Source organism: Xylocopa sonorina, chromosome 6, assembly GCF_050948175.1.
Source record: "Xylocopa sonorina isolate GNS202 chromosome 6, iyXylSono1_principal, whole genome shotgun sequence".
NCBI classification, from domain to species: domain Eukaryota; kingdom Metazoa; phylum Arthropoda; class Insecta; order Hymenoptera; family Apidae; genus Xylocopa; species Xylocopa sonorina.
In genome coordinates, this window is record NC_135198.1 from 13,093,839 (window position 1) to 13,299,217 (window position 205,379).

A 205,379-nucleotide genomic window follows, 5' to 3' on the forward strand; every position below is an offset into this window, starting at 1 on the left:
CGTGCTACGAGATTCGACTCTTTCCATACAGGGATCTACTATATCACAAGGTACTGTAGCATCTGTAACACTGAAGAGGCTCGAAGCAACTTCCTGTAAAGGCTTCTTTGCAAGAGTTGCTTCTTAGCTACTTTATTCACGCCCGTTACTATTTTTTACTTGTTATTTTTCTTTATTTAGTCCTGATCATACGTGTAATGATTGTTTTTCACTTTGCGCACAGTTTTTCCGCCTCAGTACTTCCGGTACCGCAGGAAACCTGAGAAATGACTGCATATCCTTGGAGAACACATTTTAAATGGATTTCAATCAGGAATACGAAGAGATTCGAAACCAGCGGCTCAGAGATGAAGTCCTTGAAGCCTAGGAATTGAGGAGCAACTAAGTTCTTGTTCCTGAATTGCTGGGAACTATGTGCAACACAAAAAAGATCCGGAAGAGATGGTTCTCCACTAGCTACTCCACCCAAACCAACGAGGGACCTCGGAAAATGATTTTAATCGATGTGACACACTATTTTATACATTTAACACTTGTAAATTTATACATATAACACTTGTAAATTATAAAGAGGACCAAATAAAAGCTGGATTATCTGTTAACTAATTGTTTAATCAATTTACAACCTGCTCAGCAATCCTAGAAGGACCTATCCCGATCCTTATGCGAGAAAAACTCGTAAATAGAATGACCCTACTCTCGATAAAGTAGAAAAATCGAAAAGTTACCATCTCGTTGGATAATGACGTCACTTCCAAGAATCGCCAGAATTCCTGGAATTCTGGATGACGTCATTTCCAAGAAGTGGCACTATTCGGATACCTCCTCACCACTTATGTTCTCCTGATACAAAGTCGAAAAATCGGGTTCTCGATCGAAAAATTGGAAATGTATCAGGAGAACATGACGTCATAGGAGGTATGCGTGCCACTTCTAGGAAAATGACGTCACTTCCAAGAATCGCCGAAATTCCAGGAATTCTCGATGACGTCATTTCCAAGAAGTGGCACTATTCGGATACCTCCTCACATGTTATGTTCTCCTGTTACAAAGTCGGATTTTCAAGATTTCGTTCGAAAAATCGGCAATGTATCAGGAGAACATGACGTCATAGGAGGTATCCGAGTTTTGCCACTTCTTGGAAATGACGTCATCAAGAATTCCAGGAATTTCGGCGATTCTTGGAAGTGACGTCATTTTCCTAGAAGTGGCACGCATACCTCCTCACTACTTATGTTCTCCTGATACAAAGTCGATTTTTGGAAATTTTGGTCGAAAAATCGGCAATGTATCAGGAGAACATGACGTCACAGGAGGTATCCGAGTTTTGCCATTTCTTGGAAATGACGTCATCAAGAATTCCAGGAATTTCGGCGATTCCTGGAAGTGACGTCATTTTCCTAGAAGTGGCGCGCATACCTCCTATGACGTCATGTTCTCCTGATACATCTCCAATTTTTCGATCGAGAACCCGATTTTTCGACTTTGTATCAGGAGAACATGACGTCACAGGAGGTATCCGAATAGTGCCACTTCTTGGAAATGACGTCATCGTGAATTCCAGGAATTTCGGCGATTCTTAGAAGTGACGTCATTTTGTCGGAATTGACAGAATTTGAAGGATTTATGGCAAGAATTATACTTTTCTCTGCGAGAATAAACTTCTTTACACGATTTTTACTTTCCTAACTCTTTTAATTCATGAAAATGGCAAGGAAAAGGAATTGGAGATGGCTAGATTAAAGGGGAAATGATAAGGCCTGTTATATTTTTATTAAACAAATATATTTATTTAATAATTAATGTACAATACAATAAATTACAGTTTAAGTTCATTTTACAATGGTACTTGTAATATTTCTTATTTCTACACTATTACTAATTACACTAAGGCATATAAATACACACAGTTCATTAATTAAATAACAATTGGCATGAAAAAATGTACAATAATACGAAATAAATAATAAAATAATATATAAAACTGATACTGCTGTCGATTGAATGAAAGGATTCCTGAAACTCCATCGATTCTTCTAAGTCCACCATGTATCTCTTCTCTTGTATCATCTGTGACAGAAAGAAGCATAATTTAAAGCATCAGTTGCATAAAATATCCTATTAAAGTCATTAATGAGGAATCGTAATTATTTTAAATACTCCGCTTATAAAGAGCCGCCAGTACAGTGGTACCATCTCTTGGAGAAACGCTGAAACTGCTCAGGCATTAGTTTCAGCACTTTTCTCAGAGATGATGCCAGGGGTTTTAGAGTAGGGTCGGTATCATCCGTCTCACTCTTTCTAATGGCTTTCGAATATATATCTTTCTCTCTCTTACCTCTAAAGCGAAAAATATAAAATAAATTGCAGTAAAACTACTGAAATATACAAGAAAATACAATAAAGTTACTAAAATATACAAGAAATTACAGTAAAACTATTAAAATCTACAAGAACCTACAATAAAACTACTGAAATATACTAGAAATTACAACATATTAATTTTATTGTAATTTCCTTGTACAGTTCACTAGTTTTACTGTAATTTATTTGATATTCCCCGCTTTAGAGGTAAGAAGGAAAAAGATACATATTAAAAAGCTATAAGAAAGAGTGAGACAGATGATGCCTACTCTATTCTAGATCCCCTGGCGCCATCTCTGCAAAAAAAATTGAAACTGATGCCCGAGCAGTTTCAGCGTTTCTCCAAAAGATGGCGATAGTGCTTCAGTAGTTCACTTCGCTGTCGATATCGCTGAGCGACCAGTTTGAGCACTTTTCGAAGAGATGGCGCCACGTGCATTAAAATGAACTTTTTTCAAATAAATTTGAGTTACTTGAGAAGAATAAAGAATAAACTTAAATTTCGCAGCATCGATAAACTGTTTTCGTAGAAACATCTTGCAATCTTAAAAATGGAATGCGTTTCGCCCACGATTTTCTCTATTTATCGTTACTTCCCGATTGAAACTCTCGGCGCACTTATCTACAACAGAAAGAAAAAGAAAAATCGATCAGCTAATCAGCATAGCTAGCTCCTCCGCTAAATTTAAAACGCATCCAGCGAAATTGACCCACAAAACTCGGAACAGGGATCTGCGCGTTCCGGTACTTTCAATTGTCGCACAGACAGAGGAATGCTAGCCGCGGCGACGACCTAGAAAACGCATCGAACTAATTTCTACGGATGGTTTCGATCAGAACCGTACGAAACCGAACCAATGGCTACAAATTTCACGACCCGCGATTATGGAATTCGTACAGATAAGAGGGCACAAAGAACTAATCGTCGAGAATTCCCAAACGACTCGAGGAGAGCCATCAAAGGAACGGTCGCGCTCTGGTAGCATTAAAAAAAAGGAAGATTACGATTAGAAGGATTGGCATCGGCCTCGACGTCTCCCTGTTGGCCTTCGCGGGCCCGAGGGGGACTGGCGAAGCGCGATAACAGTTACTTCGAAAATTCGACGACCCCCGAGACGGCCCGCCGCGGTCGCTTAATTAAAAAACTCGTGTAAATCGAGCGGCCGCGATGCGCGCCACGCCAATTAACTTTACATCGCGATAGCAGGACGAGGGAGATGGGAAATAAAAGCGGAGCACCGGCAGCGAGCGGGGTGTCTCTCTAAAAACCGCGTACGTAACAAATTGGTCCGCGAACCAAGACGCGTCTTCGGGCAACGCGAATCGTTTTACATAATACAGAGCCGAGCGCTGAGACCAACCACCGTTCGATTACGCTTCATTCGTTCCGTGTACTTTCCTCCTCGTCGAGTCCCTCGTCGAGTCCCTCGTCGAGTCCCTCGTCGAGTCCTTTTGCCTCCTCGCATTCCGCGCGGACACGAACCGCGAACGATCTTCTTCTCGACAGTGGTTTCGTTCCAGTCGCGAAATGCTCGGCGATCGGGAACGATTCGGGGACGAGTATCCTTCCCCTTAACGAGGCGGAGCTGAATGGGTCGCGTTTCAGGAGACTTCAAACGTCTAATTAGGACACGTCTGGTTCGAGGGAAAAGAGAATGGGAGATTTAATAAACCTCTCGGCGTGCGCACCGAGCTACGGGAACAATGTGTTGCGGTGGACGAGGAACCGGCTGGCATAAATTTCTGCTTCCTTCTCTCCAGCTGTCCCGTAGAAAAACTGACACAGTTCCTTTTGTCTCGGCCGTGGCCTCTCTGGGATACGGACTCCGTCTAATCCAGCGTTACCCCGGGCTCGAATGGAACAAATGCTCTTCTTCTCCCTTGGTCGAAGCTTCCCGCGAGGAGAGTCGATCTTGGAAGAAAAGAAAGCGGAGACTATCGATCGAGGTGATTGCAAATCGTGATTGAACGAAGGTGATCCTCGTCGTCGTTGAAACGCGATGCCACCATCGATCGATCGCGAAACTTAACTTAATCGCGAGCTTCCGTTTCTCGAAGCGCAACGCACGGCGAAGCTACGGCGAGGCCGAGGTCGATGGAAAGTGGCATAATCGCGGATGTGGATCGGCTCAAGGAGAGCAAACGAGGAGATCCTTAACCTTACTTATGTAACCAGCGTCTCGTGTCTTCGACCGCGTCTCGAACACACGGAGAGCATCTCTAGAGCGTCTACCTTTACCCTCTCCTGGCAGCCAAACCATCGCCGTAACCCCTTCCTCCGGTGGCGTCCCTGGTCGATTGACGCCTCTGTCACCGATGTCTCTGAACATCCCCTCGCTGTCTTATTGGGTCGTCGTCGCTCTGGTCGACCCCTTTTCACTCCTTCGAAACGTTCCGCTTCCTGGAACCGACACGTATCGTTGGTGATCGTCGCTTTCAAGAACGACGACTAATGCTGGATTTTCAGAAGGAACCAACAGTGGACAGTTAGCCTCGCGTTTCACGCGGCTATACGCTGTTCTCGACGGTTGTTCCCGAGTCGATGACTAAGCGAATTGCTCGTGCGTTCAGTCACGGTTCTCCAAAATGGACGCGTCACTTTACGACTCATCATCCTCGGGCTTGAATCGCGTTCCTTATCGAGGTTCGCGAGGGAATAGGGTGTATCAATTAAAAAGGGAGTTCCTTCGAGGGGTTCGAGAGAGGAAGAAGCTCGAGGCGCTCGGATGGGAACGAAGGAGGCTCTCGTTTTAACGAGCCGTCGTAAAAGTCGAGAGCACGAGGCCGTAAAGGCATCGGCGTGGCGGTGATTCCGACACCGAAAACAGGGGGCCGTTGTTGTCGGAGGTCATTCGTCGGTTCAACGCTCGGCCCGTTTTACCTGCCCTCCTCGAATCCTTGCTCGTGTTCATCCTCGCGATGGAACCAGAGAGGAGGACTGCGTACGAACTAGCAGCAATTTTTCTTCGACTCGTTCCTTTTTCTTCGCTGAGAATTTCAAGAGCGATCTTACAAAGTTCGCGATTCTTCTTCGCAACGCCTTCGCACTTTACAATCGGACAATACGATCGATAATCAAACTAATCGACTGAAAAACAAAACGTACGATAGAATAGAACGATACAAGAGAAAACGAGGTAGCAGCGTCTCCGAGCGGCTGGTAAATGATAGCGCAGCCAAAGGGCGAACCCTCATCCTTCGTCGATCGGCATTCGGAATCCGAATCGCGCGTAACTCACGCCACTGGCGTCGACCGCGTCGAGGAAGGGGTTGAGAATACCGAAGAAGGAGAAAAGCCAAAGGCAGCTGGTGGGGAGCCGTTGATAGCGGAGGTGGCGAGGGACGAGCGAACGCACAGCTGAACGCAACCGGTGCGAACGAGACGGGACGAGAATGGTAGAGAAAGAACGAGAAGAGGACGAAGACGAGGAAGGAGAAGAAGAAGAAGAAGAAGAAGGACAACGGGGTGGATGCTGGCAGCGGTAGTGGTGGGTAGCAGGAAGAAGGACGAACGAGACGAGGAAGGAGAAGCGAAGGGAGACGACCGGCAAGTCGAACGAAGATACAAGTTCATATCCAAGGAGATGTGGGACGATGGCCCGGAGTAACCTCCATCAAGGATGGACTTCCATCTACCGACCGCGGCGGCGGGACGCACTATACCTTACGTCCGTACCTTTCCTCGCCAGTTATGCGAGAGCCTGGATAATCATCCTGCACCGAGCGGCCCCGATCCTGGGCCCCGCGTTAACACAGCTTTCCTCCGCGACCTCTGTCCGTTCCGCCTCGATCGCGACCGATGCCGATCGACAAAAGGGTGGGACGAGTTTCCGTTTCGAAGAGAGTTTCGACGGGTTACGCGTCGGATCGTAATTTGTTTATCGGCCAGCGATGCTCGCGAGGTGAACGGCCGACGAGGAAAAGAGTAACGACGCTCGAAATGTGGAACAGGAATCGTAGAGAACGAGGGAAATCCTCGTTTAATCCTCGCGCCACCGATCCGTTTACTGGACGCTGTCGAGAACACTCGAGACCCACCGTTTGAAAGTGTTATGGCACGGGTCGCGTGTTACGCGAGGGACAAATGAATCACCCCGAAATCGGGCCCTGGGACTTTCGCTGATCGCGGGAGCCCCGAGGATGCCGCGCGAACCGAACGGTTCGCCCAAGGGTCGAAAGGAAAATCGGCTGGATGAAGACGGTCGCGAAGAAGAACCGTTGTCAGGGGGCGAACGGTGGACGGAGTCGAGAGGATCCCGCGATGCTCTGCGAGAAGACGCTCGGGCCGACGAACCCCGGACTGGAGGCGCGCATCCGTGCGCGTCGAAACGAACGCGAGCGGACGCGTACGCGTGAAAGTAACGGCGATGCACCGGTGTGCGTGCATCGCGGCCGACTCGTGTGCCTGCACCGCGTCACATGACTTCGCCTTAACCCAGTGCCAGTGGCAGTTGCCCATGGAACGAGCGGTTTTTGGGTCTAGGTCTATCGAGGGCGTTCACCCTGCTTACGTTGTTAACACACTTACCATACGGCCGCCTCCGCCTCCGTCAGGCCTCGCTTCCACCGGCGGCGTCGCTGACCAGACGAGGAGAGCAACGTCTGCTCGGTTCCCTGCCTACGCCACTATGACCTCCGGCCACGTGGTCAACAGGCTTCACTTTTAATCGCGCTCCGGCGAGGTCCGTCTCCGTTACGGCTGGTTCGCGGCATCTGAAAAGGAACGAGCACCTCGATTATCCATCGCGTGCTAATGAAACGTTGCGCGAGCTAAACGGTTTAAATGGAAACGGGGAGGTATCGGTGATTCGATTTTGGAAGGAAGGTCGTTGGACCCGGGACTTCGATCCCATCCGCCTGGCCAGACGAGAAAAATCCGTGCTGCCTACACGCCCCACGGAAACCTCTGTCGCCTCCAGTTGTTCCTCGAACAATGGAGTTTACCAGCAATGTTATCCTTGAACGCGAGGTGCCGTCGACGATCCGTCGTCGGATGCTGCGGAGGAGACGAGGTGGTCGTCGATGGAGGATCGATCGAGGATGGAGGCACTCGCCTCCTGATCGGTTCCGTTGAACCCAACGGTGCACCCGGCCCCCCGTGTGTTTCACCTTCGCTTCGCGCCGCGGTCGTTTAACAGTACATCTCTCGGACGTAAATGCCCCGTCGCCGATGGCTCGGGTGACGAAATTCACTCTCTCGCGTGGCTCGATCTCTACGCGGCCCACGACGGAGAGCCGCGGTACTTTCGTTCCCGTCGAATGGAAAAGTTCCCTAAACGCAATCGAGACGGACGCAAACGACGCCGCGTTACCGTTAGCCTGTTACTCGGCCGCGGCTGGTCACCGCTCCTCGCGAGGACAGAGGGTGAAAGCCCTACGAGAACGTTCTTCGACATGAATGGCCGAGAGAGCCTGCTCCGGACACCGTTATCGTTATCAAGCCCGATGCAACGGTAGCCGTATGCAAATACGGAGATCACTTCCGCCCGTACAAACTTTCGAACCTGATTTTAAGAACGCCGCCTCTCGATGATCGATCTACTCTACGCAGGAAGCGTAGCTCAGCCTCGAATAGCTTTTCACCTTGAAATCGGTCGGCCCCTCGGTGAACGATATCGCGCGTGAAAAACCGCGCGCACGCGCGCGCCTGTGGCGCTCGTAGACGCTAGAAAACACCACGGGGACGACGAAATCTCGAACGTTCGAAATTTCACAGAGCGTCGCAGCTAGGAAGGCTCTCCCGTCTCCGCGAAGACGGGGACGGGTATTCGTCGCGGCGGGCTCTCTCGTTGGTTATGCGTGCCGCGTACACCGGGTGCCCGATGCACATGCACATGCACATGCACATCGACGCGTAGAGGAACGCGCGCCGCCGTTCAGGAACTGCGATGCGTGACCTAGTGCCGTTGCGGCGTTCTACCTTCGAACTAGGTCTTCCTCGTTCCCAACTAAGTCCGCGCGCGGCCGGCCACCGTACGTACGCCTGCTGCACGGTACCTACCAATGGCGCCACGATCTCCTATCACCTCGCGAATCCTTCGACGATGCACCTGTAAGCTTCGAGGCGAGAATTCGTCGCGGCTCCTCGAGCGATCGCCGCGGTCGAAAGTCGTGACGAGCCGTCGTACGCGTAATCGGTTGGAGAACTTCTCCAGTTAGCATCCTTTGGAATAACAACAACCGCGGTGGCTCCTCGAGAGCAGGCTGGCTGCTCGTTCGTAACTTTCTCATCGGTCTGAACCGGCTATCGAAATCGGGGATTACGTAAGCCGGGACCATCGTCCTGTCGTTCTCCATCGCGAGGGGAACACTATCGTTTCGAAGCCCCGTTAGATGCGGATTTGTTTACGTAGAACGCCGTGGGACACCTGCGAGAACTACGGACGGAAAGGAGAGCCAAGCGCGCGGCTGTTCGACGGGTGCCCTCCGCCAGGTATACGAGAACGAAACACGACGGCGGCGGCGGCGGCGGCGGCGGCGGCGGCGGTGGTGACGGCGGCGGGTCAATGCCTCGTATACGGAACAACATACAACAGTCGCCGACTTTCCGTATATGTTCAGAAAACCTCGACTCGGGATTCGTTCCCGTACCCGGATAGCACCGCGTTTACTCGATAAAAACGAATGTGTCACGGGAGAATTCCCTTTTCAAAGCGGATCCCCTTTGCTCGCCCCCGTTCTCACCCTGCCGCGGATCCTGGTCTACGCCGCGACACCGTGGCAACCCAGCCGTACACCGTTCAGCGAATTTAGCTATTATCTATTGTACTGTAATTAACCCACCGTTAATATTCATGAACGGTAACGTCGCGTCGAACGAAACAGGAAACGGAATCGAAGAAAGAGAGAGAGAGTGAGAGAGAGAGGGAGAAAAAGAGGGATACAGTTATTGGTATTTTGTTTTTTCTTCCCAGAACGCTCGAGAGCGTTCGCTCCTAGGTTCAACGAAATATTCTTCTAGGTCAACCGAGTTTCCGTTACAATAGTCGCGCGGCGTGATGTATAAAGGTGTTAAAAGGCGGTTTTCGCGCGCCATTGCCGGCCAATTTAGATCTTGCGTCACGTAGCCAGCGTTTCCTGCGCACGACCTGCGAACGCGAAGGAGGATCGGTTGTGTTGCGTGCTCGTATACCTACGTATATCGCCTAGGCCGGTTACGAAACGGCACGACGATAAACGCGATCGTCGATTCGAGATAAATGGGGGAGCTTAGTCACTCTCTCGGCGGCCACGAATTCGACAGGTTCAGAGTTTCAGGGTCGGGCTTGTTAACCTCGAACGTTGAACCCAACGCGATTGGAAAAGGCGGGAGTAGAACCTTGCCACTTTTGTGCCTTCTTTTTCTTTCTATTTTGCTCCTTTTTTTTTTCTTCTTTTTGTTACCACCGATCTATCCCGGTCTTTCCGCGCGATCATCGGATGACGAGAGCCGGGAACCGTCCGGCGGACGAGCATTTTTGTTGCCCTTGGAAACTTTTCGCCGGGGCGAAAACTTCCGCGTTGCGTGCGTTTTGCATACAATCGGTAATGCGATTCCAACGGACGGCCGAGAAGAACCGGTTGTTAAAAATGTGATAAACCGGTCGCCGAAGCGGCGAAAAAAATTCGCTGAACCGTGACCCCGCGGCTTTTTTCGACCGACGATGAAAACGTTTCCCCGGCTGAAAAGCTTCCACGGATCGATTCTCGATCGAATCTGAACGATGATTCGTCGATGGGCAGCGAACGACTGCAGGATCGAGTAACGTTGAAAAGGGCTCGCGAAAGAGAATCAGGTAGCACGCTTCCAATCGTGGATGGTTACGCGATAAATCGGTGCGCGCGAGCACGGAATCGAGCGAGAATGTAAAAGTCATCTCCGAGTTCGAGAACGGTGAAAGACTCGTCGAGAGCGAGGCGTCGTCGATACCGTTCGATTCGCGGTCGAAGCCATCGCTAGAGACAGCCTCGAGGAAGCAGAGCGGTCGTCGACCCCTGAAAATACTCTTACGCATTGTGTGCCACTTCACTTCTGAGCGGTTTCGAGGCGAGCGAGCGAGCGAGCGAGCGAGCGAGTGGCGGCGGCGTCCCTCGCTCGAGGCGAGCGAGGACGAACCTCGATGTTTCCGACTCGGTGTTACATTATGGCTCACCCTAGGATTCCACGCAGCTCTTCTGCCCGCAACCCGCTCTCTTCCCGCCACCGCCAACGCCTCCTCCCTTTCAACTTCTTCCTCCTTCTCCTCCTTCTTCGGCGAGTTCTTCTTCTTCTTCGTCCTCGTCTTCTTTCGTTTCTCCTTTCAATTCGACCGCGACTCGGGCCCCAAAGCTAACAGTACTCTCGTGCCTAGCCTAGCCAGACGTTGAGACCATCAGGGACGTACCGCTCGAATTTCTGGGCCCAAACGAAAACGAGTCGGCAGTCCGGAGGCGACGTTAACCCGCTCCTTCCTTCCCTTTCGAGTGTCCACGTTTCGATGTCGTTCCCAGCCCGCGGACCTTGAAGTTTTCTTCTTTTTTTTTTCCTCTCTTTTTTTTTCTCGTGTTACACAGTATTCCTAGTATTTGCAGAAGGAATTGTAAAGTTTCGTTAGGGGACCTTAAATTCCACCGATGGTCTCCGGTTTTTATAGCGTGGATCGGTGAAAGATCTAATCGCGAACGATGAGGTAAGTCAACTCGAGTACCATTGTGAATTGTTTCACGCGTAGGCACTTTCGTGGCGAAGGCCACGGAGAAGCGAGACCTTTCGCGGAGGACACGATGACGAAATTGAGTAACCGCGCGCGCGAACGTTTCAAGGATGACGCTCGTCCATCGAACGTTCAAGGCCCTCGTAGGTTGTTGGACCTTCGGTTCGCGGGAGCGTATCAGAATTTCGAAACCGAGACAATCCTGTGGAGCAACGGTCCTTGAGAGAACACTCGCCGTCCCGAGGCGAGGAATCTCGAAACTGTCCGCGTTGATCGCCTGGACGTTCTTATCGCATTCGAGAACACCGGCGACTGCGAGCTTAATTACACGTCACGGGGAAACGAGACGCGTCTCCCCAATGTAGGTGAAGTAGGTTTTCCAGCTAACGGCACGGAATCAAGAGGAATACTTTCTTTCGTCGAGTTCATCCTTGATCCTGGTATACGCAACCCGGCGGATCGAGGTACCGGTGCATACCGAATCGGCAACCGTCGTCCGCTCGGCGAACATTTCATCTCCGGCGCAGAAACGCGTTCACCGTGCAATTCTGCGCGCGGCATGGCTGTTTTGAAAGTTTTCGTTAAATCGCTATTGCCAACGGAGATTTTGTACACTTTCCTGCTTCGAGGACGGATCGTTGCGCCGCTGTGGCCAATTAAAGTTCGAAGCGGTGGAACAACGACGACGGCGGCGGCGGCGGCGGTGGTAATTCCGTGCAGAATTCGAGGCAAGAAGAGAGGCATCTGGCCGATGTAGGTGAAGTTTCTAATGCGAATCACCGATGGAAGAGTCGCGGCGTACACGTACACCACCACCAGGGCAAAACCACCTCCACCTCCGTGGAAAGAAGTAAACTAGTGCATCCCGGTGCGGCGTGCACGCAACCGCGATGTACGAGAGTATTTTCAGGGGTTAACGAACTCTCCGCGGACATCTCTCACCGGCCGTGTCATACTTTGCGCTTCCGAACCACGATCAACACGATGCCACCGGGAGGGGGGCTGGGGGAAATCGGCCATTTTTCTCCCGATTCCGCGAACGTGATTTTAATTTGACCCGCGTTCGAAAGTCGATCTCCGGCCGACTTCCACGCTTTTTCGAACCTTTTACTTTTCAATCCCATCGAGCTACCCCCGATCAACCCCCGTGACGACTCATCGACCCTCGCCAACTCCTCCAATCGACGCTTAGATTACGGTGAAATTCTCGAGTACGATCGTTCGATGAAAAAGAACCAAAGGCGGATAGTGAATTCTCTGTACGTGGGTTGTCTGTGACACAGATCGCAGAATGCGCTTCCGGTACTGCGCGCGAAACGCGTTATTGGCCTTCCGGCGTCTCGGTAAACGGAAACGACGATGGCGGGAAGCGCAAGGTGAAGGTAAAGGTAACGCTGCAACGTCGATGGCGTAGACGCCGAGAAAAGTGGCGATTTAACGTGATCGCGGCGGCGGCGGCGGCGGTAGCTCGGTAACGACGAGCTAGCTAAGTAGTGCAAGCGTAAGAGTGCTCGATGCTAGAGGTCAGTAACCACTCGCGAACGCTCCGCTCTGCTCCGCTCCGTTCCGTTCCGTTTCGGTTACCCGCTCCGGCAACCGATAGCTCTCATTCTCGAGAGACTATCGTCGATCGGATTTTTTCCGTCCACCCTTTCAAGCGCGAACAATATAGAAACCCGTAAAGCTCTGCTTCGACTTTTCGACGACGACTTCTTACCCCAAGCCAGAGCGAGAGATGTCCCCATGAAAAGAGCCTGGTTAAGATTTACTACGCACACGAGTCAAAGTAACCCGATAGCAGATTTTCATGGAACGCCCTCCGTTGCGACGATCAAGTATCTTGATCGACGATCTCAGAGCATAACCCTAAAGACACCGTGTATCTATCTCCGAGACAATCCTCCGTCGTCGCTTTTACCGCGTGTTTGATCACCGCTTCTCCCTTTCTAGGCATCCTGCATTTTAATCAACGCCGCTTAGAAAGACGCTCGCCTAGGCGTTCCAAGCTCGATAAAAAAAAAAAAAAACGAAATCGTCTATCGGAAAAAGACAGAGGGAGAGATAGAGAGAGCAATGGCGTCCAATGGGAATAATTCGACAGGACACGCTCGATCGATCTCGGCATCGTTTCGCGTCGCGGCTGTTTCCGAGCGTACGCGCGGTATTATGTAAAAGTGGCCGCATCCTATCGTTTCTCGTTATCACCGCCATTTCCTGTTCTCGTCGTATCCTTCTTTCTCGATTTCACGTTCCTCGCCCCTCTCACGGATCTCCGGAGCGGATCGCAATCAACGGTGGGGAATAATTCATTCACCGGCCGTCCACCGGCGAGCCTCGTTACTTTCAATCGACTTTCAAATTTACGATTACACCGAAGGGGACACCCGACGCAACAGGCGCGAAACGTATTTATTCGCCGGCCACGGGCCTCTTGCGCAACCCATTAAAGGTCGATAAATCGACGCGATTGTCCAGGGTCTCGTGTATCGCGTAGACGGGAACGCGGCGCGCGCGCGCGCGAGCCACGCGGCGGCACCGAACGTCCGGAGACTTCAACGCCCGCAAAGACGATCACTCGCGCTCCTTTCGATGCTATGCGCCGCGCCGTCTCTTTTCACCATTTTCGCTGAAACGATTCCTCTCCGGCAGAGGCGCGATTTCTCGAACGGACGCTAACAAAATGGACGGGCGGCTGAAGCCTGGCAACGGCCGCGACGTTGCCCGATAATTATCGCGACCGCGAGGAAAGGATGCCGCCAGTTTTTCCATCGTCATCGTCGACACCAGATTCCCCGTCGTCGCTCCTCGGCCGTTAAGAACGAAGCCGAAGAAACGCGGGAAGAAAACGAACGCCGGCCCGGTGCGACCGTCGGATTTCCGAAGGTCAGTAACCAGAGGCAAGAGAACACGGAAGAGACGCGAGGCGAGCGTAAAAACGGCGCGGCGATTAAAATTATATAATTAGCCGATCGCCGATTCCCTCCTCTTTTTGCGTGACTCGGGACCTTCTGCGGTCACCGGTTCCGTTCGACGTTGCCTACGGAGACTGGTCGTCCCGCTCGAAACATTCGACTCCGTCGTGGCACAGACGGAAAAGTGAAACGCGTAGATCGAGGAAAACGGATCTCGCTTCGAGGTAGATAGCCACACGGTTCCCGGCGATCGACGCCAGTTTTCTGGGAACGTCTCGCGAGACGGAAGCGAAAAGACGAACGAAATCGAGGGTCGCGAGAAACGAAGGGGAGAACGAGCACCCCCTGTCAAGGTCCTGATCTGGTCCCGACCAGATTCCCTCCCGTGTGGACATGGTCCCTCGGCCGTGAAATGGTGGATTAGAGAGGAAAGCCTGAAGGTCGGAAAGACGTACGCCTCGGACCTTCGGCTCGTATTTTCGGAGGTCAGTAACCAGAAGACAAGGAAGACACGGTCGCGCGCTCGCCCGGGGAGGGAGACGGAAGGATCGTAGGGGCCTACGCGCGTGCACGACCACCGAGGGGGAAGGCGCGTCGTGAAAAACAGAGAGAAAGAGAACGGGCGAGCGAATGAAAGGAAGAAAGGGAAAAAAGGAAGAAGAAGAAGAAGAAGAGGAGGAGGAGGAAAAAGAAAAAGAAAAAAAGAGGCGACGCGGAGAGGCAGCGGGGGCTGTTCGGTGGCGGCCGCGGCGAGTGTAACAGAGAGGAGAGTGGAGAACCAGGGTAGAAAAGGAGGAGGAGAAGAAGAGCGGAGAACTCGGAGCGAAGCCGAGCCGTGCCGTGCCGAGCCGAGCGTAGGGGGTGGGGAAAGAGTACCGTTGCTTCTGTCGATGGGGAATACTGAACCGAACGAGCGAACGAACGAACGAACGAACGAACGAACGAACGAAACGTTTATACCGGCTGCACCGTCCTCTGTACCGTCGAGGAACGATCCGGGAATCCGAGGGAAGAAAGGAAGGAGGGAACGAGGAAAGAGCCAGGTGTCGAAGGAAGAGGCAACGAATCGAAGGAAGGAGGTTTCTCGCCGGTCGGTGATCAAGGGGCTAGCCAAGAGTGCAGGAAGGAGAGGAGAATCGAAGAGAAGGGAACAGAAGAAGGGAAAAGAACCGAGGAGAGGACTCGCCGAGTCGAGGCGAGCGGAGAGCCCGGCCTCCTCTTCCTTCCTCGCTCTCTTACCCGTCCTCCACCAGTCCTACCGGCGACGCACACGAACACGAACACGGGGACTGGTAACGTGGTTACGTTAGTGCGTACACGCGCGCATCGCGGTTCGTACACAAGGAGACACCTAGACTCACCTTACCCGCCGTACTCGTCAGTTCGAACCACGCGGCTTCGCACGGTGTACACGACCGTACGTCAAGGACGAGGCAGTCCTCTTCGCCAAAGAGCGAGGAGAGGTCCTCCGCGCGTGATTCCGATCGCTTCTTCGCCGCGCTCTTAGTTCTTCCGCGCCGCGTAACCACCGCGGCGATAAACGGAGGCGATTGCCCGCAACACCTCGTCCGCCTCCGCCGGTGGAGAACCGGCACCGATCAGGGAGGCTTCCTCCTCTTCCGGGACCAGAGAGACACCAGAGACGCAGGAAACGAACGAATGCCACGTCGGGAACAGTGAGACCGCTTAGAGGAAGACCACCCGTAGGAGAAGCTCGAGGGTTCGAGTTTCGTTCGATCGTCGAGCACGCGCGCCGAGTCGATGAGATCGAGCTGGTGTCGCGCTGGTTTCGCGCGGTAGTCGTAGCTAGTGATCGGCAGAGGATCGCGTTTTACCGCCCAGAAGATATGTCAGTGACTTTGACTTGTGAACTTTGACAGTTTGCCGTGGTTGTGTCAGGATTCGCCGGCTTCCAAGGGAACGTCTAAGGTGAGTGTGGCGAGCCCTCCTTTCCCCCGTTTGGTACACACCGTGTTCACCGATTTCGAGCCAAATCTCTGTCGAATGAAACGATCCTATCGGAAACCACCGACCGCGGCGACAGATGCTCGAACGAACGATCCTCCGACCATGTCGTCGCTCGCCTCCGACGAAACCCGCTTACTCTGACCGTCTCCGATCGGATCGGTCAATTTTCTGGAGAGTTCCGGAAAACACACGGTGACCTGACATAGTTTCGATAGCAAACGGAGCAAAATTGTTGCGAGGAAAGTTTCGACGCTTCCACGCTATAATGGAGCTACGTACATTCTCCTCGCAAATGTTAACGCGAAATAAAAAAGATGTGAAAACGGCGCGTGGTAATTTTTTTAACGCCGCTGGAAGGAAGCTGAACGCGCGATCGGCGGCTTCGAGCACGGTGCCGCGAATAAAGGTGACACGCAGGATGTCACCCGGGACCCTTTGGTGCGCAATGTTACGTCATAGAAGGGGGCTCTCCGTATACGGAAAGTGTTTCTTCACGGTCGGTTCTTTCAGAACCTTGGCCCTAACGGTACCAGGACCAAAGTTAAAAGCCTGGAAAAGAAGAAAACGGTAAAAGCAACAACGCAATCCGTGTTTCGTGCCCAAGTGGTCTCGCGTGACGTACGACGTAACGAACGATTTCTTTTTAAATTCGCCTATCGTCGCTTGTCGTCCTCCTACACTCTTAATTTGAGAACGTATCTGCTTCGAGACGACAGACACCCCGAGCGATTAACAGTAAATTCATTTTACCGAACGTGGACCAATCGTATTATCGTAGCTCGTAATAAGAGAACGTGCATTCATTATCGAACTGTTGGTAAATGAATAGATCATCTCGCTGCCGGGAAACCGCGAATCGAGTATAGAGGAACACCGTTAAACTCGCGTATATCCTAATATGACATAACGGTGCACCGTTTACTCCCCTCCTCCTCCTCCTCCTCCTCCTCCTCCTCTGTTCGGCCATCCCAAAATCTGTCGAAGATGATCCCTCGAGGAGCACGCGCGCGGCGACGCCCGGAGAACTCGGACCGGCCCGGAGCTGTCTAAGAAGAGAAGGCAGACCACTTTGCGCCGACAATTATCGAAATCAACGTATCGTCCTAATAGAGCGTTGCAGCCTTAATTGAATGAAATTCCGTTTAACCAGCGTTCCGTCACGCGATCATCGGTATATTCGTACGAGGCGCGAACGACGCGGGGAGAATCGATTTCAGCCGCGTTAGAGGTAGAGGCGGTTTTCGATTTTGAGAATGGCACGCCCGTGGGAGAGGATAATGACGCCTGCAGGTGCCTACTAATGTGACATAACGGTATCCGCGGACCGCGGTTCGTAGCCGCGGTCATTGCAAACTCGCGTGTACGTAATCATTTTGGGGTGGGGGACGGGGGCGGTCGATTTATTGGAACGGTCGTTGCACTTTTCAAACGGGCCACTCGATAAAGGAGTCGCGGTACGTTTACTATCGTGGCGACGCAGCTCGAAAGACCTGGCTGAACGAGATGAAAATCGGGCCGAACCGATCGTTTTTCCCACCGATTTCACCGCGCCGCGTATCATTCTTCGGCGCATGGATAACGGAAAATGGCGAGGAACGGAATTTTTCGGCTAAGCAACCGAAGTAGCGTGGTAGCATTTTTCCAAACGCCTCGATCTAATTAGTACAGAAGGCAGAAACAGCGTCGCTTTCTCCGCGTTTAAAAAAAAAATCAAGGGTGGTCGATGACCGTGTCGTTCGTAGGCCTAGCCTAGATTCGTCCGCCGCGGGCGAGCGGCGAGGCTGAAAGTACCGTAGCGCCATTTTCCATGCAAAAATTGCGCTTGTCCTGCGATTCCGCGATAATACATACGCCGAACCGTAAAGTATTACGCGCTACCGTAACGATGACCGTCCGGTATATATACAAGGTGTCCCGTTTCACGCGTACCACGCTCCTGTTATTAATTATCGCGCGTTGACACAATTACGGTCACGCTCCTCGAACCACTCTGAAATTCTCCAAACTGATCGTTTCCATTCCCCTTTATTCTCATTGCCAAGACTCCATTTTTTTTTTTTTTTTTTTTAAATACAAGAAACAGAGATTGCTCGTTTGTTTTATTTCAGTTTTTCTTTAATTCCCCTTCGTTTCGTCAGACGCCTGCCCACCATTCCTCGAGGACCCGAAACGTGTCGCTCCTTAATAGGTCAACCAGTTCAATTCCACCTAACTGAACCTCGAATTTCAACCCGTTCCAACGCGATTAACCGACAACACTGTTATCGAGAATAAAACATACCACGATCCCCGTAAGTAATTACTTTTAATCGTTGTCGCGGTTATTATTATCGGGGAAGCCGCGTAGGACCGGTTAAATGCGAGGTGCGCGGCGTCCGCGTGGATGCGCCCCGCTATAAAGGCCATTATACTCACTTCCTCATTCTCACTTACCCTGTTCTCCGCAAGAATTCACCGCGATAAAGTTCGCGCCGGCAGCGGTGCGTAAATCTTCCATAAAAAATATCGTAGAACTCCGCGTTCCCGCCGGATTCCAAGGTCAACCGGCAGGCGGAGAAATAAACACGCTCGCGTTCCGGAAGAAACGCCATTAACACGAGACCCGAGGTGCACGCCGATTCTGAACCGCTTCATCGTTCCTCCGGAGACTATCCGGGGAGTAACGCGTTACAGGGGTAGGAGCGAGAGAAAAATGATCGTAAATTTCTGTTCGATGCTCCGAAAAAGCCTCGAGTGTCACGGACCCTGCAGAGGCGCGTATCGTGTACCGGGTGGCTCGTTTCGAGGCGCGTCGTACACGCGAAACGCGTACGGCGAACGAAGGGGAGCGATAGTCTCGAGCGAGTCTAGCCAGGAGAGCCGATAATCGTCCTACATCGACGCTTTCTTATCGATAAAAGCTTCCATTACACGCGCCGCTTGCGTCAGAAGAGATAGTTGTTTAACCAAAAAGAGAGAAGGACTCTTGACAAACGCAGCGTGTAGAAAGTCGTAAAATTGTACGAATTACGAGTCGCGGATGGAGACGATTCCCAGGCGACGACGAGTGATGGCCCGCGAAGCGCACGGGACCAGGCAGGGTGGATCGATCGAAAACGACGAAAAATTGGAAACGAAACGCGAAGGTGGTGGAAAAAAATGAATCAGTTCGATGATCGAGCGGAGAAGGGCGAAGTATCACGAGGAACGGCGAGGCACGTAGAGCTCTACGTACCGGGTGTTCGCATCGCGCAGAAGCGCGACCGGTTAAAGAGAAGGAGGAAGGAGGCTCGAGCTTGCACGTATATAGGAGGCTCGCGAGCCGAGTACCAGGGAGTCAATGACCGTTCTACATTGACGCGTTGCGCCGGCCCGAGTGCCGGCTGAGTTGAGTAAAGTCACGGCCAGCCATCAGCCGTGAGATTCCCTCCCTTCGCTTCACTTCGCTTCGGTATAGCCTTGCTCTACCCGTCGACAGCGCCGAGCGACTCTAGAGTTCGATCAAAACGCGCTTTTCCTACGGACACCCGGCTCGTTTCCTCCTCGACGCTACTCTAGCCCATTGCCTACCGAGTAGGCGATTCGAACGGCTCGTACTCGATTTCTTCGACCGTTCTTCGGTTACCAGTTATGCGCGAGTATGCACCGAAGATCGCGCGTTCGCATTCGATAAAAGAAAAATCAAACGGTTGCATACTTCGAACGGCGGCAGCTGACGGGTTATCTCGAAAGAGTGTAAAACAGGAAGTTGTTCGATAGGAAGGTGTACGAGCGGCGTTCGACCGCGAGCAAACGCGACACGGTATTACAAGCTTCCTGGATCGCTCGTTTCACGTGCCGCGAAGATAATCGTACGTCGAGGCTAAATTTAGCTTTCGAGCCTGCGTTATCCTTTACTCTCTCCCTCTCCAGGACGATAAACGCGGCCTACCACCGGAGGTACACTTACCTAGAAATGATACCTCGTCGAAATTTCCATTTTCTCAAGTACCCGCGAACGACTTTGAATGAGCATCAACGAGCGAGGAGCGATGATCGCGGCGAAACAGGATTGCCACTTTGCAATTCAAAACGGTCACGCGGTCAACTTCTAATTTCTTCTCGTGCACCGACCAGAGCGATTCGTCGAGATAATTTTCAACCTCGTTGCGAGATTATTTTATTTTTCCTTCCGCGAGGCAACTTTTCCACCCCTCGAACTGTTCATCGACTGGCTTCCCCGGTTTCTCGAACAGAGAGAGAGAGAGAGAGAGACGGGCGAGCGAAAATTGTTTCGTTTCGACGTAGCTCGAAACGCATTAAGCCGGTAATATGCAGCAGTCGGGATGAAGCGAGCGGGCGAGCGTGCGAGCGAGCGTACTGGTTCGTTATATAAGGTGAAAGGGCGACTGACATTGACATTGAAGTTCGTGCTATTCAATGCGGAAACGGACAAACTCCGTTATTTAATCTCTTTCACAACGATTACGAGGGAGCGCTTTATCGGCCGGAGGTATCGACCGGAAGCGAAAATGCGCGTTACGTGTTCCATCGAGCAAACCCGACCGGAATTCTCGCGGCGCGTAGCAAAGCAGAATTTTTTCCCCGCGTCGAAACGCCGACAAACTTTTTCGGTGAACACTCTATCCGATTAACTCCTCTCCGTCGACCCCATGTCCGTGCCGCTCTTCGCACGCGTTCTCTCGCACGAATTACATCGACTAGTTCGAACCGAGAGAATCGTAAAAAAAAAACATGCCACTCGAGCGAGGGAACGAACTCCGCAAACGAGGCTCCCAGCTTTCGCACGTTTAATTAGAACAGCGTTCCCGGTGTCCCTTTAAGAGTAGAAACTCGAACGAGACGTAGGAGAATGCCTGACCTGCCTTACACCACGCAGTCGAGCACAATACCCGAATAACCGACGCTCTTATCTGGTTACAACGGAATTTCTCCGACGATGCACCGCAGGTCGGTAGTTTGGTGACGTGCAACCTGCTTATCAGAGTCGTCCGCGAGATCCGGATGCTAACAATTTCCCATGTCTCATTTTTTACGGTGTCCCGTTCGCGTAACATCCTGGCGTAAACCACGAACGATCGTCAAACGAGCCCACCCCTCGTTTTCACTTTTTACCATTCGATTCGACGAGTTCGAGGACGTCGCCCCGTTTCGGTGCGATACGTGGCCCGCGCTGAAGTGTTCGTACGACGACTTTCATCCCCTAATCTCTGCCTTTGTGCACGGGACAATGTAAAGGCGATAACGTCCGCAAACGAGCGCGCGGCTCGCTCGCGCGTTACACGGAGCAGAGAAGGATTCATTTGGTCGGGGCGCAAACGTCTCCGCGAAATGGGTTACATGGACAAAGGAGAGGCGGAAAGACCGCAGGAATGCGGAGGGAAATTTTCGAAACGGTACAAGCCGTTCCTCGTTGGCTCGCGAGCCGGCAACTGATTGCACATTCGTTCGGTTTTTGTCACGCTAACCCGGACCCATCGGCGAGGAGCAACGCTTTTTTCGACCGCTCGCTTCTCTCTCCTCTGGCCTGTTTTGTATGCCCGCGTTACGAGCCTGATTTTTGCCTCGAACGAGTATCGCTGGTAAATTAGAATGCGGGCAAAGAACAATCGCTCCGTCGCAAGGACACCGATACCGCCAGTCAGTCCATTTTGTAATAGGACGTGCGGGTCCCGGTGCGAGTGGTGGTATTACAAAATGGGTTGCGCGGCACGGATGCCCGAGTTCGTCGACCGTGAAGGAAAATGAAAATCCGGCTGGCTCGCGGTGAAAATCGGGCACACACCGCGGTAAAGGGAATACGCGAGCGAGCGAGCGAGCGCTCTTCGTTTCGTACGGTGATAAATAAACGCGTCTCACCCGACGCGTTTATCGACACGGGCTCGTCGTGGCCGCGAGCCGTCGTCTTCGAGGAAGCCCGCAGCCGAGAGCTCCAAGTACGCTGTTACAAAATGGGTTATGCAGCGCGCGAAGAGAGTCAAGTTCAATACCCGACGAGAATGGAAACCTGCGACCTAGTACAAATTCATTTCACTCGTGCTCGTAAAAATCTCTACGATTTCATTCTCCGCTCTAACAACTCTCGAACGATCCGCGAACCTAACCTGAAACCGTCTAACGGTGTCAGTGGGAAAAGCCGAAGAGGCAGCCGAATCGATCCCCCCGAAAAATTCCTGGCAAATCTTCTCTCCCGCGCGAGATATCGTCGCTCCTTCGAACGCAGCCCGGAAATCTGTCCCGAATTCGGCCCACATCGGAGCCTGGAACGGCTAAAACTAAAAAACGAGTCCAACCGCGACGTCGGAGTAGAAACGTGGTCGGCGTCGAACCGGGCGAGCGCCGATTTCGAAGAAGGATACCGATGCGCCGGTGCTCGAAGTGTGCTATTACAAAATGGGTTATGCAGCGCGCAAAGAGAGTCGGGTTCAACAACCGACGAGAACGGTGAACCGAGGCGCGCAGGCCGGTAGCGAAAATGATATAGCGGTCGTCCGTGACTCCACGGCGTATCGGCGTACGTAGAGGAGGTCCTCGGCCGAGAACAGAAAGAAGAGAAAGAGAGGGGAACCCCGACGAACCAGCCGGTCGACCTCCACCACTGCCGTAGTCTGCCGATCACGTGTCCCCATTGAAAGCGGCTGGCCACGTACGGCCTGACGTCGACCAGAACCACTCGAGAGGGGCGTTCTACCTTCGCGCGCCACGTTACTTCTACCACGGCCGACCAGACACTGTCCGTTTCCACTTGTACTTTTGCGAACCGATACCTTCCAACTCTGCACAAGCTCCTCCGCGTTGTCGATCGGTCTCCAAGACTCTACCTTGTCCATAGACGCTACCTTGGACGTCGAATTGCAAACCTTTCTTTAGGCACTGGAGCTAGATGTGTTACGTGGTTGGAGCGCAACTGTATTTTCGAAATGGCTAATTGGAAAAATTGTAGGAATTTGAGATAAGGCGGAAGGTAGGTTCGCGTGGAAGATGGGGAAAGAGTCGATTGTCGTGAAAGGAGAGACAGAATTCTGGGCCGTTCGGTTCGATCGCGACTAATCACGATCGAAGCGAACGTAAACGCTCGCGCTCACCGCTCGATACGATGAACTCTCAAGGTTCAACGAATTCCCCGCGGTTCGAGGTCCTGAACTCGAGAACGCAGCCAGGACACGATGTCTCTGACCTGGCGGAGCTCGATTCATCTCTCGCCTTTCGGTTACGTAAGAACCAGAGGATGCCAGCGTTACCTTTTACGGGACGGGTCCACGAACCCTGCCATATTAACGCGTGCAGTTAATCAAACGATCGATGATACACGAGCCGTAATATTCTGCAGGATCCATAACTCGCGTATCGCGAGAATAAAAGAGTCGCGGCGGAAAGTAGGGTGGAGAACGTCGAGGAGAATGTACGCGGAAGTTCGAGGCGAGAAAAAGTGAAAGAAAAAAAAAAAGAGAAGAAAAAGGCGAGACGCGAAGCTTGGAAGATAAGGAAAAACGCGACCGTCCGAAGTTCTACCGAAAACGAATTCGGTTTTACTTTTGGCCGCGCCTTCGCCGGCCATACAACGGTGCTTTTACGCACCTGTACACGCATAGACGTGTGCATAGTGGGCCACGTGTAAACGTCTTCACGTATTCATCGTTTTACGACCGTTTGGTCGTCGTACCTGTACGGTACCTCGGTATACACAAGCCTATGTACAGTTAGGCGAGTGACGCGGTTTGGTTTCGACGCCGGTACGTGGCGATATGCAGGGGCGGATCGCATCGCCGCGTCGCCTTTTCGCGAATCGCGATCGAGCGATTCGAGCGTGTACTCGACACGGAACCAGACGAAGCGGAATCGGCTGAAACATTAGAACCGTACGAAGAGATCTCGCGAAGAAGGCAGCTCGGCTAATGGACGTGCTTTTTGCCATAGAAATTACGGCCAATTTAAAAGTAGCAGTCGCTCTAAACGGGGAAGAACGATCGCATTAGCGACGCGAAGAGGACGACGCGGTCCCCGCGAAGAAGGAAACCGCGGCGCGGCTCGTTTAGGAAGATTTTCGCGCATACCTGTGAGCGCGACGCGTTAAAGTTCGTTCACCGCTTGAACACTGTCTCCGTCCGTCCCTGTCCGTGAACGTACACGCGTGTACGCGTTGCGTGTAGAATATAGGCGCAAAAGGGGGTCCCCTATGGGGGTATCGGAACCTCGTTACTCAGCGCACCATGCCTATGGTGTGGTCCAAGTCCAAGTCCAAGTAGACCTCCAAGTGGGACAATGACCGGCAGAGACCTTCTTTCAGATCCGTGGCGAGAGAGAATGGAAGGTGCCGATGAACGAGGAGAAAGAAGGACGAAGCGAGCCAGGCGGCCGCGTAGAAGGGGAGGCAATCGCGAACTCACTTCGCTAATTCACTTGCTCGTTGCTTTTCCGGTTTACATTTTGCTACCAGCCGAGAGTACGTCGGCCTTTAAAGACGCGCGCCGTGAGCCGCGGCTAGCTCGAGAAACGCGCCGGAAACGGGACTTGGATTTTTGGCCAGGAATCGATCGTCGATTGCCATGCCAGACGAAACGAACGGAAACGTCCTCCTCGGATTTTTCATCGAACGAATCCACGAAAATGCGCGAGGGATCGTTTCCAGGACGAGACCGTCGAAGGTGGTCGTGAAAATTCAAATCGGCTAACGGAACCGACTGTCCAAGGCAATTTTTTTTTTTTTTTTTTTTTGTCGATACACCGGCACGATTACACGCGGAAAATAGTAGAGGCTTTTTATCGCGCTCGGAAGAAGCAAAGTTCGCTGCAAGATCAGTGGAGTAACAGCACTTTCTACAAAAAGCTTAAACGCAACATGTCCCGGTTCAAAGACTTAAGGGTCATCGACCCCCGGCGACTCGGCAAACCATCGACCTTCTTACAAACGTCCAGACCTTTCTTAACCATCGAGCGCATCGAATGAATATTCGATGCGACAACTCTGCAGCCTTCTGACCTTCGAAATCCTCTGCTTTTTCGCTAGCCGGTCGCTCGATCGAACGGACCCATTTTCATACCTAACACGTTTCACCTGTGCGCTTCCAGCGAGTTAGCTGCGTTCGATTTAACGAGACGCCTAGAAACTTCCAACGATACTGTTAGAAGGAAACGAGGAATTTCCCTCCTCGAGATTTCCCGGAAGAAGAAAACGAAATTTCGTGGAACAATTCTAGACGAATTCCCTGCCCGTTATTCATCGTGCGCGCGTGTACGCGCGCAATCGGTGCGATAAACAAGTATACGAGCGCATGGGCCCGTTATTCTCTAAAGTAACAGTTACGAGTGTAGTGCGAGAGTTAAAGTAGCCTGCACCATGGAATGGTTCGATTCGAATGGGTTCCATGGAAACGGCATTTCCGGTTCACATTCGGTTTTCTATTCGTGGTCGTCTATTACGCGTCTGATTAGAAACTTGCCAGCCACGAGACAGTGTTGTGCTTCCGTCATTCTATTTAGCAGGAGACGAAGGATCGAGAACCTTTAATTTCCCTTTCGACCGTGACTGAGAAATACCTAATGCCGTCTATCGATAAGGGTACAGCCGCATTTTTCCGTTCATACTACATTTTGCAAAATCGACATTTAATCGAAGGCCAACTGGAATTATCGGTACTCCTAAATCGCGATTCGAACAGAGTGACAAAATGGTATTGAAAAAAAAATGGTACATTTTTTCGATATCGCGACAGTCCAACAGAAAACGAAACGCGAATTACTCGAATATCGTGCGATCGTATCCGATGGTGATTCTCGTAAAAAGCGGTTGAACCGAAGGAAATTAATATATCTGGTACAGTCGTTCCTCAGAGGAGGGAAAAGATCGACGACCCGGGAACGTATCTGGGTTAGTAGTCGTCGGCGATTCACGCGGAAACTTCTTTCGCTAGGAGGGCGCCCCGCGTGGAAATTCGCAAGGTGGCTCTCGAGCTCGTCTGTGCTCCGCGAAAAAAGTGAAATTCCGGTTGTAGCCCGTGCCCGCTGACGAAATTTCGTCCCGCGAATTCGCCCAAGGTTCGTCGACCTCGCCCACATACACTGGCACGAGTCATCCTCGAGCTCATCGCGCGAAAACCGATCGAAGATCGTGGCTCGATGACAAAGAGGCTCGCTCGAGGTGATCGAAACGCGTCGGCGATGAAGCGAAATTATGTTCTAAGATAAAGTGCGACCGAGAACACCGGTTAACTTTCGCTGGGGACAATCGAGAACTTTTGTCGAATCAGAGGCACCACCCCTCCGTCTGTGTTTACACGGTGAGCGAATTTAATTATTTCCAAATTTCCGCGGGAGGTACCAGGCGCACGCGGCTGGATTAAAAGCAGCCTGGCGTTAAATTTTCCACGCGTGACGGGATTAAAGCGGAATTATTTTATTCCGGTGTAAAAGAAGAGGTGGACAGGGCCGCGACGAAAACGGGACGGGTGCAACAGAGAGACAATGCGGACGGGGGCCGATAAAGCGCTATTACTGCCATAAATTTAATTCCACCGGCAGAGGCGTTTCCACGGAATTACGAATAAATCATAACTGGCATGATATTCTATTAATTTCAGGAACAGTGCCAAGTGAATTATTGCGAGTCGATACACTGCAATGCCTCATCGTCGGCGCAGTAAATATTTTTCCCGGGTCATTGAGTACGTTGTAGGAAGTCTCCCTCCACCCTTTCAGTCCCTTTTTCATGCGACCCCGGCCACACGTTTAGACAATTCCATCTTCTTTAAACAACACGCGTAGCGTCGCTAGACATTTCTCGACCGCCTATTTGCGTTGGAAATATGCAAAAATATTCCACGATCGCCAGGAGGACGATGGCATTGTCCTCGCGGTGAAAATCGCACCCTTCCCATCCGTGGTAAATTTCGTTCGCGTAACCTTGCCGATTGGAATCAAGACCGGTCCTCGCGATTAGACTACGAGAAAGTTCGACGACCTACGTGTGGGCTCGTCCAGTTGTGACTACGGGAAAAAAGAGAACAGGAAAGTTTGTTTGGATACGCGTCGGTCTCTGGACCAGTGTCGATATCGCAGCGAAGCGATCGTGAAACAGTTGCGGGAATTCGACGAGAAAACAATAAATAAAGAGAAGTGAAACGAGCGGGTATAAATGGTACGGAAAAGAAAATGATCAAGTCTTTGGATTCCAGACCAGTCTGGATCGATTTGGGCCGATTTACATTCATGCGGCTCGTACGTGATCGGTGTATGCAGCGAGCCGTGAATGGGAGAAGAGTGTGGGAGAGTATAGGTAAAGGGTGGCGCTGGGGTTAAATGCACGTCCCCGTGAAGGGGTTGCGAGAGGACAACGGACGGGAAGAAACCGTGTGAGAGGGACGCATCGTAGGAGAGGCACATACTCAAAGGAGGCGTAAACAAGGACGGGAGAAAAACAGTGCAGGATTTTTGTAGACGGCTGTCTGGCTTGTAAATTTACCAGACCAGAAGAAATTGTCCTTCGATAATAACGACGACGATCATTTTCAAGCTGTTCGCGTCTCGCGTTACGGACGACAATATGAAAATTACGCGAGCGTACTTTGATCCGCAGTCTGATCCGGATGAATTAAACAGGTTACCGGTCTACGGGACGGACTCGACACAACAGTCTCGTGCATGGAGCCCATTTAAATTCAAATGTCCCGATTTATCGTCCAACTGATTTCTTTTTTTCTTTTTTTTTTTTTTATTCGCGTTCCCTTAAAACGAATCGGCTCGTATTCGAACGAGTTCCCTCCATTATTATCCACGTCGAGCTACGCGCAAGAGAGGGTGAACGTTTCTATGTTCTTAGATCATTCGCCAACCCTCTCTCTTTCTCTCTGCCTCTGCCTCTCGCGCCTTATCGATTTTCCGTGTTATATAAACACCATCCACGCCAAAATTATGCTAGCCCGGATTAGAAAATCCATTCGAAATTTCGATCGAATCGAGATCTCGATGGAGGGACACGCCGATCGAACTCGAGCGGCGATAAATCGTGGAAGCCAGCCTAGATTCGCGGCGGTACACGCGCGAGCCGGCATTTTATTTTTTTCTCTTTTTCATTAAGAACCCTCGCATAGCGTCTTACGATCACGAGAAGTTATCCGAAGAATTAAACTTAGAAGCGATCGGCGCATGCACCCTCTCGGCATCGACGAGCGAAGACAGAGCCGGCGATATGGAAAATCCGCGGACGGAAGAGAGATGGAGCGACGGAGAGAGGGAGAGAAGAGAAGAGAGAGAGAAGGAGACACGGTTGCACGCGTTGGAGAGTAACTGGAGGGGTTGAAAGGGGTAACGAGAGCGCGGCCGACGAGGAAGGGAAGAAACGCGAGCCGGCGAGCGACGAGGACGAAAGAGGGAAATGCACTAGAGGTACCACTGGGAAGAGGGAGAGAGAGAGAGGGAGGGAGCTGGAAGGAGTACGGGGCTGCGGTGGAGAGAAAGGGAAGACGAGAGAAAGAGGCGATCGTAGAAGGGAGAAAACGCGAGCGTGGAGGGAAACGGCGAGAAAGAGAGTGAGGGTGAAGTATGGAGGACGGGCCAGGAGGGGGAGGAAGAGAACCTCTGGCAACGGGTCGATCGAAAGCGCAGCGCAGAGAAATGCACCACCTCTGCTCTGGTCTGGCAGCTTTGCTGGCACACCACCACGTCCGTGTTCGCCAGAAAGAGAGAGATGGAACGGGTGAAGAAGAGAGGGATAGAGAAAGAGAGAGAGAGGAAGAGAGGGAGGTAGGGAGAGAAAGAGGGATAGCGAGCGACCAATACCGACGCAGGGGGAGGACGAGCCAAGCCGACTCGCGTTGGGCTAGGTCAGGTCTACCCGAGTTCCACACACTGCTCTGCGTGTACCATCCAAAGAGACCCGAAGGCGGAGACCACCCTCGAAAAAGGGTTGAAACGCGAAATTAACGCAAACCGTGTTCGTCGCCGCGGAACAGTGCCGGTTATCGGGATTCCTCGCTTCTATTTTTCAATAAAAATAACTAAACCAATCGATATCGCGTTGCAACACGACGCTGGTTTGTTTGCCGAACGATCGGCATTCGTAAACGCGGCGTGCTCGCGTTCGCCGCTAAACCGCGAGATCGTACAGTCATTGACAACAACCGTAGGAGGGTACGCGGGTTCCCTAGCCCTTCGTCGGCTCGTCGTTTCATCGTTCTCCTGGCCGCCGTACGATCCGCAGGAAAACTCCGTTCCCGTTTCGCCGTTTTCGAATTCTCAAGCCCGTCGAGCCGTCTTCGTCGTTCAACCCGGGAAAGTAACAGAGTTCAGAGAGGGGGTGCGAGAGACTGAAAGAGGTGAAGTGGTGCGTCGAAGTGGTTGGTGTGTGCCTTTCGAGAGGAGAAAGAGAAAACGGTGGTTCCCGGTTTAGTTTCCCTTTGGTTCAGCGGCGAACGGCCACGCGATCATCGAGTGCGAATAAACGAGGAAAGAGGGAGAGGAGAGCAAGTGAACACGGGGTGGAGGAAACGGTGTCGCGACGAAATCCTCGAAACGATAGTTGTTGATAAACAAGTAGAAGGGAGAGAGTGTCGGTGGTTGATTAGACGGGTGCAACGACAGCGCCAATCCCAATTTCCTTTTCTCGATGTCCTGATAATCGATAAGCGTTGTGTAGGTGGTAGAGGACCGCCTAGGCCGGCTACGATCGGCCTTATCGACGTCGAAATTTCGCCTAGCATTTGGGACATTTTCAAATAAATGTTGAGAACAGCCAACGTGTTTCATCCCTCAACACGAGGCCAACCGAGGCTCCCGAGTGTCCCAAGAGTCGTCGGGATGCCGATCTCCCTACGGAACCATAGGATCACATAAAACTGGAGCCGACGATCGTTTCCGATAATCATCCCCCTCGCAGAGAACGCAATCACCCGTATCAAGCACACAAACCGAAAGATCGGCGGTGGAAATCGTCGCGAGACGGTGTAGGACTTTCGTCGACTCGCGTCTCGCGAACCGATGCACCAAAAGGCGTGAGTACTGCACGGTTAGCGATACACGCCGCGCAATAAAGCCGGCAACAACTTTATTCTGCGACGAACCCGACTAAAAACATTGTTCCAGAGAAAGAATAGTATTCCCCCTGTAAGATCGAAGTGTTTCTTACGTCCGTTAGCATTCATTTGAGGGACGTTTGATTCACTGTTTAAAAACGTAACGATCGTTCGCCAGAAGCTGGTGCATTGCACTGCCTGTCGAACGAATTCTAGAACACCCTTAAACGATTCATCGCTCCCTCTCTCTTTCAAGAAAGCATGAAACAAAGTAGGATGAAACTTTTTAGATTTAAAACCCTTGCCCATAAAAAAGACAGCCGGTATAAATCTACGAATCAACGGCTGAACGTTGAAAATCGAGGGCAAAGAAAAATCCTTTTAATCGAAGGAGATCGAGGACGAGTCCGTGGGGGAGGGACGAAAAGCAAAAAAAGTTGCATGGAAAGTTAACGAATAGTGAACGCGACTGGTGGTGGTGCGATTTCCACGGAAATGGAAATTCAACGAGTAGCGAAAACCCCCGATGCCTGGGTGGGCGGGGGTGAAGGGTGGAGGGACTTCAGAGTTTATGCCCCGTCCCCCTCCCTCTCACCCCTGCAGTCGATCAATGCGTGGACGGGTTTCACTTTCGCGGTGTTAAAGTGTTGCACCATCGTCGATCGAGGGACAAGAAAGGAACGCGATTTTTCGCTATCACGTGGCTAAATATTACGCCCCGCGGGGAAACACACAGAGTCCGGCGTAGCGAGAAATGCGTGGCACGCGAAAGAAAAAATTTCTCGGTGGTTACGAGCGGCGACACGCGGACGAACGCGTTGCATCTCTTTTACAAGCGTTTCGAAGTTAATGGCTGGAGTTATTGATCGTATCGATTTACCGGAATCTAAACTATTTATAATGCTCTGCGTTGTTGCCCGTCATTATATATATACGTATATACTTCTGAGTCGATTCTAATAATATCGCGATTCTCGCGTTTCGTTTTCACCCGCGATGATTGACGTTCCCGAGCCGAGAGGGTAAAATCGTCTTCGCGTATGTTTAATCCATAAAAGTCGGAAAGCCATTTTTAAACCTTGTAGCTGGAATTTCTAATGGCAAATATTTATCAAGGCCCCGATCGTTTTTCCACGAGCTTGCATTGCGAATTTAGCGGTTAAATAATTCACGAATCCATTGAAACCCGAGGACACCCGAATGCGCATCAATTCTGTAACACGAGGCCCGAACGATTCGAACGAAAAAGATTTAATGAGAAACGATGATTCCTGATGAAACCTAACGCTCTTTCTCTGTATTTCTGTGCAGTAAAGGATGGAGGCCAGCGAGTGGGATCACGCGACCTTGAGGGAAGAGGAATTCGAGCAGCATGCCGTATATTTGGTACCGGATGTGGCGGCATCGCCAACCGATACCAATCGTGCGGAGGCATCCCTGCCAAGAAATTTGGTCCTCAAACCTTCTCAGGCCCTCAACGATGTACGTTCTTCCGCCAAAGAATCCTTTCTCGAGACCTCCTCGGTGAGAGTCGCGAGAATAACCGCAATTTCTCTAATTCACAACCCGAAGCTTCCTAAAACTGCCCTTGAATCGCGACCGCGAACTCGCGAGAACCCCGTAGAACCAGTTCCGTTCGGTTCGCTCGTAGCAAGCAGACAACTGTCGCGATACAACGGCGACCGGTAAACCAAACTTGACCGAGTGACGAAGCTAATTAACTTACCAAGTATGACCTAGAGCCGAAGTCAATCGTTACAGTTTTCTCGGTGACTGGAATCGAAACCAATAACCTCTCCAAGCCGCTCCGCGATCGTACAAACTCTTACTTCGCGTTTCAATCAGATAAAGTATTGCGCGATTAATCGAAAGGGGGAAGATGTTGCGCGAACCGAAAGCAATAACCATGGAAAAGGATATTTGCATAGAGCTGACCCGAGTACGAGCATTTTTCCACGCGAGAATAGATCTGCCTACTGAAACGTTCGGAAATATCGAGCGAACGAAACACACGGTGTAACGTGACGTACGTTCCTCGAACGATGGTCGAATCGTCGAACGCGTTCTCCAGTATTTCGGTCCCACCGTTAAGACGCTATTTGGACTATAGCCGACAGACGATAAAGTGTGTTGAATGTGTGCACAGGTTTTGGGAGTTTGGAGCACAAGTTACATTCCCAAGGGGACACGATTCGGTCCTCTGGTGGGCCAAGTGTACACCAAGGACTCGGTACCAGCCGACGCGAACCGGAAGTACTTCTGGAGGGTAAGAATCATTTGAGTACCTATTCAAAACACTCGTAGAAGTTGTTTCCCGAGCGTTTACTATCGTCACCGGCTGGCCTCTCAGATGATGAGAAACAAAAACGATAAGAAGACGAAAAGGGAAAGAGGAAGATAGCGAGAGAGAAGCCTTCAAAGACCAGAAACTGGTTTCAGCCGATCTAGCGAGCCTTAAAGCGAAACCCGCGAAGCCATTGATGCCTCGTAACGAATTGATGAGTTACGATAGAGAACTTGGTTCCCTCTCGATTCTTCCTATTAAATCGCCTGCTACTTCCTACTTGGCCAGTGCCAATTTAATTTTCATTTCGACGTCTCGGGCTCCCCGTGTTTTAAGTGTCGCCTCGTTCCACGACGTTGCTACTAAACCGTACGTTTCCCTCTGTAGGTGTACAAGAACAACGAGCTGTTCTACTACATCGACGGTTATGACGTCCAGAAATCAAATTGGATGCGTTACGTAAACCCGGCTTATTCGTCCGAATCGCAGAACCTGATAGCATGCCAGTATAAGGTGAGTCGAATTCGTGGTTCCGTCCGAGGCACTGCGTTTTGGGATCGACGTTAATCAAAATCGATCGATCTCCCTTTGCAGATGAACATTTATTTTTACACGATCAAGCCGATACTACCGAACCAAGAGCTTCTGGTGTGGTATTGCAGAGAGTTCGCTGAAAGGCTCAATTACCCATTGACGGGTGAACTAATGCTTCAAAGAATACGTAAGTACATCCTTCGCGCGATCATCATTATTATCCGTCATTACGATCGCGAAGAGCAACGGCGTCACACGGTTGTTTTATTTCCCGCAGGACAACAAGTACAACAATCTGCGTTACCAGCCGAAATCCCAACCGCCGTGGTGTCACCTTTAAAGGACTCGACGATCTACGAGAGACGATCGCAAATGACCCCGACGGACGGTTCCGTTAGATCGGACGAGGGCTACCATTCGAACGGTTATCACGACGAAATCCTCACGCCCCCGGAAGAGAGCAGCGAGTCGGACTCGGAGAACAACTATGTGTTGGACTTCAGCAAGAACGCGAAAACGTCGGTGTGCAACAACGAGGTGCTCAAGCAAGACAATGCGGCCGCGAAGAACGAGTACAGAAAGGTCAAGATCAAGATCACCAAGACCTACGGGAACTTTCAGAGCTCGAAGAGCCTGGACGCGAACGGGAAGGAGAAGGATCAAGAACTGCCGAGCAGGGCGGTGACCCCGGAGTTGCAGAAACCGATGTCACCCATTATTCTTCAGAAGAACACCGTCCTGTCGACGGTGAACGAGGATGAGATTCCAGAGAAGAACCCGAAACCCTTCTACGAGTCCGAGGTCAAAGGCAATCTACCTGTCACCGGGAGGCCAGCCTACCTGACCAGCCCGAGCAGCTCCATCCTCGAAAATATCCTCCTTCGTAGCAGCACCGACAACAACAACAACAGCCACAACCATCACCACAACGGCGCGCAACAGCACCATCAACACCATCAGATTCATCATCAGACGCACGTGGAATCGGTCACACCGCCGCCGTCCAGTCCAACGGAAATGGCGTACTCCTACAAAAAGTCTCACCGCTACGGGAACATGCTACCGTGCAGCCCCGATTCGAGCTCGAATCTGCCGATGCAAGCGGACACGTGCGTCAATTCCACTAGCGGCAACAACACCATGCCGATGCAGAGTCCGACGAGTAACTTGCACTCGAGCACGGGAAGCCTGCACTCGAGTACGGGCAACCTCCACTCTAGCACCGGCCCGAGCAACGTTCTACAATCTCACCCAGGGAACATCCATTCGTCCAGCAACTCGAACAATCATCACACGAACGCGAACGTCCTATCGTCCACCACGATACTGACATCCACAACCAACCTTCACCCTTCGACGACGTCCAGTAGCTGTCTACCTAAGAGAAAGACCAAGAGCCCGTCGCCGTCAGCGAATCCAACGGGCGCGACCACGCCTACGATTTTGTACTCCAGTTCCGGGGGATGTCAGATCGAGTCCAGCCCGGTTTACCCTAGCCCAGCAGCGAGCAGCAATCAGAGCGTCTCCCCTATCTCGCCTATTCAATCACCATCGTCCTATCCGTACGGGATTTATCATCAGAACAGCACGCTGCATCACAACGTGGCGCCTTTATCCATAAACTGCACCGCCTACTCGCCGACGCCTAGCGGGAACGTGGTCTACGAACGAACCGATGGAAGAAGACTGGAGGCTGCGACGAGCAGCCACCAATTGCCGACCTCGTCGACGATGCAGATCGATACCAACCAGACGTTGATCGCTGGCACGCACAATCTTCACCTGGGTCATCACCCCGGCTTGACCATTCACGCGAACTCCTCGTCGCTGAACCGATACTCGCCCGCGAGCTCATTGTCCCCGGACGACCACGGTTGCTCGCAGAGTGGCTCCTTGAGTCCGAACTCGCAAGGCTCGAGGGGTTACAGGTCGCTACCGTACCCGTTGAAGAAGAAGGACGGGAAAATGCATTACGAGTGCAACGTCTGCTGCAAGACATTCGGCCAGCTGTCGAACCTCAAGGTACACCTAAGGACGCACTCCGGCGAGAGGCCGTTCAAGTGTAACGTTTGCACCAAGAGCTTCACTCAGCTGGCCCACCTGCAGAAGCATCACCTCGTGCACACTGGTAAGTCGATCCCCGTTTCTTTTCCCTTTGCCGTTTCTTTCGAATATCGTTCGAGTCCTAACTATAACAGAGAACGTTCGCTGACGCAGGTGAAAAACCGCACCAATGCGAGATCTGCAAGAAGAGGTTCAGCTCGACCTCGAACCTGAAGACCCATCTGAGACTGCATTCCGGCCAAAAGCCCTACGCCTGTGACCTGTGCCCCGCGAAGTTCACTCAGTTCGTTCACCTCAAGCTGCACAAGAGGTTACACACGAACGAAAGGCCGTACACCTGCCAGGGATGCGACAAAAAGTACATTAGCGCGAGTGGCCTTAGGACCCACTGGAAGACGACCAGTTGCAGGCCAAATAATATCGAGGACGAGCTTGCCCTTGCCGCAGCTGTGGGTTCGCCGACGTATTACGAGTACGGCCCCGACATGAACGTCGGTAAGCTCGATCGAGATGATATCAAACGCTCGACCCTACGTTTAGAATTAATTCGAGCCCCGACGAGGCGCGAGCTAGTTTTAAAAGGGAATATCGCTTCGATTGCAGGGAACATGCCGAAAGAATGCGAACTGGAGCACATCGATAATTACGAGAGGCATGGATCCGCTCACGGTCCACACTCCACGTCTCTTCACAACCTGGAGAACTCCGTGGGGCGACCAAGCGTCATAGAGACCTCCCAGCCTCACATAATCGAGTGCACCTAAAAACGGGGGTATGAGCCCTTTCGCTCAAGCGCAAAATCTAACCGTGGAATAGTAAACGAGTTGCTCACGACAAACGAAAACGATGTTAACCTCGTGAGATGGTAGTGAGAACTATACTCGTTCGTGCTTTCCCCTACGATGGGTCGCAGGAACAGAAGAATTTCCGAATCGTACTTTTCATTCATTTCATTCGTCGTAAGCAGCGTGTAAGGAAACTGTATAAAGCAAAAAGAACACACAAAAAAAAAAGAAAAAACGTAAAAAACAGAAGCTAGAGGGTGGGGGGAGGGCGGTCAGGGGGCGAAGGGTGATAGGAGAAGATCGTGGGACGCGGTCGAAAACCTGAGTGAGATTACGTGCAACAAGTGATTCGAGATTGTTAAATGTTGTTGCTTGGTTATTGTTAACGCGAAGGAATTCAAAGCTTTTAGTAGATACTCTTCTTGGAAGCTGGTTACTTTACGTACGTTAATCGTAACGCGGAGACAAGTTCGATTTTTCTGACGAGGGTAGACGAATCGACAAGATTCTAGGCTACGAGCATACAAAGTTCCTTCCTTGTAAATACTCGTTTCTATATTTTTTCTATGGTAGCGCCACACCAACGAAGACAGACGAATCCAAAACGCGAAAAACAGACGAAGAACAAGGACGAAACGAACGGTAGGATTAATATGTCTCGAGTCGTCACACGCTGCCATTCCCGGATAGTAATCGCGAGAGAGCGAGTACCAAAGTCGTCCGAGCTTCTCGATTATCCTTCCACGGTCTATCCTAAACCGATGCTTAGAAAAGGTACCGTACTAACGCGGTACACCGTGCCGTTACTTTTTCTATTTATATACACAAATCGCTGAAATACTTCCGCAAACACTTCCAACGTTCGACTAGAAGCGGCAAACTCTACCCACGAAGCTTAAAGCAACGCGATGGTCACGTAGTTTACACTTTTTATTACGAAACGAGGCGCGCGTCCTCGAGCACTCGAGGCGCCGAAGGGGGTTGCGAATCCCCAACCCCTTCGCGAGACTCGAAACGAATCGCGAGCAAAGTAGATCCGCGTTGCCCGTTGCATCGAACGCGCATTCCCGGCGAATGCAAAACGGACGTATATCCCCCTCCCCACCCTTTTTTTTCATTTTTTTTTCTTCCTCCTCGCGGTATCACGGTACCATTTTCTACGCGTTCGAACTTAGGCGGTTGAAAGTGAAAGATGGCGGACTTTGTCGGCACCCGCCAGCACATTCGAGAATAAAAGCGCGCGCGAGGAACAAAAGCGAGTGACGCGATGATCGAACAACCAGTGACGACACGACTGCAACTATACGAGACCTGTACCTGTATATACTAACATTACTATTAATTATTCGATAATTTAAAAAAAAGGTAATAATATAAGGAGCTCTAATTTATGAATAACTTTATATATGTATAATGTGTAAAATCGTCGTCGATTGGCGAGAAGCACGGTAGGCTGCGCTCTACGGTAATCTTTTTAAATAGGGCGAAACAGTTTTCAGATGTTAGGTAATTTATTAAAACGCGTAACGTAGTAACGTTGAAACAAGAAAAAAAAAAGCTTTCGGTGATCGAGTATCTATATCTATATTTATACACGTTCATATACATAACATATACATATATATAAAAATATATATATATATATATTTTTTAGGCGTCCTTTTGTCGTGGAATCTTCGAAACGGAAAGCATAGTCTCTCGGTCCACGCGAACGCATCGTTCACTTGTGTTCTTTTTTTTTCTCTCAATTTCTTATTCTTCCGTCACCCCGCCCGCTACCCCTTGGGATTCGATTCTCCCTCTCGCGGATGCTATTCTTCTCGTTTCGATCGTTCGGTTTTTGAAAATTTTCTGTCATCGACCATAGACGCCGACGCGGTGAAACGTAGATCGGTGAAGATCGTCGAGTTTGAATTATCACCGTGGTTGATCGTGCCACGAAAAAACGTCTTATCTTTCCCGTGTCTTATCGCGATCGCGCACAAAACTCGTTTCTTCGTACCGTGAGGTGGTAACGCGATTAAAAAGAAGCTGATTAATTTCGTGCCGTCGAAAGCACAGGAAGAATCGGTTAGGATACAAGCGCTGGAAACGCGGTATTCGAAAGGGGGATGGCATTAATTTGTTGTTGACCGTCGAGGATGGCCGTCTCGGCTCGCGGTGTCCGGTGTACAAAGTAATCTCTATTCGTCGTCAGGTGCGAAGACTTAGGCGTGATTTTTACACATTGGGAACAAGTCGAAAGCGCACATTAACACGGGAACATCTGGTAGAGAAATTCGCTGATGTCGTGGTCGCACGAGGGAGGAAAATCTAGTCAAAAAGTAAATGGAACAACTAACACACGGCTGCATCTCGTGAATCATTTTTCGTGTAACAATTACAAGGATCCCGCCTGAGCCTTTCCGCCTCGATCTTTCGACTTGCGCTTCGATTTAACCTATTAAACGTGTAGCACGTAAAGAATGATATCCTTCTAGGTGTTGCGTAAAATTCATACGGACTACACTGAAATTTGTAAGATCGTTCTAGGGGTTTAGTTGAGCAATCGGCAAAAAAAAAAAAAAAAAAACAATACGATATGCCTTTCGTTTTTTCATCGATAACGAGAAAGCAAATAGTTTTAACAATACTGATCACCAGTCGATCGTTCCAACGATTCGTAGTCGGACGATTGACAAGAATAATATGCCGAAGAAAATTGTCAAACGTACTCGTAATCAGAGTCTGCGACGATGGCCACGCGCCATTCGTCCGTTTTCGTTTCCTTTCGTTTCCATTCTATTTTCTATCTTCCATTGGTTTCGAAGGAAATTTCGTAACTCTCGTCTCTACTTCCACTAATTTTTAAGTGCCGAATCGTCAACAGTCGAAGTCACTGAGAAAGCGCAGCCTACCTATTAGATGCGAAACGATTACAGTCGCGATCGATCGGCGATTCGCGCGTCGCCTTGGCTCGATTTTCACGGGAAAAAAATGGAAGCCAGGCGTCGCCGGAATCACCGATCGGTCCCGATAGCACATTACGATGTATCGCAGACTGATATACGCACGGTTATCAATCGTCTACAAAAGAAAATTCTAAAGAAGCTACGTGCATCGCGATACGATTCCAAGAATGAAAGATATCGGGATGAACAGGAAGATAAACAAAGAAACAATTGCAAGAAGCACAGAGCGCGTTCGAGGACAATTAGCATTCCTAACTTCCTTTCTTTAATGCCTCGGTTCCGATGAGAAAATCGCGGCGCGACACCGCGCCGACGAACCAAACAGATATACACCCTTGAAGGTTCCACGTCCACTAATTGCAATCAATTTTCATCATCCGTTTTTTAACTTGGGACTTCGTGACAAGTTCTATGGTTCCTGCAAATATCATGGTGCTCGTCGTAACATTTCTTGGAACTGATCGTTTGATTCGTTTCTTCCGTTTTGCTGCCCCCTCCGTGCGGAGTGGGCCCCTTTTTAATCATAGATTCTCTATCGGGACACGATACTTCGACGCGTCGTAAGTTTAAGGCAGCTTTAAAAGTTTATTTCATTTCGGCGAATCTACGTTCAATACGTACCTACCACAAGAGAGAGGGATAACAAGAAAAATAAAGAGAGAGAGAGAGAGAGAAAGAGAGAGAGTGAGAGAGAATGAGAGAGCGAAAGAGAGGAAAAAATACGATTGGAAAACAGTATGATTCGCAAGGCCTTTACGCTGATTTTTGCAAATACATCAACAGGCAACGTGGAAGACTCGGGCATTCTACCGAATGCCTAGGCCGATTGAAAATTTTCTGTTACAATGCGTACGTTATTATAGCGATCTATTGGTGAATCGAAACACGCGCAGGACGCTGAAAAACTATCGTGATCAAGCGGCAAGATCGTAGGAGAGTGAGACGAACTGATCGATTCTACGATGTTGGTAGCGAGTTTAGGCCTGCATGTATTCTATGCCGCGAAAACGACATTGGAAACGAGGAGCTCTACGAACGGAACGTTCCACGTTCGATACGATACACACGATTCATTTTATACTCATCGAACATAGCAAAGATGCACCAGCAATCATTGATTCTGATACTTTTGCGACCGTATCTCTACCACCTGTTGAATAGTATCTACTGAGAACTCGTTTCAGAATTGTCGCTACGATCCTTTTAAACAGAATCGCCCAGCCGATCGCAATTGGCAGTGACTGTGTACGACACCTCAGACCCTAATCAGACCCAAACGACCAATAAGACGAGTCAACTTCATCGATCGCAAAAGTGTCGACTACCGAACCGATCAATCAAGTCACGTATATTTTTTTACAAGCTCAAAGTACAATATCGGAGTTGGAGAGATGTGTTTCCAGTGACGTTTTGTCGATCGTCATTCTGTATATTGCCTCGATTTCCTACCTTGCCTGCACTAAAAACGCACTATTATAAATAACGATGTAAAAAGATGAGAGCGTGAAGACAGCATGAAAGAGGACGAACGAACGAACGAACGAATGGGCGATGAATGATCGAACGAACGAAAGAGAGGGTAAAATTGGTGAGAATGACAAAGAGAAAACGGGAGAGTGAAAGAGAGGGAGAGAAAGATGAACCTAGCACGTAAGATTTAAGTTGCGAGAAAACGAAAACAGAAGACGAAAAATGGTGTAGAGAATGAAAATACTAAAGAAGATCGTATAAATACGCTGAAAGTAGATAAAACGGTGGAATCAAGCGACTAACCGCCTCGACAACAAACAAGCAATATTTAGTTCTTACCATCTCGTAATGATTAAACGATAACTCCAACTGTACACACGATGTACACGCTCGTACGTATTTAAACGACTATAAATTAAATGTTAATTATCCTTACACTTCGTATATAGTAAATTGTTACGCATTTATTATCATTACAATTATTGAATAGGTAATGCTCAATTAGCATTTGTTTCTTAAAATAAAGAATAAATATATGGCTGTTGGATATTTATATGCACATATCACTACCTATCATTCACACCTCTCTCTCTCTGGCCGTAAATAATTCTAATTTTCAATCATTCAAGTTACCTCTCCTTAAAATTAATTAGTCGTTTCTCGTTTCCCGTCAATCCAAACTATCGCGTGAAACGGCGATCGAATGGAAAGACGGATCCTTCTAACAGGAAGGAAGTCCAAGGATATGTTTCAACTTATAAGGCGAGGTATATTCGTTTTTATCCTTTTTATTGTAAATTGATCTACAATCACCATATCCTGGTTCATCGTCGTTATTACATCTTCATCGTTATAAATAGGAAAATGTTACAGCAGCACTATTGCTCAATTATAGTGTGTGTATGCGTGTATGTGTCTGCACATAACTCTCTGTTCGTTTCTCGCAAGTATCGATTCGATCGTGAATTTTAAAAATCTAACTCATCGAACCGAATACCTATCTCGGTTCCTTATTGTACAATCCGATTAAGTGTGGCTTTTCTTAGTCAAATATACACAAACTTATCACGACGTCGAGTCGCGGAAGCTCGCGACCGCGGTATAATCACGAAATGGAACAGAACAGGGGAAAGCTACCTAATTTATGGATAACATTTTTTCCTTTCTTTGCACTTGCATCACTGTCATCCCCCGTTTAGAAGAACGCGTAAGATTTTCCGTGTACACGTCGAAGATAATATACATTCCTATATTAATTAGAAAAATAATACAGATTTTGCCTTGTTAATGGAAACAATTAGCTATATGTAATGTACCACATGATTTATGCGGGTATGGACATTTGAGTATGTTGTCACAGCTAACCAAGTCCCTGAAAACAATTTCAAGATATGTCTTTCATCTCCCAGAAAAATCATACGTTTTATTTATTCGTATTTTTTTGTTCCATCTAGAACTCGCGCCGGAAAATATATTTACTTCGTACCATCTCACATACTCTCGCCAAGAACACAAAAAAATGATCAACGATGCTAAAGATTAGATACCCAAGACACTCAAGCGCGACTCACAAGAGAACAAAAGAAATCGAAGTATCAAAGGAATTACGCCTTGGATCGCGTAACTTTTGACCGCAACGTAAAATCAGCGTTAAAACGTTCCGAGGATGAAGGAATACTATGAGCTTCGTATCGTGAAATCACTCCAACAAAATATAATGCGACAATATAGGAACGAGGTAGCGAAAATAATACATTCTTATACACATATTTGGAAATAATTGATCACAACTGAGAGCGCAAGAAACAAAAATGGAATCTTAATAACGTCCGGCCCTTATTGGAAATGAAACATTAAGAAGCCATGAACGCTAAATGACAAACAAAATACCATTCCAAACAAAATACATACATACTCAATTACAATGTTTTATTATTGTAAATATGTTGTGTCGTTTAATTAAAATGTAAATATAGAATAGTTCAACTGAACAATTAATTGACAAAGATAAATAAGGATGTGAAATGTCCTACCTTATCAAGGTACAGGACTGTCTGTTCCACTTCCACTGTTGGTCCCAGCTTCTGTTTTTGTGGCTGCTACTCTGTCTCCCCGTTTAGAACTCTTCGACAGGGAAGCAACTTCTTTCAGTAAACTGGCGATCTTGTGTTGCATCGTCGAGATTTTCGTTTCGTACTCTTTCTCCGTCGCCTTCATCTTATTACGCAGTTCTGTTTCCGATGTGAAATTCTTCGCTTTCAGTTCTGTGATCTGTGAACAGAAATAATTGCAACTAAATCATCGTTGTTCTACTCGATCGTTTGCAACGCGGCGACTTCACTGTAATGCTTTGCGCCTCTTCCATGGTGTGTAAGACTACTACACTTTTAACATTTTTTTACTACGTCTATTACCGATACTTGTTTCTAAATATTTATACACAAAGAGTTTAATATATGCATTAGGCGGTTCATGCTTTCGAGGTACGCATACCTGTCTATCTTTAGCTAATAACTGTCCATCCTTGATGGAGATTTGTTTCTGGAGGTGCGCTATCTTTTCTTTGAGTTGCGTAACCGCGACCACGTGATCCGAACTGTTAGGATCGTGTGGGTCGTGCACGCCAACCATTCGCGCTGCTTTCACCGGCGTAGGACCATTTGCTTCCCCGCCTTCCGACTGAGGCGGTAACTTCGTAACATCGACTCTGTGCGGTCTCTTATTGTGACTTTTCAATCTAAAGTAAAACAAACAAATGTGTCTACGAATTCACACGAAATGCCTACACACTGCATGTTACCAGATCATGTTAGAGTCGAGAGGAAAGGAGAGAACTGAAATTGTGCGATGAATACAATTAAAACTACTAAGCACAAAGTTACCTTGCGACATTAGGTATTTGGATAATTACTTTTGTTCTTTGTGCTTCGCTGCTCGTTGTTGTGCCAGTTTCAAATGTGCCCTCCTCTCAGCATCAGACTGCTTTGTTTTCGCCAATGCACGTTTGTACGACAATGTACACAGCCAACATAATAATTTTCCATCGACCTTCGATCGGTAAATTAATAATTATTATTAGGATAAACAGATTTAGACTCTTAAAGAGTCCAAAAGTCATAACTATGTTGCGGATACTTTATTAAAATAAACTACCTTTTTGTCTTCGTCTTGTCTGTCAAAGGCACACTTCTGTTTGCATTGCTCACAAGTTACAGGTGGCCCGTAACGTTTTTCAGAATTTGTACATCTTTGACATTTACTGCCAATAAATGCGGCTATGGTATTGCAATATTCACAGGCCGATGGCTTACCGTAAGCTTTCACATTTTGCTCACATTTTTTACATATAGTGCTTGTATTACCTTTTCTGTAAAGCAAACAATAAAACACATTTTAACAATGTTCCAAATTAATTTATTACGATTGTAAGGCGGCGTATAAAATGATGCTTACATTGTTTGCTGGAACTCTGACCTACAGTACGTACATTTCACCACAGGAAATGCACCCCTGCATTCCTAGATAAGCAACACAATATAGTAAAAATGTATTAAAAGAAAACATAATTATTCAAATTTTATACTGCATATATTTACATTTAGCCAGTTCTAATGTTAACACATTATTCAAGCTTTTGCACAAAACACACAATACTGTAAGAAAAAAATATTTATTAAAATCAAAATTAGAAAGAATTGAGGGAATTTATGAGTGGGTAAAACGATCTGTTAAAACGGTAATTATCTTACTCTTTCGAGCATATGTAACACCGTTCCTCTAAACCTCTACGTTAAACAATTGATAATAATCTAATGCTGAATTTGTATCTAACTCTGATCCTTAGGATTGATCACTGCAAAGTAACACCAATTGTACGAAGGACGCGGATTTGAATGAAATGTTCTATTATTAGCATCGTATCTTGCAAACAAGAAAAGCGACGCTCTAAAAGAATCGGTAATACGCGCGACAAAAATTCGGGGAAAAACATTAAAAGTCGAAAACGATACCTTGCACAATTGTTGCCCCGGGGAAAGTTCCTCGAAAGGATGCCTCGAAAAGCATCTGGAACACGCGAAAAGTGCTTGCACATTGTTCGCGCTCATCCTCGAACAACGATTCGTGTTTGGCCTCGGTGCTCTCAAAACCGTACGTCACCGACGATAAAACCAATTCGTAAAAGTAACGGATCAGGCCAAGTTTTGCTTTCACTGCCGATTAGCGGTATTGCGAAACAAAAAGAAACGTAAAATTCAACGCGATGGCATTTACGATAACGGCTCCTTACATGTTTCACGACGTTTTGCGCGTCTGACGCGATTGTTTTGCGTACATAACCGCGTCACTTTGCTCGTTCACTGCACCGGTTGTTGATTTGAGACGGCCATCTGTGACTTCTTACGTTTTTACTAGTTCACAGTAGTGGCCAGATGTCGCTTCCGTCCGTATCGTACATGTTCGACAACACGTGCCTCAAACCAATCAGTATTTTTCTAACTAAAAGGTTCAAATAACAATTGGATTGATTACTGTTGGCGTACAATGTTACGAACGTTTCCCGCTGGAACTCGTTTCCTTTAACCTTTCACACTGTAAAATCGAACGGATTAATGTATCGTATTTCACCGTTCATCAACTGTTTTACCCCTTCCGTTTACGCACGTGCACCGATGCACGCATCTTGAGTTTATATAGTCTTTTAATTGCGTCTACATCTTAAATATAAATATAACCTAATACTACATCAACGCGTGGTCGTTACCACGTTATTATCATCGTGCATATGTCTCATTTATTTACTGATTAATATGCTATTTTTACATGCTATTTCTCGATAAAAAGATGGAAATGGAAAGCTCGATGGCGATGAAGAATACGAAAATGAAGGAGAAACGTGTAAAAGTTGATGTACCCGCGGTAACTACAATCAAAAAGAAGAAAAACGTAGCGAAAACAAAAATTATTGTACCTAAAACAAAACCAAATGTAAAAGTGACAAAAAAGTAAGTGTTACATATGTTCTTGTATGCTGTTGAAAAGAAATTTCAATAATTATTATATTGACGTCTGTACAGCCTTTTTATCTCGAACATTAAATGTGGAACGAAAGTTAACGAACTAAAAGCAGTTCTTCCAGGCTGTCTGTCTGCTAAAATGTTAAAACCATATTCACAGGATTCTAAGTATACACATATATCTCATTGTGTATTATATAATTAAATGTACATTAACGATACATATAATAAGGCGTTCACTGTAAAATTTTAGAGCCGCGATAGTTAGAATGCAAAGTATTCAAATGGCTGCAGAGTACTTAGAAAAAATGAGAGAACCACCAACAATAGCAGGAAGAAAATTAAGAATAAACCCTGACACTAGAATTAGGATTAAAAGGCATAACTCAAAGCCACTTAAGATTTACGATGGTACTCCAGAAACAGATACTTTAGATCATATTGTACTTGAAAATAAAGTATAAATTTATTTATTTGATTAAAACTGTTTTTTACTTCTAAACAGTGTTTATACAAAAATTCGATCATTGCAAAAGATTATTCAATTTTTCTATTATGAAAAAATTATGTATATTAAATTCTTAATGTTTTGTTTATCGTGTATCTGTACATTAAAAATAAATTAAGATTAGGAGATGAATATGTAATAAGAAAGATATTCACATAAATGAATCATTGAATATATATAGTAAGAACAGGCACACATTATATATATTTAACTATCAATGATTGTACTGTTAAACATATACGTATATGTGTTGAGCAATTATACAATGTCAATCGTAAATGAGTACAAATTCCATGCTAAAAAATATACGCAAGAAAGATGGAATTATGCGTACGGAAAAAAGACGGTCGTAAGAGTCAACGATCAAGGATAACATCTTCATTTCTATGTACCTCTGAGCAGGATAATTCTTGAGTAAGAAACAGTTTATCTAATCATTCGAACGAGTAAAGTAGTGCGACGAGCGTTCACAGCGTGCATCGAGGTGTTTTCGATTTCTTGACCCAGTTTGTCGACCCTCGGAAAAATTATAACTACACAAAAGACAAAATTATTAAGCGTAAAAAAGTTAAACAAATTAAAACTTTTCCTCTGGCGTGCGATACAAAGTATACATTCCATATGGATGAAAAGTATCTCGTTACGTAAGTTTTACATTATGAAAAACATTAAACATTTTTATTGTTTTTTCATTTATCACTTTCTCATTTGAGTTATAACGAACTCCCCAGCGTAACATGATAACTTTCACTCTAATTGATACCGTACAAGTTTTGCATTAAGCCACGTGTCTCTTTAAAAGAGTATTGATTTGCAGTAAAAAAAATATGGGCTTTTAATAAATTTAATCGGAGCGGGTAAATCGGCTCGATAGGTTTATTGACTTACCGCCAGATAGCGGGATAACCTTGATCGACAGTTTTGTTTAGATTTGCAGAAGTGAACTAGTATTTAGTTCGCAGTAGTTCGCACACAATCAAACGTCGTGGAGTGCTCGGCACGGAGTAACCAATAAGCGATTTGCCAGTCTAATCGTTCCAACGTCATTGCATAACTCGCGTTGCTTTTTAAACCAATTATTTAATGGGCTCCGTGCAATGATTTTGCACTTGGAGACGTTTTCCGATCGATGTCACGCGTGTGTAGTGACGCCGACCGAAAATGCGAATGGGCGTAATAACGCCGGCGAGTTCTGCGAATTCTATGTACATCAGAACTAACCTATGATAAAAGTTTACTGTGCAGTTCTAACGAGATCAATTTTTAATCGTAAAATAAGTATGAGCCGTCGATAATCTCTGGTTCGTTAAATTCCAACCTCGATATGTTTGACGTAATCGCTCTTGTGTGCAACGTCCGTAATAATTCATGTACAGGTTAACTCACGGCAGTATCCATCGAACGTTTACAATCTGTCATTTGGATTCGACATTTTGTAAATCGTAATGTAATGTATAGATATAAATATAGGGTTGACGTTTAAGTGAAAGCAAAACACGTCCTTTTTGCCATGTATTTTATAATAATCAGACCTTCAAAACGTTCCTGTCAATAATTAATATCGAATCTCACGAATTAGAAGGTAACTAACCATGTGTTTCTACATCAATATTTTTTCTGCATAAAAATTCTTTAAACATTACAATCGTGCATTCCATTATTGTATGGTGGTAGTTATACAATAAGTGTTGTAACTTAGAGTTGTACGAATGTTGTGCGTACGTGTGAAAGTGTGCATATTTTCTGCAATGGTTCTTTTTTCGTTCTGTTCCAGCAATCTTTAAAGATGAAATTAATTCCATTCTGGAGTCAGTTTTGATTTATGTATTTATAAAATTGCGAAATAACAATAAGCTTATTATGATGCATTTATGATTAAATGCATGCATTTCACATATGAAAAATAATGTTTAAAATCAGTGTATATTGGAGTATAACCTGATTGCATTAAGAATGCAAGCCAAGAAGCGCTATTTATTATTATTTGTAACATGCGCGTTTCTTGGTTATTGTTACTTCGGTGGTTACCGGTTAAAAAGTGAAAAGTCTACAGGCAGATCTCAGTTGCCTTATGAGCGATTGCCTTCATATTTAAGTCTAAATGAAGAGTTATACGACAAGGATTTAAGAACATCAAATGGAAATCCATTAATGTCTCAACGTACAAGGCAGTGCCGTATGGAGACTTGTTTTGACTTTACAAGATGCAAGCAGGGGTTCACAGTGTACGTGTATCCAGTTGAAGATGTGATAAGTCCGTTGTACCAAAAAATATTAAATGTTATTACGGAATCAAGATATTATACATCGGATCCAAGTCGAGCATGTATATTTGTATTAGCTCTTGATACGTTAGACAGAGATCCATTATCAACAGAATTCGTACATAACCTTCCTTCAAAATTAATGCGTCTACAGTACTGGAATAACGGAAGAAATCACTTGATATTCAATTTATACTCTGGAACATGGCCCGACTACGCGGAGGAATCATTAGCCTTTGATTTGGGATATGCGATGCTTGCAAAAGCCAGTATGTCTATCAGCAAGCACAGACCAGACTTTGATATATCTATACCATTATTTGGAAAACAACATCCGGAACGCGGCGGTGAACCGGGTCAAGCTTTAGAGAATAATTTTCCTAGCAATAAAAAATATGTTGCAGCTTTCAAGGGTAAAAGATACGTCCATGGTATAGGTTCTGAAACTAGAAATGCTCTCTATCATTTACACAATGGCAAAGATTTGGTATTTGTCACAACATGTCGTCACGGTAAAGCATGGAGAGAGTTACAAGATGAACATTGTCAACAAGATAATCAGGAGTATGATACGTGCGTATCGAATGAAAAATCGAATGAAAAATCAAATGAAAAAATCAAATTTAACGTTTAATTTGTTATTCCAGATACGATTATGAAATTTTATTAATGAATGCTACGTTTTGTCTTGTACCAAGAGGAAGAAGACTTGGCAGCTTCCGATTTTTAGAAGCTTTAAGAGCTGGATGCATTCCGGTTATTTTAAGTAATGGCTGGGCACTTCCTTTTCATGAACGAATCGATTGGACACAAGCTGTTATATTTTCTGATGAAAGACTGTTACTTCAAGTAAATAAATTTAACATAAGGCTTGATATTAAAAGAATAATAAAACTCGTACTCTAAACGTTACTTTCTTAGATTCCAGATATAGTAAGGTCTGTGTCCAACGTACAAATCCTCAAATTACGACAGCAGACACAATTCCTTTGGGAACGATACTTTTCGTCGATAGAGAAAATTGTATTTACGGTATTCGAGGTAATGTTAATAAGGTGGTGCTAACATTTCGATAGAGAAGACGACTTTAATTTCCTAACGTTCGATCGAACTCATAGAATATTCGCGAGCGTCTACCTTGGGAAGGTACAAGAGAGAAACTTGTTTGGAATACTAGTCCCGGAGCGTTGGCTATATTACCGCAGTTTGCTGATAGTCAGCAAGAACTTCCATTTTCGAAAAGTAATCCAGGTAATACATTCACTGCCATCATCTACTCGCAGTTGGGATCCACTGCTGTCTTATATCGCTTGCTTAAAAATATCGCGAAAAGCAAATATCTAGATAAGGTGAGTTTATCGCCTTATAGCGAACCGACTCGTATTTATTTCGGATTCATCACATGACGATATTGTACTTTAGATTATATTAATGTGGAACTCGGACATTCCGTTACCAAGAAGACCACGATGGCAAGGGATCAAAGCATCAATACATGTTGTCACGGTCGATGGTATATCCCAACGTTTCTATCCTCATCCGTTGATCAAAACTAGTGCCATATTATCTCTAGACGAAGATGCCACACTTAATACAGATGAAATTGATTTCGCTTTCTCCGTTTGGCAATCTTTTCCTGACCGAATAGTGGGTTACCCGGCAAGATCGCATTACTGGGACGATTCCAAAGTAAGTTTAATAGTACCAAATTTTTCCCTTAATATTTACAGTTCGTTTCTTTACACGCGCTTTTTTTTTATATCACGTAAAGCGTTCGTGGGGCTATACGAGTAAATGGACAAACGACTATAGCATAATTCTAACTGGTGCCGCCTTTTATCATCGTTATTATAATACGTTGTATACCGAATTATTGAGCTCGACGCTTCACAAAACTGTCGAACAATCGCAAAATTGCGAGGACATACTTATGAATTTTTTAGTAAGTCATGTTACGCGAAGACCACCTATTAAAGTAACTCAACGGAAATTGTATAAAGATACTACGATAGCTGGAATCAGGTATGCATTACATACCTTTATTAAACTGCTACGCGGGTATAGAAGTGTGATCCTCCAAATGGCTGCGACGCCAAACACCATAGACCCCTTCGTAGCGTTCCAAGTAATCCAATTATTTCGCACTTTTTCCACAATAAATGTAACATTTCGCATCGTTAACATATCGATATCTGTATGCACTAACAGCCATCTTTGAACTGAGTAGCATTAGAATCGAAATAATTTAAAACTGACCAATGAAACGATAGATCGCGCGATCGAGTTCCCGAATTCGATATCGATATCGAATCGCTGACTATATTTCGAAGTTTCGTCATTACATCGAATCGGCGCGCACGTTCGTTTAACCTGCTCTTCGATTTCTTAAATGTTTAGTGTCATTTAGTCATTCGTACATCCAATTAACCTGAAATAGAAGTTGGTCGATTCAATAACAAGGTATCAAGTTTCATCAGCGATACAGCTTACTTTGAAAGTGTGCTTTTTATGATAAATCTGTCGCGTGCTTATTGTCGCGTATATTTTGCCGCTATGTTAAATAGAGTTGACGTCTCATTTGTACGGCGAGTGTCTTTTGCTGTTAGTTAATGAATTTTTTATCATTGAATTAAGCTGTTCTACACGTTTTCTCACCGATGTGTCACATTTAACTATATTACGTTGCGTCCAGTCGTCCTTGTACCTGCGTAGCAGAATGGCGCCTCCGGTTTACTGTCTTGCTTAACACTTCGAATTTTCAGATCTCCATGGAACGATCCGGATCACTTTATACAGCGGCAAACGTGCATGAATACGTTTGTGGCTGTTTTCGGGTACATGCCGTTATTGCGATCAAATATGAGGCTTGATCCTGTTCTGTTCAAAGACTCTGTAAGCAACTTGCGCAAAAAGTATAGGCAAATTGAATTAGTTAGTAATTAGAATAACTACAGGATATTTCATCAGTTACACAGTTATCTAACCCCGAAACGGGTATCCTATATATGTATACATATATATAGCCTCGAATATTTCCAATAAATAGTGGCGCATATTGCTAATTGATGATCGCGTGCGCGCGCTAGAGGCTATTCCAAATGTATAAGGTACACTTACATTGTTGTAAGTAAAGAATCCACTGTGTCCCAGTGGCTGACCCAGCAGTAAATCAAGAAGGTCCTTCATTCTCTACGAATGACGATACTCTGCGCTTTTATGTATTCGCAAAATGAATTTTGTACAAAGTAAACGGGATATCTTGTAATTATTGTTCGAATCTGAATTGGGCCACGGCATGCAACCGTTGTTGTGTATATTTGCAGTATTCAATTGATGTACATACGAATCGTTTCATAGTTATTAATAAAACGAGAAAAAATAAAAAAAAAAGAGACGAGCATTATCTGGCAGATTTTTCAACTTTTAAAACCGGCCTTTGAAAGTTACACAAAGTGTTCCAATTATAGTCAATTGAAATTGCTCGAATACTAAATTTATCAAACGCTTACTTTGCTCTAATCGTTAAAACGATAATTGTCGTGCAGATAATATTTTGTATAAGCCAGAGGTAAAGAAAAAAGACGCAGCTACGCGTGGATTGCGTCTCGAGTAGCCAGCCTCAGGGATGGATCTATTTAACGCGAAAACTGAAATGCAACTTACGACCTTGTGGACTATCTGAGAGCTAGTGTGTAATAATTTTGTTATCTACATTTCGATTCTTATGACCCGATATCGGTAATTAGGTACATATCGTTCTTGCAATCATTAAAGATATCGATGTTTGCCTCTATTTAGCGTTCATAAGAGTACTACGTTGTTGTGTATGAAGACAAGTTTACGCAAAGCAATTCGTTTCGTTTCCCAATATGTACATAACACTGTACATTCGTAGTTTCCCTATGTATTCTATCCAGGACACAGATTATTCGTAAATCGTAATCAAGTACGTAGAAAGTATTTCAAGGTTTTACGTATTATCATACACGTATTACATACAGATATCGCGTATTTTTATTTCTTCGCGGATACAGATATGTGTACATATATTATAGTTTGATTGCTCTCAGGAGACCTTTAAAAGGAAGTAAGAAATTACTTGTGAAATAATATCGCAAGTACGTCTAGTCGTTTACGTTCATTTATTGTACCGGTACGCCCAAGGGGAAAGTGAATGATCCGCGTGGACAAAGTCGATGCCGTGTTTGTTTTTCCACGATATAAGGAATAAAAATGGAATATACGTCTACATATGTGTATATATATATATATATATGTATATACATATGCGACGTTCATAATTATCATGTGATATATTCGTAATTATCGGAGGCAGAATTAAATAGGACTGTGTAATTCCACCAATGGCATTTCTTTGTAATGATAGCGTTATACGTTATAACATGTGTTATAAGAAATGTAATAATTTTTATTATAGCGTTGATTTCGATACTCAAAGGGTCAGCAGGAACGAAGAACCCTTTTTCACGATTAGTTTCTCGTTGCTTATGCTTTCTATTCGATACAAGAGATCGATGTAAATAATTTTTAAGGTACAATGTCTCTTACTGTTACTATTTACTGGCACGAATAAATCTAGTTCTTCTTTCCTGCCTACTCTTCACTCTATAAATCTTAATTACATATGGGACTGTGCAAAATGATCGCTTTTACTCTAAACAAAGTAACCCGCGATAGCGTTGCGTTTGTTACGGTACCAAACATTTACGTTTTATTCTAACAGAAGGATATTTCGAAATATTTTAAAGTTCATTAATTCGATGCTGATCGTCAATGTAATCTTGTTGCGTCAAAGTAACGTATATTTGAACAAAATATTGGTGATTTTATATGGCCAAGGAAATAAAGTTTTTATACAAACTTACGCGATCATTGACTCGTCGACAAGAATATATATGTATATATATTTAAAATTTTTTTCATTATTATATTATTATTATTTGTATGTATTTATCCATAGTTTGATCGAACTATAGTATTGCTTATCTTTTTTTTCTTAGAGACCCTCCGCCACGAAAGAACCTTCATACGTATCGATTCACCCCCTGACTCGACCACGCCATATTTTTCCCGAAACATAATATCCTATTCAAAATTCCTCGGATACACGATGAAGAAAGGTACAAATATTTCAGGCGATTTTACGATAGTGCCTTCGTAGACGATTCGTACTAACCCTCGACATTTCGTTTGTAGGAGAAAGAGCGCGGGCGATCGACGTGAAACTTTTCTCTCGTTGGCCGGTCACGTAAGCTGAGAATGGTTTCAGGGTTACCGATACGGGGAACAGAAAAATCCGATCGAAGGAAGGCGGATTTGGTGGTGGAAAGCAGCCGCGATCCGTGTACCGATACCACCACCATCGTATAACCACCACCATGAGCGTGGCCCACCACCATCGTCCCGTTCGGTGCGATCGCGAACGCGAGAATGGTGGTGGCCACGCGATATAGTACCAACACTCCCTTCTTTGTTGCTGCTTTGCTAGAAAGGTGACTATGCCAAGAAGACAGGAGGTATTGAGCACGCCTTGCGTATACCCAGTCACCTTTCTCTCTTCGTGACCGTAGCATATGTTTTGCGACGTCGATGGAGCTCTCGCGGCTTTGAAACGGCGCCACATTGAAGCTGCTGCGCTCCGGCTCCTCCGTTGCCACCTTTCCTTCCCTCTTCTTTTCCCGTACAATTTTTTCGCCGAATTCTCCAGCGAAAAGAACGTGCCCGAGAGAACGTCAGTGTTTGCTCGGCCGGGATCGAGTTCGAGTAAAAACGTAAACGAAGAAAAACGAAAGGAAATCGCCGCGGCAACAACGTCGCGCGGAGTCAGCCGCTTCACGCGATATCATCCGTTTCACCCGGTTTATTCAATTTTCGTTCCCGTACATCGACCAGTACTTCTCCTTTCCTTTTCCATCCTCCTTTTTATTTTTCACGCGTATGTGCGCGAACCCTTCGACGTTCGAGTAGCAAGCACCAGCATCGCCACATCGTTTGGAAAATTTGCTAACTGCGTGATTTCATCGAGCGACTACAATCGAAGATAGAAAGACCAAGATGATCATCGTAAGCAGCGTGTTGCTCCTGCTGACGGTCGTGTCGAGAATTGGTGAGTGTTAAATAATTCATTGTTAATGGTTTGTTTGCTTGCTTCGTACGGTGATGTAATAAAATTCATATGTTGTTACTAGACCGCAGATGTTTATAATACAATGTAATTTCTATTTCGTTACATCACTGGTCTTGCAGGAATGGCATTCTCGCCACGCTTGTTTCGAATCGCATGCTCCAACTTTTACCGCGATTGTCAATAAAACTCGCGCGTCCGTTCCATACGAAAATTCAGTTCGCGCGAAGCGCATTTCGCGCCGGTGCGTTTTAAATCACTCTCGAAGGTCAGAGAGGAAAACCGAGCGTGGACGTAGCGGTGAACGGCGACGCGTATTCAAATATCCCGAATAATTTAAGTTATATAATTCACAAGTGATATTTCACCTGTTTCGGGTTGAACTTTTACACAAAAAGTGAATAAAAACCACTTTCTTATGCGACGATAATACTTATATAAGGAAATTTCTGAAAGATGTCAAAAAATTCACTGTTGCAAATGAACGAATCCTGACGAGAGTCGATGACTCGCCGGTGAGCCCGCTCGTTGACTGGTTCGCATTACCCGCGAAAATGTCAGTTTACGTAACGTTCGGCTCGTTGAATAACTAGTACACGCGGAAATCAAGTAAAGCGCTGTCGGTCCCCGAGGGTGTGCCCCAAGGGTGCTCGCGCGAACCTCCTTTTTCCACGGTATTCGCGGCGGTTCCCTTCTCGACCGGATCCCAAATACGGATACACGTTTTAAAATGCTTCCTCGAATAGCTAGGTCGATTTAATTCGTTTGGGCCGTTTTTGGAAAAATCCACTACTCGTTAGCGGTATTCTTATCATGGTCCAGCGGGGGTATATTTTTCAAATATTTTTCACGACTTCGTTTAAGGAAATACCAATCCGGCACGCAAATAGAACTATTCGGTTTCATTCAGTTTTGCACATTTTGTGGTTTGCACAATATTTCGTACTAATCCGAGGCTGAAAAATTCCATTGAATTTCGCAGCTGTTAATTTTCGTTGATTTATCTAGGCACCTTCGCCGAAGTCTGCGGCCACCGTAGCAAGGATTTCGCAAAGCGATCGTTTCGCATGCGAAACCCACCTACCGTGTTGCCCGATTGCAACAGTTTCTCCCCCGTCGGTCGACAAACGAACAATCAACAAAAACCAGCTTGCTATCGGTTAACAGCGTTGTTTAAATACTTTTTAGCTCGTAAACAAATCGTCTGTCGGTGATCCAGCGTGATGAACGAAAAGGTCCGCCAGAACGCGGATGCCATTTGCTGTGCATGCACAACGAGCTCCAACCTGTTGCAAAACTAGGGATCGATCGTGCTGCGGTGAACCATAGCGATTATATCGGAAGAGATTCGATTTCCGAATGAAATCGATGGAACGACTCGGCACGAAGGTGGCTCGGACGCAAACAAGGGGAAATGTTAACAGGATAGTAGTACAATTCGGTAACACGGTTGATGGGTTCGCCGTGGAAACGATCCTTTTGCGAAATCGTTCGCCGGAGGTGCTCTCCTAGGTGCAACGGGCGCAGCGACTGTGGATAGAATCAAGAAATCTATTCCCATCGGTTAACAAGGACTGCGCACGCCGTAACGTACGTCCGCTGTCGGGTCTAGCCGGTTGTGAACTTTGATAGCTGGAACGATATTAAATTATACCTGTTGGGAAATCGATGGTTCGGCAGAAATTGTACGAACGACGTTCACCCGGTACCTACGATCTATCGTACTTCCTGCGCGCCATTCAACCGGTCTGGGGAAACGTACCACCTCGTTTTATTACCACCTTCACGCAATTTATCGTACCGTTCGGTTGAATCATCTTACTACAAACGGCGCGATCAACAACGACGATTACACGCTAAGTGATAGCGCCGTTTGTCGGCTGCGTTTTCTCTTTAACTACGCGAAGATCTGCCGACGACAATGGATTAATGGAATGTAAGGATGCCGTGGAATCCGACCTTCGACCATGTTTTCGATATTTTTTATTTTTTCTCGCTAGAAATACACCGCTACGCGGGATGACGAGGATGTTATTCATGAAAACAGCTGAGCAGAGGCCACGTGCCCGCCGCAACGAGTATTCAAATTTATTCGTGCTCCCTCTGACGCTCCCACTCGCTCTGCTCTGATATAAATCGCCGACAAGTTGGAATAGTTCCTTTCCCACGGACGGAAATAAAGTTGTCGTCGGTCCCGACCAGCCGACGAGTCCAAGATATTTCGTAAAACGCGAAAAGGTCGCCCGTTGTACGGAGCAGGAAATTTGCAGAAGAGAAAGGAGGGACAGAGGAATCGCGGGGGTCAACCAGGATATTCCGGCAGGAATCCTACCGGATCGAGAGCCCTAGGATTATCGAAGTAGTCGCGGTTTCACGCGTAGGCGCCATCGTATCGCGATATCGTCTACCGCTATCGAGTAATTTACAGTCAGGATGCAGTTTACGCCCCGTAATTTATCCGCCCCCAATCTCAACCTCGGCGTCAAGGACTCGGCTAGAAATATTACCGAGATTACGTTTGGGTGGCGCAGGGTGCGGCCCGAGGTAGCCTCAGTTCGAGCCACGAGCATTCTCGGGTAAAAAATAAAAAGGGATATGAATTACCTCACGACCGCCTCTCTAGCTTTTCCATTATCGTCCGGGATAGGAGGTCGTGATCGTTTCTTTGTTCAGAATTACGGTTTCGAGTTACGTACCTACTCACTAGCCTCGCGCCAATTGCGGCTGCCCTCCCCCCTCGCGAGCTTGAACTTTTGAAAAATCACTTTCACCAGCCGGAAGTAACGATTCGCGCGCGAATCGGCGTAGCGCGGTGGATATTACAAAAATTCGTATCTCTTTCGGGTGACAGCACTGCGAGTAAAAGAGAAATCTGGTCATTAAACGTTCCAATTATCGAGAATTCAAGCTGTTTCTCTCGTGCACGAAGCAGAGCCGAACCGCGCGCTTCTTTTCACCAGACGACTGCTCGAATTATTAACATATCTCGCGAAGAGCTCGCGCAACAATGCTTCGTCCCAACCGGATACGCGAGTTTAATTCGCGGATACCAGCCCTCTGAAAGCCGGTGTTACAGACGTCCGTGTAACCCAGCCGGCGATATTTTATCCGTCGACAGTTCGATGGTAAATTATGTTCGCGCGGCGTATTAAAACCGATACCACGAACAGTGCATACCCGTCCAGTATCCAAGGAATACGATATACACCGTGGCCGGACACGTTCCACGACTATTATCCTTTCTCCGGGATTCCAAGTGCACCCGCGTTGCATTTCTGCCTCGCAATTATTAGAAGAATTCCTCGTCCACGCTCATCGTCTGTTACACGGCCAATCACAGCGTCCCGTGTTTATTGAAAATACAGAAAATCTGGCTGTACCTAAGGTAAAATTGTTTCTCGCTCGCATCGAGGATCGTCGTGTCGAGCCTGTTACACGCATACCCGTTTAAACGTTTTCCACGGTATTACAGGATAAGGAGTAACGCGAGGATGGTGCTCGGTGGCGAACAAAGTACTCCCGGAGGATACCCGATATTGTAATATCGCAGGCTTGTAATTCCGTTTGTTAGCACGCATTGGAGAACCGGGCCCGCGGCCGTTCGTTCGTGTACCCGGCAAGCTCGCCGCTTTGTGTCGCTGGCGGAACGTTTCTACGGCCATTATCCTTCCCTCGGGATTCCATCAGCACCCACACTCCCTCTCTCTCTCTCTCTCTCTCTCTCTCTGCCTCTTGTTCGCAATTACCAGGAGAATTTACCGCGGCGTACATAGGTTATGCCATGAACCGCACCGTGTTGCCTATTACGTTCTCCGCGGTGCGTTATCCATCGCGTGTCCATCGCTGTGGTCCTCTGTTCCTCGCCAATTACCCGGGGAATTTACCGTGGCCAATGCACCGGGTATCAGTCCCTCGACTTCACGGCCTCCATTATCCTTGGACCGCCGACTGGTTCCATAGTCGTGTTCCGTGCAACGGCGGCGACGAAGACGACGACAACGGGGAACTATTTCGTTGGCCGTGAAAATAAAAACACTTTCGAATATCAAGACGCATCTCTTTGGTCCTACGTTTCTCTCTCTCTCTCTCGTGGCGCCCGTTTAAAGGCAAAGTAGGTGCGACACGAAAGCGAGGAGGAATTTAATTACGCGTCCTCGTCGTAATTTCGTGTAACTGTGAACGCGCAACGGCTCGAAAAATTATGTAAACGGGCATAAATTTTGAACAGCGTTCGCGAATTACTTAAGCTTAACAGCCTCGGATGATTGGCATTAACGCACCCCGCGTTACTTATTACGAGCACGGCTGTAACCTCCGTGCCCGCGCGTCGTAAAACAATACGCGGTGGAATTGGTTAGCCGAGAACCGTAATAATGCGCGCGAGCCAGCTATCATTTTAAGAGCCCCTTCATTGATCGATCGATAAACAAGGATCCATATTTGGATTCGCAAATAACCAAAACCATTATCCGTCTTGTCTAACGCTCGAAATAACCATCGTCGTCAGCTCGTGCGCGCAACGGGGACTGTCGAAGAACCGACAGCCTTTGTCGTCGCGTCGTCGCGACATCCCCGTTAATACCTCCGCATAAGGCAACTTCGTTTAAGGCCCGATCGCCGCGCGTTTGATTGCACTGACGCGCGATTAAATATTCCGTCTGTGAAATTTCGGAGCGCCGTTCCCAATCGGCGACACCAGACGAGACTTTCGCCGGCGTCCACGCGAGAGAACAGATTCGATTTCAAGAGGAAGCCTGAAGCGCTGCGAAGGTTCGCCATAAATAAGACCGAGCTGGGAACAACGAAAGAGAGTTAAGGGCTGCGCGGAGCTCGTTAAACGCAACTCGCGACAGTTTACTAGCCGAAGTCGAGCGGGGTTACGAGGAGGGTGCTCGGGGTCTTCGATGTCGTAGGTCAAGCGTTTTTCACCTCGCGAAGAGACGCGTCGCCCACGCGTTCCTCTGTCGTCGGGGATGTCGAAGCTTGTCCGATATGATTTAACGCCGGGACAATTGTCTGCCTACGTCGTAAACGAGATCCTGTTCCAGCCGCGCGGCATACTCTACGTGTTATCTCGAAATCGACCGGGGTGGTGTAATATGCCTGATACATTAGTCTTGCGAGATATAGACGCGCGATTTCATACACCGTTATTTGCCATTGTTTTTCTCAGCGGAGCGTTGTTTAACCTTTCAATCGCGAACAGCCGCGCGTGTACGCCCTCCCAGGATACGTTACTCTCTTTACGAACGCCGCGATTCACCGATTGCCCCGCGCTCGAATTCGTTTCGTTCGATCCCAGAGGCGTCTCGTTCATTATTGGGCGTTACAAAATCGGGACATTAATATTCGAGTCCCCTTTCTCTCGCTCGTCTCTCTCGCTGGCGCTACCCATCGAACGCAATTAAAACTTGGCATGCATAACGAACGACGCCGCTTTCACGGTCACCCAATTCGCGGTGAATCCGCCCACGCTGGCATCTCCTCCGTCATCGCGTACCCGTATTTCCTAGGCGTTACGCGGGTATTAAGGACAGCCGCGTTCGCATTCGCGTTGCCCTCGAAAAGTCGCGGCGCATCTCGAGAAACGAGGTTTCACCTTCTCCTTCACCGGCCTGCACGGCATCCTCCGGTTGCCTTTTATTTTCACCAATGCGCGCGCGCGCGCGACCGCGACCCAGCTACGAAATCGAAACGGGTTAATCGCGGCAATTAAATATTCCACGTTTCACCGTTGAAATCCTTGCGCAATTACGCAGCTCGCGCCATTAGCGCGATTACTACGAGCGATCCGCTCATGAAAATTGATTGCTCGTCGGCGCGGCCCTTCCGCAATCGCTTCCGCGACACCGTCCGTGAATAACATCGATAGACGAAAACACGGACGAGACGAAGCCTCGTTTTATTCGAACGACGCGCGCCACGCGTGTCCTGAAAAATAGTCAAGATACGAAGTTTCACTCGTTCGCCGTTGTCCGAGGCAGCGAAATCCTGCTACTCACGGCACTTTCGCACGTGAGCGCGCGACTAAGCAAACACTCGCCTCGGCTACGATAGCGAAAACACCTGTGATAGATGCTTGATTACGCAGCGGAGTGTCTCGTCACGAGGAACTTCGCCTGGTAAAGCCGCCCTGCTCTTTTTCCTGCTTCCAATGCTCGACGTTTAACGGCGCGTAGAGTGTCGCAACCGTTCGGTCAAGTTTCTTCAAGGCTTGCTCTCAAAACCATCAAGCTGTCCTATATCTGGGTCGTCGATATGTATCCGGTATCAGTTTTTCACTTGCGCTCTAGAGAGAGAAAAATATCGAGTAGTTTCGTGCCCACTGCTCGACTCCCACGTTTCGCAACTACCTTTTTTCATTACGTTCGTCGTTGGTTTTTTAATCGGAAATGGTGTTTGGGACGCGATGAACGCGTCATTGTCGGTGTATCTCACCTTGCAGTATCTTTAACTAATCGCTGCCATGGTAAATGGAGACTTTAACTCGACGGTAATGACCGGTTGCGTGGTGTTGCGACGTATTAATAAAATTGCGCAATCTGGTAATCGTTGGAAGCTATACGAAAGACCGGTCGCAACGAGCGGAGGATCAGCCGGCTCTCGAGCAACATAGAGGAAATGCAGTTGCGATCTCGCGGTTTAACTCTTCCACGGTGGCCTCTGTAATTATTGGCACACCGTCGAGTTGATTCGCGTTTGCACGTAAAGAACACGAGTAATCGCGGACAACCGTTCGATGCCCTATTACGTAAAGCGGTAATTTTCGAGCAGAGCGCGAAGGGACTCTTGGAAACATTGTTACCAAACCGATCGACCGATCGACCGCCTAATTACGTTTCTTCGTCGCGAACGAACGCGACGATCGATCGTTTAAGCGTATCGAGGTGGAGAAAGGTTTGCGGGGATCGACGAATATAGTTCGCAGTTTTGCGGCGTGGACGTCGCACGAGCCGACCAGAAATCGAAAGGAAACACCGGTTGGAGATCGTGGAAAATTTCTAGCTCTCGTTCGGCAGAGTTATTCCCCGATACGTAACAGTTGCGGAGAGCAAACGCAGCAAACGCGGCTGAGTCGAGAGCTGGTAACGAGAAGAAAGAAACGAAAAGGAAAAAACGGAATGCAATCGTTTCGCATAGACGGCAGTTCGGTTGTGGGATTACTTTCATCGCGTAGACAAAGTTTCATCGCGGCGTAGACAGCGTGTGATCATCGGGCTGGCGCTCGTGGTTGCATGGTCTAATTAATTAAGGAATCCGTGAAAAAGAATTCTACGCGATTCTCAGCCGAGATATCCAACACACGCAGCCGGGTACGATTGCGTTTTAAAAAGCGTTCGTAGCCAGTCGCTGTTCGCGTTTCTTCTTCGCGGAAATTAAAGATCCCCCCGATTGTGCTACTACTTTTCTTTCCGCGTCGGCGTTAAAGGCAACGATAATCCATTTGAATTTTCGCCGTGCCGGTTAGCGAAACGATTCCACGCGTCCAAAGTGGTTCGCTTGGCGCCGCTATAAATATTGAAAAGCCGGCTCCGCCTCGTCACCCTTCGCCTCTCGGTTAAAAGGAATCCAAAGTATGTGTATCGTCACGCGACTCGTTCCATTCTCTCCCGCATTCCATCGATTTTCGAATCTCTACGCGAAACGGCTTGTTTCGCTGTTAAAAGAAAAGAAACGAGCCTGCTTCTCTCGAGCAGGTCTTCCCGTAAAGATTGTCGCGAAGATCTTCGCTGGGTGGTACCGGCGTTCCCTCTCAAAGGCGTGGATCCGCTTTCGAACAAACGCCGGCAAGGTTTCTCCTCTACATCACCTCCTTGCTTTCGCACTATTTTCGCGCTGACGTTAAAAAAAAAAAAAAACAGAAAAAAGGAGCACGGTCTGCGCTTCAAGGTCGACGTCTTGTCCTTTCCCTCAAAGTCCTCGTAAACAGCTGTGAGAGAAAGGGTAGCATACGTGCTCGCGCGGCAAGATCTCCGAACCGCCTAAAAATATCTTGAACCCGGAGTTCGAGCCGTCCTTGCAGCTTTTCCATTGTCGTTCCTGCAAATGTTCCGGCCTGATAACGCGGCGCGTGCATCCTGTTGCGTCTCATTGGTCGACTCCATTCGCGCGTTCGCTCGAATTTTATAACCAGCCGCCTCGTTCGTTCATGTTGCGCCGCTCGTGCGTATCCCCGATGTAATGCCGCCGCAATTTGCCTCGCAGCGTCGATAAACAACGAACGTATCTCATCTTGTCTGCGTTATTCATTTACGGATTTCAATTGGATGACGAGAGTTGGTCGAATAATTTGTTACTTGTCAAGGGAGACTGTAGCCACAGGCTAATTTACGGGCCAACCACGCATCTGTTGGGAACGAGGAACGAAATTTGTTTCGCGATCGAAACAGTACCGGTCGGAAAAAACGGACGTTTGTGTTGCTTAAAATACGCAGTCGCCTGGGGAAACGTAAAAAATCGAATACAGGACCTTCGAAAGCCGGTCTCGTACCTTTCGCTACCGATGCAAATATCTGTCCGTTGGCAGCCTCGATAAATCATCACGGCTGAAACGAACGCACGACAAAGGGAAAAAATTTGCTCGAATATTTAACCTTCGTTTGCGAAACCCGGGGACTGGATTTGTTTCCGTGGAGCCTCGGGCAACTGGTTCTAGAATGACCAACGGTAGGAGGGGCAAGATCTCAATTCCGTTCGATTACGCTCTTCTGTACAGCTGTAAACGAAACGAGCGCGCGGATTTTAAATAATTCGATCGAGAACCATATCTTCTCGTTCCCTTTACAAGGAGTGGACGTCACGGAGATCCGTGTTCGAGGGACGCCCAGATTTCGTCACGACTCTCGAACGAGCCAGCCCCACTTTACATCTACTCACGCTCGGTGGAAATTACGAACGACTGTCGATAATTCAATCTCCGATGAATTCTCGCGATTTCTTTACTTTCGTTTACTTTCCACCCTGGTACGGTATACTCGATATTACGATATCAGCGTGACGTCAAAGGACTCTCGCGTTGCACAAGAATTTGCACGATCGTTTATCAGAAACAGCGCAAAGACGATACCTCTCGCTGTCCGTGACCACGCACGAGTATTGCGCAAATCGCTAACGAAAATGAAAGCGTGGAGATCCGATCGGTGGCGATCTATCGACAATGGACTCGATAAGAGAAGAACGTTAAAAAGGCGCGAAATGAGAGAGAAAGAGAGAGAGAGAGAGAGAGAGAGAGAGAGAGAGAGAGACTGGAGGGGTTCGATCGTTCCTTTCTCGAATGGCCGCGATCGGTAACGTAAAACCTTGATCGGTCCGTGGGACCGATTCTGCACACTCCCACGGAAATCTGACGGTAACCGTATACAGTATTAAGAAACACGCGTGGCACGTAACCGGCGCGTTAGCACGCACACGGGGCCAGACCTACCGCTCGTAGAAAGGCGAATTGGCTCGGTTTCCCGACGTCACGCGCACGCGTCGGTGGTCCCCTTCGATTTTCGCCATCTCCGTACCCCGAATGTTCAGGGCGTTTCGCATATCATCGCATATCATCGCGCGGAATCAAAGGAACGTGGACACGCTCTCTCGCCATCTTTACGAACAGCGAATCTCGAGTGGGGAGTCGCGGCGAACACTCGATCGCAGCGTACACGGATCTAATGGGACCAGGAGGAAGGAGGAAATCGCGCGAGAGATCCTTCCGGTTGCGAGTCACCGAACGCGCGCGCGCCTACCCAACGGAGAAAGTAATTACGTTATCGGACGTATCTTTGGAGCATAAATCTCCCTCTTCCATGGTGAACGGAATCTCACGTGGCTCCGGATGATATAACATTCATGGCCGAACGAGATCTCTCGACGCGTACCGTAGGCACATCGGCTACGAAGTGGAGCGTAATCGGTCCACCGAATTGCCAGCACGTAGCCTGTTCCACGGAGAAAGTCTTATCCCAGGATATACAGGCGTTAGAATCGTTCCCTTTTACCGTACACGGTGAACGCGATATTCATTTGCTTCCTCTCCGCGTCTACCTTCTGATCGACGCGCTAATGAGATCGGAAGCGATCTTTTGGGTACTCTTGCACCGTTCGAATTCTTAATTCTACGTAACACATGAGTCACGTAAGACGCGAGTGTATAACAACGGCGAGCGGACGCGTGGAGGTATCTCGGTCGCGAAAGAGATCAACGCGACAGGCCGCGATTTACCTTTTGCATATCAGCCGGTGGAAGGACGGCTTTCGCGAGAGATGTGTCGCAACGCGGCAGAACTCGTGCGGATCGCTCGCGAGCGTATAAGGCAGAACGCGCGGGTACGTCGACGATATATCTCGGCTGCGATTTCTCGTGTCCGGAAAGGCTTTCAGCTGACCCTCCCAGTTACACGTGGAACGTTATCGAAGGGACGTATCTTGTTGTCAAGTTGTTCGTATATGGAGGCAAATACAGACAGGCTGACGTACGCTGACCGCCGATCGTCTCGACGTGCCCTGCGACTCTTACTCGTCACGTCGATCCTACCCTTCGCGATACGCGATCGTAGGTATCCGTAAAGAGGCGGATAAAAATTGGGACGTGTGCGCGATCGAGAAATGCGTAGACGAGTTCCAAGAAAGTCCGCGTGCCTTTTTAACCGCGTCGAACGGAACCCAAGATCGGAACTCGTAAACCACAATTACGATACCCCTTTTTGTTCCCGAACCATCGATGGAAAGCGAGGAATCGCGTTACCTTCCTGATCCATTTTACGTGCCGAGAAATCACCCGCGAAACGACAGCCACGGTTTTTCTATTGTCCCTCGTAAAGGGACGCGCGTATAATTCCAGGCATAAACTTGTCCAGTCTCGCCTCGAACATATTGCTACGATCTTACTCCGCGATGTGAATCGCGATGCGTGGTGTAATCTTCCGTGCGTGCTCGGTGGTTGTTTTACCGTCCCACGGGGTAGTTCAGCTGGCCAGACGATCCTGTATGAACACGTAACAGGAGTCAGCGCGATCATTTAGCACGGGACGCGCGAGTGGAAGTTTCGCTCGTGTAGGTACATACATACCGGGTAGATACAGCTCGAGATCGGAGCCGATAGATACGCGGTAGGTGCTTATGTATCAGGGTGCGATATCTCTGCTGGATTCACGAGTGAACGTCCGTGCGCGCGGTGTATCGGCTCGGAGTTCAAGCCTAGGTAACGCCTCTCGCATCTGTGCAGCCTTGAAACCCGCTTTCAGGTCGATGAAACCCTTCCCAGGGACCAGCATCGCGCGGACACGCCGTAGATTCGCCCAAGAATCGCTCGAGATGACGCTGGGATACGTACTTAATATTCCATCGGGGCAACAATCACGTGCCTCGGCTCGAATCGAAGGTACAGCGATGGATAGGCGATAAATCATAGCCCTGGCTATCGTTAGCGAGTACGGAGGAACCTAGCCGACGCGAAAAATCGACGCGAGCCAAGCAATTCCGTCTGAATTTACGATAATTCACCGTGAAGTGCATTAACGATCCCTTTTCATTCGGACGGCGGCTGCAATCTCTCGTACGCAAGACGCAGATTGCACCGAACCGGAGGGTCTATTAAGAGCAGGAATAGCTGCAATCTGTTACACCGCGTGATCGACCGGACAAATCCGGGATTTAATCAACGCGTCACACCGCGGAACTTGACTGTCATCTAATTGCCCGCGTTGTCTCGACATGCGATCGATCGCAACGCCGCTGTCTGCGAGCGATTTTTACCCGCACCGGATCCTTCGCGGCGCGAAAAAGGGTACCGAAAGGTCAGTCGTTCGCCTCCGCTTCTCGGAACGCGGTACAGTGAAAATTTCATCAACTTGCCCCGGCGCTTGGGAAATTCTGAAGAATCGATGCCAATCTCGAGACGCTTATTAAGGTCGAAAACAATCGCGTCGTTATTTTAATGAGCATACGAACGGACACGCCGCCGCTCGTTACCATATGGTTGGGAGAATTGGGCGCCGGGATGCTTCGAGCGGGACAAGCTTCGGATCACGGGATGTTCCCGTAATTCTTCGACAACGGACGTGTGCTCGAGGAAAATGATCGAGAGACAATGATCGTAGATAGAACGATTTTGTCAACGGCGGCGCGCGTTCAGTTCCGCGAGTGAACGTACACGAGGCAATCAAGTCTCGGATAAGAGCCGGGTAACGCCTTCGGTATCCTTGAGACACGCGTATCCAGAGCCTTTCCCCGGAGCCAGAGCACCGATTCCAATTGGCGATCGTCGCCGAATTCTGCCTCCTCTGACCCCAGAGCACGATGCGACCACGCAGTTCTCGTGAAAGTGAAATCGTTGCGCTGGACCTTCGACACTAACTTATTGCCCGACTTTGCGCGTTTCGCGCCCGACTCGGCCCATTTTTAGCGGCGACGCCTCGCTGTAACCAGGTCTCGATAACGTAAATATCGGCGTGCCTCTCGTCCCCCGCTGACAAGCTGTCGAAATGAAAAAAACGCCACGCTCCAGGTTGGAGACACTTTCTCGACGAGACCTCGAGAAAGCGGAAATTCACGAGTCGATAAAGTTTCTCGTCGACATCGACAGTCGGGGACGTTCTAATTCCCGCTAGGCGAGTGCGCGATTTTATTACATTCTCCGTGGCGTTGTTGTGCCGTCGTTTCGTAACAACGCGTAATCGCCACCGACGATCCAATTAAGGGGCCAGCATTGGTGACGCGTGTCAATAATCGTATGCTAACGAACCGTCAGCGTTGCGTCCGCGCGCGAAAGAAAGCGGACGTGCCTGCGATGAGCAGCTGGTTACGCGTTTTGTGCCTCGCTGCGAACGGGCCGAGGAAGGTCGTCTCCGATTTGGAAACGGGTCGAAGCCGCGTTCTGTCCACGCTCGCGTGACTTTGATCCATTTTTCAGGGCACGATCGCGCTCTCGATCACGAGCCGGTTGCGTCACGGCGCCGTAGCCTTTTGTGTAGTCGTCGTCGCCTGCACACACCGTTTAATCGCTCGACGAACGGGCCTCCTGGAAACGATTCGATTGTGCAACGTCGAGCCGGAGGCCTCGCGTCCACGCAGAACGCTGCGTTCGTTATTTTTCATTGTTTCAAATGAAAATGGATACCGACACGACGTGCTCCGCGTCACGGTGAACCGAACTCTCTGTCGACACGCGGGGACGGGAAAAAATTCGCGTGCACATTAATCGTTGCGCCACTCTATTTTACCTAGAACAGCGAATGCCATCGAGTTCCCAGGATCCGATCGGCTCTTTTCGAAAACGCACGCGCAAGTACACCAGGCGAGACTCGTTTCTGGCTGCGCGAGCTCGATCGGAATGCGATTGATAATTTACGTAACGTTTTGCGCAATTTTCGGCCCGACGACGACGACGACGACGTTCGGTAACGATGATGAACTTTCCATTCGCGGTTAAACGGGATCCTGACACCGCGTCCACGCGAACCCGATCTTTATTCACGCCGATGGTACCCGCGCGGCTGATTTGCCGTCCGCTTTCGGGAAGCTTGCACCGCGGGAGAAAGCCGTGCAACCGGAGAAAAGAAATCGCCGTTCCACCGGCGAGAAGAAAAAATACGCGTGTCGCCGATTACTCGATTACGAAATTGCGATGCGTCGATCGAAGATTCGAGTGAAACTCCACGCACTGTGCCAGACGACTGTTCGTACCGATTTCGTTGCGCGCGTTAATCGTTTCGAGCACTCGGGTTGCGTAAAAGTCATCATTTTTACCATAAACGGACAAGATCCTTGGCAAAAAACAGCGCGCGCCAAGATACACTTGTTCAAATTCCTTCTGTCTGTATCACGCTCGTTAAGCTCTGGCAAGCGTACCCGAATTGCCGCTCGATAATACGAGGCTAAACGTGGCGTTAATTCCCGCCATTCCCCTCTCTTGGTGGTCAGCTGATCCAGCTGAAACCGAGATCGAAGGCGGCATACAAACGTTCACCTCGTTGCACACCGGCTACGCAGCCAGCCAACCTGCAGAAACTCGTCTGCAACGACGAGTACGTGTAGGTGTGAGCGTGTGCATGTACCTCGATTGCGTGGGTGCAGTGGCTCACAACGAGAGAAACGAGGATCGAACCCGTTCGCGCCTTACTACGTCTATTTCAACGATCCACAGAGCATCGGTTGCCTCACCTTAGATCAAGGATGGCTGGTTAACGGTTGGCCAACAGACGTTAGCTTTCCTAGCCTTCGCAGCGTTCGAGCACAATGAGTATTGCGCGTGCCGAAAATTAATTGGGGCCAGAAATAGATCGAGTCGATCGGTACTGGTTTAACGGGGTACTTCTTGGGACACGATCGCGGGTACGAGAGATATTATCAACGTCGCAGCTGATTTCTACGTCGAATAGCCGGTCTGAACGTAACTCCCGGGACAAGAGTGGTACGTAATGCTTAGAATCCAGTGACTGTAATAACCGGCAGCGGAACGGTTAATTTCCATTCGTACGGTGGAACTTCGGAGCCGATGCACGGATTCCCGAGTGGAATCGCCGCTTTCCATAGAAAGTCACGTCCTTTGTTTTCCTCGCTCGCAGTCGCCCCGCGCGGAGACACCGAAAGCATCCAAGATCGGCCTGGTATTACGAATGACGAAACCTAGCGCCACGTAACGATGCTAAGCAGTTTATATCCGGGTCGGAAACCACGTCTACCGGTTTTCGTCTTTTTAAGCGAAGCTGAGACGTTTCGCACCCTACGCAGAAGAGGCGTTCAGAGGCAGTGAACGATCAAACCAAAGAAGTACTCGTTTCCAATTTCTGTTTCTTCTTTCGCAGGCCAAAATCTGGCAGAACGCGGCTAAAACGAACGCTCGTTTTGCGTCTGTACGTCTGTCTCTTGGAACCGTTCACCTCATTACGTACCCCGTTCTCGCGCACGCAACGCGCGCGCCTGTGTTCCATACCTGTCCACCGTTTACGTGGGTGTGCAGCGTACCGTGTCCAACGCGAAAAAGATAACGGTATACCCGTGATAGCGAGAGTGAGACCGAACGCTTTCGAAACCGCGGACTTCGGTTTGTGGTCGGTTAAATACGGGAACGTGGTTGGTATTCCCATGGAAAATACCCTCGCGTAGCACGGGGAAGAATCTCGGGGCCTCGCCACTTTACAGTTCGATCGAATGAATCGAGAGAAACTCTCCGCGTTTTCGAGCACGTTTCAAGATAGTGGATGTACTTAAATTAACGATGACGCGAGCTATCCGAAGATGGAAGCGATTTCGTTTCGATGGATATGTGCCGCTTGAAATTAAGTAATACTCGTACAAGTTCGCGCCTTGCTAGTTGTGTATCTATCGGCTTGGGAACATGAATTTAATGCCAGACCTTCGTGTACAATAGTACCCGCTATCTCAGATGTAATAATCGAACGTAGAGCTGGCGAAATCGCGCGGTTCCCTCGTCCTCAGGCGCGGGAGGCTGCGTCTGACTATCGCGATCTTCCTCCACTCGCTTCATCCGCGTCCTTCTTTATACCCCTTTGCACTACTGAACGCGCGCGATTTCTCCACCCTGACTCTGCGAAAGAACGATGTTCCAAATGGAAACAAACGTCACTAATTTACCAGCAATTTCCTGTTTGATTTACCCGATACGCTCGTCATTGTTCCGAACTGTTCCCAATGGAACACGCGCGATTCTCTGTTTGAATTTAGGTACGATGTTCGCATCGTGATTCATCCCGTGGCACGGCGAATCGATCGAAAGTTAACATCGAGATAGAACCCAGTTGCGAATTCATGCAAATTCCTTGGGAAGTCGCAGGCGGTCGCGCGTGTCCCGCTTTGTCTGCGCCGCGGGGCGAAAATCGGTGCCGGAGATCGGTGGGAATCGGTGTTCAGGAAATTTTGAAACGTACACCGTGTTCCGCGTGCCGTGTTGTTGCACCTTTCTAACTCGTGGCCGCGCGCGGATCGAAATAGCAAAGGTTAAAACATCGTTGCTCGCGCGCACACCCCTGCAACTGCGTAACCTTCATGGCCGATCGACCACGTTTCCCAGTGCGCCATCGCTCGCGTTCTCCACAATCGGGAATTTCGACGCGGATCCGCGTGATCGCGCCGCGGAAACGATTCAAGACGAACGCAACAATAGCCACCCAGATGCATCATCGGCGATTCGTAACGATCGCCTCGACTTTTCACCAACAGTATCGACCATCTCGCGGAAGTTTGCGAACTCCCCTCTCGCGTAACCTTTTGTCTCCCTGGTAGGTACTTTCTTTACACTCTCTCCTCGCGGCTGCACCGTATCCCCTACGAATTGTACTCGCTGACGCAACAAACGGCCGATACCGATCGCGCGGCACAGTAATTAATCGCGTGTTCGTCCGGAACGGAATAATCCCGTTTAACGAGGTAACCGCTTTCTACCGTTCACCCATCGCGCGCGGCTCTCTTTGCATAACCCGAATCGCAAGGTTAAACAATCGATGATTCCGCAGTCAGCAGTCTATCTGCCTGAGAAACGCCTCTAACGCGGCGACCTGAAATTCACTCACGTATCAGCTCGGAGGCTAGTCTACCCTCCTCGAGAGTCTACTTTCACGACGATCCTCTGTCTCGTCTCAGTTAGCGGTCGAATTGGAAGGTGAAGGACCCGCTCGCGAGCATTCGGCGAACCGATCGGCTTCGCCTCGTCTTCCGACGTGTCCTCGCCCCTTAAGTGGAAGGATAGGTTCGCGCAGAAGGTATCGTGGGATCGAGATACGAATACCAAGGAGGTCGAGGTGTCTTTAATAACGTCGAGGATGGATCGTGAGTGGGTGTTCCCAGGTGATCCGCCAGGATGCAGGACTGGCACGAGGGGCGTTCACCGGCTGCATTACGTATTCTTCTGTATCGTTGAAGCCGCGAGTAGCCGGCCCGAGTAAGCTCGATCTCTCAGCCGTCTTTCTCATAAACCTGCGATTAATCACAGTTAAAAGGGTAAGCGGAACGACGCGGCTGCTATCCCACGGCGTATCCAGGCCGTAAAATTTCATTTCGCAAATTCTGCCTTCCGATCGCGTCGCGTACGTCACTGCGAGTCACGTTTCGCGACGTGTTACGTCCACGATCGGCCGTTAATAGGCGTTCTAATTGAATGCTTCGCGCGATTGATACTAGGGACCAGGCTTAATCGGACTGCGTGTCTCTAAAGACGCGCGATCGCACGTTCGACCGGTGGAAGCACTCGAAGTACGGCGAAAGTGCTCGCTACTCCAGCTGGCTGGCCGCTCGGTTACGATCCAGCCTGCACTTTTATCGAGTCGCCGACTTGTTACGAAAGCCCGCTTGTCTAATTCCGACGAATTCGTATTACGTTGCTCGACGAGCGTTCCACGCGCGACAAAGCGTTGCTGCTCGCTCGAGGAATTACGAATCCCTCGAATCGATCGCGAGCTCTTCTCGGCAGATGCATCTTTACGCGTTCAAAGCCGTACGACTGGACAAGACACCGTTACCCGATTACATCGACGCACTAGGACGAGGGTCTAGTAACACCGATTCACTTGACCAAGAAGTCCGCGGCCTTGTAAACTCTCTTTCACCCAGGATCCTCGCCTTGTAGTCGGCTCGAGAGCCAAGGGAATCCCCCTCGATCTGGCTAGAAAACGGTTTCCATGTACGCGATGGCATAACCGTGCGAGGTCGCCGCTTCTTCGCGCCACGACTTCGCTTGCGTATCGGAATCTGTTAACACCTGCACGATCGTCAGGCAAATGGCACGCCATTCGTTGCCTCGCGAGTTTCTCTCGAAATTTTCCTCCCCATGAAAAGGACACGTGGACGAAATTCGCTCGTAAACGAAAAAACGTGGGCGTTACGAAAGCGAGGCATCGTTTCAGGATCGTACAATGCCACCGTATTGCTTTCGAGAGAGAAATTCCTCAGGAAAGTTTTCTTTCGCGTAACATTGTAAACTGGTCCACGTGGGAGATAGAAACCGGGTCGTGGCGGTCTTCTCGATCGTCATGTATCATCTCGCGATCTCATGGCTGGCAGATCGCAATTTTAATTGCGCCTCGCTAACAATATTCGCGGTTAATCGTCGACGCGCGTTCGATCACACGACAATTATCGACGTTAACCGGCAGAATGTTTCCACCTTTCACTCGTCCTCCCAGCAACCGCGAAACTTTTCATTCTCGCCTAAACCAGGCATACGGCTAGACGAACGATTGCGCAAACCGGCGTATGCATCATCCGATTATTAGCATACGCAACGTCCACGTAGAACGGAGATACAGCGCGATGCGCATCTTTCTTCGTGGCTGCTCGCTAGGCAGCTGCTTCTTCTTCTTCTTCTTATTCTCGAGGTCGTTCCTCGCCGTTTAATAACGAGTAAGGTCGACGGATGTTTCACCGAATCCGGCGGTTCCACCTCGTTACCGTTGCCCAATCGTTTGATCCTTATCCTCCGTATCCTTCCTAGATAAACGGATCTCTCCGTCCTCGAGGTACGACTGCGTAATTCGCGACGAAAGAAATCGCAAGACAAACGGCGTGCACGTTCGCTGGGAAACATGGTACGCTCCTCGATCGCATTGTGATTTAGCGGCGATCATTAGGATCTTCTTGGGCATCGAGCCTCCTATTCGAGTGGATAAAGAGCAGGGTGCAACGGATTACGGTAGCCGGTGGCGGTTACGAGTCGATGCTCGAGTTAAGGTCGAGGAATCGGTTCCCGTGGTCACGCGAGGAACGCCAGAAACCGTTGTATACGGGGAACAGACGTTCGTCGGACTTCTCGATGCCCGTGGGTACCGTGAGTATCCATGAAACCGACGCGGAAACGATCCTGTCGTTAATTTACCGCGCGCCAAGCGGTATGATCCTTTCGCTGTTAGAGCAATGTGTGTCGATCGAGAGAGACACGCGTTCGTTCGCAGGCTCCTGTCCTCTTTCAACGTTACTACCTCGACTCCAGTCGGAAGTGTATCAAATGAGCCGTATAAATTGGCAGGAGTTACGAGTTCGCTAGGAAGCCGACGTTCGTAACGCCCCGTTTTTCGCAACGCTCGATCCTGCGAAATCTCGCGTTCTGATTCAGCTAAGAACCGCGAGAAACTCGTCGAAATTAACAGCGCAGACTGTTCGTTGCGCGATCCCCGTAGCTGGCAATGAAACTGGGAACAAATCACGCCGGGAATCGCGGTAATTCGTGTTCTCCGTGTTCGAACGGCTCGTCGACGGTCGAGCTCTCCTTTTCCACAGGCTGTTCGCTCGATCCGCGAGCTACCCTTTTTGCTCGAGTACACGAGGATCGCCGTTACGAAACTCCGCCCGTTACACCGAATAATCTGAGCTGTCCGAGTCGCGAGGAGACTGTGCCGGGAAGAGAAATCCGCGGGCACTTTGGCGTTGATCGGTGGGACCAATAACAGCGTGGCTGATAGGGTATGTAAGGCCTGAAATCGATGCAGGCGGTCTCGCTTCCGCGTAGAAATCGTTAACCGTGCACGCCCTATTTTATTAATTGCCTTCACTTCGTACGAGTTACCGCTCGTTCTTCCTGACTTAATTTACGATCGAGCTTAAACTCCCCCTACATTAATGGTACAAGTCGAGATTGCTTGGACGACTTCCAGCGCGCCAAGGAATTCGCGTCTGAACGATTCCATCGATTTCAAGGTCCACGTTCGTTCGAGAGAGCCGGGACCAAAAGAAATCCATGGATCGTAGAAAGTGAAACAGGATTCGTTCCCTGTGGGCTTGGTGACAAAAAAAGCCTGCTGTTACGTACTCCAGATCTATAATAATTGCACGCTTCTCCATTGCGTAATTGAACGCGTGACCGGTCCCAAATGAAACCGGATCGGTCGTAACCGCGACTCCTCAGTTAACGCGATCATCCGGCGGTCCCCACGGATTCTCGCTAGAAAGCAATCAAATTATTCCAGGATTGCGCTCCGAATCGCTGGCACGGAATACAGGAAGGCCTGCACGCGCGCGCGCGATGAAAACTTTCGAGCCACCTCGAGTATTGAGGAGAAGAGTATTACGCGAATTAGAAAACGTTTCGATGATTCCAGCAGCGAACGACGAAAATGGTTGGAATTTAAATTTTGGACAACGAGCGATCTTGTAATCTTGCTCGTGGCTGACCGTTTCCTTGGAGGGTCAACTGGACTAGGTTTTATGATACGTTACGTGGTGCACCAGTTTCCCAAGCGAGCGTGATTCAGAAACGTTCTAATTACCGTTTCACGCGGTATGAAATTGCGAATAAAAGCTATTTAATTTGTTGTAATTTCACGGACCTTTATTAGACATGGGAAAACCTGGGAACGCAATACTTCAAGAGCGCAGTATCGCGTCCCATGCAACTATCTTCGCGAAAGAGGGAACAATGTGCCCCGTCGCATCGAATCGCAGCAGAATCGGAACGATAAACAGCGGGTACCGGAAGCGTTCCATCCTCCTCGCTGAGGCGACGGAAGCGAACGTCAGAAATCGATGCTCTGAGCGAATTTTCGCGCAATATGTTAAACATAGCGGCAAGGTGGACACACGGTAACCGCGAACATGCACGCGCCTTAAACTGTTTAAACTGTCCGATATTATGCAAGCCGTGTTCCAGTTTTAAAGCCCCGCTTCGGTATTCCAACTCACTTTCACTCATTCACTCGCCAGCTCTTTTATCCTCTTTTACCCTCTCTTTTCCCTGCCTCCCTCTGTCCCTCTCTTTCTCTCTCTCTCTCTCTCTCTCTCTCTCTCCCTGGTTCTCTCGTTGCCATTCGCATGACTTTCACTTCTCTTAGCTTCGTAAGTCGTACCTTTTCCTCGCCCCGCGTGTTTCGCTGCAAACTTCCACCTGGAACGCCTTAGAAAACAACGGTCCCATGATTTATGGAGTACCTACGAGACGCTCGCTGCCGCGGACGTGGTTCCCGCGACCGATGCAGGAAAATCGCTTCCCATTTCGAGAGGCTTTGCATTAATTCGCTCGCGGACACCGTGGCTCGAGGTTTCGGTGCGGACGTTTCAGAGCGGAGACCGTGTCCCGTTGAAAGCGGCCCGTTAAACGCGTGATTTATAGAGTGTAATGGGTTGGGAAGCGAGCGGAGGGAAATTGGCCGCGGCTCTCGAGTCTCGATGAATTCGCAACAACTCCGGCGACGGGAAACGTTTTCCCGGGTTTACGTTTCGAGAACGCGTTCGCCTCGGTTCGCACGCAGCAACTGTTACGCGATCCCAGCAGCGGACCCAGCAACGTATGATTTTCAACGAAAGATGTTATTAGGTTGTCGCTACGATGTTTGCCCTGCACGAGCAATTACGGGACCGTGTCAGCGTCTAATTGAAAACGCAGCTCCCGTGGATCTCGCAACAGTCCCTTCATCTTTCCGTGTATAATCGATCGGCTTCTTTTGAACGCGTGGAAATTCTAATTAAGCTCCGCGAACAGGCCATAATTAAAGAATTTATGGACTCTCGAGATCGTTACGGGTAACAATCCGGCGCCATACATGGTCGAGGATCGTTAGACGAATTTGCGGTAATAACGGTACCCAGAACCGATCTCGTTCTTATATTTCGGTGATTATCGCCTCGGCTGCGAACGGGTAGACGCGTTCCGCGAAACCTCCCGTGATTGCGAGTTCTTACCATTTTACGAGCCCCGTTTAGAGCCGTTTAGCTCGCCGTTCCTATTGGTTTTGCACCAGCGATCGTTTCGCCGTTTCCAAATTGCGCTCGAACGACCGAGAAGGTTCTGATTATGCAAATTCTGTTACGTAAACCGGCACTGCTGACCGGTGGTGCTAATCGCGCGCAAATGAACGACCATTGATTCGAATTTAAGACCCGGCTACAGTGGCAACGATCCACTCGTTACCCTGTCCTTCGAACAAATTGGCATCGCTAATACCATTGGTCCCGGATCGTACGCTTCACGACCTAGGAATTTTGAGCTTGAACCAGCGGAAACGGTGGACGACGAGGCGACCGTTTAGCGAATCGAACGACCTCGCTTCACGGTCCAAAAGCGACGACCAAATAGCTGAGTTCGTCTCGTCTGCGACGAGATCGCGTCGTCAGTCAGGTAATACGGCTCTCACGTTTCCGCAACATTCAATAAGGCTGAACGGTGTTACTTTACATCGTACGGCCGGTGCCATGTGAAAATTCAGCGAGTATCTCTCTCGCGATAAGATACCCGCCGAAAACCGCAGCGCTTGCGAAACTCGCATCGGCTGTTCGACGAGTTCTGCCATTTTTCATCCGGTTGACCCGCGCGCGGGAACTGGTTCGCACCGGCGAACGATTCGAACGATTTCGGGAAATGGGGCCGCGGCGGCGAAAAACTCGAGACGCGTCTGAGAGGAAGGTGGGCCCCGTGGCTCGTTTGACATTTAAATCCTCCGCGCCCACCGCGCGCCAACGTTCACGGGGACGCGTATTATTCGCCTTTCTAGAACGGCTGAAACTTTTCTCGTCATCGGCCGTGGCGATCGATCGCGTTAGCGTTTACGCGAACGCGGTGCAAAATGTCAGAGTCGCGAGAGATCGGACAGGGATCTTATTATCGCGGCAGGGGGAACGAGGATTCCCAACGCGAAATCGATTACTCGCCGGCAGTGAGGCTCTCGTCGTCGCGATGGAATTCGCAGCTGCAATCTGCGCTAAAGTAACAGTACACCGAGAGAGATACCGGTAAAGATCGGATCGTCCGTGGATCGTCCTCGAAGAAAGGCGCAGTCGAATAGTCACGTCTCGAGATAAGAATCGCGACGATCGAGAGGAAGAGGAGAATTTTAGGATCAGCCAATGGGAGAGGAGAGAGAAGGACGTCGACCTTGCCCCGGTGGCAAGGTCGCTGGCAACCTGCCGGAAGGCCGGTCGAGAGAACGGTACCAGGATGTCTGCCGGATGCTCGTTTTTGTCGCCCCTCCGTGTGATACACATTAGCCTCAAGGTCGTCCGCGTCCCGCTCTCCCGGTTTCTCCCTTTCTTCGATTTCGATTTTCCCGGCGACCTTCGCCGCGACTAATCGATACTTTCAATGACACCAGGAAGAGCGAGCAGCCGTCGAGGCACGCGAGGACGCGCGTTGCCCTCGCGACGCGCGATAAAGTAATCCTCTACCGAGCTCGCTAATCCATTCGTGATTAGCAATAACGATGATCGTTATTAACAGCGTGGCGTAATGGAATTTGCGCAACGGTCCGCGTTGCGAAACGCGCGGCCGCGATTCGGCGAGACGAGGTTTGTTTAAACGCAGTTACAGAGGCAACACCGCCACTAGGGTGGAAACGATTGCACTTATTCGCTCCTCTATTTGCCAAGGGCTGACGCGTTTAGATCGCTAATAGAAAGCGTATACGCCAATTATGAAGCGGACCAGTCGTTTTTGCGCCGACGATTCGAGAAAATTTCCGACGAGCATACGTTGGACTGTTGCGATCTGCGATTGCAATATTGAAACTGTTCAGATCGCGAGCGATTCCCGTTGAAAAATGCTGCGGAACAATAAGAGCGTGCTAACCTTACGAAAAAAGATCGGACACCCGATCCGTGGCTCGATCGACCGGTCTTGATCCAATTAGACGCATTCTCGGCGATCGAACACGCGTTTATTACGCGAGCCTCTCCTTCCTGGCTGTTCCGATATAATCGTCGTTTCCAATCACGATTACTCGATCCATCGTCTCGGATGCTTCCTAATGACAATTACGCAATCGCTTTGTTATTTTTTCGCCGTTCATAGGGGGGCAAAGAAACGCGTCACGAGTTGGCCGTTTCATGCGGTTTCACCGCGCCTTTTTAGCTCCATCGAGCGCAAAAACACCGACCCAGAAATGCCTTCGATGCGCGTGGTTTCTATCGCTTTCGACTGGCGATCGAACAAAAATTGGTAAATAAACAGGGACGGCAACCGAAACTCTCGACTGTTTACTCGTTTATTGGCTCCTCCAATCTATCGGAAATTTGGTACGCGGCCAATCGCTCGCTCGACGAACGAAACTCGCCTCCTCGTCAACGTCGACAACGCGGAGAAAGATTTGCATACCAGCCAGCCAGCCGTGGCGTTATTCTACGGACACGTATTCTCACGTCGGGAGTACCGGCGAGAGGAATGGCGTAAGTCACGTTTCCAACAAATCAATTCGTCGTCCCACCGGTGGCGCGGTCCCACGATGAAATTGTGCCGGAAAGCTTTAGTGGGATAATCGAATCCACCGGCGGGCGAAACAATGGTGGAACGTAGAAACCGTTTTCAACGATGCCACGCTATTTAACCGGTAACGAAATGGCACCGCAACCATCGCCAAACGCGACGCATCTCGTTCGTCCCGTCGTCCACGGACGTGTACGCGCGTCCGTCGTGGCGAACGGAACCGCGGCGCGTCGATTACGAAAATTTGGCGCCACGTTTCCGGCACCCCTTTCCCTCCCACCGCCTCCACGTCCCCTGGCGCCATTTCGACGCTACTCTAAATTTACGAATATCTGCATGGTCGCTCGTGTGCGCGTGCAAGGTCGACCAAAAATCCGGTTACTTGCACTCTTCGTTACGCAATGCCGTCGGTTCGTGCACTCCGTTCACGCTCACAGAGAACGAAACTCTGTATGCAACTGGTATAACGCAAAACAGTATCGAACATTCGCGGACGGTATCTTTGCTGTCTGATCTCTTTTTATCAAACCATTTCTAAGTTCAAACGACCCTAAGTTCGGAGGATCTTTTCAAGTATGATGCGATGCATAGTGAATACATGGATATGAATTGCACGCAGGATGCCAAAGGACCGTCCCGAGAAGCGCCAGAGCGAGCAGAAACGAGGCAGCGTTGGAGTTCGAGTGCCCTGAAGAGTTCGGCTATTATCCCCATCCGCGCGACTGCACCCAGTACTATGTCTGCGTGTTCGGTGGTGCCCTGCTCGAGTCCTGCACCGGGGGATTGATGTACAGGTGAGCCCACTCGAGATACAGATACTTCTCTCCCTCTCTCTCGAAGAAATTATTATGTGAACGTAAAAAAAAAAAGAAAAATAGGAAGTAGCAATGAACTGGTTCTTTGTGCGATATAGCGTGAGAAAATTTACTTTGCCTCCGTTTCGCAACGCAGCCTGTTCTTGTGTACACGGGCTTAACACCTATGAAAAACCCCGGCGCATATTACGGGTTTCTTGTGCTCGCGTTCCTTCGTTTCGGCGAATGCATCACATACCTTTCCCATTCATGTCGAATGAATGAGTTCCTTTTTTTTTTTTTTATTAATACCGAACCGCGCGTTAATCGTTCATTACCAACTACCATTTTCTTTCGCGAACCCGATGCGGTAACACCGGTTGAACCGTGGACCCGCGATAATCGCTAACGCGAAACGGTTCCGCAAACAGCCGGATAATTGATCGAGGAGACTCGTACACGTGTAAAGAGGCGAACGATACCCCCCCTGCGTTCGATCGACTAATACGGGCAGAAATTAGCGCGCCGTGATGGATCGAAACGCGAGCGGATAACAGGCGTCGGATCGAAAGGCGAAAACCCACGGTATTGTCGTCCGGATATAGACAAGCCTAATGGATGTGACTCTCCAGTATTCCCAGGGCCTGCGCGTGTCGCAACGATCCGCGGAGATTTCTACTTCTTTTGCCCGGTCCCAAGGCCCGAACGAAATTCTTTACGAGCCTCGAGTTCGTCCATCGACAGACTACGCAACTCCAGGGATCGGAAGCTTTCGATAGCACCGCGTGGACGACGCCTGTATCGAGCCACGCGAAACCATCGCGATGCCGGATAAATGGGTTCCGTTCGCGGGATGGTTTACGCGTGACGCGAAGCGGACTGTCCGATGAAACCTGTTTCGCCAGCGGGGAAAACCACCTCGAAACTCCGAATGGTATTCCCTGGTGGGCGAGTGTGATGCCTGTTGTAAAAGTTTGTCATCCCGTCGCGAGATTTATCCGTAGATCGGGTGAACAACCTTTTCTACGCTCGTTAGTCCTTGTCTGTAGGTGGTGGAGGCCTCGAAACGGTTACTTCGAGATTTAGATTTAGATTTCGGGTTTTATTAACCGGCCATCTGTGTTACCCACGTTGTGAATGTTAATCGCGATACCAAGGATAGCGGGGTTTCCTCCTTTCGGTGTACGCGGGGATAGAAATAACTCAATCGGACGCGATTACGAGCCCAGTATACTTTTGATCTGGATTTACGAGGTAAAAGGGGGTCGTAGCTGTGTACGCATAACCCTGGAAAAAGTCAGGCTGCCACACCTCTCTCGATACGATGGTGCGTGCAAACGAGTCCGCTATAAAACCGGCCTGCCTGCCCTGAGATACGTCGTGTCCAATTAAGGACGCTCGTACGTTCACCTGAAACGGAATTCCATTTCCAAAATCATTTCTCATTTTTCGACGATCCTCGAAATCGCATTCTTCGAGGAGACTCGAAGCAACGAGTGAACGATGAATAGCTGATATCGAGAGAATACTTGTTGCTTTCTGTTGAACAGTCACGAGTTACAGACATGCGATTGGCCACGTAACGTAGGATGCCCCGAAGGCGGATCTCCCAGTAAGGAAACCGAAGAGGATCCGCTGTTGGAAAGGTGAGTTTTCAAAGGTATTACGTGTCACGCGTAACTGCCGTACACGCGAGTTACGCTCGTTAATCCATCGCGCATTAATCCTTCGGTGGCAAGCTGTGTAGTAATTTAATTTCCTGCGACACATACGAGCGGGTTGGCTGAGAACTCGCGCGGTTCTCACAGTCGGCCCGAGCCGATTCGAACGGCCTTCGGGTGGCAAAGATCTGTAACGCCGGACGTCCGTCGATTGCGCAATAATTCGGCTCCGATGGCGATTGCGAAACGACCAATCGTTCGTGCACGAACTTCGCTCGCGTTTATCGCCAGCGGGAGAAAAAAGGACGAAAAAAAAAGAAACAACCGAGCGAGAGTTGGGGCAAGAAAGAAACGGGAGCGTATCGAAACGATCGGATAGTATTTTTTTCATCTCTCACGCGAGAGGAACAGCACCCACGGAAAATCGAAGTCGGTGACGTCAAGAGTCGGTCGATAAACACGCTCGACCCCGATCGAATCCATTACGATTTCCTCTGCCTTTCTGCTTAAAAATCGCGAATGATCGCTATTCTCCGCCGGCTCGATTGCCACACGCGACGTTTTTCCCTCGCTCCGCCGCCACTTTCCTTCCTCCGTCACGGTAGATCGCGATCGAAACAGCCGTCGAAACGTTCATTTCTCAGCGTCCGTCGCCCGACAGGATTAGGCGAATTTGTTGTATAACCGCGTGGTAGCCGACAATGAAAGACCTGCCTCCCACTCTCCTCGTTGTTTCTCGTTGAGAACAGCTGGAACTCGCGTAGTCGGCCGCGATTCCCCTTTATGCAAGTAAAAGTTGGGCAACGAGAGCGGTCGCCGGTCGCTCGTTAACGCTCGTATTGTACGCGAGTAATCGGGGAAAGAAATGGTCCCAGAACCGCGGCGCACCGGTTCTTTCCGTCTGGACGCGTCCACCCCGTCGTCCTTGCCATTCTCAGTAACGTGTTTTCGGTTCGTAAACTGGTTCGACAGCCGATCGAAACTTTTACTTTGACCAACTTTCCTTCGTTCTAAACCACAACTGTTTAACATCCGACTTGGGAACCACACGCAGATCGGCGAAGATCGAGAGCCTTCAGGAGCAACAGCAACAGCAACAACAGCAGCAACGGTCGCAACAGCAGATACGAGAGCAACAGCAGATACGAGAGCAACCGCAGCAACAGCACCGACGCGAGCAACAACCGCAGCAACGTCCCGTTCAGAGGCAACCGATCTCAGCCACGACCACGCCGACGCCCGTGCCGCAGATCACCGAGAAGCAGATCAGACAGAGACAGCAAAGCAGGAACTATCACGAGGAAGAGTACGAGCCAGCCACGGAAGTGGAGAGCGATAGACAGCAACGAGTGTACAGGGGACAACCGTCGACGATCGGACAGGTGCAGCGGGATAGGGACGGTCTGAGGAGGAATGTGATTTCGGTGAGCGAATGGTTTCTAATTTGGGCTACATCGGTTTGCAGTTTGTCTCGATCAAGTCTTGACAGGACGCGCTGATTAGACACAGACACAGGCCAGTCGTTCTAGCCTCTGTGATCTCTTCCTGACTCGATGACTCGCTTTTGCGCGAGCTTCTCTGCCTTATTTTTGGTCCCCGAATCCATCTGTACGTCACGTAGGAAATATAAATTGCAACACGCGAGTAATTCGTCGGAGCGTTACCGCGGAGGCGCCAAGTCGATTAACTCGCCGGGACAGAGATAGATTTCGACTACGAATGAGAAACGAGCCTGGCGGGGAATTAATTTCTGAATTATCCCATCCCGCAGGAAAGAGAGAAGGAGAGCCTCGTGAGCACGCGCGCCCAAACGGAAGCCCATTACAGGTACGTAAAAATCGGCTTTGAAATCGGACCGGCCCTGCCCCGCCGTGGCGCGCGCCACGACCTTTTTACTCGATTTCTCTTTCGCCGTGGGCCCCGTCGGTTCTCCCGGTGGCTGCTTCGACTTTACGTAACGCCGATCTCGGCATTTTCCTTTTTTCTTTCTCTCTCTCTCTTTTCTCTCCGGCTTTACGAGCGCCGATTACACCGCGCGATAAACCCTCCCCCCGTTGATAAAGACCAGAGTGGCCTGTTTAACTTTTGTCCAACGTGAACGCAGAACGCAAGTGCCGTCCTCCGAATCGCCGAGGGTCGCGAAGATCCTCGCGTCCACGGTTGCACCGGTGATCTCCAAATCGTACTACAACGATCCGGATCAGAGTTATCCGTATTACACCATCTACGACGACGACGTGTCCATTTACAAGGACGATGGTAAGCGATCTCACGTAAGATTAAGGGGATTCCCTTCGAAATCTGACCGATTCGTCGGTTGGTTGCATCGACGAATAATCGGTACCGTTTCTCGGCTAGACTACAACCAATACACCGTGAACCAATCGGTGCCCGTTCAACCGAGCGTCAAGATCAGCGAGGTGAACACGCGGCAGTATCAGAAGCCGAAGAAGGTCGCGGTGAACGAAGCGGACAAGTACAACCTGAATCAGGACGTCACGGTGCAGGACTACGATATCTACGAGAATCAGGTAACGTGGAAAGTGTTTTTTTGCCCGGTCGGTTTAGAAAGGATCACGACGCGAATCACAATTTCTGTCGTTTTTCTGTTTCGCGCGGCGACCGTGCAGGCTCAGCTGAACAAGAACAAGTTCCGCATCAACGAGGGCCAATCGTACAGGTGAGAAGCTTTTTTGTCAACTGGAAGCGGATCCTCCTCGGATGCCTCGTCCCAACCTTCGAGTGTGAAGTCTCGCGTGAAGCGGACAAAGAAATTACCGTTCGAATCGCTCGAACTCTCACCTTCTCGCGTCTTCCGTCGACTCGTCTCTCCGCGCTATTCCTGTAAATTACGTTTCTCAGAAACGGAAAATGACGTCGACGCATCCTTGCGCTATCCGCGGGGATCCCTCGTCGACTGAGAATCGTTGCTGCTCACGCGAACAGGCCAGCTTATCGATCTAATCGGTGGTAAAAATAGTCGCTCGTAGAAGCGAGACGCGTGACTCGCTGGATACTCGTTCGGTTGGTTTCCGAACGGTGACCCGCCGCTGCAAAACACTCCGAATAGAGCGTGGAAGGTTCGCAGCCTGTCTCTACTTGGCAGTATGTACAACAGGATCCGAGTTTCCAATTATAACAGCTTTCTTCCAATTTAAATGACTCGAGCTGAACGCGGAGAGGCGAGACACCGTGAAATCTCGCGCGCGCGACTCATTCCTTAATAATAATAATGAAAAATTGGATAAACGATCAGACCAGGAAGCGGTTTCCGCGGTCTTTCACCGCGGAGAGCGTTGATGAGGATCACGAGGAAGATCACCGCTCGGTTTCTCGGCAATTTGAGCTAATTAAAGATCGCGTGTGCGCAGACCGAACGTGCTCAGCCACCCTGTCGTCCACGTGACGACTCCAAACGCCATCGTGGACACGTTTGTACCACTGACGACTACCACGCAGTCTCCGACCACCACCAGCAGACCTTACACGGTCAATCCACCCAGGTACGTTCTCCAGCTCTCATCGACTACTATCGTCGTCGAAAGCTTTTCTTTTTTTCTTTTTCTCTTCAAATTACGCAACCAAAAAGGGTTGCCGCGTCGATTAGATGTATTTCAGCGCATCGATCGCGACATCGCTTCACGCTCTCTTCCGTTCGCGTGGACAAACACGATTTCTCCGCCCCTTTGTGCGACCGCGGCCTGGAAATTCACCAGTGTTTACCCAGCGGGCGGCTTTTTCAGCGTCTGCGATCGGGAATCGTTCCGCGCTGTTGCTCGTCGCGAATTTCAGCCGCGAAAGGATTAAACGCGCATTCTGATCGAGTGCCAACGCGCACGCGTTCACTTTTATCGTGTACTCGCGTGCAACCGCTCGTGAAAGTGGTAGCAGAACGAACAACTGTACGCTGGAGCGAAGACACCGAGTAATATAAATAATAGACGTTTAAAAATTTCTCGTTGGAACGACACCCAGCCGATCGAAGCGGTCTAATTGCAAACTTGATCGAACGCGCGACCACGAGTAACGCGAGTTTTGTCGAACGCAGAGTCCACGATGTCTCTCGATTCGCCTTTGTCAGAACCGATCCCATCGAACTTCCACGCGGAGACCAAAAGAACGGCCTTGCATCGTCTCCGTCGACCAAGACCCGATTTCGCTGGTCTCTGTGTTCCGCAAAACGAATCACCAGCTTTCTCTCCCGGCTGTCGGGCATTTTCCTTTTGTACGCGACCGGAAGCGACGTCGATTTTTCAATTTTTCTCGTCCACCTCCTCTTTGAGCGATCCACTTAGATTTCTATCACGCCATCGCCTAATCTACAATCCCCGTCTGTGCTTTTCTTTCAGCCGAGGGCGTCCGCAAACGGTGAATCGTGGCACAGCACCGCCGTAAGTCGAAATTTCATCTTACAACTCGTATTCTTCCTACCTGTTTGGAGAAACTAGCGCGTACGCTGTCTGACGCGAGACGACACCTCGAGATGCCAATCTCCGATGACATAATCGAGATCCACCGTTGGAATCGGTTTTTAATCGGCGCAGCGAAAGGATCGGTCATCCGACCCGGTGGACTGGCTAACTTCTAGCCCAAGTTGTTGTCGTCTCTTGGCTGCGTCAAGGTGAACGAACGTAGGCCACCTCGAATTAACGCGGCTAGAAAGTTAATTGCGTGCAAGCTGCGGGCAGCTGTCGCGCTATTAAAGTTACTAAACGATCGCCCGGCTCTACCGAACACCGGCAGCGAAATCAGGCCTTAACCGATTCCGTGGATCACGATCATTGCCGTTTAGTAGCCAGAGGTGAAATCACGTTACGCGACAGGAAACAATCGCCTAGTTTCTACAGAACATCGGAACGCGGCTTTTTTTTTTTTTATTTATTCCCCACCCTCTCTCTCTCTCTGTCCCTCTCTCTCGTTTTTGTTCGACGATCGATGCCGTGAAAAGTGGGTGATTCGCGATTACAGGCGATCACGGCCAACCTTGAAGCCGTCCACGGAGATCGTGTCGAAAGCGCAGGAGTTCGTCGACATCTACAGGCATCCTCCGACAAGGCCGTTGCCGATTTATCCGACCCCGCAGGTCGACAAGCCGGCGGCCAAGTGTCGCAAAGACGTCTGCTTGCTTCCTGATTGTAGCTGCGGCGGCGCGGACATTCCAGGTAAGCGTGGCGGCGCGCAAATTGCTTCCCGTTCGATTCGACGGGCCTGGATATATGAACGCGTGCAGGAAACGACAAGGGCGGCGGGTCTCGCGCGCGTATAAAACTCGAATAAACATCGAGAAACGATCCGACGTGGGCAGCGAGTGTGATGCAAGAGCGGTCGAGCACGCCGCGAATGTTAAGTTTAGCCGATCGGTTTTAGCAGCCACCGTGACTTTCTCCGATTCTAACGTTACACATAACCGTTCTCCGCTCGAAAGTGAAACAGATCCGCTTTGCCGCTCGGAATTTCGCACGTGCGCCTACCACGAAGGTTGCTCGAAATCGAAAGCACCCGCGTGACAAACATACCAACGACACGGCTAGACGAATTTCAAATACTCGCTCCCTACCTGTCGATCCACCGAAATCGACACGAGGATGAAAGGAGAGAAAGACGAATACGCGCGCGGTCGAGTCACGGTAATGATATTTCGCCGCCTAGGTACGCGTCTAGAAAGGATTGTGCAACCTCGCATACCTCGCATAAATCATCCGGAAGAATCTGCCGGAGTCGGGTGTCCCTGGCTCTGTCGCGTTTTTAATTAAGCAATGGATCAACCACCGCGCTTCGAGAGATCCCCCTTTTCGATAAGTCTCGCGTGCGCTTAAGAATTCCACGCGCGAAGACCTCCGCGACGCACGAGGACAACGGTTCTCGATCCTCTTTTTCCGAGTGAATTGAAATCGTTCCGTATCCAGGTGGGATCCCGGTCGAACAGGCGCCGCAGATCGTTCTGCTGACGTTCGACGACGCCGTGAACGATCTAAACAAACCGTTGTACACCGAGCTGTTCGAAAACGGCCGTAAGAATCCGAACGGGTGCCCGATCACGGCCACGTTCTATGTCTCGCACGAGTGGACCGATTATAGCCAGGTGCAAAACCTTTACGCGGATGGCCACGAAATGGCATCGCACACCGTCTCGTAAGTTGAACGGGTGGCAAATCAAAGGAACAGCAGCCGCAGAGCTTTCTCTCTCGCTACCCCTGTCCGCATCTCGGGATATCAACGGTTCTTGTTACGAATGTCGCACGTTACACGCTAATTCGTCGCTCGCGCAATACATCCAACGTCCATCGAACGTCCATCGCCTTGGTGCCTCTCTTCGACTAACTTCCGTTCTCCGTCGCGCGCGAGGTAACCGCCGTGAACCACCAGGACGCCTCGTTCTCCCTCGACGATCCTCTTCGTTTCCGCGATTACCCGGACGATAACGCTGGGACAAAACCGATATCCTCTGCGAACGCGAGGCTAATCTGAAAGTAAGATTCCGCCAAGCCTGAGGGAAGCGACAGGAAAGTAAAGGTGTCGATGGTATCGGTATCGCGTTGCGTGTTGTACGTCCCGGCCTCGTTGGAAGAAGACGAGCCGTTTCATTGATGTGCTTTTAAAGCGTCTATTAGTTCGTCCACGGGGCCGTGTTTCCGTAACAAATTGCTCCGGTTCTCCGCTCTCGGCTCCCGCGTTTTACTCGGTAATTAAGAGGATCGTCCGGGATCGCGATGAAACGTATACTACGCGGTGCACGGCTGGTGAAACGGACGCGATCTGAGATGAACGTTGACACGGGTCGCGAAACAGTTTCACCAGCTGCGTGCCGCACCTGTGCCGTGTATACTAATGACGCGTGCTAACCGCAACTTTTCTTTCTTTTCTCTCTCTCTCTCTCTCTTCACTCATTCTCTCTCTCTGTCTCTCTCTCTCTCTCTTTCTCTCACTCACTTCACGTTCGCATCACTCGATCATTCCTCGCATTCCCATCACGCAACGGACACTCGAACCTCGATCGGCAACACTCTCGTCGACGTACACGTTCACACGTACCACACACGACGACACACGTACCCCTTCGATCCCTCGCCCTCTCCGATCCGGAACAACGAACCCTGAAACAGGTGACTACCTTCCGGAGGAGATACCGCAAATCGTCCTCCTGACGTTCGACGATTCCGTGAACGACCTGAACAAGGGTCTCTACACCGACCTCTTCGAGAAGGGACGAAAGAACCCGAACGGATGTCCCATCACGGCCACCTTCTACGTCTCCCACGAGTGGACAGACTACAGCCAGGTTCAGAATCTCTATGCCGCTGGCCACGAGATCGCCTCCCACACGGTTTCGTAAGTACCAACAGAGAACACCTACGAAGAGATTATCACCAGGTATTCCTCTTGGTACGGAGAAGAAACGGTTCGTTCTGATCTGATTCGCGAGATAACGTTTCCGCTGTTGATCATTTAATCACGTATCCATTACCATTGAGCGATCGCGATGCTTTCAATTACCGGCAATCACAGCCGTTCACGCTCTGCCTGTGCACCGATCTCAATTAGCGACTAACGCCAGCTTGATTGCGTGGTTGATTAGATAGAGAGCTACCCAGCCGCTTGTTCGGGCGGAACTTGACTTAAGCTATGGTCTTAGAACGTAATCGTGGGTCAGAGCGCGCGAATCGTCGGTTCTATATAATCACCGATCGTTGCTCGAGTTCTTCAACGATGAAATTTCGCACGATCCGGACCCACGATCTCGTCTGTTTGTCCGACAACACACGATAAACCGACGATTAAATCCTCGATACAGGCACAGTTTCGGTGAGCAGTTCTCTCAGCGGAAATGGGCGCGAGAAGTTGCCGGACAACGCGAAATTCTCTCTGCTTACGGAGGCGTCAAACTGGAGGACGTCAGGGGAATGAGAGCTCCTTTCCTATCGGTAATTTCATAATCGAAAGAAAAAAAAATAGCAGAAGCAACGAGGAAACGATCGAACGCTAATCGAAATCCTCGCGAAAACCATTTCTAATGAAACAGGTCGGCGGAAACAACATGTTCAAAATGCTATGGGATACGAACTTCACGTACGACTCCTCGATGCCGATCTACGAGAACCGACCGCCCAGCTGGCCGTACACCTTGGACTACAAGCTGTTCCACGACTGCATGATTCCTCCGTGCCCCACCAGGTCTTATCCAGGTCTATGGGAGGTCCCTATGGTGATGTGGCAGGACCTGAACGGAGGCAGATGCTCGATGGGAGACGCGTGCAGCAATCCACCGACTGCCGACGGCGTTTACAAGATGCTGATCAAGAACTTCGAGAGACATTACACGACGAATAGGTCGGTTTCGCGTACGGTTAACCGGTCGTCGATCCGTCGACGCGTTATTTCTCGAACGGTAAAGGGAAACGGGATTAATTTCAGGGCGCCGTTCGGACTGTTCTACCACGCCGCCTGGTTCACCCAGCCGCATCACAAGGAGGGTTTCATATCGTTCCTGGACACGATAGTCGCGATGGACGACGTGTGGATCGTGACGAACTGGCAAGCCATTCAGTGGGTCAGGAATCCTACGCCGTTACCATTGATGCACACTTTCGAACCTTTCGGGTGTAACTATCCGGTACGTATATCGTTAAACCACCGTTAAATCGATACCACGTCGCCCTTAAACATTCGAATCCGTTTTAAACGACCGCGCAGGACCGGCCGAAGAAGTGCAACAACCCGAAGGTCTGCAATCTCTGGCACAAGAGCGGCGTGAGGTACATGAAGACCTGTCAGACGTGTCCGGATATCTATCCGTGGACGGGCAAAACCGGGATACGAAGCAGTCGCATCGACAACGACGTCGATGCCCACGAATGAACGGACAGTGGATCGGTGTTCCGTGCGATCGAGGCCCAGCCAGCCTCGAGAATGATGAAGAGCACCGGCGTCCTTGCCTCTCCAGCAGCCACGTACATACCGCGAAACGTATCCAGGCCGAGTACGCCAACGAAATCGACTGTAGGTTGTAGAAACCGACTACGCCCGACATCACCACCACCACCACCACCTTCTCTCCCTTTGCTTCCCGGTTGCGGTGTGCCCTCGACGGCGATCAGGCAAGGAGCGCGTCGTCCGTTCCCGACGACCGCGTGGCATCGTGACCAGCGAAACGAAATCCCAGCCAGGTGGCAACGTGCTACGTGATATCGTATATTATATTAATGTACTCTGGGAGGTTGCAGTGGCGACACGTTGCATTCGAACGATCCGAGGTAACTCGATCGAGACGTATTTAATCGATCGTTAGACTTTTCATTGGCTTTGATCATTCGATTCGGTAGTCGATCGTGGATTGGATATTTATAATTCGTAGAAACGAGTGGCCAAGCTTGCGCGTCGAACCGTGTTTCCATTTCTCGACGCGAAGGAATCAATCAAACGAGGACGAGCATCGTTTCGTTCGATCCCGCGAACGCGATGCGAGAGATTTACCCGTAGGGTCGCTTGGGAAATCGCGAAACTCGATAGTCGAGGCATCGATCGCCTCGCGGTTTTCTTCTTTACCCCTCACCTTCTCCCGCAACATCCTCTCTCTCTCTCTCTCTCTCTCCACCCTTGCCACCCCATTCCTTCTCGTTCAACCCCTTCATCCTTGGCGTACTCGGCTAAATCCGATAGATCAATTAATTAATTAATTAATTACATAAACTATAACATTACCATCGTGGATGTGCAAACGAAAACTGAAATCGTCGGTCGCGAGAGGTTTCCTAAAAAAAAAAAAATGAAAAACGAAAAAATCGACACGGAGGTTCAGCACGCGTGGAGGTCACCGGGAGAGTGTTCACTTTGAAACTAAACGAAGTATCGTGCACACGAGGGGATCGCGTCGTGTATACTTTTTAGAACCTGAAACTGTAATACGCCTTTAATCAATAAATATTTCGCTACAATTCCTAACTCGCCACGCGCCGCTCCGCGTCTCAGCTCATCGCGAGCCAAGGTGAGTGAAACTAGTAATTAGTATCCGGAACTTGGAAAGGAAACAATATGGTGGACCAGGCGCTCAAACTGAACGAGTGGATCTCCTGCCATCGAACACCCTCTCCTCTACCCACGTGTTCGGTCCAATATTGCGCCATGTTGTTATATCCGCTCTCCTCCCAGGTCTGCAACGATTAGCAACGATCAGAACGGGAAAAGATCTTCGAGACGTCGCTTACCCTTTTGTTCTGCTCGATCCAAGCCAGCACCAGCTGGTTGCCCTGGATGGAACTCACTTTATACGACTTTGCGATGTACGCGCGGGACACTGTTCTCCGACCGCGTAATATTTCCATGTAAGATTGCAGCAGAAATAAGAACGGCTTAACGAACGACGCGTGATTAGACGCTTCCTGGAGAAACCTGACGATCGAGTTGGCGTTGCGCACTTGGTCGATAAGATCGTACGACTTTCTGATATTAATCCGACGCTTCAGTATCAACAGATAGCTCTCGAGACCCTGCGCGAGAGGATTGTACGGTTTGCGTGCGGTTATTTATCATTCCCGTTCGTTACTCCTACCTTGACGCAGTTGTAGATCTGCGAGAAGTTGTCGTACGCGATATTTCCCATGTACTCGTCGACGTCTTTTAGATACGTGTCGGTCAGCATAACGTTCCTAAGCGGTGTCGTACGAAAGACAATAAAATGCAAATCGTGGGTGAATCGCGCGTACCAACTCACATTCTCAGCTGCCAGATGAGCAAACAGGTCGTCAGACGCGACAGACTTTCTGGATCGCGTAACACGCAGGTGTCCGATCTGTAAGCTGAAGACGATCGTGCAGAATATTAATCTGGGAGGATTCGTAAGGTATCCTTACAGATAACGTTCTCGTAAAAATCGCGACAGTTCTCGTAAGATTCTAAGACCATCGCTGCGTCCAACATAAATTCCATGCAAAGGGAGTAGTACCACGTGATGGAGGAATAATCGATGTCCTCTTTGGCCAGGTAATACAGTTCGTACAGTAAATCGACTGCCTCGTTCACCCTCTTCGTCCATATCTAAAATAATCCAATTTTTTATTTTATCAAAGAATCCACTCGTACGGTAATGTACAGACAATTGCTTTACCATGATCTCTATCAGAGTCGGTAGAACGGTCAGCTTAATTCTGTTCAAATGCAAACAATTGCATATCTTGCAAATCAAGATCCCAAACTCCACACCTTCGTCCAGCTTCCCCTGCGATATCCTTTCGTACGCGAATAAATTTCAGTCGCACGCGAAGGATCGATAGTATTTCAAATGAAACCTACCTCAGTTCGTACATCGTCTGATAGATCCGCGCCAGTAGAATCATTTCCTCGGGCAGCTTCCAATTCATTTTCCTATCGATAATCCCTAACATCGATCTCTCCAGAGAGCGTATCATACCCCTCTCTCTGAACTTGCGGAAGATCTGCACGGCGGTCAAATAGATTTGTCCTTTCTCCGTGAAACAACCAGAGCCTTCGAACGCGATGCGAACACTCCGCAGCATCGTGAGCAGGGTTACCTTCGTCTCGTCCTGCAACTAAAATGCCATCGAGTTCGAAACCCACGCAAATCGTTTCACAGCAAACGTGCTTCGAACCATCGAGATCATGGCAAGTCGATGCAAGTAGATCGCCAACTCCGTTTTCTCGACGCTCTTCGACCCACTGTCCCGGTACTCTGGGAAGCCTCGCACCTTGTATCGGATCTTCTCGAACACGAGATTGTAGCAGATCGCCTTGCTGCATCGCGGTACCTCGCCTGCCAAGGTCACAGCTTCCGTGTAAAACTTCTTCGCTTGCGAGTAGTTGCCATACGCGACGTAAGCGTCCCCTGAAAGAACAGTCTCGTCCCAAGAAGCGATTTCAACCGAAACGAACTATAAAAATCGTTTACCCGTCAGCACCAAACTTCTCCCCTTGTCAATGACCGCGTCTGGAGTATCGACGATCAACTTCTCCCGCACCTTCAATATACCAATACTAGCAGTCGTAGCAGCGAGGTATTTGGTCGCGTAAAGGGGTTGCCCGGTCTGGATCAAACCTGAACTGTACTCTATCATGAACTTGACTAACGCGTTAATGTCACTGCTGCGCGAGATGTGATGGTGTAGCTTCCAGAAGACGTAATTGATCGTCTTTATACACCTACAGTTCCGATAATCTATGCAGCTGAACTGCTTCAGATGATAAGCCCACGTGTCGTGGATCGCTATATCAGAGGCCCACTTGGTTCTTCTCGCTATGTCGAAGTAGCTTTCTCTGAGCGATGGACTTAAATCAGAGGCAGGTTCTGGAAGAAGAACCGAGTGAGGATACGCGTAATTGGCACGTGGATCGAGGAAACACGTTTCTTTACCATCGCTGTCGCTAAAGATCGGCAGAACGGAGATCCTGCGAATGCTCATACCATCTCGCTTCCTCTCCGCGTCGCTGCTGTCTGGTACGAAGATACTCCGTCGAGGCTCGAATCTGTCGCGTTTCTCGTACATCCTTTGCGTCGTTCGTTTCATCGACTCGTCGCGCTTTTGGACGCAAAGTTCGATTTATTATAGAAACACGCTCGTACGCTCAGTGATCGACGAACCTCCGCGTCTTCTTTCGTGGAGAACGTTAAAAATTTCCCTCCGCCGCATGTGTTACACTTTCGAGCGTCCTTCTTGTAGATATCTATAGCCTTCTTGTGGTAATCGTTCTTCTGCTGCGGAGACAGCACCTCGTAGAAAAGCTTGCGATAAGAAGAGATCGTGAACTCCAGCAGCTTGCAATAGGCGTACGAAGGCAGGGTTCTTTTCGCGAAGATGTCTGCGATATCGAATGCGTTTCCTCTGATCGATCACGATCGAAAGTGAGAACGGATCTTAATCTGAAAGCCTCACTAACAGGACGGTTGACAGGCGCAGGTCACCAAGTGATGCATGTTGCTGAACGTCTTCTTCTCCTTGAACAAGTGGTACACTGTATCGTCAGCGTGGCAGTGCTGCCTCTGCACCATGCCACACTCCAAAATCCTCAATCGTAACATCTCTGCCACTGCTGAAGCGATAGAAGTGACACGATCACATCGCTGAGCGGTTCTACCCCGTATACAACGATCGATACTTTCCTTTCGACGTGTACACCGGCGCAGAGTTGATCATCGCGTTCTCCACCATGCTGCGCAGGAAGATCCTGCCGATGGTTGCCGCGCACTTGATCAAATCTTGCTCGTACGAGTTCATTCTGTTGTAGATGTCGATCCTCAAACCTGATTCGCGTTAGCAAATCGTTCGAATATAGAATTTATTAGAAGAGACAGAAATACGAAATCACCTGTGACGTCGCGATTGATCTCGACGGAAGCACGAGGCTTCTCCACTAGAATGCACACGTTCAAGGTGCTCATCTGGGTCCAATGCAAAGGCGGTGCCACTTCTTCGGGCATCAAGTACGCGGGAATCTTCACCAAAAACGACTGGTCAGGGAAAACGAGATCGTAGAGGGACACTTCTGCCGGTGATACCGTGATAAAGTCCAAAGCTTCGACTTGCAGGATCGACATTAGATACGCTTCGCACCAGCCGATAGAATTCTTGCTACGTTGCTGAAGAATTCTATAGGAGGAATCGTATTATATGTGATAGACACACGGACCATACCTCGATCGAACGAGAAGAATATAAGTTTCTTTACCTTTCGAGCTCCGCAGGGATCCCATCGACGTTCAAAAACTGACACGCGTACGCCGCTATGTAGTTCGAATCTAAACCTTCCAACGTCCTGATCATCAGCCTCTTGTCCTGGCAAATGCTAGCTTCGACCTGACTTAAATTATCCCACGAAACTGGTTCCATCATTGTCATGACTAGAACGACGTTGTGGTTGTTGAGAACGGAGGACAGAAACTGCCAGGAGAGTAGGTCCATGTGTTGCACGTCGTCCAAGATGATGCACACACGTCCAATCACCTAAACCGCGATAGAATAATAGTTTCAGATCGTTTCGAATTATAGCATTGCGAACCTTGTTCAATATCTCTTCGAAGATCTCGATGGTCTTCTCGTGGCGCTTCCAATCGGTGTCCTCACAGTATATCTCTGAATGAGGAAACTGGACCCTCATAATGGTGTTCAGATAACAGAAATCATCGCGCTTCAGAATTTCAGACAACGCGCTCAATAAGACCCTCTCACGATCGTCCACGGTCGCGCAATTCTCAGCTCTGAAGATCTGATCGAAGTGAAATCGATAAGTTCTTCGATGTTACCAAAGGATTCGTTCGATTTACTTGGAGAAATATGTAATGCAGCACTGCGTAAGCCTTCTCCGTGTGAGACGGGTGCAACGAAAGTTGAACGAACTTGATTTGTCTGTTCTGAACCATCGTGACGAAGGCGTCGAGGAGCCTGGACTTCCCGGATCTCTCGCTGCCCTGAACAAAACTTGTTTAAATCATTCGTGGTTTCGATATGAAAATTTGCTAGATTATTCCCAGGAAAACCTCGATAAGTAATCCGGAAAAAGTTCGTCCAGGCACTCCGATGTCGTCTAGGACATCGTTGAAATTCTCCAGTTCGTGAACTCGATCGAGAATAGGGTAGACAAGATACAAGTTCGACATCGATTCCGTTCTTCTGAAAGGGGGGATATCTAGATGTTCGTTTAAGTAACATACGCGATACACGATTCACAATGGAACATCGATCTTACAAATCTTCGTGCACGTATTCGTAAACGTGAACCTTTCCAATTCTTCTCAATACCTTGATACCTCGAGAACGAAATCTGTTCTTCTTCAAAGAGCTCTTCGACAAAGTGTCGTAGTCGCAGGATATCTACGAGGTGTATTTCTCATTGTCTCAAGCGGCGCGTATAAACGAATCGTAAAAAATCTTGTGAAACGAACCTTGTCGTATGAGATCATCGTCATCGAAATGGCCTTGTTGATGGGAGCACCGAAGACCATGTACTGCATCCTAACGACGTGACCGATTATCCCACAGAAGGCGATACCTGTCGACAGATTAGAGACAAAGAAATCCCGACTAGAAACTAGGAACTTACCGGTCGAGACACCGATCAGAACGGTCTTAACTCCAGGAACGCGTTTCGTTTCTTTCATTATCTCGAACGCGGACAGTAATCCGTTCTTCGAACTATTCTTTTCGTCCTCTCTGTTACCGTAATCTCTAATTCCGTAGAGAATGTAAAACGAGACGTCTTTTTCAAACAGATTCACCATGTTGATGCATCCAGCATTCGCTTCGATTATACTGCGAGAAAACAGTCAAAGTTTCGCGACTCTGCCAAGTTTAGAAACCAGTACCATCTGTACGTATCATTGAATGATGTTACTTTTGGATAATCTTGAACAATTCGTCTACCAGAGAGATCAACTCGTGAACTGTACACTCGAATGGAATTACACTAATGCAAATCACAGTGATCTGTCTCACTTCCGTCAGGTACTTCACCGGATCGTCACGATCGATCTGAAAAGCAAGCGTATCGACAGGATCGAGGACTCGATTAAATACCAATGAGCGTACCTGCGTCAGGACAGGCCTCAGCATGTATGTTTTCAAATGCTCGCCGATACCTCTTCGCAGCGCGTCGATCACAGAGATCCTAGCTAAGAGAATCATTAGCCTCTCGTTAAATTCGTCCACTTACTCACTGTCGAAACGCTTACTCTGAAATTGTATTAAATTGACGTCAGAGTCCACAGATATATCGGAGAGCAGCGACAACTCTGACTCTGTGTAACCAACACTTTGTCGCCTGTCGATCGAACTTTCGTCGAACGACGCGGTGCTCCGCCTCAGCTCGGATTCCGCTGGTGGTCCGATCACTTTGATGATCTGAAGATTCGTGATTCGTCGATACTCTCAGGACGTTTCTGACAACGATCGTCCCTACCTTAACGTTAGTCGAATCCTTGATGACGTACTCGTAGAGGCTGGGCGCGCAATGCGCCCAAGCGCTCGAGGACAACACGAGATCGCCTGGCAAACAGATTCTTCTCGCGTACTTGAGGTCCTCGATCGGAGTGCCGGCAATTACGAACTGTCTGGCCCTGTCGTCTCCAATTACTGAGAACGTCACCTCCCCGCTCGAGACGATCATCTCTACTGTTTAGACATTCGACGAGAAGGCTTTAGCTAGTTCTTTCCTGATTAATAGTAAAACGCTGCAGTGCCAGGCGATAATTATCATACACTTGGTAATAGTAACGATTTCCTGGATACGTTGCGCGCATAACACCACATTGTACACCAGCTTCGACACGAATTCGTCTCTGTTTACCTTCCACGCGGCTAGCATACCGTCCTCTGTGTACGATTGAAAAAAGTGGTAGGTCTTTCGCTTTAGTTTCTCAGCGATTAAAGTCGATAGAGACGTACGAGACATCTTCAACACGTCGCCCTCGTTGGTGTACACCTCCTCGATGATTACGTTCACGCAGCCGTTCAAAAGGGTGAACAGAGCCTGGCTGCCGCCGTTCTCCGCGCTCGCGTACCTCTCGCTGACCTCGAAGAACTGCACCATGTTGATTAGCAGCAGTACAGCGTTGAATTTCCGGAAGTTCTTCATCGTCAAGTCTTTCTCGTATATCAACTCGTCGGGCACGAAAGTGGCCATCGCGCGAGTGCACTTGTCGTTTCGATGGGCGAGCAACACCTGATTCGTTACGCGAATTTTGTAGAAAAGCGACACGTAGGAAAACGGGGACTAACCTCTCGCAAGTTTAAACTGTCTTGTTTGTATATAGGACCGATCACATCTGGCGTCCATGCAGTCTTCACATCGTTCGACTGCATCCCCCAATTAGTGTCCATCTCGAGTCTAAATGCGATTGGATTATCGTTTAAAATAATTGCTTGAAATTCCGCTGGATTTTCTAGGATCAATTCTGACGAAAAAATCGCAGCCACTCGATTGTTATTCGTTTCGATTGGCGAAGACCTGCGCGTTAAGGTAGACTCGAAATGAAAGGCTTTCCTGAGCCTGCGCGTTTACGAAAGGGGACGGGAGAACCAGAATGGGAGCCAGAGAGAGTGGGATTGATTTACTGACACAGACATTAGATAAATAACTTATGTATTTTGCGATTACATATTGTAAGGAGGAATGTCGGAATACTATGTTACTTATATTAAACTATGCTATAGTAGGAACCAGGTTCGTTTGTCGATTCGCAGCATGGACGAAAGCAAACGTAAGAACAAAATGGCTGCACGCCTTCGCCTCGGAACGACTACCATTCTCGAGAGCGAGCAAAACAAAGTCGGTGTAATTTAGCCGTGAACAAAAATAGGCGCGTTGCGAATCGAAAACAAAAAAAAAAAACGCGAAATTTCGGTGTACAACCGAACGTTTCGCGTGCATAAACCTTCCAAGACTCGTTTCTTCCGAGTCGTATGTATACAAATTAATTTCCAACACGCACGTGGGCAGATTTTCTTACATCGCAAAGAAACATTCACTCTTCTTCTATAAAAAAGAAAAAAAAAAAAGAAACAATAGTCTCGATCCTTTCGTATCACCCCTTCAATAGACATCTTAGTAGAATAGAATCTCTGGTATTAAAAAATATAGGCATTTATATATACTCTTTATATAAATCGACTCTAATTTCAGCAGAGAACGAATCCACTACGCTCTCGTTCGTTGCCAAAGTGTTTCCCTTCACCCAGTGAACTGTGACCAATCTTTCTACGGACATTTTCATTGATAAAAGAACTCGAAAACTAAAAAAGAAAAAAGGGTAAACTGAATAAGACTCTCATGGTCAACGTTAAAGGGAAGTACTCCGTTAAGAAACGTAGCGTCACAAAGAAAAATCTACGTTAAGAATAAAAAAAAGGAACAAAGTGATCTCTGATTAAAAAAAAAAGGGAGTAACAAAAAGAGAAGAAGAAAAGGAAACTGCTGTCGACTTTAACGCTAGCCACTTCTCGTCACAGAATTCGTAAACGCGAACGAAAGAAAAGAAAAAAAAAAAAGCAGAAACGAAACGTAAAATCCAATCCAAAGCGTAAATCAACTTAAAATTGCATTTCCGTAAAAAGAAGAGACGCGAACAAGGAAAAAAGTGAGAATGATCGTCAACGTCGAGAACAAAAAAGCTGGATGAACGTGTTTAAACTATCGATCGATCGAATATCCGACTCTACTCGGATCTCCTGCACTGTTTCGGGTGGTGAACGAAGGAAAACGGTTCGTTTAAATGTGTCGAGCATCGAGCGTTGTTCGTTCGACTTGGTGCTCTCGTACACAACAGCCAATCCCCGTTACGATCTCGTTTGATTGCACACCGAGACAACCGACGCTCACAGCATCCACTCGGTTTTTCTTTGACTAGAATCGAGAAACTTTGATCGCAAGTAGCCGAGTACTCTTGGTAACCCCCGACCTCGCGTCGGTCATCGCAATGCATATCTTAATTGACGCGTCGCTTAATTCTAATCGTATCGAATACTTTCGATCCTATCGATCCTCCGCCGTTAAACATCGCCAGCCGTTTCCCTGGAACGAGAATCGCTCGTGAAATGAAATTTTACCGCTGCACGTTCAGCAAAGGAAACTATCCAGGCGCTGAGTAGAATAACGCTCCCCCTTTCTATACGGCATATAGAACACTCTGTAAAAACAATGGAAAAATATTCAATTTCCGGAGGTCATTTTACTCAGCGCTTGCTGCTCGGGCTGCCAAACGTCCCGATTCTAGTTCCAGCGAAACCAGCCAGCCTGGGTATCGATCTTCGAACGAGCCATTCGAAAATCCCATACCAGCTCGATAAAGAATCTTTATCTCCACGAAAATATACATACATATATATACATATATAGTACCAATATCTATGTACGTGCATGTACCAGTTTGTACATGTCTTCGAGGTATCCGCGACAGTCTATAAGTATCGAAAAGGTACCTGAGTATTCCGTTATTTAAACGATAAAACGAATAACTTTCCCCACGAATCGAGCCCTTGAATTCCGACGAACTGTTCCGGTCTAGCCCTGAGGAGGGCCTAGCCTCGGTTCGTCGGAATGTCTCGAGCCGCCAGACGCTGAAGGTAACGAACAACCTTGACGCCTGGCATGGTAACGCCATTGTGTATCGCTTAAACTAGTAAAGAAAAAGTGTCCATAACTTGGATCGACCTCCTCGCCGAGCCGCGGCTCCCGACTCCGATCCTGAGTCGCGAGCGCGCGCGTGCGTCGTTGAAACTCCGGACGCGGACGGGTCCGCGTGGTACCGGAAGTCGCGGGACTTCTATATCCCGAATCGAGAGTCCTCGAACCTCAGAGCGCCACCGTTCACCCGTGGCAGCAACCTACGCGTGCTTCGACCTGGCGATGTGCAAGAAGAAGGACACTTTGTCGGTGCACTCGTGGCCGCACATGTTGCACGTGTACGGGTCCTTGTAGCCGTGGTAGCCCATGTGCACGGTGTACATCACTACGTTCCCGAACGCGATCTCGCAGTACTGGCAAGTGAACTCGTTGCTCACCCCAAAGCTTCGCTCGTTCCCGTTCTTCCCCTCGCTGGACCCGGGGCTGCTGGCTGACCGCGGTTCGAACGACTCTTCCGGTTTCACCGGCGCAGGCTGTTGCTGTTGCTCCTCGTCAGTGTCCTCTTCGATCACTCGACGCTCCAGCTTCACCGCCCTTCCTTTGCGTCTGCTGGTCCCCGTTGCTTTTGGCGAATTGTTAGCCACTGATCTCCGAGCGTTATTAGCTAGATCAGGTTTACTCAGATCCAACGGAGCCGCCGGTGCTCTGGATTCCATGCATAGATCCTCGTCCGCTAATCCGGAAGACTCGTCCATCTTGGAAACCCCGGATAGACAGTTGTAGTCGCCATTTGTAGTGATCTTGTTTCCATTCAAGTATCTCGTAGCGAGGTCCTGTGGCTCGTCTTCAGCCATTCTCTCGCCGTCGATCGCCTTCAGATAGTCCATCAGAGAGTTTGACCTCGATCGATCCAATTGTTTCTCAGGATTGCTGTCTTCGTTGGTAGGGAAGTAAGTAGTCAGAGGGAACGTAGGGAACATCTGAGCGTACGGGAACGTGACCGTAGGCTGGGTTTGCGCGGTTCCTGTTAAACCGTTCATGGTGGTGACGTTGTTTACGGTGTTCACACCGTTCGCACCGTTTATTGGGTTGATCGTCAGATGATGGCTAAGAGGAGATACTTGAGGCGGAACAACCAGGTGCGGTGAGGATATCGGGATCTGCATGTTGTTGTTCGTCGCCGCGTTGTTGCTTTGACTGGCATCCTCATCGGACTTGATTGGTTTCATTTTAGGGCCGCGTCGCGTTCCGTAGACGTCTATGATCGGTAACGGGTTCGGTGAACCGTCCGCGTTCAACACCATCGCTGGTTGATGAGAGTACTTCCTCAGATGGAGCTTCAACGAGTGGCAGTACTTGGTCGCGTACGAGCAATTCGCGCATCTGTATTGGTAGATGTTCGAATGCGACTTGAGGTGGCTGTTCAGCATCGACTTGTTCACGCACGAGTACGAGCACTTGTCGCACTTGAACGGTTTCGAGCCGAAGTGGTTCCGTAGGTGATACTCCAAGTGGTGCTTGTACTCCGTGACGAAGGGGCACTTTGGGCAGGTTAACAGCTTCTCGGCCTTGATGTGGCCACGGCTGTGCTCCCAGAACTCGAGTTTCGTGATCGCCACGAAGTTGCACTGCTTGCATCGGAACGTCTTCACTTTGCCCTGCGAGTTCAGCCGTGGAACTCGAAGTCCTGGTTCGTCCGCTTCCTCTGACTCCTGTTCCGAGCGTTCGCCTTGAGTGGGCGACAGCATGCTCTCGTCTTGAATGGGTCCAGACACCGACAGCTGACCCAGCACCGACTTCACGAAGTCTGGCGTCTCGCATTTCGTCGTGCAGTGCGTGGTTAGGTGCTCGGAGAATTTCGACCTGCGAAGAAGACGTTCTTTGCTTTAGAACAATTCTTTGCCCCAGCTTGCCTTCCATTTCCAATCGTTTCGAGAGACAAAGTGATCTCGTTATACCTATTCAATGTACTGAACGTGCAAATGGGACACTGCAACGCGTCCTGGCTAAGCTCGACGTCCTCGCTGGACGGTTTCACCGTGCTCGAGACGACGTCCATCGACTGTTCCGACTGGTGATCGTCCATCGCGTGATGTCTCGCGTACTCGAGTGGCGAGTCGCAATTCTTGAACATCCTCTGCGGGCTGTAATCGAATGTGCTGCACTGCATGTTGTTCGAATCCTGCGAGGTCGCGCTTCCCGGCGACAGGCTGCAATTCGCCGTCGACGAGGACCGTCTGCTCCTCGGCGAAGCGGAGTTGCTCGTGTAGTGATCAGGCGATACACCCGAATCGTTGTTCTTGTCCTCCGTTGGCTCCTCTTTCTGCGAATGCGAACGAGAATGTAGCGAATCTTCTCGAAGAAGAAGAAGAAGAAGAAGAACAGGGAATCGTAAAAAAGTTGACGAGGAACAGCTCGATGGGGGAAACGTCCAACGAAGCGAGAGGAAAATTAAGCAAAGTTGGGAAACTTTCGGTTACTAGGAGTTAGCTGGACTCCATCGAGTTAAGTGAAACGACATTTTGTCGATCGCGGAAGAGGAAGAAAGGGGAGGCCCTCGGGTTTGGGGATGAAAAAAAAAAACGAGAGGACGGACAAAAGGGAGAGACTCGAGCGAAGCGGGGCCGAGAGGGGTGAATAAGTTAAGGGCGAAAGGGAGAACGGAACAGTGGATTCGATCGGAGAGGGGTTGAAACGATTATTCACCACGATTCTATCGGCGATACTCCAGGCGGGCGTGGTTGGCGAATGGAGGGGATGCCGTTGCTCCTCGACAATGGTTTGTTGCTGTTGCTGCCGCTGCTGATTCGGCGCGTGTACCAAAGGCTCCGCCGTGTCCCAGTTCCCTCTCATCTTGTCACTCTGTTTACCAAAGTAAATAAGAAATTATTAATTCCGTCTAGAGCCGGTCGCGCTCCTTTCGCGAACTGTTTGGTTTTTTCTTCGCTTTTCAAACGGGTTCGACGCGAGCGAGAGTTCGAACGCGATAATTAATGCCGTGATTATCGACTAACACGTGTACTTGGAAGATATCTTATCCGAGCGACGATTGAATTTACGATTTACAGAGGAGAAATTAGATGTTTTTAGCCACCTCTCGGGGACAGATGCAAAAATTCGATGGCCGGGGGAAGAAAATTTGAATAGGATAAAGAGACGGACGGGAAACGGCTGAATCGAATCGATCCACCGTTGGTACAATAAGCTTGGGAAGGGTTAATACTTGCGAGGATTGTGCGAATTTCCGCGAAAAAGGGTACAGACAATCCCAAAGCGAATTCCGGGTAAAATCATTTCACAGTGTTTGCTAGTTGCCCCCGTCGTCCTTTCGCCTTGAACTCTAACAGAGGAACAAATCTCGTTGTACAGAGCAGAGCTAGACTAATTTATACGAGACGAGACAAAATCGCTGACGATAATTAATTTAATTAATTTGCGCACAGTGGAAATTCGAAGCACTCCATTTGTTTAAATCGAGAGATTGTCGCGGCCATCCTGCAATCGTACTAAACAGCAAAGTATTATACACAACCACGGTACTACGTTCGGTAATGGAAGCAATTATGGTCCCACTCGAGGATTGCGAATCGGCAAATAAACGCAAGCTAGCAAAATTTATTGTTCCTCCCGCGAATTGCTGGCCGAAGGTCGAACGGTACCAGGGTTGAGGTCTGGCTGATTTATTCAAATGGAGCACTCCCGTGGGCAGACCGGGTTGTTGGGAGATTCCGCTTTTGACTTCTGCCAGAAATCTTATTGTCCGTCTACCCCGTGGCCGACCATGGCCATAAATAAAATTCAAAGACATCCTTTCGCCTATCCCGCTATTCTACGCCGCTCGGGAATCGGTTGAAAACAAATAACCCTTGTCGGAAACGAGGCCGCCCCGACGGAAGCGAGGCGAACGTCGCCGCATGCAAATTTTCCCGCGTCCCCAGTAATATTATTTAGCCAGGTTTCCAGTGAAAAAGTCGAACGAATTTCGCGGCGATTGTCCCACGACTCACGGCATGCTTTCGACGACGCACGAACGTTCGCATACCATACTAAGGACGTTTACGAGTCGATTAAAGCGAACTCCTCGGCGCTCTCGCTTGTATAAAGTGAAAAAAGGCTTCGACAAAGGTCGAAGGAGGAGAGCCTTTCGAAATGCCAAGCACAATCACAACAGTAAATAGAAAAGCTATTGCCAGGGAACGGAATGGTTTCGTATTCTGAGACATGCTCGAGGTATGGATCCGCGGGAAAACGGATCGGTTACGCTGTTCCTGATGGAAAATCGCCATTAAACGTAGCTATCGTGGATCGCTGAATGTTCAATCTGCTTTGGTCAAACGAATGGACGAACCTAACCGCGGTAATCGACGATTAACCATTAGTTTTGCAATATTAAAACCGATTCTTCCACGGACTAGATACCGATCCTAGCCAGATTAGAGTTTACAAAGATTCTCGTCGCGCTGAATCACAAATAACGTTTAAAATCGTAGCTCGTGCGAGTATAAGAAGACAACGATACGAGCAGAATGAAAAATCTAGCGCGAAATCGAGGAACAATTAACGAGAGCACGTTTGCAGGCGTCGCAGATTCTCATCGATCGTCGCACGCGCGAGCACCGGCGTTATGGCGAGTGGGAAAATAATAATCGACGAGCATGGTCGCGCGGTTTCTCGTCTTTTTTAAAAGCCAAAAGAAAGCGCGGAGAGGGGAGGGGGGGACACGAGGAGACGAGATAGATTTGCGACCAAATTCACGGGGGAACGCGTAACATTTGTTTTTTTCCCGACCATCCGGATCGCTCTCCCGACATGTTGAATTTCCTCCGTGTTTGTTTCCACCGATCCCGTGGCACGATGTTGTTGCCGTGGATCGCGACACTTTTCGAAGCACGCGAACTAAACAACGGCCAATTTCGACGCGCGCGTGTACCTTTATAGAAGAGTCGATGATTCTCGGAACGGGGCGGCGAAAGAAAGGGAGAACCGACGTCGTTGTAGATCTCCGTACTTTCGACTCGTACAGCCGTACACACGCGCACACATACACGTACACACTACGCACAAAAATTGAACGTTTTATTTAATCCGACGGAACAAACGAACGGCGTAAAAAGTCCAATGATCGTCGTACCGTACCGGGAACGATCGAGCACGCGCGTACAAACGGTATAGGCAGCCGTGATCGGCGATCGTTCGATACTCGCGCGACAGGGACCGATTCGAACACTTCTCGCAATATCCAAGACCCGGTAGACGCTCGCAGTAACAGTCGGATTGCGATAGATAACAAACGAACGAACCTCGAACCCGAGATCCCCAGCTTCTTCCAGCTCCGTGGACGGCTCGAGCGTTCGAGGTGATCCTGGATCCTGCACACCAGTGACACTGACTCGATCGCGCGAACTTTGGAAAGGTCCTTGCCCCTCTAAAGGAACGGGGTAACGCGATAATGGATCGGGATAAGAATTGTTCGCGAGGAAAAACGTGCGTGCCGTGACAAGTGAACGCGCGAACCTCGACCCGGCCTTCGAGTTCCGCGTGAACGCTCGAGGTCGACTGACGACGTCCTAAGTCCCAAAGTGGAATACCGGCTTATTTGTGGATCGTGCCGAGGGGCAACTACCCTCTCCCTTCGCCCGTGGCAGCTTGTCCAATCGTAGCCGCGGCATCCTTACGGATTCAGACTGATTTTTGAATACCCCACCCTTAACCGCGCCATGACCACGGCGAATTCGATGCCTCGCACGCTTTTTCCACCCTCCCACCACGCGCGCCGTTATCTCTTAACTCTTTCGCGATCCTTCCGTAACCCACGCGCCCTCTCTTCCACTTCCTCTTTTCGATTCCATGCTATAAGTATTCGGAATTTTTATGGTTTTAACATGCGACACGCTTTGTTTTCAGACGTTTCGATACGGATTTTTTTTCCAATTTTTTTTTTTTTTTCTAATCGAGTCTACGCGTCTCGGATAAGTTCGCGGTGGTTTCACACGTCGCGGACCAGAGATCGAGTTTAAAAATACGAGATCCTCTAATTAGCGTGAGCGATTTCGGGTGGTGGAACGAGGGAACGCATGCGCACCCTTTTCTTTTTCCGTCGAGAACGGTCTGCTTTCTCTCCCGCTAGACAGATCGCACCCTTTCCCCTGTCACGGAAAAGCGTCTAGCGAAACCATTAGCAGACCCCCGATCGTCCTGGCTCCAAAATTACAGAAAATAACGTTTCAGAGTTTCAAGGTTTCCCGTTTCACCCTGGTATTTTAACACAAAGATGCGGCCGAGAGTTCTTATAAAATCGTCGAATCCAATGAAACGGCATGCAAAGCGCGTCCTCGAGGGGTCCTCGACGGGTCGAGCGTGTTTAAACCAACAGGTACAGGGGTTTCTCTACTATAAATCGTCCTTTAACCCTTTCGCAGTCGAACGGGGGAGGAAAAAGTTTCGAAGCCGTAAAGGCTTCATCAAAAAATCCCCTTTAACCCTTTCCCTCTAATCTGCTTTCTCAAACGGGAAACTCTCCCTCTCTCTCTCTTTCTTTCTCTCACATTTACGACGCTTTTACAGTTACGCTCCTCGTAGAGCGCAAAAAGAGGGACGTATGAATTTCTAACTGTTCATCCCTTTTCCTTCGTCCGGAGAACGCGACCCTTTCACGACCTTGTTTTTCGAATCCAGCAAAAAAAGCCTACTCTTACCCCGTACGCTATTTTACGCCGCTTTTACGCTCGACCGTATACAACGCTTTACCGAATTTCCCAATAAAGCGGCGAGAAAAATGTGCGAAGCTTTCGCCGGACGTTTCGAGAGTTGCGACCCGCGTTTATTGTTCAGTGCTCCAGTTTTCCAGTTTCACGGGACTCCCTTTTCCCGAAGTCCCGTTTACGAGGGCCCAGGAATTAAAACGTAATAAATAATCGCGAAGGTTTTTGCGAGCGTCGCTGAGCACCCCCGCGTACCCCTTTGCGACTGCGCCTCGAAAACTTATTGTTCTTTCTCGGGGCCCTTAACGCCGGCCGCGCCGTTTTCTATGTTTGTCATAAATATGGCAGGAAACGAATGCGCGCGAACATTAGCTAGGATGAACCAGCGACAATCACCTTGGCAATAAATAACACGATTAGCCGGCCACGATCTATATTCCCAACCAGACCGGTTCGTACCCTTCGACAACCACCTAGTGCAATACCTAAGCTAAGAATCCAGCCATAGATACGCTCTACATTTACCGAACCGTTGAAAATTCGCTGGCCATTGTGTCCCGTAATCCTTTCTTTCGCTTCCACTCGCGGATCCACTTTGCCGTGTCCTTCTATGGTTGGAAAAACGAACGCGCGAATGACGAAACGTCGCGCAAAACGAAACGGGACGTCCGACTATCGTTACCGTTGGTTGTTAGACTCCGATCAGAGTCGAGTCGACCGATCTCTTTATCGTCACTTTGGCTAAAGTTAATACCCGTACCTAGCAGTTTCGGGAATCGCTGGAAATAAAGCGTCCTAAATGGAAATAATAGGCTCGCGGGTTATTCGGGCGTACTTAACGCGTGGTTAAAGTACAGAGTTCCGGGAACCGGTGAAAAGAAGGGAAATAACCCTGTAGAAATGCACTAAAACAATAGAAGGGTAGATCGTCCCGGGGCGGTACACTTGGGCCGGCGCGTTCACGTGGAGACAATGGATCGCAGGTCTAACTTGCACCCGTTCCAAGAAGGTGCGATTATTTTTATTGTACCACCTTCCCTCGCGGCCTGAACGGACCGCTTAATTGGATTAACTCCGTTCGAGTATTCGAAAAAACCGCAACAGTTTAACAGTGGACAATAAGTCGTTGGAATGCCCATTCGAGAACCACTTTGCCACACGCGTTCGCATGGAGTAAATCCAATTAGCCGAATTATCATTTCGATCCCCGCTTCCGTCGTTCTGACATTCTTGCTTGTTTACGCGTTTGTCGTACGCCGGGGGAATTTGTGGACAATTAGGGGGGCCATAGATCGATAAGACCTAAGTGGTTAAGAAAAAGAGTTCGACTAACGAACCGCTCCACCTCGAGGAGGGCTCTTTAGCTTTTCGATAATCGGGTTAAGCATTTTCGAAACCCGTTACAGGACAGCCAGAAATTACGGATTTGCGCGTTTCGTTTCCGCGCTTGCAGAATACCGGGTCATCGTTTTCGAAAATTTACAAGCCAAGAGCTTAGTTTTTATTGTCCGCCCGTTCCTCGAGTCGAGCGCGCGTACTGTTACCTTGCTAACGGGTTTAAAGCACGGGAAACTTTCTCTCCTACCCTGTCGCCTCTTCTTCCCGTCCTTTTACCCATTCACGAGTCTCTTCAACGTCCCGCTACAAAATCTTACTATCGCGCGACCAGCCTCCAACCCTCTGGAACGCGACGTCTACATCCTCGCGAAATAGCGAGACGAGTCGACGTCAGTGGAACCCGTGCAATTTTCGATTCGAAGCAACTCTTTTCCAGGAGGCGAAAGAGGTCGTGGGCCCGGTTGGACAATTTGCAAAACCGTTACGCCCAATGGTAGCAATAATTCGAGCGAGCCGGCTTCGACATTGTTTCGAGGCGAGGGCCCACCCTTCCCACGACCCTTTCCTTTCCTTCCTTCCTTCCTTCCTCCCTTCCGCACCCCCTTTCTTTATACACCCTCCGTGTCCGACTGTCCCTACCTCGACGTCTTGCTTTCGCATTTTCGAACGACCTATATAATCCACGGAAACTGAGGCCCCGGCTGAATTTCTTAGTATCGAGTAACGAGTTATCGTACAATTGCAAACCGGATTTACAGCACCGGTAACGAACTACCTGAGGTACCGAACGGCTTTCCGGGTGAGAGGATACGACGCGCGTCCACTGGTGCTACGACCGATCTACTGTATTTTAACCCTTTCGTAGAAAACAGCGAACAGAATTCGAAGCAGCGTTTACGAAATCGAGTCTGTTAGGCGGCCACGTTCTGGACGAATTTTCGACGCATTCAATGGATAATAAACACCTGACAGTCCTTCTAGGAACTTTCTGCCAACCGGTTGCTCGTGATTATTACTAAAATCAATACACGCCTTCTATTTTCCACACTTGACGAAGACGCCACCGGGTCCCAACCAAGCAATTGTTAATCTTCCTAACTGCTTTCGCGGTTGTTGCGTGTATCGTTGTTTATGCCCCGTGGCGAGGGGTTGCGAGACGCGGCTCTCACGCACGGATGGAACACGCCTCCCGAGGATCTCTCTGCTCCGTCGATTCGAGCGATTCTCGTACGGAAATCGTCGACGAACGCCAGGCATATTTTACGCAGAAGAAAAAAAGGAACTCGATCGACGAACAGGCATGGAAACGCGCATCCCCTTACCTGAGCGTGGGTGTGTCGAGGCTCGTTTAAACAGCTGCTCGGTAACCCCTTTCGCACCCCTCTCGAGAGAACGAGTCTCGAAATTTTGCCAGAAAAATATTTTCCCGTTCCGCCCTGCAGCAGCCGCACGATAAATACGTCGCGTTCTCCCCTGGAAAAATATCCCTCCCTTTGTCTCGTGAAATTTCTTGTCCCCGTCGACGAGAACCACATCGACGGCGACATTTTTTCCCGATGACCAACGGATTTGCCGAAAGAGTAATTTTCCAGCGGCCTCGGGTAATCGACGAGCGCGTGGAATGTTAACGCGACCGACTTTAACGAGGTTGAAAGTCGGTAAACGAGCTTGAAAACGCACAAACGAGCTGCTTATCACGATCCAACTACGATCCCGCACGGTTTTTCAACGGCTTTGACTCATCGCCCCTGCTAATGCGGTTTACTTTTTTATCGCTGACCCCTGATTCTTTTGTCGTTTTGTTAACCGACTAACCGTTCCGTATCGATCACGACCGTTTACGCAAACAACGAGTTTCACTGGCTGTTTACCGGATCGACGATAGAGAATGGGTTGTCCTCTTACGTTGCACGCGATCGATTTCGTCATAGTCAGACCATCGGATCGAGGCAGCATCTTCGACAGTTTGGCCTTCGTCTAGTTGAAGTCTCTGACTCGTTGATCCCGATATTTTTACGGGCGCAAGGTGGTTTCCCGTGATGGCCAGGTTCGCTCCCGTGGATCACCGGCGTTTACGGTATTATTTTTCCACTCGGGATTAACCGCAACCGTTTCACGGTAATCTCGGAAGCTTCACGAGACAATGGCGGGGTTGTTATCGTGTTTGGACGACGGCTGTTTACCCCGCCGCTTTTCAGGGAAAAACAGCAACGGAGTCATCGATGTTTTTTGGGGGTAAAACTCCACGGAGAATCAACCAGGAGCTAAGCGATCGATGACGCGCGTTTTTAAACAAACTTATCGCGACGTACGACTCGAACTGTGCACAGCGATTAAAAATCGTCGCGATTGCAAACGCGCGCGGCGCTGGAAGATCGATGAACGAGATTTCTCGTGGGACGAGGGAAAAAAAACCGGGAGACGGTTCCACGGTAGATTTTTAAGAAGAAGCGGCGGTTTCCAAGGAAACGAACGGATCGGTGAATGAGACGAAGACTCGTGCCCCGACTCCTTGTTCCGGGCAACGGTCCAGGGGTCCGAGAACTCGGCGAAATGAATAGAAAAGAGCAGAACGGTGGCCGAGGATGTCGTGGTGGCCGTCCGCGGCTGCAGCGCAGCCTGCAACGCACAAATGGCGCCCTTCTATAAGGACAAACAACTGACAGCTGACCCACGCTCGTGCTGGCTTGACCTATACTTACGGTTCATCTGCTGACACCACCCATGCTCCCTTTCCAGTGTATACCTCGCGATATACTTGCAACCAGCGATCGTGATATCGAGTCTTTTTCCAAGGGATGTCGTCGAGTCATCCCGTCCCTTCGTTCACGAAAGAGTTGAACATGAATATGGTACTCTGGCTGGACTCTAGCGTGACACGTAATGAGAAAAGAAAGTACGGAACTCGATCGATCCCTTCAACGAGCACCTTCGAGAGCTACGGTCGTCGCATTAATCTCACTTTGCCGGACATCGAGGCGTTTTGTTAAAAAGAGAGGAAAGAATAGGCAAGGAGAAGAAAGGGAAAAAAAATGGTAGCGGCTGAAAGAGAGACCCCTAAGTGACGACTCGGCGGTCAGTGGTGGCCGGTGGTAGTCGCTTTCCGAAATGGATTTTTTTTCTCCCCTGATGCATCCCCCCCGGCTCCACCCCTGCGTGAAACGGTCCGTGCGGAGGCTGCGTGCGGATTGAAGGGCTCTCGATATTCAGTGGCCGAATCCACTCCGTGCCAGTTCTACCCACAAGTCCGCGTGTTCGTTCTTTCCCGACCCCCTCGTCTTTCCCAGCCCTCGTCCTTTCTTCCTTTCTCCCCGACTTTTTATGCTCCCCGTAAATTCGGGAAAACGGGCATCCCCTGTCCCTCTCTCTCTCTCTCTCTCTCTCTCTCTCTCTGCCGCGCATCATCCCTCGTCCGCCCTTCTTTTCTTTTTCTTCCTTCTCTCCTCTCTCGTCTCCTCGTTCCAACTGGTTTTTCCGAGCGCGTGGCGCGACTCACGTCGCTTATAATAAACACACACTCGGGGGATCGTTGGTCGGACACGGGAACAAAACAGGGCTGCGGCGCTGTCGACGTGAATCGAGAGCGAAAAAAAAAAACGGGAAAGAGAGGAGAAGCAGATTATTAGACGGAAGGAACAGGTTTAGAAAAAATTCTACTCACCCCTGGAATGCGACAAGGGGATCGATCGAATCTCGCGAGGGTACAAACATTTTTTTCTAGCCCCTTTCCATCGGAGGCGCAAGGTGTCATTGAACGAGCAGAGTACCCATTAGCTTGCGCGGCGATTTTTTGTCGGTACTCATCTTTCCGTGTGTTTCTCTCGGATTACTCGAAGCTGGACGAGCCGTTCTTTCAAGCATCTGGCTCGTGCTTCGTCCTCGAGGTCGATGATCGCTTTCCAGATCCTGATCTCGGTCTTTTCTCCTTCGATTTTCTTTCTCAGGTCTCCTTTCAAAAATGGCTCCGCTCGACCGTGTCCAAATAACGGTCGTCCACGCGATAATCGCTGTCCACTGATTTTTTTACCTCAAAGGATTCTCCCGGCTGGATCCTGATCGTTCGAATTTTTCCGGGAACCCACAGGACGCGAATCCTGTGGACATCGCGAAGTCTCGAAATTTCTCACTGACCACCAGGGTCCCCTTGGAGATCGTCGACAGAGACGGCTGCGAGACGAATCGAAACCGGTGCAATTTTCAGATCGCAGGATGATTCTCGCGAAGGGCGCGCGCGTACCAAAAGAAGGGAGAGAATGGCGCGTCGATGACGGGTCCGGAATCGGCGGGACTCTGGATCGGTTACGAACGGTGCGAACTCGCACCGCTCGTAACCTGATAAATAAGAAAGCCGGGGGTCACGGTACCACGAGAGGGGTCAACTATTGAACAATGCCGGGTGCGCGGCCTTTTCACCCCTGGGTTAATATGCGGGCGACTAAACATCGGCGCCGGACAATGCAAGATTTATAGATCGAAGCATACGTGACCATTGTCCAGCCAGATTCCGGCCCCAGACCGTCTGAGAGATTTTCGAAAACGGCCGCTGCAGCCGTCGCCTCGCTCGAATCCGCGGCGATTGTCGGGTGAGAAAGGACGGAATCACATTTTCACCCCACATTACGGAAAACCGGACACCCCCGGGTGCGTGTGCGGACTTAATGACTGACCGGGCCTAATAACGAAACGTTTCAACGTATTTACGGATCGGGAAAGCTGCAACGGGGCGGCTCGACAGCCTGGGAGGACCAAAAAATTCGAACGGCCGGGATCTCGACGCTCGCGTCAACCGAGGAAGGCGCCTTTCGCTTCGTTACTTCGTCCATATGTCGCGCGACAGATTCCCGACTAAATTTCATCGACGACGGCTATATCGCCTCGCTGTTTCGAATCGTCGCGGGTAACAGGCGTGCGACGAACAACCGCGTAATCCAGCGGTCGTTACAACGGATTTGCGCTGTCGGATACCGGTTCGAGCATCATTTTTGGTCGAGCCGCTTAATCGGATTTCGTTTCGCAGAAACGAGGAAACGCGTGGTCCACGCGAAGGCTCCGATCGTTTTCATTTACAGGCTTTTTTTTTGTATCGACTGGCGAGGGGCTAGCCGGTCCTGAAAGGGCGGAGCATGGGGCTGCTGCACCCTCCTGGCACCCATGCCAGAGGGGTGGACAGGCGGGAGAAAAGGGAGGTCGCAGGGTGGCCAAGGCGCACGCGTTAATTCTGGCCACTTTTCAAACGTTCTTACCCTTGTGGCCTTCCTTTCTCTCTCTTTCCCGTTTTTTTTTTTTCCCTCTTCCTCGTTGTCCGCAGCGATGGTCTTCACTCGTCCGTCAACGTACAGGTACCGTCGTCCGCGTATCGTCTCCGATTATTCATCCGTTGGAGTCGAGCGAGCACATTTTTCGAGACAATTTTTAAGGAACGCAATGCTTCCACGCGAAGCTCCTTGATCGTTCGAAGTAATTCGAATCTCCGCACACACACGGATTCCTGGAAAATCCGCAAAAGGGAAAAACGAACGCCCATCGGTGCCGAGCCGTCTCTCGGACGTCCTCTCCTCCCTTGCTCGTTTTCCTCCCTTTTTTTCTCTTCTCCCTCTCTCTCTCTCTCGTCTTTTTTGTTACGCTGCGTCGACACACGATACGACCCCAAGCGCGTGCTTTCCCCGTGATTTCCGCTTTCCGCCTCAGCTGCTCCTCTCCTTACCCTATTTATAGAGCCATTTTACGTATATATCCGACGATCTCGAGAGGAATACGGAACTCGACGCGCACACGCAAAGGTGCCAGTAAATTTCCTCGGTGTTCCTCCGAGCCGAGGAGACACGCGTCGCCTTGAGAAACGCACGCGAGCCGCGGGCCGCTTCCTCCTTCGCCACTTATCGCGCTTAATCGTCGCGACGAGTTCTCTGGGTGTCAACTCTTGGGGATTAGCGGTTAACCAGCCTGACTCTTCCTCTTCTGTTACGTTGCATCGCGACATCGAGCATGCCACTCCTTTCGCGAACCACTCCAAACGAAACTTTCGTTTCCCTCCAGGCTGAATAAAAATCGGGGAAAATCGTTTGTTAAGATCACCGCGTTTCTGCAGATCACCGTAGGCAACGCGACGACCGAATGCCGTATAAATGGGAATCCTCGACAAAAGGAGCCAAACGGTGGCCATTAAGAACGCGTTTTAATGCACTGCACCCGGGCGGCCGTGAAAAGCGACGAGTAGAGTAGGAAAAATGCGGATAAAAAAAGAGGAGTCCCCCGACGCAAATGAAATCCGCATCGGTCGGGACGATCGATCGATCTACGACGTCATCCTCCGATTGTTCACCCGCCATACACGTCCACGTACCTATGGACGTGTTTTTCCGGAAAATCGTATTGTCGCTGACTGTTCCTGAATATCTGATCGAACGTTCACAGCTGTCCGCCTTGGATACTTGACGTAGAATTATAAAACAATCAAATTTTAATCGTCCACGATATCCTCTGAAGGTGCGACTCGAGAGGAGTCGCGCTACGTCAGTATCTAACTAGAGGAGAATTGAAAAGGGTAAGAGGGTTCTAAACAGGGGCGATTATAAAGCCCCTTCCGTGAAAGGATCACCTGTTGCTGGAAGGGATGTTTTAATTTTTTTTTTTATCGTACACCATCGATCTCGTGTTACAATCCGCTCGCACAATAGGTATCAACCTGTTGAGAGAAGGGGAGCTTTTTTCGTTCTATTAGACACGCGGTGCGCCATAGGGGAAGGGTGCGTGGAGTCGTTTTTTTTTCTGTTTTTTCTATCGAGTTTTTACACCGATCGACAAAAAACCACCCTGCATCGGATCGCCAAGTGCGGCTACCTGCACCGAATCTGACAAACGAGGGGAGCTCCATCGACGGATGATCTTCTCGTGTCGCAGCATCCTATTTTTTTTTTTTATCAACGTAGTAAAGCATTTTCCCTTATTTTGCCGCACAAGAAAAGGCGTTTCGAACATCCAGTCGCAGCTCTTATTGCGACCCTCTCGACTCGACAATCTTTCGACGTACCGCAAAAAACATTCGGGTGACGATTTTTTCGGGACGCAACCCTTTTACCGTTACGTCGCAAAAAACGCGCGCTACCAACGGAAATGCTTTCACTTGCGACCAGCCACTGGCTTAAACGCGCGCTGGATTATCCGACGTTCTTGCGTGGCGATGGGGAAGCTTCTAAGGACACTTAAAAAACTGCGGGCGAAGACAATCCAAGGCCCTGAACACTTTTCATTGCTGAAAACAGCAGCCAAGAAAGAGTTGAAAAAGCTCAGGTATCCAGTCGCTAATCTCCGTCCGGCCCACGCGGACGCTCTTTTTTCTCACGTCTACCTCCGCGGGGGATCGTTCTCTGTTTGCGGTCCGACCCATACGGACTTAACGTTCGCACAAACGTTTTTCAGGGAGAAAAAACATTGGAAACCCTCGCTCGCGTTAAGCCTCGTCGAGAATTCGTGGAAGCAAAAAAAGATAGAAAGACGGATTTGCGACGCCTTCCGCCGACAGGCGTCCTTCGCTAAATGGTGCTGCTATCAATTTGTGAGGTATTATTTTTTGCGTCGAGCAATCGTCGAAGCTGTTCATCGATTGCCTCGTGGAACGCAACGACCGCGTAAACGGTTGCTCCAGCAGCGCGAACTTTGTTAATCGCCTCGACGGGAACCAGGAGGGTGGGATACGTAAATAGGAACGAACAGCTCGGGATGATCGAACGCATTTGGGAGAACCCATAAAAATACTCGTGCGGGAGCGTAGCTGCGCTTGGATGGTGTACGTCAGAGCCACCCTCGCGCGACCGTTGCCGTTACTTCCCCATCGTTGGGTGCTCCGAACCCACCCCTTGCCAAATCAGAAATCTGCCGCTACCATCTCGCCCCAGCAGCGATGGCTGATGCGAGGATCCGAAGAGTACCGTGCATCGTCGATCGATCATTCCGGTGGAGAACCAGGCAGAACCGCGATGACTAACGACGATGGACAGCCGTGCGAGAAGGATCGAAGAGACTCGGATGGCCAGCGGATTCGCGTAGGACGACGGTGAATGGGGCATCGAGATTGACTGCGTGGACTGTTCAAATGAACAGAGCAAACACACCGCGAGGTACTTGGGAATCGTAGGCGTGGTTTGGAAATGTTAATCTCGCGACGAGAGCACCGACGAGGAAAAATGAGCGATTCATTTGAAAGTGAACGGTACGCAGCGCGACAAGTAGATATTTCACAGCTTCCTGTGTTCACTGGACACAGTCAGAGGGAAGTCAGAGGGGAATTAGGTGAAAGAGAAAATGAACACCGTTTGTCAGTACGTAAGTAAACAATATATTTATCATTATCGTTATTACTAAGGCACTTGTTACCGATATAAAAATGTACGTCACAAATTATTGCCAATGAGCATATTTAAATACTGATATTAAACAACTAATTGCTTCTTGTAATTATAATCTCAGATATTATGGATACGCCACCTAAAGGGGAGTCTTTAGAGTTCTTGTTTTCTTGTTCTGTTTCTGTTATTCGACCGGTAATCAACGAACGCGCGATCATCCCGCGATAATTATTCAGCTTTCGTGTCGCCGCATTTTGAAATTGAAGGCACTTTGCAAGAGGTCCTACGCCTCCCTCGCGATGCTCCCCCGTAAAATACCCAGCCCACCCTCCCGCCCCTACCCCCGTGTCCCACCCCGAACGTAACAACTAAATTGAGTTTAGACTAAAAGCAAGATACGGTATGGTAATTATTAATATTATCGTTAACTAGCAATTAAAATAATACATTACATGTATCTGACCTGACACGCCTGGAAGCTATCGCATCGAGAGTAACGTGACGTCGTTAAGATGGGTAACTTTTCTGAATCGCGTACGAAGGATACATCCTCGCGTTTCGTACCAGAACTTCGCGTTACAATACGGGCACATTCGCCAACCGTGAACCAGACAGAAAACATGGTAGACATCCGCGATCAAATGGCTCGAAACGGTACGAAATTATCGCGTGCGATTAGTCCCTCGATCGTTTAACGCGGCCATGAATTTCGCTCGGAATTACGAGTGTCCCCTTCTCGTTAACCCTTTCCGCCAAACTATCACGCTTCGACAGCCTCGAGAAGCCGAAGAAACATTCGAACGCACCCGACGAGAAGGATCGATGGAGATAAAAGAAGAAGCGAACACTCGTTCGGATTCGAGGGAAGAATAGATCGCGATAATAGCGTTCACACAATTGATTCCCCTGATTTCTGTGCGCTGTTGTTAACGCGGATGAAAACGTGCATCGAGTCTACCGTGTTTCGTGTCGTTGCACGTAACCACTGTACAGCGATCGCTTTCCAAGATTCAGCTCGAATAATACAGATAGTAACACAAAATATCGAAAGAATATTACATGATCGTTTTATTAATTCATTAAAAAATAAAAAGAAAGAGGTTGAATACTCGCGGTACTCGCACAGCCGGCGTCCCGAAAACGGGAACGATAAAACGAGCCGGGTGCGAATAACAGCGATAAAACGAAAGTCTAATCCGCATCTCCGGAACTTTTCCTTACTGCGGGAAAAGTCAGGAGAGACTATGATTCCGATTTCATACATATTCTTCTTATCCTCTTCTCCTTTCTACGAATTGATCGACATAAAATTGCCATGATTCTTCGATGCGCGAACAAGGTCGGCGGACGTAACCGCGACGATTCGACGATTATGAAAATTTCACGACCAACGTGGCAACGTTCCGATTAATTAAAAGCGAACCGAACGAACCAAAAAAAAAAATCGAATAAAATTGATCTTTCGTTTTCTCGTTGTTCTTTAAACGTGGAACAGATTATCGATCGGATACAATGGCGATCGCGTGATCGTTATCACTGGGGTACGCCATTTACCGAACGTGATCGCCGCGTTCTTTCGAAAACTAACGAAAAATCGTTGTTACGTCAACCTCCGTCTTTTAATTTCTCACGTTTTTTCTTCTTACGACGTGTGTATGGACTTATACAATGCCGTGTAACTAAATACATATACGTTGACGCGTGTCTCCTTTTTCTTCTTCTTTTTCTTCGTCTTCTTCTTCATCATCTTCTTCTTCTTCTTCTCCTTCCTTTACCGCCGAGTCGCTTTGATTAATCGGGAGATGACCAATTGCTACGGATTGTTTCACGAGAAACAGACAAAGTACAAGATTGACGGCCTCTTGTTCTCTTTCGTCGTTCTTGCCCTACGAAACAAGAAGGGAAGGAAGAACGCGAAAAATCCTTAAGGCTAAAAAGATATTTAAAGATAATCTATAAATATCATATACTCTCCTTTTGTAATCTCCATTATATAACTGTATGTAGTATAAAACGTAAGAGAATTTTACAATCTAACAGCGCTTTCAAAATACCAATATCTGCAATTCGTAACAAGTATAGACTTTATATATAAAAAAAATATATATATTCATTTTGTGTTCCCCTCTTCGAAATATTTAAAAAGGGTCTAAAAACGTGTTTGCCTATTTTAACAATTACCACATGTTCACATAAAACATCTCGTATTGGACGGTTATTGCTTTAAAAGATGACGATCGGTATCGTCGTTCTAATCGATTGCAAAGAAAAGGCACTTCGTTTAAGCATATCGCTTGTAAAATAGTCTGAGCATTATCGACACTTGATTGTAGTGTATATGTATGCATATTCGTTTGCTGTGTGTGTGTCTCTTTTGTGTACGTGTGAATTCGTGTGTATGTGTGTGTGTGTGTGTCGTGGGTGTTCGTGTACATCTATAGATGTATATACATACATACATACTTTGGACACGCGATTCGAAGAAATCTGTTTCGAATCTGAATCATACGCGTAATACGATTTGCTCCGTATGCCAACTTGAAAGTATAGACAAGCGTCCGTGTGTTAAAAATGCTTCGATACTTTTAGACGTTGCCGTTGCTTCCGTAAAGATTGTAATAAAGATCACGCTACACGAATCGATGAATATCGAATATAGTATCGTATCTATCGAACAAACATCATACCCTCTTTTTCGTTCATCTCTTCTGCCATGCGCGCAGCGTTCTCGTAGCATCTCAATAATTGCACTTAATTCGCATTTCTCTTTCACGATTTTTCAATGTACGTTGAAATCCCGTGAACGCATCAGGTATGGTGCTTCTTTTTTTCCCTTTTAAATTTAAATCACACGCGAGATCTATGATATCTTAAAAATCTGATATGTCATGATATCAGATTACTCTTGTAAATCAACGTGATATAAATATAATTAAATAACAATTTACTTGTCTACTCCATACTATCGGGAAGTATATCGAGCTTTCATCGTCAATTGCTCTCTCTCTCTCCTCCATCGACCCACCCGAGCGGTACGCATATTAAATATTATTTATCGGTAATATTCAGTCCTCTCTCTCGCTCCCTCTCGTACAATGCTTTAGTATAGAAATACAAACTTATATACAAAATGTTTGGGGAACAAATGCACTCATACACGCATACAAACATACGTAACACTCAAACACTCTAATAATAAGAGAGAAAGAGAAAGACCCGAATACGTTCTCCATTTACATACAAGATGCCCTAAAAATCTCGAAGTACAGTGGGTATCCAAAGATCGCGTTCTTCGTTCGATTCTAACATAGCGTCGATTAGTCCGCGCGCAAGGTGGTAAAAGGAGCGACGAAAACATCGGTTCCACGAGAGAAGCCCTCGCGGTTAATTGCGGCTTGCTCATAATTCTCAAAAATTTCATCAGGAAGACTCGACAAGCTTGCCATGAACACTAGGATTTAAGGCTTCGATATTTACCCCGTCTTTTACCACCTCTCGTTTCCTCGGCAGAGAAACTCGCGATACGAAATCGAATAAAATATACGATCTTGCGATTCGGTATCAACATTTCTAGGACACCCTGCGAATCTTTCTGTCTACACGTTCGTGTACACGTTGAGCATAGCGCGTTGTAATCAAGGCTCCGTTCTACTTAAACTTTAAAATTTTTCTCCATCACGTGCATTCGTTTTTTCCTTTTTTTTTTTTCTTTTTTCAATGGAATAGTCGTTACTTTACTGGTAAGATCCTCTAGAATCGTTCCATTCAGTTTAGACGTATTAAGAATCTGTAATTTTTAGGTTTTTTTGTTTTGACGAGTCGATTTCATAATTTTCTTGCCTGTCATAGACAATTAAATTCCTTCATACTACAGCCACGTCAGCACGTTTTCAGGTTTCGTCGTATTGGGGTTTATCAATGATTGCACGTCATCTAAAATGTCGCTACTAAAATCCTCGCTCAGCTGAAAAGAAGATTACGAAGATACAGATGAAATCAATCAACGAGACGCGTTGTAGGTGCTCTTAAGTAACGTCACGATTCGATACCAATAAATACCTGCAACGATGGGACAAGATCGTCGGTCGAATCGATGTTATCGCTCAGAGTAGAGAGATCCGGTGTTTCCATGGGTGCTCCACCATCTGTAAACGGATACGTTCAGAGTTAGATCGGCTAGAAACGAAAGCGCCACGCGTATGAAAGAATATCTTACCGCTTGTACCGTCCATGTTGTCGTCGATATTCGCAAGAAAGTCTTCCGGTGTATGAGGCAGAGAGTAAGCAGAACCAAGACCCAGACCACTGTCTGCGCTTTCTTGACGGGCGTGTTGCTCGTTGATTCCCGATAAGAACGGATCCATGGCGGCGTCGGTAGTGCTCTGTCGGAGCATCAGCTCTTGCTGCGGATAGAAAAGGTCGCGTTATTATCGTCGTAGAGAGTGGGACCGATCCCGAACGGTCCCGGATGCGCTCACCTGACGCATAATTTCCTGTTGCCGTTGCTTGAGACGTTCGCGTTCCATCTGTAGCGACTGGAGACGAAGCTTCTGTTGACACGCTTGCAACGTTTGGTTACTCTGAATACCACCACCTGCGGGCTGTTGCTGTTGGAGCCAGTTCTGTGGTAGCATCGCACCAGAAGTCGGAGCCCTTTGGAGATGCGTCGCTGAAACGGCGAACAAACGGCTGAATGAATATCCGGTGGTAAAACTTCGCAACGCGTTCCACGCGTCCGTGTGTGTGTGTGTGTGTGTGTGTGTGCGTGTGTGACTAACATCTCGAAGACGTGAATTTCTAACAATAAGCGACCTTTGAAAGCGACCTACGCGCGATTCTCGGAGTGGGTCGATCGTAATGGAACTTACGGATTCTTGGATCGAACCACGAGGTGGTGCGTGTCTGATGATTAATGAAATAGATTTCTCCTTCGGGAGTACGCGCCTGCTCCCAGCCGTCGGGCAATGGACCTAGAGTATTGGTGGCGCCGGTCGTGGATTTCCCATTGTCGACGGCGGCAGCAACGGCCGCCACGTTCGCCGCCGCTGCTGTTTTCCGTGGATCCTCCCATGTTGTGGTTCGCGTCAGGTGGCTGGAAAATAAAATTATAACAGGTTCAGACCGTCGTGCTATTTCGCACGTATAGCGTGGCCCCGTGCAGAAACTGAATACGCCACGGGCACGTACAGTTATCCACATATAGTAGGCGCATTCTAAAAATAGTCCCATTCAAAAAGACGACGCGAAGGAGTAACAGCAGGCGCCTTAGCGGTAGTTAGCGCACGAGTTTTAACTCGCCTCGAATAAAACTGTACCTCGCGAAATTTCCCGGCGATTCGCCCGCCTATACGTCTCGTTCGACGGGCCAAGAGCGCGACGATCGCGAAACCGTGGCCCACGCGATCTTTCGCCTATGAAAAACGATACCCCCCCACGCGTATCGAGAACCGATGCACTCTCTCGACTGCATCGTATTGTATTTTAAAACGCTTCGCGGAAACAAACGGCTGTAGCGTGCCGTTTCCACGTACCAGTGAACCCGAACTCCGTTTTCAGAAGTTACCGCACACACCTCGATCCGGATTCAATACGCACCGCGCCACGCCGCGGAGGCACGAGACGCCTGCACACACGCGCACACGCACGGGTCCTTGAGAATCGTATTCGAGCATGATCCAACCGTTCCTCGATCGTCGAACCAATTCCCCCCGGGTACCGCGAGACCAGGATAATCCTGGTTAATCGAATAGCGAAAACGTGAGGTCGCTACTCGGTGACGAGCAAACGACCACGAAGACGACCACGACGAGGACGAGGACGAGGACGAGGCCGAGGCCGCAGTTTCGTCCGAAACAACTTCGGTTGCACGAAAACAGTACGTTTCTCGGTCGACAAAAATAGCGGCTAATGGCTCTGATTGCCGATCCCGTCGCCTCTCGTGCCTCCACTACCTCTAACACGTATTTACCTTAACTCGCGTGTCATTTTTCAGCCCGGGAGGAAGTGGAAAACACTACACCGCGCGCCACCGCCGCTCTTATTTACCTCCGTGAAACGAATACCTTTGCGAACCCGCTGGGCCTACCTTGCCTGACTCCGAAGAAATTTTAGACTACGCCCGCCGAACATATGCGGCGGCGCACCGCGCTTAAACACGACACCGTGCTCGTGGTACGTGTAAAGCAAAAGCAAGCAAGCAAGCAAACAAACAAACAAACGAAAACGCGAAAGAATGCGAAACAATCGATCGGATTCGTCTTCGAGCGGCAAAATTCGATACGGGAAAAGGTGCCGAGGGAACCGTTCGATCCGGGCCGCGATGCTAAACAGAATTCCTCGAACGGGGCGGGGAGGATTCTTGAATCACGGGCTCGAACCCGCGGATGACTGTGCCCGATCGTTGTATTTTGCCAAAAAGTGTCGCTCGTTTGCATTCCGCGCGCGATGACTTAATGCGTTTCGCTTAAGTCATCGGGCGAGGGACATAAACAAGTTGTCTAAATCGGCACCGGTATCATACGCGCACCGGTTCCCGGTATTTTCGAGCGGAGAACAAATCTTCTTACACGGTTAATAATACCACACGGGGCAACAGAACGCGTTTGACGTAGTTTTAACGTTAAGAGCATTATCGAATCGGGATCTACATCCGATCCGCGGGGGCCTGTTAAGAAGCTGCGTCGTTCCACGAGATCTCGTCGTCGAACACCGCGAACGCTCGATCGGCGCGGACGGATTCCGGAACAACAGCCGCGCAACCGTGTTTACGGATCGTCCATCGATCGACTGGTTCCTCGAGATCTTTCGTCGTTTAGGAAGATGAAAAGGAGGAGGACGATTCATTGGCATCGCTCGGTTTCGAAGCGATGATGAGTCCCTGCGTTCGACGTTGAGGAGAAACGGGCTTTTCCCCGCGGGTTAGGAAAGTAACAGGAAAATCGGTACGCGGGGAGCGGCGGGGAGAGGGAGAAGGAAGAGGAAGAACGGGGCGCAGGGGGAATAAATTGAAAATCCATCTCGGAGATTCGTGATCGGTGGCAAAGGCAGAATACAGAACGACGGTGTGTTCCAAAAGCTACATGTCGCGGGTCTCTCCGGGAGCGGTTGGATGCGTTCCAAGAGAGCCCGAGGTGGAGAGAGAGAGAGAGAGAGAGAGAGAACTAGACGGTCGAGAGGCAAGAGTAGAGGCAAGGGAAAGAAGCGAGAAGACGAGAGGAGGGACGGTGGGAGAGAGAGAGGGAGAGAAGGAGGAAAGCAAGCAGGCAAGCAAGCAAGCAAGCAAGGAAGCAAGCAAGCAGGCAAGCAGGCGAACAGGCAACCAGGCAGGCAGCTCGAGAGCATTGGAGAATTACAAGAGGGTTTCTGTGTGGCGCACGGCATACGGACTACGATGTATTTTTACTCCGGACATCACGGCGCCGGACAACTCGTAAATAGACACTCTCGCACCGACGCTCTCTTTCGCCTGCCTGCTCTTCTCTCCCGTCGTCGTCGTCTTCGTCGTCGTCGTCGTCGTCGTCGTCGTCTTGCTCTTGGTCTTGGTCGTCGTGGTCATGCTCGCGATCGTCGTCGTCGTCGTCGTCGTCGTCGTGGAGTTCGCGTTACCTCCCTCTAGCACCGTCGCTCTTTCCCTCCCACCACCATCGAAAAGCTACCTTCCTCTAGGGAACGAGACGAGCGCGTCCCTCGGCTTTATCACCGAAACTACCTAGTACCGTTAACGCACACTTTTAACGACCCACGAGAGACCGGATAAAACGGCACGAAGAAACGTTTATCGGTGTTTCGTATCGGCCGTTTCGTTTTTCTAAACCGTACCCATACGTAGAGACGGTCGACGGTTAGCCTCGTCTCGAGAATTGAATGAGAAACGGACGAGAGAAGGCCGATCGGCGGGGACGATGCCACCGCCGCCGCCGCCACCTCTCTCTTTCAAAGTCGAGCGAGCGGTGGCATCGATACGTGCACGACGAGCATCAAACGGTCGATACGGAGACGGTGCGAGAAAGCAAAGGCCCCCATTGAATGAACGGGGCTCAGCCGCGTTCAGACGCGACACGCTGCGTATCAATTGAGAATCTTCGCTTCGGGAGCGCATAAATTGTAACCGAAGCGTTAAGTACTGTAGCGCGCGAAACACCGCCGCTTAGTCACGTGTAATCGCGTAGAACTCTCTACGTACGAACGCAACGATACAATGTTCACGGGCCAATTAGCATGACACGGGCATTATTTATGGAACCAATCGCAAACGCTATAACGGTACGCGAAGTTTCGTGGCTCGGATAGGAGCTGGCGCCCATCGGTGAACAAGTTTCTTTATCCGTAGCCAGACTCTCTATCTCTATCTACACCTAACTTTCGTCGCGATTACGAAAACAAAAGTTTTCCAATCGAAGAGCCAATCGGCTCGCCCCGCTCCGACTCTCCGATCGGATATCAAGGAATCGATGCCCGTTTCGACCTACTTGGACGTATCTGGCCGATAAGCGATTACACGTCGGAGACGTTGGGAAACGAACGTTCGACGAAACGGTGAGACCGTTAAATCCCGAGGAGCCGAGGGAAGCGGCGAAAGAGCAAGGCGAGCCGAGGACGCTCGCGCTGCCTTGAACTTTCGATACGTTCGAGGTATTCCCGGAGATTTGTCCTGCTATCCGGCATTCGCGTTCGCGCAAGCCCGAGAGACTCTCTCGTCCACACAGGTGTGTCGGGGTCTTTAGCCTCCCGAGAGTGGTCGAGTAAAAACCTCGATCCTCCGGTGCTTAGGCGAGGAGAGAACCCACCTCTCTTACCTCTCGACGGTATTAAAATGTCCGCGCGCGCGCGCGCCCCCGTGGAAAAGTGCACGACCTACGCGAGCGCGGTGCGAACCGCATCGATCGATCGGTGCACGCGAAAGTAAATAGAGCGCGGTTCTCGACGATTTTCGAAATAATCCCCCCACAGGCGACGACGGATCTTTTGCCGTGCTTCGAGCGCAAATAGATCGAACGTGACGTTACGCGTAAAATAAAGACTCCCGTGTGCCGTTTATCTCTGCGTTTCTCGTTCTCCTCGCGTCAGGAATGTTATTTATCGCTCCCTACCTTTACGCTTATCGGGGAGGGCCGTCTTTCGAGACGCGCGGCGCGGCGCGCCGAACGGGAAAACGGATTATTCCCATTCGACGCGCCGCGGAAACCTGCCGCCTCGTTCCACGACCGATCGACGCGCATACTTTCCTTCCATTCGAATCCCTCGGATCGCGCGGTTTTCTTCTGCGCGCGCGTTCGATACGGACAGATAAAATGTACGCGAGGACCAGAGGGACGGGGGAAAAGCCGGGGAGGAAAACGCGTGTCCGCGTTGTCGAACCGACCCTGAACATAACAGGATGCCGATGTCGCACGCGCGCAACTTTCACTGTGCATTCGAAAATGCATACTAAACGTCCTCGAAATGAATTTACAAGCGACACGACGGGCTGCTGGGATACCTCGTCGACGCGCTCGATTCTATTGCCGGACGGGTTCTAGGAAGTAGCCGCGGAATCGATCGTAATTAACGTCGCAGCTCCGCGATTATGTACCGTAACGGCGTTCGATTCGTTGTTCGCTGGTCGTTCTCCAAACAACCCGATCGACCTACGTCGCGTCAAGGGAACGGAACGCAACGGAACGCAACGCAACGCAACGTCCGGCCTCTGCCTCGCGATCCACGCTCGATTTTTCTTCGCTGACAAATATAAGTATGATATAATGTGTGCGCAACGCGTGTACGTAGAGACCGCGGGAGCAAACATAGGTACACGCGTACGATTACGTACCACGAATATATCGATGCGATACCACGTGACGAGCAGACCCGACTTTCTCAGTTAACAGGTTAAAGTGCGAAAGCGAACCGTCTCCACGTGTGCGCGCAATAAGCCGTGTACTATTCTCAGGCCATTCTGACTAATCCGAATCTATTCCGAGCTCGTTATCTATAATAGCCGCAAGGGAAGGAAGAGAGAGCGAGAGAGCAGAGGTGTCGTTCGATTTTTCCGGTTTTCCGAGAAACTCGTAGCAGCCGGCACAGCTCGGAAGGCGTCTGCCCGCCAAAAAGCTGAAAAGAACGTGCCCGCTAGAAGTTGATACCAGTCGGAGGAGCGCCACCGTTCGCCAACCGAGCTTGGTAAACAGGATAGAATGGACTGGCTGGCGAGGCGCGTTCGCGCTCGCGCGCGCGATCGCGAATTCCACGGATAAAATGTGACTCCGCTCGTGTGACTAATGTTTCGTCAAATGGTACAGTTGACGGAAAACCTTGGATGCCTGCTCGTCGTCTCTCGATCGTATGTTCACCTGGCGGCGAAACGTGTTTCTCGAGCTGCCAAGACCTTTCGTTGCCGCGCGGGCAACCACACATCCCTACGCTCGCCTAGCGAACGCGCATCGTGATAAGAGAGCGTTAAGCCTTGCGCCTCTGCTGTCTCTACCGTTCAGCAAGAGCGTGAACCGCTGGCTGTTTACGTCCAGTCGATGAAACGCGAACAAATAAGAAATAAAAATCCCTCCGCCGGTTCGCAAAGTCGTCCCGTCTCGTCTCGTCTCGTCTCGTCTCGTCTCGTTTCGTTTCGTCTCGTCTCGTCTCGTTTCGTTTCGTTTCGTTTCGTTTCGTTTCGTTTCGTTTCGTTTCGTCGGGATACAGTTGCTCCTCCTCGCTGGTATGTAATACGCGAACCTAGCTAACGGGACTAACGTACAACATTATACGCCGGCGAGGTAACGCAAGAGTTGCGCGCCAACCGCGGTAAACTGAAAAATTCGAGAGAAAAATAACGACGATGAGAGGCCCTTCCCTCGTATCGGAGACAGTGAACCAATTTCTTAGTTATTTTCTGCGTGCGGACGAATATAGAATAAAAGTCAGAAGCGGAAGACAGGAAACGGTGGTACAGGGAGAGGGTGAAAAAGGGGCAAGGGAGACGCGAAACGCGACGTTTCCTAGAACGATTTCGAAGAATCAGTTTGTTCGCGGTTCGAATCACGTTTCAATTACGCAAATTAGATTCTAATAAGTCCCACTTTTGGATAAGATCCAAAAGCTTGGAGATAGAGAGAGAAAGATAATGAGGGAGAGAGAGAGAGAGAAAGAGACAGGGCAGAGGTAATTGGACGAACGGCGCGAGAGAAGAGGAATAAGAGAGAAGACACGGGTGCCGTCACGGCAGTCATTACTGCATAATACAACAACCGTGTGCCTCTCTCGGTTGGCTGCACTTCTTTTACCATCGGCCATTACCGAGCATAACTCTCCTCGCGCCTGCTGTGTTACGTCTATCGACAGAGAATGCCATGCTTTTTCTCTAATTTCACGGCCGATAATTCAACGATGCCACAGTCGTACAGCCACCGATATACGTGTACCCTCTTCCTCCTCCTCCTCTTCCTCCTCCTCTTCTTCCTCCTGGCGAACGATCGAAACAATGTCTACTACGTTCGATCACGAGGCGATGGACATTACTCGAAACAACGATCAACTCGTCGATACGCGGCTGCCCGAGCAAACGTAATTATTCGTCGAGCCGCTCCTTTCTTTCCTTTACCTTTTCATTCCGCTTCCTGCATTGCAAATGAACGCGTTGCCAACACCTACAACCAACATCAGATCGGGGGAGGAATTTCCGATGGAAAAAAAGAAATCCTCCGATTTACGGGGAATTTAGGGAAGTATTTTGTACGATTCGAAAATGTATCGGATAAATGAGCGATGCGATCGATGGTAAAAGCTGCTACGAAAAACCGCTGGCGTACAAGCTGCGGCGAGAGATCAACCAGATAGATTGTTTAATTACGTTTTTACGTAACACTTGCGTAGAACTCGGTGAAGCGAGGGATAATTAAGTATGATTTGCACGGGAGTGATTAAATAACGATTAATGAAAGGCACGATGGTTGTAAAAGAAACGTCAAGGATACATTATCTTCGAATAGCTTGATACGATAACGATACCCTATATCGACGAGTTTTACGACTTTCACGATGCTACCTAGAGCGGGACTCGTCGCGCGACGATGTACACTCGAGTTTCACACGCTGAAATCACCAAACGTAAACGGAAACGATTTCCCTGAAAGAAATTCCTCTTAAACGGAACGGCGACGATCTTGGCGATGCAGCTTTCGAGCTTGCTAACATATTGTTTACCAGCGAACAGTCTCACCCGAGGAGAGACGGAACGGTATTTCTCAGCAGCGTCACATTTGCCAAGTTCATGTGTCTTTCCTCTCAAAAGCCGTAGCACGTGAATCAAGTGTTGGGCACGCGTTTTCGGAACACGTACGGATAGGAATTCGTAAGAATAAATTTCTTCATCGCTTCTGAAAAGAAGGAAACTCGTGTTCCTCGCTGAACGGGAGGATGTTGAGCGCAAGAGTCGAAGGGGGTGCGTTAAACGACACAAATGGGGAATTCTCACGAACGGTGAAACGCAGTTCTCGGTATGCCCAAAAACCGACCCGCCTAAGCGTTCGTTCTCACGATTTTTAGCAGCAGGTAGGATTCGCAGGTGAAACAGAAATAGACGATTTGGATGCTAAGCTCAGGTAAGCCCGTCTGAAAGAAGACGCATTTATACAGAGACATGGGAATTTCTCGAGTTTTTTCCGTCTCCTCTGTGAACCGTTCTCTTCTGGTTCGCGGCGGAGAGAAAAGAAAAAGAACCGAAGAGGAGAAGGGGGCAGGGTAGAGGAAAAAGGAAAGATAGAAATACTTGGAAACGAGGCGAAGAACAATACCGGCTAAACGGGGAACGCGAATGAAAGCCCTCTTCAATCGGAACGTTCAAGAGGAGAGGCGATGCATATTTACAAAAGCACAGGTACGACTGAATGAGCGGGAGTCTCATCGTTCGCAGGTGTACCCGTTATCGAACGGGAAGCGTATCGATTATCGCGGTGGGATATCTCGGCGTGACAACCGTCACGATCAACGAAATCGTAATCGAACACGAAAGCAAACAACGTGAAAAGTGTAACACGGTCGGATTGGTCGACCGATACACGTCGTCGGGTACACGTGAACGCGTAAATTCCAAAAGTAGTAATACTGCCCCCGTTAGCTTCGCTGCGGTCAGCAACATTTTTTAGCATTCGAGAAAAATGAGAATGCTTTATCAATTTCTGTGTGCAGGGACATTCCAGTTTCGCTTAAAAGCTGAAAACATGTGGCGCGTTGAAAGGTATTTCAAAGTGCTTCTTAAAAAATAAAGAAGTGAAAAAAAAAGGAAGATGGACAGAAGTTAAGCAAAGGCACGACGCTCGTGGAAGAGAGAAACGGCGGAGCCCCGTTGGGGACAAGTGGGTGGAAAGAGGTGAACGAGGCGACAAAGCACACGGGGAGCGTTTCCCACGACAGGTGACACGTGGGAATCCTAGTCACGGCGCAGGTGGATCAGGTTAAACGAGCGAGATGGCAGAGGAACCAGGGAGAGGGAGACCGGAGGTATCGGGTAGGCGGTTCGAGATTGACAAGGAGAGTCGACCGTGGAGAAAGATGAGAGAAAACGGGATGGCAGGGATGACGAGGATACACGAACGGCTCGCAGTGGGGAGGCACCAGCCAAGAAATGGAGGAACGGAGAAACAACGATGAGTAAGTAGAGGTGGCGATAAAGACAGTAACGGCCTTGAGGTATATAGTAGGAGCCCGACGCGGCGAAAATATGAACCAGCCGTCATGCAGCGGTGGATTGCTCCAATCCGTAATAGAAACTTATTTCGTTAAACAGTAATGCTGTTTTGACATCAGATGGAAAATGTTAGGTGTACCTTTGCTATCTTCTAGCACGACTAATTCCTTACGAGGATCTGGCTAATGTGAAGCTTTCGATCGTCAAATCCACTCTCATAGACATCGTCGGACGGTTCGTGGAATTGGTAAAGGTGCGGTAGGTAGGTAGGTAGGTACCTAGATAGGTAGGTAGGTAGGTAGGTAGGTAGTTAGTTAGTTAGTTAGTTAGTTAGTTAGGTAGGTAGGTAGGTTGATAGATAGGTAGGTAGGTAGGTAGGTAGGTAGGTAGGTAGGTTGGTAGGTTGGTAGGTAGCTAGGTAGGTAGGTAGGTAGATAGGTAGATAGGTATATAGGTAGGTAGGTAGGTAGGTAGGTAGGCAGGTAGGTAGGTAGATGGAAAAGGGAAAGGGAGGAATAGAAAAGAAGGATGGACGGAGAGAGGAAGGGAGGGAGGGAGGAAGCGGCTCGAAGACGAGAGAAGAAAGCAAAAGAGAGGAAAAGCGAGGAAGAGGAGGAAAAGAAAAGTAAGTAGACTCACTTGAGGAAGTAGATCTGTCCCTCGGGGGTGCGCGCCTGTTCCCATCCATGTGGCAGGGGACCTAGGTCGTCGACCGTACTGATGACGTCGTAGCTGCGTTGCTTCTGGTGATGGTGATGACGCGCGTGCGGCTGGGGCGCGTGCTGAGGCGCCTGCTGGGCCGAGGCGTAGGTTTGCTGAAGAGAGGCCGGGCTGCTGTGGGCGCGAGGATGAGCGACGGTGAGGCCAGCCGCGGCCGCGGCCGCGACTGCCGCCGCAGCCGCACCTGCGGCGTTCGATCCGCTACCAGCGCTGTTCCCACTTCCACCGGTGGCTGCACCTGCTGCCCCGGTGGCCGATGTACCGCTCGCGTTTCCACCGGGTGTCGGCCCGGTACCGGCTACCGCGGCAGCGGCGACCGCGGCCGCTGTACCGAACGCCGAATCTGCCGAATTCTCTCGGGAATGCGAGATCGAGGGACTCTTGCTACCCGTCGACGGTGGATTGAAGAAGGAATCTGGTAGATTGCGCATGCGCAGTGGCACTTGCAGCGGACGCTTCGAGTCTGGCTTCAGGACGCTGTCGAATAACGCTTGTAGATCCGATTCTGAATTTTGATCGATCCTTACCACGAGATTGCTCTTCGACAACTGGTCCACGTCCTGGTTCAGCGCCATTTTGGATCACGCACTTTAACGTGCCTTGTGTGTGTCTTTCTCTCACCCAGTGTCGTCGTCGTCGTGGTCGTTGTCGTGGTCGTGGTCGTCGTCGACGTCGTTGTCGTCGTCGTCGTCACCGCCGTCGTTGTCGTCGTCGTTGTCGTCGTTGCCGTCGTTGTTGCCGTCGTCGTCGTCGTCGTCGTAGTCGTCGTCGTCGTCGTTGTCGTCGTCGTTGTGTCTCTCCTTCACCTCCTGTCCTATACACTCTAGCTACCTTTCGATGTTCTTTATTTCCGTCCCTCTTCCTCTTCCACCGTTCCTTCTTTCTTTCCTCCTTTCCGTCTTCGTTCCTATCCTATCTCGTCTCGTTCCTGTCGTTCTCTTTCGTCACACCGTTCCGAATCTTCACTCCACCTCTCCCTCTCTCTCTTTCTTTCTCCCTTTTACGCGACGTTTGCTGTTGTCTTTTACGGTACACCTATGGGCATTCGTGCACGGCACACCACCAGTCTTCTCTCTATTTGAGCCGTACACACCGTCTCGCTCTCCACCGTCACTCCTCGATTCCTCGATAACGCGATATCCTCTTCTCTTTTCCACCTGTGCGTTTAGCGAGAGACAACAAAACAAGCAGGACAATGCCGCCGCCGCCGCCGCCGCCACCGCCGTCGCTGCCGCCGTCGTTGCAATTACCACAAGGTCCCCTTGTATTCAGCACCTTCGATAATACCCTCGAGCTTCTCGACGAGTAACGTCTCCTCCACCTCTTACCACCAGATATCGCGCACCAGGAGAAATCGACTCGTTTTGCTAGCCGGCCGTCTAGCAAACGAGTGCTAGCGTTCACCGTGCGTGGACACGCGATTACGTACAGGGTCTAGAAACTCCCGTGTGTTCAAGCGATGTTCGATTATTGCACCCTCTGTCGCTGGTTCCTTGCGCTAAATTTCATTGGCGGCATTTTTTCAAACGATACCTATCTATTGGAAGAAAGAACGTTCTTATCGTTGTACACGCATACGTACTAAGAATAAATTTACCTTTGATTTAAGACGGCGATATGGGATCTAGAGCGTATTAATCTCTAATGAATGTAAAATGTTTTGCGCACACCTACATGTGTTATTCCTCGATCTTTCTTCTTCGTTGCCATTCGCAAATTTCACAAAGAAGCGATAAATTCCATCGACATACGTTTATTCGATGTCATTTGTACTTAATTCCTTGATGTTTCGATCTGCGTCCTCTTCTAATATAGATCTTTGATCAGAGTTCAAACTACGTGCACAGATTTTCCAATATTTTTCAAAATTGCTCCCAGTTGCTTGAACGACGTTACACACAAAAATTTCATACTTAAAGTACTGTTTACATGGTTTAAAAATTGCGACCTATATGCATATAATATGCATGTATGATCCCTTAACGATTGGTCAGCGAACCTTTGGATCGTTCTTTAATTATTAGGCTAACGATCTCAGTCGTAACAAAAAAATTGAACGGTTGATTGGTTGAAAATAAAAATTTCTATATCGACTTATTTGTATTTTGATTTTTATTCGTTCCATCGATAGAAATTAAAGTGTCAGCTACGGAAAGTGCGCATAATCAATTCAGTTAAACACGGAACAATTTAGTCAGCTGTGCCATCTAGTACGCCAGATGGTCGATGGTTTCGATATTTCGGTTGTGTGGTTACTTTAATTTATTGACAAAAATGTAACACTTCTATTTTAAATTGACTATGTTTTTACAACCGGAATGTGATATCTGTTTTATCCACGTTAAGTTATTTGTGTAAATATTGAAGGTGTTTTTATTCAACTAAGAACTCGTTGACACAAAAAGCGAAAATGTCTTCGAAGAGGTATTTAATTGTTTTTACTTCGTGTTTTTAAACTTGTAGAATTTTACGAACTCGCGAATGGAAGTTATTTATAGCAAGATGGAATCGTTTCTCAATCTTTAGCGCCTATCGTTTGTTATAGGAAACAATTGCACCGTATCGATTCTTTGTTTCTTTGTTAACCTGCATTATCAATTTAGTCACATTACTTGTTATACTCGAGATTACTTTGTCTCTTTTTTTTTAAACAAATTTAAGAAATATTAATCGTGGAAGGCTTCTAATTTATTTGATAATTACTGGGGCACATGAAATTTTATCTAATCCACTTGTAATCAAATGTGAATGAAAGATAACAGGCCTACATGTACCAGAACTCTTTTTATAAAATATCTCGTACGCTGTTATTTTTTCATATGATAAGAATGAAAAAAAAAACATATGGGAATACTTTTCTTTTGTACTATTTCACTTATCGTGCGATAGAAGTATCTCCTGTCTAATTAATTATTAAAATGTCCTTTAGTGAACTAAAAAAGTTGTCTGAAGAGAGTTTAACAAGACAGCCCGAGGAAGTGTTTGACATAATATGCAAGTTAGGAGAAGGGTAAGTAAAAGCACGCGTTGCGTGATGTATGATTTTGTAGTTGCTAATAGTTTGTGTCTCATCTGCACAGATCCTATGGATCAGTTTACAAAGCACTACATAAGGAAAGTGGACAGGTACTTGCCATTAAACAGGTGCCTGTTGATACAGATTTACAGGAAATTATAAAAGAAATTTCTATCATGCAGCAATGCGATTCTCCATATGTTGTTAAATATTATGGAAGCTATTTCAAAAACACTGATTTATGGGTAATTTTAGACATTATTTGCACAAGAAATGAAATTTTTTTATTTACCTGTTCTTTACTTATATTGACAGAAATATAATTTCATAGATTGTAATGGAATATTGCGGCGCTGGATCTGTGAGTGATATTATGAGGTTAAGGAAAAAGACTCTTCAAGAAGATGAGATAGCAACAATCCTCAGTGATACCTTAAAAGGCTTAGAATACCTTCATTTGAGAAGGAAAATACATAGGGACATTAAAGCAGGAAATATTTTACTCAATAACGAAGGACATGCAAAGCTAGCTGATTTCGGAGTAGCGGGACAACTAACTGTAAGCTGTGTGGTAGCTTAATGTATCATATCGCGAAAGAACGATTTTCCTTTTTTTAATTTTGGCAATATCTTCTAGGATACAATGGCAAAACGTAACACAGTCATAGGAACTCCATTCTGGATGGCTCCAGAGGTAATACAAGAAATTGGATATGATTGTGTTGCAGACATATGGTCTCTTGGTATAACTGCTTTAGAAATGGCAGAAGGCAAACCACCTTACGGTGACATACATCCAATGAGAGCAATATTTATGATACCAACTAAACCACCACCTAGCTTTAGAGAACCTGATCAGTGGAGTCCTGAATTTATAGATTTCGTCAGTGGGTGCCTTGTTAAAAATCCAGAAGAAAGAGCTACTGCAACTGAGCTTTTAAATCATGAGTTTATAGGTATGATTCGGCATATTTGTAAGAAGCACGTTTGCATTCCGTTCGAACATCTAATGTAAACATTTCGTTGCAGGTAATGCCAAGCAACCAAGTATTCTGAGCCAAATGATCGCAGAAGCTCACGAAATACGGGAGAAGCAGAGTGCACATCGTGCTCATGTTATTAATAATGTAGCAATCAAGAATCAAAACCAAACAGAAGATTCGGTATATTTATATCAATTAATTACGTGTAAACGGTATTAAAAATATCTAACAATATAATAATCATTTGGTGTCTACCACAAGGACGAAGAGGACAGCAGTGGGACAATGAAACCTCTACCAGAGGACACGGGGACTTTGGTACCGACTCATGATCTTCCAGATACGGGTACACTAGTTTCAGCGATGTTAGACTTGGGAACAATGGTTATTAATAGTGATACTGATACTGAAGCAACTATGAAACGTAAGTAGAAATGATTTTGCAGCGAAACACGAGATAAAAATAAGGGCAACAAATATGATTAATTTTCAGGACATAATACAGGATCGGTTGAATCAGGAAAAAAATATCGACCACTATTTTTAGATCATTTTGATAAAAAGGAAGCACCTGAAATAGGAAAGGTGAGATCTGTAATACTTTGCATTCGTGTGTATTATATTATAAACGTAAATCGTGGATAAAATTGATTCTTCGATCGTTAGGGTAACGGACAAATATTTGGAGCTCACAATCAAGATAATGACAGCAAATTAGAATTGCGAAGCCCCACAGAATCTCAAAGGTTTCAAAGTCATTTACAATTACAGCTTAATCAGATTTCTCATCCGGTTCAAGAACAGCCTCACAATAACATATCCAAGTTCCAAAATGTCTTCACGGAACGTGATTTCGACTTCGTAAGTAATGAACTCGCTTATAAACTCTCTTAAAGGAATCAAAAGTAACCAGGGAGAAATTTTCCAATATTTCATACTATTCTTAAGTTTAATCGACGTAGTGCCGCTTTAGGCATCATTAAAAAAAACTTGAATATAGATAAACAACCATATCCTGCAGCTGAAGTTTCTCTCGTATGAGGAACTACAGCAACGGATGGCTAACCTGGATGCGGAAATGGAGAGGGAAATCGATGAGCTCAGAAGAAGGTATCAAACGAAGAGACAACCAATACTTGACGCCATCGATACCAAGCGGAAACGTCAGCAAAACTTCTAACAGTTTGGTTACTTTTTTTATGCAAATAAGTGTGATGACGATAGATAAAGGGTGTACAGTTGTATAAATGAATAGATTTTATTCGACTTGTTCTTAGTTTCATCAAAGGGAGGAGCATTGTCTACTGACCTGCAAAATGAATAATGACAGTCGAAAGTATTTTCTTCTGAAACAATGTTCTATCTCTTTGTGGATCAAGTACGGGTTATTAATACTAGCCAATAGCCTTACGTCACCAAAGTAAATTATTTTACATGACTTAGGTGAACAAATAATCGTTACATTTAATTTTGTATCATTATACGTGTCTATATGTACCATTTTATTTTGCTATTCCTTTAGGATTATTCTAAAATCTCCTTTCTGCTTTCTTTAGGAATTAAACCTAAACAAGAAAAAATTACTACGTCAAAAGTTGATATTCGATTTTCATCTTACACTAGTCACCTACAATGCCGTCTCTTTTTTCGCATCCATAATACTACATTATTAATACCACCACTGATACAAAACATACACATAAAAGTCATCCTGAAAATATGCGTACGTATTAATCTTAAAGTGGCACTGGGCTTGTAGAAAATTGTATGCATGGAAATGTGAATTCTAGAAACAGCCATTCATCTATGAACTTACACATCTTTCTCTACATTTTGTTGTCAGTCTACTACAAATTTATCGCGGATACATTACCCGCACCATCATCGCTGCTTATGACAGATTCTTCGATAACAATTAAAAGTTTATCAGATTCATGTTTTTAAACTGGTTGCTTCTAAAAAAACTCGAAAAAAATTTTTGTTAACTTTATCTTGATCGGTATTCATCTCGGAATATTGAAAACATTTTAATGAATCTATAAAGTTATCGGCGTGTTTATTCATTTTATCAGTATTAAAATATCAGTTATACTAAACAAATGAATGAACGCGTATTTTCTTCCAAATAATACTACAGAGTATTTGTTAGGGCCTGTTAATCGTATGCGTTGATATATCGTATACTCGAGAAGCAATTTCAGACAAGCGAAGAAACTTGGAACGTGTTGAAGAATTTACTCCTTTTTTACTGCCATAGGTGTATCACGCGTTTATTTATCGATATTTAAGTTAACAGAACGTTCAGTTCTAAAGTTTCGCGAATACAAATTGTAAATTATTTAATAGTATCATCTTACCGTGCAAGACTGCGGTCGGTGATAGTATTTCAAAGTAAAAATATTTGGTGAATTAATTTCTCGAAATTGATATTATAATTCGTTAAGTCAGTATTTAAATTATAGAGATAATCATCATAGAATAATTCAAATAATTTTTAGATTTATATGTAATTTCCATCGCATTGAAACATTTTTCAAATCATTTGAAATCTTCATATAAATTATCATTATATTGTTTTAACGCTTTAACGAAAAGTTTAACGAATCATACCGAAAAAACAATAACGCGTGTACGTACCGTTAAGGATATCATGACATAGTGGAGTAATTCTTTGCTGACGTTGGGCTATTTTACACGTAGGAGAAATAGATTTATAATACTTAAATGCTATAGCCAGAACTGACTTTTTTTGTTTATTTAGAAAGTAACAATACAGAATAACAACATATTTTTGATATAGAAGATGTGCACATTATGGTCGAAAGAGATTCAAATATCAATTATTATATCCAGTCTTTATATCGCCCTACCATACACGTAAGATTATTCAAGCAATAGCATTCATTGGTTTCGCCGATAAATAAAGGTAATATGCAACTAATTTATTCTTTAAAAAAATATTCTTACTGTTCGAGAAAAAAATAGAGCGCACTACTCACTACGACATACATATATATACATATGTATGCACGTTGCAATGATCTACTAAATTTTGCTCACGCAGAATCACACTTTCGATGGAACATAAATATGTTCGTAATAAAAAAAAAAATGTCTACGTTCATCTTCCACGTATATCATTAAAATGCAATGAAAAAGATGCGGAAGTAATATTGTAAAAAATAATTATGCATTTCTATATATTTACCTATTATCCAATATTTAAAAACAATGCGATAAAAAATTTTTTTCTATAAAGAAACTTTTGAGTAGTCCATGAAATAGAGATCTATAATATTTATGAATACAATATACGCATGTAGAAGTCTATTTCATAGGACGATAGCAAATGTTTTTATTCTTGGCATTAGAAAAATACTCTATACTTTTATACTGAAATTTGTAATTATTCATTTAGAAAATGCCGTTCTGATTTCCCTATTTTTTATTTTTTCTTGTCAATTGTACCATTCTCTATATATGTTTGGGCAAAATATACAGACTGAAGGCAGAAAATTGTCTTTCCAACAAATGATTACCTATCTAGCTGGAATTATAATCTCATTATACAGCGTAACATATGAATTACTCCCTTTAGTGTTAAAGTACAATATATTAATTTTCATTTAAGATAAAACAAAATGAAATATAATTGTTAATATAAGACACTGCCTTTTACATATTTGATTTGAACAATAATAAAGTATTATGTGTACTATAATTTATTTTAGTTTTGTTTATTTATTTCATTAGATGTACGGATTAAATGCTTCAAACGCTATTATTATTAACAATATATTTATATATCATACAAAAACATTGTTATAAAATTTGTTAACATTTAATTTTCGTATTACTTTACATCTTTTAAGTATTGCAAAATAATTTACAAATAACTTTATTGTGCATGACATAGGAGGGGATAAATTTATAATTTTTGCTTATAGATCTTAGCAAAAATAGAGTTAGTACAATTTAAAACATTCAACACGCTTATGATGTATCATAACCCTCAGAATTTCAATTAATGTATTCATAAGTCATCATCGCCAATCATGCGAAATGCATTGTTTTCCATAATATCATATTCCAACGTTTGTCTTCCTTGAACGTTGTCAACCACATTGTGTTTAACATTGTTAGCTTTTTTCATTTTTACCGCTGATAATCTGTCTGCAAGTTTCTTCATAATTGGTTCTGATTTAGAGGGTTGTCGAACGCAATGATTCTGAAAAATAACATATAACGATATAAATAAATGCTATATAAACATTCTTAAGCTAGTATACCTTTTTACTTTCTTCGTGCTCTTCAGCAGACCTTGATCCTATTGTAACACTTTGTCCATCTCTTTTAACATAGGTCCAAGACTTTTCCGATGACTCCTACAAGTAAATCATTTAGTATGTAATACAAATATAATTTTAATTAGCAACTAATGGTATATTTTATTAACTTGAGTTTTACTGCTACCAACAGTCTTTGATAGCAATTCGTCGATCATAGCTTGCAAGCATACGGACATTAAAATAGCTTGTTCTGAAGTAATTGTAATCCATTGTAACTGTTCTTTAGCTATTAAATATTCGAAAGACAATTCTAAACTAAAATCATCGCTTTCTTCACTCCCTCTTTCAAAACCCTAAAATTAAAGTGAAATGTAATGTACATTAAGTGTAACATTGAATTATCTCTGCTCCTTATATTTTATAATTACTTACGTTTTGTAATGTAGTTATACGCCAGCACCGCATTCGCGAGACTTTAAATGCTTCTTCGCGGTGTCCTTCATCATTTAATATACGTATATTTAATTCATTCCTACCTATAGCAACTAATACTTTCGTATCCGCTCGGGGATAATCGCAAGAACATGGAGCAAATTGTACATATCCGTAGTATTTTGAAGCACGTATTATATCCAGATACTAAAATAATAATATTTAAATTTCTCATGTCCACTTTTCTACTATTTTCCCACATAATTTGTATGCAAGCTTACTTCTCTTTTCTTCCCATTCTTCTGTAAGACACTCAATTGACTATTTAATTCATCTGTAATAGGAATCCAACCTCTTTGAATTTCTGCAACTGCTTGAATGTACAATAAATTCAATGCCACCCCATTATTCATCAGTTTCAGATCATATCCCACATCCCAATAATTTTTTCCAAGTACAACTCTACTTCCTATAATGTGTAGATATTTATTTGTTATAAAAGGGGATTCAAAGTCTTGTAATTTTCGTAGTACTGAAAATATAATGTATAATGAAACATTTTTTATGTGTAACCATGTATAAAATATAATAGCACTCACAGTGGACGCTATGCGCTTCATCTTGAACAACAATAAATAATGCAAAATAACAGTAATATTGTTCAGGCAGTCTGAGATGTTTATATATCTTCTGTAGAGTAAAAAATTATGTTAATTAATTTTATACATTATATACTTTAGCACTATATTCATATAGTGAAAGTTACCTTTAACACACTACCGGAATGATCCCCTGTAGAAACATTTATTGTTATTTTACAGCCATTCATAAGAAAGATATCCATAACTTCATTATTGGATGGTCCACCTACAGTTTCTTGCTGAGCATTTAATAAAAATCCATTTAACATTCCTGAATTATTAACCACCGGATTTTGTCCAATTGCTTGAATATATTTTTCCAAAGAAAGACGTCGTTCATCCTGTTGGTTTGTTGTTAAGGGGAAAAACTTTTTGGGTGGAAACGATGGAAGAGATATATCCAAATCCTTTGATAATTGCTCGTGGAGACTGTACAGCTGCTTATATCTTACAGTACAATGAAACAATCCATTTATATGAATGTTATAACCCTAAAAATTAGGATAAGGTAAATATATATTAATGCATAATAACACGTACATACGTACATGTGCATAGATCATATTAAAAACTTGCTTACCACATACGTATTACCAGATGCATCAATAAATTCTTGTGTATCTGGTATAGAAAAATGCATTTTTATAAGGCAGTATATCAGTGCTTTATATTTTTTTTGTAATGAAGATTCATTATATGTTTAATAATAGTTAATTTACAATAAAAATTGCAACTATCTGATGATTTGTTAAATAAATATCCACAGATCTGTTAATGAACTGGATCTTCTACTAAACCCAACATATGTAAAAAGATAATAGAAAATATATAAAAGTATCCACACAAAGAACTCCACATTATAAACAATTAAAATGTAGTTGAATGTAGGAATGCATAGAAATATATTTTAAAATGTTACACCATCTGGAAAATAAAAATGTAATCAAATACAAGCGAGACAGATCAAATAAGTCTTAAATACTCAGTTAAAATTTATATTACTAATGTAATATTTAAATATTGCAATAATTCCAATTTAAATAGACGTGATAAATGATTTAAGTGCGTTATACTTGTACTATTTCATTTTTATGTTACTTTAATCTATAAGGAAATACTTACATGATATCCACTTGGTTTACCATCGTTATTTATGACGATAGGCGTATTCGATTTACACCCACTCGACTATATTTCTGACGATTAACGCTGACGCATTTTTTAATGCTTACGTTAATACAATAATATTACAATGATTAATCTTACATACGAATGCGATTTGTCAAATCACAATTTCGATCTAAAATGACAGAAATCCCTCGATTTATATCTCCAAGCTAAAGACTATCAAATAAACTGACGCAGTACACGAATTTATAGAGTTGTCTTAAAGTTTTATTTGTCCACGTTTTAAAATACATTCAAAATTTCTCTTATTTCTAATATTTTGTTTTGTAAATTCATAAGCGCCACGGCGCACTTATTACCTGATTCTATTTTTGAATATACTAGATCAGACACTCGTTTTAAAATTTTAGTCACGCAAAGTGTTTAAACGATAGAGACAAAGTTCCAATATTTTTTATTTTTTAAAATATATCTCTACTTTCTAATCATATGTTCGTTATTCACCGAACATGCATGCTTATGCGTATAAAATATTTCTTCTCAGAATTTCATTCTCCTTCCTGAATCATCTTAAAGGATATTTCCAATTACTTTTTTTCTTTTTTTTATAAAATATAATACAGACTGCATTTATAAAATATGAAGTATATACAAGTTTTTAATTTAATATGTAAACTGTAATTGTAAAGTGAAATCTCACATTACAATACATATATTGTTGTATCGTGTCCATTTCCGGTTAATCTCGAACGATATATCGATCTGTGCATACAAACTATCGAAAGTACGGAACGTTTCTTTCCGACAAAAGGCTCGCTGAGAAACGTCAAGTATGTTAAGCTCAGTAAAATATCTATTTTAATCGCTTCCAATATTGACTTTTATGAAAAAGTAGAGGCATTGTTTAATTCTATAATTTATACTGATTTGAAGAATTTTTATATGAATAGTATCTTTCAGACGTTACAATAATGAACGATATTGACATTATGGAGTTAACCTAGAGAAATGTTTGTTTCTACTCTTAACATAAAATTGTAGTTTATAGCGTTAACATTTTCTCAATTATGATCACAAAAGAGCATAATTTTTCCCGATGTAATGCAAATGTTAAAATTATAAATTTATTAAGTATTATATGAATTGGGATCTTTGTATAACCTATAAAATTGTTTGTTTGATTGAAATCAGTCTACTTTTCCCTCGTATAGAGTTTAAAATGATTCATACATCACTGTTAACTATTTCTTGTGATTATTTTCCAGAATGTTGATGCCAAAAAAGAACGAAGTACAAATATATGAACACCTTTTCAAAGAAGGTGTTATGGTTGCGAAAAAGGATTATCATGCGCCAAAACACCCAGAATTGGAATCTATTCCTAATCTTCAAGTGATTAAGGCTATGCAAGTAATTATCGCATATGTCCCAATACTGTATAAACTGCTCTTCTTTGTATCACTTAATTTATTTTATTTATGGTATAAAATTCTTGTAGTCTTTAAAGTCTAGAGGATATGTGAAAGAACAATTTGCATGGAGGCATTTTTATTGGTATCTAACAAATGAAGGCATCGAATATTTACGTGGATACTTGCATCTACCTCCTGAAATTGTACCCTCCACGCTTAAAAGACAAACAAGATCAGAAACAACAAGACCAAGACCTGCAACGGGTGCAAGAAGCGAGGCGTCTAGACCCACGGAAGACCGGGCTGGGTATAGACGAGGCCCTGGAGGAGCAGCTGGTCCTGGTGATAAGAAAGCTGACGTGGGTGCGGGTACTGGAGATGTTGAATTCCGTGGTGGTTTCGGTCGTGGTAAACCACAATAACATTTTAATGTAAAATAAATACACATTTCATAATATATAGGCATAGTTATTTCAGTTGTCCTTGTTAGTTATTTAAGTAACAGTTTAGAAAAGCTTGGGATATTTTATGAAAAAATTGAATACGAACACAAGGTACACTATGATAATTCTTTAGTTTATTTCCTGTTACATCATAAATGTGTACATTTACTTACAAATTGTATAATCATGTTTATTATTGACATGTAAAATCATAAATGGAAGCAGAATAGGCAAATGGTATACAATTATAAATTGATTGGTAAATACATTATTTTTGATAAGACACATGCGTAAAACTGGAAACATTGTAGTTTTAACTAAAAGACTTTTCAGTTCACAGCACTTCATCTTATGAAACGAGTTAAAGAAGACGTTTTTCAACTGTTGTCTTTTTAATTCTTAGATTAAAGTATAAATTTATATACATAAGCAATACAATGCAGGCTTCCCTTGTATAGATTTTTACATTTTCAATATGTATCTTCGAAGTAAATTTTTTCTTTAAGCTACAGGATCAATCTAAATTCTAAATTTTTCTATTGTTACAATGAAATATTAGTACCTATATTTGATTTCATTCTCCTTATTCACTGTTTCGATACGCAATTTCATCCCGTTAAAAAATTGCTAATTATTAACAAATTTTTCAATACATATTACAATGAGATAACTTAGACTTTATGCTTTAGCGCAATATATATTTTTATCGCTTGTCGTATTCGATCAACGAATAATGATATATAATTTACTTTATACATACACTTTACATTATCATATAATACGTTTGCTTTCTTCGTTTGATAGTTATCAATTATATTGCTCAATTATTTCTTTAGAATATCATGAATAATCATTATTATTATATTTGAAATTTGAATTTAGCACACGTATGGAACGCAATCATACTTGAATGAAACTAGAAAATCCGATATTTAAATTCATGTTAATCATATACTTTAATTACAGAACTGTTTTCAAAATATTTATTTAAGTAAACTAATATGCAGGGAGTTTTAATCATTTGGATATAAAGTTTCTAAAGAATTAACATTCCTAGGTAAGCATAACGTTTGTACACAATGTACAATTAGGAGTAATAAAAATAAACTAAATGGAATTAAACTTAATTATATATACAAAGCATGTAACATTAATTATAATTAATTCCATAATATTTGTCATGATTTTATACTTGGAAGTTTCTCTATTTTACGCAATTTTTTTTGCAGTCTTAACGAATCTTATATCTTTTTGTGTCCTAGGTATATATATATATATATTTTTCTTGTATATAATTGAAGCATATATGTACATATAGATACACACATGTATATATATATATATATATATAAATACATATATTATTCGCAAAGACTATCACAATTATAATTAAATCATAAAATCATTAGTAAGATTTATACATGTGTGTACACATATGTATATAGCATATATATAAATGTTACTAATAAGTTATGTTATTCATAAATTAATTAGACGTATCATTTCTTACAAAAGAAATATAGATGGAGGCAATAGGTTCGCCCAAACATGAACGTTTTAATAATCTTAGCTATTGTCACATCTGACCGTATCACAATTTGTACTCCAAAGGAGACAATTACCAATACCACTATAACAAATTAGGAAAACTGCGACAAGAAATACTAAACTACAAACGGTACATGGTTTTCGTTCTAGAAAGAATCCAATTAGATAAAGTACCATGAACATGACATGTGTTTGCAGTAGCGCTGGATTTACTGGCTTTGGTATCAGCAGCACTGGAATTAACCACTGTAAGCAATACATCCTCTTTACTTTGCTCTCAAAGATATATTTACGGCACCAATAAACTAGTCGTCTCATCTATGACAAAATATCTAAAAAAAAAGAGGTATATAAATTACGCTCCTTCGGTTTATTCGTGAAATCACTTTGCCTGTACGCTGCAGAATTTTTATACCTTATTCGGAAGCACCATAATGTTCTCGAGACATGTCTTTCAAAATTGAAATAATTTAGTCGCATACATTCGTGCTGGCAGAAATACTTCCATTCTGAATTTTTCCATTTATGAGGTTACACACGTTCACGAATAAGATAGAAACGACAGACATGAATTAACAATAATTCATGAGAACGACCTCGTGCCTCATGAGAACAACCTTTACTTGAACATGAGAGTGTTCAACACAGAAAATTACTTTATTCTTTACGTAGCTCTCATTATAAGTAATCGATGTTTGATGTTTCCCTTATAAAATAATGATTAATTTAAACAAAAGTTATCAAGGCGTATTGCAAGCAGGTATAGCCCTGTTCGGTGAATAATGTACCAATAATTAGTTTATCGTGTAACCAACAGCATTGTCTATCTCGATGCGTATATGTTTCCCTTTAAAGTTGGACAGAGTGCTATCCCTTTACGCGGGAACACTAAATTTAACTGAAGTTTGTAAATATCGTCAGAACGGTAATATACTGGGGCGAATTGCTTTCGAATTATTTTAAAAATAATAGTAACATGTATCGCAACAAATCAATGAAAAATTTTAAAACCGCTTCAAAGGATCAGCAGTCATCGTGCGTTAAATTCAAAGACGTTTCTGAAGGCGCAAATAAATCAGCTGAAAAACCGGAGAACACTCTCGTTAGGAGTACTACGAAAATTCTTAATTTACTTAAAAAACCTGTTGGAAATTGTAACTTAGAAGTACAGGAAGAGAACGTTGCAATTCAGAAAGAAGATGATAATGCTGTTGCCGTTAAAGAAAATTTATCCAACATCACCACTGGTGCAAGTCAAATGTATGTGTATAAATATTTGATTCGTTTCACCAATAATTTAATTTAATAACAGTTTATTAATCATTCCCTTCTCTAGCATTTTTAATGTAGTAATTGGTAAAAGATCTAATAGAAAACATAAGAAATGGGATGACGATGGAACATTGGAAGTCACAGGAAAACATGCAGTCTTAAAGGTAATACATGCATGCAACATGCGTATATTGATTGCTAAAGTCGTTTCAAAATTTACTGATTATGCTTGCATGGAATAGGACACGGAAGGCAGTATAATTCACAAAACTACAGTTAATCCAGACGTTCTTGTAGAGGGCTTTAGAATGTGTATAAGCAATAAAGAAATTGAGGTAAATATGCGTATGTGCAGATTGACAACTTATACGTAACATGTGAGTCAATCTATACGTTGTTAATATTAAAATGTTTTCAGATAATTGATAAAGTGACATTTGAGTCCGTAGCTGGTAATTCCATTCAACAAGGTACTTCAGAGCCGCCTGCGAAAAAATTAAAAACTTCAAGTTCTAATACATATGTTCCTTTAAGATCTCTCCACAAAGGTACAATGCGTACTAAAATAAATTAAATATTTATTTTAAGATTACTGTTTATATAATGTATAATAAATATTAAATTTTGCATTTTATTAAAGATCTAAAATTAAAATTTCATCCACTAATAATGCCATCTATAAACACTTTGAAAGAATGGACAAACAGTGATACATTGCAGAATGAAAAAGAAGTATCCGTTGATCCATGTTTGGCAAATGTACTTAGGCCACATCAACGTCATGGTATTGTGTTTCTATATGAATGTGTCATGGCATTGAAAATACCTAATTATTTTGGTGCAATTCTGGCTGATGAGATGGGACTTGGTAAAACGTTGCAATGCATTGCAATTATTTGGACATTGTTAAAAAAAGGGCCATATGGACATCCAACGATAAAAACAGTATTGATAGTCACTCCCAGCAGCCTGTGTAATAATTGGAATAAGGAGTTTAAACATTGGTTGGGTTTTCATAGAATATCTCCATACGTAGTGGACATCAAGAACAAGCCAAAAGATTTCAAAAAACATATACGTAACTCTGTTATGATTATTAGCTATGATATTCTTATCAGATGTCAAGAAGAAATTGAGCAAACTATTTTTGATTTGATCGTGTGTGACGAAGGTCATCGGTTAAAAAACAATAATATAAAAGCAGCAAAGGTAGTAAAGTATTTAATTTTAATAAAAATGCAGAGAACAACAAGAATTGTAGCATACTTAAATAATTTTTTGCTTAGATTTTGAATAGCATGAATTGTAAAAGAAGGATTCTGCTGACTGGAACTCCCATACAAAACGATTTACAAGAATTCTTTGCTCTAATTGATTTTGTAAATCCTGGCATATTGGGCAGTAACTCTGAATTTAAAAGTTACTACGAAAATCCCATTGTAGCATCACGGTGTCCTAATGCGACACATGATGTTGTATCCCTTGGAATTGAAAGAGCTAATGAGTTGCATAATAAAACTAAATGCTTTGTATTAAGGCGAACACAAGAAACGATTAATAAGTATCTGCCGCCGAAGCACGAATTGATTATATTTTGCCGTTTATCAAACGAACAAGAAAATTTGTATTCGCGAATCACAGACATGTGGTTTGAGAAAAATGTACAATCAAATAGTAGTGTACCACATTTAACTATAATAACAGCTCTTAAAAAGATCTGTAATCATCCAGAATTATTTTACAACGATAACAATGACCTTTTGCATAATGACTTAAAAGGATCAAATAAAGTCCCTGATATAAAAAATATACAAAAAGCCTACTGTGGAAAAATTTCAATTGTACAAACATTAATGAGAAACTTGAAAAAGACGAATGAGAAATTAGTATTGGTTTCATATTATACCAAAGCACTGGATTTGCTAGAGAAAGTTTGTAACACAGAAGGTTTAAAATTTCTTAGATTAGATGGTAGTACAACAAGTAGTACAAGGTCTAAAATTGTAGAACAGTTCAATTCAAAGACTGATAACAATAGTTGGTATACTGAAAATAATATTGCATTTAATATTTAGCTTATATGTATAGTACTTGTAATTATTATTGAAACTGTTGTAGAAGTATTTTTGTTGAGTGCAAAAGCTGGTGGAGTTGGATTAAATCTACCTGGTGCATCTAGGCTCGTATTACTTGATTCAGACTGGAATCCAGCATCTGATTCACAAGCTGTGGCAAGAATCTGGAGGGATGGTCAGAAAAAAGACGTTTACATATTACGGTTTGGATATTTCAAATTGTTATAAATACAATCGAATACATGGTACAAACATTTTTACATCGATATTACATAAAATCTATAGATTACTAACAACAGGCACTATTGAAGAGAAAATCTTTCAAAGACAAATTAGCAAAGCAGGTTTAAGTGAAAGCGTAGTGGATTCAAATTGCGTTGGCTCTCTTAAATTGTCTATGAATGAATTGAAGGTAAATCAATCATGTCTATCTTGAACATTCTATATTTCGATGCGAAATAATGTATACGTTAAATGTTATTAGTTATGATATCTTTAGGATTTATTCACGTTAACAACGGATACGAATTGTTTAACGCACGATTTAATGAAGTGCTCTTGCAATGGCTATGGAACGTTAGAAGAAACGTCAGATGAATTACAAGAAGAACATGATCGAGAATATCAATTTCTTTTAAAAGATGAAACTCCAAAGTCAAATTTAACCATTAATCAACTTTTGAAATGGAAACATTATCAACAACCAATTCCTGATGAAATAATTAACGTAAGGACAATTTAATATTAGATATTAATACTGATTACCGATAATTATTTTTGATTTGTTTTATAGGAGATAATGCTATCGGAAGTATCGGACGATATAAGTTTTATTTTCAAAAATTCTGTATTAAACAAAACAAGTTAAATTAGGTAAAAATATATTTATTTTTGGTTGTATAGAAACATAAGATTATATTATTAATATTTGTATTTATATTAGATAATAAAAATATTTAAATCTTGCTTTTATGTAAGAAAACGTTTGATAATCGCTTTAGGAACTCCGGAGATTGCATACATTTCAAAAGTTCAACTGTTTCTTCTGCAGTAACTTGCAGTAAAATGTCTTGGTCCCATTTTTTTGTTAAACGTTTAATTGCCAAAATAGACTAAAAGAAAACATTCACTAGAAATGACTATACTAAAGCGTTGTACTTTATATAAAATGAACCATATATTAAAGCTTCCAAGATACCTCTGATGATAATGTAGTAACTTTTTGTAAATAACTCCAAACCTCGTGTAAGTGTTCATGTTTGTATACTTTACTAACTAATCCGTACTGTTTAGCTTCAAGTGCATCCATTTTATACCCTAAATATAATATATCACCAGCCTATAAAAAGAGTTTTAAGAATTAAAAATTATAAATGTTAAATAATAAAATTGACTTTAATTACCTTAGATTTTCCAAACACTTTAGGAAATGTGTAAGAAGAACATCCTTCTGTTACAATGCCAAGCCATGTAAACGGTGTATGGAAATAAGCCTACGACAAATAAATATGTATAGATAGTTATAATTAAGCCAATATAACGAGTTAGGAAAGGTAATAAGAGTCAAGATAACAAATAATTCAAAATTACCCGTTCTGATGCATATACCATATCGAACAGTGGGAGTATAGTCATTGCAATTCCAATTGCTGGACCATTTACAATAGCTACTAAAAGCTTGGGATATGTGATTAATGCACTCATAAAATTTCTGAAAAATTAATTAAATCTATATCTTTCTTTCGTAATATTAAAATAACTAAAATATTTTTCTATACTCACTTAAAGTTATCTAATGGCTTTCCATAATCACTCATATATTCTGGGTCGAATGTAAAGTCATTACCGCTACTGAAAAAATCTTTAGCACCAGTTACAACTGTCATGTGTATGGTACTATCCTGAATAGATTTATGTAAAATTTCTGTCAACTCTTTATACATCTGTAACATACATAATAAATCATTCAATTTCATTTGTTACAAAATACATAAGCATAGAATCTTTTGATACAATAAAATGAAGCTTGCAGTATAGATTGTTAAAAGAAACGATTATATACCAGATTTGTAATTGCATTTTTTTTCTTCGGTTGATTCAGTACGATTTTTAATATCCCATTATTTACGGAATATAAAATATTCCCTGAATGTTTATTCATCATTGTATGACAGTTAAAACTATAGAGAATAAACTAAAAGTTTAATAGAAATGCGTTTGGCAAATATTTTATTGCGTTGAGTCCTACAGTCTTATTGCACGGAGATCATATCTTATTACATATTGATAAATAATATATATTATTTACAAATAATATAAATATATAACGTCACGCAGCGCAAGTGACTACACAGTACTCTTACTGACTGAACGACCAGTTGCAGTCGATTTTCAACAAATGGTAAAATAAAGGAACATGCTACAAGATTGGACTCTTCCCATACAGAAATCTACTATATCACAAGGTACTGTAGCACCTGTAATATTGAAAAGACTCGAAGCAACTTCCTGTAAAGGCTTCTTTGCAAAAGTTGCTTTTTAGCTACTTTATTCACGTCTGGTATTATTTTTTTACTTATTATTTACCTTTATTCAGTTCTGATCATATGTGTAATGATTAGATGTTAATGTTTTTCCCGCTTCAGTACCTCCGGTACCGCAGAAAACTTGAGCGGTGACTGCATATCCTTGGAGAACGAATTTTAAATCAATTTCAACGAGGAATACGGAGAGTTTCGAAACCAGCGGCTCAAAGATGAAGTCCTTAAAGCCTAGGAATTGAAGAACAAGTAAGTTCTTGTTCCTAAATTGCTGGGAACTATGTGCAATACAAAAAAGACCCGGAAGAGATGGTTCTCCACTAGCTACTCCACCCAAACCAACGAGGGACCTCGGAAAATAATTGTAATCGATGTGACACATTATTTTACATATTTAACACTTGTAAATTTATACATTTAACACTTGTAAATTATAAAAAGGACCAAATAAAAGCTCGATTATTTGTTAATTAATTGTTTAATCATTTTACAACCTGCTCAGCAATCCTAGAAGGACCTATCCTAATCCTTATGCGAGAAAAACTCGTAAATAGAATGACCCTAGTCTCGATAAAGTAGAAAAATCGAAAAGTTACCATCTCATTGGAAAATGACGTCACTTCCAAGAATCGCCGAAATTCTTGGAATTCTCGATGACGTCATTTCCAAGAAGTGGCACGTTCGGATACCTCCTCACCACTTATGTTCTCCTGATACAAAGTCGAAAAACCGGGTTCTTGATCGAAAAAATTGGAAATGTATCAGGAGAACATAAGTAATGAGGAGGTATGCGTGCCACTTCTAGGAAAATGACGTCACTTCCAGGAATCGCCGAAATTCCAGGAATTCTCGATGACGTCATTTCCAAGAAGTGGCACTATTCGGATACCTCCTATGACGTCATGTTCTCCTGATACATTGCCGACTTTTCGAACAAAATCTTGAAAATCCGACTTTGTATCAGGAGAACATGACGTCATAGGAGGTATCCGAACGTGTCACTTCTTGGAAATGACGTCATCGAGAATTCCAGGAATTTCGGCGATTCTGGGAAGTGACGTCATTTTATCGGAATTGACAGAATTTGAAGGATTGATGTCAAGTCTTACAGTCTCTACACGATTTTTACTTTCCTAACTCTTTTAATTTATGAAAATGGCAAGGAAAAGGAATTGGAGATGGCTAGATTAAAGGGGAAATGATAAGGCCTGTTATATTTTTATTAAACAAATATATTTATTTAATAATTAATGTACAATACAATAAATTACAGTTTAAGTTCATTTTACAATGGTACTTGTAATATTTCTTATTTCTACACTATTACTAATTACATTAAGGCATATAAATACACACAGTTCATTAATTAAATAACAATTGGCATGAAAAATGTACAATAATACGAAATAAATAATAAAATAATATATAAAACTGATACTGCTGTCGATTGAATGAAAGGATTCCTTAAACTCCATCAATTCTTCTAAGTCCACCATGTATCTCTTCTCTTGTATCATCTGTGACAGAAAGAAGCATAATTTAAAGCATGAGTTGCATAAAGATGATAGATTCTGTAATCTATTGTACATTTTAATAGTTTTTCTTTAATTTCTTGTATATTTCAGTAGTTTCATTATAATTTATTTAATATTTCCCGCTTTAGAGGTAAGAGAGAGAAAGATATATAAAAAAAGCTATAAGAAAGAGTGAGACAGCTATTACCGACCTTGCTCTGGAACCCCTGGCGCCATCTCTGTGAAAAGTGCTCAAACTGGTCGCTCAGCATTATCGACAGCAAAGTAAACTACTGAAACACTAGCGCCATCTCTCGGAGAAGCGCTTAAACTGCTCGAGCATTAGTTTAAGTTCTTTCCGCAGAGATGGCGCCAGTAGTCGGTAAGTAGTTCACTTCACTGTCGATAACGCTGTGCGATCAGTTTGAGCACTTTTCACAGAGATGGCGCCACTAGAGTGTCGATATTTACCTCTCGCCGTTCTTTCCTGCTTTATCGATCAAATCGTGGAATTGTAAAATTAATTAATAAAATTGTCTAATTAAAATAGCTAAATTTTCTCTCGATGAAATACCCTAGCTATGAGTTTTATACATACACGATTATAGTCATTGTTACGCTTGTCAGTATTTACATTAACTTCATATTCTACAATTAGAACCTGCCAATATAAGAGCAGATTGATGCCACGAATCAACCGGATGCTGTAGACTAAAATTATTGATTTGTAGCAAGCATTCGAGAAATATGCCTAAGCAGAGCACACTATGGTGTTAAAAAATATTAAATATTAATTTGCGTTTTAATAGATTCCTTAAAATAAGTCATTTGCTCGAGTGTTCATTATTCAAATACATACATTTTTTTTGTACAAATTTACATAATTCAAAGAATTTATTGTTCTGTAATAAAATAATATGTACACCACAATTTTGAATTGGAAAGTTGAAATTAAAGTTATAAAAGTAGCGATAACAGAGAAATTTAGCATATATTTACAATATTTTTGAATAAAATGTTTGGGAAGGAAAGAGTATCTGTATTAAAAAAGCATAAATTCATTTCTCCCTAAATGTTACAAATAGTCACTCTTATTTTAGTATTGCTTTTAAGTTAAACATTCTTTTTTTATGATCACGATGATAATCGTGATACATTTTAGATATCATTTGAATAAATTCAAAATTAAAGTACCGTAATGGTAATATTCCTATACTATGTACTTTTCAATGATGTTATACTTGACATATATGTTTCTTTTTATGACTAGCATTCATAATATGCTGTCGACTAAAAATTGCTGAATTTATTGATTTCAAAACTATATTTGGTAATCACAGATTATATGGTCATATTACTACTAAATTTCCTAAATAACATTTCTACAAAAGTTATTACTTCATAAGTAGCAGTATTTGTACATTATATATATATATATAACTTATATAAAATTAAATATATACTATAAAGAATATTTAAATGCTTCTAATGCTTATGGTATGTAAATTAATATTTTCAATTAAGTATACGAATAAACGATCTGTGTAAAAATAAAATAGTATTACCGAAAATTATTACAACCATTAAAAAAATGGAAGCTTTATTTGAAAATAAATAATAAACATTACTTCTTGAAAATTGTTCTCAGTTTGAAATTATTTGATCTTGTACGAAAAAATAAATTTAACTATACTTTCATGAAAAATGCATTTAAGATGGTAATTTGGTATTTCTTAACACTGTTGCCTTTTATTTATATGATTTCTATGTGATTGTTAACTCGTGTTGCCCAATTAGAAACTGGTAATATTACATTAATAACTTTGGTACCTTAAAACCAAAATAATACATTTAAGTATAATTTACAGAAATAATAATAAAAGATATACATACATACATCTTAAAAGATACATATCTTATCTTAAAAGATATGTATGTATAAATATTTATCGTAAATTAGAACTCATTACTATTAGCCTGCATTGCTTCCCAAATTTTAAACATTTCCATCTACTGCTCCCCGTGAAGCATTAGAATTAAGTAGCAGTGAAATTGGAAGTAATTCATATTTAATAAAGAACAATAAAGTAATAATGTTAATGTTTCGAACATTAATATATTTAATAGAACTATTACGGCTTCAATACTTTCTCGATGAATTTCTTCATGTCACGCATTTCCTGTGAAAGCAATAAGCATTGTCATACATGTTATTTTAATTAATGTACCAAGATACTTATTTAGATCGTTGTTTTACAAAGTGATTAGAATGTGAGAAGAAAATTGTACACAAATACTAAAATAACTCGTACCTCGTCACAAGATGCATGCATCATCCCCCTATATGTTTTGAATTCTATTTGTGTCATGAATTGTTTGAGAACAGACGCAGTCAATTGACCCCACCTATATGGCACTATTGGATCGCAATCACCATGACATTGCAACAGTGGAGTATTTTTATTTCCTATTGCTTCCTACGATATATGTATATATCTTATTGGAAAAATTAAAGAACCGTGAAATATTAAATATGTCACCGAAGTTAAATATGTACATACAGCAGGAAACTTTTGATGCAAAGGAAGCCAAGCCGATAAAGCTATAACACCAGCTAAGGGTTCTGGAAATGTAAGAGCACTATATATAGCAAGAGCACCACCCTGACTAAAACCCCCAAGAACAATACGTTTTGTGGGTATTCCCGCTGCAACTTCTTCCGCAATTAAAGAGTGTACCATTTCTGCAGCTCTGCGAATGCCTTCTTCATCTTCGGGACCGTTGGGTTCCAAAGATCGTAAATCAAACCTATTTAATTATTAAAGCATAATGTATTTTTCATTTCCATTGTACAAATTGTAAATCATGTTTGCACAATTAATCGATATGTATATGTAAATTTATTACGGATGTGTATTACTTACTCACCAAGAAGGCATTCTAAATCCTGCATTTAATGTCACTGGCATCGTAGGTCTAAAATGATAAAATTAACGATGTATTGTCTTAAAACAAATTACTTCACCACCATTTATTTTAATAATGTTATTCTCGTTTCAATTGTACATACGCAGTTGGACAAATAACTTTAATGTGAGGAGATCTTACTGCTCCCATTGAACTAGCCCAACCGTGACTATAAAGTAAATAAAATTAATAGTAATGATACAAAAATGTGCTTGCATTATTATATGAGTTATTATTTACCCTGTATCACCCAGTCCATGGAAAAATATGAGCTGAAACAAACGTGGTGTTACATTTTAAATGATAATAAAGAGATATTTGAATGTACGCTGTTAGTATTCTCCATTTCGCCAAATCGTCTTACATACCTATTTATTCACGAAAATTATGCAAAAATAATATACTCGCTTTTGGGAAAATTGTTCGTAATACGAGAAGACTTTAATGTTAGACGAAATTTTGAATGTCGGATAGAAAGGAGAATCAAAAGTGACGATAATGTTGTTGCACATATTAACATTTACACGATGAATTTTAGCAAGTGTAATTAACTTATGGTTAATTAAAAATCACTTTGCTGCCAAGTATAACCAAAAAATAGACATCTTTAAAAGAGATTTTTCCGCTTACTGTCGCTGTATGCCTAGCTGTAGCTGCTATTACCACAGGACTCACTGTTGTCATTATTCGTCGCTTTTTGATACGAGCTGCGAGAAAATAGATAAAACGTGTACGGATGGAATAAAAATCGTAAATACAGAATGGCGGAATATTCTCCTCGACACCGCTTGAAATTCCCTAAAGAGACTAGAGAGGGGCAGATGGAAGTCGTGCGCATGCTTTGTGAAATCGTTTTGAAATAAAAATCCAAATTACATATTACGCAAACCTGTAGAATTGCCCATTGTTAACGCATAATCGCGAAATGCTTCGTTAGCAGGACCGATGTAGGGAGGCATCATTAAAAACAACGAAATCAATTTTTAGCGATCGTTTAAAATTGCCGAATAATTATTCACGAATTAACATTTCACAACAATATCAATCAGCCGAAGAATATATATTTCCACGAACTAGGCAATTTTCAATTCGAATATTTTCGCATATGAACACTGACCCTAACGAATTTGAACCATTGATATGGGTTAATTAAAGTTTCCGTCCAAATTGGGTACAAAGGAAATTTCACAAGAAATATAGGAATTACCGAGTATTTTCGGTGAACGCGAGTATTCGATACATCGTAAAGGACTTGCTTACATAAGAAAAAATCAATGAAAAATAGTAAATTGAGGAAAAATCTGGATAACAAGTATACCGTGATTCTCGAAAGATGCTGAACGTTTTTAGGTATTCGAATCGCGGCGTTGAATTTGTAAATTTCAATGAAAATTAAGTCGGAAGAAGGAAATGCAGAGAGACGCCACCATGCAATGTATCCACCAATCAGAAGCGAAGGGACTCGGGTTAGCCGAGGCCGCGACGTATACATTTCGGAATGCAAGTTAGCGACCAGTGAAAAGATGGTGCTCTGATGGTTGAGACATTCGTTCCGTGGTCGTTCCTAGCCGACAAAACCGTGGTTGCCAGCCATATTGTTTCACCGCAGTGTTTGTTTTGGTGCAGCCTAGACAGAACACGAAGAAATCCAAGGAGATCGACACGAAGGAGGACAGAAGAACTAGAGTGCAGTTAAAGAAACTATTCAGACAGTGCGCGTATACGGTGGTTTTGCTGTATTTTTCGGCGTAATCATCGTTGCCCGCGGACTAGGCCCATAATCCGTGTGTCAGTTGTGAACGGGACGGTAAACGGGAGAAATGGCCTGCGCTACTCTAAAGAGATCTTTGGAGTTCGACCCGGTGCATAGTCATGGTCGTCCTAGTAAACGGCGAAGATGTGTACCAATGTGTGTCTCCCCCGGTACATCCACGCAGGCTAATTCCAGGCCGCAGAATCCGTCGCCTTTCGGCGAAATAACCCATAAACTAACTCCTGGTAATTACTCCAAGTTACGGCCATTTTCGTTTCTTCGTTTTCCCATTTTTTATTATTCCTCGTTACGATGTGACAGGGAAGGGGCGGTTAAATCGTTTTACCGATTTAAAACTTCAATTCATGTCGTTTAAAAGGGGGAGGGAAGGTGCGCCGTTTGGGTAGGGGGCGATGCGTAAATCATATGGTAATGTAGTAACGGACATTGAGGATCGACTCCCCTTTTATTCTTATTTATAAATGCCTATGTTTTCAGGAATTTGTCGGTTTTATCATAGTATGGATCGATAGAGAAGAAAAAAAGAAAAAAAAAAAAGAAACTAAGAAGTAATAGTTTTTGCCAAACTTATCGTGTATTTAAATTGTTTAAATTCCCTTATCTCTTAGCAATTAAGTACTCCACTGCATAAATGCGAATAATTACGAATATGAATTGGAGAAGACAACATTTGTGATCTTCAGTCAACTGAAAAATTTATATATATATATATACACATACATACATGCATACATATATGTATATGTACATGTATACATGTATACACACATATACACATGTATATTCATATACACAATTGAAAGTTTGCAAAAAATAATGAATTTACGAATAATTTAATTATTTTTGTAGAAAATGTAATGCTATGAATGAAAATAATTTTGCCTGTATACAGAAAAAATGGCTGCCAACATAAGAGAAGAGATTCGGAGACTGCATCGACGCAAACAATTGCATTTTAGTCCTCAAAACAATAGTGGTGATTCCTCAGACATGGAAGGCCCTGCCAGTCCTTCCAGTCCATCTGCATCTGGTTCAAATTCATGTAGTTATAATCCTAGCGGAAAGGAGAAACCATTATTTACGTTCAGACAAGTAATTGATAATTTACGCATTTTTACAATAAGCCAATTAGACTCAAATACCTAACGAGCTGCAATATTTTATTAAATAAATAATTGCACAGGTGGGCTTGATCTGTGAACGAATGCTTAAAGAGCAAGAGACACAAATTCGAGAAGAATATGATCAGATTTTAAATATGAAGCTCTCTGAGCAGTATGATGCTTTTGTTAAATTTACCTATGACCAGATACAAAAGAGATTTGAATCTGCAGCTGCACCAAGTTGTAAGCGATAATGACTACTTTGTTAATTTGTAGAAATATTTCATTGACAATGTCTCCAAATATATGTTATATCAACTTTTTTTTATGTTTTAGATCTATCCTAAAAGAAGATTCTTATTTATAAGGACATGTTTCTGTGAAGAATATTAGGTAAGATACTTGTAATATTATAGGATATGTCTGTATACCTGTTTGATTTGAACTGTGTAAATCAGGTAGTTAAGGTCTCTTTAATGAATTTAATATAATTTTCTATTAGTTCTTATTATTATAGATTTCTACTGTGTGAGACAAATTTTGCTTGAAATTGAAGTCGAGGTATGCAGCACCGCCTCGTTCAAGAACATCTTTAAGAAAATTCATACTATGATTTACATTGAGAAAAAAATATGTCCGGAAAAACAAAAAAAAAATTAGTGATGTAAGTTAGTAGGTTTGCAGTAAACAGCAATCATACTATAAAAATCTACAGTGTATACTATTGAACTAACAATATTTGTACTGGCTGATGTTAGAAATGCGCTGGTATCAGGGAACTGTACCGATATTCTAGTTATGTACAAATACGATGAATACATATAGAAGTTATACACAGTGCATAACTATGCTTGAAGTCAAGAGCTTGACTTGCACAGGGTTCTGTAATATTACATAACTAATTAAAAATAAATAAATGTTCATTTCTTGCACACTCTAACAGAAAGCGTCACGAATTATCAGAGCAGTGATACAAATAATTCCTTATTAATTTAACGATACAATGTATTAGATACTGCTCAACCATATGCGAATACTCTTATAATGCAAACATAAGACAATGTATAATGACAATGTTTCTGGTAGAAAGTACTGTGCATATGGAGAAAAATTATTAAACCATATATCGGGAAAAGTTGTTTTCTTTGAAACTTAGTTGCACTTTATTTTTATAAAGTGCAAAATATGTAGTGTAATTTGAAAATTTGTTTTTCTTTGTGATTTACGGCTCATGTAATACAAACTTCTCCAATGCAGACAACATTTTCCCCCAAACGGATGTGTTCGAACTTAAATAACATAAATAACTTATAGAACTAAATTATCATCAACATCCCACAGATAAGTAAAAGTCAGTTTTATGTCCCCTGGAATTGAAAGCAAATCCTTCAGATTTCAAGTAAATTATCTTTTAATAAATTATCGGTTTGTGTCATGGTTGTTTAGCTTTTGTTGAGTTTTAACTATGTAATTTTCTTTTAATATTTGATTGTTCAAGATACAAATACAAAAATTTGTAAAGAAGTCAAAGTAAGGTATAGTCTGTAGCATTGTACGAACATATTGTCAAAAATGAGTATTTGAAATAAAGATTTCATAAAATTTCGCAAATATTTCTGTTCCCTGGTAGCAACGACTTTCTTTAACATAATGAAGCAGTAAATAATGAATATATAATACCTATACTTTAACTGTGCCTATTATTAGACGTATTTATCATGATAACTCTACTATATATTACCTACTGTTATTGATTTCTAAATTTTTAGTTTGTAATCATTCATTTTTATATTGTACCTTGTTATCTTGGTATTGTTTTGGTTCCCTTTTATTTGTAATTAAAAGGAAGCATAGAGATATAATATTTTGATGAAATAATATGAATGAGGCTTTCTTGGTTGCTGCATGCATTTTTTCGTTGTAGCATAAAATTCCTTCAGATTGAAAAAGCATTGGGCGCCAAGAAATGATTGTCCAAACAAAATTTCTGAGAACATGTTACAAATTGTTTTTCTATTACTATTTGATATTTGTTACATTGAGAGATTCTGTTTCCCCATTTGTAAAATTATATTTTGGAAAAGGGCATTAGGAATTACCTTATTCGTTCGTAAAAAGGTGTCTTTCAGTTACCAGAATAATTTGGAAACACAATATTAGTGTTCATACAATAGTGTACATGAGATACATATATCAAGTGTTTACTGACTGAATGTGGAAGACAAAGGAATACAAGTGGCTTTAGTTGTTAACAATGTGTGAATAATATCTAGCGGAAAAAAATATTATTTACTATTAAGAACAATTTTGTGAAAAGATACCGAAGTGATTCCTTAAGGATTCAGGGGATTTAATTTCAATTAAAAAATACCTCCATATTATATTATGTAAACACTTATATTCAAAATAAATATAACTGTAAGACTGATCGCAAGTATTTCTTTATTTTAATACCTATCTGCATTAACGGGATGCATAATTACAAACGATATATATTTAATAAAATTTCTTTTATATGAAAAGTATGAAAAAAAAAATGTTACCCTGCCGTTGAAGTGTACCACCTTTCCTAGTTGAAAGTTCATGAGCTACTGGATCAAATACACAAAGTGCGTAAGAAGATTCTTGCATACCTAGTCTAATCCTATTAAGCACCTTGTGTAATAAAATAATGCTATTAGTTGTATGGCTTCGGGTAAGGAAGCCCTGCCAGGACTATATGAGTTCCCGGTTCTGGCCAAGGGACTGTCACTTCTGGGAAGGAAATACACTGTACCTAATTCATTTAATTTGAAAAAGAGTGCCAAATGTTTCCTCTATTGTTTTTGGCTTTTGTTGTAGCCATCAAAGTATTCAAAAAAACAACTCCAAATGGTAAGTGATAAAATATGATTGCAATAACAGTACTTAGAATAATATTAAAAAATTGGCCTGCCTTGTTTAAGAGTAGTTTACTTTTAAAGTTATAATTATTCATTATCCACAGGAAAAGTTACAGTTTACCTTGGTAAAAGGGACTTCATTGATCACTTGGATAGTGTAGATCCTATCGATGGCATTATTGTTGTTGAAAATGATTACCTTCAGGGACGAAAAGTTTATGGACAGGTAAGAAGGAAAAGAAAAAACCTAATTAAATGATGTAGAATTTTGCTTATAAAAAGGATATCATATGATTTGTTGCTGCATTATCTAGGTGACAACAACTTTTCGCTATGGCCGCGAAGAGGATGAAGTAATGGGTGTCAAATTTAGCAAAGAACTCGTTCTATGCAAAGACCAAATAGTCCCCGTAAAAAAAGAGAAACAGGATCTTACACCTATTCAAGAACGTCTTTTAAAACGGCTTGGTGAAAATGCATATCCATTTTTGTTTCAATTTCCACCGACTTCACCTAGCTCTGTTACATTGCAACCAGGTGATGATGATCAAGGAAAACCACTGGGAGTAGAATATACTGTCAGAGTATATGTTGGTGAACACGAAGAGGATAAGGTACTGCATCCTGATTACAGTTGAATTTTAATTTATTTTAATGAAATATAAAGAATATATATAAAGATTTATTTAATTGATGCATAGGGGCACAAAAGATCATCTGTTGCATTGGCTATAAAGAAACTGCAATTCGCTCCACCTACAAGAGGACGCAAACTGCCTTCTTCTCTAGTTTCGAAAGGTTTTACTTTCTCTCAGGGTAAGCTGAATCTGGAAGTTACGCTTGACAGGGAGATTTATTATCATGGAGAAAAAGTAGCTGCAAATGTTATTGTTAGCAACAATTCTCGAAAGGCAGTCAAAAATATTAAGGTATTTAAGGGCCAAACATGATAGTAATAAAATTGTATTTAACATTTTGTTTGTACTGTTGTTATTATATTGATATGTTTCAGCTCTTTGTGGTACAACATTGCGAGGTAACAATGGTTAACACTCAGTTTTCTCGGCATGTGGCTAGTTTAGAAACCCGTGAAGGTTGCCCGATTACACCCGGTGCTTCCTTTACTAAACAATTTTATCTTGTACCATTGGCCAGCAGCAATAAAGATCGTCGTGGAATTGCCCTCGACGGTCATTTAAAAGTACGAAAAGAAGAATCTTGTCAATCTTGTTAGAACTAAGTGTATCTTCTTCTCTTAAGCATACACTTACATAATTTATTCGATATTAGGATGACGATGTCAATCTTGCGTCTTCAACTTTGGTCGCAGACGGTAAAGCTCCTAACGAGGCTCTGGGTATTGTCATCTCTTATTCTGTCCGAGTAAAATTGAATTGTGGCACTTTGGGGGGTGAATTAGTTACAGATGTTCCATTTAAATTGATGCATCCTGCTCCTGGTAAATTAATTTTAACATTGATGAAATAATCATTTCTAAGCTTTTATTAATATATATTATGATATATATTGCTTATAACAAATATTTTGTTTTCTTTATAGGAATGTTAGATAAAGAGAAAGCTATGCTAAAGAAGAGCAAAAGTATTGAAAGGACACGTTACGAGAACTCCTGCTATTCGAATGATGATGATGATGATATTGTATTCGAAGATTTTGCTCGTTTACGTTTGAATGAACCAGAATAAAAGAAATTTGAAAGGAGGCAACTACTTACATTATAAAAGAATCTTAGATTTCCTAATACTTTGTAGCAAATTTTAATCACAGAATACAATAGTATTATATTAAATTAGTAGCAAATACAGTATAATGTATATACGTGTAGAATTCGTCGATTCTAGGATTCTTTTGATGTGAGTTATGACTAAAAATTTAGGCGAAAATAAAAGGTACAGAAGATAAATGAATTACAATATCTATGTATGTACAGTGTTCTGGCATGTGGGACACTAAATATTAATATACTAAGAAAGATGTAACAAAAACAAAACAACAAAAAAAAGCGAAAAGTACTACGTGAAAAATGTATATTGTCTTACAATTTCTATCCGGTAGTGGTGGTCGGCTAGAAATTTACATAAAGACGAAAAAAAAAATGATTTTAAGTGAGGCTAATAAATAATTTATATTTAGTTAAGAGAATACAACTTTCCCGCCTTACCAGAAGTGACATGTATGCTATTAATTCTGACTTATCGTGATTATAACGTGTCTGTAAATGTTTGCTCATTACAAACCGATGACATTGTTAAGTTGTGTATCTGTATATTAGAAAAAAAATTAAAGAATACGAAATGATTAAAACTTTGAATTTCTTTACATTATATCTTTCTAAACGTTCTTCTTTATACACATACTTTTTACTTGAGAAAACCAAACTTTTACCAAACCCAGAAAATGATTTATTTTTTTAACTATACAAAATATTACAAGGATTTTAATAACTGCTCAGTCTTACAAAGCATTGTTAAATATTTACCAATGCTGACTGCATTCCAATTAGTCATACATATGAGAATAATATTCTTGATATGCTTGAATATATGCTTCTTTTTCCACAGGAGTCATTTCTGCTATTAATGCATCATTTACATCTGCAATAGCAACTGATTTTCCAGCAACAGTAACAGTTGGTACAAGATCCTCATCTTCAGAATCCATAGTTTCCACTTCCCCTAAACAGTTTTACATTTTTTCAAATTTACAATTCCAACAAGTGATTTCTGTGATAAGGTTTAAAATATTTTACAAAGATTATACCTGTATCAATAGTTTGCATTTCAGTGACTTCTTCATTATCGCTACTATCGCTAGATTCTTGAGGTAGTACAGATTTTACAGCAGCTGTTGAATTTGTTCCTCCCTTCTTCTCGTGAGCTAATAATACAGACATTATATCTTCACCCTGTTTATTATTGGTTGATGTTGTATTAGTGGCAGTAGCTGCAGCTTTATCCAATATATTTTCTTGTGCATTGACTCCATCCGGCTAAAATACAATATTACTAGTAAAGAGTACTAAAATAATAATATTGAATTTTTTAGATGAAACATACCTGTGAATCAGAATTAAGAACGGTACTTTGCAACATCCAAATTGGTCTTTCCTTTCTTCTGTTTGCTGCATTGTCGTCTACAGAATCGTCGCCAATTGTAACATCTACTCTTGTATCTTCTACTATGAAACCTGACGACCTAGTTGCTTCACCAGACCATTGTTCACCAGGAGCTCTTAAACTGCTTGGTTTCCTTGTATCAATACTATAAGAAGAGTTATATAAATAAGAGGAGCTTTCTCATGTTGTTAAATAATGTAATTAAGAATGTCATACCCTTTAATGGTATTTATATCAACCGGTTCTGGTTCTAATATTTCAGGAGCTAATTTGATACCTTCTACTTCCCTTAGTAAAATATAAAGAGGTTCTAATTGTTCATTAAACTTAGCTAGTAATAGCCGTGAATCTTTCTTAGGTAGGGCAGATTGATCTTCTTCTACAACTTCACGACAATATGTACATCTAAACTCACCAGTAGTCATATCAAACAATTGATCTGCCTATAACATATTTTATTAATAGATATTTCATTATCAATAAAAATTTGTAAGGCTATAGTACAGCATTCTCAGATTATTCTTTACACTGTATAAAGTAACTTACATGTAACTTTACAAGTAACTTACATACCTCAAGATCAGTAAAAGTTTTTAAACAATTTGTACATTTAAAACTAGCCCTACTGGTAGCATCTCTTTCTTCGGTTTCCATTCTTTTCCTCATTAAATCTAATTTATATTTCACTACATTTACAAAAGTCTGAAATAAAAGAATGCAGAATATTTTATTTTATTATAAAAGTAATATGTACCAGATACTTCAATACTTTACCTTATAATTGATAAAATAATAATTAACTTTTTGTGCTTTTCCATCTGAACCAGTCTCCATTTTTAATCTAACTTGTATAAATTTGTCATTACGCAATGTAGATATTCTAGCCCTTAACATTTTACGTTCAAATTTTAAAAGCTCACAGATATCATCTTCTTTCATACCTAACAATACATAATAATATAATTTTACATCTATATCATATTAAATACTCAATAATGTTATTATAATTTATGTGTGACAAACTTACATGGGTTTCTAACTAACATATCAACAATCAATGCATCTTCTATTGTATAAAATCCTCTTACTACCAAACGTGCTAATTGCTTTAAACTACTGGGAACTTCTGTAACAAGTCTTTCTTCGCCACTCATGTTGATTGTGATTACACACAATCAAATATCATGAAAGTTACTGGAAATTACTGAAAAAAAAGAAAAATAGAAAACCATATAAATATTTATGATGATAATTCTCGTATATCATTATAAATTTTGTATACACAATTGAAATTTATATTTTGATTGAAAATTGTTAGCATTTTATCAATTGGTAATTATGCCAAGGTAAAAATATTGCTAAAGCGTTCTATGTAATTCATCATCTTAAATTTAATTTAATTTGTAACAGAATACTAACCTCTAAAATCATACAAATAGCACATTTATCATTAAAAGTTTAGAATAAATCAATCCAAGCGAATTAAAATATTGATCATGATATTAATATATATCTTCTTAACAGAAATAAAAAGACAAGAGACCGGAATACATTATTCCATTGTGAAATGAAAAATGACAGAGTATCGTTCCCGCGGACGCTTGTTTATAGTAATAATTACGTTTCAGGTTATGTGTTTGTAGCACAAAATCATCAAAAGGCTATCTGTCAAACAATAAGAAGAAAAAAGTAAAAAATATACATTCTTATACGGTTTAATAGATATTATTAATGGCTGCAATCGATAAAGTTAAGATTATTGTTGTCGGTGACTCTGGTAAGAATATATACGAAGTAATTTATAATGCATTTTGTTGTTGTCGTACCTGTCATTCTTTAGGTGTTATTAATTACAAAAATAACGAATGAAATCGAATTTACTCCTCTTAGTACTAAAATATTAAGCATATTTAAGCGCATTTCGTTCATCAACTTATTTGTATTGAAAGTTATATTTCATTTATTTCAACTTTATTCTTATAATACTAATTGTAGGTTATCGGATTATTATTTTTTACATCCATATGGGTATAATTCTTTGACGTTTAGTTACGATTAATTGTTCCTGGTTTTTCAATTTGAGGTGTTGGAAAAACGTCATTAACACATTTAATATGTCAGCAACATCCCATTGGTAATCCGTCTTGGACGATAGGATGCTCAATAGAAGTTAAATTACATGAATATAAAGAAGGAACTCCTAATCAGAGAAGATATTTTGTTGAATTGTGGGATATTGGTGGAAGTCAAAATCATAAGAATACAAGATCTGTTTTTTATAATCCAACAAATGGTATAAATGTAAAATGTATAAGTTGTACTTAAAGGTATAAACAAGCGATAATCATTAACCGTTATTAATAACCTAGGTATCATATTAGTCCATGATTTAACAAATAGAAAGTCACAGCAAAATCTTCAAAAATGGCTTGAAGAAGTTTTGAGTAAAGATAACAATTATATGAAATCAAAACCATTTGACGATTTTGATCCTGAGAAATTTGTGGGATCTACTCAGGTAACATAATTTATTATTAACACAAGTGTACAAATTTTCTGTCACATTGTTTCACGTAAGTAAAGTATGTTTTTTTAGATACCAATTTTAGTTATTGGTACAAAATTAGATCTAGTTGCTGAAGTGAGATCGAATGTCCACAGGCGTTCTTCAACTATCGCAGAGGAGTGTGGTGCTGATGAAATATTTTTGGTATTTCTGTTATTCTTTAAAATCTCCATGTATACCAGTACCCTTTATTTTCAAGTTATCATTATTTTTGTAGGATTGTCGCCAAGTGAGATCATTAGCTGCTGGTTCTAGCTCCTCTGTTAAATTGAGCAGGTTTTTTGATAAAGTTATTGAAAGACGTTATTATTCGTCAAAAGAAGCAATTAGCCCTGACAAGCGAAGACTGCCAATGTATAGTCCACCATATAGTTCAAAAATTTACCATAATGATTGAGAAATTAGAAATCCATTAGCTCTATTTTAATATTAATACAATTTAATTTGTTCCTAACTTTTAAAATTCAAATTTAATTGAATTAATACACATTCCTAACTTGTATAAAATATATATTTATAACAAAATATGGAACATTAAAATAATAATATTTTACAAACAATTGTTTTGAATAAAATTAATATATTTACATAAAATACAAGTAAATCGAACATTTCTTAAACTAAATGTTATATATCGTGCATTTCATTTAAAACTTTTCATAAAATTGTAGAGAAACAAAAGGAAAGAGATTACAAGAATTAAGTACTTATATTTTACAAAAATCTCGTATTTCATTGTTACCTATTTTCATGAAACAGTGTTTCGGCTTGTGAACAAAGCTTTGTTCTCAGTAATAGCTGAACATCTATTATTGCTTTTGTGGACGGTTATTAATAAGTTATATCTTACATTTCGATATATTTTGTTTAATTGTATCGAAAGAGAACGCGGGATAGATGAAAATTCTTTAAGTTTAATTTTACTTTACATTAACTTTATTTCTTGCAGTACTAAAAATTACAAGCGACTTAATTACAGCGTAACAGAAGTAAATAATAGGAAAGATTCATACATTTTAATTTAACATTTTTGAATTATTCAATTTTCCATATCTATCGATATCATGCTTCACACCTATCTTTCTCAACTTCTTGGTGTGTGTGTGTTCTATTCTAAGGTAGATACGTGTAATATATTTTCACGTAATATAAAGGTTAATATGCGTCACCTGAGTGGCTGTCAAATATAAATTCGAGTAAATATGTGAATATCTTTAGTCGTGTTTGTTGGACAACTTTTATATATTTTATCAATTTTTTTTCTAAATTAAATGTATATTTATCGAATGTTTCCCTGTAAGAAGAGATATTTATTTTATTCGATTATTAATAACATGCATGAATAATGTATCTATGTTACTAATTGTGACCTTTTCTTTAGGACTTTCTTTATAATGACTTATCTTTTATCAAGGAAATTACTGAATCAAAATTATTTTACAAATTTACTGACACGGTCTCAACTTTGTGATTTTATCCAAAACCACAGACATATCCACGATGTTACTTTTATTAATAAAGGACCAGTAGCTATGTTAAAAAGTAAAATATCAACAGGAGAGTTAATGAAAGATGAGCATCAAATGAAAGTTGCTAAAACATTACAAGGCATCTACGAAGAAATAAAAGGATATAAGCCAGTTGAATTCAATATTTTAGATAAATGGCTTGGCAGAAAAAGAAAGCAACCACCAAAAGGACTATATCTTTATGGAGCAGTTGGTGGAGGTAAAACAATGCTAATGGATCTTTTCTATGAATGCTGTCAGGTATCTCAATTTACAGTTCATCTAACAATTGCACATGGAAAGCCAAAAATGTGTGTTATTGATTATTAATATGACAATTCATATAATATTTTTCAGCATAACTCATGCATGTAATTAACTCATTACTATTGCAAAGGATTTGCTATACATATACATAGTTCTGGTAATGATATAAAGAAAATGTTGAAGGATTATGATTAAAATTTGATATAATTGGCTTTCTATATGCAATACATTGTAAAATATGTCTTTCAGATTGAAGAGCAAACAAAAGTAATCATTTTGAAACATATTACTTTAGATTGAGCACAAAAAAAGAGTTCATTTTCATGCTTTTATGTTGGATGTACATAATAAAATACACGAAGTTAAGAAAACTATTGTAAGGGATGTTAGTAGCACAAAATTGCAACCATTTGATCCAATACCACCAGTTGCCAAAAGTATTACTGACGAAGCCTGGTTACTTTGTTTCGATGAATTTCAGGTTTAAATTTAAAACATATAATCATTATTATGCATCATATAACATAATTTATATTAATGGAAATTTATATATCATAGGTAACTGACATTGCAGATGCTATGATATTGAAAAGATTGTTTACTGAGCTTTTTAATAATGGTGTAATAGTTATCGCAACTAGTAATAGAGCACCCGACGATTTATATAAAAATGGATTACAAAGAGGAAATTTTGTTCCATTTATACAGGTCTTAAAAAATTATTGTATTATAAATTCATTAGATTCGAATATAGACTATAGATTGAAAACAGGACTCAGGGATGAAAAGCTTTATTTCATGTATGTAGAAATCTATAAATTTATAAATATATATATATATATACTGTAAACTATTTTCTTATGAAAAAAATTACTTATTGTAGAAAAGGAAAGGATGCGACAAGCGATGTAGATAAGGTATTTAAATATTTGTGTTCAAAAGAAAATGATACTGTGAGACCACGAACTATTTCCATAAGAGGCCGTAATGTTACTTTTGAAAGAACTTGTGGTCAGGTATTGGATTCAACTTTCGATGAATTATGCAATAGAGTAGGTCATTGTTTCTTTAAGGTTTTTATTAAAAACTTTTAAACAATATATTATGCAATTTTTTCTTCGTAGCCACTTGGTGCTAGTGATTATTTAGAACTAAGTCAAGCATTTCATACGGTGATTATAAGAGATGTACCACAGCTCAATTTTCGTCTCAAGTCACAAACTAGAAGGTTTATTACATTGATCGATACATTATATGATAATAGGGTAAGATTAAGTGTTCTATTGATTATTTGAGTTACTATAGATATTTATTCTATAAACAAGTAAAATTTAGGTACGAGTTGTAATATCTGCAACTGTACCACATACAGAACTTTTCGTACCACAAGGAGACAATGAATATACAGATGAGAAACGAATGCTAATGGACGATTTAAAAATATCACGCGATTCAGTAAGTTACGCCGCAACTGTGATCATTTTTATTGCTTTATAGATAACTGTATAATGTTGTGTTATTAACAGGAAAATTACAAATCTAACCTTTTTACTGGAGAAGAAGAACTTTTTGCTTTTGATCGGACTGTATCGCGACTTTCCGAAATGCAAACTACACAGTACTGGGAACAGTGGCAACATTATAGATAATAATAATTTTAACTAATATTAGTAGGTTTTTTTAATAGTCTTTTTAATATGTTTATTTCTATTGAAATATTTATTTATTGTATATTAAGCAATAAATGGTAGCAAAGAGCCATTGTCATTACTATTATGAACCATTTTTTATAATCTGATTTAAATATTTTATGTACTACACAATCCGCATGACATTTAAAAAAATTGTGCAAACACTGGATTTGATTGTATATTAATTGATATAATCTATACTGTATAAGACAGAAGGAACTGTTTTAATTTTCGCGGGAGATACATACAATTGATGCGTGTAATACAGCATTGGGTAATATACCATAATATCAGAATAAAGTGGGAGAAGTTTTCTCAAGATAAAATAATCGTGATATGGCACTGATGTAAATGAATGTACATCTACATAAAAATTGGTTTTATTATATCATCTATCAAAAATCGTTCTAAAAAATTCTGTATATCACTACAGTGTTATCAAATTTTATAAAAATAAATTGTATTGCGCGCTTATTTAAGGCGATAACACTTCTCTCATTCGTTATTCACGTTTCTTAAGTAATTTCAAAACAAGCACAATGGATATTCAGAAATTAACCAGTGGTAAATTAAATTAAAACTTGTATAATTTCGTTGAATTTCTAAATCTCATATATGCTTTGTTTCAGCTACAATGCCTTTTGAGTTAAATGCAATAGATGGGAAAATTAATTCCATACGTTCTAGAGTTAATGAATTGGAAAAGCATGTTAAAATTGATTTGCTGAAGAAAGCAATAGGTTTCATAGATTTAACTACCTTAGGAAGTGATGATACGTCTGCAACAGTTGAAGCTTTATGTGCAAAAGTAAATATTCACTCTTATGTTGAAATGCATGACATTTAACAAAATATGTTGTATGATGAATGTGACTTTTATATATTTCTGTAATTATTTAGGCTGTGAATCCTTTTAAATCATTGAATAATCCTGTCTTGCATACTGCATCTGTATATGTATATCCAATGAGATTTTTAGATGCAGTGTCTGCACTAGAAAAACTTGATAAAGAACATAAAATTTCCAGAGCTACAGGTAACTAACTATGAGTTTTTCTTAATTTAATCCAATTTAATTGAATTATATTTAAATAAAAATGTAATAAAATATATCATTGCCATTTCAACAGTGGGTGGGGGATTTCCATCTGGACAATTTATGTTGGAAACGCGTGTACGTGAAGTAGAAATTAATGTTAAACTTGGAGCTGATGAGATTGATATTGTTATCAATAGACCATTGGTTTTAATGCAGCAGTGGAAAGAATTATACGAAGAATTGAAAGCATTTCGCACTGCTTGCGGTACTAAATGTTTAAAAGTAATACTTTCCACTGGAGAATTACAATCTTTGGAAAATGTTTATAAAGCAGCTATGGTAGCAATGATGGCTGGAGCAGATTTTATTAAGACATCTACTGGAAAAGAAGTAACAAATGCTACTTTGCCTGTTGGAATTGTTATGTGTTATGCAATTAAAGATTATTATAAATCTACACAAAGAAAGGTAAACAGATCCTTATCTGGAGCAAAAAGTTAAAAATATAATTTCGTTTTATTATATAATATCGATCAAAATGTACAACATTTAGGTTGGTCTAAAACCTGCTGGTGGTATTAGAACCCCACAAGAAGCTTTGGAATGGATGATGTTAGTAAAAATGGAACTAGGAGAGGAATGGTTCACTAAAGATTTATTTAGAATTGGTGCATCAAATTTATTGGACAATATTGTTGAAACAATACAATCAAATTAATGCTGCTAAAGCTCCTCTTAGCTACATACAAAAATGTTTTCAATAATTCTTCCTACAGTTAATGTTATTTTATGTTATATGTACATTTAATAAAAGATTAATATACTATTAAATGTCTTTTATATTTTATACTATAATTTTGTGCTTTTTATAGTTAAAGATTAGCATTAAAATAATAATAACAATAACAGTTATATTTTAATAATAACTGCAATTAAACTATTTATATAATCTGTAGGCTCTGAAACGAGTCCACAATTTTTACACTACTTGAAAGCATATTTTTAATTTAATTAAAAATTGTACAGATCATTAAATGTTTACTACTTAACTTTGAAGATATTGTAGACATCTATATCCGCCATGTTGGATACGGTGGCGTTACGGAAGACTTTCTGATGCCTACAGAAACACCGCGTGGACGTGCCTTTTCCGTTTAGAAAACCGACATGGTAAGTTGGGCTGTTATTATAATGAAATCCGTTTACATCGACAGTATAGTGTGTTCTACCGTTTAATGTTCAATTGAAGTGTAAACTAAAAGAATTAAAGTGAATACTTATTCTTATATGATGTATGTAACTTGTTTTTATGGAAGACAACAAAATACGGTTATATTGTAGGCGTAGAGATTACTTTTTTGCGTTATAGTATATTAATATTATATGCGAATACTTTTTTAATTGTTCTTTCATAAAAATACGCTACAAGTGATAAAGTTTGTAGTAATACTTTTAATGAAATAAAAAATAAATACAATGGTAATATAACCTATATGTATACTTTGACAATATAAACCAAGTAATATGTTTGATACTAATATTTCGACATTTTTATGTACTTTTATGTACTTTGAATATGAAACTCATTTTTAGGCTCGTGGACCTAAAAAGCATTTGAAGCGTCTTAACGCACCCAAAGCATGGATGTTGGATAAACTTGGGGGTGTTTATGCTCCACGTCCATCCACGGGTCCTCATAAACTGAGGGAATCACTTCCTCTTGTGATTTTCCTTCGCAACAGATTGAAATATGCATTGACCAATTGCGAAGTAACTAAAATTGTGATGCAACGTTTAATTAAAGTAGATGGCAAAGTTAGGACTGACCCCAACTATCCGGCAGGTTTCATGGGTAAGTTCAGAAAGTACTTTATTACTTAAGGAGACTTCAACTGTGATGTTTATTTTACTAAACTGTATGTAAGGCCATATCGAAGCTATAATATTTAAAAAAAGTAAATGTTATAGTCAAACATTGGCCTATAGTAAACAAAGCTCTTTTTTTTGGTCACAGATTGAGTAAAATATTCCTTCTGTATTACCCAAAAAGTGTACATTTCAAAAATATTATTTAGAAAAATATTTGAATGACATAAAGGAAATTAAATGTATACATAATATTAATTTAGTTTTCCTTTTTAGACGTCATTACCATTAATAAGACTGCTGAGTTTTTCCGATTGATTTATGATGTCAAAGGACGTTTTACCACTCACAGAATTACTGCAGAGGAAGCTAAGGTATACTATCATTAATATAAGATCAAAAATGTATGAATGGAACATCTTATTCAGTTGAACAGTTAAATATTTTTTGTTGTAGTATAAATTATGTAAGGTAAAACGTGTTCAGACTGGACCAAAGGGTATACCATTCTTAGTAACACATGATGGAAGAACTATTCGCTATCCAGATCCTTTAATTAAAGTGAACGACACCATTCATTTGGATATAGCAACAGGCAAAATATTAGACTCCATTCGATTCGATTCAGGTATGCTACTTTATTTATATGTTTGTTTGTAGATACATTTGACAATTGTTGTTTCTTAGGTAATCTTTGTATGATTACGGGTGGAAGAAATTTAGGGCGTGTTGGCACAGTAGTTAGCCGCGAACGTCATCCAGGATCTTTTGATATTTGCCACATTAAAGATTCACAAGGGCACACTTTTGCTACAAGGTATATATATACACACATTTCATGTTCTTATTTTTTATTTACATCATCTTTATTATTTTACTTATTTATCTCATCGATTTTAAAGTTTTTACAAAAGAGGAAAATATTGAGTTAACTTATAATATGGCCATAATCGAAGCTATGATATATCACAAAAACTATTGTAGTCAAAAGTTGGCCAAAATGAAAATCCTTCATATTGGTCACTGTTTGTTCTCACATAGAATTTTCAGTATTACCCATTTAGGAAACACGTGTTGTTTGAAACTTGTGTTTTAAATTTGGATATCCTCTATAGTAGTTGATAATAATCATTTACCTAGGTTGAACAACGTATTTATCATCGGGAAAGGTACAAAGCCGTACATTAGTTTACCAAGGGATAAGGGTGTTAAGCTTTCAATTGCCGAAGAGCGCGACAAGAGGTTAGCAGCAAAGGGTGTGAACTAATGTAAATTTGCAAGAAAATATTCAATAAACCGAGAATTTCTTGGTGAATAAAAATGTTCTTCACTTTTACCCAACATATTAAACATAACAGTAGAATACGAATATTCCATTCATTAACGTTTCCATTACAATTATCATTAGAATTTATCTTGCTATTAAAAATTTTAAAAACCTGTTGGATATTAAAAATGTACCTTTACGTTTTTAATACGATATGAAATCATTTAATTATAATTAAAGCATATTGTGCTAATTCGCTTAAGAGTCGAAAAAATATAGAGACAAAGAACGCGAAATTCTACTACGCTAATCATTTTGATGGTAGCCAAATTTCAGTATTTAGTTCCACCATCTTTCGCAGCATAGCGTTACATTGTTCATCTCTGTATGTCTCATTCTTCTTGTGCACTTCTTTGGCAGCTTTCAAGTACCTGTAAAGGGAAAGCAATCAGATTTACTTTTCTTATATATTTCGATAAATTGAACGAATTGGTCGAAATGATTACTTCTGTATGGAAAGGACGATATTTCTGGTTTCTTTTTCTGTAATTCTTGTAGTTTCTGATATAGGCGACGTATAATCAACAGTACTTTCAGGTTTTATTCGAGTTAGTGGATAAATGCGAACCCATCCGCCCTCTTTCGCGCAAGGTGTGCTCCAATCTTTACCGTTGTCCCATACCGATGTTTTACTGTTATTTTCTGGATTACCTCCTCGAAAACCGCGTGGAATATACTTGTCCACTAACAAGGGGTTATAGCGAGACCATGAATTCGAACAATCGCTAGCAGTTGACCGTCTAAACTAACGATTAAAATATATATGACGAGAATATAATATGTTCTTGTTTATGGTTCAAAATCTATCAATATTCTACTGTAGGTACGCACAGTAGGTCGAAGTTCTGTGCATATATTTAAGAAACCATCTGTTTCCCGACAAGATCTCGACTTCCTTTTTATGACTCGATCTGTAGAAAACTTGGAAGACGTCTCAACTTCATCATCACCAGAACTTGTTGACCATATTGTAAAAAGCGATAGTCCAGTGTTGCATACTGGAAGACCTAGTAAATCGAACAAGTCATGCAGTAGAGGTTTCTTCACTTCTGAATCGATTTCACAGTCGTTACTTAAAGCTGGGCTAAGATTGACCTAATCAAACGTTAACTTTTTAGCGTTAACGGTGAGGTCTTCGTTGCGCTCGATTGAGATATGTGCATATATTAACCTCTAGTAACCATGGTTTTAAATTTTTGTCAATCAGAACGTCGAATCCAAAGAATTCGAAACAATTGGAAGATTTCGGTATGTTCGCGGCTTGGCTCAATATCGTTAAACTCACCAAACAGGCTACCCTTTGCCAGAGGAACCAATCGTAGTATCCAGCCTGTTCGAAATACCTTCTCAATTGTCTGAAAGTCCATTTACAACCTACGAAACTTCAAATTATATAACTTGTGGCCTTAATCCGAAGGAAATTTAACGCACGATATCCATATTTCATACCAGATCCAATTCGTTCCTTTTTCTCAGAATATCCTGGACCTAATTTATTCAACGAGAAGTTAGTGAGATGTCGGAAAGAATCGTTCAAATGTTCCAATGAAAATTTTTCTGTAGCAAAACGTGTCAATCCTTCCTTGTACAGATATATCGTTAACGGACGATACGAGGGCACGCACACGTACAGCCGTAGGTCGAATTTGTAGTTTCCGATTAAAAGTGGATTCTCGATATATCTTTGCACCACTGCCGCACTGTCGTACGTAAGATCGCTTAATTTCTGTAAACGTAAGATCGTGTATTTACTAAGTTAATTGCCGTGTACGTTGAAGTTATTATTCGTCTTGCTATTTCTTACGCGAAACAAAAAGATTCCCTTTCCTTGACTTTGTCCTACTGGCTTACAGATCCAAACTCTGTTATGCTCGCAGCGACTGCATTCTTCCGCTAATTTAGTGTACTCCGATGGCAAGTTATATCCTACAGGACTAATGCGATGTATTCATGATAATAATCAAGTATTCGTGAATTGATAGCAGCCGTGCTTTCATTTTGAGAGCTCGTCGTATCGTGAGGTTTACTGATACTTCAGATCATACCTGAAATCGTAGATCGAACCGTGTATCCTCTTCATGCACCTCAGATGGCGAATAAGATTGTCCTTTCTACAGATCGAACTGCCTTTCGGAATTCTGTTAATAAACTAAAATTCACGAAGATGCGTTTCAATCTTGAAATCAATTGTGGAACGGGAGAATCAGACGTGATGTTACCTGCCATGGTAGTAATAGCCTGTAATTTGGTAAGGGGAAGCCCCCGGATCGCCACCATAAATTCCATCGATCTTTGAATACATTATTTTCGCCAGTGTACTCTCTCCATCCACGTTCCGTACAAACCTACGATCAAAGCATACCGATTCGCCTGTACGTTCATTTACGTGTCTGTTTACAGATCAAAAATCATCGTTTTTAACAGTTACAGAATCGTGTTTTACTGCTTGACTTTTAAACGGGTGGACCATGTAAAAACCCATTAAGCTAGAAATATTACGTATTCCACGATCTCGAAAACTTCCGAACGCGCACGCGAAAATAACGGGGAACGCCCTCGATTTATTTGTCGTGTTATTAAAGCAGTAGCAGAACCGAGCCAACGTCTCTAATTGCAATTAAAACCGAGTGTATTTCTTTTGGTTGTTACGCAACAACCTACTTTTAATATATTTTCTGTCACAGGAGTCTTGGTCTTTTTATCCAAAATGGTGGGCGACGCGGAAGTCACCCATTAGATTAAGGGTACGAAGATAAAACTGACTAAAAGGAACAATTATGAAATTATAATATAATTAGAAATAGAACAATGATATTTACAGAAATGACGTTCATGGCCAACTAATGTTTCGTGTAACTTAAAACGAGGAAGAAGCGAAACGTCGCACAGCGGTAAACCTCGACAACTCTATTCTTTGCCTTTTGTATCGTTGCATGTCGTGGTTATTTAATTAATAGCTATGTTTCTAAAAGTGGTACACGCAGAAGCGCGTCACATCTTATTTGACTCTGCAGGTATGTACTTACATGCATATGCACACCGTTTGTACCTTGAAAAGTATTCAGTTCAAGGACGCGGCTAAGTTTGTAACCGTGCCGAACAAATTCCGAGCGACATAAAAGCGTGACGGGACGTATCCGACATTTATGTATGTACCCACTGGTGTTACGTGTATCCATTGTATTTTAGAGCCGAACCACCACCCACACACTCGCACGTGTTACACACAGTTTTGTTGAAACGCGGCCCGCTCGATTTGCATCTTTTTCAATGGGAAGGCTATCCAACATCTACATAGCGCTTACGGTATTAGCTGTACATCTCGATATACGATTCTAAGGATATGAATACCTGTACAAGAAGATGCGGTCCAGTACCATTGTCGTTAAGTCTGAACACGAACGGTCCGTCCAAGTACTTTACTGCCATGGCGAATCATTATACTATGCCGGAGCGCGCAAAGAGAACGATTACAAATGGTATCACCAGATAGTATCATAACCGATCCATCCTCTCATATCAGTAGCGGTAATTTCAATCTTTGCTAGCCGTGCAATGGAACAGAAAGAAATATATATTGAAACTTCTTGCATTTTGTTGCGCGAAAAATAATGTCTTTGGTAGTGGAAAGTAGAAGAAATTTAAGATATCGTATCGTTTTACCTCTCAACTTTGATCCACAAAGTATTAGCATACGCTTCTTGGTGATATTAAAAAAGTATTTAGTCCGAAAGACATCCTCGTTTGTGCCTCTCTTTGAGTAAAACAGTTAACAAGGGCGACCAGTTATTCTTCGAAAGAACATTTTTGCCCGGTATTGAAATATTTCGATGGAACCGCATGCAGGCGAGTCGGAATCTTGATTCCTACTGGTGCACCGCCACGTTTCGGTCTACGCAATCGCTTTGACCCGGTCGTAGGTGCGCAGGCTGCCCGTATGCCGGCTTTCTCGCTGGTTTCCCGCTTTTATGGACTTTTGGTGGACACCGCGACTCCCCGACTTGTACCGGAAGCCTCGTGTGTCGCGAGCTTCCGAAGGAATCCCACCGATATTCGGTCAGAGATCGTTATCGCGGACACGCGATTTTTCAACAGACTTATTAATCAAGAACCGTGTGTATCATAAACAGCACGAACGAACCTTGACCGATACAACTTGAACTTATTTTTTTTTCTTCACGGTAACCCGTCCCCGTTACGTGCGAGAAAAATAAGATCTACTTTCGCTGTCGTTACTGCTAACTGTTCTTGATTGAAAAGTTGAAAAAGAAAGGTGGTCTCTCTCTTTCTCTCTCTCTGTAATCTATTTTCACGGCTGTATTAATAGGCATACGTTCATTGAAGTCCACAACGATGACGTATCGGTTGCAAAAAAGGTTCGCCAGAAAAATATCTCGCGTGTCTGGACTCTGTGGGTAGGGGGTACCGCAAGGTTATTTTAATGACAAATCGATGAAACGTCTCTTACGGAGAGTTACTTCCTTGTTAGAGACAAAATGGTTTATGACTGAGATTTCACTCTCTCCTAGAAATTTAACCGCAATTTGTGGTGCGACTAGTTCCCGTATTATCGAAATGCCTTTTCTTGTTTCGCGACTATCTTCGCTTGGTCTTTCGGGTCTTACTGTTAGCGTTGCTGGGATCAAGATATTGAGAAACACTTAGACTTAACGAATTACACGAACATTTTATTTTATTGTAAGCAACACGTATAACACGGATACAGAGGCTCCTGCGATATTCAGCCAGCAATCGATTTATTAACATTAATCTTAACGATATCGATCCATCACGATCGAAAAGGGCTTTATTCTCGATCGAGTTAATCCCTCGGCATCTCTTTTCGGACGTTTACATGATTCATTGCGAACGTCGCGTGTTGTTACATATCAAGTTATATAACGTACACTTAAACATTGTTTTTCAATTTTACAAGCTCTGCTAGTGTATTTCGTTCCAGCTACTGTATAACACGAGCCCACGATGAATGGCACAGAAATCGGTAACCTTGTCTAAAATTACATGGCAACTGCTATCAACTGCAAGTTCCTCGACCCTCGAAGTTAATTTAATTCCTTTTCCACCTTTCGCTCTCTTCGCATACCCTGAAAACTAGGTAACTCGAACCGATTTACATCCAAGATAGAACGTGTTTTCGTCGTCCATGACTGTTTATTCGATTTTACAGAAGCTTCCCAAACGTTTAATCGCACCGACGATCAGCCGAGTAAACGACTAAAAGAAGTTGACCCTCTGTTATTTGGCTCGTCTTGGATCACCTGATTTCAGGGTAGAATCGTTCCGTCGCATGATTTACGACGAAATTCGTATGCACGAAGATTTTTAAGTCCACTCCTTGAAACGATAAAGGTAACAAGTGTCTCCGCCGAAGACGGGTTAAACAACGATTTACGTACATACAGTGTTTCCGTCGTTTCTCCCCATAATCCACGGTCACCAATTAGGTATCCTTCAATTAGCAATACGACAATTGACTAGCGACACGCGAATTTTGAATCTGGCATTTAGAAATGATTCGTTTGCAAATCTTACGATCGAGAGGGTGTCCTCGAAGGTAGGAAGTTGCTAATTTTTCAAGCGGTTTCCTCTCATCGTAGTTCGCGCGAAAAGCCAGTCCACTCTTCGAATCTTCGAGGAGGCGAGCCGACACATTCGTGTTGGATGCACCTTGGTTATACAAAATATGCGATAATGTGAGTAATACTAATTGCTTGGATGACCTTTGCGTGATCCACGGTGGAGACCAAGCCGGCGCGGCGCGTTTATTGTATCGTTGCAGAATTTTCTGCGGCAACGATTTTACGCGAGGTATTCGAGGCTTGTCCGCCTCTGAAACGCGATTATTCGTCGCAGCCATTAAAAGCGGAACCGCAAGGCAGAAAGAGTTTATCGTCTCGTCGATATTTTATGTCTGCTTGATCCACCAATTAGTCGTGGGTGTCGGGACAGCGAAACCCGAGGGAACTTCGCCGATGTGATGGCTTCTTAAAATGTTCTTCGCAGTTTTCGTTCTGGCGAGGCTTTTAATCGGTTGCAAGAGAAATACTCGCGACGGTGTCGAAAACTTTTTTCCTCGCTCACTTCACTTACCTTCCACGGAATTAATTACCATGCTGCCTACAGTCGGTTGAGATTAGCTTTGGTTCGATATCGACTCCTGGCTATTTGCCGTAGGGTTGTGAACTTTACGGCGGATAATCGTCATTTTGGGCGAACGTAGCCGAGTAGCTGTAGTCGAGTACAATTACTCGAACAGTTAACGCGGCCGCTAAATAAGTAAGTCGTCTTCGATCGACTTTATCGAGTTCAAGGGAGTTTGCTTTGAATAGAGAAAGGTTTTTTAAATATAGAGGAAGTTACAACTAATCGATATAATTAGTTCGCATTCAATTAGCGTAATTCGTTCGTAAATAAATACATTCGCTGATCGTCCTATGATTATACGGAGGTGTACTCGACACTTCTCGTTGGGTTAATTGTCGTCGACCGAAAACATACAAGAAGAACAAGAAATAATCACGATAGAATATTATTTGTGCAGAAAAAAATTCGTGCTGATAAAGCTAAAAATATTTTCTTCGCAATTTTTTTCCGCTTTTCCTATTTTTTTCAGCCCCCCTGCTGCCCCCCTCCCCCCTGCCTCCTCGCAAATTCCCATTCTCACCATGCACTAGGATTTAAAGAATCTTGGTTTAACGCGCATGATTTTTGCAAAACGGACGACCGCCTTTCGCGTAGAAACTCTGGCCCTCGAGATTCTTCTTGCACATCTGGAACATATACCCAATAACGATTAAGACACGTTTCCTGCGGAGTCTTTTCGCGAGAGATCGATCCGTTTATTTCGAGAAGCGTTCTCGCACTAATTGCGTACCGTGCAGTTGAAACACTGGCTGTGGTAATTATTATTCAGGGCCTCCACCCAGCGATCTCCAGCTTCGACTGGGAATCCGCACGCGAAACATTTTGTCGTGAACAGCTCGTTCCAATCTGTGCGTTAAGAGTAAAAAAGAAAGTATAATTTTTCCATATCCTTCACTTCCAATCTGTCTCTTCGAATCGAATTAAAAATGCTGGACTAACCCGCTTCGCAGTAGGGCAATCCTTCTTCGAGGAAGAATGGGCTGTTACCAAAGAGCTTACCGCAATAGGAACATTTGAAGCACTCAGGGTGGAAGTGCTTTCCAATCGCGTTCAGGCAATCCTGCAACCATGATCATCGGTGAATGAATATGTATGAGTTTCTTGGACATCGGCCGTAGTTTTTGCGAACACTTACGCCTTTGATCTTGTTGTTGCATTTGTTGCAAGTTGGGGCGATGAAGCGTTCGAAGCAATACTCGCAATATAGTTGCCCTTTCTCCTCTACGAATCCAATATCTTGAAGTGGTCGACGACATTGCGCGTTCACGCACACGAAATGATCAGGGCACCAAATCTGACCCAAAGCGGTAATGAATGGACCCCTAGGTGATCGCGAAAATTATTTTCAAGCTGTTTGAGTCAACTGGTTTGCGTGAAAAAGCAAGACGTAACACAGCAGACAATAATCGCCCATAAATCGATTGTTCTACGAACCTTGTACAGTTTTTGTCGTTTTTACAGCACACTGGTTTTATGACGAGATTGTTCGACTTGTGATTAGTATTTTCTTCGTTAGCTGTTAACATCGTGCAAACAAGTTAACATTGTTAATCACGTCAGAACAGGATATTGAAATTCTAGTTGCTATTATATCAAATAAAATGTTTGTCAAACAATGTCTTCAAATCGTGTATATCTTCAAGCATTACTTTTGTCTTTCCTTTTTCGATATTCACAATAAGAAAGTTTACAAGGAGTACATTTTGCAGTGAATCCGAGACTAAGTGATTTAGCAGAGTCTCATAAAAAAAACGGATAGAATTATTAGAGAAAAAAAGGCGTAGTAATCAAACTCATTCCCACAAAGTGCTTAACGACACGTTCGATCGGAGAGTCAAGCGCACATGGATGGATCGATGCTTAACACGAGGAGCTAAAAAAAGCGGGTTAACCATCATTGTTCGATGACGGCCAACAAAAAGAAAAAAGGGGGATGCGGCAAACGGTGAAAAAAAAAAGTAAAATACATCAAACTGCACACCGATGATCAAAGGGGGAGTACCTGACGTAAGAGTTGCAATGGGCGCAGAGGGGCAATCGTGATCCCGGTCCAGTCGCTTGATTTAGGATTCCCCTTCCTCGCTTTGGCGCACTGCTACCAGCGAAAGATCCGCTCTTCGACCCGGCACCACCGAGACCACCGACTCCGGTACCTAGATCCGGGTGGGATGACAAATTTGGTGGGTCTACTAAACTTTGGGTATTACTAGAGGGGCCACAGTGGATACCGTCCTGACAGTAATTCTGGGTCTCACATTGATTGCCGGTTGGACAACGGGTGTTGATCGAACATTGACCACCTGACTGGCAGCGGGATTCGGTGGAGCGACAATAGCTTTGGGTCTTACAGCAATAGCTCTTGGTCTCGCTGCAGCTCTGGGTTTGGGTTTGAGCTTGGGGCTTGTACAATTGCACAGTGGGAACATTCTGCCCGGCGGTTTTAGCAGTCAGACGTGCGAGCTGCCCACTCAAATTAGTGCGAGGCTTGTGAATAGGCTCGAAGGAGTTCTTATTTAGCGAGCAGGATGCGGGAGTGTCCTCGTAAGGTAAGGGAATCTGAGGGAAGGGAAGTTTCCTTGATGGAGGTAGTCCAGGTTTGCTGCAGGGTGCTACGCAAACCGATCCGTCTGGGCATGGCGATACGCAGATTCCAGACTCTGGACAATTGGGAATATCGATCTCACAGGCAGACTCCCGACCGCAGCGTCCCGATGGTTGGCCGCAGCATCCAGGTTTCATACCGAAACAAGGAGAGACGCATACTCCTTGACGGTCAGAGGTTGGTACCACGCATACGCCTGCCTTTTGGCAGTCTCTATTTGGTCCTTCGCAGGGTACCACTACCACGCCTGCCTTGGAACCCTGGTCAGAGACCGCTTTACAGGGTAGTACCGTTAACCCGGTATCTGGGCAGGGTTTCGGTGACGGAGTCTCGTATCTGACGTGTTTCACTTCCGTCGAGCTACTGTAAACTGGTTGAGCATCGGAACATTTATCCGCGCCTAGGGGACAAGTCAATGTAGGTCTAGAAGGACTTGTTCTGCTGATCGCGCAAACCCCTCTAGACGGGGTGCTGGGTCTCTCTCGTGGTTCGGGCAAAGGTCGAGCCGGAACTTTTTTCTCGCATCTTTCAAAATCTTCATTCACTTCGAGCGATCTCTTTATCACGGATTTCTTCTCCTCGCTCGTCTCCTCGCTAGTCATGTATCGCTTCTCTTGGTATTGAGCGTGTACCGCATCCATTGGTTCTTTGCCCGGGTCGTCGGTTCTCTTCTCGTCAAAGTCCACCGTCTTTGTCGCAGCATATTCGGCATGCCTGTGTCCGTCGTCTGTATCTTCGTCTACTTTGTAAGAAACGCTCTTTTTTGTAGGAAAGTGTATGGAGCTACGTTTCGAGGGTGGCGCGTCTTCCCTGATTCTTGGTGCATGAGCCTTTACGTAACAAGGAGGTGGTTCCGGTGGCCCTTGAGCGGGTGACTTTGATCTTCCCGGTGTTGGAGTTGGCGTTCTGCTCGGTACATATGTGCGGCTCTCAACCGCACCCTTTCTCATGGCTACCAAGTTCCTCTGGTAAGCGGGAATAGTGTCTGGCTTCTTCAGAGAAGCCGTTATGCCTTTGCTGCACGGGGTCTGAGGCCGTGATCTCACTGGAGACACGGAAGACTCTCTAAAACGATAGTCAGGCGGCGGAGTGGGCAAAGGTTGAGGAGTACACGGTTTAGGAATATCTGGGCGTGTGGCTCTTCCCTCGCCGTAAAGAATGTCAGCGGGTGGACAGCGAATACTTCCGTCACCCGTGAGCACAGGTGTTTGAGAACGACCTGCGATTTTCTGATCTTCGGGTCCGATCTCGCGACTGAGAGGTGTATACGGGCGTTCTGGAGCGATTGTGAGCGCCTCCTGAAATGGAGATATTGGTCGAATGTCGTCCTTTGGCGGCTGTTTGGGTCGACACCTATGATCCAAGTATATAGTCTCTTCTGTGAACACTTCTTTCACGCTGGAAGATGTACTAAGAGGTGTATAAGGTCGATCGGGCGCTGTAGTTAAAGCGTTCACCATTTCAGATTTCCACTCCTTGGGAGTGGCATTCTGAAGGGCAGAATGCGGTATTGGCTTTGGACCAGTGTCCGTCTGCTTCATAAATTGCACGCGTTTTTTATTAGTCTCCATGATTTCTTGAGCTGGAGGATACTTGGAGCATACACGTCGATCTTTCGGTGCTTGCTGATCTCTCAAGCTTTGATGGACTTGTACCTGTTCCCTTAAACTTTTTCTGCGCTCGTCCTCGATAGCTTTTCTTCTAACGCGTTCTTGAACAAGCACTTCTTCCGTTATTTCTTCGTAAGTCTCCTTAATAAGCTTTGTACGTCCAGGAGTGTCACCTTCTGCTTCCGTTACTCTTTCCTCACGGACAATAGTTCTTCCTAAGGGTTGTTCTCGAACTTCCTCCACTTCTTCCATCTCTTCTTCAGCCTGTTTACTCCGTTCTTCTTCTTCCTGTCTTCTTCGTTCCTCCTCTTCCTGCCTTCTTCGTTCCTCTTCGCGTCTCCTTCTCTGTTCCTCCTCCTCTCGTCTTCTTCTCTCTTCTTCTTGCTGCTTCCTTCTTTCTTCTTCTTCTTCCTCGCGCTTTCTTTCTTCTTCTTCTCGTTTTGCTTTCTCTACCATCTGCTGTACATCCACAGCAGTAGTGACCACTTCAGCAGATTCGACGACCGTTCTTTCTCCCGACTCTTCAACTTGTCTATCTATGTGAGTAGCGGTCTTGCGCGTAAAAGTTTCTTCGCTCTTCTCTACAGTTTCTTCCACTTTTTCTTCCCTCGATTCTTCGACCATAGGAGTACTAGGTCGTGCTGGAGACGGAGTCTTCTCAATAGTTTTTTCGAAAACCATTTTCTTCTTTACGTGCATACCGTCAACATCTTCCTCCGATGTCTCAGTGATAAAGTCATGTTCCCCTCCGAGTCCTTGGACGCCCTCGTCCTCAATCTCATCCGCTGGTCTCAGATCAGTCACTTCCTTGTCGATTTCCGTAATTTCTTCCTTCCTTTCCTCGCGCCTTATCGGTTGCTGGGTTGGCAATGGTGGTTTCTCGCAGACAGTTTCTCGTCGACAGATCTCCGCTCGGTACGTACGATGCTCTTCCCGGAAAGGTTGATTCCTCTCGCATATTTGCTCCTTCTGACAAATTTCCTTCTGATGGAATTTCTTGCACACTTTCGGAGGCTCGACACCCCCATAACTCTGCTCATAAAGGTTGCTGCCCGTCGTGACAGTGGCTGTCCATGGTTTCGGCACAGGCTGAACGATTCTGGTGGGTGTCAACGATCTTCTGACACTATCAGACGAGCTAGGCCTCGAAGTTACTTCTTCGCTTCTCGACTGTCTGCCGGTGGTCTCCACCAGCTCGACCTTTCTGTAAGTCGGGCCTGGACAACTCACGCGATCCATAGGGTCCTCTCCGAAACGATAGCACTGTCTAGTAACCCGTTCGACCTCACGGTCGGTACTCTCGCTCCTCTTTCTAGTGAGGGCTCTCTCGCAAGCCTCGATGCAGGCTTTCTTCTCTTTTACCGCCTGTCTACTTCTTCGATCGAGTGCGGGGTTGGGATCGATATATAAAGGACTGGCAGTGGGATAAGTGATATCCTCGATCGGTTTTTGGGGTGGCCAATTGAGGCTTTTCGACTTTACAGAACTAGGATGGTATTGGGGCTTGGTGTCCTCGACGAGCTCGTAATAGTAGGACTTTTCGTGGGTTTCTGGGATTGTGCCGTTTTGAGAGGGAAGATCGATGGGATTATGGGGGGTGCGTACGTGGAAGGCAGGTGAACGAAAATCAGATTGTACAAGGCACACGAAACATTGAAGACGTGCGTTTGATAACACAGGTAGTTGGTTGGAGCGTCATGGTGTGTTAGAAAGAACGAAAAAAAAACAAAGAAATCAGCTGTGAGTAAGAAGCACATTGGCCGATACGTGCCCGCGATCCCCTTCGTTTCAAATAATTTAGAATCATCGATTGCCGAATCTGTAGCAACGGCTACCGGGAATGTCGAACCGCGGGCACGTCCAGGGCGTTAAATAAAACAAAGCGCAACTTAAAATTGAAGAAAAATGATAGACGATAACTAATATCACGGATTTAAGCGAAGAAAAGTCGAAGCTCGTGATCAGAGTGATTGATCAACACGTTAATTAAGCATTATAAGTGAGCAGTCGCACTTGTCCAAAATCATTTGGCGCTCGATAGTCGAGCCGATCTACGAATTCGAAGATCAATCATACTTCTGGATGATTGCAAAAAGATAAAGGTAGGAAACATGATTGGTCGAGCATAGCTGGTTACCATTTCAACGTTGAGCGTACCTCGAAAGCATCGATGAGAAATTAGGAAACGATATAGTTAATCGACGATAGTTTGGAGGATTTTGATGACACGTGTGTGTATTTATATGTGCGTGAGTGCATATTTTTATATGACATAAAGTGGAAAAAGGAACACATGTATCGAGCGAAGATCTTGCTCGGTTTAACTATCGCTTTATTTTGCAATTCCAGTTATTTCTCAACACTTTAAGAGAAAATCATTCGTCGACAATAATACACGATTCGATTCACGATCTTTTTGATCTCGAAGTTATCGATTCCATTTACAGTGGATAGATGAGAATTAAGTAATTAAATGTTTCGAATCAATTGAATGCTCTCTCGTATCGTTGCGTTCGAGATTAAAGAAGAATCGTGAACGTCGGATATAAATAGTTATTGCATAGAATTGGATTGTTCGATTCAGTTGTCAGCACGAAGACGACGACGGCGTAGCTGAGAGCTACCAACTCATGCGAATGTGAGGGAGAAAGGTCTGGGTTTCAGGTTGAAAGATGGACCGGCTGAAAAAAGATAAGAAAAGAAAAAATTATGTCTGGGAAAGAGGAGCATGAATGGAGTATGATTTTTAATCAAGGTACCAATTCGATTTCCGATTTGCAAACCTTTCGCCCGTATATTCCCATGAAATTCATCGATACCGATATCAAGTGTGCGAATGATATGAAAGAAGAAAAGAAAAGAAAAGAAAAGAAAAGGAGAAGATGCAGGGGAAATGTCAGCAAGAAAAACAGTTTGCTATTTTTATCAAAGTGTCTTCACTGTTACATAATAAGCTTCTCCTATGAAAGTAGACTTGACTCATTTATATGCTATTTAGGTCTCGATACAATCGTCCCGGTTTCATTTCGATCGGTCTGCATAATTGTTGCTCCATAGGTCCACGATTTCAATTAAATTCCAGAGAAACGTGTCACTATAACGCCGTTGATGATCGAGAGATGATCGTGATTTAAGATGAAACGTTTGCAGCTCTCAGAACTCGGCGTCGACGTCGTGTGTACGACGAGCGGATGAAAGCGAGGTTCGACGGAGAGCTTAAAAAGTGAGCGAGACGATGCGAGAATTTGCTAGCCATCGATACGACCGAGGATCGCCCGAAGGGTTCATCGATCATCGTGCGCACACGAACGAACGAATAAATGAACGGAGATGCGAATAGAAAGAAAGATGACGATGCGAATAAACGCAAGCCAAATGGGCCGCGTATTGTCAGAGTGTTTCGATCTACATGGTGTCGTACCTCTACGAAGGCCGTATTTTTTGGCTTTGGCAGCCCCGAGAAAGAGACCTATTTGCAACAATCGAAGACAAACTGAGGCCAAGGATAATAGGCGGGCTCGCCATTAGGATTACACCGATCGAGCAGAGATCGTTCCTCCAGATATCAGACGAGAAAGCCGAGCTTGTCATCGGTAATTTATACGACCGCGATTTCCGCTTTTGTTTCCTGCCAACGTTCCGGCCTGACATGCCTATGGCGTGCCTGTCGTAATTATCGTTAGAATGCCCGCACCGCGGACACGGCATTTCATGCACGTAACAGTCGGGACGAAAACTTAAAGCACTCTTTCTCGAGCTAGACGATCTCTGTTTGTTCTATTCACCAATGTTATATAATGTGATCGCCAATTACATAATGACAAGCTGTGAATGGAAGAACGATTTCACGTACGTTTCAACGCCGATTTCGATGACTCTCGCAGGAAATTCATTTTTTCTTCTCTGTGATTCGTCTCTTTTTCTCCCCCTCTCTTTCTCTCTTTCTCTCTTTCTCACACACACACACGCACATACACACAGCGAATCTTATTGCAATAGATTATAGAAAACAGAACTTACCGGTCACAGTTTGACTCTGAGGTCGTGGTAGAGTGCTATTCCCTGTGTTCACTAGTGGAGGTGACGACAGATTCGATCCTCCGAATGGTTTGGGACCGATTAAATTGTTCGAGGTTGGAGCCTGTACGATGAAAAATATTCAATTATTCGCTGCTGTGATTCGTGCAAAGGATAGTGATAATGTAACATGTTCGACGATGCTGGACGATCGAAGTAATTAATGCACGACGGTGTCTTGCACTCCGGTAAATAAAAAAGACATACAAGTGTGATCTCGTTAGGCGTGGAATTAGTGAGGCGTCGTAATAAACAACATGACAAATGCGATGCGTATTGCCTATGTCTAATGAACTAGCATCTACGTAACGAATCGAGGGTTTCGACTAGTTTCGGAAACTAACAGTGGATACTAGTCATTCTACTCTCCGCTGCCTTGATACCACGTTGCATCGATGCGATAAAATATACGATCTTACTCGAGCAATCCCTAAAGACTGTCGGATAGAACTAGATATTTTTCCTGTGCACCAGCACCTCCCTCTGAAACCAACGTTAAGCCTTTGAGAGATATCGTCGAGACACCAATGTTTAACCTTTCACACACTAAATCACAGAACCGACAGGAGGTCACGAATTAAAGCACAGCCTCTGCGGTGTATATTCTCCACGCTCGAATCACACGGTAAACGATTTCGTCGATTTTTAAGTGTATTCTATTTCGATTTTTTCTTTTGCTTTTTTTCTTTTCTCTGTCTAAACTCGACGTACTTGTCTGGCGAACATATCTGGTGTTCAAAGCAGCGGCACCGCGGTCAGCGTGAGTTTCATCGGATGCTACGAACGTACCTTACCAAGTGTAAGGTTTCGAATGCGAGACGATTAAGACGAGCCGCGTTGGGACATTACCTGGACTGATCGGAAACTGGGTAGATCGACGGGCGAAGTGCCAAGGCGGGTGGGCTGCAATACATAAAACGACAGAACGATGTCACGTGGAAGTGGCAATTAAAAAGGGGAGAGATTCGTGGGAGAGTCGAGGCAACACGCACACTCCTAATCACGCCAGGCTAATTAGTCACAGCTTCGAAATAATCATCGTCGACGCGAATGATTAAGATTGCCGGCTTGCTATTCCCGAGTTTACTATCAGGAAGTTCACCAGCTAGTACAAGGACGAACAAAACGTGATTATTATCGTAGTTTCGTCATCCGTCTCGTCCTCTTCCTAGTCGAACTTCCGCATTCGTTTCAGCTGCTGTCTCTTCCGTCCTTCGGTTTTATTTTAGGCCACGTTATTTTTCAGCTTGATTCAACGCGTATTTTAAACAAGTGTTTACTTCCAAATATAACTTCAGGAATCAGACCTTATAGACATCGAAACCGTTTCGAAGTCGACGACGACGACGACGATGACGACGAACGAGAATAATCAACGAAGCTGATTAATCCTCGATTTGTCATTCGTGCAGAAGAACACATATGGGTATCGATTCGGGCAAGTCAATTCGGAGGGTTTGGTGACGATTTTACAATCGGATAATAGTCGCGGGTATTGCGAACCTCTGTGCAACCCGTCTGAATGGTGATCGTGCTCGTAAATGTTTTCGATTCCCAGTGGCAGTTGCCGTTGCTGATGCATCCGTTTCTATTCGGGGACGATAGCTGAGAATTCGGGAATCCGTAATCGGGGCTCGTACGATTGCAAGCCTGGAAAAGCAATTAGTGCCAAGCAAAGACCACACACGCGTTAATGCTTAATTATTCCGATTCTGACCACCGTCGAGTTTCAACGGGGCTCGTTAAAAGCAAATTTGCCGTCAAGCAAATTCAAGAGAATGACATCGAAGCCGTTGGTAAAGTCGAAGCGATCGAACGATTAATTTTGCGTCACTCGCGAGCGCGAAGCAATACTGGATGCAAAATCTTGCAAATGAAGAACAGTATTTAAGATAGGCGGACAAACGAGTGTATAGTTGCATCGAGGATACTTACAGAGAATGGTTGTGGCGACGATGCGTTATTGCTCAACGGTGGAGACAACGGTGCGTTCGCGAGTGCAGCGGAAATCGTGCTAGCTGGTGCCTTTCCGCCACTGAAACATTTAATTGGCAGCTTGTTTAAATTCCGCACATATTTCCTTCAATCCACTGTATGTTTGTATAATTCATTTTCTTACGACTTCACACTTACGGTGGTACGGTGATTGGAACCATGCCAGCAGGTGCAGTTTGCCTGGCAACTAATTTCGCGTGAATATCGCAGTACAGTTTGTTGTTAATATTGTAATAGCCAACATTCTTCAAAGAAGTACCGCAGGTGGAGCACTTGAAACACTCCACGTGAAGATTCTTATCCTTGATTCTGACGAAGACGCCCCTGTGGAGAAAGAATAAATAATTCAAAAACGATTCCTTCCCTTCGTTAATTTGTTTAATAAGTGTTGAGTGCTTTGATGTCGGATGTGCCACGAGTTTTTCGTCTAAATAATTCAAATAATAAGGGAAGGACTCGACACCTCGACGAGGGAGGCCGAGAACACAAAATTGGTCACGTTTTATCGTGGTGTTTCTAAGAAATTAACGCTTAGTTGTACTTGTGATGATGTGTTAAGTGAAATGAATCCTAGGATTAACTAATCCTTGTGAAACGCATTGTTGTCGGGTCCTTGGAAATATATGCAACGATCTAATAAAAAGTACCTATCATCTGATCAAAGTTCTTTAAAGTACTCGAAACAGGGTCCATTCGTTGTGAGACGTTCGAAAAAACATTTGACTCTGTTAAAAACTTTACAAAGGAGGATGTAAAGTGTTGTCACAAAAAAATACTGAAAAACGTACAAAAAAAAACACAACATTGATACAAAAAAACACGTTAAAAAGAAAAACCAAAAAAGTCACAACATCGAAAGCATAGTTTACGCCATTCCGGCGATTACGTACCAAAGTGGATCGATAAATAACACAAAAAATGCTTATGATGCTCTTGAACAGATGCGGTGAGAGTCGAAGAATGAACAGATCTTGCTAACCAATTCCCATGAAAATTAAGCAAAAGAAGCTTTCACGAATTGCGAATGATCTCCACACTTTTTCCATAGAGCGATGAAAATCGTAAATGAAAATACTTGTTCCGGAAGAGCGATACTGACGACAGAGGCGACAAAGAGTGAAAAGGACAGAGAGAGAAAGAGAGAGAGAGAGAGAGAGATAGAGAGAAAGAAAAAAGAGAGAAAGAAAGAGAGTAAGGTGGGCAATTCTGTGCTTCGATTTAAAAAACATAGCAGCAAAACGTGCACGTGTACAAACATCAATATCTCCGACCATCGTACTACGATAGACGAATGCGAAAAATGCACGTTTCCGTTTTATACTCAAAAAGCATTTCGAGTTGATAACCAGCGAACGACAATCGAGCAATCTAGGCGGCCACGATTTTGCGTACTGTTTGCCCGGCCGTGAATGTCACGTCGGGAACGAGGATCACGATTCGCAAGAAAGCGTGTAGAGAACAAGACAACGGGATGTAAAGAAAACTTGGATAAGTCGTAGTACAAACAGCTGACCGCGTCTCGGAATCGCGAACTCGTTCCCACCCACGTGTACGTGGCATTATCTTCCTGCAAATATGACAATTGATAGAAGCGACAATATCGTCGAGAAGCGAGAATTTTCCGGTCGATCCCGACCGTGCAAAGAAGGAGAGGATTTCACGTAAATAGTTACACGATCACTCGGTCGCAGTTGCTACAACGGACGCCCGATGGCCCCGTGGAGGAAGAAGAGGACTCCTGTCGCTGCACTTGACGTTTCGACGGGCTTTCATTGGAATTGAAGGCCGGACCACCGACACCGTGGAGGGCATGAAATAGAGGCGTGGGTGATCTCGGCGAAGTGGCCCTTCCGCCAACGGCGTGGCTCACCGATGAGTAAAACTCTGTTCTCGGAGGAACTACGACATGGAAGTAGAGAAACCGCACTGTGACTCGACACCATGACGGCAAAAGTATCTAATAGCCGCGGAACAATAACGAACGAACGAACTCTGCCTCCTACGGGAACGTTCTCTGTCATCTCTCGTCCGCAGCGTTCACCAATTTCCAAGTCGCAGCGAATCCTTTCGGTAATGGTACAATTAATTCTCAAGTTGTATGGTAATCGGAGCTTGAGATCGTCGATAATTATCGTTCGCGTCGCGTGGATTCGTTTCGACGGTAGAAATTGGAACGCAAACGTGCCGCTCTCTTCTTCGTCGAAAGGAAATCGTCACCGTCGTCCTATTTCCTGTCCCGTTCCCGAACGATTCTGATCTGAAATAAAGAAAGTAACGGCCGAGAGGGCGATGCGTCCCAGCGTGAACTTACACGATGAGCCTCTCGCATTCGGCACAAATGTTCTGTCCAGGTGGAAGGCTCGATTGTGGCGTCGACGGTTGCTGCTGTTTGGTTTCCGGTGCCGAGACTGGCCTCAGTCCTGCCAGGGCCGGCGAAGACGGCGTAATCACGCCGCTCTGCGCAGTTGGCTCCGCTATTTCGCAAAGAAGTTATCGTACCGGCATGCACCAGGCTAACTGGAGCCAGCTGATCTAGTCGAAAAATCACTGGAGAGCCATAGAGTGATTGCTCTGTTGATCGTGCGCGTTTAATGCTCGTTACGCTCCTCTTAAGGAACGTTCGTTCCACGTTTTGCGCTCCGCTACCGTTAACTTACTTAATCACTCTCCAGCGATTTTTTTTTTTTATTTAGACTCGTATTGAATAAAACATTGAACAATTAATAGCAAAACTAGTTGGAAGATTCTTGATAATTCGATAAATTTCAATAACTCGAAGAAACGTTGATCTATCTTTACTGTAGAAATTTCGAGACACAACTACTGACTACTAACCAGGTTCCGGCGTCTTTGGTTCTTTGTCCGCTTCTTGGACCATCTTGAACACCTCGCTGTTCTCGGCGTTGTAATTCTTCTCGTTCTTTTTGAAGTTCACTCTACAAACAACCGTCCCTGTTACCACAACGAAGACTATTTCTGTAATCGCTACGTTCTATTCGAATAAGATCTTACCCAAGCACACCACCGGCTAGAACTTCCGCTTGCGCCGAAAGAGTTTCAGCGATTGTTTCCTCGCTATATATACCTACAGGGCTGTTGTACTGTTTATTAACAATCGACTTGATCGAACCATCTCCCGTTCCATTAAGCTGAAATGCGGATAAACATTTATTAGACCGTTCCCAGCGGGGGAATTGATTGCATTCCACGACTTTGAAAGGAGGTCGAGGTCCCTCCCCTTCTTTAACTAAATGTCACTAACGAATGGTTTTGGACTGAAGTTGTGGCCGCTTCCGATGTACGGTCCTTCTTGTTTCTTGGCTGCCAGAGATGTCTTCGTGACCGGAGTGATATTGCTAATCCCTCCGGTGGGCGATGGCGATGGTATGGTCGAACTTATCGGAGACACGTGTGGTTTCCAGGTACTGCCACCTCTGCAGACGACAGTAACAGCAAATTATACTTAATGAAATAATTAATAATCGTTGGCAATGAAAAAAAAAAAAAATAAAAATTGCGGCCGTGCCTGTCGCTACCTCTGTACAGTCAACTCGAAATTGTTTCCAGCTCTCACGATAACATCTTGCGCATCCTTATGCCTTAGATTGTACACTTCTGTGTTATTCACCCTGATAACTGCATCGCCAGCCTTCAGACCAGCTGCTTCCGCTGGTGAGCCGGTATTGACCTGCAATATGTAACGTTTATGTACTTGCTTGTTAGGGGTCGCAACGTATAACAAACATAAATTCTAGTCGTTTTATGCGCAGAATATTCTGAAAAAGGTGTCTCATCGATACGTGTCCGTTTCTGTGCGACACACACCGAGTTCTTTCCTCTCCGGTGTCTAGACTCGAGTCGTTATATTTAAGTGCACGCGACTCGTTACACTTCGAATGTCGGATACTGTGCATCCATTCACGCGAGAACGTTCGAAAAAAGAAAAAGGAAGGTTTCGTTATGAACACGAGCAGAGGCCTTCGAATAAGAACGAAAGGGGTGTCTAGCGTTAACCGAAGTTTCAAAATCCCTTTTCCCCGCCTCGCTGTCTATTTCTTGCAATTCATTAATCTCGCGCGGAGCTTAAGTGGCCGATTGTCATATTCTCATGCTTGCAGATCTGTTTATGCGTTACTCGGAGAGAATCGAAGTGTACAGATCGCAGGGAATTCTTTCTGGAGGTTACGACCAGTCCAATCGCGACAGTGCCAGTCGTCGTTATTTATGCATCGCGCTGCTTTATCTTTCTTCGGCTCGTATTCAAGCGCAACAGACGCTCACCAATTAAGGAAATGAATTACCTCGCGTGATCAATGCGTTCCTTTAAATCATCATTATTTATCGCGTTACACACCTCGCACTCTTATAACCGTAATTTTGCTCCAAGTTAATTACGCTATTAATATATTTGGTAACCAGTCCGTGGAAGAGGTACGCGCTCCATTTTGCCACGCATTGCTCTTTTCTATCGAACAACAATCTTGATCTCTTTACGAGCAAGCCGATCAAGAGTAATCGATGCCTTCGAAAGAAAGAGAACGACGCGAAAGCTCATTAAGAGCCTCCTACAGTTCGAGCTTCGATGTTCCGACAGAATCGGGAATAATTAATAGACGTACGATCGAGCCAGGGCCTCAATTCTTTCTATAAATATACATCCGTGCCGTACGGTAATTTATTATCGCTATTTTTATTGAGATATCTCTTATGCCAGAGAACGATGATATTCGTCCTCCGCGCTCCGTTTGATCCGGCCTAGCAAGCGAACAGTGAATAATTTTTCGAAGCAGACTAAATAGAATGTGGGTCGATCCTCGAAGACACGTAGGCTGGGGCTCTCGAGGAAGGCGTTTTTTTTTTAAATGATTAGTCGAACAGGCTCAGTTCCTAGGCTTAAAGCTCACGTCACGAACACGAAATCAGGGCAGAGGGTGAGTCGTTCGATTCGCGCGTCTGCCTCCAGAAATAGGAACGCGGAATTGCGTCATGGTTGTTGCCGTAATAGTTGGATACGTTTGCCGTGCACGTTATTATCAACACCGTTGGCTGTTCGAGCGGGAGTAGGGCCTGGGTTTGGCGTTTCGCGATCATCGCGGGGAAGATCTTCAGGTTCTTCGAAAGCGATTTCTCGCGCGCTGCTAATGGTTATGGAACTTGTGGCGTTCTCTTCTCTTGGTCCCTAGGTCCCCGCAAAGACGTAGGACGTGGACGTAAGTCAGGGTTAAGCTTGGTGGGCACCGTGAAAGCCTGTCTCTAAAAATAGTCCCGGACCGGTTTAAAAATAGGCCCCGAACACGTATGTCGCCTGTTCGTACGTATATTCGAGCAAGCCAAACCGAGAGTTAGAATGCACCAAGGTGCAGCATAGTCTTATACGTATGACATATCAGACCCAGGCCGTCGTATTCATTCTACGAACACGCTCCTGCCACCGCGTGAACCGCAATGAATGAACGAGTACGCGCGGACATATGTACGTGTTCCGAGCGTACACGAACTTGAGCTGAAGCGCACGCTTCGGGTAATAATAGCGTCTAACAATTTTGGATAAACTATAGTTTGCCCCTCCGGCCTGTCCGCGCCCTAATGGAGTACGCTAATTTTGTAATTAACTCGCCCGGGAGGCGTGTTCGGTGGAAAATGACGCTAGCCTCTTTTTAATTGGAGGCGTTGAAAGCGCGTCGACACGCGCGCGTTTCAGAGATAGAATGGGCGCCAGGTTTATTTTTCTTCGAATAGAAAGTGGAACTTGGGAAACTGTTAATATACGTCGAATCGTGATCTCGAATGAATCGACGAAAGCGTCTATCTATCGCGTGGACCCGTATCATATTCGTGAGAACGTCCCGTGGTTTCGGCGGTTACTGGGCTGAACGTATTATTGATGATGACGATTCGAAAAATGCACCGAAAATATGTGTGACGCGGTACAAGTAGATGTACTTGAATGCAGTCGAACCGAGAGGGAGAATACGCCAAGGTGTACGAGGTACGCATTCCAATGGGCGGGTTATCAGAGACGGATCCATCCCACCTTCCATGCTGGAATGCATTTCTGTTCTTTTTTCTTTCTCTCACTTTGAGGACTTAAGGCTCGTTCATACATGCGATACTCTCACGAAAAACGGTGGACAGGGAACAGGCCCCGGTCAGTGACACCGGTTTTAATCGGACCAAATGAAAGGGAACGTACTCGATGGAAATAAGTCACTGATACTTTCGCGTCTTCGTCTCCGTTCCTGTTTCGCCATTAACATCGTGTCGTTATGAATACGTTCGCAACCAACTACATAATACACCACTAATCGACATACTCGTAGAGTAGACGCGTGCATGTGTTGAAGTAAGACGTAAAGAGGAAAGGTGAAACGCTATTAGGATTAATGGTCAAATGTATCTCTCGGCGATTATCAATTTGGAATGTTGGAATGGCATTTCAAAGAAATTCTTTGTATTTTCACGTGGGAACCTTGAAGAGTCAGAAGCAATCGCGTTCGTCGAATGTCTTCGAGGTTCTTGTCAGGCCATTTTCCAAGCAGCTACACCCGCGACGACGTGACGCGTAAAACGATAAACTTATCTATCGCGAGCCACCCTAATTATACACGTACAGGCATATTATTCTGCGTACATCGGAACGATTCGCGGCCACGGCGAGGAACGGAGCCGACGGTGGCCACTGTTGTCCTAAGGTGGAGCAGAAGAAATAGAGAATGACGTCAGGCCGAAATTATTGGCCTACGTTCGACCTGGTCTTATCTTTTCAAACAAACTTGCACGGTGCTGTTCGCGCGCGAGATGTAACAATATACATACAAAGGTGAGCGAGTCTAGACGAGTGCTCGCATTCGTTCGCGTGTACCCAAGTCGTAAACCTCCTTCTACGGAAGGCTGAATATCGATGACGTCCATGCCTCCGGAGTCCGAGGTTCGACAATTTTTCGCGATACAAAACGGTCGTTGCCAGCCGTGTCGAAACGTACCGATACGTTCTGATCTGTGTTTTAGTTGCCAGGCGTACCCTCGCGTTTCCATCGTTTCCGTTCTATACTCGCAATTACGTTAATCGTGGGAGACCTAATCTACTAGAAAAGAAGAATGTTATTCGCGGTAAGGTCATGGGCGAAAGAGACAGGACTTTTTCCCGGAATACAGCGACGTAGATACGTGACCACGATTTCCGAAGAGGAAACCGCATTACGTAGGTCAACGAATGCGTGAAAGCGGGGTGAATTCGATTCTCGGAGGTGCGCGTGATTAGTCTCGATGACACACTCGAACCGGAAGAGCGTCAACGCCAGCTACAAAGGACCCTCTTGTCAGACGCTACTCAATGGTAGACGCGCGAAGACACGCCAGTCACTCTGGTCGATGACGCGAGCAACCGTTCAGAACGAGCTCACCTCGCTTCTTCGTCAGCTGATAAAGAAACCGATGGAATAGAGTCCGAGCAGATTAAGGTTATCGCGGGATCGTTCAGCGTTTTTTATTCGCCGTTCGCCTTTGACGGAGACTCTTAATGACAATATACATTGGCGATAGGCTATTTTTAAATGCGGAAATACACGTTTACAGCACGTTATGATTCCTCTTTCCTCTTTATATACCGTCGAGCGATTGACAGTTTTACGAGCGTGATGGAAAAGCTGGCGCGTGTCTCGTGTTCGATAATGTTGTAATTCTGATGGGATTACGATGACGGGGGTGTCGTATTACCCACGAATTCACGAGGTGCTACTCTAGCAGAGGCAAACATACGGGAGAAGACTGATTTCTGGTCTGACTTTTGGCAAATTTCCCACAACTGCCTCCCACCGTGTCTCTTCATTCCCGAAATCGAATCGGCATTTACGATGGCGCTCCTAAATCTTCGACTTCGTCATCGAGATAAAATTTCACTCCGCCTTGTCTGGCTTTTCTCATTCGCCTCGCTGACAACGCGAAAAAAAAGACCTCTGCAACCATGTCCAGAGAGAGAGCTTTCGTTTCTCCTACACGTCGTTCCTAAAAGAGCAGAACTCGATGGTCGCTCTGAAATCGACTGCCAGGACTGCTGTATCCTCTAACCAACGGAAATCCAATGGAATGTTACGGAAGAACGACAGTTTTCATCGCCACGACTCTTGATCGGCTTACATCACCGTTTCTGAGTAACAGACGAATGAATCGTAAAAAGAAACACGTCAGAGAAAACGGTACGATGGAATCTCCAAGGGGCTGGGGAGAGGCGCAGGGTGGAGAGATGCTGGCGAGATGAGAAAAGGTCCGTACCAGCCTCTCGGAGGTAATAATCATGCGAAATAAAAGAACAACGTGGCGTTGGGAAATGGTAAAAAAATCGGAGTGCTGGGAGGACGGTTGGTGAGAAATAAAAGCGATATTTTTATATTCACGGGTGTAAGCTCGTCGGTGTGGCGTCCGCCACCGGGCCTCGGCCTCTATTAATATCCACGGGCCGGGCTTCCTTTCGGCCTCCGCAGCAATTCTCTTTGCACCGGCGGATCAACGATCGACCACCGGAAAGAAAAGCTCCGATTGGAAAAAAATTACGCGCCGCTTGGTCCGCGAACATTATCCGGCTACGTGACTCTTTCGAGCAACGAGGATGTATATGACGATCCCCTAACAACTTTATAGTTTCGAGTGACGAGCTACTTTTACCAATGCTATCCTAAAGAGCAAGGTTTAGCTGTTGGTTTGAAGTTCATGAAACAATTAGAAGATGAGTAATGCCGAGCATTTTTATCGCCAACTTAACGATTACACGTCTACGTCCTTGACGATATTTGCATTTGCGCGTCTAACTAATAATGTATCGCGAGCAAACGTTTTTGCATCGCGAGTGGGCGCGAATTTAACGATTAAAGAGTCGTATGTAAATTTGATCCTGAATTGCTACTTGATGAGTACAAGCAGGGAATCCGACTCGAGGTGCAAAAATACCGTATGTCACCGATTGTCGTATCGACAATCTCGACGGAGATGTTTCCGTCCGTGAGCCAAATGCACATTCGTACCGTGTGCAGTCGGTCTCCTATACCTATCTTCGAAAATTTGCATCTCCAGAAAATTCGAGCCAAAACTCCCACGAGCTCGCGCGGATCATCCTTGATGATAGTACACTAGATGGCTACGAAATGGATAGAAAAATTTATGAAGCTCTTTATCGATGTCCCATCGTATCTTTCCGACAATTGCGTCGAGTTCAATTCAATCAATCGTTTCATTAGTTATTCCGTTTCTTCCTTGCACCTCTAAGAGAATTGACTGTTTGGTCTCCATGTTTGACGAATAGATTTCTATTGCACCGTAAAATGCAACAGTTATCCAGCACGTAGATAATCGAACATTTTATTTAGACTGATAACAAGCAGGTCGGTGGTAAACAGTGTTGGGTGCAGCTCTTGCCAGGTAGTTGGCGATTGCCAAGTTACGGAAGGAGCGAGCGGTGCCAAAATTCTTCAGCACTCACTCTCCGTCATTGAACCCCACTACTTACGAATCATTTCCAAACGCACTTGTGCATTTTGTCGCAACGTTAATGCTGGCAAACATAATTGTCGCTGAAAGGGAGAGATTTCTGGAACGGTGGGATCATTTTGTCGGTGATATCGTCGATCTATACGTTGTTCCAAAGCAAATGATCTCGGTATTATCGTCAGCTTGGATTTCTCTTCACGGACGGCAGGCCGTAGAACAGTCTATTTTGCTCGGGTTTGATCCCAGGTTCGAAGAACAAATCCCGTCGAATGCGGGCTTCGTGGAAAGCCGGAAACTCGTGGCGGTCTTTTTCTATCGCCCGCTGGTATTACGAGGTTGCTGCCGATGCAGGGCAGCCGGCGACATCCTAGGCCGGATTCGACTTCGCTGCCTGCACCCCTACTGCTTTTACCATTGCTCGTAAACAAATCGACCGTGTAACTCATGCCATGCGACGATTACGTTTTCTCTTGCCGTGCGCAACGAAATCGAGCGCGAAATACGGGACCTCGTAGACATAAACAGAATTCGCGAACGGTGACTCGACGCGACGGCTTATTTTCGATAATGACGAAAATATCGCCCCGCTCTCGATGCCGCACCGTTCGTCTCCCCCGCACCGATTTCTCCCCTTTCTTTTCGGAGATAAATATGCAACAACTCTAACTCTGATAGTCCGACGATCCTTTTAATAGATACACCCTTGTCCACCAGGCGATTCTTACTAAACATACATATTTACGAAAATTCGATTCTATGTTTAGCTGGAACGGTGTACAATTTGCTTCGTATTCGTTTCACGCGCATTTTTCAGCTGTGATTCTGTAAATCGCTCGCTTCCTATGCTCTTGGCAAAATCCCAGCTATTGCCACATTCGTGTCTTCCTTCCTTTATCCAAAGGAAGTCCCTCCTTCAGTTGGGCATGGTATATTTTGCGCGTGCCTGGGCTACCTGTTAACGTCAATCGTTACGCAATATCGTTGTCGAACCCTTCGAAGTATGCGATTTTTCACGGGAATGATATGTGACGATCGCGAGTTTAACGACGACGATAATTAAGCTACCGACCCTATCCCTGTCTGTATGCACGTATCACTAATGTATCTCAGCGAAACGTGGCTCAAGTGTTCCCCGAAGGATACACATAATTATCCTCGTTAATGGTGCATTTTTCTTTTAGTAGAGTTAAGTGGAATTATTAATCTCGTCAAAATAGTAACTACCGACAGTTATTGGAGAAAATTATCCGTGATAAGATGTGGACCGAAGAACAGCAATTTGTCGTTACTCTCGTTGACAATTGGATATCGAGGTTGTACAAGCGACACTGCAAAAGAAAAATGTTTTATCGGCGTGACGCTATAATCGGCTAACGACGTGCGGAATTTATGTCGAGTCCTTCCTCGGTACGATAACGCGACTCGTGTGCATCGCCCGTTAAACGAAATATTGCATAGCGAAGCGCCCATGCTTCACCGAACGCATTCTGAATCGTGCATGTTCGAATCGCGCGAAAAGGCCGCGAAACTGTTTTTAAGAGATTACAAAAACGAACCTTCCATCAGGTACGACGCTTTTCTATTCTCTGGAATCTTGCTATTTAATAAAAATTATGCGAAACTGTTGCTCATTCGAATCGCTCCTCGATTTAATCGCAAGGTACATGCAGCGGCAGCCAGAATGGAAAAACTCGCACGTACAGCGGGGGAGTTTCGAATTTCATGTAGTCGAGACTCGCGAAGATAAAAAGAGTTTGTCCCGCGTGAATCGCGAACTACTCTGCGCTCTGTCGAATTTTTCTTTCTCGAAGCAAACGAGCGAGAGGCCCACGTGGCGCGGTGAACGATTGGTATTTTTATCGATCGACACGAGATCGCTCCCTCCGTCGAAAAATTTATTTTCGCGGTGACCAACGCGGCCCAGGAAGCCTGAAGCCGTCGACGACATCGTCGTCGTCGTCGTCGTCGTCGTTGCCTTCGTCTTCGTCGTTGTCTTCGCGAGCGGGGCTCGACCCGGCTCGCGCGTTTCGCAAAGGCACCTTCTAGAAATAGAACGCCCAAATAATTTGCCTCGGATTACCAGCGACGCGTCGCTGCTTCTCTCTCTCTCACTCTCCACTTTTCCTCCTCCTTCCATTCTGTCTCTCTTTTTAAACACGTTCAATGCAACGATTTTTAAAAACACCATTCGACTATTTTATCTACGCACTCCCCGTTTCTTCGTTACTTATCCGCGTGCCTCTAAATATTTTGTTCCATCGATTCTTTAAACGTGAAAGACGCTCGAGGCAAAAGAAAAAAACAGAGTCACGGTATGCGAAACATGTTTGCTCGATGATACATACATTGGTAGTAAAATATGCCCGCGCGCTAAGTGCCTGGTGGGGTTCGCGGTAAATACAGGTAATTGCCGATGTCACAAATCGGCGAGCGAGGTAGAGGCGTTGAAATCGACGATATCGGAGGGCAGACGGAGAACGTCGACAGTCATATCGGAGCGGATTGATACGTTCACGATTTCTATGAATCGTGATTAAATGAAAACCGTGACGGGAAAGCAAACTTCGATGGGAGCGATTAATCCGTAATCCAGTCGAGTGGGAGCGTTTGACACCCGTAGACTCATATTTCTCTCCTTTCCGAGAAACTCGAGGGCGGCCGGACGTCGTATTTGCGGCCTCATAAAATAAACGGAGCACGTGCTGCTAAGAAGGCCAAGTTCGAAACGTCGATTGCAAGATAAAATTGTTGAACGTTGGAATGGACCTCACCCGCGTCTTTAGATCGTTTCGCGGTTAGCGCGCAACCCTTAAAACGTAGCATTTAAATCCGTTCGAGTCGTTGCGCTTATTCGCATCAACAGGCCGCCGATCGAAGCATTTCTCAATCGGGCATTTATCATGGGCCGTTGGAAGCTGCTTCGAAAATACATCGTTCCAACAATTCCGATCCTCTTGCTCAACGATGGTAAACATGACAGTGAAAGCGCATAAGCGAGCCCGCAGGTTCTCGAGGATTCACGGTGAAGTTCGACTTAACATCTGTACTGATATTTCGTAACTGACAAGGTACATGCGTGCGTCGATAGAGAAAGAACGACGAGGTGAACGAAGAAAGTTGAAAATTTGCACGAAAGTCGTGGCTACGGTAGCCAAAACCTTCTCGTGTTACAACGCGTCTAGTCGCCAAAACACGGCGGCGACGACGAGCTGCGCGTTTCGCACGTAGTTGGCAGCGATTTCTACTGATGTGCGTGAAATAATTTGGCGTTTGCTAGCCCATTACGTAATTCCACCTTATAGTCAATTATGGCAGAAAAAGACAGCTCTTGTAATCGTTGAATGCATAATAAATGTACTTCATAATTCACGGTCCTGTTGCCAGTAAAACGTTCAGAGCGTTGAACGTCATAAACGACCGCGGAAGCAGAGAACTGTTCCGCAATATTTTATAGGAAATTGATATTAATTTTTTGTGAAGCATTATCTTTGTAATATGGCATTACAACATCGCTATCACGTGCACAATATCATCTATTACACGAAGTTTATTAACAATAATCGCGCCACGATGATGTATACGTGTTGATAATGACGAATCATCGACGCGATAAAAGCTATACATTTTCTTTTTATCACTTTATCACAAAAATTATATCACCGATAGTATTACACGATACAAATCTTCTTGGCTAGATAAAAAATTGTAAAGTTATTCGCCGGAAAATCACTTCCATAAACCACCGATTTCTGCCCATTATAATCACACCTGTCAAATGTTCTACCTGATCCTAAGGAATCCTCCGTGAGCCTCAAGTCGGAAAGTCCAAAGCAACGATGGAACACCAGCAGAGTCAGAATAAAGCTAATAAACGGACAACAGTCATAAAAGGCTCACCTTTTGCACAACGAGTGGAGTGCCAAAATCCTTGCCACCCTGAAGACGAAAACCCCAAGGGGATCCATCGAATCTGGAGAGCTTGACGCTGATCAGCTGGGCCATATCACTGATATCTTTGTTTTACTTTGTTAATAAAAAAAAAGAAACTAATTCCTCTACGAAGATACGACGAACAAGTGCGAAAACTGCGAAACCAGGCAGCTGGATTGCGTGTTGGTGTCGTCGGGGAGACCGATTCTTCTACCTATTGCGATTCAACTCGGAACTAAAGACAGTGTGTGCACGTTGCGCCGGTCACGGTTGACGTCTGCCTTTGCGAGGCGGAATCGCGCGGTTGGGAGAACAGCACGTACGTTCCTGAAGAACGCGCAGACCGGAGTAAAGGTACAACAGACGTCGAGGACGGTCAGTCGGGCAGCGGGGCCTGCCTGGCTGCCTTCCTTCCATCCGATTCGACTCTGCTATGGCTCTGGCCAGGGGCGGGGATGGGGATAGAGACCCAACACGCGGGTAGGAACGAGACTGCGATCCAGAATTACCCGCGGAGGGGGTGAATGGAAGGTGCAACGAAGACGCCACGTTTCCACACGAAAACGAAGGAAACCGCCAACTAGATTTATCTGTTTTGACTGTGTATCGCAACTATGAAAAATGAGGAGCGGTGATGATGCGGGTGAAGGCCACTGGAATCAATGATTTTGAATTGAATGGGGTTGGAACTGTACGATTCGATGGGATTATACGTACTGCCTTCGGTAATGAAATGTACGGTTTTCACTGTATCGTATAAGTAGTGAATGTTCGAAAGTAAAGAGGATGACGAGGAAAAAGTGGAGGGTAACCGGAAACAGGGATAAGAGGGAGAACAGATCGAACAGAAGAGAGCTAAACGTGGATGGAAAGCGTTTCGTTCGCAAACGAAGAAGAAGAAGCGTTATAAAAAATGAGAACACCGATAAGGGTACTACGTATAAAAGGAGGAAGAGATAAGGATAATAGAACGGGCGAGCTATAATCGGACAGCCGGAGAAATATCAAAAGAGAGGGAGTGCAACCAGGGAAGGAAATAAGGGAGACAGCCAGAAATAGAAAAGGATGAAAAAGGATACGTCATAGATGTGGTGGTGGTATCAGGATGGCATTCCTGACGTTTCATTTCGTCTTTTTCCCCCCATCGTACCTTTCTTCCTCCAGCAGTGCCGATTCCTGCCGCTCCACCGTCTGTCATTGCTCCCAGTGCTTCGACCATGAAGAGAAGCACCTTGCCCGCCACGGTGCTCGCCCATGCACTCCCTCTCCTCGATCGTAATATTCGTGACTGTGCTCGAAACAACGATAGACCGATTAGTCTGCGCAACAATCAGGCTAATGTGCGTTTCTCTCTCTCTCTCTCTCTCTCTATTTCTCTGTCAAAGTAGAAATCATAGTGCTGGACAAAATATGAAACGCATTCAGGTATCTGGTCGGATGAACCTAGATTTTCGAGCCGCGTCGAAAGTGGTTGCATTTTCTGCGCCGGTGGCGGTCACGAGGGCGCGAACTAGTTCGTGAATCATGCCTAGAATGCTTTACATAAATTGCTCGGGACCGACGTCACGTTCTCGGACCCTAAGCATGAGGCGACCACTGAGCGCAAGACAGAGAAAGAACGCCTCGTTCGCCGCAGTTGAAGTGACTCAGCCTCTCGTACGCATGAGGGACACAGCTCACGATCAGAAGAGACTCGGAAACTCCGGAAAGGTGAAAGTATGCGCGGCTCATCCGCGAGTCGAACGGATCGTCGTCCTCGGATATCCGATTCCGTGAAAGGAAC

The 205,379-nt window shown here is 44.8% G+C and overlaps 25 protein-coding genes and 1 non-coding gene across 50 annotated transcripts; 14 read left to right on the top strand and 12 right to left on the bottom strand.

Annotated features, from left to right (window-relative positions):
* Nucleotides 1–6,895: 6,895 nt before the first annotated feature.
* Nucleotides 6,896–44,532, bottom strand: LOC143424825 (protein FAM76A). 4 transcript variants are annotated; one of them, XM_076897176.1, is made up of 7 exons: nt 44,000–44,532; nt 43,443–43,507; nt 43,143–43,356; nt 42,901–43,037; nt 42,483–42,726; nt 42,023–42,260; nt 6,896–7,077 (listed from the first exon to the last, which is right to left on the bottom strand). In XM_076897176.1, the coding sequence occupies exons 1-6, from the start codon at nt 44,093–44,095 to the stop codon at nt 42,027–42,029; spliced, it is 990 nt and encodes a 329-aa protein (XP_076753291.1). In that variant the 5' UTR covers nt 44,096–44,532; the 3' UTR covers nt 6,896–7,077; nt 42,023–42,026. The 4 variants fall into 4 exon arrangements, with proteins under 4 accessions (XP_076753291.1, XP_076753293.1, XP_076753290.1 ...); XM_076897178.1 differs by lacking the exon at nt 6,896–7,077 and adding an exon at nt 40,762–41,236; XM_076897175.1 differs by lacking the exon at nt 6,896–7,077 and adding an exon at nt 40,762–41,361.
* Nucleotides 29,131–35,781, top strand: Blimp-1 (PR domain zinc finger protein 1). Of its 2 annotated transcripts, none has more exons than XM_076897088.1 (8): nt 29,131–29,880; nt 31,213–31,425; nt 32,048–32,167; nt 32,573–32,698; nt 32,780–32,906; nt 32,997–34,847; nt 34,937–35,278; nt 35,387–35,781. In XM_076897088.1, the coding sequence occupies exons 2-8, from the start codon at nt 31,219–31,221 to the stop codon at nt 35,545–35,547; spliced, it is 2,934 nt and encodes a 977-aa protein (XP_076753203.1). In that variant the 5' UTR covers nt 29,131–29,880; nt 31,213–31,218; the 3' UTR covers nt 35,548–35,781. The 2 variants fall into 2 exon arrangements, with proteins under 2 accessions (XP_076753203.1, XP_076753204.1); XM_076897089.1 differs by having other exon boundaries at nt 31,213–31,383.
* Nucleotides 44,533–44,784: 252 nt separating the features above from the next.
* On the top strand, nt 44,785–45,468 carry LOC143424896 (uncharacterized). Its single transcript, XM_076897257.1, has 3 exons — nt 44,785–44,992; nt 45,065–45,172; nt 45,258–45,468. The coding sequence occupies exons 1-3, from the start codon at nt 44,811–44,813 to the stop codon at nt 45,466–45,468; spliced, it is 501 nt and encodes a 166-aa protein (XP_076753372.1). The 5' UTR covers nt 44,785–44,810.
* A 610-nt stretch (nt 45,469–46,078) lies between these two features.
* On the top strand, nt 46,079–53,274 carry Ttv (exostosin glycosyltransferase 1 ttv). 3 transcript variants are annotated; one of them, XM_076897121.1, is made up of 10 exons: nt 46,079–46,156; nt 47,287–48,349; nt 48,424–48,625; nt 48,698–48,817; nt 48,895–49,125; nt 49,199–49,465; nt 49,548–49,798; nt 50,539–50,668; nt 52,798–52,917; nt 52,994–53,274. In XM_076897121.1, the coding sequence occupies exons 2-9, from the start codon at nt 47,466–47,468 to the stop codon at nt 52,876–52,878; spliced, it is 2,166 nt and encodes a 721-aa protein (XP_076753236.1). In that variant the 5' UTR covers nt 46,079–46,156; nt 47,287–47,465; the 3' UTR covers nt 52,879–52,917; nt 52,994–53,274. The 3 variants fall into 3 exon arrangements, with proteins under 3 accessions (XP_076753236.1, XP_076753235.1, XP_076753238.1); XM_076897120.1 differs by lacking the exon at nt 46,079–46,156 and adding an exon at nt 46,322–47,094; XM_076897123.1 differs by lacking the exons at nt 46,079–46,156; nt 52,798–52,917; nt 52,994–53,274 and adding an exon at nt 46,338–47,094 and having other exon boundaries at nt 50,539–51,166.
* An 8-nt stretch (nt 53,275–53,282) lies between these two features.
* On the top strand, nt 53,283–89,507 carry Cda5 (Chitin deacetylase-like 5). Of its 2 annotated transcripts, none has more exons than XM_076897107.1 (16): nt 53,283–53,903; nt 78,659–78,833; nt 80,384–80,479; nt 81,549–81,918; nt 82,266–82,321; nt 82,599–82,753; nt 82,853–83,025; nt 83,125–83,174; nt 83,866–83,997; nt 84,844–84,885; nt 85,463–85,656; nt 86,401–86,626; nt 88,287–88,416; nt 88,515–88,822; nt 88,907–89,105; nt 89,186–89,507. In XM_076897107.1, the coding sequence occupies exons 1-16, from the start codon at nt 53,852–53,854 to the stop codon at nt 89,348–89,350; spliced, it is 2,523 nt and encodes an 840-aa protein (XP_076753222.1). In that variant the 5' UTR covers nt 53,283–53,851; the 3' UTR covers nt 89,351–89,507. The 2 variants fall into 2 exon arrangements, with proteins under 2 accessions (XP_076753222.1, XP_076753221.1); XM_076897106.1 differs by lacking the exon at nt 86,401–86,626 and adding an exon at nt 87,598–87,823.
* Nucleotides 89,508–90,486: 979 nt separating this feature from the next.
* On the bottom strand, nt 90,487–95,222 carry LOC143424897 (adenylate cyclase type 10). Its single transcript, XM_076897260.1, is given in 18 exon segments — nt 90,487–90,642; nt 90,697–90,978; nt 91,041–91,137; nt 91,203–91,287; nt 91,342–91,525; nt 91,596–91,716; nt 91,781–92,037; nt 92,098–92,330; nt 92,394–92,789; nt 92,856–93,021; nt 93,084–93,301; nt 93,380–93,535; nt 93,606–93,743; nt 93,809–94,089; nt 94,169–94,443; nt 94,499–94,705; nt 94,764–95,109; nt 95,186–95,222. Coding segments are annotated over 17 exon segments (3,585 nt in total). The 5' UTR covers nt 95,097–95,109; nt 95,186–95,222.
* Nucleotides 95,223–95,231: 9 nt separating this feature from the next.
* On the bottom strand, nt 95,232–96,601 carry LOC143424898 (adenylate cyclase type 10-like). The gene is made up of 7 exons (XM_076897261.1): nt 96,395–96,601; nt 96,168–96,336; nt 96,025–96,107; nt 95,831–95,967; nt 95,540–95,748; nt 95,382–95,488; nt 95,232–95,246 (listed from the first exon to the last, which is right to left on the bottom strand). The coding sequence occupies exons 1-7, from the start codon at nt 96,599–96,601 to the stop codon at nt 95,232–95,234; spliced, it is 927 nt and encodes a 308-aa protein (XP_076753376.1).
* A 3,215-nt stretch (nt 96,602–99,816) lies between these two features.
* Nucleotides 99,817–102,346, bottom strand: Hb (hunchback). Its single transcript, XM_076897146.1, has 3 exons — nt 102,263–102,346; nt 101,515–101,879; nt 99,817–101,419 (listed from the first exon to the last, which is right to left on the bottom strand). The coding sequence occupies exons 2-3, from the start codon at nt 101,724–101,726 to the stop codon at nt 99,817–99,819; spliced, it is 1,815 nt and encodes a 604-aa protein (XP_076753261.1). The 5' UTR covers nt 101,727–101,879; nt 102,263–102,346.
* Nucleotides 102,347–118,774: 16,428 nt separating this feature from the next.
* On the bottom strand, nt 118,775–131,746 carry Yki (Transcriptional coactivator yki). Of its 2 annotated transcripts, none has more exons than XM_076897145.1 (6): nt 130,237–131,746; nt 120,809–121,032; nt 120,419–120,609; nt 120,157–120,343; nt 119,990–120,085; nt 118,775–119,904 (listed from the first exon to the last, which is right to left on the bottom strand). In XM_076897145.1, exons 1-6 carry the CDS (start codon nt 130,890–130,892, stop codon nt 119,888–119,890), a joined length of 1,371 nt encoding a protein of 456 aa, XP_076753260.1. In that variant the 5' UTR covers nt 130,893–131,746; the 3' UTR covers nt 118,775–119,887. The 2 variants fall into 2 exon arrangements, with proteins under 2 accessions (XP_076753260.1, XP_076753259.1); XM_076897144.1 differs by having other exon boundaries at nt 120,000–120,085; nt 130,237–131,744.
* Nucleotides 131,747–132,531: 785 nt separating this feature from the next.
* Nucleotides 132,532–135,564, top strand: Hpo (serine/threonine-protein kinase hippo). Of its 2 annotated transcripts, none has more exons than XM_076897136.1 (10): nt 132,532–132,741; nt 133,247–133,327; nt 133,398–133,578; nt 133,665–133,892; nt 133,971–134,289; nt 134,363–134,496; nt 134,578–134,740; nt 134,810–134,901; nt 134,983–135,177; nt 135,317–135,564. In XM_076897136.1, the coding sequence occupies exons 1-10, from the start codon at nt 132,728–132,730 to the stop codon at nt 135,494–135,496; spliced, it is 1,587 nt and encodes a 528-aa protein (XP_076753251.1). In that variant the 5' UTR covers nt 132,532–132,727; the 3' UTR covers nt 135,497–135,564. The 2 variants fall into 2 exon arrangements, with proteins under 2 accessions (XP_076753251.1, XP_076753252.1); XM_076897137.1 differs by having other exon boundaries at nt 135,338–135,564.
* A 1,477-nt stretch (nt 135,565–137,041) lies between these two features.
* Nucleotides 137,042–141,285, bottom strand: Snx17 (sorting nexin 17). Its single transcript, XM_076897139.1, has 9 exons — nt 140,801–141,285; nt 140,259–140,602; nt 139,804–140,169; nt 139,637–139,727; nt 139,319–139,569; nt 139,038–139,244; nt 138,773–138,958; nt 138,606–138,701; nt 137,042–138,544 (listed from the first exon to the last, which is right to left on the bottom strand). The coding sequence occupies exons 2-9, from the start codon at nt 140,316–140,318 to the stop codon at nt 138,350–138,352; spliced, it is 1,452 nt and encodes a 483-aa protein (XP_076753254.1). The 5' UTR covers nt 140,319–140,602; nt 140,801–141,285; the 3' UTR covers nt 137,042–138,349.
* A 203-nt stretch (nt 141,286–141,488) lies between these two features.
* Nucleotides 141,489–142,675, top strand: LOC143424839 (small ribosomal subunit protein eS10). The gene is made up of 3 exons (XM_076897197.1): nt 141,489–141,636; nt 142,072–142,216; nt 142,305–142,675. The coding sequence occupies exons 2-3, from the start codon at nt 142,073–142,075 to the stop codon at nt 142,638–142,640; spliced, it is 480 nt and encodes a 159-aa protein (XP_076753312.1). The 5' UTR covers nt 141,489–141,636; nt 142,072; the 3' UTR covers nt 142,641–142,675.
* A 101-nt stretch (nt 142,676–142,776) lies between these two features.
* Nucleotides 142,777–144,789, bottom strand: Bc10 (BLCAP apoptosis inducing factor bc10). The gene is made up of 2 exons (XM_076897198.1): nt 144,625–144,789; nt 142,777–144,541 (listed from the first exon to the last, which is right to left on the bottom strand). The coding sequence occupies exon 2, from the start codon at nt 144,525–144,527 to the stop codon at nt 144,228–144,230; it is 300 nt and encodes a 99-aa protein (XP_076753313.1). The 5' UTR covers nt 144,528–144,541; nt 144,625–144,789; the 3' UTR covers nt 142,777–144,227.
* A 251-nt stretch (nt 144,790–145,040) lies between these two features.
* Nucleotides 145,041–148,482, top strand: LOC143424899 (DNA repair and recombination protein RAD54B). Its single transcript, XM_076897262.1, has 11 exons — nt 145,041–145,063; nt 145,131–145,469; nt 145,546–145,645; nt 145,724–145,816; nt 145,900–146,029; nt 146,122–146,690; nt 146,768–147,518; nt 147,600–147,759; nt 147,842–147,968; nt 148,056–148,283; nt 148,350–148,482. Exons 1-11 carry the CDS (start codon nt 145,041–145,043, stop codon nt 148,422–148,424), a joined length of 2,595 nt encoding a protein of 864 aa, XP_076753377.1. The 3' UTR covers nt 148,425–148,482.
* Nucleotides 148,483–148,512: 30 nt separating this feature from the next.
* On the bottom strand, nt 148,513–149,720 carry LOC143424844 (enoyl-CoA delta isomerase 3, peroxisomal). Its single transcript, XM_076897203.1, has 6 exons — nt 149,619–149,720; nt 149,339–149,499; nt 149,147–149,267; nt 148,960–149,049; nt 148,755–148,895; nt 148,513–148,668 (listed from the first exon to the last, which is right to left on the bottom strand). Exons 1-6 carry the CDS (start codon nt 149,718–149,720, stop codon nt 148,513–148,515), a joined length of 771 nt encoding a protein of 256 aa, XP_076753318.1.
* A 3,942-nt stretch (nt 149,721–153,662) lies between these two features.
* Nucleotides 153,663–155,397, bottom strand: Apt1 (Acyl-protein thioesterase 1). Its single transcript, XM_076897190.1, has 7 exons — nt 155,208–155,397; nt 154,818–154,849; nt 154,681–154,746; nt 154,539–154,586; nt 154,172–154,418; nt 153,923–154,087; nt 153,663–153,790 (listed from the first exon to the last, which is right to left on the bottom strand). The coding sequence occupies exons 1-7, from the start codon at nt 155,259–155,261 to the stop codon at nt 153,743–153,745; spliced, it is 660 nt and encodes a 219-aa protein (XP_076753305.1). The 5' UTR covers nt 155,262–155,397; the 3' UTR covers nt 153,663–153,742.
* Nucleotides 155,398–156,046: 649 nt separating this feature from the next.
* On the top strand, nt 156,047–159,882 carry Akirin (akirin). Of its 2 annotated transcripts, none has more exons than XM_076897193.1 (5): nt 156,047–156,575; nt 157,244–157,443; nt 157,535–157,697; nt 157,791–157,847; nt 157,957–159,882. In XM_076897193.1, the coding sequence occupies exons 1-4, from the start codon at nt 156,398–156,400 to the stop codon at nt 157,799–157,801; spliced, it is 552 nt and encodes a 183-aa protein (XP_076753308.1). In that variant the 5' UTR covers nt 156,047–156,397; the 3' UTR covers nt 157,802–157,847; nt 157,957–159,882. The 2 variants fall into 2 exon arrangements, with proteins under 2 accessions (XP_076753308.1, XP_076753307.1); XM_076897192.1 differs by having other exon boundaries at nt 156,048–156,575; nt 157,972–159,882.
* Nucleotides 159,883–160,178: 296 nt separating this feature from the next.
* On the top strand, nt 160,179–162,489 carry Arr2 (arrestin 2). The gene is made up of 7 exons (XM_076897153.1): nt 160,179–160,328; nt 160,441–160,562; nt 160,651–160,950; nt 161,038–161,265; nt 161,349–161,537; nt 161,627–161,795; nt 161,897–162,489. The coding sequence occupies exons 1-7, from the start codon at nt 160,262–160,264 to the stop codon at nt 162,040–162,042; spliced, it is 1,221 nt and encodes a 406-aa protein (XP_076753268.1). The 5' UTR covers nt 160,179–160,261; the 3' UTR covers nt 162,043–162,489.
* Nucleotides 162,490–162,736: 247 nt separating this feature from the next.
* On the bottom strand, nt 162,737–165,080 carry Tfiiealpha (transcription factor IIEalpha). The gene is made up of 8 exons (XM_076897152.1): nt 164,893–165,080; nt 164,501–164,667; nt 164,248–164,414; nt 164,047–164,175; nt 163,690–163,916; nt 163,414–163,618; nt 163,118–163,346; nt 162,737–163,032 (listed from the first exon to the last, which is right to left on the bottom strand). The coding sequence occupies exons 2-8, from the start codon at nt 164,625–164,627 to the stop codon at nt 162,857–162,859; spliced, it is 1,260 nt and encodes a 419-aa protein (XP_076753267.1). The 5' UTR covers nt 164,628–164,667; nt 164,893–165,080; the 3' UTR covers nt 162,737–162,856.
* Nucleotides 165,081–165,122: 42 nt separating this feature from the next.
* Nucleotides 165,123–166,599, top strand: LOC143424832 (rab-like protein 3). Its single transcript, XM_076897188.1, has 6 exons — nt 165,123–165,250; nt 165,557–165,766; nt 165,843–165,991; nt 166,070–166,183; nt 166,257–166,457; nt 166,495–166,599. The coding sequence occupies exons 1-5, from the start codon at nt 165,205–165,207 to the stop codon at nt 166,434–166,436; spliced, it is 699 nt and encodes a 232-aa protein (XP_076753303.1). The 5' UTR covers nt 165,123–165,204; the 3' UTR covers nt 166,437–166,457; nt 166,495–166,599.
* Nucleotides 166,600–167,172: 573 nt separating this feature from the next.
* Nucleotides 167,173–170,258, top strand: LOC143424815 (putative ATPase N2B). 2 transcript variants are annotated; one of them, XM_076897150.1, is made up of 9 exons: nt 167,173–167,335; nt 167,421–167,808; nt 168,110–168,295; nt 168,373–168,614; nt 168,698–168,866; nt 168,939–169,079; nt 169,150–169,269; nt 169,341–169,484; nt 170,135–170,258. In XM_076897150.1, exons 2-8 carry the CDS (start codon nt 167,434–167,436, stop codon nt 169,461–169,463), a joined length of 1,356 nt encoding a protein of 451 aa, XP_076753265.1. In that variant the 5' UTR covers nt 167,173–167,335; nt 167,421–167,433; the 3' UTR covers nt 169,464–169,484; nt 170,135–170,258. The 2 variants fall into 2 exon arrangements, with proteins under 2 accessions (XP_076753265.1, XP_076753263.1); XM_076897148.1 differs by lacking the exon at nt 170,135–170,258 and having other exon boundaries at nt 169,341–169,576.
* Nucleotides 169,394–171,375, top strand: Dera (deoxyribose-phosphate aldolase). Of its 2 annotated transcripts, none has more exons than XM_076897183.1 (5): nt 169,394–169,484; nt 170,135–170,313; nt 170,406–170,541; nt 170,636–171,012; nt 171,098–171,375. In XM_076897183.1, the coding sequence occupies exons 2-5, from the start codon at nt 170,140–170,142 to the stop codon at nt 171,260–171,262; spliced, it is 852 nt and encodes a 283-aa protein (XP_076753298.1). In that variant the 5' UTR covers nt 169,394–169,484; nt 170,135–170,139; the 3' UTR covers nt 171,263–171,375. The 2 variants fall into 2 exon arrangements, with proteins under 2 accessions (XP_076753298.1, XP_076753297.1); XM_076897182.1 differs by lacking the exon at nt 169,394–169,484 and adding an exon at nt 169,838–170,069.
* A 230-nt stretch (nt 171,376–171,605) lies between these two features.
* On the top strand, nt 171,606–173,731 carry Rps4 (ribosomal protein S4). 2 transcript variants are annotated; one of them, XM_076897184.1, is made up of 6 exons: nt 171,606–171,714; nt 172,138–172,396; nt 172,687–172,784; nt 172,867–173,038; nt 173,098–173,227; nt 173,551–173,731. In XM_076897184.1, the coding sequence occupies exons 1-6, from the start codon at nt 171,712–171,714 to the stop codon at nt 173,675–173,677; spliced, it is 789 nt and encodes a 262-aa protein (XP_076753299.1). In that variant the 5' UTR covers nt 171,606–171,711; the 3' UTR covers nt 173,678–173,731. The 2 variants fall into 2 exon arrangements, with proteins under 2 accessions (XP_076753299.1, XP_076753300.1); XM_076897185.1 differs by lacking the exon at nt 171,606–171,714 and adding an exon at nt 172,002–172,023.
* On the top strand, nt 173,350–173,483 carry LOC143424988 (small nucleolar RNA SNORA16B/SNORA16A family). The gene has a single exon (XR_013101994.1). It is a non-coding gene; the product is annotated as a small nucleolar RNA SNORA16B/SNORA16A family (small nucleolar RNA).
* Nucleotides 173,521–177,838, bottom strand: LOC143424807 (putative tubulin polyglutamylase TTLL2). 5 transcript variants are annotated; one of them, XM_076897132.1, is made up of 10 exons: nt 177,401–177,838; nt 177,089–177,281; nt 175,957–176,082; nt 175,783–175,886; nt 175,542–175,671; nt 175,187–175,463; nt 174,909–175,111; nt 174,569–174,832; nt 174,184–174,482; nt 173,521–174,108 (listed from the first exon to the last, which is right to left on the bottom strand). In XM_076897132.1, the coding sequence occupies exons 2-10, from the start codon at nt 177,164–177,166 to the stop codon at nt 173,988–173,990; spliced, it is 1,602 nt and encodes a 533-aa protein (XP_076753247.1). In that variant the 5' UTR covers nt 177,167–177,281; nt 177,401–177,838; the 3' UTR covers nt 173,521–173,987. The 5 variants fall into 5 exon arrangements, with proteins under 5 accessions (XP_076753247.1, XP_076753250.1, XP_076753249.1 ...); XM_076897135.1 differs by lacking the exon at nt 177,401–177,838 and adding an exon at nt 176,787–177,027 and having other exon boundaries at nt 175,783–175,875; nt 177,089–177,222; XM_076897134.1 differs by lacking the exon at nt 177,401–177,838 and adding an exon at nt 176,764–177,027 and having other exon boundaries at nt 175,783–175,875; nt 177,089–177,222.
* A 566-nt stretch (nt 177,839–178,404) lies between these two features.
* Nucleotides 178,405–204,020, bottom strand: LOC143424787 (PDZ and LIM domain protein Zasp). 8 transcript variants are annotated; one of them, XM_076897068.1, is made up of 16 exons: nt 203,564–204,020; nt 193,723–193,874; nt 193,449–193,620; nt 193,199–193,335; nt 193,022–193,122; nt 191,860–192,085; nt 190,325–190,510; nt 190,127–190,226; nt 189,695–189,841; nt 189,041–189,094; nt 188,135–188,255; nt 181,905–185,664; nt 181,038–181,224; nt 180,842–180,962; nt 180,633–180,748; nt 178,405–180,528 (listed from the first exon to the last, which is right to left on the bottom strand). In XM_076897068.1, exons 1-16 carry the CDS (start codon nt 203,666–203,668, stop codon nt 180,451–180,453), a joined length of 5,763 nt encoding a protein of 1,920 aa, XP_076753183.1. In that variant the 5' UTR covers nt 203,669–204,020; the 3' UTR covers nt 178,405–180,450. The 8 variants fall into 8 exon arrangements, with proteins under 8 accessions (XP_076753183.1, XP_076753175.1, XP_076753177.1 ...); XM_076897060.1 differs by lacking the exon at nt 189,695–189,841 and having other exon boundaries at nt 203,564–204,019; XM_076897062.1 differs by lacking the exons at nt 189,695–189,841; nt 191,860–192,085 and adding an exon at nt 192,498–192,660 and having other exon boundaries at nt 203,564–204,018.
* Nucleotides 204,021–205,379: the final 1,359 nt, after the last annotated feature.

Excerpts from the sequence above, each read along its gene's own strand:
- Ttv (XM_076897121.1), top strand. The coding sequence starts at position 47,466 with ATGCAAGCCAAGAAGCGCTATTTATTATTATTTGTAACATGCGCGTTT. Across the intron at positions 48,818-48,894 it reads TTGTATTTACGGTATTCGAG|AATATTCGCGAGCGTCTACC; the intron begins GTAATGTTAATA and ends TCGAACTCATAG. Across the intron at positions 49,466-49,547 it reads ATTACTGGGACGATTCCAAA|CGTTCGTGGGGCTATACGAG; the intron begins GTAAGTTTAATA and ends TATCACGTAAAG.
- LOC143424896 (XM_076897257.1), top strand. The coding sequence starts at position 44,811 with ATGCTATTTCTCGATAAAAAGATGGAAATGGAAAGCTCGATGGCGATG. Across the intron at positions 44,993-45,064 it reads AATGTAAAAGTGACAAAAAA|CCTTTTTATCTCGAACATTA; the intron begins GTAAGTGTTACA and ends ACGTCTGTACAG. Across the intron at positions 45,173-45,257 it reads CCATATTCACAGGATTCTAA|AGCCGCGATAGTTAGAATGC; the intron begins GTATACACATAT and ends GTAAAATTTTAG.
- Akirin (XM_076897193.1), top strand. The coding sequence starts at position 156,398 with ATGGCCTGCGCTACTCTAAAGAGATCTTTGGAGTTCGACCCGGTGCAT. Across the intron at positions 156,576-157,243 it reads AACCCATAAACTAACTCCTG|AAAAAATGGCTGCCAACATA; the intron begins GTAATTACTCCA and ends GCCTGTATACAG. Across the intron at positions 157,444-157,534 it reads CATTATTTACGTTCAGACAA|GTGGGCTTGATCTGTGAACG; the intron begins GTAATTGATAAT and ends ATAATTGCACAG.
- Apt1 (XM_076897190.1), bottom strand. The coding sequence starts at position 155,261 with ATGACAACAGTGAGTCCTGTGGTAATAGCAGCTACAGCTAGGCATACA. Across the intron at positions 154,747-154,817 it reads CATGGACTGGGTGATACAGG|TCACGGTTGGGCTAGTTCAA; the intron begins GTAAATAATAAC and ends TTTACTTTATAG. Across the intron at positions 154,419-154,538 it reads GGATTTAGAATGCCTTCTTG|GTTTGATTTACGATCTTTGG; the intron begins GTGAGTAAGTAA and ends ATAATTAAATAG.
- Snx17 (XM_076897139.1), bottom strand. The coding sequence starts at position 140,318 with ATGCATTTTTCTATACCAGATACACAAGAATTTATTGATGCATCTGGT. Across the intron at positions 140,170-140,258 it reads CATCTGGTAATACGTATGTG|GGTTATAACATTCATATAAA; the intron begins GTAAGCAAGTTT and ends CCTAATTTTTAG. Across the intron at positions 139,728-139,803 it reads ATTCCGGTAGTGTGTTAAAG|AAGATATATAAACATCTCAG; the intron begins GTAACTTTCACT and ends TTTACTCTACAG.
- LOC143424825 (XM_076897176.1), bottom strand. The coding sequence starts at position 44,095 with ATGAGCGCGAACAATGTGCAAGCACTTTTCGCGTGTTCCAGATGCTTT. Across the intron at positions 43,038-43,142 it reads GACAAGACGAAGACAAAAAG|GTCGATGGAAAATTATTATG; the intron begins GTAGTTTATTTT and ends TACCGATCGAAG. Across the intron at positions 42,261-42,482 it reads TATTAGCTAAAGATAGACAG|ATCACAGAACTGAAAGCGAA; the intron begins GTATGCGTACCT and ends TTCTGTTCACAG.
- LOC143424832 (XM_076897188.1), top strand. The coding sequence starts at position 165,205 with ATGGCTGCAATCGATAAAGTTAAGATTATTGTTGTCGGTGACTCTG. Across the intron at positions 165,767-165,842 it reads TTTTTATAATCCAACAAATG|GTATCATATTAGTCCATGAT; the intron begins GTATAAATGTAA and ends TTAATAACCTAG. Across the intron at positions 165,992-166,069 it reads AATTTGTGGGATCTACTCAG|ATACCAATTTTAGTTATTGG; the intron begins GTAACATAATTT and ends ATGTTTTTTTAG.
- LOC143424899 (XM_076897262.1), top strand. The coding sequence starts at position 145,041 with ATGCGTATATGTTTCCCTTTAAA. Across the intron at positions 145,646-145,723 it reads GAAAACATGCAGTCTTAAAG|GACACGGAAGGCAGTATAAT; the intron begins GTAATACATGCA and ends TGCATGGAATAG. Across the intron at positions 147,760-147,841 it reads AAAGACGTTTACATATTACG|ATTACTAACAACAGGCACTA; the intron begins GTTTGGATATTT and ends TAAAATCTATAG.
- LOC143424807 (XM_076897131.1), bottom strand. The coding sequence starts at position 176,916 with ATGGATACACGTAACACCAGTGGGTACATACATAAATGTCGGATACGT. Across the intron at positions 175,887-175,956 it reads GGCTATTACTACCATGGCAG|TTTATTAACAGAATTCCGAA; the intron begins GTAACATCACGT and ends CGTGAATTTTAG. Across the intron at positions 174,483-174,568 it reads GCACAGAACTTCGACCTACT|TTTAGACGGTCAACTGCTAG; the intron begins GTGCGTACCTAC and ends TTTAATCGTTAG.
- LOC143424815 (XM_076897150.1), top strand. The coding sequence starts at position 167,434 with ATGACTTATCTTTTATCAAGGAAATTACTGAATCAAAATTATTTTACA. Across the intron at positions 168,296-168,372 it reads TTTGTTTCGATGAATTTCAG|GTAACTGACATTGCAGATGC; the intron begins GTTTAAATTTAA and ends TATATATCATAG. Across the intron at positions 169,270-169,340 it reads TAAAAATATCACGCGATTCA|GAAAATTACAAATCTAACCT; the intron begins GTAAGTTACGCC and ends TGTTATTAACAG.
- Hpo (XM_076897136.1), top strand. Across the intron at positions 133,579-133,664 it reads TCAAAAACACTGATTTATGG|ATTGTAATGGAATATTGCGG; the intron begins GTAATTTTAGAC and ends ATAATTTCATAG. Across the intron at positions 134,290-134,362 it reads TTTAAATCATGAGTTTATAG|GTAATGCCAAGCAACCAAGT; the intron begins GTATGATTCGGC and ends ATTTCGTTGCAG.
- Dera (XM_076897182.1), top strand. The coding sequence starts at position 170,045 with ATGGATATTCAGAAATTAACCAGTG. Across the intron at positions 170,314-170,405 it reads TTGAAGCTTTATGTGCAAAA|GCTGTGAATCCTTTTAAATC; the intron begins GTAAATATTCAC and ends GTAATTATTTAG. Across the intron at positions 170,542-170,635 it reads TAAAATTTCCAGAGCTACAG|TGGGTGGGGGATTTCCATCT; the intron begins GTAACTAACTAT and ends CCATTTCAACAG.
- Bc10 (XM_076897198.1), bottom strand. The coding sequence starts at position 144,527 with ATGAGACGACTAGTTTATTGGTGCCGTAAATATATCTTTGAGAGCAAA.
- Tfiiealpha (XM_076897152.1), bottom strand. The coding sequence starts at position 164,627 with ATGAGTGGCGAAGAAAGACTTGTTACAGAAGTTCCCAGTAGTTTAAAG. Across the intron at positions 164,176-164,247 it reads ATTATTTTATCAATTATAAG|ACTTTTGTAAATGTAGTGAA; the intron begins GTAAAGTATTGA and ends CTTTTATTTCAG. Across the intron at positions 163,033-163,117 it reads AATGCAAACTATTGATACAG|GGGAAGTGGAAACTATGGAT; the intron begins GTATAATCTTTG and ends AAAACTGTTTAG.
- Cda5 (XM_076897107.1), top strand. The coding sequence starts at position 53,852 with ATGATCATCGTAAGCAGCGTGTTGCTCCTGCTGACGGTCGTGTCGAGA. Across the intron at positions 82,322-82,598 it reads CAAACGGAAGCCCATTACAG|AACGCAAGTGCCGTCCTCCG; the intron begins GTACGTAAAAAT and ends ACGTGAACGCAG. Across the intron at positions 85,657-86,400 it reads CGGCGGCGCGGACATTCCAG|GTGGGATCCCGGTCGAACAG; the intron begins GTAAGCGTGGCG and ends TTCCGTATCCAG.
- Yki (XM_076897144.1), bottom strand. The coding sequence starts at position 130,892 with ATGGCGCTGAACCAGGACGTGGACCAGTTGTCGAAGAGCAATCTCGTG. Across the intron at positions 120,086-120,156 it reads CAACATGGACGGTACAAGCG|ATGGTGGAGCACCCATGGAA; the intron begins GTAAGATATTCT and ends ATCCGTTTACAG. Across the intron at positions 119,905-119,999 it reads ATCTTGTCCCATCGTTGCAG|CTGAGCGAGGATTTTAGTAG; the intron begins GTATTTATTGGT and ends TCTTCTTTTCAG.
- Blimp-1 (XM_076897088.1), top strand. The coding sequence starts at position 31,219 with ATGGAGGCCAGCGAGTGGGATCACGCGACCTTGAGGGAAGAGGAATTC. Across the intron at positions 32,907-32,996 it reads ACTAATGCTTCAAAGAATAC|GACAACAAGTACAACAATCT; the intron begins GTAAGTACATCC and ends TATTTCCCGCAG. Across the intron at positions 34,848-34,936 it reads GCATCACCTCGTGCACACTG|GTGAAAAACCGCACCAATGC; the intron begins GTAAGTCGATCC and ends TCGCTGACGCAG.
- Hb (XM_076897146.1), bottom strand. The coding sequence starts at position 101,726 with ATGCAGTGCAGCACATTCGATTACAGCCCGCAGAGGATGTTCAAGAAT. Across the intron at positions 101,420-101,514 it reads ACGTTCAGTACATTGAATAG|GTCGAAATTCTCCGAGCACC; the intron begins GTATAACGAGAT and ends TCTTCTTCGCAG.
- LOC143424839 (XM_076897197.1), top strand. The coding sequence starts at position 142,073 with ATGTTGATGCCAAAAAAGAACGAAGTACAAATATATGAACACCTTTTC. Across the intron at positions 142,217-142,304 it reads AAGTGATTAAGGCTATGCAA|TCTTTAAAGTCTAGAGGATA; the intron begins GTAATTATCGCA and ends AAATTCTTGTAG.
- LOC143424844 (XM_076897203.1), bottom strand. The coding sequence starts at position 149,720 with ATGATGAATAAACATTCAGGGAATATTTTATATTCCGTAAATAATGGG. Across the intron at positions 149,500-149,618 it reads AAAATGCAATTACAAATCTG|ATGTATAAAGAGTTGACAGA; the intron begins GTATATAATCGT and ends TGTATGTTACAG. Across the intron at positions 148,896-148,959 it reads AAGTGTTTGGAAAATCTAAG|GCTGGTGATATATTATATTT; the intron begins GTAATTAAAGTC and ends CTCTTTTTATAG.
- Rps4 (XM_076897184.1), top strand. Across the intron at positions 172,397-172,686 it reads CTATCCGGCAGGTTTCATGG|ACGTCATTACCATTAATAAG; the intron begins GTAAGTTCAGAA and ends TTTCCTTTTTAG. Across the intron at positions 172,785-172,866 it reads TTACTGCAGAGGAAGCTAAG|TATAAATTATGTAAGGTAAA; the intron begins GTATACTATCAT and ends TTTTTGTTGTAG.
- LOC143424898 (XM_076897261.1), bottom strand. The coding sequence starts at position 96,601 with ATGATCGTCTCGAGCGGGGAGGTGACGTTCTCAGTAATTGGAGACGAC. Across the intron at positions 96,337-96,394 it reads AGGATTCGACTAACGTTAAG|ATCATCAAAGTGATCGGACC; the intron begins GTAGGGACGATC and ends ACGAATCTTCAG. Across the intron at positions 95,489-95,539 it reads TCTGATCGGTGTCTCGACCG|GTATCGCCTTCTGTGGGATA; the intron begins GTAAGTTCCTAG and ends ATCTGTCGACAG.
- Arr2 (XM_076897153.1), top strand. The coding sequence starts at position 160,262 with ATGTTTCCTCTATTGTTTTTGGCTTTTGTTGTAGCCATCAAAGTATTC. Across the intron at positions 160,563-160,650 it reads GACGAAAAGTTTATGGACAG|GTGACAACAACTTTTCGCTA; the intron begins GTAAGAAGGAAA and ends TGCATTATCTAG. Across the intron at positions 161,266-161,348 it reads AGGCAGTCAAAAATATTAAG|CTCTTTGTGGTACAACATTG; the intron begins GTATTTAAGGGC and ends GATATGTTTCAG.
- LOC143424787 (XM_076897068.1), bottom strand. The coding sequence starts at position 203,668 with ATGGCCCAGCTGATCAGCGTCAAGCTCTCCAGATTCGATGGATCCCCT. Across the intron at positions 192,086-193,021 it reads ACCAAAGACGCCGGAACCTG|TTCCTCCGAGAACAGAGTTT; the intron begins GTTAGTAGTCAG and ends TCCATGTCGTAG. Across the intron at positions 185,665-188,134 it reads TCAGAGTCAAACTGTGACCG|AAACCCACGAAAAGTCCTAC; the intron begins GTAAGTTCTGTT and ends GCACAATCCCAG.